Here is a 287,407-nt window from a genome sequence, read left to right as displayed (position 1 = left end):
ACATAAATAAACAAACAAACAAACAAACCACAGCTTTCACAGAACCAGTGAAATGCAATATCTGACTGTCAAGCAGAGTGTTTGCTGAGCTGGATATCGTATAGCACTTGCAGGTTCAGCCCTCAACTTTTTCATGTCTCCCTCCCTCACTGCACTCCAAGGCAAGTTATTTAACCTCTCTGCACACTGTTCCCTTCTTTGTAGAAGAGGATTTGTAAATGTGTCCAAGTCATGGCATGATTAGAAGACATGCCTGAGGTGTGTGTGAAGGACCTAGAACACAGTATCCCGTGGAAAGGGTCTGGCAAGTGCTAGCTGTTCATGTCGGATCCAGCAGGAGACTTTGGCCTCCAGGTTACCTGGCTGCCTGACTGCCAGGCTGGATACTATAAAGATTGAGAAGCAAAGATAACGGCAGGTTCGGGAAACCATGGTAAGAACTCTTCTTAGCTGAGTTCTCCCTTGACAACCAGACCTCACTATGAAACGTGTCACCCCAGCCCCACCAACACAGAGGGAGAGAGAGAGAAGGAGAAGAAAGTGATGCTGCCAGCAGGTGCCTCACCATGGAGCCAGGGGGTGGGGGATTCCATACCCAGAGGATACGCCACCCCCACATCTCACAGGGCAAGACAGGGTATAAGTTCCTCCTGCAGGCTTGTGGGGGGTGGGTGGCCCACAAAAGCTTGGAACATAAGCTCATTCACTCCATGTGGAAGCAGAGCTGGGAAGGAAATTGCTTGTGTCCTTCCTTGCTGCAAATGTTTATTCCATGGCTGTGATGGAGAACCCTGGACTCCAGCACAAAGTCCCATCTTGTCACTTGTACGTTTTGTATCTTTGTCATTCCCTGTCCCTCCCCACCCCCACGCTGACTCCTGCCTTGCAGAGTGGATGTGAGACCCAGTGGTGGCTGTCTACCTACCAGGGGCTCCACGAATGCCTGTCTTCTGCCCTGCGCTGTCTTGGTTGTGCCAGCTTGGCCCTCCTACTGCCCTGTCCTCCTGTTTCCCATTCCACTCGTGGGAAGACATGTAAGAGATCCTCCTGACCATGCGAAGGAGGGTAGCACCAGAAGGAATGGTGGATCAGCCACACCAGCAGCTATTCATGACCAGCCTGCAAGCATAAGCAAGAGAACCTCTGAGCTTATTGGAGTGACTGTTCCTTCAAGTCTGTGTTACTGAAACTATATCTCAGTCACAGCTGACTGGGATGCAGAAACCAGCCATTGCAGCTCAATTGAAAAGCCATAAGGAACATAAGGCAGAAGATCTTGTGTGTGACAGAGTGGTGTGCACACGGCAGTTGCCCTGACCACTTGGGAGGTGTGTACCTGATGGCAGTGAATGAAAGAATGGCCTGATGGCTAGCGACCAGCAGATGAGGACAATGAAGACAGAAGACAACAGATTGGGCAACAAGCCAGTCTGCCAGAGGAAAGGTGACAAGCTCAGGGTGGGACACGTGGCATTGAACTTCAAGCATGACCTGCAGGTGGAGATGTCCATGGGGCAGGAGTAGACTTAGGGGCCATCTCTAGGAGCTGAAACACAGTTATAGTGTGACAGTGTACAAAATATTTGGAGGGGAAATGGATGGTCAATAAATGATTGAATAAATACGAGCATGATTACACTAAGGAAAGGAATAATGTGCCAGCTCTGAAGGGTCAGGAAACACTTCCATGAGTTCATGAAGTTTGAATTAAGGCCTTGATTGTGTAGAGGATCTGCAAGTGTTACCTATGATGCAACAGCAATGAAGACAAGCAGAGAAACTACCATGAGCAAAGGCCCTTTGGCCAGGAAGATTTCAATATGAGTGATAGCAGGTACAACGGAAATGTGTCATCTTCTTTGGCTGTCTGACATCCAAATTCCGTTATCAGAGGAACCCCCCACTGTTTGCAACAGGGCTACTTTCCCATTAGAAAAGCCACAGTTGTGAACCTTTCCAGCCTCCCTTGCAGCTAGGACACAGATCACAGCATACATGCTGCACCCTGCTCAGCCTTGCAGGATCCTGCCTTATTACACAAAGTCAAATACGTTGCTGTCAAGATCTCTGCTTTTCCGAGAAGTCAGTGGACAAAGCACCCTTTGGCCAGCTGGGAACCTGCTCTTGTCCTTGAGCCCATGTCCCTGCCATGGTTCCTCAAAACCCTGCACTTGCTCTTTCCTGACACAGCTAGCTGCCTGTTCTCCGAGATGGCTCCACTCAGTTCTACAGAAGCCCATTACACTTCACAGAACTCCACTCTCAACTTTTCAAGTTGGACTCTAACCCCGAATGTCTTTTATTCCACACAGCCTGGGTTTGTTACATAGAAACTCATCCAGCTATACAGAATCCTGCTTTTTTTCTTCAAAATCATGCCTGGTTGTGCTGAACTCTCAGTGAGTTAAGAGAAACTTGAATTCACAGAATCCTACTTCGTTACAGAGAAACCTGCTGGGCTGCAGCAGGCCTGGCCCATTAAAAGAAAGTCAGCATCCTTTCACTGGCATTGTTTACTCAGCTCCCTGCTCTGGGGCTCCAGACCCTGCTGGGGGACTGACAACCTTGTTATTCCGCAGAACCTGCTCTGGCTGCATGGAGCATCCTGGAGCTGGGGGCCTTGATTCTCCCACAGATTCCCAGCACGGGTACAAGGAAGCCTGGTAGGTTACACCAAACCCATCTTTGCTTGATACGATGCCAGCCTAGTACATGGATTCCCACCTCCTTTGAACCTACCCACTATGTTTTCTCGAAGAACTTGTTCCTACAGGAGTTCTGTGAGCCAAGCAATGGGAAAACACAGCTGATAAGTAAGTCCTCATCATACCACCCTCACTGGAGCCCCCAAATTTGGGGAACAGGTCCCCAAAGGCCCTGGCCCGCTTTACTCTGCATTGCCACCTGCCAGAGAGGACTGAGGGGTGAGCTCTGAAGGAGTAGGGAGCAGGCCAAGCCTAGCCCAGGCTTTAGGGAGGAGGACAGGCACGCACCAACTTCTCGGGGCTGGCCCTAGTCTCCTGGGTGCAAATCTACTTGGACAGAAATAATCAAGCAAATTAATTTAACTTTAAACAGCCCACTGAGAATGTTTCCCACCAAATTTCCTCTGGGCAGAGCTAAGCAGAATTAACGATGGTTCAATATCTGGGAGAAATGTTATTCATGAAGGTCTGATCGTTGCAGGGAGGGGCAGATTGTCAGGACCAAGGGGAAATTGTCAGGGCCTGCCCAGCCTAGCCGTGCTCTGTCCTGAGCCCAGGAAGATCCTAGGAAGACCCAGGAAGCCTCTCAGGCCAGGTTCCAGCAAGCACTGGGCTCCTTCCTGCAGGAGCAGGCTCCCTGGTACTCCAGGGCTGGCTGGTCCTCTCTATTCCAGCCCCTCTCGCACTGAAGGTTACGAAGGGAACCCGCATCCAAAACCGCACAAGGTCCCATCCATAAACCAAGTCTGTCTCCTCCACCCTGCCCCCTGCTTCTGCTCCTTAAAACTCCCTCATTCATATGGGGAGGGAGAGGAAGAAGGGACTAAACTGATTTCTCTTCCTATCAGAACACTAAGCCCAACAGGCTAGGACCTACACTTAAGACATCATTTCATCTTTGTGACCTCTTTTAAGCCCAGATTTCCATATGGAACCACAGTGGGACTTAGGGAGAAGAGACTTGTCCCCAGGCCTGACTGGCCTTGCCCTTCCTAGCTCGACTCTCATCCCCTAACGTGTTGATGCACTGGAGGGGGAATCCAGGTGTGTCAAACCAGGTGTGCTCTATTCAGTCCCCACTGTGGAGCGCACAGCCTTCCGGGAACAGGTCACCAGGATGGCCCACCAACCATGGCCCGCCAAACTCCATTTCTGTGGGGACTTCTCCAAAACCTAAAATGAATTGCAAATGAAGAACTTCCCCCATCTTGCCCGATTGCATATTCATTTTCTTCCTCAGTTAGCCTTGGGCATTTCTGTGTCCTAGATCTTCTCACCACCCTGTTCATGCCCAGGTCTTTCCTGTCTACTCGGTGGCCTCACCTGCCCCTCTGCCATCCAAACCTGGGGGTCATGTGTCACTTCCCCCCTCCACCACACACCTGTGCACGCACTCCCATCCTGCCCGCATCCGCACCTGTGCTCTTGCCTGGCAGGTGCTGATTCACCCTTCGTCCGATCACAGTTCCTGATTCCCCTAGGAGAAGGATTGGTGAGTTGACAGGATACTACTCCCAGGCACCAACCAATGGGCCACCCTAAGACCAGACCCAGTCCATCCGACCCACACCTCTGACTGCAACGATTGGTTTGGAGATGGACATGTGACCTCATCTAAGCAGACATAAGCCAGATCCTGGGTCTGGGGAGACCTGCAGGGCTGTGGGCTGTGTGTCTCCACTGAAGCAGTAAGTGGGACTTGATGATGACCAATTCCCCATCAAAAATGCAGACTCTTTGGAAATGGAGGCTGAGAGATGGAGAGGGAGTGGGCATAGGTGTCTGCTGGCTTTTGTAAGTAACAACTGACCACCCCCATCAGCAGAGGTCCTCAATGCACTTCTATTCCCTTTTATTGAAGAAGCAGGGAAAGTCCTCCTGGCAGTTGGGAGGGCTGCCCAGAAGGCACTGTGCTGCAAATTTGCCTGGCTCAGGATTCTCATATTTCTTAAGGAGGGACTTTAAGGACTCTGATTGGTTAAGGAATATGCTAATTAGGTATCCCATGAGAGCCATTCAGGGGACTGACACTGGAGTAGCCTGTTTTGCTCAGAAGTTTGCAGGGTTTTTAATCAGATCCCTTGGGCAGACACAACAACATCTTAAGACTACATTACATGTTTCTCCTGTCTCCCCCACCCTCAGGGTTCCTGGAGGGTCCCCCAACCCAACACCCCGTACCTATTAGTATTCTTTGAGCACTGGATCCAGCTGAGCCTGAGCCTGATTCCTCAATAGAATCCAATTGATCTCCCGCTCCCAGTTTTGCTGGACTTAGAGGGAGGACCATGGTAAAAGCAAAGGGAGGAGCCCCAGGGCACATAGGCACCTGCTGTGTGAACAGCATCGCACTAGAGACCTTAACTCCTACTCAGCTGGAACCCTGAACTTGCTCTGTGAGGCAGCCAAGGACATCTCCAGTTTACACAAGACATAAAATCAAAGGGTCATGCAACTTGTCCAGAATCTCACAGGGAGGAAACAGCCAAGGGACAGGCCTAAGAACCCGGGTGCTGTGCCTGAGATTTAAATGCACACTTCCTGCACTTGGTCACTGTGACCCTGCACCCTAGGTGTGGGTGGCACAGCCCCCGTGCCCATGCTCCTCTTGGCAAACTCCCCCAACAGCAGCTAATGCTCTCCAGCCTTCCTGGGTGCCAGCTGCTGTGCTGAGCTACACATACACACACACGTTAGCTAGATTCTCCCTATAGATGCCCTAGACATGGGTACCAGGACCGTCTCATTTTACAGATAGGAAATGGAGCTTCAGAAAGCTTGGAGAACTCCCAGCCAGTAAGTGGGGTCCATAATCCCACCATTCTCTCTGGCAACAGAGCCTGGCTTTGTGACTCCTGTTTAAGCCAAAGAGTCCTTGAATCCCTACAGGGGTTGGGGGATCGGGGTAGGTAGAGACGTCAAGCTTCAACCACACCACACCTTGTCAGGAGAGCAGTGCCCCCCAAGCTGCTCCAGGCTTCACTGGCTCTTGGTCTCCCCCTGGGTGCCATGCGCCAGCCCTCTATCTGGCTGTACACATGATAAATGGCTCCAATTATCCCCCCAGGGCCTGGCTTAATGCAGTGTTTTATTAATGACAACTATCAGAAGCAAGCAAAGAACCCACTACGTGTGCCGACTGCCTACCTATGAACCAAAGCTTACTGCTCTGGGTGCAGAAATGAAAGGGCAGGAGGCAAGAGGCTCCACCCCATTCCCCAGTTCTAGCAGCCAGAAAATTGCTCAGACCTCAAGCAAATGAAGGATGTTGACATGTTTTTTTGTTTGTTTGTTGTTTGTTTCTTTACCTGCCTCACTCCCTACACTGCTAACACTTTACTGCTTCCTTGACTGACAAATTAGGGGTTTGGACAAACAAGAGGATAGAAGGGGTGAATACGGCAGCTTCCCACCCTGCAATTAAGAGGGGTAAGAGAAGAGGGAGCCTGCCCTACAAACATTCCCTCAGCTCTGGCTGAGATTTGGAGAGCAAATGCGAGTGACTGCTTAACCTCTGGCAAGTTCCACTTAGAGCCTGCCCTGGGGGTCTTCCTGCTGGTCCCAGCCTACACACCCTACAAGATCCTATCCAGGCAGGCTTCATCCACCCAGCTGGATAAGTGGGAAACAGATTCCCAGACCAGCCATGTATTATCCCGTGCCAGGTCAAGCATTCTAGGCCCCTGATTCGTATGTGCTCCTCCTACATGAGGCCACTCTCGGCAGTGCAGAGAGCTCCTGGTGGGGCAGAGGCCTGGGTGTCAGCTCCCTACAGCTCTGAGTGGAAGCTGTAGGCCAAGCACTCAGTAGTAGGGTGCACTCAGGAAGAGTACATGTACCCATATGTACACGTCAGAGATGTGCGTGATTCTGTGAGGTCTGCCTCATCCTAAATAAGGTGGCAGAAAAAGGGCCACAAGGTGCTACTTCTCCAGTGACAGATATTTGAATGAGTGCCTTCTACAGGTATATGATAAGGAAATAATAAGGACTTCCTTTTTTTTTTTTATTATGCTCGTTCCAAAAGTATAGCTGGAAATAAGGCAGCCCAGAGGCTTGGTAGTTTGAGAATAACCAGATCTTCCAGGAAGTGATGATGCCCAGGATGGCTACTGAAAGAATAGGAGTAAACCAGGCAAGAGTGGGTGGGGCTCAGGAGCCCCAAATCAAAAGGAAGGTGGGAAGGAGCCCATGGGTTGGCAATGGGACCTGGAATCCCCAACATCCTGCCCCTCCCTTGGACCCCAGCATGGCTATCAGCAGAGAAGCAAGGTCTGTGCTTTGTTTGGAAAGAGCACCCAATGTTGTGTGGAAGGAGTTGGGAGTGGCTGTCACATGATCCAGCGCAAGGAGGAGCAGGCCCAGATGGTGGATAGGGTCAGGACTGCTGCAGTGGACCAACAGGAACGGAATGGGAAAGAATACTTCAGAGGTGAGCCTGGTTCTGACGTGGACGTTGGCAGCTGCAACAGCTAAAGATTCCTGTAGAAGTTGAGACAGAGTCCTGTGGGGTCACAGTGGTGTCAGACAAAGCAGGGTTTCCCAGGCCCCTATAGCTGGGACAGTGACCATCAAAAGGGAGATGGTATTCCTCTTGTACAAAATCCCAGAGCTCAGGGCAGGCCTCTAGGATGGGACTTCCTGGGGGAGGCGTGGCTGGGCCTGGAATTTCCCCATTCCCTCAGCATGTCGAGAGCCTCCTGCATGCTGGCCTGCCTGGTCTTGCTAGTGTAAATTAATCTCTCTCTCTCTCTCTCTCTCTCTCTCTGTCTCCCCTACACACCGTTTTCTGAGTCCTACAGCCGGCTAAGTTCATGTACCTACCACTACAGACAGGTGCATCAACCCAAAATATTGACTGTGCTGTTCCTTTATGGTGGAACTCCACCTGTCTCCTCTCCCAGCAACTGCTAACTCCATCCTTAATCCATTAACCCTTAACTTCAGGACTTTGAGTTTAAACATCTGCCTGAGTTTGGGGAGCAAGTTCTGCTCAGTCCATAGCAGCACCCTTTGTTCTACCACGAAAAATGTGAAAAAGACTGCACTGATGCAGTTAAATTCTCAGGACCCGCAGTTCTTTAGGAATAGATGATTCCTAAATGGCTGGTATCATTGTTTGCAAAATTGCCTTGGACTTGATGAAGTTCATATTGAGAAATAAACTGTACATTTTTAAATTTTGTATTTTAATTTAGTTTTCATAAATATTTTGAAGTCCTCTTATACAATAAAATATCAGATAGTACCTACTTTGCCTTCAACTATATAACATAATTTAAAGAAACCTAATTTAAACCTACAAAAATTTAAAGAACATAGTTTAAAGAAAGAGACAGGCTGGTACCATGGCTCTACAGGCTAATTCTCCACCTGCAGGCACTGACATCTCATACAGTTCTAGTCCTAAAAGCTCCACTTCACATCCAGCTCCCTGCTTGTGGCCTGGGAAAGCTGTAGAGTGTTAGATTCGTCCACCACAAGGGAAAGAATAACTCAGCCAAATATATGAAAAGAGTTTAGATGGCTCTTATTTCAGGGAACCACGGTCACGGGCTTCCCTTCCCCATGCAGCAGAAAGCACAGATGTGAAGGAGCGGGCTGCAGAGGAAGAAGAGCATGGAAGAGACGGGGAAGGGGCTTTTTAAACTCTCCTTGACACAGAAGCAGAGACAGGGTCGCCTCAGCCCTTATTGGTGGGGGCATATGGGTCTGTGCCCCTCATTGGTGCAGCGGTGGTCTCACAGCCTGAGAGGCCCACCAGAATTCCGTCATCCGTTCCGGGTTTGGTTGGAGACAAACTGCACCCTTCTCCAGCCACCGTGGTAGCCATCATTGAGGATGGCCCAAAGCCTTGGGACCTTGTACCTGCATGGAAAACCCAGAAGACCCTCCTGGATTCTGGCTTCAAATCAGCTGTTGTGGCCATTCGGGGAGTCAATCAATGGATGGAAGATTCTATGTCTCTCCTTTCTGTAAATCTTCCTTTCAAAGTTAAATGAACAAATCTTTTTTTTAAAAAAAAAAAAGGAAAGGAAAGAAAGGAGAAGAGAAGGAAAGAAAAAGAGAAGAGAGGAGAGGAGAGGAGAGGGTTGGGTTGGTATCCTGAGGCTTTGTGGGAAGGTGAACTTAGAGGCGGTAGGCTAGTTTGCTTGGCAGAGATCTTAGGGCATGGGTGTGATTGGATTTTGTCAGCAAGTCTTACAGTGAGAATCAGGAGCCAAAAGAAGCCCAGCAGAAAGATATGGAAAGCTCACAGCCTGGTCCAGGAAAAAAAGAAAAGTCTTGCTGGGGTCAGGAAAGCAAAGTAGAACAACCACTCACTAAAGAGATTAGCTCAGTTCAAAGGAAGCCGCATGGCAGTGGGTAGGAGAGAACAGAAAGATCCTAAGGCACTGTCCCACAGAGAGGTTTAGAAGTGCTAACATGCTCTCTGATCTCCCAGGGGACCATCCTTGCAAGAAACAGTCCAAGGAAATCCTGCTTGACCAGGACCAGCTTCAGGCCTGGCGCCTGCTGGCACAGACCCTAGTGATGTCTGTCCACGAATGCTGCTTTTGCAAAAATAACAGGTTGTGGCAGTCTTGGTTAAGACTTCGAAGGAAAGTCTGGGAGGCTCTGCAGAGCTGGAGCCACTGGATGGAACATGAGTGACAAAGGGACGATAGTGACACTATAGAGGAAACCCCAGAAAAACAGGGGTGCAAATAACATGAGGCATCCATTGGGATATATGCAAGCAATTAGCCAGGCCGGTCTGGGAGAGCTGCAGACATCAGCATGCAGCCTTCGAAAACAGCCACGTGGTAGAGACCAACAGAGGCGCTGGAACAAATACGGGTGCAGATGGACATTGGTCATGGGCGTAAAGTCTGCCCAGGGTCTTCACTGAGCCCAAAACAGAGAAATGGAGCAGTGGTGTTTCAGATACTCTGCCATGCCTAAAGGAGCTGGGAAGATTCCACCCAGCCTGGGAAAACCCCAGCGCTGGCTGTGAGTAGCAAAGCCAGAGAGGCAGGCTTGCCCCCACCAGGAGTGCACTCATGAGGTGACACATGAGCCTTCAGGGCTGACAGTAGGCCCTGCTGGACTTGGATCTAGCTTTGGCCTGGTTAACCTTCTCACTTTGCCTGTCTTTCCTGCTTGGGATGGACAGGTGTACTTTGTCCCATCCAGTCATTGTATCTGGTAAGTGGGCACAGCAGTTCCTGGCTATGGCCTTCGGACTTTTAAATTGATGCTGAGCTGAGTTCAGTCCTTGGGATTCTGCAGAGGGATGGAATGTTTTTAAGTGTGAGAAGGGCATGAGTTTTGGGCAGCCAGAGGCAGAATGTCATGGTCTGAAGTGGACTTGGTTCCCCAAACTCATGCAAATGCTTAAACCTCTGAAGTTAAGTGTCTACTATGTTAGCAATTAACAGATTGCTGTTAATTGCTGATGGATTCAGTATGAGACTTAATCCAATTATGGCATCTTATCCAGAAGACAGACCTAGAAAGGGGTAGTGTTTAAGCCGCTGGGGGCTTGCTCTGAGAAGGTGGTCTCTTTACAGAGCCCAGAGCATCCTGGCTCTCCCTGAGACAGTTCCTCCACCATACTCCAGCCTCACTAGGCGTCCACACCGATGGGGTCACCTGATCATAGACTGTGAAGCTCCTAAGCCATGAGCAGGAGCCAACCCACTTCCTTCCTAAGTAGTTCCTCTTGGGAAGTTGACCAACGCTCACCCTCACAGCATCCCAGGGGCAACAGTATTGCTCTCATGATTGCCTATGGCTCAGAATGGCTGACCGTCTTCACCCAGATCACACAGCAGTGCCAAAGGAGGTGCCAAGGCAGCCTGGATCAAAACCAACAGCAAGACTGCTCCCCAAGGGTGTGCCAGCTCCTCCTGAAAGCAATTAGGCCCGGCACAGTAGCCTAGTGGCTTAAAGTCTTCACTTTGCATACATCAGGATCCCATACAGGCACTGGTTCATGTTCCGGCTGCTCCACTTTCATCCAGCTCCCTGCTTGTGGCCTGGGAAAGCAGTCAAGGACGGCCCAAAGCCTTGGGAACCTATACCCACATGGGAGACCTGGAAGAGGTTCCTGGCTCCTGGCTTCAGATCGACTGAACTCCAGCCATTGCAGCCACTTGGGGAGTGAACCAATGGATGGTTTCTCTCTGTCTCTTTCTCTCTGTCTCTCCTGCTCTTGTAAATCTGCCTTTGCAATAGAAATAGATAAATCTTTAAAAAAAAAAAAAAAAGAACTGAAAGCAATTCCAGAAGTCGAGGACATGGCCCCATCCCAGTAAGAATGTGAAGTGACAAGTTCCTAAACTCTGGGTCCCCAGCTGATTTGAAGGCTGTCTCCCTCCTCACTACCCAGAGTCCAGGGTCAAGGGATGAGAGCGCCCTTAACTCTTAGGGTGCTTTTGTACAAGTGAGGGTGAAAATTAACCTTCTTCATGGGAGAAATGAGGCCCTGTGCCAGGATACAGGCTCTGCCCTTTCACCTCCCATTGGCACTCTTAACTGACAGGCCTGGTACTGTGTGCAGCATGCCCAACAGTTCAGGGCAGTCTGCTCTGGGGGGGTCACACCTTCACCAGTCATTAGTGCTGCTGCTTACAACAAAACCTAAAAGGTCTTTGCTGACTGAATGAGGTACCTCCAGCCATGAAAGGGATGCTCAGAAGCTGCCTGGTGCCTCAACCTTGCTGGCTGGCTCAGGTCCTCCTCTTGCTTCTTTGGCTGCACCTTCCCCTCCCCCCACCCCATTCTCCTGATGGAGACAGAGCATCTCTTACCAGTCATCCTTCTGTGCAGCTGAAATCGACAGGTCCTCAGGCAAAGGGACCAGCCCATCCTCTGACAGCAAACGAGTTCCAGATAAATGAGTATTGGTTTTGCTCTGTTTGTTTTCCATTTGTAGCTACCCTTTGATTTTTTTTCCCCCTGCAAAATTGGTTAAGCAATGATAGTGTGGGTCTGGCTCTGCAGCCACATTGATTGGGCTGCTCTCGGGGTCTGGGTGTTCTGTCTTGTTGGGTCTTCCACCCCACCCTCTGCTCGGCTGCCTCCCCTCATTCTGTGGGAAAGGCAGGGAGGAAAGCAACAGAGGCAAGGCATGTCCGTTGGTGCCAGGCCTTGTGTGGGTGATTTATGCCACCTGTCTCATTCTAGCTTCAAAAAAAAAAATACAGGCCAATGTGGTAGGCAGTATAGGTCATGCTGGGCTCATGAGGAGAATAAGGCTCAGAGACCTGCTCAAGGCTGTACAGCCACAAACCAGCTTTGCTGGGCGGCCAGCCCACAGCTTCATAGCTGGCCGTTGGCTAGCTGTCTTCTCGGACACTAGTGGAGAAACACCCATGGGCACCTAGGCCAGCTGCATGAATTTTAGGGGGCGGGGAGGAGAGGAGGGAAGCAGGACAAACTTGGAGCTCATCTGAGGATGGGCAGAGGGCAAAGGAGCATGATGAGTACGGGCAGGAAAGAGGAGGTGATGGCAGTGGAGAACCAGAAGGGGCAAGACCAACAGAAAGTACTTAGCAGGGGGACCAGGGTGGGTTGGCTCTGGGGCACCAACAACTGTCAGTCAAGGTCTGATTGTTCCAGTGGCCAGACATTGCAGAAGCCACCTCCAGGGAGACCTCAAGCACTCACTGCAGGCAGGGCCCCTGTGGCCTGGAGGAACTCTTTGTCACACAGAAGACTTGGCCCTCAGCACATCTACAACTCCTGGGCTGGAGGGCAAGCCCTCTGCATGTCACCAGAGCTTGAGCCTGACTCAGCCATAGCCAGTGGCCAGCAGGAGGGGGTGTGCTTTGTGGGAAGCAGCCACAGGTGACATGGAAAGGTCACTGGCAGTTCAGCTCCCCTCCCCTCCCCACCGACTCCCCAACTCCCACCTTCTTAGCTGTGAACATGGATGAGTCATTCACACCTCCCAACCTTGAAAATAGCAAAAAGATAGTGCATGTATTTGACACAGTGACTAAGTGACCATGTGGGACACCCACATTTCATATCCTAGTGCCTCATTTGAATCCTGGCTCCTCGGCTTCCTAGCCAGCTTCCTACTAATGCATACCATGGGAAGTAGCAGGTGTCTGCTCAAGGGACTAGGGTCCCTCCAGCCACACAGGAGTCCCAGATTGTGTTCCAGGTCCTTGAAGTTATCCTGGCCCAACCATAGCTGTTGTGGACATTTAGGGAGTGATCCAGCAGATGGGAGATCTGTGTGTGTGTGTGTGTGTGTGTGTGCCCCTTTCAAATAAAATGGAATTCTGACTTTGTAGATGAAACATGCTTATGCTTTATTGTACAAGAAGTCTTATGTTTTTAAAGCAAATAAAGGTGTTTAAAAAATAAAATGGAAATAAATAACATTTTAAATAACTGTATGGTAATATTGAAGTATTTTCCATCTTCTGGCTCAGATGAAAACTCTTTGCAAGTATTAACTCATTTAATCCTCATTCAGCCCCAAGCAAGAATTATCCTTGTTTTACATTTATCACAGCAAAGATCATGAAGGTAAGGGCAAGGGAGCCTTGGTTTGTAAAGTGCATGGTGGAGGGGGGTTGTTACTGGGGATCTGGCCCTTGGCAGACCTACCAGAGAGGAGCAGCTCACCCAGCATTGGCCACCCCCTCAAGGAGAGCCTGACAACCTCAGCGCCCCTTAGTCTGGTCGGCTTTAGTCCCACCACCATCTGTCCACCCGTCCATGCATCCCCTCCATCGTTCCAGGGCAGGTCAAGGGCCTGGCATTTGTTCTAAGAGCTAGAGCGCTCCTGCCTCAGTGGAGCTCACGTGGGCCCTGGCAGCTCAGCCCACCGTGTAGCAGATACAGGATCCATAGCAGGACCTCCTTCAGGGCAAATGCAGCTGGGCCGGGAAATAGCAGTCAAGGCTTTCACAGAGTGGCAGGGAAACTCAGTTGAGAAGCCAATGTCTCAGCAGAGACTTGGTGAAGGGAGGCAGACCTGGCGGCAGCGACAGAGGCTCCGAGGTGGACACAATCCCAGCAGACCAAGGACAGCAGTGGAGAACAGCTCATGAGGGGGAGACTAGGGTGGGCGGGGGGACATTATGCCAGGGTACATGCGTGGTTTAGAACAAGCAGCGGCCATTAGCTGACGGTGAGGGCAAGACAAGTGCACACCTGTCAGCTGGTCTTTCTGAGACCCTCATCGAGTCATCTCCCCCACCTTAACCCCTTCCTAAAACCCTTCAGGGACTCACTGTGCTCAGAATGGAGACCAGGCTTCCTGTCTCCCACCCCGCCCACCCCAACTCTCCCCAAGCCTCAGCCACACCTGTAGGTATGAGCCTCTCTTCCATTATCTTCTGAACTTGCCCCCTCTGCCAGGACACCTGCTACCCACACTGCATCTGCGTAATCACCCTGGGAACTCTTTCTAGGCTGCCCTGCCCTCAGCAGGGGAGGGACCCACACTTGGTTCTCACAGTTCCTGTCAGCCACCATCAGACCATGGGTCACACGGAATAGAGGTTATCTGCTCCCTTGTGAGTCTCAGTCAGGCCCTGCAAGTTCCTACAGGCTACAATGCAAGCCACCTGTCAATGCAGCCCGGAACCAGCAATATAGCAGGTACAATGGAATGACTGGTGGAGGTGTCCTTCAGACCTCTCTTCCATCCCGACTCCACATAGCTTCCCGGTTCCCAGGTCTCAGTAACATGTTGGGAACCCTAGCAAGAGCCCCTTTTCCTTCCCCAGGGAGAGTCACAGCAGGCTGAGCCAGGCAAGCTCCAAGGAGAACAGCAAGGAGCCAGGGTGGCTAACTCCCCGTTACATTTATAGCCATGTTCTTATTAAGCAGCAGGTGAGGAGACATGAATCCTGGGCCCCCCTCCCACCGCAGCCATTAGAGAGAGCCCATCCGCAGGCCTGGCCTTAAATCTCAGAGGCTCATAGAAGCCACAAGTGTTCAGGGCCAGTCCTGTGTCACCAGGGACACAGATCAGCATGCTGCAGCTCAGACTGAGCCCACCCTGCACCCCAACCAGCGGGGCCCAGCCCTAGGGCAGATGGGGACTCCTGAGAGGTCCTGGAACAGTTTTAATTCAGATCTGCACCAAATGCTGTGTGACTTTGAGAAGGCCAGAAGTCATTTCTGGGCCTCTTGGTGACACACCCATGCACAGCACCCAAGTGTTTCTGGGATGCTCTTTTTTTTTTCCTCCTCCCTCACTCATCCCATATCACAGAATAGAAAAGCAGAACCTGTTGGAAGCTCTGGTCACCAGACCCAACCCCCAGTGACCATTGCACATGATTCAATGGACTTGCGAATTAGACGTGGCCTTGGACATGGGGCCAGAGGGGTCGCATTTCCAACCCCTCACCCAAGCTAGGATCCAGGAGCCGCCGCTTATGTCCTTTCTGCTACAGAGCATGGGTCCTTGATAGCCGAGAGTGAGGATGACTGTCCGCCTTGCGCAGGGTGGATAACCACGCCATAGGCTGCCCACCAAGACAGGGCCACCCTCACACACAATGCCTCTTTAGCTTTAGCTTTCCATTTTTTTTTTCTGTGTGTATAATTGATTTCAGTGATATTTATTGGGGGAGTTTTAAACCTTTTTTATTGTAAAATATAACACAAATACCAAAAATTGAATAACTCATAAATGCAGCGCTTAATGAGTTATAAAATGTGAACACCCAGGAAACCATCTCCTAGCCCCACCTCCAGATGGTGCCAAAGTGGCCCACACCATCACCAGGGCCCCTTCCCAGGCAGCTCAACACAGAATGAGATGCAGGAATTCCTTTTGTGAAGTAGAGGATCAGATCCTACCAACCCAAACAACCTGGAATCCCAAACCAGTAGGGAGAAAAGATGTGACAGGGCCCACTGGGGATCCCAGAGCACTTCCTTCCTCCTCCCCTGCCTCTTACCACCCCTGCCCCTGCCCCAGGGGAGCTGAACTCTGGAGTCCCCTACCTGGGATCCTCTGCTTATCCCTACCGCCAACAGGGGGGCTGCTCAATTTTGAGTATTTACTCCCATGGAAGCCAAGCTCTCTTTCTGGTGCCACACTTTCATCTACCCACCCCACCAATCCTGAGCCAGCTGCACCAGGGCCTTGGGCAGCAGATAGAGAAGAGAGGAGGAGACAGCAGACAAGGAAGTCGGATTTTCCGAGGCAGACTGTGTGCCAGGCACAGCACAGGCACTTGTCACTCAGGGTCCATTTTCGCCAGCTTTCTCCTGTGTCCAAAACTTGTACTAACACCTGCATTTTCTCCAGGAGGATGAGGGACTCACAGCCAAACAACTTGCCAAGAATCCCCAGCTGGGGGCCCAACACGGTAGCTAGAGGTTCAAGTCCTTGCCTTGCACATGCAGGGATCCCATGTGGGCACCAGTTCATGTCCCGGCAGCCCTGCTGCCCATCCAGCTCCCTGCTTGTGGCCTGGGAAGGTAGTTGAGGATGGTCCAGAGCCTTGGGATCCTGCACCCATGTGGGAGACCCAGAGGAGGCTCTGGGCTCCTGACTTCAGATTGGCTCATCTTCAGCCGTTATAGCCACTTGGAGAGTGATTTAACGAATGGAAAATATTCCTCTCTGTCTCTCCTCCTCTCTGTATATCTGACATTCCAATGAAAATAAAATAAATCTTAACAAGAAAAAAGAGTCCCCAGCTAGGAAGTGCAGAGTAGGCTGCCTGCCCGCCTCCAGAGCTCTTTCTCTCACTCCGTGCCCAGCTCAGCATCACAAAATGCAGTCAGTCTCTTCCTGAGAACTTGCTCCCTCCCACCCTGGCTGCAAGTGCAGCAGCTGACAGACGGGTGAATTATTCCAGGAAGCAGGTGGCAAGGGAAGGTAAAATTTGGTGGAAGGAAGCAGGAGATTTGGGGTGGGAGGCAGGAGGCAGTGAGATTTCTGAGAACTAGCAGCAGTTTCCAGCTAGGGGAAATAGGGAGATGGAGAGACTGAAATTCAAGACAGAACAGAGCAGTCTTGATGGGGAGGAGCTGGAGTTTGAAGACTTGGGGCATCTTGTTCACCTCTTCATTCCCTGTGAAAAGCCTGCTGTGGTGTGTGAACTTCATTAACATCAGATGGATGGATGGATGGATGGACAGACGGATGGACGGGTAGATGGATGAACAGATGCATGGATAGGTGGGCAGATGGATGGATCAAAGAAGGAGGAGAGAATGGAGTAAACACATTTATGACTAAGCACACATCGGTTCTCATCACATTCCAGTGGGAGTGGAGAGAAAAACAGACTGTAGTAGGTGTCCTACACATAAGCCACCACCCCAGTAATGCTTAACTGAGGCCCGGCAGACAGTGTTCCCAGCCCAGCCCTCCCCCACCTGCTCCCTCCTGCCTTCCCACCCTCTATCCTTATTTCCTCTTCTGTTTCCATCCCCCGCTGCCCTTCAGCCCCTCAGAAGAGAAGACACTCCTCTGCATGCCTCACACCAGCAACTCCAGCCTGGCAGAGCTGGGTCCAGAGAATCCTGCAGCCCCAGCTAAAGATGCACAGGCCTGGCACCAACATGGGCCAGACTGCTTGGCTTTTCAGCGCCTGGGCTCACTGCTGGGCCCAAACCCAAGGAGGGGAGCCCAGCAAGCCTGTGTTTTCTACCTCTGGCATGTGCTGAGACAAACCCAGCTCGTAGCCGCACGGGGCTCCCGCTGCCCTGCCTTCGTTAAGGCCATGGCTTCACAGCAGCAAGTCTTGGTTGCTTGCCTTGTCTTTCCTGCTGAGTGATTTCAGTTGAATAATTTTGCATGATCTCAGCACAGCATGAAGACAGAACCAAGCTGAGGCCAAGGGGCTTATTCCAAGGAGGAGGGGGTGGGAATAGAGCCAAAGGAGCTCCCTCTGCACAGACTCAATAGGGTTTCTGGGGTTTCCTGCCCCAGCGGCTACAGGTCACCGTGAATTCCAGCATCCCTTCCTTCTGTGCAATGCTCCCAGTGGGTTCCCAAAGAGAAAGGGTCCCTTGGGTGGCTTCTGTCCTCGCGTGAGCATAGGTGGGTCTGGTGTCCATGGCTGCCCTGAGATGGCACCGCCCCGCGTTCTCTCGCTGAGCCTCCACCACTCCTCCCACACATATCCAGCAAGCAGGTGTTGCCTTCCCAGGCAGGTAATAGGCACAGACCTGCCTGGTAGTGCCCAACCGCAAGGTCAAGTCCAGACCCATAGATCTCCAACTACAGTGCACATGGTTCCGCCCAGAGGGCTCACACCTGCACTAAGGTCCTAGGGGAGGGGCTGAGGCTGAAGGAGAAAACCAAGGGGATTCCCTGTAGGGGGAGGAGCTGGGGGAGCAGGAAGGTTAGAACACCTGGAAAAAACTCACCAGCACAGGTGGGAGCTGCCAGGCCCCCAAGGAGGGCTCCACATCCTCCTCTGATGCTTATAGGTAGATTTCACAGTAACCCCAGAGAAGCCAAACAGCTTGGCCAAGGTCACAAAGCAGTCCAGCTGGGACCAGAGTCAAATGCTCCCAACCTTCAGGATCCCACATGAGCCTGTGCCTCCCCTTGTCCCTAGGACAGCCCAACTCCAACAGTGTCAGGTCAGGTCGGGGCCAGAGCAGGGGAGGGAGCTCCCAGGCCAGCCCCAGGCAGAGAGGGTGATCTCTCCCTCTGGGCCACCCCCACTCGTTACTATTCCTAGCATCATCTCCCCACACTCCCGCACCCTGTGGAAACCCAGTGATGCCGAGAGCTGGAATTTGGACGTTTTCCCAGCATTTGGACTGTTAATTAAAACTAATAAATCTGTCACTTGGAGTTGGGTTGAAAAGGAGAACGAGAGAGGTAGGAGAAAGAGAGGGGACTCAGGCGTGGGATTCCCTTCCCTCCCCATCCACCCCTGTGAGGGTCCTTGCCTTTCAATCCTGCCTCTTGAATTATTTTCTCCACTGTCACTTACTCATTCCACACTTCATTCTCCCAGCCATCAGCAGTTCCCAAACTCTGTCTAAGCAAGCTCAGGATGGCTATAAAGAGGAGTAGAGGATTTGCCTTCTTATTTCTATGAAATTTAATCCTTAAAAGGCAGAGTGACAGAAAGAGAAAGGGAGACACAGAGAGGGGTCTTCTATCTGGTGGTTCACTCTCCAAATGCCTTCCATAGCCAGGTCGAGGCCAGAAAGAATCAGGAGCCCACAACTGCATCTGCGTCTCCCATTTGGGTGACAAGATCCCAAATATTCAGGCCATCTTCCATTGCTTTCCAAGGTGCATCAGTAGGGGGTTGGGTCAGAAACGGGGCAACGAGGACTGGAACAGGCAGTCATTATGGGATGTTCATGTTCCAAGGGGTGGCTTAACCCTTGTGCAGTCACCGTGACACTGGCCCCATAGTGGAGGCATTTCCAAGACAAGGACTCACTGAGTACTCCCTGCCAGCCATGAGACCGAGCAACAAAGTATGAGCCCTGGCTAGGGCCAAGCTGGGCATTGTCATTTTCCTCTCAGGGATCTGTCCTGCCCCTGCCCCAGGTACCTCCTCCATCCCCTCAAACACATGCATTGCAGTCCTTGCTTGGCAAGGTTCCCATGGAGGGGATGTGAGAAGATGTGCCAAATGTTGCCCACTACTCCATGAGCTCCCTCCAAGATCCCCTGTTCTGATATCCATTCCTTCTTTCCTATCCCATCTTTCTCCTCCGCCCCAGTCCCAGAGATCCCCGCCACACAGGACACTGGAACAGTGAGCCAGGCAGCCACACCCACCCAGGGCTGCAGAACTCCCTTGCTGCCCTCTGGAGCGCTGAGTCAGGAGCCAGGCCAGGGCAGCGTTGCATTCAGTCCTACTGACTCAGCAGTCAACAAGAAGATCCCAAAGTGCCCCCACACGTTGGCGGGGAGGCACAGGTCTGCCCATACTCAGTCCCTCTCACCAACAAGTTGAGGGGCTTTGATATCAAGACTGAAACTTGGGGCTTTGGGACTTGTGTTGTGATGGGTAAAACACAGCCTGCAACACTGGCATCCCATATGGGTGCCAGGTTGAACCCTAGCTGCTCCACTTCTGATCCAGCTCTCTGCTACTGTGCTTGTGAAAACAGCAGAAGATAGTCCAAGGGCTTGGGTCCCTGCAACCATGTGGAAGACTTGAAAGAAGCTCCTGGCTCCTGGCTTCAGCCTGGCCCAGCCTCAGCAGTTGACAGCCATTTGGAGAGTGAACCAGCAGATGGAAGTTCCACTCTACTTATCTCTCTCATTCTGCCACTCAAATAAATAAAAAAATTTTCAAGAGTTAGGGCTTTGCTAGACAAGCAAAGTGAGGCACTGGAAGGTTTTAGAACAGGGCAGTGACACAATGATCTGGCAGCCACACCCAGGGCAATTGAGTGTAGCACAGAGGCCAGGTAGGATAAGACTATTGGGAAAGGCAGGAAAAGCTGAGGGCAGCTTGGGAGAGGGGTGGGAAGGGGGCTGTCGAGCTGATGCCAGGACACAGAGAAGGCAGACTCATCATGGGAGGAGTGTGGTATAATGGAAAGAGCTCAGTCTCAGGCACCTGCTGGTCTTGAACCTGGGCTGCCAGCTCCAGGAACTGATGCAAGATCCCCGAGACCCGTGAACAGACCAGCATTATGGCGACTGCAAGTATACTTCCTGATTCACTGACACTATTCCAGGGACTGGAACACAGCTTGGTGCCTGGTAAGTACCAAGAAGGTTGGGGGAAGATGAACATGGGAATGCATGAGCGAGAAACGAGCCAGAGAATGATGCTGGGAAAGCCAGCGCAAGCAGGCGGGCAAGAGGCCAAGGCCAGCTCCCAGAATGACCCCGGAGGAGAGTTTGGCTCCTGGCATCTTTCTCTCCCTCATCCATGCTCAGTCCCAAGCCCGACACAGCCCTCCTGCTTCGAAGATGTAGTACTGAAGAGCAAATGCCACCAGTACCCAGTTAGCACTGCAGCAGTTTCCAGCTCTGCTGTGCTTAGTTCTCCCACTTGCCCTGCTGGTTCTGAGCAGGGGTGAGGGCCACTTCCAGGCCTGCAACCTCAGCCAAGCCAGGGACCACTGGAGCCCAGTACTTGCTCAGTGTGGGCCTGCCCCAGGGCCCGGGGCTTTCTTAGCTCCTGTGGGACCAGGCAAACTGGGTCTGCTGCTTTTGGAAGTCTCTCCCCTGCAGGTAAATCCTGTACCTACCCGCCAATAGCTCTACTGTAAAACACCATTACTGGCCATGGATATCAGCTCTCATCGGACTGGGAGGCCTCTCCCCATCCAATAGAACAAGACTTGGAGACAATGCCCTTCGGAGCTCGCCAACCAGGCTTCAGAACATGGTCCAACCTTAAGCAGCTGGAGGAGCCCCCTCATCCTTCATTCATGCACAGAGTCCCTCACTTGTGGAGGGGGAACCCTGGCCACTTTGTGTCCTAAAAAGTCCCTCTGAGAATACCCTCAGGGGAACAGGGCAGGCTAACTGTTTCTCTCCCCCCTCAGAACAATGATGAAGATGATAGCCCACGGGGGTGAGGTCTTCTGGCCCAGTCCCCCATGCACCTGAATCACCTCATTTAGCTCCTTGGTAAAGACGCCTGCAAGTGGTTGGCCCAGGGTTGAGGAGCCAGGTTGTGGCAAAGCAGGGACGCAAATCCCGGCACTGTGGCTCCAGGGCCAGCGCCCTCGACCTTCCCTGGTTCCAAACATAGCTTCAGTGATGGATGTGTGGACACTGCCCTGAATGTTCGGAGTTGATGTATGGGGATAACAACTAGATCTAAGCACTTGACAGTCTCAGGACAAGCAAATTGAGAGCATGGCTGTGGGGCACCCCATAAGCTACCAGGAGCTGAACAATGTATCTGGCCATGGTCCCTGGGGCTTGGGTGATCAACAGCATCAAAAGGGTTGATGTGATGGGTGAAAGGCTATGCCAGGCAAATAGCACCAGGGAAGCAGAGTGGAGAGAGGAGCTCCTTACACTCGGAAAGTGAAGTGCCCGTGGATGCAGAAGGAAGCCACCTGAGCTCAGAATGACTATGACCCCTGGTAGTAGGGGTGGCCGTGGGTGAATCACTGCCCTTCCTTGGCCCCAGGCTCCTAAAATGAAGCATTCAAGGTGGCAGGGATGGCAGGGAGCAGACAGGCAAGCTTTGGCAGGTCAATTTTGGTGTCTGTACTGTCTATATTGCCTCAAGCAGAGTGCAACACAGAAAGCTTGCTGCGGGGTGCAGTGGGGTACAACATCCAGTTCTCCGCAAACCTTGTCACTGAAGGGCCATAAATTTGTGACCATGAGACTACCGTTGGCCTCCATCCTCCTCACCCCCTGAGAGGTTTAAAGGATGGAACTCGGGAGAGAAGCAAACGGGGTGGCCAGCCTGCTCAGCCTCAGGCTCCCCATCTGTAAAGGAGGGTGCAGTTGACTCCTCCCACAGCTGTCAGAGTGGCCTTCAGAGGAGGCCAGTTCATCTGAATCTATGGAGACACAAGTTGGGAGCCAGAGGGAGCACAGCAAACTTATACCCTCCTGGGAGAGGGCCTCTCAGACAGACAGGCAGGAGGTAGGTATGATCTGACTGCTGAGATCAGGGTCAAGTAGTGGCCTTGAAGTCTTCACGAAAATTCTGGAACTGGAGGGCAGAAAGGCTACCTTCTCCAGGGAGACTCCTATGGTGGCTCTGCACCCTGACCTCTTGACCCCTGCCCACCCCTTCCTCTCCCTGTGGGCCCTCTCCCAACTGGGTGCTGCCCTGGTACAAACCTGAGCATCCCACAGACTGCCCACATACTATCCCCAGGCTGCCCCATGACCTCATCTGAGGTCCCCAGAAGACATCCTCACTTCCCTGCACTGCCGCCGTGACGCTGCCACTCCTGCAAATGCCTGCAAACCTCCCGGTTCAGGGCAGCATTGCCCTCAGCAAGAAAAAATACTCATCATTAAGGAGAATCTGGCAAACGACCACAGATGCTGCTCCCTTGTCCTGCCTGAGACTCTGATCAACCTCCAAGAAAGACCCTGTGGCCATGGGGTCCCTGGAAGGACCCCACAACCTCCATTGTGCGCAGTTGCCCATGTGTTAAAACAATGGCAGTGTTGTCAAAATTGGGTTGCAAAACTTCTGGCGGTATATTACATCCTAACATGAAACAATTTAATGCTTTAACACAAAAATTACAATGTAATATAATTGCTCTATTAACAAGATAATTGTGGGTTTCTTTTTAATTAATTCATAATCTACTGCAGATGGTATGGTCTGGTCACAGCATTATGTCTAACATTACAGCATGAGCCATTTCTTAGGACCCAACAACATGGCTCTGAGAGAGGAGAAACAGGTGCATCTGGAAAGAAGGTCAGGAGTGGCCCCTGAGAATGTCACTCCCCAGCTCAGCCAGGCTCTTGTGTGACAAGCTCCACTCCTGTCATGCCATACCCCCAAGATCCCTGACAATGCAGAGCAGGGAGGAAATTTCCAAAGAAACCATCCACCCTCCTTCATTGGCCAGACGGACAATGAAGTGTCTGCTTTCAAACCCACCTCTTTCACATACCCCTTAAGTGGCCTCAGAGAAGCCAGTCCTCCAGCCCACCCCCATCCCCCATGAGCCTCAGTCGGCTAGGTGAGGAAACAAGGAATTCAATCACACATACCCAGGGATGTGGCTCCTGTCCTGCTGAGCCAGGGTTGGTGTTATGGGGTCAGCAGCAGAGCAGACGCTAACTCAGGTGGGTAAGCTGTGCAGCGACTCCTCTCTCCTGCTCCTCAACTGAGCAGGACAGGACAGAAGACAGAACAGCCCCTAACTCTTGCCTCCTCAATGTGCCGTCACCTAACAGCCTCGAAATAGGGAGAGAGCCTGAGGTCATGGAAGAACTTACCAGCTGAGGGTTGTGGGGCCTATGTACACACATGCCTGCCACAGTCCCAGGTAACAAAGCCCTGGGCCCCTGGAAGCCACAGTCTGTGCAAGAGGGAAACTGAATCAGGTGTACTGACTCCAGCCCTGGAGGCTGAGATGTAGAGGGTGGGCTGGGGCTGGAGCAGAAGGTACCGCCAGTAAGCCGAACTCTGCTGTCCAGCAGGACAACACACCTGATGCTTCCAAACCATCTCCCTCTATTGCTCCTCAGCCATCCAAAAGTTGTTGTAGAGGATCCCAGAGTTTATAGCACTCCACTGGGAGCAGGGGAGAAAACAATGAACAAGACCCCAGGCCAGGACAGGGGTTCTTAGGAAAGGGCAGGTAGAGCACCCAGAGGCAAGGTGAAACTCCATACCCAGCCTCCTGTCTACCAAGATGGACGCCTCGTATCAATATCACCAAGGGCCCACCTTACCTGAACCAACCAGGGCAGGCATATATCTGGCACAGTGGTTAAGACCCCGGTCAAGTCCCAGCTCTGTTCCAGATTCCAGTTAATGCACATGCTGGGAAGTGGGAGGTAGTAGCGGAGGGTTCAAGTTAGGGTTAGATGATTCAAGTTAGGGACCCCTGCCAGCCAGGTTGGAGACTCACATGGAGTTCCTAACTCCTGGCTTCAGCCTGGCGCAGCCCAGACTGTTACAGGTATTTGTGGGAGTGAATCAGCAGATGAAAGGTCTCGCTTGCACTCTCTCTCTTTCCCATTCAAATAAAAATTAATAAAATTCACTACCCAGTGTTTTAAAACAGATCATTAAAATAATAATAACATGAAATGCTTCCCCTGCATTCCCCCTTGCCACTGCGACTGGCCACTCGGCCCCCAAGCCACTGTCCCTCCTGCTTCCTTGGCACACTCTTGCTCTATCTGGCCCTGCATCTTGGTGGGGGGAGGGTTGGGTGGTGGGTGGAGCAGCAGTTCTGCCCTCTCCAGGGGATCTCATCTGCTCACTGGACTCCATGTGCCCTCGGTTCACTGAGCAGCTTCAGATGCGGATCTGCAGCCACTGCCGTTCCCATGCTGGCTTGTCCTCCTCTATTCCACATTTGACCCAAGCCCAAGAGGCATCTGAACCCCTCTGCCTCTAAGCCTTCCCAGCCTCACACAGCAGTCCCACTGCCCAACACCTGCAGGCCCTGGACCCCCAAAGCTATTCTCTCCCCTGTGCCCTGGAGAGAGTCCTGTGGTGCTGAACACACCCTGGACAGGTTTCTCAGGGAGACATGAGGGTAGGAAGGAAGGCTGTGGGACCGGGGCAGGGAGGTGGGAGGGGAAGCAGCATCACGAGGCAGTTCCCAGAGGAAGCAGTGAGCCCACAGGAGCCCTGGGGTACACAAGCCCATGAAGGTAGTCCCAGGCAATGGGACAGGCCTTACAGCCCTGCACCAACCCATCAGGAGCACACATCCCTCCCTGTCAGGACAGGCTGGGCCCCTCTACTCCCTCTGGCCTCGCCAGTTCTTAGACAGCAACAGGGGAGTCAGGAGTGTGAGCCACGACAGTGTCCGCCATACAAGAGCAGTGTGACCTTTCTCACGTCCTACTACATACCAGCATCCAGGCACGCCAGGCACACCTGCCCTTGGGCCCCCGAAACATTCCAGACACTATAACTCTGCCCTTGTTGCTTCTGCTGCTCAGTTTCCCCATTTGTAAAACACACTGGCCTTTGGGGGTGGTAGAGAGAGAGCAGCTAGATGCTTTCGTGTGCTTTTCGTGTGGTGGCATCACACGAGCCCATGGTGGGATGCTGAAGACTGGCGCAGGAGAAAAATCTCAGCCCCTAGATGTGGCACACTCGCCTCTGTCACCATTCATGTGTCGTCTCTTTCACCCCCTCCTCATCATCTGGGCCTGGGGCACTAGCCACCCCATCCTCTACTTCATCCTCTTCATGGCACTTCCCAATGTCCAGGATGACCTATTCTCTGCTTAGTTACAATGGTACTTCTTAGCCAGGGACCAAGGGACATTGGCAACAAGGGAGACATTTTGTCACCATGGGGCAGGAGACATGCTGCTGTTCTACCAGGGGTAAAAAGCCAGGAATGATGCTGAAATACACAAGACAGCCCCTACAACAGGATATGATCTGGCCTCAGCATCACCAGACCACCAGCAGGTGTTCATACTTTCGATACCTTGTAGATGCTCAGTCACTGTCTGCTGACTAGCGTTGCCTGGAAAAGCGCTGCATTCCCATCAGGTGGCATGATCCAATGGCTGAGGGAGGGTGCCAAAAGCCTGCGACTTGCTCACCAAACTGTGAACTTGGTGAGTGCTTGAACCTCCCTGAGTTTGTTTGTGAAACAGCATAAATATTCATACCTGCAGCCAACACTTCGCAAGTTCTCACTGCATTCTGGCTCTAGCCTTCCAGAGAACTGGAAGATGACAGGAGCTCCATGATTCATCTTTGGGGCCTGCTCACCTCCCCTTGGAAGCCTCCCCTGATGGCCCCCAGCAGTTCCCCCCATCACCACGCAGGGCCTCTCCCCCTCCAGGAGCCTGCAGTTCCTTGTTCACCCCATGCGCTAATGCTGCTGGCCTGAAATGCATGTGCACTGCTCAGCCCCTTGGCGTCCCTCTCCCTTTTATAACAGTCTGTAATGGCTCCTTTAAATCCCAAAATGAGATTCACTGAGAGTATAACCCACCTAGACACATCGCTGGCAAATAAATCAACATAATGCCCTAACTGCAATAGGGAAGAAAAGTAAAAATGAAGATAATTTGTAAGATGATATGCCTTTCTGTACGTAAATGCTCAGGTCCCATTGCTCTGGGAGACAGAAGGAAGAAACCAGAGGCTTTTACACCCACGTGTTAGACCGCCACAAGGGCCACGGCCTCCAGTGTAGCCCGACACTAGGGGGCCATGTCTGGGACTCAAGTGCCACAAACAGCGTTGCAATCAGAAATGTGATTTTTTCCAAAAATGATGCATAACTCTTAGTAATGTTTCCAACAGAACAAAATACAATCTTCCTTCAATTTGCATGGCCATTGTACTTCTGGAAAATTCAGTGCGTATTAAATCCGTGACACAAATACTTTATGCTTGACTCTAAAACCAAGTTCAGTTCCAGGCTAAAAAAAAAATCATAATAAGCAGGTTTTTCACATACTTGGATGTCGACTGGGATATCCAAGAGTCCCACAAGATGTGCAGTGGTCCCTCCCCATCCCCTGGAATGAGGACTGTGTCTGGCAGGTGTGGCCCCACTCCTACAGGACAGGAACATCCCCTACAGTGATTGCAGGTGTCACATGGGCTCCCCTGGGGCAGGAATTTGGAACACTGGTTACGACCCCTACATCCCTTCCTGGAGCTTCTGGATTCTAGTCCCAGCTCAGCTCTCAATTCCAGCTTCCCATTAACACACAAGCTGGGAGGCAGTAGGTGATATGTCAAGGATTCAGGCCCTGCCATCCACATGGAGACCTGCATGGAGCTCCTGGCTCCTGGCTTCAGCCTGGTCCAGCCCTGGCTGCTGCAGGCATTTGGGGATTGAATCAGCAAAGAGAAGATCTTTCTTTCTCTCCCCTCCTCATTGCCTTTAACTTTTCTTAATGCTTAAAGGGATCCTCACTTGTCTGAAAAACTGTCCCCATGAGAGAGCCCTGCACCCCCATACCCTCTCCGTTCTAGTTTTCCACTTTCCCTGGCAGGAGCTCTCACAGAACAGAAAAACCCATCCTGTTCTCTGCACCCTGAGAACCTACAAGGGTCTAGATCTACAGTGAGCGTGCAGTAAGTCCTGACTGGCTGAAGCATACACACTCCCTCAGCTCACCCAAGGTCACCTGCAGATGTCACACTAACACCCTCCCGCACTCAGGGAAGGAGGGTGGACTGGCCACCAAGTGAAGAACAGATCAAGAAAGCCAGGGAGCAGAGAGCCCACTACCCAGTGACATGCATAGAAGCCTCCAGAAGACTGAGCTCCACCGCTCACAGAGATCACCCCCCTTATCCTCTCCCTTCTTCCCCCAACCCTCACCCTCCAAGTGCTCCCTGGACCTATGTCCCAAACACACTTGCTGAACTGCTGTGTGTCTCAGGCGCAGCACCAGGGCTTCCTGCTACTGATCAGCTTAGATGAGCATTCACTCCGGGCTTCCCCTATCCCTGCAGCTGGACTACAGTCTCAGGGTCGAGCCCCAGGACCACCCAGGGGGAAGGCCTAGGGGTGATGAGCTCAGGCCCAGGTGGCAGACAGCACTTCCCTGCTGCCCCCTGCAGGTCAAGGGGAGTCACAGGCCAGCCCAGGTTTCCCCTCAAGGGCAAGTAGGAGAAACCTCTGCAAGAGGCATACAAGTAGGGACGGGAAGAGGTTTTGACCATGCAGCCCCCTTGCACTTGGGTTCTGGTTTGGAGAGGGGCCACTCCAAATATCAATCAGCAGAATCCAGCACTGAACCAGAAGGTGTGGCAGCCACACAGACCTGGAAGATAGGAAACGTATGACTCAGGCCCTGGGGCTGGCTAGGGCTGGTAGTCCCCAGACATGTGGGCTGGGCGGTTGTCGAGACCTTCTTAGCCTTTCTAGTTCTGCTGCCGAACTTGTATTTTTCCACAAGCTGCATAATTCACCAAAGATACAATTACTTAAGGCAGAACATAAACTAAGTGTGCCACGGGCTCGTGGGGTCTGTAACTCAGACATTCTCTCAGGGTTATTAAAACATCCTCCTCCAATCAGAAAGCCTTGAAGGACCCCTGCACCTGCGTGCCCCTGGCTCTTGCCAAGCTGGGCAGCAGGATGAGTTGAGCGTGGGGGAGGGAGGGACAGACAGCCAGGAGCAGCAATCCTTGGAGAATTCCAAGAAACTTGGCTCAGAGGAGGTGGACCCTGCATGGCAGATGAAAACAGGGCAGACCAGAAAGAACATCTCATAATGCCAGGGGTCATTGAAGAGCCATCACAGGACTGACTCCTTTGTCCTGGTATGGTCAGGAGAGGCAACAGCAGCCTGACTGGGACCCAGCAGGATCTGGAGAAGAGGGACCACTTGGCTGCGGTCCATGTCCGAGGGACAGCGACATCAAGGAGATGGAGTATCTATGCATAAGGAAGAGGAAGAAGCCACTTGAAGGTGCCATGCTGAGCACCGTGCCAGGCAATTCATACCCATTCTTGTGCACTCTGTGCCCATTATACAGATATGAAAACTGAGCCTTGGGGAAGGGTATTCCCAAGAGCATAGCGCTGCAGCCTGGCCATTCAGGAGCCCAGGTCTTTGGGCTTAACAGGCAAAGTAAGGCCTACAGACGGCAAGAAGAGGATGCTCTGCTAGGGAAGAAGCACCTTGCAAAGGCATGAGAATGCTGGTCACAGAACAGAGCCATGCCTTACTGTGTTCATCGCTCAAAGCCAGAGCCAGGCCAGGGAGTCAGCATTACCAGGAGACAGACTTCATCTGATGTCAGGAAAAGCTTCCTAACAGGGCAGGACTGTACCTCTCAGGAAGGAACGAACTGTCAGACAGCTAGTGAGTTCCTCATCCTGGGAGGTGTGCAAGCACAGGCTGCATGCCCCAGCAGAACGTCTGTAGAAAGCTTAGTCCTGGGGACTTTGCAAGTTCTTGAGCCTCCAGGGTACCCCTAGGAGGGGCTGAGGTGTCATGAGAGGTGCCACATCGACAGGGGAGACCCAGTGACTGACAGAAAGCCAAAGGCCCCTGTTCTCTCCTCCTTGGCTGTTTCCCTGGCTGCTCGACAGGCAGAGGCCCTGGCTGGTGGAAGGGAGAGCTCCGGAGTACTCCACCGGCAGTGTGCTGAAAGACAGCAAGTTGACCCACTGACCCTTAATCAAAGGCTGTGAGCAGGAAGCTGGATGGATGTTGCCTTTCCTCCAGCTCCAATTGCTCTGCAGGCAGGAGCAGGAGCTGAAGATGGCTGAGATGTCCACGGCTTTGGCCAGAGCTGTAAGTAGAGGCAGTGGGGAGCAGGGGTGGCCTCTCCCTCTGGGTCCCTAACCACCAGTCCCTTGTACTCCAGCCTGAGCTCACAGTGCTTCAGCCATTCATCCACCTTGAGTCCCTCAGCTGGGCTGGGAGAGGCCAGTGCTAGGGGAGGGAGCGGCAGATAGGAGGCCATGAGATACCCAAGTCTCTGTGGTCCTGGCAAGTGGGTTGCAGAGCTGGGAATCATCATGCTGCCCATGCAACCCTGCCAGGCTCCAGGCTGTATGTGGAGCCAAGGGGACCCCCTGAAGATTCCCCTCTGTACCACAGCCCACCCAATCATGTCATCTTGAAGCCCCTCCGGAACCAGTCAACCCTCAGGAGCAGAACAAAAGCAGCGCCACATCCTATCCCCAAGACCTTTCCCCATTTTAGAACTGAAGCAGGATGGATGGCTGCATGGGGGAGGAGTCCCTGCACAGGGTGCTCTGGCAGCCCGCCCCCTTCCTTCCTGTACCCACCTGCTTTTTCCTCAGCCCATTCTGAAACATGTGGGACCAGAGAAGGGTTCTGAGCCCCAAAACCTACACACTGAAAGGTGTGGGAGGTTCCCACCCAAGAAGCAGACATTGCTGTCCCTGGAATCTGATGGGGGAGGCACACCCCTGCCCTGGAGGAGCTCCCAGTCTGATGGCAGAGATGGAGGTCTGCAGTCCAGCACCTGGGGCTGAGGGAGGGTTAGGACGCATCGACACAGGCTCGCCCACACACCACTCAATGCTAAGGAGTCTGGCAAAAACAGGAGGAGCCACAGGGAGGCCCCTAAGGAGAAGGGGGCCTTCTGAGGGACTTCCCTGCCTCGGAAGGTGCCTGCAGTCTGGACACCACACCACACCACACAATACTGGGAGCTGAAGAAGAGCCTCTTATTAATTTAATCTCTAAGCAAATTTGCAAAACTGTCAGTGGATTTGCAGGAAGCCAAGGGAAGTGGCTTCCTGGGAGCTGGTGGAGGCTGCCAGGGATGGGGACTTGCCTAGCTGTGGGGGTCTTGGAGAGGAGAAAGGAGGCTTCCCCTTCAGGCCCCTACCACACACACCCTGTGCCTCCTGGCAGGGTTCCTGACTCCCCACTGTTTTTCATAGTCTATTCTCTTTAGCCCAGAGCGAAGCAGCCAAGGTGCCCACCAGCCCAGATAAGATCCCAAGGCAGTGCCCAAGCATGCCATCCATGGATCCCACATTCACTCACCACATCAACATGGACCATGGTCACACTCTTATCATCATCATTTAGCAGGTGCATGGCAGGGTTAAGTGCCCTCCTTGCATGAGGCCCTACAGCATGCAGGGGTCAGAGACAGGACCCAAGATACTCTGCAACCTCCCAGTCACTCCACAGCCCACAGGAGTTCAGGGCCAACCACCTCCCATACTATCCCCGGCGGAGGCTCCAGGCATGATTCCAGCCATGTCCCAGCCTCCAGGCACCACCTGTGTCTGAACCCTGCCCTGCCCTCTCCCACGTGTCTCATCCATCCCCCTGGGAACTGGTGGTTGCAGTCTTTTGTGGTCTGAATCTTACCCACGGTCCACTCCTGATCCTGCATAAGGCACAGCCTCCCCGTGGGTCCCAGATGAGTCCCCTGCTTGCTCATTAAGGCCTGGGCCACTTGCCTTCTGCTCTGCTGAGAACACAGTACCAAGCCCGAGCCACCTGCACCTGCTGATTGCGCCTCTGGTCCCACGGAGGCTCATGCCAGTTAACCTGTGTGCAAGAGGTCACACGTTGAGTGCCCGTGAAGAATTAGAAGAGCCCTGACCAGCCGGCGACCCTGTGCTGGGCCACAGTCCCTGGTCCAGCTCCAGGCCTCCAGCCAACACATCCCTCATTAGCATCTTAATGTGAGCAGCATATGCAATGAGGCATCAGAGAAAATCCCCAGCATTTAAATTCATTAACCATCGAGGGAAGTCTTCAGTGCCTGTGAGGTGGAATTTTCGCTAAACTGCTTTTAACTTAACAGCTGTGCACTAAAGGGCCGGCTGAGGAGACCAGTGTCAGGGTTTGGGGGAGGGCGGAGGGCTGAAGGGGTGCTGCTGTCTCCAGACTCGAGCTCAGGGACATTGGAGGCTTCTGGCTGAAGGGCTGTACTTCCTAGATTCTGTTCAACACCCTAATGATGAGTGAAAAATTCAATCACCCAGCTGACTTGTCCACTTAGAAGCAAACGGCCGCTTGGACTGATATTGATGTGACTGTGTGTTCTGGGTTAAGTTTCATGACCCTGCTTCTCCCTGCATGAGTCATGAATGATGGAAGAGGCATCTTTCCTCTTTCAGGAGCAGCCTCCCTCTGCCTAGCCAGGCTCCTGCACTTTCTCATACCCTCCTTTGTGCCCTGTCTGGGCTGCTCTGTCCACCCCATCCAGCCCACAGCCCACAGTGCTGCAACCACACTTGAGGACTGTCATCTCCTCTGTGTGCCCAAGAATCCAGGAAGGCAGCCCTGGGCCTCCCCAGAGGGCAGTGGGACGCCAGCATAACCTCAAGGAAGATTCCACGGAGTTCTCCCATGGATGGACTGAGCACTTCTCTTTGCCTGCTGCGTCTATCACAGTGCCTGGCTCACTGTAATTTTTCTCAACAAATATTTGCTGAATAAACGTTAAATGACAAAAGAGCAGTAGCAGCAGGCATGGGAGGTAGGTGAAAGGAGGTGAAAATTCTAGAATTCCAAGCTTTATTCAACAAATACTAATTATGTAATCAAAAAGTGGTTAATATTTGTTTTGGGTTTATGGGTTACAAAGCACATGCTAACTCATTTATTATTCACAAGGACAGTGGACACATGCCTTCAGAGGCGCACGGCAGCACATGTGGGTCCTGCAGACCCGCCTTACTGCTCAGGCTCACGATCGGCCTGACACACACAGGTACACGGGTACACACATGTACACACAGGTGCGGTTGAGGGAGATGGGTGCAGCAGGCTTGGTAGCCCTCCAGGTGGCTGGGCTTAGAGAATGAACACAGTTACACAGGAGGATCAGACCAACATCAGGTCCACAGGGCAGCCCCCCTCCAACAGGATGGCAGGATATTTAGGGTCTCTGGGCTTCAGAGAGCGAGGGCAGCCGCTGCCTGGAATTCCCACCAGATGTTCCTGGCTCAGTGACCATGAGCCCCAAAATTCCTGCCTGGGGCAGATCCTTGCAGCCTACAAAGCAGTAGCAGGCAGGACACAACATTCTCAGGAGTCCAGCAAGGCAGGATCTGGGGAAAGACGGCTGATATGGAAAGGCTGCCAGGCCGCCGCTGGAAGGCCTGCCTGGGCTGTGACCCCACAGGAAGGGGTCCTTCTGACCCGACGCAGGCTACATGCAGTCCATCACACACCCGAGAAGCAACATGAGATTAGTCATCATCCACAGACCAGCGAGGAAATCCTTCTGACCCCACACGCTGTCCATCCCTAAACACACATGTACACACGCATACCCACAGACCTACACACACATTCCTGCACCTCCCAGTACACCCAGCTCCCTGCTCTCTGAGGTCTGACAGGCACTTGAGTACTCAGAGTTTGAAAACAGATAAACAACGGGGCTGTAAGCCTCCCCCTCCCCATGCCGCCCAGAGCCATCTCCTCAGGGCCACACTGCTGCTGCCACAGCCATCAGCCAATTAGCTGAGGGGTAATGAGGGCCCAGCGCTCCCAGAGGCAGGCATTGCCGTTCTGGGACATTAACTTGCTATTAGGAGCCAGTTTCCACCGCAAAAATAAACACAGCCTGGAGCAGGACTGACAGGGGCGGGGTTGGTCTGGGTGGGAGAGGAAGCAACAGGCTACAAAAACCCTGGATTAGCTCTCTGGCACCAATTCACTCCAGGCGCTGTGGGGAGCCAGGAAGGGAAGATGTGACCGAGAAAATCCTGTGCCAGAGAAAAGAGAATCCAGGAAGAACACCTCGATTATCCAGATGGGGAAACTGAGGCCCCCACCGGCCACCCCACTCTCCAGAAACCCACATGGGGTAGGGGGAGCCTCTCCAGTTTGAACAGAAGTCCTGCTGATCCTTACTGAGTTGGCTAAAGGGCTTACTGTGGGAGGCAGGCCAGGTGTGCAGGAAGTGGCCTGGGGAAGGGTGGGCCAGGCAGAGCGTAGGGAGGCCATGAGGCAGCTGTCTCCTACTATGGAAGGAATGCTTCCCTCTTGCTTGAAAGGTTGAAGGCTACAAGGAGGGAGTGACACAGGGAGAGGTGGACACATGCTTTCAGAGGCACATGGCAGCACGTGTGGACTATGCAGCCCCACCCTTACTGCTCAGAATCATGATCGGCCTGACACGCGCAGGCGCACACGTACACATATGTACACATACACACATGTACACATGTGCAGCAGTGAGGAGGTGGAGCACCAACATGCCCCTCCCTTACATCCCCTAGAGCTGTGACCCAGCCCCTGCCCCTGCCCAAGCCAGGCCAAGGCCCTGCCTGGTATTTCTCAAGCCAGAATGAGCAATATTCTATCAGTGCCCTGTGATATGAAATTCACTTACATAATAGACAGCCTGCCACCCTCTGAAAGGCTATGCCAACCCACAGGAGAGGAAAGGTGTCACCCGGAATGTGCAATTCAGGCTGAATCCCTGGGCAGGAGGCGGGGCAGGCTCACACCTGTATCCTGTAGGCAGCACCCACCAAGGCTGTGGTTCTTGGAGGGGCAGAGGCACTGTGTCCAGCTGTGACCTCCTGTGTGGTTTTCCAACCACGAATCAAATCCACCTGAAGCAAAGCAGGGACCAAACAAAACCAAGTATTTGTGGGGAGCAGCCGACCCCACGTGTATGTTAGGCGGCCGCAAGATGGCGGCTGGCCGAGGGCCAGGAGGCGGGATTTGTCCCGCCAGTAAGCAGGCAGGAAGTCACAAGGATAGGCTAATCCTCCCCCGCTGCGATTGCTGGCCTATCAGATAGCGCCCCGTGGACCCACGGGGAGAAGTGATTGGTGGAGAACTATATATAAACAGCCCGTTTTCGGCAATAAACCCTTTTGTTTGCCTGTGGCCCTTTTGGTTCACCGGCCCCTTTTCGTTCGTTCGTTTGTGTGTGTGTTTGTTTGGTGTGTGTGCCGGTTGCGGTCCTCGTCATTTTAGTGTTGCTGCAGGGCGGCGACAAGTATTGTCTCTACTCACGGGCAATCCCATTCCCAGAGAACGCAGCATCTATTAAATCCTGCCCCAAACAGTGAGACGCCAGCAGTAGAGCTAGGCTCTAGCCTCAAACCAATCTCCACAGGTGCTCACCTCCCTGAAAGACATTGGATGCACAGTGCTAACAGCCCTGTTCACCAAGAGCCTGGGGCACCGAGATAATCCAAAATGCCCCCTAGAGGGTGGTACTGCCAGAGAGCAGCCCTGTAGGCTGTGGTGAAGGACACAGGGACAGGAGTGGAAGCTGGAGACACACCAGAGAGCCCACTCCCCAGGCCAGGGGAGGTTATCACCCCACAGTGAATGCCAGCACCACAGCCTGTGCACTGAATAGGCCCAAAGGGCACTTGACACACACCATCTAGGACACAGGGCCCATGGGCCTCTGTACCAAGGGGGAGCGGAGGCTCCAGGTGGTGAAGTAACTGCAGTCCAAATCCTGGGCCTAAAGTCCTTACTCTAAGAACTTGCATGCCCTCACACAAGGCTCCAGAGAGAAGAGGGTAATGCAACAACAATTCTGTTTTTGAAGATGAAGGGCACAGAGTCTGCCTGAGAAGATGCATCTGGTGGGGAAACTGTGAGCCAAGTTTCTCAGGGCCATCGACCACGAGTAGCCGTGATGGGTGTTGAGGCTAGACAGAGGGGTCTAGGTCAGATGAAGGATGGCCTTGAAGTTCACTGACGGAGTTCAACCTGCCAGGAACCGGGGAATCCCTGAAAGATCTTGAGCAGCAAAGTGAGGTGTACAGATCCATCCTCCCATATTCTCCTGCATTAGGCTCCACAGTGCCCAAGCCTGGCTCCCCTCGGAGCCTGCTCCACAGGCAGGCCTCTTCCTGGAGCTGGAGCTGGCTGTCGAGGAATCCCCCCACCTTCCTCCAGCACTTTTCAAGCCATAATTAATTGCATAGTAACGAGGCTCTAATTACCTTCTCCTGCCAGCACCCCAGAGATGATGGGCTGTACCTGAAAGAAGGTGTGTTCAGAAAAACAAGTTAATTAACACCCTGAACAAAGAGACTGCTAATTGCATCGTTACCAGGAATGGGAGTCAGCTGCCTTGGGCTCATTCAGAAAGACCACTAGGATCTGGGGCTCAGGTGAAGAGGCCGGGCCTTCCCCACTTATCCCCAGAAAGAACCACAACAATCGTCAAATTGACTGCTTTTTTCTGAGAATATTAAGGACCTAAGGACCTTCTTGCTTCCATGTTACAGATGGACAGAAACACACAATGGTTCAGCTGCCTGGCCCCATAGATTCCATCCCACACTGTTCATGTTTACCATAAACCTGATCAGGAGAGAGGAAAGACCAGGGCAGTCTCACCCCAAAATGCTGGCTGTGCAGCAAACGAGGAAGTGTGTGCAATGACATGGGGAAGGACCTATCCCTGGGTTCCAGGGGAGAGGAGGGAAGACCCAGTGGGGTAAGGTGGGGGTGCTGACAGGGCAAGCCTTCTGCAAAAACATGTAGGTGGTGGGAAATGGCCCCGGGGCAGACTCAGCCAGCAGGCCCCAGGAGCTGGCAGGAAGAAGCGGTGAGGCACAGGGGCAGAGGCTCAGGATTCTCCAGGAACTAGAGGTGGTCCTGAGGGGTCCCAGTTCCAAAGGCCCATATGGGCAGTGCATAGACCAAGGGCTGGTGTCTGAGCCAGACCCAGCAGAGGCTTCAGCACAGTCCCCTACCGCTGGGGCTGGAGCCTGTGACCTCCAGCTGCCCCGCAGCTGCGGCAGGCAGGAGGCAGGGCACAGGGAAGTCAGTAGGACGGGTAGCTGGACGGGACGCAGACTGGGCAGGGCTGGGCTGAGCCTCCTCCGGCACCTGAGAGGAGTTAGCTGTGACTACAGTCCTGAGCAATGGCTGATGCAGCTTTGCTCCAGAATCTGGAGGTCATGAGGGCCTCTCCATACTTGAGTGAGTAGACGGTCACTGCCTGCAATTCCATGGGCGTCATCTCAAGTGACACTTGCAGCAACCTTATAAGCTGGAATTCCTCTGTTAGCTAGAGAGACAGACTGACACGCCAAGTTCTCAACAGCTAGTTCACTCCCAAAATGCACACAATGGCCAGAGCTTGACTAAGCTGAAGCCAGACATGCAGAACTCAATCCAGGTCTCCCACATGGATGGCAGGGATTCAGCTACCTGCCTCAGCCGCTGCCTCCCAGGGCTTGCAGGAGTAGGAAACGAATTGGGAGCAGAATTAGGCTTCCATCAAGATGCTTCAATGTGGGATGTGGGCATCTACTGGTTTCTTAATCACTGTGCCAGATACCTGTCCCATAAAGTGAGATTTTTATTCTCATTTTACAGATGAGGAAACTGATATTCTCTACAAAGTTAAGACATCTTCTGAAACCTCACAGCACCAACAGGTGGCAAGACTGGATTCGAGCCCTGTTCTGCTGGCCTCCTAAACCTCCCCCATCTATTCAGGGATAAGATTTAAAACACAGCCTCCAACAGTCAAGTAGGAGAGAGACCAGCTATCAACAAGAACAGCGGGCTCTCCCAGCACCAGCCCCAACCCCACAAATGCACTCAGCACAGGGTACTGGGAGTAGGACAGACCATCTGGCATCTTCCTTGCTGATGAGGGAAGCAACTCAATTCCCAGGGACTCCATGACACCAGGGGCTAACACTCAGCAATTGAAGTGGGAGAGACCTTATTAAAGCATCTCGCTCCACTCCCTCCTTTAGCAGACAAGAACCCCCAGGCCCAGAGAGGGTCATACAGCAGCTTGGTGAAGATCCTCGTCCCAAAAAGCCTCAATGCCCTCCCCACCGTTGGGCCCCTCCTTGTGCATGAGGCCAGAGTGCTGCACCTCGATTCTGTCCTGGTAAAAAGCAATCTGGCCACATGGAGCAGGAACTACCAAACTGCCCATAGCCTCTGACCTGGTAATTCTCCTTTTGGGAATTAAGCTGTGGGAAATAATCCAAAGGGAGAAGGGGGAGGAGGAAGAGGGGAAGTAATTTGACTAAGATGTCTGTGGCAGCACTATTTGCAAGATTGAAAATTTGGCCACGGCCCAAATACCCAACAATAGCAGGAAGCTAAGAGTGGTCACATGAATGTGCTGCAGTTATTAAAAGTGACAGTTCTGTAGACTAAGTGGACACAATAGGAGCACCCATGTAAAGGACTGTTAAGTGGGAAAAGCTGAAAATGTCTTTGCATGTTGTTACAACCAGCAACAAAGACTGGAGTGGAGGAGAAGAAAGGAGTTTATCATTCAGTTGGGGAATTTTTTTCCGTGGAAAGCGATTTAGTGTCAAATATCTTTAAAGATCGCCAAGTCATCGCACAGCAAGGCAGGAGAACTAGTGATGGGAGAGCAACATGGCACACCAAGTCCTCCAGGCAGAACCCTGACTGCACTTGTCCCTCCTCCCCCGCCCTGGGCTCCGCAGCTCCCCCAGAGACCTGCACAGGGAGCAACAGTGTTCAACAGACTCCCCTGGTCACCTGCTATGGCAGGAAGTTCCTGGCCAGGTTTTGGTGTCTCCTGAGATGTCTGCAAAAAAAACGCAAGGCTCGCTGGAGGCATCTTGACCAAAAGTAGAGAGAAACGCAGGGAAATGAAGAGAAAGGGAGGAGGAGGCACCAGCTTCCTGCAAGCACCCTTGGGGAAAATTAGATGCAGGATTTGTTCCAGGCCCAGGAGGATTTGGTGTGAGCAGACATGGACCTGCAGAGAGGCCAGCAGAGGGAGAGCCCATGCAGGGGATGGGGAAGACCTACCTGCTGGCAGGCATGTGGCTATGCTGTGAAGAACGTGGCTGAAGGACCAGGGGAAGGGATCAGAGAATTTCTCAGGGAGAGAGCAAGCATCTCCTTCCACTGCCTTCAACTCCCTCTCTCCAGCTGACTCAGGCTGACCCACGGCTGGGAGCCAGGTGCAGTCATGTCACCCAAGGTCTTGTGGTCACACCACCACTGTATCAAGCCAATGAGGAGAATGTCCTCAAGCCCAAGACAGAGCCATCATTCCCTGAGCAACACAGCAGGCTACTCTATCGTGACTGATGGTAGCAGCCTTGTTGTCCCCATTCTACAGCTAGAGAGACAGACTCAAGAAGGTGAAGTGACCTACATGAGGTCACACCAGGAAACAGTAAAACCAGAATTTAAACTCACCATTTGCTGATTCCAAGGGCTTTGACTTCCAACAGAGAGATTCCAGGAAAAGAAACAGGACCACCAGAGATTAGCAAGGTCCTTGGAAAGCCACACTCTGTCCCACTACTTTAGCTCTTGTATTCACTGTATCAGAATAAGCACCCAGAGACTTGGATTTTCACAAGGTGCACAGGCAGGAGGCTTTCATGGGGATGGCTGGCTATCTAAAGTGGCCTCTAATTATAACCTGGGTCATTGTCAATCTTAGAAACAGGATGCATTCCACTGAGGGTGTGTGTGGTTGTGGGATGCTGTGCCTAGCTGTCTAGAGAACAGGGTGTGTGGATCTGGGACACAAAGTGATCTCAGACAGCTGAGGCACATAGCACCACATTTACTGCCCACTGTTCTGAGGGCGGCTTATGCCAAGCGACCACGGCACAACTCGTTAGATCAGGCCTGGGCTCCTCATGGGTGGCCTAGCTGGGACAATTCTGCACTGAAAAGGATGGGCTATGTTAGTCAGAGTCTCTCTTTGCGAAACTTGAATTGGGGTTCAGCATTGCAATGTCGGAAGTTGAGCCACCAATCATGACACCAGCATCCTATATGGGAGCATTGGTTTGAGTCCCAGCTGTTCCAGTTCCCATCCAGCTGCCTGAAAAGGAGCCTGGGAAAGCAGTAAAGATGGCCAAGTGTTTGGGCTCCTACCACTCACTTGGGAGACCAAAGATGGAGTTCCAGGCCACCAGGGAGGCCATTTGTGGAGTCAACCAACAGATGGAAGTCCTCTTCCTCCCTCCCTTCCCTTCCTCCTTCGTTTCTTTCTTCCCTTTCAAATAAGTAAAATAAATCATTTTTCAAAAAAAGAACCTGAATTGGAAAATAAAAAGAAGTCAGGAAGTCCAAGCCAGGGGTTACAAGAACCAGCAGCGACCTGAAGTTCCAAGTGGAAATGAGGATGCTAGCATTGTGAAAAGGAAGAGGAGGAAGCCTTTGATAACAGAAGCAGATAGACCAGAGAAAAGGCCCCACAAGGGGCACCGTTGAGCTGTGTCGGTGATGTCTTAATGGAGGATCCCCTCAGCAATGCTCCCTAATGCTGGGGGGGACAGGGAAACGATCTGAGAATTATCTTGGATCCTGATTTTTTTTCCCTCCTGAAGCCAATGACTGTGGTTCTGCTATAAGCATCTGCTATGTTCCATGGTTTCCTGTCTGCCTGACATTGCAGACTTACAGTAAGTAGTTGCATATAAAACAGGTATATCTTTTAATATCAAGTGAATATCTGTTCCCCACAGGCTCAGGATTCCTGGGCAAAGCCAGAGTTGAGTTAGGCGCCCTTGTATGTCTTTTCATAGCACCTGAGTTTCCCCTTCATGACCCTGTGCAAGATCTGACTATCCGGCTGTCACTTGTTCTAGACTCAGCTCCACGAGGTGCTGACCCAGTCACCATGTCATCCCCAGAATTTTGTCAGTTTAGCACAAATTCAAATAAAGAAAGGGAGGAAAGAAGAGTGTAGGGAGGTAGGAAGGGAGAAAGGGAATGAAGGAAAAGGAAAAAAAGGGAAGGAAAGGAGGAGGGAGGGAAAAAGAGAGGAAGAAGAGAAGGTGGGAAAGAAAAAGGGAGAAGTGGGAATGGGCAGGTTCCTGTGACCCTGGCCCAAGAGCAAAACTAACCACCACCCTCTCCAAATGTCACAGTGCCAGAGCCTGAGTCACCTGTGCTGTGTTTCCCCTGGGGGCACGGCTGGTGCCCCAGGGGAAATAGTTCTTCACCTACTGGGCACAGAATTGAACATCCTCCTGCCTTCTTAATGAGTAAAAATGGAGAAATCCCCCAACACCCCTTCATTCCTGTTTCTGGGTGTCATTCTGGGAATTCTGTCTCTTATTCATCTGATGGAATTTGTAACACTCAGAAAATCTTGAACTGGTGCTTTGTTTCTTCCAGATTCATTAAAATAATAACAGAAGACCCAGCATCTGTGGTCATTATCTCTGTGCCACACACTATTCGGAGCTCTGCTTCTTAACTGCTTTGACCCTCACAGAAACTATCATTATTAGGTGGATGCTACTGTACTCCTATTTCACAGGTGAGAAAAAAATGAGGCTCCAAGAGGGCAAACAACACACTCCAGAGCACAGCCCCTAAGCGCAGAGCGGGGATTCAGCTTTCCCAGGGGTCTGGCCCCCAAAGCCTATGCTCTTTTTGCAAACTCCTTTTTGCACCAAGCTGGCTGCTGCCCACTCTGCAGTCCATGTCTTAGCCACTCATGCCAGGCAGTCTCATGAGCACACACACATCAGTCTGCCTGCTGGCCCCAGGACATACAGCTTTGCTGGTGGCAGCCCCTGAGCATCTTCCCCAGGCTCCTCCTCAGTGAGACTGCTGCTGTCCTCAGGGGTTGCTATACAAAGGGTGCTTTCTCCACAGCTGAACAGCCCCCAGGCACCATCAGCTCCTCTTTGCTTCAGCCTCCTCAGGCCATGCAGGAATGTCCCAGTTCAGCTGGTGATCAGCCATGGATGCTTTGTGAAAGAAAGGCTGTGGCTGCTTTGAATACCTGGAGTCTTTTCCCAGCACCTGCTGCTAACCCAGCCTTCTCTGCAACACGTGCACGCTCCCGGGACCACTCTTGACGGCTCACATCTTGCTCCCACTAGGCAGGCCCTGTGCAGTCTCCCAACTTGTATTTCTAGGAATAGCTTTGGCCACACCCAGTCCCTTAACTACATCACCCAGATTCTAGATCCACCATAGGGGTCTTCTTGTGTTCCTAATGTGAGAGGCAGGTAGGATCCCAGGAGCTCCCATGCCCTCCCTTGGCCCTGCTCAAGGGCTACCTGTCCCCAACAGAAGGCTAATGACCCTTCTATCCCACACTCCGATCTCAGCCCACTCCCAGCCATTAATATCAGCCGCACCATCGAGTGGTTCATCACTCAGCAATTTGCAATCATTAATTAGTGGAAATTGCAGATTGGGACTGTGCAGGAGGATGGCATGATTAAGCTCGTTTGGAAATCAAGTTAATGGAGTGATGGGGAGGGATGGCTGTTGGGTCCAGAACAAGAGCCCCTCCTGCACCTGCTGAGCCAGCCAGCCTCTGGCTCGCAACTGGGGAGAATCAGGAAGGTGACACCTGGTGATGAGAAGTCTCCAAGAAGATGGAAGGTGGGAGAGTCCTGAAAGACTAGGCTGGACACCATGGCTGCTTGCTAAATTGAGCCCTGTTCCAACTTGGTGCTCCTTCTAGTCCCTGTGGTCTTCCCAGCTCCCCTCTGCCCTCTTAATCCCAAGAATTCTTGCCCAGTCAACCACTTTTAAATTACTCCAAAATCCTTAGACCCAAGTGGGCATTGATTTTTTTCAGAGGTTGTTTCTAGGGAGCAGGTTAAACGCCCTCCCCAACACAGCACACTCTAGAGAAGGACATTGAGTGGACATCAGTTTCCTAGGCTGTGAGACCCATATTTCTTTCCCAGGGGACACAGTGATCCCCCCACTGCCCCTGCAACATGGTGGCCAGGGACTCTCTGCATCTAAGAGCTGCCACTTCATCTCCAGGAAGTATCCCAATGAGGAAGATAAAATACAAAAAGCCTGGGAAATCCTGAATGGGCTGCAAGTCCCTGCCACCAGCCTACTCTAGGCCAGCCTTGAAGGCCCTTCCAGAATAAGGGTAGGATAAGGACCCAAACAAGCTGCTGCCTTCGCCTGAGCTCACCGCATCCCTATTGTAGACACAAGAAGCAACTCAGCATCTTGCCCTTCTTCAGGCCTTCACCCAGGCTGAATTCCCTGTCTGGAATGCAACTTCATACCCTAGACATCTGTCCCTTCCACAGCACTAAGCAGCTACTGATAACACTGCTGATAAAATGCTGGACAAGATGTGATGACGAAGTACCTGCCTAACAGAATAGCGGACCTAGGCCTCACCAAAAAGTAATACGAATGTGGCATGGTTAGGGCTATCGTCAAGAGACAGAGGTACCTGCAACAGAGAGCTGAGTTCTGAGGCATGAATAGAACTTTAGCAGGTACAATAAGAAGCCAATGGAATGACATGCGCAATGGTGCAGTCATAAAAACAAACAAACAAACAAACAAACAAACACATGTTTGGAGCCTTATAGCAGTGAGTGATTACACGGGAGAGGCCGTGAAGTCTGGATTCTCAGGGTACCGGGACCTTGCACCAACAATGAGGCACAAACACTCACTCTGATTGCTGAACAAAGGCTGATGATCGGAGGAGGGCTTAAGAACCCTAAGCAGGCGATATGAGCCCCCTGTGGTCATCCAAGGGACAAGGACTGGCACCCAGGGAGGAATGATGAGCATGACAAGTGGGGCATATATGTGCGTGGCGCCAGTCCCTCACCCTTAGAGTTTAACTTGTCATCTCCCTCACTGGCAAGATGGGCAAAATTCTGGAGAGGAACAGAGACTCAGCAGAAGCCCAGTCCATTGAACAAGGCAGATGATTTGGAGGACTCAGATGCAAAGACCTGTTCAGACATTTCACAAATGCTCATTGAGCACTGGCTTCATACCAAGCCTGGAGAGCTGGGGATGGATCAGACCAAGGCTCACCGCATGTCAGTCATTGCCTGGGAAACCCTCTACACCACCAGCTCTCATACTTTTGTCTTCCAGAATTTTGTCCAATCAGATCTGAATTTAGTAGATCTAAGTTTGGACCTGAGATCTCGAACTTGTCACAAACTTGGAGAAGATGGACAGATTTTTTTTTACCCACTGCCTAAGGGGGTTTAGAGTTCATCTATAGGCAAGGAAACTGAGGACTGAAGAAGGTACAGAAGCAAAGAATGGAGTCCTGAGCCAGAGACAGGTAGTACACAGCTGCCCTTCAGGGGGCCTCAAATCCTACCAGAGGGATACAGCTTTGTTCTGGGGCCCAGCTAAGTGATGGGGATAAGGCTGTACGCCGGGAGAGGGGACGTCTTTGGGAGAAGATATAGCCTTAGCATCACAGGAGCCCAGTATGTTGGTGAAGGCCTTCCCTTTGGGATCTGCCAGAGATCCACGGAGAGGAGAGGAGGGCCAGGGTCAGGGCCCCAGGGAGACTGAAAAGAGATGTAGGAGACCTACCCATTCATGGGGAACCTCTCTCTCAAGCCACCCCCAAAGCCAGCCCTGAGGCACTGAGCTCACAGCCCCAACCCGAAGCTGAAGGATGGCTCCCAAGCTTGGGTGGGCCAGGCTATTTAACACTGTAAACACCACACTTAACCGCGGCCATTAGGCCCGTAACAGCGGCCCATCCATCCTCACCCTGGCCCCGCGACACCAGCACTGATGGTGCAATTAGGCAGCAAAGAGCAAGTCGTAAATTGCTGCTGCAGCCATCTCTCCCGCCAGCACGGTGAGGAACCCCACCTGTGCCTCCTGCATCCCAGCTCCACTAGAGCGCAATGGAAGGCCTCCTGCCTGCACAGACACGGCCTGCCGAGGCTGAACCCTAAGCACCACAACGTCTTCTGCCCACCAGGACCATGAGAAGCTGCAGAGTTTTGAGCAGTTCCACCTCACCAGGGTTTGAGGACAGGAGTTTCTGGGATGCCTGTTTTGTGCTTCCTTAAAGCACAAACCTCTGCCATCACTACGCTGTGTCCTTGCAGAGCTGGGTGGGCACACCCCTGAGGCCACCAGCTCTCCCAGGCTGGGACCACATCTTCTTAATGCATCTTTGTGTCCACTGAGCCCAGCACATAGTAAACCAACCAGGCTAGAGAACTTGTATTCTGGCCCTTTACCTGCCCACTCCCTAACTGTCGGCAACGCCCGCGTCACCGTGTACCCTGAGCCGAGTGGAGGGACTAGGGTTAAAAAAAGACAACACACAAGACAGTGGGTCACTCTTGTAAACGGAATGCTGAATGCTGTTTATTTGGGGTCAGCTTGCATCTTTTATAGTCTGCCTAGTCCCTCCCAGTATTATCCCAATGCTCAAGCAACTCCTAAGCTCCCCTGGGGGCATCTTAACAAAGGGGAAGCAGGGAAGAGGAACTTGCATTCAAGCCAGGGGCTAAATGTATCAGGCCAAGATTGCCCATTCTGTTACCCCTTAGAAACAAGCTAAGCTGTGGAATTAACCCTTGGGAGACCGGGGCCTACACCTAACTCCTAATTGAGGCATCTCCCACCTACCAAACAAAGGATGGACGCCACACAAGGCTGCCAACTGGAGACCCACTGACCCCTGATATGTTTTGTATGGCTCAAAAGAAGGGGTAGAGTTTATCATTACTCAGTTACTTGAAGATCTGTATGCAGTAGGAGTTTTCTCCTACAAATCTAACATTCCAATGCCTCTTTAAGAATTGGAAACTTGAGGTTGACATTATGTACAGTGGGTTAAACTGTTATCTAAGACAGCAGTGTTCTATATTGGAGTGCCAGTTCAAGTCTCAGCTACTCTATTTCTCATCCAGCTCCTTGCTAATGCACCTGCGAAAGCAACAGAGTATAACTCAAGTATCTGACACACATGTGGGAGACCCAGAGTTCCAGACTCCTGACCTGGGTCCAAACCAGACCCAGCCACTATAGTGAGGGTGTGAGCCAGTGGCAGACTGGCAAACTGGTCCCACATCCCTTTACGGTGAGTCACCTGGTGCTCAAAACCATAGGGCATGTCCTCTGCATGCAGGGGACAGATCCCAGACCTCACTCCTCCCTAAAGCATTCCTTATTTTCTTACCCAATCTGTGTCTCTCACTTCTATAATCTGCCTGTGGACCTTTAGGTTTCTGTATCATAACCCACCTTCTTAGGGCAGGGAAGAGGTGACTTTATAAAACATTCAGAATCATGGGACACTGAAGAGTCACAATGCAGAGGTCAGAGTAAGACAGAACCCACTGCACACTTACTCTGAAGCCACAATCCTCCCGAGTCTTCCCCCCTCACTTATACAAGGTCCACTTCACTCTGGCTTTGCACATTTCCTGGGTCAGCACCAAAGACAGCTCCACTGATGGCCCAGGAGCCTCTGCTCCTGGCATCCCCACATCACCATTCCCAGCCTCGTGAGCTTTGTGTCCATTTTGCAAACACACCAAGCTCTTCCCTTTCCTGGATCACTTCTGGGTCTGTCCCCAGGAAGTTTCTCCTCTGCTGATCTTGGCTAAAACCTATTCCGCATCACTTCCTCAGTGAGGGGTGGGAGTGGGAATGACACAGACAGCATGCCATCCTTAATGAAAGGCCCTTTCCACATCACGATGTGCCTAAGGCGTGACATCAGACCCATTTCCATGTTTTTCAATGAATAAATCACTGATATCCACTCTTTCCCTGGAATAACTCAAGAGTTCATTGGTTAAACTCCAGTTTAGCTAGAGTTCAAAATAAGTCAACTCCCCCTTCCATTATCATACAAAAATAAACAAAACAAAGTTGAGTGAAGATTCTGCAGCACAAACCATTCTGAGAATGGGTGACAGGACCCAACTGGAAGTCATCTTCCCTGCTTCTCAGTCTAGTTTGGTCTGCTGTGACCTCTCCCCCAACCTGAGGTTCTGTTATTTTATTTCTCTGTTAATGGTCATGTCCGTACCCATTCCATTACCCCATCAGCCCTGCTTGGGAGTCTCTATTGCTGGCATTTAGCCCCCTGGGGATTCTGTATGCTCTGCGTCTACCCCGCTGCTGCTTTCCCCAGGAGTCTGTCCGGGCCTCCTCGTAGCTGAGTGTGGCCAAGCAGGATTGCCGCTTTGGTCTTTGTCTCTGCAAAGCAAACCCTTCCCCTGCTGGGAAACTCATCATCACCAAGCATCAAGCTCAAGCTGAGTTCCACTTAGCTGTTTGCAAATGGCAGTGGGCAAGAGGGGGCGGGGGAGGATCAGTAAATGGCTTAAAGCCCAGGGAGGGGACAGAGGCTGTGTGTGAGGAAGGCTGGCTGACTGTGGGTGATGAATGCACCCGGGGTACTGGTCTGCCTCGCCCACAATCCCCTCCTTCGGGTGACCATCTCCTCCTCCTGAGCATCAGCACTGCTCAGCACAGTCTTCGGCACAATGCCCAGGTTTTATCCACACAACTCTCAGTCCTCCAACATGTGGATTGATCATCTTGCAAGCTGAAAGCTCCCAAGAATTCATCTGGCCTCAGTGGGCCTCACTTTGCTCATCCTGAGATTGGGAGGGCTGGCAAAGTGGCTGTGAATGTGCACAGCTGTTGACACACTCAGCAAGGGTTGCATCACAGGATGGCAACACAGGTGCATTTCTCCCTGAAGCCAGTGTCACTGGCTCCCTGCTTACTAACAGTGAGATTCACTCACAGTGGATGGGCCAGGACATCCTGAGAGGCCAGCTGGGAGGTCAAAAGGAGATGGGATGGGTCATGCCTGTGCTAGCACTCCATGTCCTCATCTAATTCCTGCACCTGTGATCGCCCCACGCCTCCACTCCTGGTTTGTCCCTTACACCAGGATCCTCTGAATTGCAGGCAGAGTAATTTATTCCACGGTCTGAGCACCTTCTGCTCCCCGCTGCTGCTGTCTCTGTCTTAGTACCCCCTCTCCTGCTTGCCATGAACATGAAGACAAAATGCCCATAGACAACTTGAAAAGAATGGAGAAAAAAGGACAGAACAGAAGAAAGGGGACAGAATCCTGCCGGTGTCTCAGCCTCCCTAATTGAATGACTCTGCTACCTGACTCTCCTGTCGGCTGCCGTGTTCCTTCATTCCCTCTGACGGCCCTGAAATCATCTCCCCATCTCATCAAGTCCCTCTCCCTTCCTCCCTGCTTGTTCTCTAAGCTGCAGATTACTTTTTCATACAATTCAATTTCTAGCCATTCTCATTACTTACTCACTTAATGCGGCTGTTTGAGGGGGAGGGGGCACAGCACTTACCCAGCCTGGTTACCGAGGCCCCTTGCTGGGGTGTATTAGAGTCTGATATGACCAGATAATGGACTTCTGTCCCCACGCAGGGAGCCGGCACCAGCATGCTCAGGATCCTGCTGAGGCAGGATTCCTCTCTCAGGTGGGGGATGGGGCTGGGCTAAGTATTTAACAAATATTTTCTGAGATCCTTTCACTGAAATGACACAGCAGCAGGTGTGCTGCTAGCAGAGGTCCCCAGGTCTGGAGGGGGGGAGGAGGAATGGGTGTCAGAGAAGAATTCAGGAGGAAGTGGCATGGATGAACAACTGGACAGGTATCAAACAGTCTCATTCTAGCTGTCCTCAAATATGAGGCGGGGATGGGGGACAGACATTCGGCACAGCAGTTAAGACACCACTTGGGACACCCACAACCCAAATCCACATGCCTGGTTCCAGTTCTGGCTGCTCTGGTTCTAAGCCTACTTTCTGGTAACACACACCCCAGGAGGCAGCAGGTGATGGTTCCACTACTTGGGTCCCTGCCACCCATATGAGAATCCCAGATGGCATGTCACCTGGTCCAGCCCTGGCTGTCGGGGGTATTTAGGGGGTAAAGTAGCAGACAGGAGATTTCTCTTTGTCTATCTGTTTGACTTTAAATATATATATATTTTATGAATTATAAATTATATAAATTATATAAAAATTTATAAATTATTTGCCCGGAAGATGATCCCGGGAATCAAGCAAGAAAGAAGGAAGAATGAGACAGGGAAGAGGAAAAGCCAGTAAAAGGCGATTACTGAGCCAGTTGTTCATTATAGAAAACTCAGGAGCGGGGCCAGTGCCACCCACAGCACCAGCATCCTATATGAGCACTGGCTCAAGTCCTGGCTGCTCCATGTCAGATCCAGCTACCTGTTGATGTGCTTGGGAAAGCAGCAAAACATGGCCCACATGCAAGATTAGGATGGAGTTCCAGGCTCCCGGGTTTGGTCTTACCCAGCCCCAGGGAGTTCTCTTTCTCTGTCTCTCCCTCTAACTCTGACTCCAAATAAATAAATAAAACTTTAACAAGAAAAGTTCCTTCTTATAAACAAAGCTCAGGAACGTCTAACCACCCACGTAGAGTGAACCCCCTGGAGTAAGAGGCCCTTGGCATCAGCTCTGGCGTCTGTCCCCACTGCTGGACGGTTACCCACCCTCCCACTCCCAACTGAGACGTTCACGACCCTGCATTTCCAGCCTGCGCGTAAGCAGACTGGCAGCCTTCTCTGAATTCAAAGGAAGTCCTGAGTCAGGAAAGCAGAGGAGTTACCACTTGCGTTCTCGGGCTGAGTTACTGGCAGTGTGCCTGGGAATATCTACGGCACTGCACCACAATCAGATCCACTACAGGAACAGGACATGGGACCCAAGAAGCGCCTGCTGTAGCCCACTCCCGTAGAACTCAGTTTGGCTTAGGTCTCAAAAGAAATTCACACTGCCAATAAAACTTACAAGAAATGATAGACATCAGTCTCTATTTTCAAATTATTTCTGGGGTGGGCATTTGGCACAGTGGTTAAGACATCGCCTGCAACTCATTTTGGCATGCCAGCATTGGAGTCCTGGTTCTGTTTCTAATTCTAGCTTCCTGCTAATGTGCGGCAGGTACTGGCTCAAGTACTTGGTTCCCTGCTGCCCACATGGGAGACCTAGAGGGTTCCCAGCTCCTGGCTTTGGCTTGATCCAGCCCTGTCTGCTGAGAACATTTGACAAACACAGTAGCAGATGCAAAATCTGTGTCTTTGCAAAGTGCTGTTAGAGTTGGGGTCCCCCTAGAAGCAGAAAGTGAAACAAGGTGTCAGGTGTAGATGCCTCACTTGGGAGACAAAAGTAAGAAACAAGAGTGAAGAATCAGAAATGAGACACAGAAGGAGTAAAATCCATAAAGGGCCAAATATTGAGCTGGATGTTCTGTGGGCAAGCGATCCTGCGAGCTGTCTCAAGAATGCATCTCTAGAGGGAGCGGAAGCATTTGTTTCCTGATTCCTGCCTCCACTAGTGCTCCCAATCGCAGAAACTAGCCTTCCTTCCAGATCATTCCTGTGCACGGGCTCAGTGACTTTTCATGGCTTTGGAAAAAACCCTGTCAGAGTAATAGGAAGATGACATAGCCCATGTTTGAGTTGGGGCAAAAAGGTACTGACACGACAGCCATGCTAAAATGAGACAGACTGTAAAGGGTGAGTCGTGAGACAAAGAAAGCATCTGCTGACCATGTTCCTCGCAGCAGGAGGTGCGGGCACAAAAGGCGGATGAGAGAAAGGATGGTTGGAGCACAAGGGCAGTCTACCCATAAACAATCTTGCAGACCATGTTAGGACTTTGAACTTTGCCTTGAGATAATTTGAAAGCCGTTAAAGAGTTTTATGCAGGGGCATGAGATCACGAATGTATCAAAGAGTTTTGCTGCAGAGGCCACTGACTGTCACCCAATAGCACCCCTCCACTTCTTCCTCCATACTGTTGGTCTTTCATTGGGCGCAGACTCCAGCCCAAGTCTCTCTTGCACCCCTTGTGGCAGGCACTGTGATTCATCAGAAGCAGTGATGCACTTTGCAGGAAATGTCCTTGTAGACGTTTACTCCTTTCTGGAGATCCAATTTGTTGCTTAGTGTTGTGGGAGGAGAGAGGATGAGAGACGAAAGTGTCTGGGGATGTGCCAGTTCCATGCAAGAGCAAAGGTATAGCACTGGGACCTCAACTGGGTGCATCAATCAGGAGGGCACACACCCTGTTCCTTTGCTCCTTGTCAGAGACTAACAACCCTAGAACTAAACCGCCCAGTCCATCTGCTCCCACGGACCCTGACCCTAAAAATGATCCAACTATTCCATACTCTTGGGACACCCAGCATCCCTTGTTGGGGTTGTAGGCAGAGCTCAGCTATTTCATTGAATACCAACTCTGACTTGGGGGAGGGTCAACTCAGGCTGCATGCTAGACCCCATGGGCAAAAATAAAAATCCAAGTGCTTCCACCCTCAGTCCACAGCTGAGAAGGTAGGATAGTAAACAAGTGTCACCAGTGTCACAGGCATCCCGCCAGCCACGGTCTATGTTGTCCCTTCACTCCCTTTGCTGTTGCTTAGCCAGCTGTTTCCCATCTGCCCCAACTCCCTGCCAACTTCCTTCCTGTTGGCTGGTACCCAGAAACCTACTGTCCAACAAGCAGGCCAGGGTTGGGGTCACCTACTATAAGGCAAAACCCAGGCCCTTCCTCATTTATCCCAGAGATGCTCCTCTCACTGCTGTGGGTCACCCTGCAGCCACTCAGATGACCAGCTCAACCCTGGGCCTCACTGTTTCCCTCAGTGGACCTAGGTGCATGGGCAGGCTAGCAAATAAGCAGACCTGTAACAGAGGAGGGCCCCCGATCATTCACTCTAACTTCCCCCAGGACACCAGCCAGCTCTCTCTGGAGGTAATGGCACCCCTTTTTGGCTTCGTGTTCCTGGTCCTCACACGATCTCCCCCTGCATCTAGGATATGTTCACCTGAACAGAGAAGGATGAAGGCTCAATCACCAGGGCACAGAGTACCAGCACCAGGCTTCTTGTGGAACACATACTTCTCCTGGCCTAAGCTCTCAGAGGGGAAGACCTCATGCTGGGCCCACAGACCCGAGGAGCTTTCAGCTGTTGGGGTGGGGGTACCATCACAACCCCTGTGGTTAGGGCCTTTATATGCCCTGATTCCACCAAACTCCAGCAATCCCTTCCAGCACAGGTCTAAAGTCCCATCATATCAGGGTTCCTTAAGGGGCATGGCTCTGATTCCAAGTTAACCATATGTGCCCTGAACCCCACCCCCCAACCCCAGGACAGTCTATTAAGGAACTGGTGCCTTGCGGTAGAGGTTGCTCAGCAGTATAGCTGGAGGCAGTGGGCGCCCTCCCCTATGTCAGGCGCCCGCAGGTAGGATTGTCCTGTGACTCAGGCAAAGGGAGGAGAGCTCCAGGAAAGCACACAAAGGCAGGAAGCCACTCACAGGTATCATAACAGGTATGGGCGCCGTTAGCAGAATGGTTCTCCCAGTGCCACAGGGTATTTTACACAATTAAAAGGCAGAATGCCGGAGAGAAGAGGGGAGACAGATGAAGAGAAATCTTCTATTTACTGATTCATTCCCCAGATGACCACTACTGCCAGCGCTGGCCAAAGCTAGCAATCTAAATAGAACTCCACGAGTGTCTTCTACATGGGTAGAATGGCCTAAGCATTTGGCCATCTTGTGCTACTTTGCTAGGCACATCAACAGGAAGCTGGATTGAAAGCAGAGCAGCCAGGACTTGAACCCATGCTCTGACAAGGAATGTCAGCATTCCAGGCAGCATTTTTTAAAGACTTTTTTATTTTTTTGAAAGTCAAATACACAGAGAGATGGAGAGACAGAGTGGAAGATCTTCCATCCACTGGTTCACTCCCTAAGTGGCAGCTTCTTCTGGGTCTCCACGTGGGTGCGTGGGTCCCAAGGTTTGGCGTCATCCTCCACTGCTTTTCAGGCCACAAGCAGGGAGATGGGAAGCAGGACCATCAGGACACAAACCGCTGCCCATATGGGATCCTGGTGCATGCAAAGCGAAGAGGACTTCAGCCACTAGACTAGGCCCTCCAGGCAGCATCTTAATTGCTTTGCCACAGCTAGCCGCCAGCCAGGGATTTTTTTAAAGTGCCTTCAAGACAAGGTCTTGAAGATTCTTCCATGTTATGAGCTATTATTGCAACAAGAACATGGCCTCCTCTACCAGTCCAGGATCTCCCCAGGCTGGACCCTAGCACTCCAAGCAAGAATCATAGCTTCCCTGCAGAATCTGTCCCTGCCTCCTTCTGGCTTTCAGGTCATTGAGGGCACTGTGTTCAAATGCAGGGACCAGACCCCATGTGTGGGAAATAGTTGGTTACTGTGGAAGGCATTCCCTACATTCCCTAGCCAGACAGGGATGAAATCTAATGGAGGCTCAGTGAAGGGACTGACTGGCAGAGTGGCCCAAGCTGGAAGGGAGGGTAGTCAGCTGCTCCCTGGACTTCCACAAAGGCAGGAGGCCTCAGAGCCTTGGACCAGGATGAAGACGAGCTGGGATCTCAGTAGCAGATTCTCACCAGAGATGCCCTGGCTCCTCTCTCGAGGCTTTGTGATGTGAGTATCTGGACCATCTTCCAGCAACACACCTGGCACGTGCAAACACACACACATGCACCTGTCTGCCTTGGTCCTGAGAGCCTGCATTCTCCTTGAATATTTCCCAGAGCTACACTCCCCAACAGGCCCTTAGATTTCCAGGAAATCTGGGGACTAGGGTAACAGGAGTGGCAGGGGAAGTGGGAGAGGAAAAGGCCTGGGGGTATGGCTCCTTGCTAAAACAGTTGAAATCCTGCTGCAGCTTCCTCCTCACCACTTTCCACCTCACCTCCGCTCAGGCCTGCCAATTGCCACGTACACCACATTAGGTCCAAATTGAATTAGAATAATTAACTTTTGGTCACACTTTTAATTTGGTGCAGGAAATAAGAGAGCTAATGGAGATTAAACAAGGCTCTCACTCCAGAGGCCAGTCTGGAGCCTGCAGAAAGAGGCTCTGGCTCTGGGTGCGAAGGAAACAAAGGGTTAGGAACCAGTGGAACATTGACGTGTCTGTGTGTGTTATGCACACATTTATGCTAAGCATTGTGTGTGCTCTGAATCTGTAGAAACATGCTTATGTCACACAAACGTGTTCTTCTGTGTGTCTGTGGACACACGTGCCTGAAGGTCTGCACCTGCATGTGCATACATTGGTCTCACTGCCAGGCAAGCACAGCTGTCTGGCTCTTATGGACTCCTGGCCATGCTGACTTGAAAGGCATCTTCATGCATATCTTAGAACCCAGCTCTCTCCTGCCTACTGTTAGCATCGTATCTCCAGCACCTGGCCACACTCCCCCAAGTACAGGGCATTCTGATGGGCTGAAAGTGCTTCTTCCCTTCAACATGCATGCTCTGGTCCCAGACCTGCCTGCAGGGTCACCCAGTGACTCTGCTACATATGAAGTTTAACTTCACCATGGCTGGAACAGATGATCCCCACAAGCCTTCTGGCATTACAGTTGTCCCAGCCCAACTCTTCTGTGTTGTTGACCTCTATATGGTCAATGTCATGGGTCAGGGTAATTGTTGTGGGAAACCCTACAGAAGACTTGAGGAGAGGGGACTAGATCCAAGATACACATTCCTGGGCATATGGAGGCCACTCATTTTCCATAATTATCATAAATAGCAAGGGGGCTCTGCAAGGGGGCCAACAACACAGGCTCTCAGTTAGGGGATGCAGCACACTTGGAAATACCTTAACCACTGGACCAGAGTCTCTCCTCTAACATTTTAAATCTATTTTGAGAGGCAGAAAGGAAGATGAAGAGAGATTGAGAGAGAATGCCATCCGTTGGTTCACTCCTCAAATGCCTGCAATGGCCAGAGCTTGGCTTGGCCTGGCCAAAGACAAGAGTCTGAATTCCATCCAGGTATTCAACACCATTGGCAGGGGCCCAAGCACTTGAGCCATCACCACAGCCTCCCCAGATGTGGATCAGCAGGAATGCTGGAGTTAAGAGCCACATCTGGGAGACAAACAGAGGCACTCCAATATGGAATACAGGTGTCCATCCTCTAAGTCTCTCCTCAAATTCCCACAAAAGCCAGAACTGGGCCAGATGGAAACCAGGAGCCTGGAACTCCACTGGGGTTGCCCACACAGGTTGGTGGTAGCAAGGGTCTGAGCACTTGGACCATCACCTGCTACCTCCCAAGGTGCAATAGCAGAAGCTTGATCAGAAACAGAGCGACCAAGACTCAAATATACACACAACATGCATGAGGCCCATCCAAGAAGCAGGTGTCTTAACCACTGGGACAAATGCCCACCCCTCTGAATGGCTTTAAACCAAGGGGAGACAGGGCAGAGCTTCTGCTTTCATGGCCTCCTGTGGCTGCAGCTGGCAGCAGGAACCCATTAGGGGTGACAACAGTGATCCTCAACCGGACCCTTCCTGTTCAGACCCTAGTGGGAAGGGGCTGAAGAGGCCTGCAGGAAGCAGCAGGCTGCAGGCTTAGGAGGCATCTCAGGCCCCCTGGAAGGGCCAGTGGGAGGGTTCTTAGATGCAGCAATGAGGCCCAGGGACCCAGGGGAGGCACCAGGCATGGGGCATCCCCAGGATGGCTGACTGGACACAGAAGCTCCCAGTTTATATAGAAGCTCAGTCAAGCTCCTTAATTACTGTGAGCCTCAGGGCCCTTGTCTACAAAAGAGAAAAAAAAATCCCTCATTGGCTGGTGTGATGATTTAAATTAAACTATTGGTATGAACCACTCTCAGCGCCTAATATGTACTTAACAAAATTGCTTCTCTTGCCCTCCTGCCTGTGTCCAACTCAGAAGCTTGTTTGGTAAGTGTGTTTCTTTCTTTCCTCCAGAGCACACAGCATGGAGGTGAGGGCCACTTGTCTCCATGACCCCCTCACACAGGCACCCAGCTGTTTCACCTGAGACCACCCCTGGCAACCTTGTCAAAGCCAAACTCTTGGTGTCCTGCCTTGGCTCCAACCAGCCATCAGAACCACACTATTGAAACATGAGGCCGCAGCCCTGCTTGGCTCCAAACCCTCCAGCAAGTAAAAGCCAGCACTGTGACCGTGGCCTACAGGCCCCACCTGCCCCACTCTCAGCCCCTGGTCTGTCACCTTCCCGGCCTCCTTACTCCCTTGTCTGGGCCTCACAGCCAAGCCCTTGGCCCTCACCCTCACCCTCTGCTGTTCACCTAGACGTCGCCTGCCAAACAAAACCTGCCCCACTATCACCTTCAGACTGCACAGCAAACAGCCCAATCTCATCCAAGCATTTTCCTTCACAGCATGTATCACTGATACTACCATTTAAGAACACTCAGAAGAGTTAAAGGAACGTGTGTTTGGTGAAAAAGAACTAAGCATGAGTCTCATGAACTTTTTTGCACCAAAGCAAACTTTTCCCAAAAGCTTTTAAAAACTCTCCATATATATAGTATGCTTTTATCTTCCCCTCCCCACAACTCTACAATGTCAATTTCTTAGGGCAGAAATCTTTATCGATTATGCTCCTTGTGTACTCCTCGATATCTAGAATGCTGCCCGGCACATACTGAACATTTGAAAAACAAGTGAGAGAAGGCTGCAGGGAGGGGAAGAGGATGCTCCTTCTCGAAGTCCCCAGCCACCACATAAGGCAGTGACTTCTCCTTCCAGGGCAGGGCAGGGCAAGTGTCAGGTCGTGGCAGGGCTTTGAGATGAATGAGGGTTCATCCTGGGCGCTGAAAGCTCAAAGTCAATCACAGGGAGCATGAGAACGCACAAAAGCTTCGAAGCACGTGCCCAGGCAGGGGCAGATCCTTGCCAAAGGCAGGTAGAAGTCCTGCAGCCCTGTCCCTCTGACTCCCCACTGTTAAAAAGCAGCAGGAAGCAGCCCCTGTGCAGCCTCAGGGCCTCGACTAAACTCCAATGTGTGTCCACGCAGTTTTGTTCCACACGCCCAAGATGTCCTCTGCCCAAGCTGTGTCCCTGTCCATCACCCTGTCTGTGTGTTCATTCAGCTTCTCTCTCTAATTCAGCCTCCATTTGCATGTGTTGTGCGCATGCGCCCGTGCGCTCCCCCTCCCCTCCCCTTGTCTCTCGGTCGTTTGTGTCTCTGTCTCTGCCTCCCTCTGTCCCCAACTCACTTTCTGTCTCTCTAAATCTGGGTGTGTATCTCAGCTCTTCTCTGCCTCCCGCCCCCACCCCTGTGTCCCCCATCTAATTGCTTCTTGTCTCTGCAGATCGCCTTGAGGATTTATGCATCACGCGGACCGCACTGGCAGTGGCCAATTTGAGACGCTGCTGGCAGACATAAGAACTTGATGCAACACCAGGCTTTGGGGAAATGCACTGTGATCTTTCCTGGGGTTCCTGGGCTTCTCGGCAGCCTGGGCCTCTCCTTCTCCTGAAAAGGGGAAAGGCTGAGCTCAGGCAGGCCCCTATGTACCAGCTGTGTTCAGAAACCTTGGTATGACCTTGAGAGAGGTGGGAGGTTCCGAGAGATGAAAAGCTCTAGATAGGTTCCATTCTGACTAATAGAGGTGAGACCAAGCCAGGCCTGTGGTCAGGTTACCTGTGTCTTCTCCCCCATTTTGGGGAGGCTTTGCATAGAGTGAGCCTACATCACTCCCCAGGAAGTTGGAGAGCCAGCAGAGGGGTGCTGAAGAAACACGGGCAGGAGAGCAGGTACTGAGAGTAACTCAGTGCCCAGGGAGTAGAAAGAGGTGGGCAGAAGTGTTGGGTACAGCCATGCCTCCCTGTGCTGGGCCTGGGCTCTCTCGGCACTTGCTGCCTTCCCCTGTGTGCAAGACCCATGCCAGGCCCACACAGCTGAGCAGAGCAGGGCTGGAGTGGGGTAGTAGTATAGGAGGCTTCAGGACCTGGGCAGGCCGGATGCAGGCAGCTCCTGGAGGAAGCAGGGGACAAGTCAGCATTTCCTGAACACCTGCCCTGTGCTTTGCTCTGTGCAAAGCCAGTGCTGAGCCTTGTCAGGATCCTAGCTGAGCTGGAGCCTGTGTCTCCTTCATCCACAAGCATGGAGTATGGGTTGAGAGCAGTGAGTTTGTGTAGTTTACAAAAGAGAATCTGGAAAGCCTTTCAGAGAGGAGTCCAATATCTCTTTGGGTGCTTGAAGGGTTAACATCAGAAAGATGTCACCTAATCCAGAAGGCATTCCTGACCATCAAAGAGCAGCTACAGACACACACCTACACATTCACCCTGGATAGCTGCTTAGATGAAAGGGGTGGGGAGAGGCTGTCCACTGGAAGCCCTTAGGGAGGTGCTAACTTGTGGCCTGGCCACCTGTCAGAGGCTCCTACAATTCCTGAGGTCAGTAGGAGCAGATAATTACATCAGAACCACACATGCGCACAGAGGCTTGCGCACCAAGCTTCTCCCCCAGGAGGCTCCTCTGGCCACCTACACTTGCCCTGCATGGTAAGGACAGTAAAGGGAGGGGCCCTGGGTGGACTGCTGGGTAGCAGGGTCCCATAGACAGGCAGGAAGCCGGAGCAGACATCACTATCTCCCCATCGCTCCAGGCAGCCACCTCTGAGCCCTCTGCCTTTCAGGAAGCCAAGCCAGGAAATTAACTGGGAGCTGAGATGGCGCCAGACACCTGGCCAAAAATTCAAACCTGAGGCAAGTGGAGGCTGGCTTGTAGGCCAGCAGGGAGCAGGATGGGAGGAGCTGGGTGGCACAGACAACCGAGCTAGGCTGCCTGGGATGACATGCTGAGGGCCATGGCCAGCTAGTTCTGGTGTGTGCACCTCCACCCAACAGCAGGCGGCCCCTGGGGACAGTACCTTAGGGAACCGTTCTGAAGCTGCTCCATCTGAAATCCTCCAGGGGATATGACCAAGGGGATAAAATGATGCCAGGGCTTCTCCTTAGAACCACAAGCTGAACAAAGCCTGCACAAACCTGGACTCAGACCCACATTTTGTCACAAGTACTATGGCCCCGGGACTCCACTGTCTCATCATGAAATGGACATAAGACCCCCCTGGCTTAGTCTAGGCAACAGGACAGCATTCCATCCAAGAATTCCCAATGTCTCAGGGGCTTAGCACTGTCCAGACTTAGTTCTTGCTTGCAGCCCAGCAGGGAGAAGCAAGGAGCTGTGCTCCATTCACAGTCACTCAAGGGCCTAGGCGCTTCTGTTCTGCCTCTATGCAGGACCTTGGACCCACCACTCACGGCCAGTTTCTCCACCTCAGCACTGTTGATACCTAAGGGATAGGGGTGTCCTATGCATTACAGGATGTGCCCACTAAACCTCAGGGCCACTATCCCAAGTCACACCAATGAAAACAGCTGCAGCCAATGCCAAGTGCCTACCCCAGGCTGGGGACTGCTGCTCCAGAAGCCCTGACACCAAGCAGACGGGAGGAAGGCAGGAAAGGAGGGTGCCTGACAGCTGCAGTCTGCATTGCACCTGCCTGCTTTCCAGGACACATAGCTTTCCTGCAGGGGATGCTGGGAGTTGTAGTCCACTCTGCAGCCAGGAGGAGGAGGACATGGGTGCAGGGAGTACAGTCATGCCTCTGACATGTCGCCTTGCAGGCTTCTAATATATGATCTGATGAGCCGAGGATTTTACATAAATAAATGCACACTGTATGGGAGGCTCTCATCCAGCGCTAACGACCAACATCCCTGGGGAGTCTGGCAGGCACACACTTTGAATGCATCATCATTTCGGATGCCCATCTGCTGAGGAGGAAATTGAGATGCAAGGAAAGAAGGAAGTGGCCCACATAAGGTCACCGGGTTGCTGGCTCTGTGATAATGGTCCTAGCAACCTCACTGGGACCTCTATGTGCCTGAAACCCTCACTGGTAGGGGCATGCGCAGCCTGGCCACCCTGCAAACCACAGGTTCGTCATGCTATGACGACGAAATAACTTAGGCCAGTTGCTTGTGCAAATGCTTGGACTTTCACAGCCCAAGGCAGGTGGGCTTCCTTAGTGGAACCGTTTAGTGAGGCTGGAGGGTGGCAATGCTGAGGTATGGGCAGAGGAGGGAACACATGGTTCTGAGACAGAGTAAGTGGCTATATCCAGCTTGGCTTTTGCACCCAACTGTGTAGCGAGAACTATCACTACAACCCAAGGACCTCCCACCTCCTAAATACCATAGCAAGATCCTTGGTACCATAAACCTTTGACCTCGGGAATCCAATGCATAGGTACCTTTGGGAGCCACATCCTGTTCAAACAGTAGCACTCAGAAAACACTTGCTCCATTCCAAGGAGGACACCAGGACCACAAGTAGACACGAGTACCCAGGCCAAAAGGAGCAGAAACCTGATCCAGGGGCTGGAGGTGCAGGGCTCTTTCTGGGACAGAGCCACTTCTGTCCTCCTGCCATGGCTTAACTACTGGCAGAAACACCACCTCAACACCCCCCCACACACCAATAATATCCCTCACACACAGGCTAAGAGATAGCATTAGTTACCTGAGGACCATAGAACTTACCCATGCATGCCAAAATGGTGGTCATCTTACAGCACTGAGCTTGGGGTGCTCGTTGCCCAGCGACTATGGTCCCAGCTATTCCCCATGTTACAGGGGAGATCACTGAGGCAACTTGCATGGGGTGCTGAAGCTAGGAAGAACCCTGTGTTGAGGAAAGCTGGTGAAATAAACCTCAAAGGGAAGCTGCTGCAGAGGGCTGGGAGGGGTTGTGACCCTAGCGCTGAGCCCAAGCCTGCCTGCGTCTCCATCACACCCCCACAGAGCTCTCAGCGCTGTCCAGCTGACCCCCAGGCCCTTGCCCCACCCAAACATCTGACTCATTATCTAGTAAAATTGATAATTTTCTGCACGGTCAGCTCCCTGTGCCCCAGCAGCCAGCTGACAGCTTCATTAAAAACAGACGTGGTGGAGCCTCTTGGTCCTGCAGAGGCACAGGCATGTGTCTTCACTGCCCCCACCAGCACTGGCTCACAGGACCGCCCAGCTGAGAGCTGGTTATGAGCCACCAGTCATACCCCACGGGCACTCCAGACCAGGCCTGGGCATCAAGAGGCAGTCTGCAGCCTCCAAATTGTCAGATCCAACCTTGGCAGCTTCCCAGCAGAGCAGAGACCAGAGATTGGCATGTGCAGAGCTGGGGTGCAGCGAGGGGAGAGAGGCGCCATGCCAGGGACATCATCTGGCATCACCCCTTCTCGCCTGACTTTCAACTCCAGGACAATGGGAACAACTGCTCAGCGGCAGAATTTCCAGGACTGCTCAGGCCCTATGGGGCTGCTTCTTGGAAAATGGGACTTCTTCCTCAACGCTAGTGTCCCTTGCAGGCCACTGGCCCCCACTCAGCTGTTCCTTCTTTGTGGGCTCGTGGTGCACCCCAAACAAGAGGTCAATCCTGGGCTGGAGGCGGTGGGCCATGATGCCATGTCCAGCCAGCAAGGCTGATGACATAGCAGTGAAGTGGCAGGACTGACCCAGGAACAAAGGCTTGTTGGTGTTTTCCACATCCTCCCACTCTCCCACATGCCTCACCTGCCTGAATCTGTGGCTTCACCTCAGCAGCTCTGCTGCTATTCCCATTTGGCAGATGAGGAAACGGAAGCACAGAAGGCCCAACTAACCTGGGCAAGCAAGCTCTCCCAGCAGGTGGAGGAGGCAGGAGCTGAGTTCAGAGCCACTGGATTTAAAGTCCTGGAACACAGTGTCACACCCAAGGCAATATGCAGAAGTAGCCAAGAACTCTCAGCTCCCTTCCTATAGTGGGGGCCAAAGAGTAGAAAAAACACGGGGACCAGAGGGTGGGTTCCCAGGCCCCCTCAAGAGCAGTGGCTTTGCTGAGTTCCTGTGCTGCCCAGATCCGGCTGGGAAAGAATGATGAAGGTGAGCAGGCCATCTGCTCTGTGGCTTGTCCCTTTGTCCTTGGGCCCATATGAGAAAAGGATCCATGAGTTATTTATGGCAAAGCTTCCACTGGGATGTTCTCACTCTCACTGTATATCCTTTAAAGGGGGAATAAAAACATCTAAAGGGGAAAAACGGCATTTTATTCACATCGTAAAACCCATTGGCAGGTGCCTCCCTGGAAGGGGAAACACAGGAGGAAAGTCTGTAGTGACATTGTCCCGGGCAGTGCCTTCACTGCCAGCTCTGACAGGAGGGCGCAGAGTGTAACTGGAGATGGGGCTACTCGCAGGGCGTCCTACACACAGCTTCAGGCTCTCCAATCCCTACTGTGTCCCTGGAGCCCATCACCAGTCAGCACAGAGTGGGAGCTTTAGCGGGCAAAGCTGGTTAGGTTTAAAGTGGACCTACAGCCTGGACTGGATGCCCCCCCTGGGAGGCCAGGGTAGCATCCACTCCCAGTGGATCTCTGTCTCCCTCTCTCCTCCTGACCCCTACAACTTGACACACCTCTTCCTGCCCCTGAAGAGGTCTGCATCCAGACCCCAGCCTTCATTGGCCCACCCAGTCTGTTGTCTCAAGCCCCCTCTCGTGGCCTTGGCTGCTAAGGGACCACCACCTCCTCCTTTGTCTGGACCAGGGCTCCTCCCCTCCCAGTGTCTGTGTCCCCATCTCACCTATCTCAGGTTGGAGGCCCTGCCAGGAAACACTCAACACTTCTGAGCTGAATGAACAAATGAATGAATGAGCTCTCATCATCCTGGACGCTTCTAGGGCCTTGCTCCATAGGCAGCCCTGGGAGCTTTCTCAGCCCTGGTCATGTGCCGGCCGCCTCAACATGGGGTTGCACACGGAAAACAGAACAGGGAAAAAGCAAGAGAGAATGACCTGAACATTTGTGACCAATCCCCCATTCAAGCACTGGAACCCTCACCCCACCTCCAAGTGAGGATATAGGGTCATGGTGTAGGCTCTGGCCTCACAAGTGTGACTGCTGCCCCAGGACCAAGGGAGCTGGATAACCCCTTCAGTCCTTGATCACCCAGCAGGAACCAGTGGCTAAACCCATTAGCACCTTCATCTTGGACTTTTCAGCTGAGAGAGAGAGAGAGAGAGAAGAGAGAGAGAGAGAGAGAGAGAGAGAGAGAGAGAGAGAGAGAGAGAAAGAGAAAGTGTCTTTTAGATAACCCAGCCTGCACGTTCTGGGACAACAGCCCAGACAGAGACAATGGATGTCTCCCTTGGGGTCTGATCCAAATCCTTAGCCTTTCTCACAGCCTCCAAGTGAAATACACACTGCTCTGCACACAGACACTGAAGGATGCATGCACACACTCAGGCGTGTGTGTGGTCACAGAGATGCATGTATACATACGCAGGTGCATGCAAATGCAAGCATGTCAGCACATGCATGTGCCTGACGGGCCTGTAGAGCATATGGGAGTTGAGAAGAGAGGCAAGCATCCCAAAGGCCTCCCTCAACGCCAGCCTTCCCTCATCAGGCTTTGCCTTTGATTTCCCACTTTTAATTTTCATATCATCAATTACTTACATCAAAGCAATCTGACGGCAGGTGCCCTGGATCCAGACTGCGGCTAGCAGCCCTGATTCCAAGTTCTCCTTCCCACTGGGCCCTTCGTTTCCAGTGGCATTTCACTTCTTGTTAAATTTTACAACGGGAGTTCAGGGACAGCAGAGGCGACAGTGGTGAAGCACCCCTCACCTCGGCTTCCAGCTCTCAATCACTTCTGTCTAAACGTAGAGTAGCTCCAGAAGTCTGCCTGGGATCTCTGGAGATACAGGGTGCTTTGTGCATAGGTTCCTAGCTTAAAAAAATAAATAAATAAATCCAAGGAACACACTTTTTAAACCCTTGGAGTTAAAAAAAAAAAAAAAAAAGGAACAATCCTCCCAGAGGATTTGGAGACAAGGTGGAGGAAATCTCCTAGAACGTGAAGCAAAAAGAAAGAAAAACAGGAGGGCTAAAGTTCTCACCTTGAACTTGCTAGGATCCCATATGGGCACTGGTTCTAATCCTGGCGGCCCCACTTCTCATCCAACTCCCTGCTTGCGGCCTGGAAAAGCAGTTAAGGACGACCCAAAGCCTTGGGACCCTGCACCTGTGTGGGAGACCTGGAAGAAGCTCCTGGCTTTGGATTGGCTTCGGATGGAGCCATGGGACTCAAACTCCGTTGCGGCCACTTGGGAAGTAAATCAGATGATGGAAGATCGAGAGAGAGAGAAAGATAGAGAGAGAGAGAGAGGAGAAAACAATTAGAAACTCAGAAAGTCAGCCCAGGAGATCCAACATCTGAGGAGTGGGCAGGATTTGAGATCCAGATGTCAGAAACTGTCTCAGGACTGGGGGCAGGATCCCCTAGAAGAATGGGAAACTTCAGAACAGAGAGGGTGCAGGGAGGAAAAGAGTGCCACCAGAGAGAGAAACGTGGCCATCGGGGAAGTATCTGGAAGTTGAGTGGCACTCGTCTCAGAAACTGTGTTCCACACTTTGCCACCAAAAGGTCAAGGAAAAGGAGGGGTGCTGGGACCCAGGAAATACAACATCCACAGAGGAGTTTCTGGGGTGGCAAAGAAGACTCCCTGCCCAGGACCACAGGTATGCAGGGGAGAGGGCGGAGGGCTCCCTGAGGGACATTTCCCAGAACAAGCAAGTCGCAAGCCACCACACGCAGCCTCTGGACGCGGGCAGGTGCGTCATTACACCAACTGTCCGGCTGGGGATTCCCGGCTCACAAAACAGTTCTGAGGTGGCTTCCCACCAGAGATGCCGCATTTTCTCCCTCCCACACCACCCCCTACCTAGAGGCAGTTTGCAGCTTTTCCCAAATCCCAGCTGGTTGCCATGGAAATGATAGTAGGCATAAACAGAACAAACACCTCGGGCACCCGTTGCTTACAAAACTGGGCAGGCAAAGGCAGGCGGAGCTAGGGAAGGTATTGCTTACCTAGCTGAGATGGAGGGAGATGTTATATTAGGGTTCAGAGAAGATGCTGATATATTCGTTCAGGAGTGTTCATTTCAAAGTGAGCTCACCTGGTGGATGGGGTGAAGACTGTACAAGAAGTTCAGATGTGGAACTTCACTCTCGGTGAAAAAGAGGCTGAGATTTCCAGTGTTAGCGTATCCTCCCTCCCCTCTTTTCATGAAGAAAAGATTTCAACCAAAAAGCCTGGATTCTAAGAACAGGTGGAAATGAGAAATTATGGAGGACAAGTCCTTCATGGTACAGAGAGAGCTCCCCAGGGTCCCACGACAGGTGAGCACAATAGTCAGGACTAGAATTCCTCTGGAACTCAACTCTGCTTGATAAATGCTTCCAGAATCTTCTTCAGGACCAGCTAGCTCTCATTCCAGTTTTCTACAAAAAAGAAAACCAAGCTCTGTGACAGACTCTATGGGCACTTAGATCAAAAGATCCAGGCTAGTGATTAGAAAGCAGGTAAACAGGCACATGTGAAATAACGGGGTAGAGGGCCCAAGCAGGTCTTGGCAGACGCAGTTGAAAGGGAATGCCACAAAGGCCTGCAGGGGTCAGGGAAGGTTTCACTCACTTGGCCTGGAAAGGGGATTCCAGGGATGATGGGAATTGGGGGAGCAGTAAAATGTTCCTCCAAAAGAGGGACACAGCCAGTGCCAAGGCAGGACCAAGAGTTCTGATTGGCTGGGATAGAAGGGTGAGAGGGGAAGGAAAGATTGGCAAGGGGTGGGGCCTGAGCCTGGGTGTACCTGAAGAGGGGAGTGAAGGAGAAGCTAGAGGGTCTGACCAAGTAAGGGTTTGTTAGACTTCCACCCACAGGTCTCCACTCCCTTCTGTCTTAACACCCCCACCTCTCCCTCGCCCCACTCCCAACGACCGGGTCCCAGCCCACAAGGTAATTATAAAGAAGTTAAACCAAATTACGCACGCAGGGTTTATTTTGTGTTTTTCTGCCGCTGCTGCTGCTGCCAATTACAGTGCAATTAGACTGCCTTCATTAGCAAATGAGATTAGAATTAACATTGTTAATTACCCGTTCTGTTAGATGGGGAAGTGGGTGTGGGGAGGTCTGGGGTAGGGGTGGGGGGAATGCACAGAAGGGGTGGATCCTTCCCCACCTCCACTCTGCAGGGCTCCAGTGTCTTGGGAACAGAAGGAGGTGGGTGAGGCAGGAGGGCACTAGTGCATCCCAAGCAGTGTCTTCCCACTTTGACAACCCTCACCACCATTTGCTGGGGACTCACTCTGGCTCTGTCTACAACTTTAACTGCCTCAGTCACTGGCCTCCACCCTTGCAGCTGCAGGAGAAGGAGGCTCAGAGAAGCTGAATGATTTTGCTAAGGTTACACAGCTACAGCAACAGGCAGAAGCCAACCTTTCTGTCCTCGGGGGCGCCAAGACTTTGGGTTGTCATGGCAACCAGGCACATTATACTTTGCAGGTAAGGAAGCAGAGGGAGTTTAGTCAGGGGCTGGTACACCAGGGCCTGCAGGCTGAGCCCCAGCTGCCACTTGATTCTGGAATTATGATTTAACTGGAACACAGACACATAAGTTATGGATGGGCTATAACTAAGTAATGCTTGCTTATACTTGTGTTCTGTGTTGCACCTTGCTCTGAAACTACAACAAAGGCATTGAGTTGTAACAATGACCCATAATCCATATAATTAGTCACCTGAAAAGTAAGTAGGATTATTACATTTGGCTTAGATAAATCAGCATCCATCCCTGGGACCGGGAGTCCAAACTCCCCTGAACAAACACCTGTCAGGATCCATGATTAAAGCAAGAATGAATAAGTGAGAGGGACATGGGGAAGGCAAAGAAACCCTGGGATCTCTCAACATTCACTAGCTGGCCTTTTGCAGGCCAAGTTTGCCAATCCTTCCTTAAATATTAGCATAAGAGACTGGCGTGGTGATTCAACAGGCTGATCCTCCACCCTTCAGTGTTAAGATCCCATATGGGCGCTGGTTCATGTCCTGGCTGCCCCACTTCTGATCCAACTCCCTGCTTATGACCTGGGAAAGTAGCAGAGGATGGCTCAAGTCTTTGCCCTGTGCTCATGTGGAAGACCAGGAAGAAGCTCCTGGCTCCTGGCTCTTGACTTCAGATCGACTCAGCTCTGCCAATTGCAGCCACTTGAGGAATGAATCAGCAGATGGAAGGCCTTCTCTCTCCAACATTTGCTTTTCAAATAAAACTAAATCAGTCTTTAAAAATATATTAATCCAAAGGCATGCATGCATGGAGTTGGAGCCCAGTGCTGCTGGCCCCCAATCAGACCCTGCAGACAGCAGCTCTAGCCTGGAGGAAAACAGAGCAGCTCTGGCGAGGCCAGGCTTCTGAGCACCAGAAAGTCCACCGTCCCTAGAGAGAACCGTCCAGGTGGTCAGTGACCGGATGACATCATCCTGGCCACAGAGGTGCTGTCAGATTGTGTGCTTTCATTAGTGAACTTGAGAAAGCCCAATGATGAGAGCTTTTAAAAATAAGATGTCAAAGTGGAGGGTGCCTGGTACAGCAGCTCAGTCACCACGTGGGACACCCATGTCCTGTACTGGCTCCTCCCCTTGCTCTCCAGCTTCCTGCTGCTGTATACCCTGGGAGGCAGTGGTGATGGCTGAGGTAGTTGGGTCTCTGCCACCCTCAAGGGTGGCATCCACCCAGATGGAGTTCCTAGATTTTGTGGGCATTTGGGAAGTGAACTGACAAATTTTAGGTTCAATGAAAATAAATAAGAAATGTTTTAGCTTCATAAAATAAGGGGTTGACTATTTCTTGTAGCAGTCCCAGGTTAGGTAATTCCTAATTTAGCTAATTCAGCATGGTGGTCCTGGGACCCAGGATTTTTCCCAACTCTTTAACTCTATTCCCTTCTTGATCATGGTGTGGCTGTCAATGCTCTGGGTGTCACATCCTCACCCACAGAATCCAAAGGTGGTAGACAGGGACAGGAGCAGGGCTTCCTCTAGAAAGTCACTTCCTCACCAACATTCCCCTCAGCTGCCACTGGCCAGACTTGCACGTTATGCTCAATGTGATCAATCACCAGCCAAGATGTGGCACTGGGCTTAGAAGATTTGAGATTCACTCCTAGAGCAAAGAGGCCCCCAGCCATCCCTGAAAAACATGGTTTCCAGCACCCAACAGCAGGAGACAGGTGTGTGGCTGGAAGGTAACAGAAACTTCTAGATCGCTGGCCCAGTAAGTGTGGAGAGTCCCATGGGGAATCCTAACCCTCAAGGTCCAGGAAGGTCCTAACGCCACGCTTGGTGCCCTGTGGCTTCTCTGACTGCAGAGGCTGGAGGAGCTGAGGGGGAAGGCATCTTTCCAGCAGCTAACCTGCAGCACAGGTGCAGGCCCCTCCACAAGCTCCCAGGCTGCTATCTTCCCTCCCCAGAAGAGCCTAGGCTTCCCAAGCCTTGTCCTTGGCTGTTGTTCCCTGGCTGTGGTGTTCTGTGAATTAACAGGTCCTGAGCTATGTGCACTAAGGAGTGGCAGGCTGAGAAGCCCCATGTGGTGGGCTGCACTGACCAGTCAGTCCATCGCTTCTCAGATGACTGGCCCCACCCACAACTCAGCACACTTGCACCAAATGCCAACACCAAAGTGGCAGCATAACCAGCCTTGGCTGGGCTCCTCAGAGCATTTCATGCGATGTGGGCTTCTCCCTTTCCTTGATTCTTGCCCATACCAGCAATTCACGCCCTCTGCCAGATTCTCACCAGACTCTCTCTCCCTCTGACACAAACATGCACATGCATATCAACCTGCACACACACACACACACACACACACACACACACACCCTGCTTCTTCTAGACACTGGGCATCTGGTTCATTTACTTTGCCAGGACTTCTTTCCCGACATCTGAACAGGATTTACAAGTCAGGCAGGTTACCCAGGTATTTAAGGATGGTTCTGGAAGTAGTGGAGGTGCCATGTGTGTGCTACCTGCCGTGCAGGGGCTCAGGGGCACATTGCACAAGCCCCAGTCCTGTTGTGAGGAAGAGAGATGGAGGGGGCTGATGGGGAAGGTCGGCAAGGGAAGGCTGAGTCTCTCTTGTCACTGTCCCATGGTCATCTGCTGGTGGCCAGCACAGCTTTACATTACAGAACTTGAGTGTTTTAGAGGCGCTCGGTCTCAGGGAGAGCTCCTCCATGCAAGAGGTGAGACACGCCCCCTCCCATCGTAGGCGACCTTTACTCCACAGTGCGAACCCTGCACTAACTGTACAGGCACATGTGCGTGTACCCATGTGCATGCCCGCACACACTGTCTGCGCACTACTTGCTGTCCCTCGGACTGGAAGCACCAATATCTCCGCCTCCAGCCACTCCCTCTGGCTGCTGGATTGGGCTCTGAAGGTCTGGGTTTCCTCCCAAATGTACCATCCCATCCCTGTCAAAAAGTCTTGAGAGGGAGAGGGGTTTCTGAAGGATTAAGCTCCCCCAGCTGCTAGTGAGGGGTATGGGGCTCTGGCTTGTTGAATTCCAGGCCATGTGAGACTTGCATTTCTGGAAAGATGCTCCAAATGCACCCTGAACCAAGGTTCCTGGCAGGTGGTGACCTCCAACGGAAGCTCTGACCCCTAGGGAAAATGCTGGCCTGTGCTCTGCACAGAAACACAGCAGAACCTAACAAACAGAATTGAGGCTGTAGTGACCTTTCCAGTCCAGATGAGAGAGTCCAGCTCCCCTGAAGAACAGGTACACTTCCTGAGACTTCAGGGTCAAGGGTAGACAGTTACACAGGAATAGAACTGCTGGAAGGTGACACTAGATTCCTCTTTTCCCCCAAAGGTGGCTGCTCTCAAGTTAAGCTTTCCGAAGGCCTGTGGCTTCTCAGTCTACCTCTGATCTACGATTTCTCATGGCCCTGAGGACCCCAACTGCTCAGGTCAACTCTTGCCAGACCTAGGCAGCGTAGGGCTGAGCATTCTCTCCCCTAGCAAAAAGCAGAGGAGCCTGGGGTGGGGGCAGTGCCCCCCTCTGCAGGTACAAACTCTGCCCTGTGCACTCACATGGGCCCCAAGACTCAGGCTACCCCATCGATAGCTTTAGAAGTCTCCCTGTCGCCAGCTGGAGCCTATCCCCAGTGCCAGGTGGTGATTGCGGTTCCCAAGCTGGCAGGCCTGGTGCAGGACAGGCAGCCCCCTGCTGAGGCTCTGTCAGACCCAGCAGGTAGGTGGAGGAAACAGGAAGAGCAGGAGACAGGAAGTGCACCAGCACTGATGCCCTCTGGGGAGGCCCAGGGCGAAGGGGTCAGGAGTCTGGCAGCCCAAGGACTTGCCCATCTGAAGTGAGTTGGAAAAACAATGGAAGGATGAGAGGGCTGCAATGGTGGTGCACCGGGTTAAGAGTGACATCAAGATGGGTGGTTTTCAGGGAGAAACCACCTCCTGGCACATATGGATGCAATAGGGAGCCCAATGCTGGGTCAGGGGCTCTGGACTTGTCTGATAGTAAACAGGGAGCCACAGAAGGCTTCTGAGCCAGAGAGTGACCCTAGCAAAAACGCAAGGATGGCCCACAGAAGGGAATGTCGGAAACAGCCAACGATTTGTTCCCTGTGATCTTGCTGAAGAGGCCCAAACAAATGGGCTTAAAAGACTAAAGGCATTCCAAGGCATGAGCAAAGGTCAGGGAGCTGGGGCCAGGTGATGTGGTGTCTCCGGACTGCTGACAAACGGATCTCCCACAGGTTTGCCAGAGTGAAATGTCAGCTCCAGGCCAGATCCCATCCACCTGACATTCCTGTTAATAACAAAGCCTAATTAGCATGGCTTTTAAGCATCCATTACATTAATTTAATGCGAAAATCTAATGGAGCTTTATTGGAATTTTTTCCCTGGCAAAATTAACCCTGCGGGTTTCTTACACATGTTTTCATTAGGAGCTGTGAGCAGTGGAGATAGTCGGAGAATGAGAATCAGTCCTTGTGGTTGCCACGGTGGCGTGCAGCGCCTTGGCCCCCAGCCCTGGAGTCTGGAGGTCTTTGTCTAGTCCAACTTGTGCCCCTACCCCAAGTCATTCTCATAAAGGACCATGAAGGCTACAGATCTGGGGCCCTATAGTCTCCAGATGCCAGGCTAGGATCCCTGGACAGGAAGGCGTCCACCCTCAGGCGGCTGGATCTGACGACATTCTGAACCTCAGTTCTCTGGACTGTCGTCCAGCAGGAGTAGCCACTCCTGACCCACAGCAAGTGTGCAGAAATCTATGGGTTTCCTGATCACAAAGACAACCGGAATTATAAGGATGTCCTCTGCCCATCCATTCAACCCTCTTCTTCCTGTCTGGAATTGGGTATAAGTCATGGAACCAGGCCTAGCTTAGTAGCCTAGTGGCTAAATCCTTGCCTTGCATGCACTGTGATCCTATATGGATGCTGATTCATGTCCTGGCTGCTATACTTCCCTACCAGCTCCCTGCTTATGGTCTGGGAAAGCAGTACAGGATGGCCCAAAGCCTCGGGACCCTGCACCCACTTGGAAGACCTGAAGGAAGTGTCTGCTTCCAGCCGTTGCAGCCACTTGGGGAGTGAACCAGTGGATGGAGAATCTTTCTGTCCCTCCCTTTCTCTGTGAATCTGAACTTCCAATAGAAATAAATAAATCTTTAAACAAAAATACAGCACAGCAGCACCCATCTTATTGACTCAGGCCAAGGACAAAACAGAAACACAGGAAAGACCTCCTGCCAACCATGCATCCTCGAGTTGCCTGGGTGGTGAACAGGCCTCAGTCCACGCCTGCCCTTCTGGTCACATGCAACAAAGTCTTTTTTTTTTTTTTTTTTAAGGTTTTTTCACTTTTCTTATTGGAAAGGCAGATATACAGAGAGGAGGAGAGACAGAGAGGAAGATCTTCCGTCCAATGGTTCACTCCAACACTGGGCCTAGATGGAAGCCAGTTCTCCCAAAACCGAAGCCAGCCTCTCATCCATCTTTCTGTCTCTCCCCCATTCCCCCTCACACACTTTGCAGGTAGAAAGAGTGAGCCCCAGAGATCCAGAGCTAAGCAACTTGCAAGTTGGTGGGCCCATGCATTGGCAGTACCTTGGGTCTCCAGTATTCACTGCAGCTGGAAGCCAAAGTCATCAGGAGGCAGAGCCACAAGACAAGCTGCTGCTGTCAGGCCAACTTACACAAAGCCCTTTTTAAGGACCAAGCAGCCAGAGCTCTTGCTCCCCATTCAGTGCCAGTGCAGGTCTTGAGCCTGGTCCCCTGCAGAAAGCCTGCTCCTTACCAGCTCCTCCAAGGTTTGGGCCAGGCCAACAACAGCAAGGGCCAGGCTCTGCCAGGATGGCAGAGCACAACTCAGGCCTGGCTCCCACAACTGTCCCTGCCACACCCTGGCTGTGTGAGCTCTCCCTCTGGCCATCAGGCTCCTAGAGACAGAAATCCCAGCACCCCAGGAGCACACACGAGGTCAGCTGATGACACTGACCCAGACCCTGCCTTGGAGATCCGTCTGTTGTCTGATGGGAAGGGAGGTTTCATCTTTGAATAATTCAGCAGTAGCCCCTCTCGGGTACCTGGCACTGGCAGACTTATGTTTCCCCCTCTTTTTATTTAATTGAGATTAAGGCATAACTCAAGCCCAGATCAAAAGGAGTTTGAAAAAAGAAAAAAAAAAGAAAAAAAAAAAAGGAGTTTGGCTCTCTGAGCTCACAATGGAGAACAATTAAGCGGGAAGAAATGGCCAAAAATAAATACTTGGGGATGATGGAGTCAAACTGACAGGTGATAGGCCCTTTCTAGTCACCCCCTTGAGGCAGCATAGGCAGGGAAAGCGTTGCCAAAAAGAGGAATGAAGGTGGACGTTGGGTGCAGTGGCCAAGACACCAGGTCTCAGTGGGGAGAATTTGGAGTCAAGTCTCAGCCCTACTCCCAAATCCAGCTCCTGCTAATTAGTGCACACCCTGGGAGGCAGTGGTAATGATTCCAGGACTTGGGTCCCTGCCACCCCCATGTAGGGGACCTGGAGGAGTTCCTGGCTCAGGCCCAGCTGTTGCCAGCCTTTGGGGAGACAATCAGTAAACAGAAGATCTCTCTCTCTCTTTCTTTCACATAAGTAAAATTAAATAAGTGGAGGAAATGGTTTTGAGGTTTGCCATGAGAAAAGGGCACTTGATGAGGACATGCTACAGATTGCACAGCCTCCATGATTTCCAAGACTAAGGAGGAGACCCAGGCCAGACTGGAGAACACCAAGGCCTCCAACAGGCCCATGACCCAGACTTACTCTGGCTTGACCCTTTCTGGATTCCCAAGGGAGAACAGGCACCCAGCGCATACCCCTCCCTGCACACAAGCTTCTCAGCTTTCAGCTAAGCCCGAGGCTCCTCGCAGGCCTCCACTCCTGCAGCCACAGGCTCACCCCCTTCCCATCAGGCCTCCAGTCCCATCCCCTGACAGACACCACAGCTTCACATGCGCTAGCCCCTTGGTCCCCTGACAGACATCCACAGACATCCTTCTCCCCAGGCACACTCCCTCTATTTCCCTGTAGGACTTGGGAGAGGACCACTCTTACCCACCCTAGGGTCTTTATCACAGACATCCCCAATAAACTGTTGTGTTACCTTAATGAATAAACAAATGTGGCTTTGGGCAATTCCCTCCGTACTCCCTGGGACTCAGTTACTCACTTCCAACCTGGGAATCATCCTCCTCACCCTCTTCCCCATCACACTCCTTTTCTGCCTCCTGCCCTGTCTGGCAACTTGGGGAGACTTGGGTGGGCCATGCAAAGTGTGAAGAGTGGCGCACATGGGAAGAGGGCGGCCCCTCACTCCCTCCACGTGTCTCCCCTGCCCCATGTCAGGAACTTCCCTACCTCACCATAAGCAGTCACCCACAGGAAAGTGAACCCTCCCCCCCAGCTCCGATCCTCCCACCTCCTTGGAGTGATTCTCTCCTCCAGCCTTCCCTCCACCAATTTCCTCCATAGCCTGCTGGGGCCCCTCCAGCTGAGGCCTTCTCCCATCCCCTCCCTTTCTCCCTTCCCTCTCTCTTTCAACAAGCAAACTTGAGAAATGGTAAACGTTTTCTCCCCATTATTCAAATAGCATGGAAATTACCTACTTGGCATTCCTCTTTGACATGGAGCCTTTAATTAGCCCCCAGCTCTAGTTCCTGAGTGTTCTCTGGGTTCTGAGGCTCCCCCCTTTCTTCCCTGCCCTCTCTCCATTAGCATCCTAATCAGGGACACCCAGGCTTCCAGGGAGAAGAGTGGAAAAGGGGCCCAAGATTCCAGGAGAGCTCATCCTTGGCTGGAGGGAGGAGATTGGGCTCCAGTCTCCAGTGATCTTGGGTCACCCACACTGGGGGGAGGGCTGTACTCAAGTGAAGGTTGACCCCCCTCACCTGCAAGGCTGGACCATCAACCCCACTTTTTAGGGCTGGGACAAGGCAGGATTAAATACAGGTAGAAGCACAGCCAGCCTTAATCTGCTTTCCCAGGACAAAGCACAATAACTCGGCAAGAGCTGACGGCAGCCACATCTTCCAGACACTAACAGTTATCTGGGATTCACTTATTCACAAGCAGGTAACACACGAAGGGACATAAACTTGCATGATGGCTTAATGGCTAAATCCTCACCTTGCAAGCACCAGGATGCCAAGTAGGTAACTTCCATGTGGGTACCAATTCATGTCCCCACTGCTCCACTTCCCATCCAGCTCCCTCCCTGGGATAGGAGTCAAGGACGGGCCAAAGCCTTGGGACCCTGCACCCACATGGGAGACCCAGAAGAAACTCCTAGTTCCTGGCTTCGCATCAGCTCAGCTGAGGCCTTTGCAGCCATTTGGGAAGTGAACCAGTGGATGAAAGATCTTTCTCTCTACCTGTCCCGTTCTCTGTAAATCTGATCTGCTTTTCCAATAAAACCAAAATAAATCTTTGCAAACCCAGCAGGGTGGGTTGGGTTTGAGGACACCATGGCCACATGCCCAGCACTGCTCGCCCCTAGAGAGGATAGCATCCTGTCCTGCATTTCCCAGGGCAGAGCCTGACTTCATACCCTCTGAGTAACAGTAGTGAGAAGGAGGCATGTGAGGTCAGCGATCCTGGGGACGGATGGGACTGGGGAGACCTTCAGAGTAGGGAACCCTGGCTGAGGACTCAGGCCACTTATGTTGCCCTTAGCAAAGAGTCCAAGGCCACAATTCCCTCCTCTATGACACAGGAGAGACCAGACACCCTCCACAGTCCTTCCAGCCTGACCCTTCAGCAATAGGAGAAGGAGATCTGTGCCCTTTGGCACCGATACCCTCTGCCTTTAGGACCCAGTCTAGCTGCTGAGAAATTCCCAACTGGAGGTTCTGGGAGCCATGTCATGTCACCGCTAATCTAACCCTCTTATTTGGATCGCTGACACCCACATGGGAGCCCCTTATAGAATTCTTGGTTCCTGGCTTTGGCCTCACCCAACTCTGCCTATTGCATCCATGTCGGGAGTGAACCAGGGAATAGAAAATGTCACTTTCTCTCTCTCTTTCTTTTTCTGTGTGTGTGTGTGTGTCTGTGTCTGTGTTACTATGCCTTTCAAACACATCAATGAATCTTACAAAATATTAAGAAAAAAAAAAAAAAACTACCTGCCCAGGCTCATTGCATGTGGAAATGACAAGAACCTTAAGCCCAGTCCCGTTTTTGGTGTCCACTGCTGGCAAGCAAATACACCTGACCAAAGACAGCAGCAGAGAAGCCCAGAGACAGGAATGAGTCATAGCAGCTAACTGGAGTCATGTCCATCAGTACAGGAAGTACAATTAGCAGAGTCGATTCAATTCCAGGGTCCTTGTGACTATCAAAGCTTCACATGTCTCCTTTCCCAATTTCTCTGCTGGTTACAACTGCCAACGTCCATCGCAGCTGCCCTGTGAAGCTGTGTTGGCTGCATTTAAAGCAGCAATTAAGGCACATAATGGCGTGTGCTAATTGGCCATCATGCCCAGGATGAATGGAGTTAGGTGGTGAAGCTGGCCAGGGCCTGGCCCTGACCCCTGCGCTGAATGGCCTGTGTCTCTCCGCACCCTCTTCTCCCAAACTGCCCCATAGGACAGGCCACGGACAAAAGCCAAGTGTGGAGGTGCTGGAAGGGGAGCCTCTGGGGGCCCCGGCTGGGGCCAGGCTAGCTGTAATATGCTGTGTGACTATGTGTTGACCATTGAGCCTCTCTGGGCTGTGAACAGGAAGAGGAAGGTCTGGCTGCTTTTCAGACCCTTCTACCTCCCACCTGCAGGGCTTGAGCTCTAAGGCAGCTTCCCCTTCACATCCCAGCCTGCCTGCAGGTGACGAAGGGCAGAGGGAATTTACAGAAGCAGCCACGCTCCCCAAAGACAGTGCTGGGGGCCCCATACCTTTAACCTCCCTACATCAGTCAAGGTCCTGTAACTGGCTCTGGCCAATGGGCTATAGGCAGAAGTGACAAAAGTCATACCCAGGGTGAGGTACAAATGAACCATCAACAGGTGACTGCCATCCTTTGTCTGCCTGCATCACCACGATGGCTTAGTGGGAGTAACCCAGGTGGCTAAATCTCCACGTGGAAGACACACCTTAGCAAATTTCCCAGAGGTGAGATGTGACTACCATGCTGAAGACTTTCAGGCTGCTACATCATGGCATAACCTGGCCTATTTGTATAATACAAGTATTTTCCCAAAACAACCCATATAATGTGATATACTGTGATTTTCTAAAGATGTGTTCATTTGAAAAGTGGAGAGGGAGGAGGGAGAGAGAGCGAGCGATATCTTCCACTCGTCGGCTCACTCTCTGAATGCTGCATCAACCAGGGGTGGGTAGGGCCAAAGCCAAAAACTGGGAACCCATGTGGGTGGTAGAAACCCAAATACTTGGACTATCATCCACTGTCTCCAGTTGCATTAGCAAGAAGCTGAATTGGAGGTGCATTAGCCAGTACTCAAACTGGTGCTCCTGTAAGAGACATAGGCATCCCAAATAGCAGCTTAACATACTGCACTCCAATGCCTACCCAGTACATGCTGGGTTTTCAGGTGAATGATCTAGGGAACAGTGGCTCCCCAGTGCTAAGAGGTCAAGAAATCAAGCACTGGGCTTCTACCAATGAGCTGGTTCAGCCAGTAGATGAGTATCCCCAGGCACCCCGCCGTGCTCCCCCCAGCTCTTCACCCAGGTGGGGAGCTGGCAATCAGCCAGAACAAACCAGAAGTGAGAGCAAGACCCTGGACCTCCTCAGGCAGCCAGAAGCATGCTCACCAAGCAGGTTTCAGGATGGGGAAGAAAATGCTAGAGGCTCAGCTTGACTCTGCGGTGCCCACCATTTCACCCCGAGGACATGCTCTGGTGGCTCTCCTCCCTGACACCAACAGGCTGTCACCTGCGGGCTCTCTCAGTGGATGCTTCTGCCACGACTCAGCATCATCCCCTAACCCTACATCAGAGGAAACAGAGCCACAGGACAGACCCCAGAAGAACCCACCCTCACCCCCGTCCCGGCCCTGCCCTAGTGAAGTCCCCTCCCAGCTGGGAAGCCACCTGCTCCATGGGCTTCAGGGGATGCCCAAACCCCATAACACAGTTGTGTGTGTAAGCTCTCCCTGTGCAGCAAATAAAGAAAGAGCATGACTTTGCACTTGAAGGACAAATGCCAAGTTCCTTCCCTGGGGTCCCCTTGCAGCCTTCGTATATCACCTCCACGTGAGCAGGCTGTCACGCCTGCCACCCCAGCTCTGCTAGGCTGTGACAAACACGGAAGACGATGCCGGTTCCTCCACCCTCAGACCCCACAGTGTGGGTGGGGGTGAGCAGCCACTGCCGGATTTATGTTAGAAGCGGCTTTCCTTTGTTAGGGGAGAACAACAGCAGATGTTCCTAAAGGTGAACTTGTAAATCACTGATAGCTTTGATGGGCTGGGCCCTCCCTCCAGCTGCCAGGCAATTGGGCTTCTGCACCGGCTCCTGGCCAAACTCCTCCCTGCCTCCTCTCAGGACCTCGCCTTGCACTGAATCACAGCCCCAGCTTCACCTCCAGGAAGTCTCCCCAGATCTACTCATTTCCAAGCCCTTCAGCTCAAGCTCCAGCTCTTTAGACCATTCAATAATCCCCTCTCTTGGGCCTGTAAACTCCTACAGGGAGCGCTGATCACCTGCCCCTCTCTGCCTGAGGCTGGGACACACCCTCCCAACAAAGCAGACACTCCTGGGAGGCAAAGAAAACCTGCCGCCTCAGCTCTCACCCTGCTTACAGAAGCCGGGCCAGGGGAGGCGAGGAGAAGGGCAACGGGCACTTGGTCCGGTGGATAAGACAGACCCAAGTTTTTGCACTGACATGCAATGCCTAGTCCTGACTCTTGACTCAAGGTTCCTGTTCATGTAAACCTTAAGAGTCAATGATGATGGCTTGAATAATGGATTTCTTGCCACCCACACAGGAGATCTGGATTGTGGTCCTGTTGCCCAGCTTCAGTTTTGGCCATTGTGGACAACTGCAAAGTGAAACGGCAGATGGGCATTCTGTCTCTACCTTTTCCTCCCTCACAAATAAATAAAATAAATAAAATTTGCTAGAAAATATTTTAAGGGGCCTGGTGCAATAGCATAGCGGTTAAAGTCTCGCCTTGAACGCGCCAGGATCCCATATGGGCGCCGGTTCTAATCCCAGTGGCCCTGCTTCCCATCTAGCTCCCTGTTTGTGGCCTGGGAGAGCAGTCGAGGACGAACCAAAGCTTTGGGACCCTGCACCCACGTGGGAGACCTGGAAGAAGTTCCTGGCTCCTGGCTCCAGATTGGCTGAGCTCTAGCCACTATAGCCCCTTGGGGAGTGAATCATCAGATGGAAAATCTTTCTGTCTCTCCTCCTCTCTGTGTATCTGCCTTTCCAATAAAAATGTTTAAATCTTTAAAAAAAAAAAAGTAGGATGACAACTTGATTACCTTCTAACGCAGAAGAGCCAGAGAGACCCCTGTGGAGTGTGAGCGTCCACAAAAAGTGTTCGTTCACACTTGTGGTTTTCTGGAAAAAGGATCAGCTTCCAAGAGGATGTGCTGAGAGCCAGCAAGACCTCTAAAAGCACTGTAAACATTGGGCCCTGCCCCACCTGCACGCACCATAGGTGTTACTCAAACTAAAACTAGCACAGTGGCTGGGCTACTGTTTGGCTTACCCAAGTCCCTTATTGGAGCTCCTGGGTTTGAGTCCCAGCTCCACTTCTGATTCCTGCTTCCTGCTAATGTTCACCCTAGGAAGCAGCAGAGAATAGCTTATCATGTGGAAGACGTGGGTGGAGTTCTAGGCTCCTGACTTCAGCCTGGGCTATAGCCCTGACTGCTGCCAGGGAGGGAGTCAGTGGAGGGGAGCTATCACTCTGCCTGTCAAAGAAAAATAAATTCTTAATGAAAAAAAAATGAAATGACACTGAACTCTGGAACACCAAGCTTTCCTAACAGGAAACTCATCAGAACTAAGCTTCTAGGAGCTTCTAGGAGCAATTCCTGCATGGAGGTCCGCTATGGGTCAAGGGGAGGCAAGTGAGGGGTAGGATTTTGAAAGCATGGCTTGGGACACCTGCATCCCAGATCAGAGCACCGGTCCAAGTCCCAATTACTCAACTTCAGATTCACCTTTCTGTTAATGTGCCTAGAAGGCAAGAGAGGATGGGCTAAGTGCTCAGATCTCCATCACCCACATGGGACAGTCAGATTGAGTTCTGCAATCCTAGTGTCTGCCTGGCTCAATCCTGGCTGTTGCAGGCATCAGAGAGTAAACCTATAAATGGAAGATACATTTTGCACCATCCCCCTTTCTCTGTGTCACTCTGATTTCTAAATAAGCAAACCCTGGAAGGAAGAAAACAATGTGAGAGAGTAGGCAGAGTCCTATTCCAGGGACCTACTTCCCACCTAGAGAAGTGTTCAAAGTAGAGGCACACAGATAAGGTGCACAAATTGATGAAGCTTATTTAAAAGAAAAGGCACACACACACACACACACACACACACACACACACACACACATAGTTGAAAAACAGAGTGGGCCAGAGTGAGGGGGTGGGGCCAGGAAAGCAGAGAGCAGGGAGCAGCTCAACACCTCCTTGGTCTTGGTCTCCTTTGGAAGAGAGAGCAAGAACCCACCAGAAACTCCTTTTAGGAGGTGATGTGTCACCTAGGAGAGAGGGGTAGGACACCTCGATGAAATTCTACATGGAGCTTAATATACATATTTACACGACAACTTTTCCCTAAGAAGAAAGAAGACATGCTGGGATAGAATGACATGGAGCAGGGCCTTGTGGTTTGTGATCTCCAGCTCAGCAAGCTACCTTATCCTGTAACAGAAAGAAGGAAAGAAGAGAGACAGAAACAAAGAAAGAGAGGGAGACGGGCTGGGAAGGAACAGAGAGCATCCTCCCAGCCTTGGCTGCAATCAGCAGGTGGAGTGGGACGACATGTTGGAAACCATTGCTTGCCAGCCTGAACAGGAGCTGGAGAGGCGAGGTCCTCCCCTTGCCTCTGAGCTGGAATGAGGCACAGAGAAGGAACCTGCAATACCAGCCAGTGCTGCTGGGCATGGGAAACACGGGCACCTTCCTCCCGGGCACCCACACCGGCCCCCTTCTCAGACTCTCTCACCAACCCTCCCAGGGCGACACAGAAGATGATGGGTAATGACCAGACTGCAGAGTGGACCTGGGTCCAGTTCTCAGCTCCCCAGTCCAATCCTCTTTGACTCCTACCTCCATCTCCTCCTACAAAAGGAAAGGGATGGGCCATCTGGGCACTGACCTGGCCTTCCAGGCTAGGGCCTACCCCCAGGGAGGGTCTGGAAAGACCCTTACAGCTTACTGTTGACCAGAGGGTGTTACTCTAGTCTTTCCAGGCACAGCTGGGCCTCTGCTTCAGAGAGGGGACTGATACTGGCTCTGATGAGAGCCTGAGCCACAGGGCTGGCCAGTCCTTGGAGAAGAAATGTGCAGAGACGGGGAGCAAAGGGGAGTGGGGCGCAGGGGAAGACATGGCTGGTAAAATCCTCACAGGATGGTGCAGGCAGGACCCTGAGAACCCAATGGGCCCTGGTTTTCTGGGCCCTTAGAGCTCTGTCAAGAAGAAAGGAAGCCACAAATCAGGAGGATAGGGAGGAAACAGGCTTACTGAAGCTTTTCCAGTTGCCAGGCACCCAATTAACCCATCTAATCCCCATGGCCCTATAAACACTGCTATCATCCCCACTTTACAGACAGGGAAACTGAAGTTCTGCGGTGTCAAATGAACCGTCCGAGGTTTCACAAACTAGGAGGGCAGAGCCAAGATTCACTTTTAAGTCACATGGCCTTTCTAGGGCCCTAGTCCTCTCTCGGCCAGGCCCTTTCATGCCCTGCACCCAGGAAGCTCTCAAGAGCCCAGAATGCCTTTGTTCCCCTCAGTTCTTAGTCAGATACTGGGATACCAGCAGGTGGACATCTCAGGGCTCCCCCCGGAAGTTTGCAAACCTCTGGACTCGGGGCACCAGCCCTCCCTGCCACTCCAGCTCCATGCTGGACTCCTCACCCTCTTGGCTGCCCAATTCGGGATCATCTTGCACAATGAAGCCATCAGTGACCCAGTGACCACCCTCAGCTGCCACGAGACAGGTGCAGAGGTAGAGGTTGGGGCGTGCTGGACTTTGTATTTGCTAAGGACCAGGTGCTCAGGACAGATTAGAAGTTTAGGGTCCAGGGAGATAAGCATGCTAGGGTAGGGACACAACCTTCTCAGAAGGCGCCCTTCAGTCTGAATATTCTTACATAGCTCTGTACACAGCGTTCTCTCATCTGTGGGAAGGAAGGGTCTGACTGTGCAGAACCAGGGAGGCAAGGAGGCAGAAAATTCAGCAGAAAGGGCAGCGGCTCCAAAGACAGGGCCCTGGGCTTGCGGGCAGGAGCCTCCAGAGGCTCATTATGGGTCCCTCATAAGCCATGGCTCCTCCCCAGGCCTCAGTTTCCAGACTCATTTATGCAACCAACCATGGCTGCTAACAGATGCCTGACCCTGTGCTGGGTCCTAGCAGTGGGCAGCACAGGTGGGGACCAAGACAACTATGGTAGGCACAAACTCAGGTTAAATTGCAGCCTGTGGCACCCGCATCCCATCGTTTGGCATCCTGGCTACTCCACTTCTGATCCGGCTCCCTGCTAATGCACCTGGGAAAGCAGCGGAAGATGGCCCAAGTGCTTGGGTCCCTGCACCCACATGAGACCTACACAGAGTTCCAGGCTCCTGGTTTGGGCCGGGCCCAGACCTAGCTACTATGGCCACTTGGGAGGTGAACCAGCAGATGAAAGATCTAACTCTGTCTTTCAGATAAATAAGATAAATATACTTAAAGATATATTTTTAACAGAAGAAGAATTGGTAGCCAAGTGAGACAGAGGAGGTTGAACAACCAGACACAAATCTGCAAGCAAAGTCTGGCTGAGCTTCTAGAAATGGAGCAAGAGAAAAGTCAGGAGGCGGCAGGACAATTGCCAATGCAGCAGAAAGGAGGGTAGGCAGGTCACACATGGAGGAAGGGAGGGCACTCCTACACCGAGGATGGGAGTGTCCTGGCTGTTCCACTCCCATCCAGCTCCCTGCTTATGGCCTGGGAAGGCAATGAAGGATGACTCAAAGTCTTGGGACCCTGCACTTGTACAGGAGACCCAGAAGAAGCTCCTGACTTCTGGCTTCAATTTGGTTCAGCTCTGGACACTGCAGCTGCTTGAGGAATAAACCAACATATGGAAGATCTTTCTCTCTGTCTCTCCTGCTATCTATCTCCTTTCCAATAAAAATAAACAAATAGTTTTTGAAAAAGAAAGAACAAAAAAGAAAGGAGGCTTCAACATCAAAGGCAGCTCTGAGCACTCCCACCCTGTCCCTGCTTCTAGCCTCACGTGCAGGAGAGCAGTCTTTGGATCCCTGACTAGGGAGAAGGCACTTGTCAGGGGTGAGTACTTCAAGGATTCTGGGTCTGGGAGGAAGTGCCTTAACCTTTGCACCCACCTGCTGGGGTAGAAGTTGGGTCTTTGGTTGACTTTGTTGAGTGTGCATGCAGGTGGAGGGTTGAGGAGGGGCATAGGTGCAGCTGCAGTGGAAGCAGAAGCCATACAGCCCCACCTCACAAGGCCACAGGGAACACTGCATGTTGAAAGGATGCGTTCCAGTCATTCCTCGGTGATTGTGCTGTGGGGAGAGCAGGCACCTTCCTGAGCAGTCAGCAACATGCAGCATTCATGCACACAACCCCACTGCTGGGGCTCAGGCCAGGGGAGACAGGAAGAGAGAGGATACAACGCCTTGCAGAGGTCACACGAGGCTAACAACCACTCTAACTGCAGCCACCATGGCTCAACCGTTTACCCTCACATGCAGCCTGCTGACCGCTGCCTGTGTTAAGTGGAGAGTCTGGGGAAACAGTTGGACATGTGCTTAGAAAGGATTGTCTGGGAATTGGGGATGCCCAACAGTAGGGCCTCTCTTATGTGTGCAGGTAGAAAGCAGCTATGACGGAGACCTGGTCCCTTCTGCTCACCTCCCAGAGCCATGGCCAGTCCTCAGTCTGGGGTCTAGCGATGAGGAGCCAGGGAAAGAACCGCAACAGTGGGGCACAGCTCCTCTAAGCAGCCTGTGCCCCACAGCCCTGCCACCTCCGGCTTCTGGCAGCTGCTTCCGTCTTTTACTCAGCCCCTCAGACCTGTCCCTGACCCTGGATACTGCACTTCCCCAGAGCAGCTTCTCAACACTCTGCCCACGCTTTGATCAATCGCTGCTTTACTTAAAACCCTCCTGGAATTACCCTAATGTACACGCGCCATCTGGTTCCTGCTGAGATTCTGACTGATACACCAGGACTCCTCATCAGACAGCCAAATCCAGTGCTGTGCCTGCTGTATGCAAAATATGGCAGTTCTGGGGCCTGGGAACGCTTCACTCCGTTACAGTCCTGAACTTCCCCTCACCCATGGAATCAGTCATGGCTCATGGCCTGCAATCTCCAAACCCATGGGTCCCCTTGCCAGTTTGTTCTACAGATGGGGAAACTGAGTCCTAGGACCTCACCAAAGATCACAATCAACTGCAGGAGGCCAGGAACTCAGGGTCACTCGCCAGGTGACTTTCCTGAGCAGAGCATCTGGGGGTCCTGCCAGCCTCCCTGCCCCTGGGCACATTGAAGCAGCTACCCCATCCCTCCCCAGCCGCAGTGGGAGAGGCCCTTGGGGAAAATGATGAGGTTTTTATAGCATTCCGTGGTAAGCACTTAATAACTCCCCAGGCTGTAGATCTGTGCTTTGCCTGGGCTGGGGATAATTCACAGTAAAATATGACTTTTCATTTATCACACTGACGCGTAATAAATACTTCTCAGTGAAGCCTGGGCACACAGAAGGGTGGGGTAGGCAGCCAGCAGATGAGGCTGCACAGTGGGGTTCAGTCCTCGGCAGGTGCACCCACAGGCAGAACAAAGCTGACACTTGAGGGAACAGGATCCTGAGCCAGAACACTCACACCGTGGTGGGAATGCCCATCATCAGCCCACACCTTACCTCATATCCCCCACATTTCAAGGAAATTAAGTCCCTCCCTCTTGGAGACAAACTTCTCCAAGGGACAGCAGGGCCTGGCCCTCCTCCCCCCCATACCCACCCTCTCTCACTGGCCTTGAAAGACCAACAGTTGGGCTCTGTTGCATTCTCCACAAGGAGCAGAATAGCTTACATTCAGGAGCATTGCCTGAGCCAGCCACAGTGTGATCACCAACACCAGCCCCCAGGGGAGGGGCTGACACTCAGAGGGACCTGTCCCAGATCTTAGGTGATAATGTGATGGCATCAGATCGCAGTCCAAAGCTGTCCAGCCCCAAGCTCTTTTTTTTAAGACGTAATTATTTTTATTGTAAAGTCAGATATACAGAGAGGAAGAGAGACAGAGAGGAAGATCTTCTGTCCAATGATTCACTCCCCAAGTGAGCACAATGGCTGGAGCTCAGCCAATCCGAAGCCAGGAGCCAGGAGCTTCCTCCAGGTCTCCCATACGGGTGCAGAGTTCCAAGGCCTTGGGCTATCCTCGACTGCTTTTCCAGGCTACAAGCAGGGAGCTGGATGGGAAGTGGAGCTGCTGGGATTAGAACCCGTGCCCATACGGGATTCTGGAGCATTCAAGGGGAGGACCTTAGCCACCAGGCCACCGCACTGGGCCCCAAGCTCGAGATCTTAATATCCACGTGTCTTAGGTGAGGCTCCCCAGCAGGAGATTCTGAGACAGGAGTGAATGCAAGGGGTCCATTTAGGAACTCCCCCAACTCCACAGAAACACTGGAAGAAGAGGTACTACAAGAGAAGGAGGGGAACTTGGGGCAGACACACCAGACCTCAAGGTAACTCCAGGCAAATGAAAAGGAGCTGGGGTGTCATGCATCACCTCCCATCAGCAGCTAGTGAGGGCCTAAGCAGGTGCCCAGAGCCAGAGAAAGCCTGGTAGAGAGTTTTGGGTTTCCAGCTGGTAGCCACGGGTCTGATGCGTGGACATAGCAGAGCACCAACAGCATCTACCTTTCTCCTTGAGCCCCAAGTGACTCCAGTGATCACCGCCTGAACAAGCAATCATCTCCTAACTGGCCTCCCTGCCATCCAGACAAGGTGTGCCGTATAGGGCAGGCATTCTGGGCAGCAGTAAGTCAGTGCTGAGGACACGTACATTGGAATGCCTGGCTCGAGCTGCAGCTCCGGCCCCACCTCCTCCTCTTCTGATCCAGATTCCTGCTGATGTGCACCCAGGGAGGCAATAGATAATGTATTTGGGTTCCTGCCATCCAGGTAGGGGACCTGGATGGAGCTCCAAGTGCTTGGATTTGGCTTGTCCCAGCTCTGACTCTTATGGGCATTTCAGGAGCAAGTTAACAGATGGAAGATTGTGCTGTCTCTCTGCATTTCATGATGAAAAAAAATTATAATTTTAAAAACTAAGAAAAACATATTCCACCATAGTCCATAGAACGTAGTCCAGAGAACAGACGGAGAAAGTACCACTTTGATGACCAGAAAGGACATCTGCCACAGTCTGGGGGGCATATTCCTGCCCTGTCCACACCGAGGCAAAGACCACCAGGCCTGGACGATCTCCACAGCCCCTGGGCTGCACAGCTCAGCGAGTCTGGCTATGATGCAAATAAACCTCTCAGGTCAGCTTGGATTATGAGAGGGAAATAGCCCATTTTGTGCCCCAGGTTTCCAGCACAGGGTTGTTGGGGTCCAGCTTTCCCCACCCCACCCCACAACTGAGCCTTGCCCTGAGAGTCCCTCAGTGTCTAGTGACACTCTCTAGAACAGCACAGAGGACATGGCTGGTCGATCATGTCAAATAGGAGAGCTGAGTGGAGGGGGACGATGGCCGCAGAGCAGACACAGTATTCTGGGGGCCAGCAGGCTGCTGCAAGGGTCCCACCAGCACCTTCCAATGAGAGCTCCAGGGTGAGCCTCGCGTCCTGGATGAAGGACATTGCTTGTGGCGGGTGGTGGGGAGAGTGTCATCCCCACAGCCCCACTCACCTTCAGCTTGGGCCTCACAGTCACTTGGTCCGGATCCTTTCTGCTCACACCCTCTGTTGAAGATCTGCATGTTCCCAAGTCACTTGGCGACAAAGGGTACACTCTCAGAGATAGCGTCCTTAGATAATTTCATCCCCGTGTGCTCACAGGGTAGACAAACACAAATCAAAACTTATAAAGTGGCATAATCTTGTGAGATCATTGTCATGTGCACAACCCATCATTGATCAAAACTTCATTATGTGGCACATGACTGAGAATTCAGAGAAACCAAATAATGGCCTTACCCACTTTCCTGTAGCCCTTGACTCTTTGTGCCCTAATCAACTATTTAAAGATCATCAAGAAAAAAAATTTTTTTAAAGAATTCAGAGAAACCCATGTATTATAATAATCCTTGAGGCAGCCTATATGACATTGGGATCCTCCCTCTAGGAAGTCTTCCCTGGTAGCCCGTCCAGCACTGCCAATGCAGAACAGTGGGCCATGCCCTGCTCAGTCACCTTGCTCTGTGCCAGTCACTTCCTTTAGCATGATTGAGTTTGAGACATGCCTGTGGGCACACACGTACACACAGGTTCACTACACGGCGATCAGACACTTGTCTATGGGCTGATGGATGAGTGAAGTCCTGACATCAATGTGAGAAATACTCTGGACCCTCAACCACACGAGGTTACTTAACAAGAGTAACTGTGCTAGGCTAAGCCAAGAGCAAGCTCCTGCAGTATAGACGCTGACCCATTTCTCTCTCCTGGACACTTCACAGCCACTTCCTCATTCTCCTTCCAAGGGCCCTGCACAGAGATGGGGCAGACCTCCCAAGGCGCAATGGCAGGAGAAAGCTGGGTGGGTGGCGATTTCGTTCCTAGAGACGGGTGTCCAAGAACCTGCTTCGCTACGAGCGAGACACGAGCTGTCTCTGCCATCCTCTTGCTGCTCCTTTATGTAACTGATTCCCACCCTGTTTGGGCTCTAGGTCAGAAAACATGCTGGACAAGGCCCCTCACTGCATGATTCAGAAATTTCCAGGTCCCGGTAGCCAGTCACAGCTAGCTATGCCTAAGGGACAGGGTACATATGAGTCCATTTCTCAGGAGGAAAAGCTGAGGCTTTAAGCAGGACAAGAGCTTCCCAAGAGTCACACAGCAGATTTCTGGGAGAAGTGGCCCTGGGCCGTGGGGCTCCCTCCTCCGGCCCCTGACTCAAGGCCTGCTGACCCTGCAAGTCAGAGGAAGCACGAGCAGCCATGCTTAGGTGTGAGTGGACATTCACCCTCATCTCTGCCTCCCACTCCAGATGGGAAGCCAAGAGCAGTAAACATTTTTTGGCTTCCTTGCCTGGAACAGTAATTTCTTGCTTGCAGAGGATATATGGATTTCTGAATAATTAAGTAGGACACTCAGCTTCCAGTGACCAAGACTCCTAAAGACACAGTTAAGCTGAGGCAGAAAATTTCCATCTGCAACCAAGCCAGAGAGAGGCCAAGAGATTAGCTCCTCCCACCTGAGGACCCAGTGAGAGCTCCAGCTGGAAGCAGAAGTTGGGCCCCAAAGGCCTTCAGAGATGACCAGGGTCCAGTACCTCATTGCCAGGCAAGCGGGCCAAGGGCCCGTGAGGAGTCTCACACAGGGTCACCCACAGCCTGCAGCACTGGGAAAACAGGATGAGTTTGAATCTACTTCTTTCTGGCTAAGTCACCCTAGGCAGGTGGCTCTACTTCTCTGAGACTTCAATTATTCCCTATGATCAAGTGCAAATAATTAAAAATTGCATGTGTTGATAACTCTATTCTACAGATGGGGAAGCAAACATATGATGAAAAGTCGAAGTTATTGTTGATTCTGGACAGATACACAACCTTGTGCTTGAGAACAAGGCACTGCCCCAGCATCCTCTCTCTCTCTTTCTCCTCCTCCTCCTTTGCTACCTCCAAGAAAGGGCTGAAGGACACAAGCAGCAGCCAGGAAATAAGGTCAAACAAGAAAGCAAGCGCCAACTCAAGAGAAGCATCCGAACCCACAGAGAGGCAGCTGGCCACACAGTGTAGCGGAAGCAGCCCCAGGTGAGAGATCAACAGACAGGAAGGCCCCGTGAAGGAATAAACATCATCGCCAGCTCTAATTGACAGCTTCCGCCGCGCCAGCACCCACTGAGCCCTGCCACATTTGGTACCTGCAACAGCCTGCCAGAGGAGGTGCCTCGTCCTGGTTTTATATGAGAACACTGAGGCTCAGAGAAGTTAAGTGACTTGACCATGCCTTCACAGCCAACTACAAACCCAGAGCTAAGTGCTCTGATCCTGGCCTCCTTACAGCATGCAGGAGACCAATGAGAACCCCAGGGGCTCTGTGCAGCTCAGACAGCTGGCAGACTTGTGCTGGCAACCAAGAGAAGACCACAGTACAGAAAGCCCCTGCCAACCTAGACACTGAATGGGGCAGAGAAGAAAGCAGCTAAATAAGTGTGCATCCCCTGCTGGGGATGGTACAGGCAGTGGCAGCCACACCCATGGCCAGGGCACTGTCAAAAAGCAGGAGGCTGGGCCCATGTTCACCACCCCGCACAGAAGGCCCCTGCTGGAGCCCAGCACCACCTCCACCCCAGGGAGCTTCTTCCTCTTCCTACACATGCTCAACAGACCCTCCCAACCAGAAAAAAAAAATGGAAGTAAGTTAGTAATACCAAGGGTCTAGGCCTGGAACCCACCAGGGCAGCTGCCCCCAGCCTCTGCTCCCATCCCCTAAGGTGACACGGGCAGTATCTGAGGCTGCACAAGGGCCTCCTGAGGTTAAAGAATTCTCTCACAGATGGCAGTGACCCTAGCAGCATCCTCATCCAATGACACATTGCATGTGCCCAGAGAAGCCAAGGCACGAGGGAAAGCTTTCAGGGCCCATGGAGCACATTCACAGCAAAGCTAAAGAACAGAGAATGGCACCTCCTGGCTCTGACACCCCTCTCCCCAGCTGTGGCTGGGAGCCATGGGACAGGTGAAGGGGCAGAAGCCAGAAGGAGCCAAGCCAGAATAACCTTAGAAGATGACAAACAGGTGGCAGGGATGTGTGTGTGGACCCTCTGAAATTTATAATCAGATTTGTGTGTGTATGTGGATACACAGTGTGTAAGGGGAAGAAAGTCTGCCTACCACCCCAAGGTAGGAGTGCAAATGCAGTCAGCCTTCCCATTTCACAGACGAGGAGACTGAGGTTCGGGCCGTGGCAGGGACTCCCAAAGCCCATGTGGCTGTCCTATAGAAGTTTATGTGAGCTTCCAAACCTCAGGACCTTCAGGGCAGCCCACCTCCTGCTGAGCTGTACAGACTGGCAGCTCACCCTTGTGAAGGAACGTTTTCCTAATGAAGCCGTGGTGTCTCAGAATGACGTTTAATTATTTTGCGGGAGAATCACTTGAATGGACCATGTGAAACGAAAAGAATTTTTAATAAAATCCTGCAAGCTCTGGGGGCTTCAGGTCCCCGCTGCTGTTCCTCCTGATCCCATGAAGCTGCAGCATTTGTCACTGTTTCATTAGGAGCCACCGTGGCCCGTGTTATGGATGAGCCTGCTATTTATTGAAAATTGTGTTTTTGAGGGGGAACAGGGGAGGGAGATGAAGTTTATCACAGAGAAGCTCTGGCAAGAAAATTCATGACATTTCAAAGGTCTCAAATCCCCACTCCTGGAAAGCCAGATGCGTTAAGCCCCAGATATCAAAGCAGGAGTCGAAGTCTGGTCCCAGGTGGGGACTGCCTGGGCCTCCTGGAGGCAAGACTGTCCCCAGGGAAGGACTGGAGCGTTCGCAGTCGCCTTAACAACAGAATCAGTCTGTCTGCCTTGCAAAAAGAACTTTTCACTCAAAGCAGCACACACACACAACAAAACACAGCATTCTGCTCAACCACTCCTGATCCCATTCTGTGCCGATTAAGCAGTTGCATCTGACTTTTTAGAACATGTCTTCTTATATTTGCCTTCGTTTTTCTAAATAATATGCTTCTACAGAAATTTCTTGCTCCATCCATTTTAAACAGCATCTACTGACTTACTGCTCTAATAGACAAGGATTTATCTCACTCAACCACTTCCACCCCACCTGCCATATCTCTTACTTTAAGTTCTTTTTGGGGTACTTTTATGCATTTTGCAAAAAGAAGCCAGGAGTCCCCCCTTCCTCGCTTTGCCTGGCCTCTACCACTTCTACCTCCAAATCTCTGTGGTCTCTACTTCTGTTGTGTTGTAAAAGCAGACAATATTTCCATTTATACTGTAACCATCACAGGTCTTTCGACAGATTCTCAGAGTTGAAAATCACTGAAAAAAAATATTTCCCTCGTTGTGCCTAGGCAAAGACCCCTCACTGCAGAGCTCAGTAGTGTATTGTGACAGTAGCATTCCTTCGGGTATAATATGTGAATGATTGTACCCACACATGTGTAAGTGTTGAGAGCTTTTTAAACAAAGAATCTGGCTCTGGAGTCAGTGATTTTGTTGTTGTTGTTGTTGTTGTTAGAGATTTATTTGAAAGGCAGAGTGACAGAGAAGGAAAGAGATAGAGAGACAAAGAGATCTTCCTTCTGCTGGTTCACTTCCCAATTGGCTGCAACAACCAGACCTTGGCCAGGCTGAAGCCAGAAGCTTGAAATTCCATCCAGGTTTCCTGCATGCGTGGTAGGAGTACAAGCACCTGGGCCATTTTCCACCGCCTTCCCAAGCACATTAGCAGGGAGCTGGATCAGAGGTGGAACAGTGGACACTCAAACACATCCCAATATGGATGCCACTGTTAGAGGTGGTGGCTTAATATGCTGTGCCAAAATGCTTGCTCCAAGTTGCCTTTCTTTGTTTGCCTTAATTATCTATCAGCTTCCCGGTTCTTTTTTTTTCTTTAAAAATTTATTTTATTTTTATTGGAAAGGCGGATATATAGAGAGGAGAGACAGAGAGGAAGATCTTCCGTCCAATGAGTCACTCCCCAAGCGGCCGCAATGGCTGGAGCTGAGCCAATCCAAAGCCAGGAGCCTCTTCCAGGTCTCCCACGCGGGTGCAGGGTCCCAAAGCCCTGGGCCGTCCTCAGCTGCTTTCCCAGGCCACAAGCAGGGAGCTGGATGGGAAGCAGGGCCGCCGGGATTAGAACCGGCGCCCATATGGGATCCCGGTGCGTGCAAGGCGAGTACCTTAACCACTATGCCATTGTTCCGAGTCCAAACATCCCAGTACTTTTTAGCAGCTTTTATAAAGCACATGTGTCCAGCCCCCTTTTCATGAAGAGCCACCTCCACAGCCACACACACACACACACACACACACACACACACACACACACACACACACATTCCCTGTGCCCTCATCCTGCCCCATCCCCCTGGGCAGCCTGCTGCTCGGCCTGCGCACAGCTCTCCCCTGAAACTCACCCCATTCCTCGGAGTTCTACCCACAGCTTTTCTTCTCCCGGTTTTCTTTTTCCTGGCTTACTTGCTCACTTATTGCAACACATCCTCAAGTTGCTTCCTTAAAAAGGATTTATGGGAGATACATGCTACGGGCCCTTGCAACTTGAATCATGGGTTGGCTGAATATAGACATTCCTGACTGAAAATCATTTCTTTCAGGATTTTGAAGGTAGCTGATGGGGCTGTTGTGAGATGATTTTCCTCTTGGAAATCTTCAGAATATTCTTTTCTCCTGTTGCTTTGCTGACTCACAATGATGTACAAATTGATGGGGACCGTTTCTTCCTTACATTGGAACTTAGACATTCTAAACTACACTCATATACGTCAAGACATACACATTTACAACACCCCAATGAGTCCCTTCACACCTTCCAGTTAATAACTTTCCGCTGTTCTGACCTCTGTCACCAGAGTTTGGGCCTCTTTTACAGCAAGCACTTTTGATGTGTGGTTGCTTTTGCTTGGCATTATTTCTCTGACACCCACCCATATCGGTCCATGTAGAGGTGGTTGTTTCTTTTTTATTGCTTTATAGTATTTTTGCTGCATGTATATGCCATAATTTATTTAAACAACTACTGACAGACATTTGGAAATGTCCACAGTTTTGAGCACTTATGGACAATACTTCTAGGATGTTCTTTTGGTTGAAATAAGTACAAACTTCCTTCTAGCGTGTATGTGGAGGCAGAATCCCCGGATCACAGATAGGAGGAGAGTTAGACTTTATCCATGTTGTCCAGTGTGATCATGCAGATTTCAGTTATCACCACGATGTGTGGGAGTTCACTGGCTCTCGGCTCTTACCAGTTCTTTCAAACCCCTTATTTTTGTGATTCTAGAGTAGTGATATTTTACTGTGACTTAATTAACACTTCCCTGATGCCTCATAATATTGAACACCTTTTAATATGCATATTGACCACATTTGTGCCTCTTTGATTGACTTGTTTTGCAAAGGGCTATTCAACTCTTTTGCTCCTTCTCAGAAGTCAACGTGGCTCCCTGTGAACACTTTGCAGGATTTCTTTATGTTGTCTAGAAACAGCCCTCTTGCTGGATGGATGTAGTGCAAGTGTTCCCCCAAGCTGCTGGCTAGGCTTATCACTCAGTCATGTTATCTCATACTGAGGAGGGTTTTTCATCCAGATACTGTCATATGTAGTAAAACTTTATGATAAGGAGGTTTGAATCCTGTTTAAGACATCTTTGCTGATCCAGGAAACATCCCTGCCCTTCCCAGAAGCTATACTGTTCACTTTTTCTATGACTCATTCTGAAAATGATATGTGACATGGCACCAGGATTGAGGGTCCCGTGGATAGCCAATGGACCCGTGTTGATAGGGTCTTCCCCTGTGTAGACCCCGACTGGTAGACTTCCGGGAAGTGTTTTACATTGGACATCTGCACCTGCTGTTGGGAATTCCCATCACTCCAGGGTTACACCTCCTAGACATTCCTCTTTTGTCATCATTTTCCTCATTCTTTTCTGCTTTTGTTTTACCCTTGGAGCGATTTCTTCAACTTTTCTTTATAATCCTTGTGTTGGACTTTTTTATATAGTTTTCTTTTTTAAAGATTTATTTTATTTGAAAGGCGGAGTTACAGAGAAAAAGAGGACGAGATCTTCCATCTGCTGGTTCACTCTCCCAAATGGCTGCAACAACTGGGACTGAGCCAGGCCAAAGGCAGGAGCCAGGAGCTTCTTGCAGCTCTCCCATGTGGGTGCAGGGATCCAAGCACGTGGGCCATTCTCTGCTGCTTTCCCAGGCACATTAGCAGGGAAATGGATCAGAGGTGGAGCAACCAGATCCCAAGCCAATGTTCACATGAGATTCTAGCACTGCAGCAAGCAACTTAAGGTGTTACGCCACAGCATCAAAGGCAAAGCAACAGAGAGAGAGAGAGGGGTGAGAGAGAGATAAAGAGATCAATTTCCATCCTCTGGTCCCCCCCTCCAAACACAATAGTCGGGGCTAGATCAGGCAAAGCCAGGAGCCAGGAATTCTGAATTGCCCACATGGGTGTCAAGAACCCAAGAACTAGAGAGAAGCCAGATTGGAAGTGGAGCAGCCAGTACTCCAAAAGCAGATGCCAGCGTCACAAGTGCCTTAACCTGCTGCACCACAACTCTGGCCCCTGAATTTTCTTTCAACAGTATTTTTTAAAAAAGCACTTCTTTATTTATTTGAAAGAGTTACACACAGAGAGAGGGAGGGACAGAGAGAGAAAGAGAGATCTTCCATCTACTGGTTTATTCCCCTTTTATTACCAGGAGGGGGCCCAGATGGAAACCAGGAGCTTCCTCCCACTTGGGGGCCCAAGTATTTGGGCCATTTGTGCTGGCTCCCAAGCCAGATTGGAAATGGAGCAGCTAGGACACAAACCCTCACCCATATAGGATGCTGATGTCACAGGTAGGGAAGCTTAGCATGCTACGCCATAAATCTGGTCCCTCAACAGTATTTTTTATTTTTGCCTATTTTGCTTTCTAATTATTCTTGGCACACAGCTCTGCCTTCCTTCTGCATGGTGATGGCTAACTCCCCTTTCATGTCACTCAGTGCATCATGCTCTTTCTCTATGGAGCCTTCTGCACTGTAGGGAGACTAGGAGCAGCCAGTCCAGGCTGGAGTTCCAGAGAGACACCCCTGTCTATAGAGGGTCCCCTACCTTCCCTCCATTGTGCCTGCTGTCCTGGCTTTTTTTCTTCTCCTGCTCTTTCTCATTGCCTAATACTGGTGTTCCTGGGCAAAAAGATTCAAGTGTGGGAAATTATGGGCCCAGAGGAAAGGGCATAGCAGGTGGGCAGGGGAAGGGATGGGTTGCAAGGCATAGTTGCAGCAAAGGCTCCAGCTCAGCCCACAGACAGCTCTGGAGCTGGGTGGCTCTCCCAACACACCCACACCTACCGTTTGGAGTCCAAGAGCGGGATGGAGGAGAGAAAGAGTGGCAGAAAGGGAAGGTAAATTACAGGAAGGACAAGCCAAGGGCTGTGTCAGGGACCAGAAGTGGGAGATAGAATTAAAACCATGAAAACTAGCACCTGTACACCCAAGCCCCACACCCCAACCGCCAGCTCAGCCCCGTGTCTTCCCTGTGCCTCCCAGGAGCAAAGTAATGTAAAATATCCTTCCAAGGAGCTAATCTGCACTACAAAGAGAAGTTGGAGGGAGAGACCAGAGCTACAGGGAAAGATTCAAATTGAAAATGCTCAGGGGTCTCCATTAATAAAGACAACAATTCAGCTCCTTACTGAGCAGTCCCAGAACAAAGAGAATAAATCGCTGAGTCCCTCACCTGAGTGGGGAAGAGCAACAGGAAGAGCTGAAACAGGGGCCGGCTGTCCAGAAAGACACACAGGGTCTGCAATTTTAAGTCTCTGCATTGACGCCCAAGCCAACCTCTCTTCCAGAACAAGTCTTCCATATGCAAGTGTCAAGATTGTCCCCACAGGGTGACCCAATCTGGTTTGGTGGGAGTTTCTCTGTGCACCCCAGAAGTAGCCATCTCCCGCAAAAAAAAAAAAAAAAAGGTGAGCCTGAACACTGCCTCGCCAATTGTGTGCGGGGAGCTCAACTCTGTTCCTTGTCTCTCTTAAAATGCCCAGCAGCCCAGTGCTAATGTGATTAATAAGTTAATGAGCCTGTCCTGAGAGCCCGTTTTGTGCTAGATGCTGTGCTTTCTCTCACTGTCCCTTACAAGGAAACTGAGAGACAGAAACTGTTAAGAACCCCATTTGTCTTTGGTAACAGCTTTGTTGAGATATAATTCCCCTACTAGACAAATCGTCTATCCAAGCACACAGGTGTTTAATTTTTAGTATATTCACAAAGTCGTGAATATACTAGACGTTTTCATCAGCCCAAAAAGAGAGCATATTCCCTTGAGTTATTAACCTTTCCCCACCCCATCCTAGATAAGCACTAATCTACTTTCTGTCTCTGAAGATTTGCCTATTCTGGGCAGTTGCTTAAGTGGAATCGTACAACATGTGCTCTTTTATGACTGGCTTTCTTTCACTGAGCATTACGTTTTTGGGATTCAGTCATGTTGTAAGCAGCTAGCAGTACTTCCTGTGGTCATATGTGCACAGCTCCTGAACCCTGGGAGATCTACCATGACTCGTGACCACAGGGGTCAGGAAAGGCTGTGACATCAGACCTGGATGCTGCCCTTGAGTCATGCTCCTCAAGGCTTCCAAAGGACCACACAGCACTAAAGAGAAACGCTCCTGTCTGGAAAGTTCCATTCAATATGTTCTGGAGTGATGGCAGGATAAACGGACTCTCCCAACCTGTGGCCCATCTACCTAGCAGAGCCAAAAGCTCACGCAGTGATTTTAAAACAGTTTTAAGTCCTTCATGCTCTGGGTTAGTATTTTCCATATACCACTTCTTTTTTTCTCAAGACATATGACTTCAGCAAATCTATATTAGGTACCCATTCAATGTTACAGCCTTTAGATAAGAAACTATGGAAGATAAAGTCATTTTCTCTTTCAATCATCCTGGAAAGGGAGAGAGAACATGTCTCTACCCCAAGCTTGAGGATGTTAGAGGCACCAGAAGATTTCATGATGCTGAACAAGGTGAGGGAGCCCAGTCTGGGCCCTTTACTCAGGATCTGTCTATATCATGAAGAACATCCAGTCTGTCCAGGAGGTCAACACGAGGTTATCTCTGCCTCTAGATTCCCATCTAAGAATGGGACTCAGCCTAGAGAAATACAGCCCAGTGCAGGACATGAAGACGAATGAATGTGCGTGGCTCTCCGGGTGATCTCCGTACTGCGGTCCTGGGAGACCATGTGGTAACTGCCCAGACTGTTGCTGACTTAGCAGTCCAGCTTCCTGCCCAGGAAGAACAGGACCAAGCCTATCTCCTGATTATTATTATCTCGCGACTAATTTTCAGGCAAATCTATTATTTGTTAAAAGTCTAAGCAGCCTTGAGCACATTCTTCTTTGAATTTTATCTCTCTTTTTAATTAAAAAAAGTTCCACTCACATAAGGAGACACAAATTAGGTCACCATCAAAGGCTTCTTCCCAAACAGTCATTTTATAGATATTAACCCAAGTACTGCCGCTGACTTGCGCTGACTCTCATAGTCATCTCAGCTCTCTAAGCTCTGTTTTGTTCTCTCTCTCTATGGTAAGTGGCTTAGGTCCCACTGTCCCGAAAGCCCCTCTGGCGTGAGTCACAAGAATGCTGCTCTATCTGCCCAGAATGTTGCACAATGACCTCAAATACGAAGCAAGGGCACACTCCACCTGCTCCTGAGGATGACAGGCCCATTTGTTGAGTACCTGTTGTGTGTCAGAAACCTCATCTTCAATCTTCCATCACCACTGTAAGGGAGCTGCCCGAGGAACTTTCTTAAAACCGAAGTCAAATTCCATCATTTATCTGCCCATAATCCTTCAAGGCTGCCTTTGCACTTGATTAGCAAAACCAAAATGCTAACAATGATCTGCCCGGTCCTGCTCAGTCTGCCACCTGTATCTACCTGCCTTCCCCACTGGGCCCAGTGCCATCCTCCCCAGCCTCTCCTGGTCTCCTTGTTCTTCTGTAGCTACACCAATTGCACTCTCACCTCTGGGCTTCCCTCTCGCTGTTCTCTCGCAAACATGCTCTCCCTCAGGCGAACAGTTCCCAGCCAGGGGACCACATTGTCCCAGGGGAACATTGGCTTTCTCCGCGGGGGAGAGGGGAGGATGCTCTAGGTATCTAGTGTGTAGAGAACAGAGTACTGGTACATATCTCACAGTTCTCAGGGCAGCAGCGCCCAAGAGGAAGAATCGTCCAACCTTGAATGTCCAAGGGAGCCAGGAGACCACGGTACATAGGTCTCCCGGCTCCCTCGCTCCTGCTCTTGGTTTCTGCTCTGTGCTCTTCCTAGGAAACGCAAAACTGCCGCCTCGGCAGCCCTGTCTCCTTATGGCTTCATTTTTCTCCCCAGAGTGTAGCACCCTCTTTCTTCTGTCATCCTTCTTCTCGGCTAAGGCAGGAGCTCCCAGGGGATGGAGTTTTGTTTTATCTGCTGCCATGTTCTCTGGCACCTGGAATGCGTGGACAGATCTGAGGGAAGACCCAAACCCATCAATCAGTTGTCTCCACCTACTATTGGAAGCAGAGGTGTGGAAATTGGCTTGCTCAGGGCGCCTGCAGTGGCTGCTGTGGTGGGCTGTCTAGGTGCCCTTTGAGACTGAAATGCAGTTCTCCGAAAGGCCCAGAGTGTTGACCACAAAGATCCTCTTCATGCATTGCCCTCAGTCAAGAGCCACCTCACCCATACTGATACCCCTATCCCAGGAAAACCCACTCCAAAGACAGGTCAGGGAGAGATCCAAGGTCCTGCCCAACTTGAGACAGTTCCCAAGGATCTGTCCAGGCCAAAGCTTCCTATGGGACCAGCTGAGGCCTCTGTTGCTGTGGCCCCCACATTCCCCTTCTCCCTGGATCCCATCCAGAAGCCTGGAGATGCCTTCCTCCTGAGTGCACACTGAATGAACCCTGGCTTGCAAGTTTAGCTCAGAGATCTCTTTCTAGAGAAAACTGGAAAAGTCCCGTAAGGGTCTTGTTTGCCTGGAAAGGGGCTGAGGTTACTCTCTTATGAAGAACTCGATCCCCCACCCACCCCCAGCCTCTCCAGGGGCTTGCTCGGACCTGCTGACCACCTTTATCACTCCTGCAGTTTCTTTCTGTTCTCCTGCACCTCACCCTGTTCCTGGGAGTGTCAGAGTCCCCCAGCACACCCTGCGCCATGTGACTCCATTGTGCAGTCCTCCTCCCAGCCCGGCTGGCAGCCACCAGCTCAGAGACTCACCAGGGGCCAGAGGAGGGCAAGGGAAGAAGAAATGAGGAAGAGGAGTTGAAGTGAAGGAAGAGCAGTTAATGAGGGAAATGGGAGAAAGAAAAAAAGTCCCAAGCACAAACTCGCAATAGGGACAGCCTGTGCATCTGTTTAAACAGCTTAGTCCTCCAAAGCAGCACCTAGGGACTTTGCAACACTCTGATCTTCCCCATCTTAGAGCTGGAAACGCTAAGGCACAAGAAGAAAGGAGAAAGCTTTCCTGCATACGCAATGGCCGAAGACTGAGCTCTGGGCATCCCACTCGCCTGGCAATGTTGAGCCCTTGGATATGAAATGCTGGAGTCAGACTCCACCCTGGTAGGTCAGAGGGGCACAGAGCCAGCCCACGCATCCTTAAAACCACTTACCGGCCTCAGATAGGGGCCTCTGTGGCTCCAGAGACAGACAACCAAGCATGGCTACTTTCCCCTCGGCAAAATCTCTCTCTATGAAAACATGCTGGAGGCAGGTGTCTGGCCTGATGCTCAGGATACCTGCATTGCATGTCAGAGCACCTGCGTTCCCGTTCCAGCTCCATTCTCCAGCCCAGCTTCCTCCTAATTTGCACCCTGGAAGGCTGCAGGGGATGGCTCACATAGTTGAGTCACTGCTGCCCATGGAGGAGACCTAGACTGAGTTCTGGATTCCTGGTTGGCAGGCATTTAAGAGTGAGTTTGTGTGCCTTCTCTCACAGTTGCTCTCTCTAAATACATAAAAAAATTGAAAGGAATAATTTTTTAAAAGGCACGCAGAAGAAAATCATTTGTTCCTATTGTTTCCCACCCACAGAACCTCACCAAGCAGGCTCAGCTCAGTGGTAGCCACAGCTGCCAAGCTGACCACAGTGAGCTCTGCCTATCCACTCCCCACCTCCACCCGGAGCCTGGGAGCCTGCCATGTTCACACATTCCCTTCAAGCTGAATGTTGGCACACTGGCACCACAAGCCAGATGTTTGAATTTTGTTAAGCGCAGCTTAAATAAAGCTTTTAAAACAATAATTCTCAGGCATCAAAGAGAAATTTTCTTCTGGCTTCTTCTCTCTGACACACAAGAGATTTTTGAAAAAATGAAATAGGGGAGGGGAGAAAAAACAACCCCTCTAGGAAGCAAGAACATTTTTAAAAAGCACACAGATTTTACCATTCTGCGCTGGCCTTTCTGATATCTCCAACGAAAAAGAAAAAGCAACTTTGAGGAACAGCCAATTTTCCCTAGCTCTTGTCATACACCTGTAACTCCAGAAGGTATCTGTGAGAACTTGAACAGGTGGTGTCCATCTGAAAATCCCTGAAAGGCAAAGGTCACACAGCCATACACATGAATGACATCGGTGAGGTGGGTTAATCTGCTGCCACCTCTCTCTGACACTACTGCTCCCAATCCAGACTGTGCCAAGAGTGTGCTGGGAGAGGGACAGAGCTCATGCTTCCACTGGTACACACGTGGGAAGGGAACTGAGCCTGGATGCCCTTGCCGTCTAGAGCTCTCCTAAGGATGCTGGTGTCAAAGGGAACACAAATGGGCAGCAACTCCTCCCAGAAGGTTGTCATGTGGACACAACAATGTGACACTTTCCAGAGCTGGTTACAACATATCATTGTCTTGGTATGAATACCTACAATTAGGAGTTGAAGATCAGAGTCCTGGAGACAGCAGGATCTGATACAGCTTTGCAAACAGACTCTGCCCAGTCAGACTCATGCGAGGAACCAGCTGCTAAAAAGTGGTGCAAGGCTCTCAATAATGGTCCTGTAGCTGCGTCAGACCTGTCCTCCCACAAATAACAACTACAAACTCTGGATAAAAAATTTTAAAGCTGCATGAAACCATTGGTAAAACAAACAAAAAGAATAGGCAGGACTCAGAGGGGAGTTGACACTTGGAAGGATGGCTGTGAGTGTGTTTCATGTTTTTATAGCTTTTCTCCTAAGGGCAGATGTCACACAAAGCAGCTAAATTTGTAAGAAAACTACAGTCTTAAGCTTGAAAGTTCACAGAAAATATGATTGAGTGTCTCAGCTGGAAAATGTAGTAGAAATCCCACTAAGGAGAAAGCCACAGAGGGTGGGTTGCAACTTCTATAGGCATCCTCTGCCCAAATTTTTTATTCTTCAGTATATATTCACAGACTCCAAATAGTGCAGCTAATATTAAAAGAAGTGAACCAAGACTTTGCTGCCTGCCAAATGGAGGATGAAGCTTAAATCCAGCCAAATTCAAAACATAAAAATCAATACTCTTCGGAGGAATATAATAGAATCCAGAGTCTCTCCAATGTATCAATCATGATGTTCAAGATACAACCCAAAACTACTAGCCATACAAATAATTAGGCATCTGAAACCACCTTGAAGGGAATGGATACCAGTGGTTTGATAACGCTACAGTCTAAATCAACACAAACTTGGGCCTGTAATAAGAAGTTACTATGTAGAGGAAGCTCTAACTCTGGATCAGGTAAGCCTGGACTCATGTCCCAGATTCACTCACAGCTCTGTTAACTCAAACAGCTCTCTCACTCCCTGAGTCTCAACTTTCAAAACTACTAAAAAGTAGTAATGCTGTCATCATTATATGGTTATTATGGAACCCAATTAAACATAAAAACACTTTAGGGGCTTACACAATATCTCAATTGACTAATCCTCCTCCTGCAAACACCAGCGTTCCTTATAGGTGCTGGTTTGTGTCCCAGCTGTTCCACTTCCATCCAGCTTCCTGCTTATGGAATGGAAAATAAGCAGCAGATAGCCCAAAACTTTGGGACCCTGCATCCACATGGGAGACCCAAAAGAGCTCCTGACTTCTGGCTCCTGGCTCTGGATTGGCTCAGTTCCAAATGTTGCAGCCATTTGAGGAGTGAACAGCAGGTGGAAGATCTTTCTGTCTCTCCTCTCTATAAATCTGCCTTTCCAATAAAAACAGATAAATCTTTTTTTAAGAAAACTTTAAAAAATTCATGGAAAATGAAATTAAAAGATACTTCTACTTGGATACAAAACAGTTTGAAATACATGCAAGAGGTCTTCAAAAAGTTTCTGAAAAAATACATGCAATGAAAAACTAATAATGGATTTTTTCAATTCCATTTTTCCATGAACTTCATTAAGTATTTCTGTAAATATGAAAGTGCTTAGAACAGCATTTGTTATATAACAAAGGCTCGATAAGCATTTGTAGATGCTAAGTAATGGTTTGCAAGTCAACAGGTACATCCCCATCACCAGTCAACAGTCTTTAAGCCTGACATTCCATCACCTTCAGTTTTGCTCAAATGGGCTAAGAAAATAACTCAAATACATTCCAAGAGACAGCCCTGCCTCTCTGTATCCATCCATTAGAATGCACACATCCAGGCAAAATTTCGGTAGGGCCCCATAGGACACACAAAGTAAAATAGTTTCCTCACCCATTGCAAGGTTCCTAGCTGACACTCCTGTAACAAATGACAGATTCACAAGAGAAAAGTATTATCAATGTATTTAATAAAAGCTTACGTGACAGCAGCCAAGTCTCAGGAGAAATCATGCGTTTTTATGGACCATCGTGCACAAGCATGGTTGAAGGACAGCGTATGATCCAGTGCTAATAAATGGGGATGACTTTATAATAAGGCCTGTTTGCTAGCATCTTGTTGGCCTCGGGGTATAGGACATGGTGTCTGCAAAATGAGGGCCCTGAGATCTAGTTTCAGGTGTGGTAAGGCCGCTAACTCCCTGGCGACCGCGTGTCAGGGAACAAAGGCAGGGGAGGTCTGAGAATCTCCTTGCTGCTGTGGTTTTCTCAATTCCTTCATTTAAACTAATCATTACAACATGTTGTCATTTGTTGGACTATTACATCCTGAGCTCTAGTGTCTTCCACCTAGAAGGCATTTTTGTCCAATGGCCATGTAAATGAAGTTCTGCTTCTCTATTTTCTGGTCCCAGAAACCTCACCCACAACAGGGAAGGTGTGGACCAGCAACTGAAATGCCACCATGGTTATAGAATCTGATGTTGTTCAGATGAAAAGAGAGGAAGATTAATTCAGTCTAATATCTTCAGACCCAGAACATCTGAAGTCCAGGAATGAGTGGTTATTGGGGCAGATTCTCATCGAAGACTGGAAAAAGAATCCATCACCTTGAAACACCCTAGAGGATGCCAAGCACCTATCCACTTACAATTCCATCTCATTCATACTCCAGCCTGATGAGCTCATGGAGGGCCAACTAAGGAAATGCTACTCCTATTCTCCAGAGACCCTCAGAGGCAACGTGACTTGTCCCATGCTTCCTGAGAGGCAACACCTACTTGGAGCTGATCCCAGGTCTCTCAATCCCTGATCTCAGACAAAGCCATTTTTCCCCAGACTGCACCTGAGGCTGTTCTTGTAGTATACTCCCAGGAGGGGAACATACCAAACTTGAGACTATCTCAGCAGGATCCTTATTGTGGACAAACCCCATCAGATTCCCATCCATTCCTGCTGGGCCTTTTAATTTTCAGGTTCTTGACCGTGGAGATGGCCCCAGGGGTAGATTTTTTTTTAATTATTATTGGAAAGGCAGATCAGATTTAAAGAGAGAAGGAGACACAGAGAGAAAGATCTTCCATCTGCTGATTTATTCCAGTTCAGCCAGAGCTGAGCCAATCTGAAACCAGAAGCCAGGAGCTTTTTCCAGCACTCTCACATGGGTGCAGGGTCCCAAAGCTTTGGGCCATCCTCTGCTGCTTTCCCAGGTCACGAGCAAGGAGCTGGATGGGAAGTGGAGCAGCCAGGACATGAATGGCACCCATATGGGATCCTGGTGCTTGCAAGATGCACCAGGGTTAGATTTATATGGAGTAAATTAACATTCCAGCCCCTCCTGGAACTGGAAAAGCCTCAAACTTCTTGGAGGAGGGGCGCCAGTGGCACAGCAGGCTAATCATCAGCCCTTCACTGCCTGAGTCCCATGTGGGCACCAGTTCCAGTCCCAGTTGCTCCAGCTCTCTGCTTATGCCCTGGGAAGGCAGTGGAGCTTGGAGGATGGCCAAGGCCTTGGGTCCCTATAGCTACATGTGATATCTGAAAGAAGCTCTTGGCTACCAGCTTCACATGGGTCCAACTATGGACATTGCGGCCATTTGGGTAATGAACCAACAAATGGAAGATCTCTCTGTCTCTTCCTCTCTCTTACTCTATAACTCTTTCAAGTTAAAATCAATACATCTTCTAAAAATCAATATCCATTAATTTAAAAAAAAAGCTTGTGGATAACAGTAGCTCTGTGTCTCTGTGTGTCACAGAAGACCCTGTTTGCCTTTCGTAATGGGCCTTTTAACTCTGGCCCAGTGGCCTCCAAAGCTGGGAAATACACCCCACTTCCTCTGTTCTCATACACCTACCAGGGAGGAGAGCCCAGGCAGGGCAGGGCAGGGCAGGGGGTGGCACAGAGCAGGATTGCGGACATAAGATGTTCTTGATCCCTCATGGACACCACCTGCCATGTCTGACCAGGGCACAGACACCTTCCACAAAGCCATGGTCTGCACACTAAGGCCCAAGACCCTCCAGGTGGGCTCCCACCTCTGCTTCCCCCACCAGCCCCTCAGACCAGTCCTCTGCCCCCACCCCGCCCAAACTCTGTGCTACTACTCTAAGCTACTCATAAACTGCCAAGTTTGACTCATTTTTCTTCATAAATCCAGAGCTTCCAGCCTCCCATTTGATTTGTGTTCCTGAATTATCCATGAAATTTTCAATGGCTCAGTGAACAGGCAAGCAGAGGTCCCCCCCTTCTTTCCCTTCCCCCCAAACCCCCAGTTCCTGTAAGAAGCCTCAAGAGGCTAGGACCAGTGATGGGAGAGACACGGAATGCACCCTGAAGCAAGAACAGCCATCAGGGCCATACGGGAAACCTCTGGAAAGCGCTGAGAGGAGCAACCTGGCCAGATCAGGAGTGGCACAGCCCCGCAGGAGGTGGAGGAGAGGAGGCAGGGAACTGGGCTCTGTCTCCAGGATTGTTCATCCATACAGCATTAAGGCAGGAAGAAGGATTCAGATCCCGCTGACTCTTCTCAGGATTTTATGGCTAAAAGTTACATTCCAAAAACTCACGGTTATAATCGCTTTCACTGCATAACTTGGGACAGCAGCACCTTCCCACCGCTGACGGCTCAGGTGCAGGAAGGCAAGGGGATGCACCGGCCCAACCCTCCAAGGCCAGCTTCCGGTTTGCTCACAGGGCTGGCGAGCGCAGCGAGGGATTTTCACCCCTTCCCATCTGCCCCAGGCCACACACACCCTTGGGGGCCCCTCCTTCATCACACCTGCTCATCCCCTACCTCTGTGAAGGTGAACCATGATCCCCAGTTGCATCTGAGCCAGCCATCACAGGGTGGTCCCCCAGCAGATTTACTGAAACCACTTTGGCTTAAACACAGCACCAATGGCTGCTCCCACAGTGGCTCATGAAGCCGCGCTGGGGTGTTTTGTTTTTTTAATCAAAAACATTCATGGACACAGAGCAGATCAGAAACCTACTGCTTCTACAGTGCCACCCCCCAACCTCCACCACCTGTACCTAGTGGCCCAGAACAGTGAGCCTGTTTGGCCCCAAGATACTAGCACAGGAGGGGGACATAATAAAGTACAATACCCCTCCCCAACACACAGACACACATGCCAAGTGCACCATAGATGCGGGATGCGGGAGGGTGTCTCATCACCGTGCAAAATACTTCTCCACAATAGCCACCATACCTTCTCTCTACTCTGGCCACATGGCTTAGGTGGGAATGTTTGTTCCAATAATGAGCCCTCATTCTCTGAATAATTCATGGGGAAAGGCTGAGTCAGGCAGCGAGGTTTGGGATGAGGTGGAGAAGCCAGAGGAAATGCTGAGGCTGACAGAGATGGGCTTGGGCCAGCCCAGCAGCAGGCAGCAATGGCTGACAGCCAAGAAGGTTCAGGAGTGGGAAGAAGGCATCTCCCATGCCTCCCAACCTGGCTACACCCCCATCCCCTGTTCCCAGAGAAAACTGAGCCTGGGAAGACGTGTGAGAGCTAAGGACACATCTGTCCGCTGTTTCAAGATTCTGCATGCGAGCCAGCGCTCCTCTCTCCCTCCAGGGTCTGCTCTGAGCGGCCAGCCTCAGTCCCACCCCCTGTGGGAAGACCCTTCCTTCCCACTGCCACCCAAGTTGGCACCTGTACAACAGTCTCCACCATCAAACTGGCAGGCTCCATGGCCTCGCTCCTTCCAGCCAGCTCACAGCACCTCACCAGACCTCGGTTTTTTCCATTTTTTAAAACGATTTATTTTTAATATTGTTTACATAGTTGAGGGATGCACACCCATGTGGATCTCCAGTTAAGGTGGGGAGGAACAGAGGAAGGTGGCAGGGACAAATGTTTCAATTTTCTTTTTTTCTCCTGTGTCCACAGCAGGGAAAGAGAGGGAGCCACTTCTTGATGTCAAACTACATTGGCACCCGGGGATAGAGGGCAGTCATTTGATGATGCCTTAAGAGACTCCAATGTCGGAAAGAGTGTTCCAAGGGTGATTTGAGTGGTTTTGATAGTTCTGAGATGTCTTCAACTTTGTTGTATAGGATTGAGAAAATTTTTCAGAGGTTTATTGGATGACCAAGTCCACGTTAGTGTATCCACAGGCCTGGGAACATTTTGTAAACCTTGGCCAGGAGAATTGTCCGACCTGTTCTGCTTTCCATTCTCTGACAAGGCACTTGACATCTCTGTTGATCTGGGCATGCTGTCCACTACATAGGCATCAGCAATTGAGGAGACCCAGTCACAATACATAAACTCTAGGGTCAGATCACACATCCTGTGATTTTTGCCTGTGACTGAGGTGTGAGTCCAGTGATCTCTTTGGGGAGTCACCTGGGGTGACCTCAGACTTTTGTGTGCCCCAGCAAGTGCAGAGTCAGTTTCAGTCCTTCACCTGCACCAGCCAATGCACATACCAGTGGATACAGCTACCTGCTCGGTTCTACCCCCAGCCCCATCTCACTCACACTGATGGGTGGGTGCTGCTGCCTAGCCCAGCCCAGCCAAAAATGCACCACCTGTCTCGGCATTCTGCTTTCTATAAACCTACACTCTCTCCATCCTGTTCCCCCTTCGTTTTACGCCCCCCAAGGAACAGCCAGTATGCTTGTCCACTGTCTCCCCTCCTGTTTGGAGGTCGGGGGCACCCCAGCTCACTGCAGGGATCCATTGAACTGGCCACTGAACTCACTCCTAAGGCACCAACCTCATCATCTGATGCCCTTGGGCTCTTGTGTCCATCTCGCCCAGTTGTTGTTTGTGAGCAGGAAGCCATGCAGCTGTGCCCCAAGTCAGGATCAGACTGTGTGAGTTGTAATCAAATGAAACTTACAACAAAGCTAATCAACTACACATGGATGCTGTGTGTGATGCTGATTCTGCCACTTGGAGATAAGTTCTTAAATGCGAGCGGCCGCTCAGGCGGGAAGTGTCTGTGCTTTGCTCCTTTGTCAGCGCCTCTGAATCTGTAAATGGTGGCAGGGATTGAATCCGTGTCTACCATGTCACAGATGGCTGTGCTGACATTCAGTCTCAACAAGTTCCCCAGACCCTGGGCCCACCACCTGGGATTCCCTGATGTCCCTGTCCATCCAACCACTCCTAGCTTGAGATTCCCTGAGCTGCACTGGGTTCTTCCATTCCTCCCTTGCAAGAATGTCTGGAGAGTCAGTTTCTCCACATGTGCAGGAGAAAGAATATGGACATCTTTTTCTTGTCTTCTTCTTCCTTTTGTCTTTAAAAGTTATTTATTTACTTTAAAAAAATTACAAAGAGGGAAAAGGAGAGACAGCAAGAGAAGTCTTCCATCGCATGGTCCACTCTCCAAATGGCTGCTATAGCCAGAGCTAGGATGATCCTAAGCTGGAAGCCAGGAGCTTCTTCCATGTCTTCCAAAGTGAGTGCAGGGTTCCAAGGCTTTGAGCCATCCTCCACTGCATTCCCAGGCCACAAGCAGGGAGCTGAAGGGAAAGTGGAGCAGTTAGGCCATGAACCATATGGGATCCTGGCATTGCCAGCAGAAAATTAGCCTGACAGGCCACTGCATGAGCACTTTTTTTAAAAATTTGAGAATGTGTTTGCATTCACTGGTTCACTGCCCAGACATGGAACTCAATTACTTGATCTGTCACCACTGCCTCCCAGGGTCCACATTAACAGGAAGCTGGAGTCAGAGCCTAGAATTGAACCCAGGTGTTCCAACGTGGGATACACGTATCCCAGCTGGCCTCTTGACCCCTGGGCCAAAAGCCTATCCCAGAATGCAGACTTCCAAGAGGACCTGACATCCAAATTCTAGCTCTGTCACTTCCTGGCTACATGATCTGGAGCAAATCACTTATCTTTGCAAAACTTGAATTTCCTCATCTGCCCATGTGATTGGTGTAAGGATAAATGAAAGAGCATACATGAAGGCTCTCCAAAACATTCGTGAAAAATGTATATTAGGAAAACACCACAAGTCTTTCAAAAAATTTTCTGCCAAAATAAATTTACTTTCTAGCTGTATTTTCTATGAACTCTTCCACGTTTGCTTACGTTTTTGAGTATCTGCTATAGCATCAGCCTGCTTGAATTCAGATCTCTACTCCACTGTTTGCAGTCTGTGTGATCTTGGGCAACTTGTTTGATGCCTCTGAGCATTCATCTTCTTGTCTTTAAAATCAGAAAGAAAGAGCATCTGTTGTACAGGGCTGCCATAGTGGTACTGGTGATGTCACATACAGCGCTGGGGGGCATGCGTGGGGTGGGGTGGGGGAGGGCTCTCACAGCAGCGTTGGTGATGCTGCTTGGGGTACCCAAATTCCATACTGGAAAACCTGGATTGAGTTCCATTTCTGCTCCCAATTCCAGCTTCCTATTAATACACCCACTGAGAAACAGCAGGTGGTGGCTCAAGTGCTGGGGATCCTGCCACTCACGTGGGAGACCCAGATTGAATTCCGGGCTCCTGACTTCAGCCTGCTCCAACCCTGGCTGCTATGCACATTTGTAAAGCGAACCAGTGGACAGAAGATCTCTCTTCGGCTTTCCATGAGACCCCCCAATCTTTCACATAACATGAGAAAAATATATATTAATTTTTTAAAAATGCCTGAAATGCAGCAAGCATAAAATGAACTGCTGTAGGGCTGCCAACACTACTGCCTGTGATGGAATGTGCTTTTCAAACCAGCAGGTGCCCTGCTGCTACCTGCAATGGGCTGTCCTCTGGGGACCCAAAGCCATGGCTGCGCAGCTAGACACTGGTAACACTGGTACTGCTTCACCCAGGACTCATCTGGGGTTTGCCCAGAGCTGGGGTTCAAATCCAGACAGGGCAAGGTCAGGGAGGACAGGAGCGGCAGGAGGCGACGTCTGGGCAGGCGAGGCTGCAGAAATGAGGGCTGTGACTCGGAGGAGCTGGATGCACCCAAGAAAACGGCGGAACTTTGCCCTTGGCAAATCTGAGAAGAGGAGCCCGCGGCCCTGACTTTGAAATGTGTTCCACTCAGCTGAGAATGAATAATTCACCATCTTTGATCTTGCACTGCTGTGCAGAAGGAGAGGGAAAAGCCCACGAGGACACTGGGCACCAGACAAGCAGACAATGGGCAAGCAAGGGAGGACGTAACTTGCCCTTCGCTGGCCCACCTGCACTCTCAGATCTCCACCAGGGAGACAGGGCTGTTCCATTATGCCAGATCTGGGGAAGGGGTGCCTGCCTCCCTGGGGCCCCATGTGCACCCCAGGTGGCAAGAGGCACAGGCAGATGCTCATGCTTGCTCAGCTGGTGCTTCAAGAAGAGCAGCAGGAAAGAAGGACCTGTGAAGAAGTGAGTGACAGGGATAGCCTTTTCATCAGGGCCACTCACCGCCATCGAAGGCATCTCACCTGTTGACCCATTGCTCCCCCTTCCTTAAGTGAACACGAGGTCAGCCCTGTCCTCACGAGCAGAGGAAGTGTGAACAGTGCCAGCCGCACCCAGTGATCTGATTCCCAAGCCCCTACCTCATACCTTAAAGTCACCATACATTGCAAACTTCCTACCTGTTTCTGAGCGCCCCAGAGGGGAATCCCTCCTGACCAGGGCTTGGTTTCCATTCACTAGATAGCTGGACAAGCACCTTTGTGGTCTCCAGAACTCCACAAATCAGTCATGACAAAAAAGCCTTCACTAAGTGAGCTTTTTTTTTAAAAAAAAAAAAAAAAAAAAAAGAGTTATTTGAAAGGCAAAGGTGACAGAGAAAAAAAATCTTCTATCCATTGGTTCACTCCCCACATGCTTCCAATGGGCAGATCTGGGCCAGACTGAAACCAGAAGACAAGAACTTACACCATCTAGATCACCCACAAGTGTGGCAGGAACCCCATATTGGGCCATCATCTACTATTTCACAGGTGTATTAGCATGAAGCTAGATCAGAAGTGGAGACAGAATTTGCTCCCAGAAACTCTGTTATGGGATCTTATAGGCATTTGTATCAGTTAAACCATCCTTACCATAGCACCTCTCTCCCCTAACGAATATTTTAAAACATACCATTTATTCAAGTGTTTTTTGAGGGGCAAGCAGGCATGAGAGAGACATAGTGTCCATTTGCTTGTTCACTCCCTAAACGCCCATGACAGTCAAGGTTGGGCTAAGGCTGAAGTCAGGAGCTGGGGGACTCAATCCAGGACTCCCACGTGGATGGCAGGGACCCAGTGACCTGAGCCATTACCACTGCCTCCAAGGATTTTGCCGGTAGGGAGCTGGAGTTAGGAGCAAGAGCTAGGAATCAAACCTGGGCCTTCCTGTTGGGATGCAGGTGTCAACTGCAGGCTCAATGCCCACCCTTCCCTTTTGTTTTGACTTATTTTGTTTTCTTTTAAGTGGATCTCCTCCTCCAGACAGAAGAGCCATCTTCCAGTCTCCCTCCTCCTGTTGCCAGTCCTGTCAAACTCGGCCTCCTCCTGCCACCTCTTCCTTGGAGCCCGCCCAGCTCTGCATCCTCCTAGCTGGGAAGTGTGCCTTGCCAAAGCTGGGGCTGCCTTAGAGTGTTCTTAGAAGCCAGCAAGCAGCCAGGCCTCCCCTCCAGGCCTCATCATTCAGAGGAATCCCCTGCCAGCTCTGTCTCAGGGCTCAGAGCAGGTATCACCTCCCCAGAGCAGCCATCCAGTCACCTCCTGGGGTTCATCATTCCTCACCCCATCCCCTTGTCCCTTCACCCAGCCGTGATCAGCCCCAGGAGTTAACACAGTATCTGACTTGGGCCAGCACACAGCAGGTGCTTGCTCAGCTGAAGGGAGAGGTGGTTTGCCCTCTTCCTGTGGTGCGAGGAGGACTCTCAGACCTCTGCAGGCTTCATGCAGTCTCAGGGCCAAGGGCACCTGGAGCTGGGCACTGCATCCTGCACATTTACCAGGAAGCCAGTGTTTCATCTGGCACTTAGAAGGGCGCTAGGTGCTATGCTTGGCACTTTACACTCATTATGCTATTGACTCCACAACAGCCACAGGGATACAGTCACATTAGCCCCATTGTCAGATGGGGAAATGGAAGACCAAAGGGTTAATGGAGCTGACCAAGGTGAAACAGCTAGTATGGTGTGGATCTGGAGCACGGTCTAGCTGTCCTGGGGGGCATTACAATACCCCTCCCTGCACATCCTGCCCCGGCCCCAGCCAGCACCACTCCACCACAGAGCACCCCAGGTGTTTGGTTTGAGCTAAACAGAAACACAAGAGTCAGCTGAAACTAACAGTGCCCCCCTGTACCCCAAGGACCAAGTTTAGGATGTCCAGGGACACAAGCAAAGGTAAAACACCCTGGTTAATTAGAGGCAATCCTGCAGCTGAGGAGTCTCACCTGTCAGATGAGAAGCAACACCCCCCTCCCCATAGTGCCCAGCCACCTACAAATGCTATTAAAGGAGGCCCCCAACCCCTTGCTCCAGCGACCCTGCCCCCCAGGCTGCTTCCTGAAGATCCTGCAAGCTTGAATCTGCCTACTGGATAACACCAAACCTCCCTTCCTGGACCGCCCCTCCCCCTCTTCCTCCCCACTGGACAAGCTGAAGAAAAAGGAGCCATCCTCACTGGTCCAGGCCTGGGCCTGTTCAGGACTCAGGGCCTCATGTGCTTCAGGTGCTGGACTGGAGGCCAGCATGCACCCAGGACCGTTCAGAGGCTGCAAAGAACCTGAGGGTTGTCTTTAAAAGAAGAAGAAGAAGAAAAAAAGATTTATGTATTTATTTGAAAGTCATGGGTACAGAAAGAGAGATCTTCCATTCTCTGATCATCCCCCATGTGGTCACATTGGCCAGAGCAGGACTGGTCTGAAGCCAGGAGGCAGGAGCTTCTTCCAGGTGTTCCATGAGGGTGCAGGGTCCCAAGGACTTGGGCCATCTTCCATTGCTTCTCCAGGCCATAAGCAGAGAGCTGGATCGGGAGTGAGCAACCGGGACAAGGACCAATACCCATATGGGATGCTGGTGCTGCAGGCGGAAGCTTAGCTTACTACACCACAGAGCCAGCCCTGGCCTGAAGTTTGCTTTTAAAAGGCGGGGTATTCCTGAGCAAATCCCTCAACCTTCTGAGCCTCTGTGTGCTAGCCTGCACAGTGGGTCTGACTCCTGTGTCAGAGGCTGCTGGGGCCTTTGTCAGGAGCCCAAGGCTGTGCAAACACTGGAGTCCACATGCTTACAAAGCACTTGGGTCTCAACACTTTGTGCGTGTTAACTCATTTATTAGCCTGTCTCCCCTTTCCCATGGGAACTCTCGGGACCCCACTGCTGTACAGAGAAAAGTGAGTACGGGGGAATTGGGCAACCTGCTCCAGCAGGCAGGGCTGGGTGTGCTGAGCTGGGGTTGTGATGTCCAGTAGTCTGGTCCTGGTAGCGCTGAGCAGTGGGTCTTGTGTCACTCTGCAGGGACAGGAAGAAGCTGAGGCCCGTGTCTCTGGACCGGGGCAACATCTCTGTGCAGGCACTCTCACAGGGAAGCCCAAGATCTCCTGACTGGCAGGGGTTTTCCCCTCCCCCACCCATGTTCATGCGCCCACTGCCTTGCTGGGCCCTGAAGTGACCTGAGGGTGGCAGGGGTCACAATGGCCTTGCACTTCCTGACCAGATGCCAGGCTTTCTGCATCCCCTCCCCACTGCCACACCCACAGGACCTGCCCAGGGCCCTATTGGAGCTAGGGGCCTGGTACGGTCACAACCTGGCCTTAAACATCTCCTAAATGAGGCATGGCCCAACCTCCTGGGTCAGCCTGAAGTGGGCTCAGCACCTCCCAGTGCCCATGCACACCCACAGCACCCTAGTGGCTCAGAGGATGGGGCAGCCTTTGTCCCTCCGCTCCCCGACCAACCCTCAGAGCAAGCGGCTGCACAGGCCTCCAAGAGGGTACGTGGGGCAAGGCTGCCCCCAACAGGCGGCCAAGGCCCACGTTGCTGAGCTCTGAAAATGAAAGCTATCCCTTGGCCAGGCTGGGGCCTGAGGGCTGCCAAGTGCAGTAATCTTCGTAGGATTCTGTTCGCGGACGATGAGGCTGAGAAAAATCCACTGACAAGATATCCGAAGCTGATGCTAAAGAAGGCAGGGGTCCAAGCCCAGCAGCTGAATGTGGAATTCAGGGGACAGAGAGCTCTTCTAGTGCAGGCCAGCCAGCACATGCCCCCCTCCCACAGCGCCCAGCAGTCTGGAAGTGCCTCCTGCCCTCTGACTAGAATCCTTCTTGCTGCAGCCAAAGCCCTGGTCTACGTGCTAAAGTCCTGGTGTGTCCAGGGCTGCAGCTAGGTGAGGAGGCAGCATTCGAGGTGTGGGCCAGCAGCCAGTGGGACAAGGGAGGCTCCAGGCCAAGAGAGTAGGGCTTCCCCTTCAAATGTGTGCTGCATGCAACCCAAGTCCTGATTCCATAAAAACCTCATACTTGCTGATCTCTGCCTCATTTGTTGGAATCTGTCTGTAACAGAGCTCTGGTCCCCACCCGCCAGCCCTGTCCTTGCCCAGGCAGTTTCTTCCTAGCCAGAGCCTGGGTTTGCATTACAGCTCTGCTTCTCCCTCCCCAGGGTTCCTGCACTCCTGTGCAGGTGGGAGAACACTGCCAGCCTCCGTGGGTACCCCAAGAGACCCCACTGGTATCGCTTCTTCAACTTAAACACAGAGCCAGGCACCACCTTAGGCTCCATCCGTGTTTGACAGCCTGTCCTTCCAGGACTGGCTCTGACTGGGTTCCAGTCCCATCTGGCAGCTCACCCAGTGATTCTTGGATCATGTTCACACTTCCAGGCTGGTACTGGGCACCATGGTTAGGATGCTCCATGGGACACCCACATTCCAGGTGGGATTGCCTGCTTTCCAGTCCTGGCTTCAGCCTGGCCCAGGCCCAGCTATCGCTGGCATTTAGGAGTAAATCAATAGATGGAAGATCTCTCCCCACCCTTTCTACTAAATAAAATACTTGATAAAATTTTCTAAAAATAACTCTTTGGACTGGCATTGTGGTAGAGCAGGCTAAGCCACCAGCTGTGACACTGGGAGTGAAGCAGTGGATGGAAGATTCTCTCTCTCTCTTTCTCACTTAACCTTTCAGAGAAATAAATCTTTCAATAAGTAAGTAAATGAATACAAACAGCTCCTGTTGAAGGTCGTTGCTGAGTCAGAATTGTGGGTAAACAGAAACCCCCAACAAGTAGTTGGCCAGAGCAGGGAGCCCCAAAATTTCTAGGATAATCCTGGCATTAGCTCATAGACTGCCTTCTGTCTGTGCTCAAGCTGAGAATCCCCAACCCCAGCACACCTGTCAGGCTTCAGGGTCCTAATTCCACCATCTGAGCCCCTCACCCCTCCTTGGGAGAAGCAGCAGGACAAACCCAGTGCAGTGACAGCGAGGACCCCTGGCTCCCACAGTCAGGGGCAGGCAAGTAAGCCAGCAACCCCTGCCCTGGAGGCCCCAGCATCCCCTCCTCTGATTCCATCTGCCTGGACCCTGCCCCACACATGAAGAGAGGAGCTGCCAACTTCATCCTGGCTCTGAGGGGTCATCCTGAGGCTCTGTTCTGGGGAGACCAGAGCCTGACCATGGCTAATGAGGTGCTTCAGATCCCACAGATCTACTGTACTTGCTGGCCAGGGGAGAGCCATAGCAGATAGCTGGACAGAACTCACAGGTCTGCACAGGCACTCCCAGGAAGGTGGGCAGGGCGGCTGGCCTAGGGTCAGACACCAGGCCTGAGCCTGCTGAGGCCCAGGCTAGGGTGCTTCCCGTACACCCACCTTTCTTGAAAACTGGATATGATTTCAGCAAACCAGGGAGCCCCTGCCTCCATAGAGAGGTGCTGAGTTCAAATCCTGGCTGTCGTGCTTCCTGCCTGGGACAGCTTCTACCAGCTCATATGAGCTCTCGGAGCTTGTATATTTGACCTTAAAAGTAGGGACATCGTTTCCTACCTCCTGCGGTGCAGCAGCAAGGATTCAGGGAGAGGCAGGCAGTGCGTGGCCATGCCCCTGTGGGCTGTCTTCTTACATTACGCCAGACACACACACATGCCTGCATGCACATGAACATGCACAGCCATGCTCGCCTCCCTATGACACACACACACACACACAGACACACACACACACTACAAATAGTAATGAAAGGAAAGAAAACCACAAGCCAGCAACCTGGGACTCCATCCTATCCGCCCCCACAACGGCAATGGCTGAGGGCAGATAGGAAATAGGAAAGCTAAATGGAGCCCAAGAGGGGCCAGAATGCAACCAGAAGCTAACAAGACAGGGACTGGGTTTTCCATGCAGTCCTGCTTCACCTCTCCGTACGGGCCCCTGCTGGTCACCTAGCAACAAGCATCTCTCCTGAAACCTTCCTAAATCGCCAGGAGCCCTCCCTTCCACAGTGTCTTCATCAATCCCATCCCCACTCCAAGCACTGGCTGCCCTGGCTACTTCCTCCCCCAGGGCCAGAAGGACCAGAGGACGCAGTTAGGAGCCATGATGACAGGGTACTCTGGTGTCACAAGTCTGGGATTCCCTATAAAGAAGAGGGGCCGAGACTTGAGCAGGGTGAGACCAAGGTGTGTGTGGCCAGGGTGGAACGGAGGCTGCCCTGAGCCATCCTGGTTGGATCCAGAGGTGTCTGGGTCTTTTCAGAAGACATGGCTCTAAACGCCAGAGTGAGGAGCCAGTTTTGCAATACAGCCATCGCCTGCAACGCAGGCATCCCATGTGAGTGCAGGTTCTAGTCTTTGCTGTTCCACTTACAGTCCAGCTCCCTTCTAGTGCACCCAGGAAAGCAGCAGTAGAAAGGGGCCCAAGTGTGTGAGTCCCAGATGGATCTCCAGGCTCCTGCCTTTTGCCCAACCCTGGCCAATGGGAAGTAAACTAGCAAATGGAAAGATTCTCATTCATATTCTCTCTCTCTCTCACTGTAGTTGTCACTAACTCCAGGGCAGTGAGGGAGGAGATCAGGAGACTAAGTCTACACAAAAACCACAGGTCACTGACTGCTCCAGGAAGCCTCCACACTGAATCAGATGCACCCTCACCATCACCTTCCCAGCACACTGTCTCTCCCACTCCTGCCTGGGAGGGTCTGCCTTGGATTGACCTCACCCACAGAACTTTGGAACAGAACAAATCCACAGCTAAGGGTTCCTGCACTGACTTCCTGCGTGATCTTGGGCCAGTCACTTACCTTTTCTGCGACTTGGATCCCCAGTCTATAAAGCATGGATAGAACAGCTGTGCTGCTCAAATGAAGCGATGGGTCTGAGGTCATGGGACGCTATAAAGGCTGCTCTGGGGTGCTGCTTTCTCCTCTTCCCCACCAGTCAGCAGAGCTTAGTTGCAGCCACTAGGAGCCTTACCAGCCTGATGTGGCACCTGAGCTCAGGACCACCATCAAGGGTGGTATCAGAACCCGTGACTCTGAGCCTGCCGCCCCCCATACAGCAACCCCCACCCACCCCCACCCTGACCTTGACAGGGAGGAGCAGCCCTGCCCTGGGCCTGCGAGGACCAGGAGTCTTTGAAATAACAGCTCTCCTGCCCACTTCCAGCTCCATTTCCCCTTGACCAAGGCCGGGTTCCATCCCCTCTGCTCCCCCTCCCTTCCCCTTAAACAGACGGGAGCATCAAAGCGCAAAAAACATTCAAATTGCCAAACGCAATTTCTCTCCAGAGACGACAAATTTGCTGCAATTTGTATTTCCGAACAGGAGCCACAGCTCCTGAGCAGCAGCGGGCGGCCTTCCCGCCCCCGCGGAGCAGCTCTGCCGGGGCCACACCCCTCCCTGCCTTCACCTCCGCCTCCCCCACCCTCTCTCTCTCAGGACAGGGGAGCTGGGGGGTAGAGAAGACAAGACCGGGCACCTGCAGGAGATCCTCCTGCCGTGCTCAGAGCAGTAGACAGGTCCTTGAGTTGACTTCCAAAGGCCAGCTGTGCCTGTGACGATGGACACTGACGATGACAGCCCACTGCCTAGATGCCCTGAGACCCCATAATTTTTCTCATCTTTTGGCCTGAGGGGCACACCTGCGAGAGTACTGCAGGGCTAGCCCAGCGTGGCACAGTCGGTCAGAAAGGCTTGAACAGGAATCTCACTCTTCCCAGCCACCGACAGGCCCAGGGCTCAGTGTCCCTCCGCACCTGCCAGTGACCTTGTCTGCAAGAGGGAAACATTGGACACTGAATTTTAAGCTTTTCTCTCGCATGTTTTTTTTTTTTTTTTTTTTTTTTTTGATCTATGCCCCTTACACGGGGTGAGATGGTTATGTGTATGATTGAGCCATGGGGTGCTCAGCTAGGGGGCACACATCACCCTGGGGTGACCCCAGGCCAAGGATCATTTAAACCACCCACTGAGTGGAGTGGGCTGTCTTCACGGGTGGTAGTGGACCTTATCCCACCCCAGAAGGCCCAAATGCAACACCAAGGCTGAGGAAGGCAGGGCTCCTCCTCCCTGCAGCTGGGACAAAGCTTTTCCCTACTTCTGGACTCCGAAGAAACACCTGCTCCTCCTGGACTCCAGCCAGCGACCTTCCCCAGTAGGGGGTTCACCACCCGTTCTCCTGGGTCTCTAGCCCTCAGATTTGGATGGGAACTGCCACATCATCAGATCCCTGGGTCTCCAGGCTTGGGACTTGTTCTGCAGCTCTATTATCACATGAGCCAGTCTGTCTCATCAATTTGCATGTATAAGAAATGTGTGACTGTATATACATATCCTATTGGTCTGTTCCTTGCAAGAGGCCCTGACTACACTCGGGGCAGCATTACACTCCCACACCCCTTCTTGTCATCTGTGTGATGAAAAACATATAGGTGGAGGCCGACAGCAGGTAAAGCCACCACCTGCAGTGCAGGCATCCCATATGGACACTGGTTCAAATCCTAGCTATTCTACTTCCTAAACAACTCCTTGCTAATTTACCTGGGAAAGCAGTACAGGGTGGCCTAGGGTTTGGATTCCTACACCCACAAAAGCTACAGAGAAAGAGAGACCGAGACATCTTCCATCCTCTGGTTCATTCCCCAAATGCTCACCACAGCTAGAACTGAGCCCATCCAAAGCTAGGAGCAAGAAGCCTCCTCAGGGTCTCCCACAGGGGTTTTGGGTCCCAAGGCTTTGGACTATGCTCTACTGCTTTCCCAGGCAGCTGGATGGGAAGTGGAGCAACCACGATATGAATTGGTGCCCATTTGGCATCCTGGCACATGCAAGGCAAGAAGTTTAGCCACTAGGCTACCATGCTGGGCCCTCACACCATTCTTTAAAATTTATTTTTATTTTGTTCATTTGAAAGGGAGAGAGAAAGAGAGAAAGCACTTACAATGCATGGGCTTACCTTCCAAGTATTCAAAATATTGGGGCTGGGCCAGGACAATGCCAGGAGCCAGGAACTCAGTCTGGGTCTCCCATGTGGGTGGCAGGGACCAAAGAACTTGAGCCAACACCACTGCCTCCCAGGGTACAGTAACTGTACAGTAACTATAGCAGGAAACTTTAACTGTGAGTGCAAACAGGACTCAAAAACCCAGGGTCTGCATTACAGGGTGTGGGCCAATGCTTCACCCCCTTCCTATCATTGTTAGGATTAATCTCTTTGCCATCAGTGGGACCCAAGCCAGAGTGTGAGTTTGGCAATCTCCTGGTCACCTGGCATCCTCCCTCCACTATCCCTCTGGACATTGTCCAGCATGTGTGGATGTTGGAGATCTGTGGCTTCCCTAGCTGCACATCCTAATAGCACTCACCCCAGCTCATCCTGGATGGAGAAGAAGAAGAAGGAGATGGAACCCTTTGTTCCTCCTTTCTCAGAAAACTGATGCCATGATTGTGCAATCCCTGCTTAATTAAGACTCTGACTTAGTGCCAGAGATCATAGTCACTGAAGCATGCTGCAGCTCGGGTTCTTAACACCTTCACCTATGACAGTTCATTGTCGCCCATAGTCACCCTGTTGGGTGGGTTTCATTCTCCTTCCCCTTCCACAGAGGAGAAGATACTCAGTAACAGGGCTTTGTCCACCAGGGAAACCACAGCGCCCACACTGTGACCTGTGCCTCATCTGGCCAAGGTGTGTGTCAGTGTGTGGGTTTCTCCGTGGAAGCCAGGGAAGCCTTCCAGCTCCCGTGCACCTGCTTCTCCGGGGCGGCCACCAACAGAACTACTCCCAAAGGCAGGACCTGCCTGAGGACAAGGACAAAACTGGGTGTCTGAGCCGAGTGGACCATGGGTTGTGAGACCCAGCCAGCCCATGTGAGCCAGCAGTCTTATCTTTTTCCCTGTGTTTGGAACAAAAAGAAGCACAGGTGACCTGCCAAGCAATAGCGCAACCCGGGTGGGGGTGGGCATTGAGATGAGGCTTATGCCAGAAGCAGCAGAGGTTCCTCCAACCGCTACAGCAACCAGAGGTTCCCAAACTAAATCCAAATCCCATTCAAGGCCACGGAGCCTCATGGGCTCCCACCCAGGGGCAGAGCATGGGGGCTGCCAGCTGGTCAGCTGATTACCCCTCTAGGAAAGACAGACAGGGCCCGGAGGAGGGGCGGGCAGTCAGTGCCTGCCCGGAATCCTGGAATCCTCCCAGCCGCTTTAGCACAAGATAAATTGTTGCCTCTGATTCAATTTCTGCCTCCCTCACCCCAGCCCCCTCTCGGTTTCCTAAAGCAATAAGAAAACACATTTCTTATTGTTGCCTTTAACCCTTGAAGCAGGGAACAGGAGCCACTCACTGGCTCAGAGCAGGACTAGGGTGCAACCTGCTCTGCTCTGCGCTTCTGGCACCTGCTGGGGCAGGCCCCGTTGTAAGTCTGGAGGGGAGAGAAAGCAGGCAGAGAGCACCTGGCTTGTCCTGCGTCGGGGAAGCTATTGACAAGATTCCCGCGTGACACCCACTCTGACAGCATGTGCAGGCTTCCAAGGCAGCCTGGACCTGGAAAGGCTTTGCAGTAGGCAGGGCTTCTGGTCCACCCCTGGGGAGTTACCCAGCCAGGTGACCAAAAGAAGGCAAGCGTCCTTCTCATGCTGGGCCTCTGCTCCTACAATGGCCCTGACCGTGGCGAGGGCGCAGGGTTGACAGCCTACCAAGTGCTGATGCATGCCTCCTCATGGTCACTCCACACTGTCCTTGGGAAGCAGGCAGGACTGTTCTGCATGCCCATTCTCCAGAGAGGGAAGCAAGGCCCCAAAGGCTAGAACAACTTGCCCAGGTCTCCACAGCCAACCTGGTACTGACAGAGCAGGAATTCATCTCCAGCTCTGCTGACTCTAAGACCTGAGCTCGTTCTACATGCTTTATGATGCCACATTGTCCCTCCACCACCATCAACAGAAGAAACACCGCAGGTGAGAGTTATAGTGAGGGTAGAATGGGCTCCAGTTGGGGTTAGGGAGGGCTAGTGGACAAATGGGCATTGCTCCCTGGAGCCAGTCAGCACTTGTCTCCAGAGGCCCAGTCCCAGGAGAGCCCCTTCTTTCTGGCTGACATGCTCATTCCTCCAGACAGCCCTGGTGGACAGCGCGCGAGGTTAGGTTTTTCTTCTTTCTTTCTTTCTTTTAAGAAAAGGTTGTGTGGTCTTTTGGCTTGGGTTTGCTCCTGCCTTGCGATGATGGAATGATAGTTGCATGTAAAGTGTGTGTGATAGCAAGAGATCTGCTCTTTGGGAAATAGACTACAGGCATAAGAGCACACCTTTGCAGCACTTTCCGTGTGCCAAGTGCTGTGCTGTTCACCTCAGGGATTCTGACAGCCTCACCAGGGAGCACCCCGATACACAGATGGGGGAAATGAGTGTGTCCTGACACAGAACTGATGTTCATCCCTCTGTGCCATAAACATGAGGAAAGGAGCTTCCAGAGGCCTTGGGGGGTCCCAGGAACCTGCAGAGCACCTCCCCCAGCTCCCCCTGAAGACTGTCAGTTGTTGATAGGCATTTGTCAGAGCCAGTGTCATAAGCTTAGACCAAACTGTACCTGAGAAACTTGAATTCTAAGGGATGTCCTTGAGGAGTCTGGGAAGCATGACTGAGACACAGAAAACATTGAACCAGGGCTGGTCTAACCACTCCAAGTCCAAGGGCTTGGGCACCTGAAGACAGAAGGGTATGGCAATCTCTCAACAAAATCCAGCCACAAGCTAGAGAGGTCTGGGACGTGTGATGCGGGGACTTGAACCTGATGGAGCATCTGAAACCCAGTTTCATGTGTTACATCCACACCAGCCTTGAGACTCAGGCAGCGCCGTGGCTGACAATTCAAATTGTTAGGCCACCCCAGCCACCTGAAAAGGCGAATCTCCACCCCACCCCTACTTTCTGAACAAGAGAAAATTATCTGCTTAATGGCCACAGTGCTTTCATCCTCCCTGTAGAAATGTTACGACAAGCCTGCAGAATAAATGGTTATAGATGTTAAAGGAGCCAGGCAGGTTTGGTAGCAGAACTATTTATAAGGTTTGAGAACCCAACCTGCTCAGCACACAGGTCAGACTTAAATCCCACCCTGCGCTGTAACTCATCATAGTGAGAGATGCTTGCGATTTGAAGTTCAGGAAGGTCATACAAGATTCACACACCTGCAAGGTGCTCTTCAATGGGGGAGAATTGCTTTGTTCCTGGGGAATGGGTGTCACTCAGATAATGAAGTATAATACTTAAAAGTGAAATGTATTGGGCCCAGAACAATGGCTCAATGGCTAAATACTTGTCTTGCACACAACTGAATCCCATGTGGTCACTCGGTTCTTATCCCAGGAGCCCCGCTTCCCATCCAGCTCCCTGCTTGTGGCCTGGGAAAGCAGTTGAGGATGGCCCAAAGCTTTGGGACTCTGCACCTACATGGCAGACCTCAAAGAAGCTCCTCAGATCAGCTCAACTCCAGCCATTGTGGCCTCTTGGCAGTAAAACAGTGCATGGAAGATGTTTCTCTATGTCTCCCCTTCTCTTTGCACATCTTCCAGTAAAAACAAATATATCTTTTTTAAAAAAAATTAATCAAAAAAAACATTTAAAATACAAGAAAGCATTTGGTTACATTGATATGTGGAACAAACATCATTCAAAAGCACTTTAATACAACTGCCAAAATTTGGTAGACTTCTAAGTGGAGGAATGAGAATTATAAGCAAAATTTTAAAATGTAATGAAGAATCAGATTTTTGTGCAGATTTTTGTTACTTTAACAAATTAAATTCATTTCAAATTGCGAAGTATTGGGAATTGAGCGGTTAGCCCAACAGTTAAAACAACTGTGACTCCCATCAGAGCTCAGTTCCCAGCTCCTCCCACAAGCTGTCTGTTAATGGAAGCAACAGTGAGAGCTCACGTCATTGGGTTCCTGTGTCTGCCGCATGGGAGAGCTAGGGCCAGTCCTGGTCTTTGCCAGCATCTGGGCAGTGAATTAGCACTTGAAAACTGAATCTTCCTGTCCATTTGTTTCTGTGTGCCTGTCTCCCTCACAAATAAATAAGCTCTTTTAAAAGATTTACCTATTTTTATCTGAAAGGCAGATTTAGAAATAGAAGAAGACAGAGAAAGAGATCTTTCGTCTGATGCTTTACTCCCCAAATGACTATGATAGCTAGAGCTACGCAAGTCCAAAGCCAAGAGCTTCTTCCAAGTCAGCCACATGGGTACAGGAGCTCAAGCACTTGAGCCATCTCCACTGCTTTCCCAGGCACTTTAGCAGGGAGCTGGATCAGAAGTGGAGCAGCCAAGACACAAACTGGCATCCATATGGGATACAGGCATTACAGGCAGAGGCTTAGCCTATTATGCCACAGAATTGGCTCCAATAAACTTTTTGAATGTTTTATATATATTTTTTGAACTGGCTTTGACAACTGAAAACACTCTGCATCTACACAGAGCACTTCTTACACACTGTGAGCTAACACTTGAATGTCATCTCATCCTCAGAGTAACACTAGGGCACTGGCTCCATTGCCATCCATCCTTCAGATACTACATGCTGGAGCTGGAATTCTAAATGGACACATCCAAAATTTCAGGGCTGATTTTCCCTGACCCACAAGTTTCCCCATAGAGAGCTGGGAACAACACTGTTGAAACATTCTGTCGGCTGGCCTTCTCCCAGAGGGTTCTTTGACACTTGGGGCCCAGTTGCTTCTGTCCTCCATCTCTGGAGTTAGCTGTGCAACCTTGCTACTGCTGAGTGATCTGAGCACTTGGCACACTGGGTGTCCCCCAGGAGCTTGTTAGCAATGTAGTCTTGGCCCTCCCCAGCCCTTCCAAATCATAATGTGCCCAGGGGATGTGGCTGCCCCTCCACCCAGAGTTCCAGAAGCCTTGCTTTGCAGTGTTAGTGAGACTGTGTCAGTCTCACCCTTCCCAGCAAAACAAGTTTCTGTGGCAGGCAGAGTGCTAAGAGAGGTGGCAAAGTCACCTGAACCAGCTAATGCCAAGCTCCGCCACAACTTGAGCTTCTTCCAAAAATGGCTGCAGAAAGGTAAATTTTGTTGAACTGCCCAAGGCCACGCTAATCTTTAATTATCCTGTTATTGTCTGTCTTCCCCCTACGTAGTCGTTACACCTGCAGTTGCCAGGATGGCCTGGAATTAAACAGCTTGCAGATTTCCTGCAGTATTCAAGGTTTTGCAAATTGATTTGGGGAGATTAGGTGGCAAGAGGACGTGAAGCCCATTTGAAGCAGCTCGGAGCACCCTATCATTGCAGCAGGCAGGAGATGCAGGTTCCAGGCCTGGCTCTCCCAAACAGGCTTGGTGGGACCTCGGGCCAGCTGCGTCTCGGGACAGGTGGTCCTGAGGCACCAGATGCTCTGCGTTTGGAGGCTGGCAGGCTGGCTGACCGGCCAAGGCACTGACCTCCCACCATGCTCCTTCCTCTCATTTCCACCACCGAGGATGAACCTAGAGGAGTCTCTGCAGTAGGTGCTGGGGCCAGAGACATGAACTAGCTGCTCTGCTGGCAACGCAGTCACATTTGGGGAAACCAAAGGCAAGCAGGACCCCACAGACGGGCCACCCTGCCCTCCCAGATTCAGAATACACTGGGCCAGCCTTCACCATGCCCTCTGTTCCAAGAAGACGCAGGGGAGGGAGAAGCAGAAGAAGCTGTGCAGAGAGGGATGGGAAAAAAGTTGGCCTTGGTGCCAAGGGCCTGGGAGCATGCCCCGGCTCTGGCTCAAGTCTCTGTGTGACCTTGAGTGAGTCACTCCGTGTCTGTGTGTCAGGTTTCTTCTTGGGAAAATGTGGAAATGGAGTCCTTCCTGTTCTGCCTACTTAAGAGCAGCTGAGAATCAACCTGTGAGCCCTGGAGGCTTGTCGTGTATGGATGGCAGAGGAGAAGCAACATCTTCCCCGTAGACTGTCCCCAGGGTAGGGGGACGTAGGAACCAAGATGGAGCCAGGAGTCTGCCCTGCTTCCTACAGAGGGTGCTCACCTTCAGGGGAATCACCTTCCCTGCAGGTGCCTGGCCCTCAACTGGTTGCTGAAAACCAAGGCTCTTGTGTGACCCCTGTATCCTAGGTAGGGAGAGTGAAGGAGCTGGGGAAGTGACCATGCCTTCACACCTAGGAGAACCAAGTTAGCACTCAGGCTTCCCAGCAGCACTACGACCCCAGATTGTCCTCCTGCAGGCTCTCTGGCCACCAGCCACAGGCACCTCTGTCTTCACCCCAGCAGGACAGCTATGCTCAGCTTCCACGGGACTATGGGCTCCCCAGGCTTGCCCTCACTGCCTTCCGTGCCTACCACCAGCAGTGAAAGGGGTTTCTGGGTCTTGATTTTCTTCTAAAAGCAAGTTTTTTGTGCAAGTTGAGAAGTATGAGACTGCTGTGGCCTCGGGCAGGCAGCCCCTTTTGGAGGCTTCCTCAAACAGATGGTTTGTGGCATTTTTAATTAATGAGAGATGGGCCAGATGGGGCCCCTTCATAGCCTGCAGCTGAGTGGAGGCCCCAGGGTGGAGGAACGGGGTAGGAGAGGAGGGAGTAGCCCTGGGCAGGCTACAGACCAGCTGCTGATCCCTGGACCTGGCACCTGCCCCTGCCCTGCAGCCCTGTGCCCTCCACAGCGCCCCTGGCATGCAACACTTGGGTCAGCTGTGGACAGGCCCAAGAATGAGGATGCAGTGCAGTGGGCTGCTCTGCCCTGTTGCGGCAAGCAGGAGAGGAGGAAACTGAAGGACAAGGCACTTTAGAATAACCCTCGTTTCTCTCTCCCCACACCTTGACCTTGAGTATGCCGTATGTCTCTGAGTCTTAGTATCCTCCTGGGGAATATAAGGACTAGAGTCTTGTAAACCTGCAGGCCTGGACAGATCAGAAAGTGCGTGCAATTCAGCTGCAGGGACTTGCATACTGCTAGGGCCCTCCTGGTCTGAGGCCAGGCACCCCACCACCTCTCAGAGTCATACCCAAGCTGGCTTTACTCTGTTATATGGCTTGTGGCACCGAAGATTAAATCTCTGATAATGATGCTGGCATCCATAATCAGAGCACAGGTTCAAATCCTGGGAACCCTACTTCCAGTCCAGCTCCCTACTAATGCCCCTGGGAAGGTAGTAGAAGATGGCCTGTGCCCTTGGGTCCCTGAGCCCACATGGGAGACCTGTATGCAGTTCTAGGCTCCTGACTTCAGCCTGGCCCAGTCCTAGCCGTTTGAAGAAGAACCAACAGATGAAACCTATATCTCTTTCCCTCTCTGTCACTGTGGTATAACTAGGCAGGCAATCAAAGTTTAGGTGAGCTGGAATTCCTGTACTCCTGCAAGGTAGTGTTTGTCTCTTTAACTGTCAAATTCCCAGGATGCACTTGTCACATCCGGGACCAGAGGGCTCACAAATACTTCCTGTGGCTGTCTGTAGGATCCGCGTCCCCTCATAAGCGGAGGCTGGCGACGCGGGCAAGCTCTCCTGCACCCTGGACCCAGAGGTGAGGCTCCCGTTCCCTGCCTCTCTCATGGCTGACCCCTGGCCCACTCATGCCCAGTTTTGTCTGTGTGGGGTGGCAGCCATACTCGTGTGTTTATTCCCTCACAGTCAAATAATCCTGCTCCTGTTTGAACACATTACTAATCTCCACTTCAAATATTTTTTAAGATTGGTTTTTTTTAAAGATTTATTTTTATTTTTTTTATCACAAAGTCAGATATACAGAGGAGGAGAGACAGAGAGGAAGAACCTCCGTCCAATAATTCACTCACGGCTGGTCACTCTGCCAATCCAGAGCGGGAACCAGGAACCTCTTCCAGGTCTCCCACACGGGTACGGGGTCCCAAGGCTCTGGGCCATCCTCGACTGCTTTCCCAGGCCACAAGCAGGGAGCTGGATGGGAAGTGGGGCTGCCGGGATTAGAACCAGTGCCCTTATGGGATCCCGGGGCATTCAAGGCGAGGACTTTAGCCACCAGGCCACGGCGCTGGGCCCTAAAGATTGATTTATTATTTTGAAAGGCAGAGTGCTAGAGGGAGAAACATCTTCCATCCGCTGGTCACTCCACAAATGGCCGCAGCCACAAGTGCTGGACAGGGCTGAAGCCAGGAGGTGGAGCTCCATTCACATCACCCACATGGGTGCCAGGACCCAGATACCGGGGCCACCATCTACTGCCTTCGCAGGTGCCTTAGCAGGGAGCTGAATCAAAGTGGGGCAGCCAGGACTGGATCAGGTGCCCACAGGGAATGCTGGTTTCACAGGGGTTGCCTAACGTGCTGTGCCACGACACAGGCGTCTCTACTTAGAATTCTCATCTCTCTGACAGGCTCATGGCCACGTCAACTCTGCTTTCCAAATAATTTTTTTTTTAATTTCTAGAGCAGACAACTTTTGGGGAAAGGGGAGGCAGAGAAGAATGCAGCGGCCAACAAGGATAGGTTCCCAGTGGTCACAGCCAGCCTTGCCACCTCTAGGGGTCTTTGCTTATCTTGAGTCAGAATGAACCACAAGTAAGAGCCTGTGGAATGCTCCTGTGAGCCAGTGCCTGTTCTAGGCAGGGCGGATTCCTCTGGGAGTAGAAAGCACCTTCCGTTCAGCTTTGGTGGAGGGGAATGAACAGTAGGCAAACTCTGCAGTTTATTTCATATCTGGTAGCAAAGAATGGCTCCAAGACAAACAAAGCTGCAGGTACGCAGAGCTGTGTTTATAAAAAGGCGTGTGATTACTGGGAGATACCTCAGTGGCAGCATGATGGACTTGCGAAAATTCTCGAAAGACATCCATTCTAAGACTGGATGGGGAGAAAAGAGGGGAGGGGAGGGAACTCGGGAGAAGGGGAAGGGAGACCCCAGCACCAACTAAACTGTATCAAAAAACAAGTAATAAAAAAGAGAGAGGAAGCCACACTGGGACCCTGGCTAGAAGCAGAGCCAGGACAGCAGCCCCAAGACAGAAACAAGCTGGGCAGTGGGGAGGCCAGTGCAGCTGGAGACAGGGAGTAGGGGTAGGGGTAGGAGACTGGAGAGGCAGATGTGGCGGCTGGAGAGACAGGGGCCCTTTCTGGCAGGGGCCTTTCTGCTTCCCACCCACCCACCCACCCCTAATAACAGGGCCCACAGCCCCAGATCTGGGTGTCCCAGAACAGGATGCAGAGAGAGGGCTCATGGGGCAGCTAATGGGGTGGCTTTGGGGGCAGAGGGGGTTGTGCCACCTGGCAGAGGAGAGACAGGAGGAAGTCTCAGCATGGGGGGAGGACATGCGATGCAGGCAGGCTAAGTAGGCAGATGTGAGGAATGCGACAGGTAATAATGATAGTAGTTTCCAAAGCTCTGTGTTACTGTTCTGATGCCCACTTTGGAGATAAGGAAACCGTCATGGTGCAGGGAAGAAACTGACCCAAAGGGTCAGCCAGCCAAGTGACAGAGCTGGCATCTGAAGCAGGCAGCTGGCTTCTGCACCCACGCTTGTGGTTGTGGGCAGGTGCCGAGACAAAGATGGCCCCTGGAGGGAGACTCTTGGAAACAGGTGCTGATTTTGGAAACTTAAGAGGTTATGTAATCTTACTCTGCTGGTTCCCAAGCTGGAAGCCAAGAGCTGGGCCTAACAATTTGGGTCATCCTCCAATCCTTTCCCAGGCTATTAGCAGGGAACTGGATAGGAATTAAAGCAGGTGGGACTTAAACTGGTGCTCATACGGGATGCTGGTGCCATGGGAGGAAGCTTAGTTTGCAATACCATGGTGTGGGCCCCTCTGGAAAGTTTAATCTGGAGTGACAAGAAAGAGTTCCCAGTTCATGTCACATAGTGCCTTGGCAAAAGTACTTTCCAAAAGTTTCTTTCCAGGGCTTGTGACCCTTCAGCAACACTAGACCCTACGAAACAATGTGAGCTTTTTCAGTTCCATTTCTAGGACAGAGACTGAAAGAATTGCAAAAGGGGGAAACAGGAAAGCAAACACGTGTTTGGCACACTCCTCTGGCATGCTCCTCCACCTCCCTGGCAGGCATGATCCTGGCCCCATGGCCGAGACAGCGCTCGTGCTTCTCCAGCGCCAGAGTCAGGGGCACACAGGGTTGTTGTCACAGTGGATTTTACTCCATTCACTTTGCACATGACATGTCCAACCCTCTTCTAATGTGTCCAGCTGAGAATAACAAGAGAGACAGTGGCTAAGCACAGAGTACTACCACAATGTGAAGCAATTTACACCATATATGATCCTTTAAGATGGGTGCAGTATCATCCCTCTTCAACAGATGAAAAACTGAGATCACACAGCTGATGGGGGGCAAGGATGGAGTGTGATTCCATACACTGCAGCTGTAGAGCCAGTGTTCCTCACAGCAGCACACAGCCCTGCTCCACAAAGATCCATTCCCAGCACTGTCCTCCCCATAGGACAGCCCATCTCATCCTCAGGTGCCGGGTAGAAAGGAGAGCTTTTCAGACTGAAGTCTGTGAAGGCAGAGGACCAAACAATGGCTCAGGCAGTCAATTACAGTGAATGATGCCAGCCACGTATCAGCAGCACCCCACTTGCAAGCTTTGCACAGCCTCCTAGCCCTTGTCCACAGCTCCCAGGCTGTAGGGAAGGTACATCTCCTTTCTTCTTCAAAGATTTGTTTGGAGAAGCAGAGGGAAAGAGAGAGAGAGAGATTTGTTTGGAGAAGCAGAGAGAGAGAGAGAGAGACCACTCCATCTTCCATCAGTTGGTTCACTCCCAAAATGCTGGGGCTGTCTGGGCTAAAGCCGGAAGCCTGGCACTGCATCCAGTTCTCCCACCTGTGTGGCAGAGATGCACGCATTTGAGCCATCCCCTATTGCCTTCCCAAGTGCATCAGCAAGGAGCTGGATTAGAAGCAGAGTAGCTGGGACTGGAACTGGCTCTCCAGTGTGTGGTGCCAGGGTCACCAGCCGCAGCTCAAGCCTGTGTCCAGTTCCAGGAAAGGTCCTTTTAAACTATTTCTAAAGCCTTTCATCATGCATCTCGAGCTTTTGTGAAACACCTGCCAGGCAAGCATATGGTCCAAGCCTTTCCCCCAGGTCTACATCTAGATTTATGTCCAAGATGTGGGCAGGAGCCAGATGCAAGCCCAGAGGCTACTTGTCCAACAAGACGCTTGACTCCATCCCGGCCCGGGCAGCAAGCAGACACCATGCTGTGTCAGCCAATTCCTGGATAAGGACTTGGGAAGTATTGAGGAAATATCAGAGGGAATGAGGCTGCCATCATTGCTCAACGTGACGGTCATCAGCTTAGTTCTGGACTGTCAAGGACTCTGCTGCACATGGGAAGATGGCAGCTCAGGCCCTCGGGCAAACCATTTTTCCCATCTCTGGGCTCCCAAAAATCCCAGCACCCTGGTACTTCCACTCGCTCTCTATCCTCAGAATGTCCCCCCAGCAAGGGTCCAAGCATAACCATGTAGTACACAACAAAATGACTAGTTGTGTGTTCTCAGGCTCTCGTGATTCCTGCTGCTGCCCAGCATCACAAGAGGATCTTACTGCACATCTCTAGCTTGGAGAAAAATCAAAACTCAGAGTGTGTGACTCCTACAGACGCCTATTACTTTTCTGCCAATAATAATAATGATAACATTAATAATAAATCGGACTTTCCTGAGTTGGGGACATCTAATCTGTGTAGTCCACATATCTGGCCAGGAAATGTATGACTGGAGATCAAATCCAGTCCATGAGGCACTTGACTTCCTCATTAGAGATCTTAAAGGCGTCAATGTAGAGCAGCATAAGGAAAGTGAGAATATTTACAGAGTCACTAGGGATGTCTTTAATGATGGTACCTGTTCCCCGGATATCTTTGACAATTATATAGACAGCTGTAAAGCAAGAATGAATAGATTGATACAAAACCCTAACACCTCGAAATACTAGACTGAATTATGTTCAAGAGTCTAATCCCTGGGATGGCAGTGGTGTCGTGGGAGGCTGGGAGGGCAGTAATGGATGACTACAAGACAGGAACAAAACATAAAGCAACATGATAGCACCAATAAAATGCTCACAAAGAAATAGTTGTGGACATGAAATGGACTGTTAAAAAAACATAGGTAAGAAACAAACGAGAATGGCAAAAAAGGGGATGAGTCTTGACTCATGATACCATGATACTTTAACTGAAACCAGATTTATGAAACAATCTTAGGATAAAATCCTTTTAAGGGAATTGTCATGAATTTTTGACATGCTTACAAGTTGAAGACACTCCAAAGGTAGAATAATTAGCTAAAGAGTTTGCATTAAACATAGCTAAGTCTATAGGAGCAGGCATTTGGCCTAATGTGTAAGACATCCCTTGGGGAGCCCAGCACAACAGCCTAGTGACTAAAGCCTCACCTTGCCTGGCATGCAGGGATCCCACATGGGTTCGTGTCCTGGCTGCTCTACTTCCCATCCAGCTTCCTGCTTGTGGCCTGGAAAGCAGTCAAGGACGGCCCAAAGCCTACTGCACTCATGTGGGAGACCCCGGAACAAGCTCCTGGCTCCTGGCTTCTGATTGGCTCAGCTCTTGGGGAGTGAACCAGCAGACAAAAGAGCTTTCACTCTGTCTCTCCTCCTCTCTGTATATGACTTTCCAATAAAAATAAATAAATCTTAAAATAAATAAGTAAATAAGTAAATACAAATAAGTAAATACAAATAAGTAAATACAAATAAGTAAATACAAATAAAATAATGAGGGGTAATCAGAAGGTATCAAAATTGCATGGTAGAGATAGATTCAATCTATTAGTCATCATAAAAAAATTAACTAAACTTGGGACTTGCACTTTGGCTCAGGCAGCTAATCCTCCACCTCCAAGTGGCAGCATCACATAGGAATGCCAGTTCACGCCGCCGGCTGCTCCATTTCCTGTCTAGTTCTCTACCTACAGCCTGGGAAAACAGTGGTCCAAAGCCTTGGGACACTGTACCTACATGGAAGACTCAGAAATTGTTCCTGGTCAGTTCCAGCCAATGCAGCTCCTGAGGAGTGAACCAACACACAAATTTTTCTCTCTCTCTCCTCCTCTCTGTAAATGTGCCTTTCCAATAAAAAATAAATGAATCTTAAAAAGCAGAAAGAAAATGCACACCCCAAAATCAACGTCATAGTTGGATAGGGTTTATGAGAGGAAGGCAAGAAAAATTCAGTATTTTTTTCAATGTGCAATGCATGATTCATTCAATGTATTAAAAATGAAAACCTCCTGAAGAGCAACAGGAGGGGGGTTTTCAAGAGAGAAAGACTCCTAAAAGTTTAGTATTTAAATACCTATTAAAGTAGGTCACTACAATGATAAAAAAAAAAAAAGTCTCAAAATATACAGAAATTGAAAATTTTAACTATTATAAGATTTGAAAAAGCGAAATCTTCATAAGGATGTGGAGAAAGGAGAACCTTTAAATGCTGTTGGTGAGAATGTAAATTAGTACAGCCATCATGGAAAACAGTATGGGAATTCCTTAGAATATATTATCTCCAACGTAATTTTTTTAAAAAACTTCTCTAGAAACATAAATAGAAAGAAGTAGGTTTAACATTATGTGACTAGGGGCCAGCGTGGTTAGCCTAGTGGCTAAAGTCCTTGCCTTACATGCCAGGATTCCCTATGGATCCTGGTCCGTATTCCAGCTGTTCCACTTCCCATCCAGCTCCCTGCTTGTGACCTGGGAAAGCAGCGGAGGATGGCCCAGAGCCTTAGGACTCTGCACCCATGTGGGAGACCTGGAGGAGGTTCCTGGCTCCTGGCTTCAGATTGGCTCAGGTCTGGCCATTGTGGCCACTTGTGGAGTGGTCCAGTGAATGGAGGATCTTTCTCCCTGCATTTCCTTCTCTCTACAAAACTCCCTTTCCAATAGAAATAAATAAATAATTTTTTTAAAAAACAAATATGATAGAGATGACCACTATCATTGCACTAAATGTCTTAACACTAAACTTCAGATGCTAAGGGTCTTAACCAGCTCAGTAAAATAGGAAAGAGTATAAAATCAGTTCTAAACCCCAGAAATTCATTGCTTGGTTGTAATCCTAGAGACACTCCGAAATATGTTCCCAAGAAGACATATATACATCAAAATTCTTCACTATGGTGTTTAAAATGATACAAAATTAGAAGCCACCAAAAGGTCCACCAACAGATAAATACATTATAGTAGAGACGCACTAGAATACTCAAAAATTACCAAGATGGATACATGGCTAAATCTCAAAACCATCAAGGGAAGTGGAAAACAAAAGCAGCTAGAGCGTCCACATAACGTACCATTTGTACACTTTATTTGAAAAAAAAATGTTATTTGAAAGTCACAGAGAGAGAGAAGGAGAGACTAAGAGATCTCTATGGCCTGATTCTACAGATAGCTGCAGCAGTCAAGGCTGGGCCAGGCTAACACCGGGAGCCTGGAACTCCATTCTGGCCTGCCATGGACGGGGCAGCGACCTTCCAGGGCCTTTCCCAGAGCTGGATAAGAAGTGGAGCAACCAGAACATGAACCAGCACCCATGCAGAATGTCAGTGTCACTTTTCCCCTTTATGCTGTAACACCAGACCCCATTTCTAAAGTTCAAAAAGAATATTTTACATTGTAACAGATACATGCAAATATTGAAAAGGGTGCCCAGAGGGTAAAGATTACCTCTAGGGACAAATGAAAAAAAAGCATTTAGGGAAAGCATTCAATGGGGAGTAGAGGTATGGTACTTTAACAGCACCTGTATTTATTTCTTTGAGGAAAATGTAAAGCAAAAATTACAAAATGTTTATTTTGATAAAGCTATGTAGAGAGTATAAAGGTGTTTATTATATTATTTGCTATCCTTTGTATATATTTAATATATGTCATAATTTAAACATTTCTTATAGAAAAGGTCAAGCTGCGTGGTGTATCTGTTTTAAAAGGCCTATACCTTAAAATAAGGCATAAGGAAGTCCTTATCTATAATGACAAAAAATTAAAAACAAGATTAGTAAAATAAAATGTTGTATAGTTATAGAATGAACTGGCATTCAATCATAAATAAGTGACTGTTCAAAGTATGGTTATTGATTTGGAAAGATACAGATGAAACATAAAGTGGGAAAAAAAAACAAGCTTTCAACAAATGCATCAAATGGTTAAAACAAACTTCTCCTGTATGCAGAAACAGGCCAAAGTTCCACTAATGCACCTGTCATATTTTAATCTCTTATCAACTTGGATCCACAAAAACACGTTAGCTGTAAGGAGGCTAATCATAGCAATGAATGCAATACATTAATTCTGGAGTTTTGAACAGGAAAGATAGTGCTATAAATACTTATGCAGAGCAGTTGCATTTGAAGCCAAAAACAATTATTTCCCAGACTTGGTGCCAACAATGCCCACTTCGCCCGATGAGTCCTGCTCTGTACTTTACCATCGAGTCAGAGAGCTGCCAGAGCTAGAACAGTAATTTTGGTTGTTGATCTAACTAAAAAGAGCCAGGCAGACCATAAGCAGCTACTTACAAAATAAACTAAGCCAGGTTTGGAAATCAACACAACTCAAAGTCGTACTCACAAAGCCAGGCCATATTTACAAGAAAAAAAAATGCGACTACAAGCTGTTACTGAAAGAATTTTGAAGGAGAATAAAGTATTTGTACCCTCTGACAAATTGAAAATTGGATGTGTGCTCTAAGACCTGTATTCCATATTTTGTTAATTTAAAGTTGCCCCCAAAGATCTAAGAATCACAACAGGTTCTATTTTATGAAACTGTAATATCATACAATAAGAGATGGGGAAATAAGACTGTTAGAGAAAATATTTCCGTATCATTCCTTTATTGTGAAAAGATCTTGGTGTTCTTTATAATGCAGTGAAATATTTTTAGTACTGCTAAGACAGAAAGTTATAAACTTCACTATTATGTTAAAATTAGGCCTGGCCCAAACCATACAGTAGCAATTTGGATATAAGGTGTATTAAATCACATCTTCCAGAAGAGCTGATTCTGAATTCAATTACCCTTTGAGAGAAGACATCCCAGCTCGCATAATTTCATCAACCAGGAGAATGTTGGTAGCAATCATTGTGCTAAGAAGGAAGATGAGAGACTGAGTCAAGCCCGCTGAGCCATCCTCATCTTCCCCTCCCCTGCCCCCAAATAATCTTCAGAAATGAAGGCAATTACTTTTTAAAATATATATATATTGTTTTAATTAAAGATTTGCACAGAGAAAAGCAAACATCACTTTTTGTATTATAATTTCACTTCCTTTGCTGATAAGGTAGAAGACTGGCTTAAATTCCAGCAAAACTGAATTTGTTTTTAAGCATGTCATTTGCTTTGTCTGCACTATACACGTGGTGCTATTTCAGAAAACATTCCTCTTCCCCTGTCCTCTCAAATAAACAATAAAACTAATCTTCCTATGATTCACACCTATTAGAATTAAATATAAAGGGGATAATAAAATGACAGAAGTTAGTTTCTTTAGCTGGATAGAAAAATTTTAAAGTTATCAATTATATCCCTTAAATCTTACTCTTCATAGTACTAAAAACTTACCAAGAATGTAGAAGTTGTTTTTTCACACAATAATTATCCCAGACTCTTGCATCTGCTGCTACCATTGGTTCACCTGCGAAATATAAACCACTTCAATACTGCAACCTTGACAGACTGTATTAACATTGATTATATATTCTAATAATAATTTTAACATAATCCCAAAGCTGCTTTTGCCCAAGGTCCTCAATGACCTCCACACTGTAAAATCCAATGATCAGTTGGCAGGTCTCACCTATGAGAAGCCCTTAACACCACATCACACCCTCTGACCACTGTTCCCTCACTTGTCTGCCACGACACCACACTCCCGGGCTTTCATTTGTGCTAGTGGCCCCTCTTCTCCCTTGAACTCTTAATGTTTTTCAGTCCTAGATTCTCTATATATACTTATTCTCCTGACGTAATCTCATCCAGACATCTGAATTTAAATTATATAATGTGTGTGTGTACATACATACGTACCCAGACGACTCTCAAGGTTGGATCTCCAACCCAGACCTCTTTCTTGAACTCTAGACACAACTTGCTTAATTACTTGGATGACTTCAGACATTTCAAACTTGACTTCACTGACAACTGTAAGTTCCTCTTTTGCACAAACTGGCCTACCAACAGTCCTTTTCATGTTTCAACCTTTTGTTTGTTCAGCTGACTCCTCTCCAAGAGGTGTAGAATAGCCACAGTGAACCTGTTGGACCGTGCCACCCCTCTGTCCCAACGGCTTCCTGTTCCTCTACAGCACACATGCCTCCATGTGACCCTCAGTCACTGTTCTTGCTCCTCACCTCCTAAGCAGCATCACACAGTGGCCGGTCCGCTGGCTGCTCCCTGTACCCATGACACCAGCCCCGTACCCAGTGCCTACCTCCTCCCTCTTCCTTTGCCAGCACTGGTCCTCTCAGTGAGGCTGACTCTGACCAACCCCCTCCCCACCCTCCTATCCATGATCACCTTCATACTATTTTAATTTTTTCATAAAATCTGTTATTTTCTCAAATCTCAGAATAACTTGTTAAGGTTATAACTTATTGCCTATCTTCCCCCACTATAACATAAGCTCCCAAGGGCAGATATTTCTGTCTCTTTTGTTCTGTGTGAATCCCAAGAAGCAAATTGTAACCACTCTGTAACTGTTTCCTAAAGGAATGGATATATTTTTTAAGATTTATTTATTTTTATTGCAAAGTCAGATACACAGAGAAGAGGAGAGACAGAGAAGAAGATCTTCTGTCCCATGATTCACTCCCCAGGTGACCGCAATGGCCGGTGCTGTGCCAATCCAAAGCCAGGAGCCAGGAACCTCCTCCAGGTCTCCCACGCGGGTGCAGGGTCCCAAAGCTTTGCCTCAACTGCTGTCCCAGGCCACAAGCAGGGAGCTGGATGGGAAGTGGAGCTGCCAGGATTAGAAGCAGCGCTCATATGGGATCCTGGTGCATTCAAGGCAAGCACTTCAGCTGCTAGGCCACCGTGCCAGGCCCAGGAATGGATATTTTTAATAAGGTTAAAAGTAGAGCCCGGCAGCGTGGCCTAGCAACTAAAGTCCTTGCCTGCACCCGCGTGGGAGACCTGGAAGAGGTTCCAGGTTCCCGGCTCCGGATCGGTGCAGTACCGGCCATTGTGGTCACTTGGGGAGTGAATCATCGGATGGAAGATCTTCCTCTCTGTCTCTCCTCCTCTCTGTATATCTGACTTTGTAATAAAAATAAAATAAACCTTAAAAAAATAAAAAGTAAAGGCACCCAGGGCCTGATGCAACAGTGTAGTGGCTAAAGTCCTCATCTTGAATGCACCTGGATCCCATATGGGTGCTGGTTTTGATCCTGGCGGCCCTGTGGAGTAAACCATCTGATGGAAGCTCTCCCTTCTGTCTCTCCTCCTCTGTGTATATAGGCCTTTCCAATAAAAATAGATAAATCTTTACCAAAAAAAAAAAAAGTAAAGGCACCCAAAATTTAAATAATAAACAATGATAAGGCTACCCAAACCTTCAGCCCCTCACTGTAAGAAATGGATCACTAAAGAGTAGCCTGTTTATTAATCACATCATTTGTCTTCACTTACCAGTATTCAAATCTATGCCAACAAGTTGTTTTGATCCTATGTGCTCAGCCTGAACTTTTACCAGTGTTTCCTGCATGTCATAACCAGAATTCTGAGCAAGAACCTTCATGAATAAAAATAACAATATATGTGTATGGAATATCCTCACATACATATTTTAATGTCAACATAAAAATAAGGCACTATTTTGTCTTGTGAAAATGCAACTTTAGTGTAGTTGTCATCTTTTGAAGAATTCCATTGTTGATCTATATCAAATTATCATCTATCTGGTATTCCTGTAGATGCTTAAACCTACTTAAACAAATACTATGAATATCACACCAAATTCTGAGGACATCAGAGTTCCCCTCCTGTCTACATCAATCCCCCTCCTACCTTTTTTTTCTGTGTATGTTATGTGATTTTTGCTAGCCTGCTTTTTCCTGGGCCCCTACTGAAGGACACTGTCACGTTGGCAGCCTTCTGTGTCCTTCATCTTCAGGGAGTAATGACCTTTGGCAACAGGGATGGAGAAACATGCACCCAGCCAGGCTCATTTGCAAATGTCCCCCAAACCACCCTCTGAGGAGAAAGAGGTACCACCAGTGCACACTGGGGCTCCCAATTCATGGGGAAAGAGGAACTAGATATCTGATTCACAAAAGGTCCACAAACTGAGTCCTTTTAATTGAATTATCTTTTTCTAAAAGATTTATTTTTCTTTTTACTTGAAAGATAGTGTCAGAGAGAGAGAGAGAAATCTTCCATCTGCTGGTTCACTCCCCAAATGGCTGCAATAACTGCAGTTGAGCCTGTGCAGAGCCAGGGACTTCTTCTGGGTGACCCACGTGGGCACAGGGGTCCAAGGACTCGGGTACTCTTCCTCTGCCATTAGCAGTGAGCTGGGTCAGAAATAGAGCCACCAGAACTCAAACTGGCACCCAGACAGGATGCTGATGCCTCAGGTGGAGGCTTAGCTTGCAATGCAATGGTGCCAGCCCCAACTGTGATTATCAGAGACTTGCCTGGCTTTGTTAGTAATGTTTTAATGCATGGGTAATAACATATTAGAAATTGGGGGGGGCGGGAAGGCAGCATGATAGCCTAGTGGCTAAATTCCTCACCTTGCATGCACCGGAATCCCATATGGGAACCGGTTTGTATCCTGGCTGCTCCACTTCCCATCCAGCTACTTGCTTGTGGCCTGGGAAAGTAGTCGAGGATGGCTCAGAGCCTTGGGACCTTACACGTGTGTGAGAGACTCAGAAGAAGCCTCCAGCTCCTGGTTTCAGATCAGCTCAGCTCCGCCTGTTGTGACCACTTGGGGAGTGAGCCAGCAGATGGAAGATCTTTCTCTCCTCTCTCTATCTCTGACTTTCCAATAAAAATAAACAAATCTTTTAAAAATATATTAAAAATGTTTTTTATGTTTCTAAGAGATTCTCAGCCAAGTTCAGGGGAAGAGAAAAGAACAGTAGTTTTCTATCCTTCTATCACCAAATGGAAAAAATCTGATTTCTCTCCTTTTCTATGAATTATAATGACAACTGCAAATTGGCAGTATTTGAAATGCTAAACAGCCCAAAGTCCTCCCTTTTCACAATTTAAAGTGGCTACATTTTGGATACTATCAACAAGATGAAAATCTATCCTAAAATCTAATTAAATTTTAAGTCCTAAACATTTCAAACCCAGAAAAGGCCCCAAGGGGGTGCTTTGGCTGTTTCATAAAATTCCTGATAGGATTCTGGGCTGTTATATCAAGAATTTCCCTGGTACAGTTGTAAAATATCTTTAAAAAAGTAAAGAAAATTATGTAAGGAAATGTGAATACATGCCCATCTTTCTACTCTGCTGCCACATACAAACCTTATGTAGTTAAATACCTTTACGCCTAACCAGTACTTCAGCATCCGGAGAGTTCTACCTTGGGAATAATGAGTAAGGCGTCCGCAAAAGCTTGGACTCCAAGACGAGCTCTTCCTTTTATTTTGTGTTTATATTTAACAAGCGCTTCGGCCAGTGCTACTTCAACTGCACCTGCCCCTGGAACTACACAGCCTGTTGAAGAAAAAAAAAATGACTAGTAAGACATGCATACAAGGAAAGGAGTTGTGGTGGTGGGTGGGTGGAGACAATTAGCTCTTCAAGTGTGTTCTGCCATCAAGCCTCATTCTAGCATGCATTGAAATATATGCAGAAATCAGATCGGTGGCCCAGCTCAGTAACTATCCAGTTGTCCCATGAAGCACAGGAAGCCTCCTGAAGTTAAACCATGAAGCAGGTGCAGGTAACTAATTGTAATTGGCTTATTACGTTGGCAAATAGGACTGGACATTTCTTTCATTGTACTTTATTGTATTCTTACATGACTACATTTACAAAGTAGCTATTTAGAATTTGTAGTGGCACGTGACTGCTTGTAATACTGATCTGAAAAACTTTTAGACTGTAAGAATTTAGCCACTGCTTTTGGTATGGGATATTTGAGACTCAGCAGCATTGTTTTCTGTACTGGAGCAGATTGTGGGTGGTCATATCATTATAAGGTCAGAGTTTTAGTTAAATGCATTATTTTTCACAACAGGGCACAAACTTTTATATCTGCTAGTATGTTTTATAAAGCATATGACACTTCTGTGAGTCATTGCCAACACGCTCTGGAATCATCTCGTTTTAAAACAAAATCATTTAAAAGTAATCGCTCTTTTTAGCATACCATGTTTTAGTTATTTCCCGTTCTCCGACCTCACTTCACAGCAAAATTGTTGAAACAGTTGTTTACCCACAATGTGATTATATGATTATGTCCTATTTGCAGTTTTTAAGTCTCTTGTTGGAGCCAGTGTTTCACACAAGCACTCAGGTACTGCTTTGGGAGCCCGCATTCCATGTTAGACTGCCTGGGTTCAAGTCCTGGCTCTGCTCCCCATTCCAGCTTCCTAAGAATGCACCCCCAGCAGGCAAATGCCAGCCTATTCATCGCTGGCAGGGATGTAAGCCAGCACACCAGTGGTCAGTAGGAAGATTCCTCAGACAGCTAAAGACATATCTACCATCAGACCCAGTCATCTCACTCCTGGGAACATACTCAAATGAAATGAAACCTGCATACCAGAGAGGCACTGCAACCCCAGGTTATTAGTGGCACAATTCAGAATAGCTAAGATGTGGAAACAACCCACATACCCATCAACAGATAGGGTCCAGTGCAGTAGCCTAGTGGCTAAAATCCTCCTTGCATGTGCCAAGATCCCATATGGGCACTGGTTCTAATCCCAGCAGCCCCATTTCCCATCCAGCTCCCTGCTTGTGACCTGGGAAAGCAGTTGAGCACGGTCCAAAGCCTTGGGACCCTGCACCCACATGTGGGAGACCCAAAAGAAGCTCCTGGCCCCTGGCTTCAGATTGACTCAGTGTTGGCCACTTGGATGGAAGATCTTCCTCTCTGTCTCTTCTCTCTGTATAACTAATTTTCCAATAAAAATAAATATAAATCTTTAAAATAAATAAATGGATAAATACATCTTTAAAAATTAAAGAAAATGTGATACGTTTACTCCATGGAGTACTGCTCAGCCTTTTGCTACATTTGTAATGTCATGATTCATTTTATATATCTCTCTGCTTCCCCAGATACAAAGAGAATGTGAAAATAATGATCTCACCCACTTTCCTGTAGCCCTTGACCCTTACCACCCTAATTAACTATGTAAAAATCATCAAAATAAATTAATTTTAAGAAGAAAGAAAGTCAAGCCTTGTAACAGTAAAATGAATGATTATGCCACTGTAATAACTTGGAGACAAATTATAAGAGGAGATGCTAGGGAAGGAGGAGAGGAAGGGAAGAAGAGGAGGGATAATCCCCCATGCATACAAATACATGCATACATATATATATAACATACATAATGGAGAAAAACTGAATGCTTTCCTCCTAAGATCAAGAGTGAAGAATGGATTCCACTCTCATCACTTCTATACAACATTGTATTGGAGGTTCTCACTCATGAAAGGAGAAAACAGAAGGAAAAATATTCATATTTGAATAAAAGTAAAACTACATCAGCATACAACATGATCACTTATATAGAAAAGTCAATGAAATTTACTTGGCAGAGCTAGAAATCAATAAAATTTACTTTGTGGAGCTAGTAGAACTAGTAAGTATAGCAAGGCTGCAGAATATAAGATCAAGACACAAAAAATCAGCTATGTTTCTAAAACATTAGAAAATGAAGGGGCCAGCATAATGGTTCATTCACAACCTTCACACGCCAGGATCCCATGTGGCCATCAGTTCACGTTCCAGCTGCTCCACTTCCCATCCAGCTCCCAGCTTGTAGCCTGGGAAAGCAGTGGAGGATGGTCTAAAGCCTTGGGACCCTGCACCCGGGTGGGAGAACCCGAGAGGCTCCTGGCTTTGGATCAGCTCAGCTCTAGCCATTGAGGCTACTGGGGGAGTGCACCAGCAAATGAAAGACATTTCTCTTTATCTCTCCTTTTCTCTGTAAATCTGCCTTTCCAACAAAAATAAATAATCTTTAAAAAAAATAGGGCCTGGCACCCTCGGCAGCTCTACTTCCCATCCAGCTCCCTGCTTGTGGCCTGGGAAAGCAGTCGAGGACAGCCCAAAGCTTTGGGACCCTGAACGTGTGTGGGAGACCCGGAAGAGGTTCCTGGCTCCTGGCCTCAGATCGGCGCAGCACTGGCCATTGCGGTCACTTGGGGAGTGAATCATCGGATGCAAGATGTTCCTCTCTGTCTCTCCTCCTCTCTGTGTATCTGACTTTGCAATAAAAAATAAATAAACCTTCTTAAAAAACCAATAAGAATATCTGTTCTGGATAGCAAAAAGGCAGTGGCTACACAAGCAAAAAAAAGTGAAAACTCATTTATAGTGACGGAAAAATAGGGCAGCATGAAGAATGTCAAGAAGAAAGGATTGCCAAGGCACTGAGCAAACATTTGGGGGTAATGTGTATGTCTGTTATCATGACTGAATTTCTAGTCAGGGATATTGAAATGAGCTCATTATGTATCAGTTTTGATGACACCAAAGTGGCTGCAGCGACTTTTTAAGTAATCTGTTCATTCTTCTATAGATTCTAAATTCTTTTTTAGAAACAAATCGTTACCTTCTTTCATTTTATTTGGAAGGCAGAGAGAGAGAGAGAGATTTTTCACCCAGTAATTCACTCCCCCAATGGCTGTAATAGCCACAGCTGGACTAGGTCAAAGCCCAGAGCCTCATCCACGTGGGTGGCAGGGCCCCAACTCCTTGGGCCATCCCCTGCTGCCCGCAGGTACACCTCAGCAGGAAGCTGGATCATGAGCAGAGGAGTCAGCGCCTGAACCAGGCTCCCCATGTGGAATGCCGGAACGCGAAGGAGCATCTTCTCTGCTGCACCACATGCCCACTCCCAGCCCTTGAAACCATTAGTAATAACTTATTTATTCTATTTCCAGAGAGAAAAAGCCAGATTGACAGTGAGCCTTCCGCCCATTGGTTCACCTCCCAAATGTCCATAATATTTGGGGCTTGATCGGGCTGAAGCCAGGAGCCTGGAACTCATCAACCTGCGTCTCCTCCATGGGTAGCAAGAAGCCAGTTACTTGGGCCATCGTCTGCTGCCTTCCAGGATTTGCAAAAGCAGGAAGCTGCAATCAAAAACCTAAGCTGTGCATCAAACCCAGGTGCTCTGACACAGGATGTGAGTATGTTACCACCAGGCTAAAAGCCTACCCCCAGCTTTTTATTACAGACATTCTAGAGATCTGAAATGGTGTCCTTTGTTGTTATTATTCTAAGAAATTAGAGAGAGGGAGAGAAAGAAAGACCCTCCATCCTCTGGATTACTCCCCAAATGACCCCAGTGGCGGGAGCTGGTTCAGACTGCAGCCAGGATTCCAAAGTTCCATCCAAATTTCTCACATAGGTGCAGTGCAGGTATCTAAGGATTTGCCTGATCTTTCATTACTTTCCCGGGCACATTAGCAGAAAACTGACATCAGTAAGAGATGCTGGTGTTGGACCCAGTGCAATAGCCTAGTGGCTAAATCCTCACCTTGCATCGCAAGGATGTCATGTGGGTGCTGATTCGTATCCCAGCTGTTCCACCTCCCTTCCAGCTCCTGCTTGTGGCCTGGGATAGCAGTGGAGCATGGCCCAGAGCCTTGGGGCCCTGCACCCACATAGGAGACGCAGCGGAAGCTCCTGGCTCCTGGCTTTGGATCAGCTCAGCTCTGGCTATTTCCAGAGTTTTCATTTGGGAAGTGAACCTGCAGAAAGGAAATCTTTTTCTCTGTATCTGCTTCTCTCTGTGCACTTCCCTTTCCAATAAAATAAATAAATCCTGAAGAAAAAAAAGAAAGAGCGAGCGAGAGAGATGCTGGTGTTGCCAGTGGTGGCTCAGTGTGCTGTGCCACAATGCTGACCCCGAAATAGTATTTTATTGTAGTTTTGATTTACATTTCCCTAATGACAAATGATGTTGAGCATCTTTTCATGTGCCTATTATTCTTTAAAAAAATAGGTATAGTTTTTATTGGCTTATCCTAAATGTTTATAGAAGGAAGTTGGCTATAAACTCCCAACAAAGTTCTTATTCTTTCCTAATCTTTCTACAAATCATTCTACATCTGAGGTAATAGAATTTTAAGCAATAAAGCCTTTAAACGCTTAAAAACAAACTTCTAAAAATAAAAAAAAAACACATCAGCATTAAGTTAGCTGTGTTTTCATTTCATGAATAGAAATTAACTTAAAAGCATACCATACTACTAAGAACATTTCAAAGGAAAAATTTTATAGTCCAAACTACAAATTGTCCAAAATAAAGAGAAAATGTTAATTACTTATTTTTTAAAAAACCATTTAAAAACATTTTGACAGACTTACTGCTTCAAAGGGATTTTGTGGTAAGCGTCTTGATGCAGCACGTTAAACCACCACTTGAGACATCCACACTCCATGTTGGAGTGCCTGGGATCAAGTCTGGCTCCTCCTTTTATGAATCAATTCCTGTTAATACACTTAGGATGCAGCACAGGACAGACCAGAATTCCTGCTATGCCCCGGGAAGACCCAGATGCAGTTCCTGCCTCCTGCCCTTGGCCTAGTCCAGCCCCAACTATTGTATTTGAGGAGTAAGTCAATGAATCGAAGACCTTTTTATCTCTGTCTCTTCTGTCACTCTGCCTATTTAAACAAGTATATAAGCAAATATTTTTAAATGTTTGTAAATATTTGAGATTCAAAGCCATCACAACAAAAGGGCTTACCATCCTCAATGGCGTTTTTGATGGAATGAAGTCCATCTCTTATGGCATCCTTGGTTTGTGTTAACGTATGCTTATTAGGTCCTTTGACCAACAGGGTAACAGAGCGAGGGTTAATACAGTTCTCAATAAAAGTAAATTTTTCTTCACCCTAAATATAATACAAGAAATATGCTTATATTCAGTTTTGTTAAAAAATCAAGAACATATTGGAATACGATTTTCATGTGAAGAGCACTTGTTATCAAATATGACTAAAGGTATGTCTAAAACTAGAAAATATGTACCTGAAATCTTAACTAACATTTAGGCAAATAAATTATAAATTTTTTCCTGTGGGATTAGTCATATCTCAAAATGCAACACGTGAATTAAAAGCTTAAAAGATATCTGTGGGGTTTTTTCCTCAAAAAGCAGCCTAGGGTACATTCACAGAAATACTCACTAATGTATGCTCGTATACAAGACCAGCATAGCCCAGGCACTCTACACTGAGATCTTCCAGAGAATTCACAGCCATTCCACCACAAGCAAGAGAGAGTCTGAAATTACATGTCACCATAAATTTTGATTATAGAAAACATAAAGGCTAATGAAGAAAAGATATTTAACACAAAGGACTGCATTGTGATTCTTTTATACTCATATTGCTTGGGCAAAGCTTTTTAATTTTTTTAGTTGACAAACTATATATTTATCATGTTTAATATGATATTTTAAAATATTTTAAGATAAAATCCTTTCACGGTTGTGAAAAACTAGATCAAGCTAATTAACATGCATTACCTCAGCGTTATAGTGGTCAGAACATGTAAAATCTATTCTGCATTTTTCAAGAATATATTCATTATGGTCATCATATTGCACATGTTTTGAACTTATTCCTCCTACCTGGAATTTCATATCAATTAACCAACATCTCCCTAATGCTTCAACCCCTATCACCATTACTCACCTTTCTCCTACCTACTTCTGAGCTCAATATTAAGTAAGATCATGTGCTATCGTCTTGTTTTAAAAATCTCTTTTAGGAGCCAGGGTTGTAGTACAGCATGCTAAGCCACTGTTTATAACTTGGCATCACATATTAGAGTGCCAGTTCAGCAGTTCTCTGCTGCTCCTCTTCTAATCCAGCTCCTTGCTAATGTACCTGGGAAAGCAGCAAGGGGTGGCCTGAAAACGTGCGACTCTGCCACCCATGTTGGAGACCTCGATGAAACACCTGCCTTCTGGTTGCAGCTTAGTTTAGCCCCAGCCATCATAGCCATTTCGGAAATGAACCAGTGGGTGGAAGATATCTCTCTCTCTTTCTCTCTCTTTCAAACTGCTTTTCAAATACATAATTAAATTTTTTTTTACTTTAGTGATTTTTACATAGTTGATTAGGGCTCAAAGGGTCAAGGACTACAGGAAAGTGGGTTAGACCATTGTTTCCACCTTCTCTTTTTTCCTTCCTGAATCTGGGGGAAGGAGAGAGATAAAGGGAGAAGTCACAACCACCTTCCCAACCATCCCAGAGTTCCCAGTGTGGGGCATGCTCCAAGGGCACTGCTCAAGTGGTTTCAATAGTTCAGCAGTTCTGTATTGCTCCCAATATTGCCACTCCAATCATGATGAAATCTCTTCAGAATCCACCAGCTGACATAGTCCACCTCAGAATCTCCGTTTGCCCAGGTATTCACTGCCAACACATGGCTGGGGTAGTTAATTGATTTGTCCTATCCTCTGTCCTCTGTTCCTATGCAGGCTCCAATGTACTGCCATATCTTCCATGTGCATCTGGATATGCTGTCCACTGCTCCGTCTGAGCCACTGAGGAGGCTCAGCTTTGATACATGCACTCCATGATCAGAAAATGGAACCTGCAATTCTCCTCATGGTTGGGGTTCTGAGTCCAGCAGTATAATTGGGGGGCTCCCCAAAGAAACTTTGTCTGAAGTAATCCCAGACCAGATTCGTGGGTGTGCTTGCCAGTACAGATCTGGCATAGTCTGTCGCCCAAATCATCTTATGTGTATGATAGTGGTTGCAATTGTTGGGTCAGTTCTGCCTCCAACCTTGTCTTCTACACAAATCAATGGGTGTTGGAGCCCATCCCAATCCTGCCCACCACACACTTGGCCACATAAACCAGTGGGAGCTGCAGCCTAGTTGGGGTGACTCCCCATAACCCCCGCCAGGCCCATCCCTGTCTGGTTCCCATGTTTGCCAGTATGTACAGCAGACTGGTCCAGTCTGTCCCACATCCCATTCAGCTCACATATATGTCAATGGGCACTGAAGCCTAGTTCAATCCAACCAGCTCCACTATTCAGCCCACACACCTGCTGAAGGGTGCCATTCTCTGTCTAGCCATGCCTGCCCCAGTCCTGGTTCTCATGCTCATCAGATGGAGTGGAAACCCAGGAAGAAGGTGCCCAGTGGTTCCCTCCTGGGCCCATTCCCACTCCCAGATCATGCACTTTTCAAGTGATTCTGCAGTTTAGCTTCACAGAATTAGCACCCCATGCCAGCACCTGCCTGCTGATGCTGTGGCAGAGCTCAACCAACCCACAGCCACTCTGGCTTATGCATGCACTAGTAGGAACAATCAACACAGCCTGGCTTTTTCCTGGTCCAGCTCACATGAGTCCAACAGGTGTTGTAGCTCTGCCTGGTCTGTCTGGTCTTCCCCCATCCCAACTCACGCTCTCCAGTCCCCCAAAAGTCTGCACCTACCTGAGCTAGATCAAGGTGTGGCCAGGAGCCAGGAATGCAACCCAGTTCGGCCACTTGGATGGCAGGAAGCCAAGTACTCGAGCCATCATTGCTGCCTCCAAGTCATTATTGATGGGAAGATAGAATTAGGACCCAGAACTAAGAATCTCACCAAGCACTCTGACGTGGGACATGGACATCTTGAACACGATGCCAAATGCCTATTCCTACAATTCTCATTTTCAGCAGTTCAATATTTACTGCAATTAAGAACTAAACTTGGGATATGTATACTACTAGTTTATTCTGTGGTGCTTATATATAAGCTAAAAGGACTAGACTATATGAGATAATTTTAATTTAATCTGATAAAAATATGAAAATACCTACTTATGTGAGAGTTTACCTTTCCATATTTCTTCTTTTTGCTCTGCGAAGAGCTACAATTCCATGTTTTGCCAGAGTTTCTAAGGAAAACGGATCAATTCCCTATAATCAAATTAACATGAAAGTTATAGGCATTTGAAAAACATATTGTTTTGTTTTGTTTCAGTTTTTAAGTTGACTTATTTACTGGAAAGGCGGAGTGACACACAGAGAAAGAGAGAGGGAGAGAGATTTTGCAATGGCTGGTTACTCTACATATGCCATTGAGAGCCAAAGCAAAGCCAGGAACCTAGAACTCCATCTAGTCCTCTCCCATGGGTGGCAGAGACCCAAGTACTTTTACCATTATCTACTGCCTCTCGGGATGCATATCACAGAAAGCTGGAGGAAGCAGCCGAGGCACTTCATCACAGGCACTTTGAGATAGAATGCAGACATCCCAAATAGCACTTTAACCCACTTTTCCATATTATCTGCCCCTATAAACATGTTTCAGATTAGTACTCCTCACTTTTAAATTGCCACACAGCTTTAAAAATTCTTAAGTACCCATGAGTTTTTTGTTTATGTAAATTGTATCTATATTTCTTATCATGTTAAAATATTCATTAACCTATTATAAATAATGAACCCATTTTATGTTCAGATAACTACATCTACAAAAGAAAATTTACTATACTTTCAAAACAAAAATGCATATAGTGAGAGTGGCATCATTATTTTATGTTTGCAAACTTCTTTAATATCCATCATAATAGAAAACAAGTAGAATTCCCTATCAGTATTTGCATTCATTGTGGTGTGATATATTATCTTACTTCATGTATATTAAGAAAATATATCCCCAACACAGATATCTACTGAAAAGGAAGGAAACTTTAATAATCTAGTTTAGATAACTGTAGATAATCTTCTTCCATATTACATTTTTACAAAATGAAACTAGTCATTTTTAAACGATTAGTTTCAACGCGGAACTGCATAAATGAACTTCTTGTTATTTTCTCATTTTAAAATCTGGTCCATTTTGTATTTCATTTTTAAATTTATTTTTTATAAAGATTTATTTTTATTTGAAAGGCAGATTTTACAGAGAGACAGAAAGAGAGGTCTGGTTCACCGGTTCATTCATCAAATGGCCACAACAGCTAGAGCTAAGCTGATCCAAAGCTGGGAACCAGGAGCTTCTTCTGAGTCCCCCACATGGGTACAGGGACCCAAGGACTTGGTCCATCCTCTGGTGCCTTCCCAGGCCAAATGAGGAGCGCTGGAGCAGCCAGAACATGAACTGGCCACCCATATGGGTTGCTGGCACTAACTACTAGCCACCATGTCGGCCCCTTTAATGTTTATTTCTTCTGTTTGAAAGGCAGAGTGAGAGAGAGACAGACAGACAAAGGATATTTTTCATCTGCTAGTTTACTTACCAAATTCCCACAGCTAGGACTAGGCTAGGCTGAAGCTAGGAGCCTGGGAGTTCATCTGTGTCCCCCACATACGTATCAAGGGCCCAAGCATTTGAGTTATTATCTGTTGCTTCCCAAGACATTAACAGGAAACTGGACTGCATATGGGACCTGGGACTCAAACTGATACTCCAGTATGGGATGCCAGTGTTGCAAAAGGCAGTTTAATCCACAGTCTCCTGTTTTGCATTTTACATTTGCACAATTTTGTTAAAATAGCTAGTTAGGCCTAGAACGATGGCTCAGTGGCTAAATCCTCACCTTGCAAGTGCTGGAATCCCATATGAGTGTCACTTCATGCCTCAGCTGCTCTACTTCCCATCCAGCTCCCTGCTTGTGGCCTGGGAAAACAGTCGAGGACAGCACAAAACCTTGGGACCTTGCACATGTGTGGGAGACCTGGAAAAAGCTCCTGGCTCCTGGCTTTGGATCAGCTCAACTCCGGTCATTACAGCCATTCAGGAAGTGAACCAGAAGATGGAAGATCTTTCTGTATTTCCTTCTCTCTATAAATTTACTTTTTCAATAAAAATAATAGATCTTTGTTTAAAAAAAATAGCTAGTTTAGCCACTTCTTTGATATTTAGAAAATACTGGCTCACCAAGTTAAGCAACACTTCCAAATGTTAATGTATTTCATAGTTATACAATATTTAGAAAACCCAGATTTGCTAATATTATCACTATCAGAAAAGTATTAAGTATTGGGAAGCAGTCAAGCCCACAGTAGCAGATGTGAAATTTCTGAAATTGTAATTTTTGTTTGAAAGCCAAAATATTGCCTTACAGACAATATTTGTTGTAGTGACAGAATTACTTCACTAATTTTTGAGGAAATATTACCAGATATCAAAATCTAAATCTAAATCACTACATTCTGTCTGTCAGTCATTCTTTCAAGTGAAAAAAGTCTTTCCATGAAAAAAAAAGTGGAGAATTTAGCTCACAACTCAATTACGTGAGACACTGTCTTATTTTGGCATTTGGTAGAAATGCATTGTGGGGCCCGGCGGCGTGGCCTAGCAGCTAAAGTCCTCGCCTTGAATGCCCGGGGATCCCATATGGGCGCCGGTTCTAATCCCAGCAGCTCCACTTCCCATCCAGCTCCTTGCTTGTGGCCTGGGAAAGCAGTCGACGACCCAAGGATTTGAGACACTGCACCCGCGTGGGAAACCTGGAAGAGGTTCCTGGTTCCTGGCTTTGGATCGGCGCGGATCGGCACGCATTGGCCCGTTGCGGCTCACTTGGGGAGTGAAACATCGGATGGAAGAACTTCCTCTCTGTCTCTCCTCCTCTCTGTATAACTGACTTTGTGATAAAAATAAATCTTTAAAAAAAGAAAGAAATACATTGTGTGTGCTTCATTTTTATGACACAAAAATTTTTTTGAAAGATTTTTATTCATTTTATTACAGCCAGATATACACAGAGGAGGAGAGACAGAGAGGAAGTTCTTCCGTCCGATGTTTCACTCCCCAAGTGAGCCGCAACGGGCGGATGCGCGCCTATCCGAAGCCGGGAACCAGGAACCTCTTCCGGGTCTCCCACGCGGGTGCAGTGTCCCAATGCATTGGGCCGTCCTCGACTGCTTTCCCAGGCCACAAGCAGGGAGCTGGATGGGAAGTGGAGCTGCCGGGATTAGAACCGGTGCCCATATGGGATCCCAGGACTTTCAAGGAGAGGACTTTAGCCGCTAGGCCACGCCGCCGGGCCCATGACACAAAATTTTTAAGGGCAATATATTTAAGGTCCAAATTTTAATAAAATTCATTCGTTTTACTGCTTCATCAAGACATGCTGAAACCTGTATCTCTGCAATTTCTTTCTTTACTTTTTCTTTCTTTCTTTTTTTTAACTATACGTGTGAGATGGTATGGCAATAAAGAAGGTGAGAGGCAGACCGAGGCAGACACTTGGCTTAAGATTCATCCTGGGGCACTTGCAACCTATATTGAAATGCCTGTCTGGGCTCCCAGCTCCTCTTCCAGCTAAAGTCCAACCTTGGGAGGTAGCAGATGATGGTTCAAGTACACAGGTCCCTGCCACCTGCACAGAACACTAAGATTGAGTTCTAGCTTTAGCCTGGTGCAACAATGGCTATTACTGCCACTTGAGAAGTGAACCAGTAGATGGAAGATCTTTCCTTGTCTGCCTCTGTGTTTTTCAAATAAAAACAAATAAATACAAATAATTTTGAAAGAATATGATGACTAGTGGTATAGTTTGGTGCTACTGCTTTGAACACACTGAGGTGCCAACTGTTTTACCTCATTGCCTTTGTACCATTACTGTAAATGGCAACACACACAAAAGGCATGATGATGGTGATGATGAAGAAAACAGTTTTGGTCTCAGGCTCCCCAAAAGGATCTTAGAAACTCTTAGGAGCCAATGACTACCTTTTCAGAAATGCTAAAAAAAAAAAAAAGTTTACAAACAAAGCTACAGTTTCTTTCTCACCTTTTGATTAATAACAACAAATCCTTTGTGGGACATATCACAAACTTTGTTTTTCAAGTCTATGATCTTTTGTACTCTGTCCTCAATAAATTTTCTTTCAGCTTTTACTAATTTTTCTTTTTCTTCTGCAGTCTTATAAAAGAAGCCAGAGTTCACCTCTCTGAAAGGTTAATTTAAAAAAAATCAGTAAATTAGGGGGAGAGGGAAGAGAAAACCAAGAAGGACTCTACACTAATCAATATTTGTGAACAAAGAAAAAGATTACAAAATAATTTTAGAAAACAATTTCAAAAATTCTGAGAAGAAATCGACACATACGTTTTTTCATATTCTAGTGATACATTGCAAGTAAAAATAAATGCATCTTCTACTAGTTTCTTCATATCTGGATGACGGGCACCATGATCCAAAACCAATCCTTTGATTAACCTATTAACACATGATGTGTCTTAATCAGAATAGACACACTAAAATTTGGTATACAATTAGAATCATACTCTTTAAATTATAACAAAATTGCCAGGGCACACAATGTTTCCTTGCACCAACTTGAAATCTAACTTATAATTAGTAGACTTAGGAAGAAGAATCTACTTCAACTGGAAAGTCACAATGAAAAGTCAAACCAAAATTATTCTCTGAGTTATACGCCTCAAAAATATGATACAGCTATCCAGGAAAAGAAAAGCAGGATCATGTCAGTTTCTTAGGAACATGTGTTCAAATTTTAATTATGTGGAAAAAAATGCTAACCTAAATGCCCAACAAAAGAGAATTCTTTAGCAAATAATGACCCAACCATTTTATAGTCATGAAAACTATGTAATAACACAGAAAAAAAAAAATTACAGGATAATAGTTACATGGTAGAGGTTATAGAGTGGGTTCGGTTTCCCAAATATCCCTGCAAAAGTATATTTTTATTACTTTATAAAGTTCATTTATAACATTAGAGGATGACATTTCCAATGAATCTTTTTAAACTAATATTTGTTAGATATTAAATAATTATTTTAAGTAGTACAATAAAATAAGAAAATTTTTTAGTTTTTTTTTTAAAGATTTATTTATTTTTATTGGAAAGGCGGATATACATAGAGGAGGAGACACAGAGAGGAAGATCTTCCATACAATGATTCACTCCCCAAGTGAGTGCAATGACCGGTGCTGCGCCGATCCGAAGCCAGGAACCTGGAACCTCCTCCAGGTCTCCCATGCAGGTGCAGGGTCCCGACTGCTTTCCCAGGCCACAAGCAGGGAGCTGGATGGGAAGTGGAGCTGCCGGGATTAGAACTGGCGCCCATATGGGATCCCGGCGTGCTCAAGGCGAGGACTTTAGCAGTTAGGCCACGCCGCCGGGCCCGAAAATTTTTCAGTTTTTAGAAAAGATTTATTTGTTTTTATTGAAAAGGCATATTTCACAGAGAAGGAGAGGGACAGAGGGAGAAGGAAATGGTATAATGGCTGGAGCTGAGCTGGTCCAAAGGCAGGAATCAGGAACACTTTCTTGTCTCCCATACAGGTGCAGGGTCCCAAGGCTTTGATACATCTTCTGCTGCCTTCCCAGGCTACAGGCAGGAGCCAGATGGGAATTGGAGCAGCCACAAACTGAAACCCATATGGGATGTCATTTCTTGTAGACAAAGGATTAGCCAATTGAACCATCGCACCAGCCCCAGGAATTTTTCAATTTTCAAGATCATCAGGGGGCTGGGAAAGTGGTATAGCATGATAATCCTCTACCTGTGGCACCGGCATCCCAAATGGACACTGGCTCATATCTCAGTTGCTCTACTTCCGATCCAGTTCCCTGCCAACGACCTGAGAGTACAGCAGAGGACAGACCAAAGCCTTGGGCCCATGTGGCACACCCCAAGAAGCTCCTGGCTCTCAGCTTCAGACTGGTCCAGCTCTGGTCATGGCAGCCATTTGGAAATGAAGCATCAGATGGAATATCTCCCTCTCTGTCCTTCCCTCTCTCTGTCTTTGTATTTTTGCCTTTCAAGTAAAAATAAATAAAATCCTTTAAAAAAAAAAAAGACAACCAGATTACTTCCCCTGTGAAGATATTCAAGAACAAGAAAACTGTACTGCCATATTCTTTTCAAGCCCTCCTCATTCTCACTAAGTGACCTTGCTAGAGCCTCCTACTGCTGTGAATGACCCGTTCATGTTCTTCTCCAGGATTACCACCCTCTGTTGCATACTGGATCCTATTTCCTCTCTCTATTCCTGACTTGTCCCTTCTTATCCCAAATCACTTCTTCTTCCCTACAGGAGCATTCTTTTCAATATACTAATACCTAACTTTAGAGCAAAGAATTCACAGCAGGCCTGGTGGTGCAGTGGGTTAAGCTACTGCTCCGAATGCCCTCATTCCATATCAGAGAGTTGGTTCATTCTGGCTCCTCTTCTCCCAGTCCAGTTTGCTGCATTATTAGCACTATTAGCATCCCGGGAGGCAACAGTGATGACCTGAGTGATCTCCCACATTGGGCTCCTGCGATCACGGGAGATCAAGAAGGAGTTCTAGATTCCTGGCTTCAGCTTGACCTAGTGCTCAATGCTGTGGACACCCAGGGAGTGAGCTAGTAGATACAAGATCACTCTCTCTCCCTCATTCTCTCCTTCCCACCTATCACTCAGCCTTTCAAAAGAAATAGAAATAAAATGAGGAGTTCTCCTGCCTTAGCCCCATCCCCATAATCTCTTGTAGTCCCTGCTCCCATGTTTCTGTTCCCTCCTACCCTAGCATTCTCACTACTTCTCTTCCTGTTCTGCCCATCTGCAGTTTTTCATTTCCACCTCTTTATGGAATCAGTGCCCATTAAAATCACCAGAAGACTAATTGCTTTCCAAATATAATGATCAATTCTCTGTTCACAACAATGGACTTGAACTTGCAGCGGCTATGACCACAGTGACAGTTCTCTTTTTTGGCATACTTTCTTCTCTTGGCTGCTGGGACACTACTCTCCCGGCTTTCCTACTTTGCTGACCTGCCTTTTCAGTCTCCTTTGCTGAACCTTCTCTGACCTAAACACTGGAGCTCCCCAAGCTCAATCTTTCACACTCATTTCCCACCTGATCTCAGTAGTTTTTACCATGTTCAGTTACCTAGTCATGATGACTCACAATATTTAACAGTCCAGATCCCTATTCTGTGCTCCACAAAGATCTCTCCTACTCCTCGACATCTCCATGAGGATGTCTAATAGACATCTCAAACATGATACTCTACAAGTTCAGTTCCTGGTTTACTTCCTTGTTCTTCCCATTCTGCATTCCAACAAATGACACCTGCACTTCTCTAGTTGATCATGCAAAATCCCCAAAACACCATTGACTCCTCTATTTGTCATGTTTCTCACTGAATGATTGTTTCCCTTCCTTCTAAATAGACCCTGATCTAAACCATTTTCATTTCTCACCTGGACTATAACAAAAACTTCCTAATCAGTCTCCTGTTGCTTCCTTTTCCCACTCTTCCACCTCCCAACATGTTCTATGGGGTGTTTGGCATGCATCACATATAGTTTTCTAAAAAATAAAACAACCTGTTACTATTGGATAAGTTAATGTGAACCAAAACTACTACCCAAATTAACTGAACATGCTGGATTAAAAACAAAACAAACAAAAAAAAAATGTTGGAGAGCTAAAAGATATCAAAGACTCATTAGACAGCACTTGAAAATACTGTAAGAACTCCAAAAAGGGAAACTGAGGTACTTTTCTCTTAAAGTTATTTGAAAAAACCAGGCAAATCTGAACTTGGATTTCAATGAATTCATGATGAGAAAGGGGAAAAAATTAAAACCCCAGGACTCATCCAAAGTGGAAACTCTGATGAGCTGCTCTTCACATTAAGCTCAAACCACAAAGGATTACATATTCAGGGTCATCCAGAAGGATGAACTACAAATTACCATCCTTCACATGGTCTTGCAGTCATAATTCTTACTGAAAAACTATTTTAAAGAAAACCTCAGGCTCTAAGTTTAATTTAAAGTGGTCCCTGGGCTCCTTAAACCTTAATGCAGATAGGTGCCTTCATCCCAAGATCTCAAATACTTCGACAAACACTTTTCCCAAGCACAATGAATCATGCAGCTGAATACGAACTAGAAAAATACAATAAACACCAGAAACAGACAAGCTGGGGCCAGTGTGGTGGCTCATAGGCTAGTCCTCTAACTGCAGTGCCGGGATCCCATTTGCACGCCAGTTCTAATCCTGGCTGCTCCACTTCTGATCCAGTTCCATTCTTACGACCTGAGAAAGCAGTTGAGGATGGCCCAAGTCTTTGAGCCCCTGAATCCAGGTTGGAGGCCTGGAGGAGGCTCCTGCTTTTTGACTGGCTCAGCTCAAGCCATTATGGCCCCTTGGGAGGTGAGTCAGTAAATGGAAGATCTCTCTCTGTCTCTCCTTCTCTCTGTAATTCTGTCTTTCAAATAAAAATAAATAAATAAATAAATTTTAAAATAATAAAAAAGAAATGTAAGATTATTGAAAAAAGAAATGCAAGATTATTGAAAGATAAATTATTTTTGCTTACCTAGAGCAGTAACATGCTCAGTTAATTGATATATGTCAAATAGATTAATGTTAAATAAAAGAAACTAATGGAATTAATCCAGTGTATCTTAACAAAATCACATATCCTCAAATAAATAACTTTTTTTAAAAAAAGGAAGCACATATTATAATGTCTACATATTGTCAAAGTGTATGTCATTTACTTTGTATCTGTCTCTGATTTATGCTTCATCTCCATGATTTCTATCATGGAGAGATCAATTGGGTGACCTGGTCTTCTAACAGCCAAAACAGAATCCACCACAGCCTGAAAGAGAAGTAAACGAGAAGGGTATGTTATTTGGACTGCGAGAAGAAGCTATTGGCTCAAGTAATCTATCATCACCAGACAAAATATGTTAAGGGATTCAGGCTTCAAAACATAGGGTGAGGCCAAGAGGTACCAATCTGCTATGGGCACTAACAATAACTGATGCCTTTAGAATTCAAAGGCACTCAGAGCACATTAGATCTAAACCCACTATTTTACAGGAAAGGGCTCTGAGAGATCTTAAGAAGCCACAGTCTAGAAGAGGGTGCTTGGCACTGTGGTTAAGTCAGTGGTTGGGATGCTTGCATACCAGGGTGCCTGGCTGCAGTCCCATTCCTCTGCTTCTGATCCAGCTTCCTAGTGGCACATGCCCTGGGAAGTCACAGTTGATGGCTCACACGCTTGAGTCCCTGCCATATACACAGGAAGCCAGCTGGAGTTCCTGCCTTAGGCCTGGCCTGGCCCCAGCTGTTACAGGCATTTGAAGAGCAAATCAGTACATGGAGGATCTCTGTCTTTTAAATCAGAAGAAAGTAATTTTTAATTCATTAATAAATCTAAGATCTAATGGCCGATGGTAAATACCAGGATTCACATTAATTTTTTATAATATTTATTAATTTTTATTTATTTGAGAGGCAGAGGAGAAAAGAGGGAAATAGTCAAATAGAGTTCCCATGCACTGGTTCACCCCATAATGCTCACAATGGCTGGGGCTGGGCCAGAATGAAGTCAGGAGTGAAGAATTCAACCCGGCTCTCCCATGTAGATGACAGGGACCAACCATCTGAGCCACTGCCTGCTGCTTCCCATGGTGTGTACCAGCAGGAATGTGGAATTAGGAGTAGAGCTAGACTTAAATCCCAGACACTCCGATGTGGAATGCAGGACTCCTAACCAGAATCTTAACCAGGCCAAATACTACTACACTACATTCAAGTCTTCTTAAGTGCTAAGCTATTACTCCTTCCGCCATAGCAATACTACTCAAACTTTTCTACCAGAGGACATTTAATGAAAAAGGAAGAAATATCACCTAGGAAAAGAGCTCAAATTTGCTGGCTATAACAACATGACAAAAAAATTTTTTTAGGTCTCATGTTTTACATGAGACATTTCCATGTCATACTACCATATGTATTTTTAGAGTATTTTAATATATTTGTTTAAAGACTTATTTACTTACTTGAATGTAAAGTTACGGAGTGAACCTGCTGATTCACTCACTCAGATGCTTCAACGGCCAGGGTTGGACCAAGCCAAAGCCGAGAGCTTGGAATTCCATCCCGGTCTTACACCTGGTGGCAACAGCCCAGGCACTTGGGGCATCATCCATTGCCTTCCCAGGTGTACTAGCAGGGAGCAAGAGGGAAGTAGAGCAGTCAGGACGGGAAGTGGTGCTCACACGGGATGCAGGCAACGCACTGCTCACAATGCAGATCCCTGTGCATGTTTTTTTCAATGGAAAGATAATGCTTTCCCAAAAAATTAGCATTCCAGAAATATTTGTCTCATTTATTCTGTTACATCTCCCCAAGAATATATAATTTAAGAAGTAGAGCACAGGATGCCCACATCCTATATTGGAGTCCCTAGGTTCAAATCCCAGCTCTGCTTCTGACCCAGCAGCCTGCTCATGCACGTCCTGGGAGGCAGCAGGCGACGGCTGCAGTGGAAGACTCCTCACTTCAGCCTGGCCGCTGTGAGTGAAGCGGCGCATGAATCTGACTCTTTCCATCTCTGCCTTTCAAATAAATAAATTTTTTAAAGATTTCCTTATTTTTTTCTTATTACAAAGTCAGATATACAGAGAGGAGGAGAGACAGAGAGGAAGATCTTCCATCCGATGATTCACTCCCCAAGTGAGTGCAACGGCCAGTACTATGCCGATCCGAAGCCAGGAACCAGGAACTTCTTCCGGGTCTCCCACGTGGTGCAGTGTCCCAATGCATTGGGCCGTCCTCGACTGCTTTCCCAGGCCACAAGCAGGGAGCTGGATGGGAAGTGGAGCTGCCGGGATTAGAACTGGCGCCCTTATGGGAACCTGGTGCGTTGAAGGCGAGGACTTTAGCCACTAGGCCATGCTGCCGCGTCCAAGATTTACTTATTTTTATTGGAAAGACAAATACACAGAGAGGAGGAGAGACAGAGAGGAAGATCTTCCGTCCAATGGTTTACTCCCCAAGTGACCACAATGGCCAGGGAAGCCAGGAGCCAGGAGCCAGGAGCCAGGAGCTCTTCTGGGTCTTCCATACGAGTGCAGGAGCCCAAGACTTTGGGCTGTCCTCAGCTGCTTTCCCAGGCCACAAGCAGGAAGCCTGATGGGAAGCGGGACCGCTGGGATTAGAACTGGCGCCCATATGCGATCCCAGCATATGCAAGGCGAGGACTTTAACCACTACACTATCGCGCTGGGCCCCAAATAAATAAATTTATCAGAAGAAACATTTAGTAAAAAAAAAAAAAAAAAAAAAAAGCAGAGCACAACATCTCTTAGTGCTTAGCTCAGAAAAATAAAATGAAAAAACTAACTATATAAGTTTAAAAAAAAAACACTGTATCTTAGACAAGTTTACCTGAGGTAGCATACACTCAATTTCAGAGCCTAATAGAGAATAAGACAAAGTCCGTTGGATAGTAGAATATCAGTATTTCTCTAGTTCTGAAACAGAATGGCTGACGTAGCCAAAGAGATGTAAAATGGTCCATCTCCCATTTTGAAGCTCCCAGGTTCCATATATGTCTCTAGCTCCTGATTTGAGCCTTCTGCTAATACAGACCCTGGGAGGCACGGCTATAGCTCAAGTGGCTGGGTTCCTGGCATACATGTGGGAGAACTGGATTGAGGTTCTGGCTTCTGCCCAACCCAGTCGCAGGCATGCACGGAGTGAGCCAAGAGATGGGAACTCTTTCTCTCTTTCAAATAGATAAATTAAAATTTTAAAATATAATGAAACATGAAGCTCTAGTTTAAAAGAAACAGTATAATAATACCCACAGGCTTCCACAGGAAATGATCCACAGGCAGCCACACTTCCCTCAAATTCCAAGTTACATAAAAGAAGGTTTAAAAACACTTTTGAAGAATTACAAATACTAGTATGGCCTAACAAATCATGCTTATAGGTAAGCCCATAACATTTGTCTTCTATGTTTCCTCTCACGTTCAACACAGGCATATGTAATACTTGGTTATCTTAAAAAATAACATCACCATGTCTTAGGTTATATTCATTGTAAATGCAAGAGTTTAATCACATACCTTTGTTAACACATCAGCCAATTCAGCATGAACTTTAGTTCGTAAAGATGTTCTAGCCACATCTAAAAGAATTTCTCTTTTCATCTCCTTTCCTACTTTTATTTTCTCCAAAACTTCAAGGGCTTTTATCTTTGCAGTTTCAAAGCCTTCAGCTATTATTCTAGGGTGTAGACCCTATTGTATCAATGTAAAATTATAAAGTCACCCAGAGTGAAATAACAGATAAGTATTCTAAAAACATTATCTATATTAATGTCACTAAATATGAGCTACATATAAAATTTATAAAAGTCTTTTTTTCAGGGCTTCAACTCTGAAACAATCTCAAATTACAGGAAAGTGTCAAGACTAGCACAAAGATATTACTTCCAAAACTTTTTGTGACCTTCTGAATGGGCACAAAAAAAGATTTCTTAGAGGGCCTGGTGCAATAACCTAGTAGCTAAACCCTCAGCTTGCATCCACCAAGATCCCATATGGGCATCAGGTTCATGTCCTGGCTGCTCCACTTCCTACTTCGCTCCTTACTTGTGGCCTGGGAAAGCAGTTGAGGAGAGCCCAATACCTTGGGACCTGAACACATTTGGGAGATCCAAAGAAAGCTCCTGGTTCCTGGCTTCAGATTAGATCAAGTCAGGTCTGGCCACTGTAGCCATTTGGGGAGTTAACCAGTGCATCAATGATCTTTCTCTCTGTCTCTCCTCTTTGTAAATCTCCTTTTCCAATAAAGATCAGAAAAAAAATGTTTAAAAAGATTTCTTAGAATAAAAAAAAATGATTCAGCACTGATTTAGAGATGAGAGACACCACCTCACCAAGTGATTAAAGTTTATCTCCCAAGTCCTGGGACAGATGGATACCACCTGCCTCCTGATATGATGTGTTCAGAAAAACACAACAGCTCTGCTATGACATTCTTGCAAAACTAAACAACTGAATTGAATTGTGAGGAAACAGACAAATACAAACTGAGGGATTTGTGCTGAATAACTGACATGTACTCCTTAGTGTGGTAATATCATGAGGCACAAAAAGGCAACTAAGGAACGATTCTAACTAAAGGGATGTGACAAGTGAATGCGTGGTCCTACATTTTCTTCTATAAAGAACACCATCGGGACATATGATAAATAAAATCTGAAGATCATGTAGTAGTACTGTATGAATCTGTCAGTGTTGATATTCTGCTTTATGTACTTACAATATTGTGGTTATATAAGAGAATTCTAACAAAAAATATACATTGGGGCCTGGTGCGGTGGCCTAGCAGCTAAAGTCCTCGCTTCAAATGCACCGGGATCCCATATGGGCACTGGTTCTAATCCTGGCGGCCCTGCTTCCCATCCAGCTCACTGCTTGCTTGTGGCCTGGGAAAGCAGTTGAGGATGGCCCAAAGTCTTGGGACCCTGCACCCATGTGGGAGACCCAGAAGATGCTCCTGGCTCCTGGCTCCTGGCTTCAGATAGGCTCAGTTCCAGCCATTGCAGCCACAGGATTAGAACCTGATGCCCATACAGGATCCCGGGCGTGCAAGGTGAGGACCTTAACCACTATGCTATCACGCCAGGCCCCTCTCCTGCTCTTGTAAATCTGTCTTTGCAATAAAATTAAATCTTTAAAAAAAAAAGAAAAGGAAAAAATACACACTGAGCTGGTACTGTGGTGCAGCACATTAAGCTACTGATTGCCATCCGGTAACCAATTAGGAGTGCTGATTTAAGTCACATCTCTTGACTACTCTACTTCTAATCAGGGTTCCTGCTAATACATCTGGGAAGGCAGAGATAGATGCCCAAATATCTGAACGCCTGACCACATGTGGAAGAAGAGGATAGTGTTCCTGGCTTCTGGTTTCAGGGCAACCCAGCCTTGGCTGTTGTGGCCATTTTGGGGTACAATGATGGAGCTACGAAGAATAACAACGGATGGAAAACCTCTCTGGGGCTGACACCGTGTTGGAGCTGGTTAAACAGCCACTTGCGACACCAGCATCCTGTATGAGCACCTGTTCATGTCTCAACTGTTCTGCTTCTGGTCCACCTCCCTGCCGAAGGCCTGGGAAAGCAGCAAAGACAATTCAAGAGCTTGGACCCCTGCTACTCACATGGGAGACCCAGAAGAAGCTCCTAGCTTCCACTGGCCCCACCCCATGGTTGAAGCCACTGGGGAGTGAACCAGTAGATGGATGGAATCAATCTCTGTCTCTCTCCCTTCCTCTCTCTGCCTCTCAAATAGGTAAATATTTTTTTTAATTCTGTATGTCTATCCCTATTTGTGTTGTTCTGACTTCCAAATAGAAATATATTTTTTTTAATTTTAAATAATATTCTTTTATCTGAAAGGCCGAGTTAACAGAGAAAAGCAGGACAGAGGTCTTCCATCCACTGCTTCACTCCCCAAATGGCTACACTGGCCACAGCTGAGCTTGTCTGAAGCCAGGAGCCAGGAATTTCTGTGGGTGCAGGGACATGACCACCACTTGGGCCGCCCTCCACTGCTTTCCCAGGCCGTTAGCAGAGAGCTCCATGAGCAGTGGAGCAAACAGGAAGTGAATGCTGTTCTGCAGGTGGCAGCTTAAGCCTCTCACCCTTTTATCTGGCTCACTCCAGCCAAAAGACTTAACCCTGGCCTTACCTCATCCTGAGTGCTTCCTTACTGCTGGCTACATTAGCAATTTTGCCCCCTTCCAAATTTTGCCTGGCTTTATTACTATGCAGTCAGTTTCATAATTAGGAACATATTTGTCAGCATCCCACCCTGCCTGAACTCCTTTCTTCCTAATCCAACTCTCAACGTGTTAGTCTGTCCCTTTTCTACCCACTGTGCCCAGGAAGAGACCTTACCCATAGCTCAAGAAGTGGGCCCAGATTGGTCTGTCGATTCCCCTAAAACTGTTACTGGTTGGAAATAAGACTAAAGTTGATCCAATCATACTAAATGAAGGATTCCTATTCCATGCCTTTCTCTTGCCCTGTCCTGCTGATTATTAGTAAGGAAGGCAAGCAGCCCCAGTTTCCTCCAAAGGTTTTGCATTCAAGATGGCCATTAGTCTTAAGGGGAAAACAGAAATAAGAATGAAAGAGCTAGAAGACAAAGACACTTGATGACTGAGCTTTTTCATCAACCAACTCTGCAGTCAGCCTTATCTCTCCATGTTCTATTACAGGAGATAATAATTTCCTGATTGTTTAAGTGACTTTTCATCAAGTTTTTACAAAGGCATCCTAACTGAGATAAATTGCAGGTACTTAATTAATAGACAATTCCCAATACTAGACGAAATACAAAGAAGTAATAATTTTAGCAGTTCTACCACATTATACTTCACTGAAATGATCCTGGAATGTGAAGAAAAAAATTCAGATACTTAATTAAAAAAAAGAGATAAGTAATGCCAAGAGAAGAAAAAGGCACAAAGGCAAAAATGTGCAGAATGACTTTGGAGGCTACAGAAGTGGAGGGGACTGACTGCAGTGGACAGTGTATAGAGGAAAAAAAACTAGCAAAGTAGATACATTCACAATGTGGAAAACCTTCATGAATTTTTCACTTGATCTTAGCCAAAAGGCCAAGAAGCAATCATTAATTTTTCTCCAGTTATTTTTTTAAGGTACATAAATTGGTTTCAATTTAACCAGTGGTGTTTTCTTCCATAGGCCATTACCCATGAGTAATAATCCATTTTTGTAAAAGGCACATAATTCCAAACAGGAATCATTTTGGCAAAAAAGCCTCATTCTCATTTCTGTTTATAATTGTCCAAGAATATTTGGATGGCAATTAATGTTTACCCTCTAAAATTAAACCACTGGTACTTTCCATTCAAAATAAAACATACATTCGTGAAATTCTAATACCTCAGAAATGTAAAGATCAGCTTGTTTTAGTAACTCTCCAATAATTAGAACATTGGAAGTAGTACCATCTCCGGTGATGTCATCCTGGGCTGTTGCTACTTTGGCTATTAGGGAAGCTGCTGGGTGTTGAATTTGCTGAGAAAAAAAAAAATTAAAGTAACCAATGCATTAAAAGAAGAGAGAGGGGGGAATAATTAGCCCACCAAACACAAGATAACCTAGGGGTCATTAATGAAACCAAACCACAAAAGCAGCTTCATTTTACAAGTTTGTAAGTTTTACATTATCAATACTTAATAAATGTCAAGCCTAGGATTTAAAAACTGAGAACTAATGAGCTTTGAACACTATATACAAGTCTGTGATTCATAATGCAGTGACATTTCCAAAAGAAAATTAAAACCTTCGGTCTCAAAGATTAAAACATTTAAGATAACTGCAAAGGATGTTTAATTTTCCTATTACAAAGAACAGAATGCTATGCCTTTTAAAAGGTGTTATAAATCTGTAAGTATTCCTAAGTTAATGCTTGAACTACACAGACTTGAATATAGAAAATTTCTCGTTGAAGTTTAATACAACAAGCACATCTCAAGACAGCGGCTCTTACCTGACAACCTTGGCCTTAAGTTATACAAGTTGCACTATATTCTTAATTAAATCTTACTAAAGTCAGCAGCAGCAAGAGCTCACCATCTCACGGAGCAGCACGTTACCGTCTTTGGTGAGCTTGATATCACCTGCACCAGAAACGAGCCTGTTCAGAGAACACTGACATTATTTACTTGGCAAATGCCAAGTTAGATACACCCAGTACTTGGCACTCCAGTAACTTTTTATTTTTAAGATTTATTATTCTTATTGGAAAGGCGGAATTACAGAGAGGAGGAGAGACAGAGAGGAAGATCTTCCATTCAATGATTCATTCCCCAGGTAGCCACAATAGTCAGAGTTGAGCTGATCTGAAACCAGGAACCTGGAGCCTCTTCCAGGTCTCCCACGCAGGTGCAGGGTCCCAAGGCTTTGGGCCATCCTCGACTGCTTTCCCAGGCCACAGGCAGGGAGCTGGATGGGAAGCTGTGTCACTGGAACACAAACTGGCACCCATATGAGATCCCATTGCGTGCAAGAAAAGGACTTTAGTAGCTGCTAGGCTACCACGCCAGGCCCACTCCAGTACCTTTAATACAGATACAAATGCTTGCAAAACTTCCCTTGTTCCACAGGGAGATACCACAGTAATTACCACCACTCACGGCTCACAGAATTCTTTTATTCCAAGTGGTTATATGTGGTTAAATGTGTACAAGACACAAATCTGAAACTTATATTGCATATTTTTAATTTTGGTGACTACTATTATTCCCTTCATCCCTTGCATTCATTAGATGACCAAGTCCTGTCGATTCTGGAACCTCAGCATCTTTTGACTCCTCCCTTTCCTCTCCTTTTCCACTACCATCGTCAACCCTACTGCGGGCTACTTAGCACCCTGATTCGAATTTGAATCTACCCTCCATACTACATTCATCACTCAAAAATTCAGTGTGACTCAGTCATTTCCTGACCCAAAATTCTGCAATGATTTTTATGTTCTCCATCACATTCAGCCCCACAAGACACATAAGGAATGTATGTCATCTTTCCTAACCTGGCCTATGTCTATGTTCCACGCCTCATCTACCACCTTCCCACAAACTTGTGGGAAGGTCTTGTTTCTGTTGTGTTTGCATCACTGGGATTTCTTATTCATGAAATTACTCCAACCAGGAGTCTTTATTCCTTCCTCCAATTCCTGCTTTTAAGACCCTGATGAGGGGTAGAGATCTGGCCCATTGGTTAAGAGGCCACTAGGAATGCTGGCATCTCCTAGTGGAGCACCCAGGTTGGAGTTCTGCAGTTCCAGCTCTGATCTTGCTTCCAGCATGCCTGCTAAGGCGTGTCCTGGAGGCGGCAGGAGATGGCTCACCGACTTGGATTCCTGTCACCCTCACACAACAGATCCAGACTGAATCCCTGGTTTCTGGCTTTGGCCTGGCCCAGTCCCAACTGTTGTAAGCTCAATTTACAGATGGGAGATTTCTCTCTCTGCCTTTAAACAATTAAACAACTTCAAAGACTTATCAAACATCATCTGTTCAGACGCTTCTGTCATCAGTAATTGGCCCCTTTGCTTGCTATAATCATATGCATCTATATATAATTAACACATCTGTCTCTACCAGATCTCTGTAAGAACTGTATCTTGATTATTGTGTTTCTGGCATTCACTGTTTCATCGTTAATATCACCTCGCTTATTCCGGTAAGGATGTTATTGCTCCTCTACACCCTTCGGCCCTTATCAGTCTTTCCCTCACTCTGGTCTCAATACAATTGGCACTAAATAAATACATGTCGAATGAACAAACATATACAAAGAACCTGCCCAAGTACCCACGAGTAGATTATGGACTCAAACCCGTGTCTGCCTCGCTCCGTACTTTCTTCTACAACGTACCACCACATAAAACCACAACAGTTGACGCATTTGTAAACAAAGGTCACGCTCGTCTTATCAAAATCCCACGAGACACTAATGGGCCTGATTTCTGAATTTTCATCAGCTTCAACAACGAAGTGGGGGGGTGACAGCATCGCTCAGGGACCTTTCCTGACTTCTCCTCCTCCTCCACCGAGCTCCAGAATGCTGGGCGGGAATGGGCCTCGGGGACACAGCCTGCTGATGCACCCTCATCGCTCAAGAGGGGCTTTTGCGAAACTTGTGTCTCATAGGGCGCCCTAACCGCCGCTCCAACCGCCGCCTCACATTTTCATGGTGCCCTTAGGACCCAAGTTGGTCCGCAGCACATCCTGCAGCCCTCGCGCAGCGCATATGTTCACAGCCAGCGCCGCCCGGGCCCGAGCCACCTCCGCCTTGGTGTTTACGGACTTTATCGAAGCCATCACAAGCCGACCGAGAGCAGAAAAAAAAATACAAATTCCTCTCGCGTTTGAACTGGGAGCCTTGGAGCCACGCCCATCGCTCCGAAATTTCGGCCAATCACTATCCTGGGAGGAAGTGACGCTTTCAGACCTCGCCGAGACGGAAGCCACAAAGTCGCCTTGGCGTCTGGTCGCCAACATGGCGTCCTCCGCCCCCGGCCGGGCTCCGGCGGGCAAGCGAGTGGTCAACCAGGACGAGCTGCGGCGGCTGATGAAGGAAAAACAGCGTCAAAGCACTAACCGGAAACGGATAGAGTCTCCTTTCGCCAAGTATAACCGTTTGGGGCAGCTGAGCTGTGCCCTGTGCAACACTCCGGTCAAGAGCGAGCTCCTGTGGCAGACTCACGTCTTGGGCAAGCAGCACCGAGAGAGGGTGGCCAAGCTGAAAGGCGCCAAGGAGGCCACGCAGAGCCCGTCGGCCAAGAGGAAGGCGCCGGACGCGGACAGCCCCGACGCCAAGAGGGCGAGGGCGGCCTTGGGGCCCCAGGTACAGCCCTCCACCTCGGCTCTGCCTGACTGTGAGACCGCGGGAGGGGCTCCCAGCAGGCTTTCGGGGCTCGGCTTACTCCCCGATTACGAGGACGAGGAGGAGGAGGAGGAGGACGTAGTACCAGAAGGAAAGGGGAGGGACCCTAGCAAGCAGACCCCCGACGCGCACGGTCAAGAACCTTCCTCTCGAGAGGATAATGTGCGGCCAAAAGATGCCTTTCATGCGAATCCTCCTAAGACCCCTTTAGTTCCTCACTCGGGGTCCATCGAGAAAGCAGAAATACAGGAGAAAGTGGTGGAAAGGCGAGAGAACACCGCCGAAGCGTTACCGGAAGGTTTCTTTGATGACCCAGAGGTCGATGCCAAAGTACGAAAAGTGGACGCCCCGAAGGACCAGATGGACAAAGAGTGGGACGAATTTCAAAAAGCCATGCGGCAGGTCAACACGATTTCCGAGGCCATCGTGGCCGAAGAGGATGAGGAGGGACGGTTGGACCGTCAGATCGGGGAGATCGATGAGCAGATCGAGTGTTACCGTCGGGTGGAAAAGCTGCGGAATCGCCAGGATGAAATCAAAAACAAGCTTAAAGAAGTTCTGACCATCAGAGAACTGCAGAAAAAGGAAGAGGAGAACACTGACAGCGATGATGAGGGGGAGTTACAAGACCTGTTGTCTCAGGATTGGAGGGTGAAGGGGGCTTTGTTGTAAGGCTAAGCTGCACCTGTTTCTTACCTGCAGCCTGGAGATTCAGACACCCAACCGGGTTACTGAGATAAACTTAGCCAGTGAGCGGCAGCATTTTGGGAAAGGTGTGAAATAATTTAGAAGACAAGTTGTTTTTTGTTACATTTTTAAAGTTTATATACCAAAATGCCAATTTTTTCACACATTTCCTATTTAAATGTATACTTTCGAGTTGTATATCTGTAAGTTGTACATAGTTAAATATACATTTACTTAAGTAATTTGTTTTGAAATTTATGAATTAGTAGAGATCCGAACAAGAGACAAGCATTTACTTGGATACTCAGTGCGTTTAGGATATGTTTTTTCTCTGACCCCTAAATCAGACTCAGACAGTTGGTGCTCTCTGTTTTGTTTTTACAATACGGTTCATAAACATGTCATTTTTTTTAAAGGTTTATTTATTTTTATCACAAAGTCAGATATACAGAGAGGAGGAGAGACAGAGAGGAAAAACTTCCATCCGATGATTCACTCCCCAAGTGAGCGCAACAGCCAGTTCTGCGCTGATCCAAAGCCAGGAACCTGGAACCTCTTCCAGGTCTCCCACACGGGTGCAGGGTCCCAAAGCTTTGGGCCATCCTCGACTGCTTTCCCAGGCCACAAGCAGGGAGCTGGATGGGAAGTGGAGCTGCCGGGATTAGAACCGGCGCCAATATGGCATCCCGGGGCTTTCAAGGCGAGGACTTTAGCCGCTAGGCCATGCCACAGGGCCAACAAGTCATTCTAAGTTGGTCATTTCTCTAGCTGAGTTTTCTAGACATTCTTTAGATTACAGAAGTGAAGAATGTTTTTACTGTGAAGGGTCATTTGGATATTTATATCATTCACAGACCATATAGAATTGCTAGTTTAAAAAGATGAGTCTGCTAGGGCCTTGCGCAGTAGCCTAGTGGCTGAGATCCTTACCTTGCACGTGCCAGGATCCTATATGGGTCCCAGTTCTAATCCCGGTGGACCGTCTTCCCATCCAGCTCCCTGCTTGTGGCCTGGGAAAGCAGATGAGGACGGCCCAGGGCCTTGGGATCCTGCACCTGCGTGGGAGACTCAGAGCAGGCTCCTGGCTTCAGATCTGCCTAGCTCCAGTCATTGCGGCAGCTTGGGGACTGAACCAGCAAATGGAAGATCTTTAAAAACAAAAAAAGTCTGAAAAAAAAAAATAATAAAATTTTCAAGTCCTACCTGTGGTTGCCGTGACAGGGCCAAACCAAATGATTTTCTCAGCCTTACATAGCTTGTGAGTCAGACATCCTCCACCCCTGCTTTAGCAGAATATCCAGAAAAATATATGCCAGACAGGTCTAACCACCTTAAAGTTTCTCTTGACTAGACCAATATACTGTTTTAAGAGGGATTGTCTTAAACTCAGAACCCACACATCGTTTGGAGGGCTTTGGATTTTTATTCCATGATAAATGAATGGTCATGGTTACAGATTCTGTCAGTTGTAAGAAGGGATGTTCAAGTTGTTTTCGCAGTAGAAACGGTTGCCATGTGATGCTCATGGATAGTTTATCACTCCTCCCTTTGGAAATGGTGATATTCAAATAGGAAAATGGCATATTCTAATAGAGGTGGTATCCCATATGGGTGCTTGTTGAAATCCTGGCTGCTCCATTTTGGATGCAGCTCACTACTAATGCACCTGGGAACACAGCAAAAGCTGGCTTGAGTGCTTGGGCCCCTGCCATCCACGTGGGAAACCTGAAGCAGCCCCTGGCTCCTGGCTTTGGCCTGGGCCAGCCCCAACCTTTGTGGTCATTAGGGGAGTAAACCAATGAACAAAAGCTCTGTTTCCCTAACTCCCTTTCAAGTAAATAAAATGCCAAAAATTAGTAGGTGGAGTGGGTGAGAGGATACCCTCATAGCAATTATAACAATTTTACACTGTGATGTTGGCTGAATTACGGGGCTAAAAAAAAAAAAAAAAGGATATGAAGGCCATAGGACCAGTTGTTAAAATGTGGAAACAGGGCCCGGCGGCATGGCCTAGCGGCTAAAGTCCTCGCCTTGAAAGCCCCGGGATCCCATATGGGCGCCGGTTCTAATCCCGGCAGCTCCACTTCCCATCCAGCTCCCTGCTTGTGGCCTGGGAAAGCAGTCGAGGACAGCCCAAAGCTTTGGGACCCTGCACCCATGTGGGAGACCCTGAAGAGCTTCCTGGTTCCTGGCTTTGGATCGGCGCAGCACTGGCCCGTTGCGGCTCACTTGGGGAGTGAATCATCGGGTGGAAGCTCTTGCTCTCTGTCTGTCCTCCTCTGTGTATATCTGGCTGTAATAAAATGAATAAATCTTTAAAAAAAAATGTGGAAACAACGGTGGCATTCACCAATGCCAAAACAAACATGACTCAGCTTAAAGTACATTTAAAGGAACTCTTATAGAATAGAGGGTCAGGAAGGAGCCACCTAACCCTGCAGTTACAGACCTGACCTCTACCTCCGTGGGCATGGTCATGGTCAGGGCTGCCTCTCTAATGCTCTGTGATAGAGAACAGCAAATGGGATCTTGCAACCCTCCTGAAACCTGAATGAAGCTTCAGATTAGTAATTGCACACACACGACACTCCTTAATTCTGTTTTTATTTTTTTACACTCTTCAAGGGTAAATTGTTAACCTAGCTACCAAGTTCAAATTTCATATAGCACAGATTCACATTGCTCAAATCTTTCTTCCCAATCCTAACTCCGTTAACAGAATTAGCTTTTTACTTCAATTGGCCTGTGTGCTTACTACCTCCTGGGCATGTTTTATTTTTCTCTTTAAATCTTGCTGACCTTTTTGGTAGTCAGTACTCACATATGGCTATCGAGCACTTGAAACGTGGCCAGTCTAAACTGAGGTGTGTGATATATTGATTTCAAAGTGTAGCACACAAAATAATATAAAATGTCTTGGTAATTGGGACTCACACCGTGACACAGAGGGAAAAGCCGCTGCCTATGACGCTGGCTTCCCATATGGGCACTGGTTTCAGTCCTGGCTGTTCCATTCCCAATCCAGCTCCCTGCTAACTGGGAAAAGCAGCAAAGGATGACCCAAGTCTTTGGGCTCCTGCCACCCACATGGAAGGCCCAGAGTAGACTCCTGGCTTTGCCGTGGCCCAGCCCCAGCTGTTGCAGCCATCTGAGCAGTGAATCAGCAGGTGCAAGATCTGCTTCTCCCTTCTTCTCTGTAACTTTCAAATAAATTAGTCTTTTTCAAAAAGTCTCAATAATCCCTGATATTGAAATGCTATTTTTTAAAGATTTATCTATTCTTATTGGAAAGACCGATGTACAGAGAGAAGGAGAAAACAGAGGAAGAGCTTCCATTCGGTAGTTCACTCCACAAGCTGCCGCAACGGCTGGAATTAAGCCCATCCAAAGCCAGGAGCCATGAGCTTCTTCCAGGTCTCCCATGCGGGTGCAGAATCCCAAGGCTTTGGGCCGTCCTTGACTGCTTTCCCAGGCCACAAGCAGGGAGCTGGATGGGAACCAGGGCTGCTGGGACTAGAAGCAGCACCCATATGGGATCCCGGAGCATTCAAGGCGAGGACTTTAGCAACTGGACTACCACGCTGGGCCTGAAATGCTACTATTTTGTATATATTCAAGTTAATTTTATTTGAAACTTCACTCCCTATGAGAAAATTCTCTTTTAAGATTTATTTTTATTGGAAAGGCACATCAAATTTACTGAGAAGAGAAAGATCATGTACCTTTTCTCCTACTGTCAACACCACAGGAGAGGTGAACTGACACCGTTTTAGATGCCTAAGGATTGGTCCAAGGTCACTCAGGAAGTTAGTTGCTAAAACAAGACTAGTTGTGACTTAATTCCTATCCCAGTATTCTTTCTATATTTAATAGTGGAATGCAGGAAATGGGAGGGTATCACCCAAAATGGCAGGAATTAAGATTAGGGAAGTTTGTGGTCAAGGTTAAGGGAATAAGAGCTCTGCAGAAATCTTGACTGGACTGGGCAGCCCTGCCTGTATTTTGCAATTTGTTATCCGACTCTGACATCGATTTACTTCTTAGTGGTCTCTGATGCAAGGAGCACATCGTTTCCCAGATCATGCAGCTGCGATACACAGTGTCTGTGCTGCTCCACTTTTTGGTAAGATAACCTTGGGCAAGCTACTGACCCTTGGTTTTCTGAGCTACAAAACTGGGCAAGTTAACAGTTCCTTATATGCCAAGATTAAATAAGATAAATGCATGTAAATGCTTTGGTACGGCATATAGCAAATACAGTAAACACTAGGCATTAGCTATTTTTAAAAAAGGATTTATTTTTACTTGGAAGACAGAGTTATGGAGGGAAGGAGAGATAGAATTGTTTCATTCACCATTCACTCCACACATGGTCACAATGGCTGGAGCTACGCCGATCCGAAGCCAGGAACCAGGAGCTTCTCCCAGGTCTACCAGGTGGGTGCAGGGTTGCAAGGCCTTGGGCCAACCTTGGCTGCTTTCCCAGACCACGGGCAGGGAGCTGGACCAGAAGTGGAGCAGCCAGAATTCGACACAGACACTGCAGTCAAAGGCTTAACTGGCTATGCCAAAGCACCTTGTGTCCTCTATTTTTCTTTATTTTCCTTTTCTTGGAAGGCAGAGTTAAAGAGATAGGGGCCCAGAGTTCTAGCGTGAGGGGTAAGCTGCTGCCTATGACTCCAGAATCCCATAAGGGTGCCTTTTCGAGTCCAAGCTGTTCTTCTACTCCAGCTCCCTGCAAATGCACCTAGAAACATAGTGCAAGACTGCCCAAGCACTTGGGTTCCTGCACCCACATGGGAGACCTGGAAGAAGCCTCATGGATATTGGCTTCGGACCAGCCCAGCTTTGGCTGTTGCAGCCATTTGGAGAGTAAACCAGTGAAAGAAAGATCTCTGTCTCTCCCTTTTTAACTCTGCCTTTCAAATAAATAATACAAATAAATTGTCTAAGGAACAAGCTGTCAGAAACGCTGTACGAGGAAAGTTCATCTTCCTGGGCTTGCTTCAGCAGCACATAAACCACAACTGGAGCAAACGTTCACCATCCTTTAAAAAAATCAATAAATCTTAAAAACAAAGCAGTAATAAAAACATTTTTAAATAAGTGAATGCAGTTGTAGTGGTGTGCTCAGATGAACTCAACTCCTAGAATCCGAGCTTCCCCTGACCTTCCAGTCCTGAGGCCTTGCTCACTCCGCTGCCCCTTAGAGAAAGCACAGGGAGGGGTCAGCTGACCATGTGGCCCAGGGGAGCTATGTGGCTGAGGATACCTGCATTCCATAGCCTGGTCCCAGCAATGCTTCTCATTGAGCTTCCTACGAATGTGCGCCCCAGGAAGGCCAGAGGGGACAGCTCCAGGGCCCCTGCCATCTAGGTGGGAGATCTGTATTCAGTCACTGGCTCTGGGCTTCACCCTGGCCCATTCTTGTAGCCATTTGGGGGCTGCACCAAGTAGATGCACGGTCTTTATCAATTTGTGTTTCAAATAAAAAAATAAATTTAAAAAGTTTAAATCACAACAGAGGCTTTACCCCAAAATATTAGCATCAGGGTTGTTTGATGGAGATCAAACAATACATCCTAAACAAAAACTCCTTTTTACTCCAATACCTCCTCCTCCCATATTTTCTATTTCTAATGGTAGCATTAATGGCTTACTCTGCACAATGTGATCCAAGAACCTCCTGGACACTACCCTGCCTCCGTCTCGACTCTCCTGGCAGGAATGGGGCAATCTTTCTTTTGACAAGGGCCATTTGGATATTTACAACATTCAGGGACCATCACAAAAACATCACCTTGAAAATCGACCTGCTGGGCCCCAGCAGGATGGTTCAAAGGCTACCTGTTCACCTTGCATGTACCAAGATCCCCTAAGGGCATCAGTTCAGGTTCCAGCTGTTCCACTTCCCATCCAGCTCCCTACTTGTGACCTGGAAAAGCAGTTGAGGATGGTCCAAGGCCTTGGGACCCTGCACCCCAGTGGGAGACCTGGAGGAAGCTCCTGGCTTTGGATCAGCTCAGCTCTGGCCTTTGCAGCCACTTGGGGAGTGAACCAATCTTAGCTGCCTTTCCCATAAAAAATAAAATCTTAAAAAAGAGAAAAAAAGGAAATTCAGCTGCTATCCGTTTATTGAGTCTGGATAAACCCACCACTGCTACAAAAGAACCGCAAGTCTTCCTCACGGAGCTCACAGTTCAGAAGGGTCTGCACCTGCCAGGGCCGTCCCAGTTGTAAGTCGGCGGGCCTGCGTTCCAGAACCCGCCTTACTGCTCTTTGGCTTCCTTCACCCACTACCTCTTTTCAACTCAAAAGATGGGCAGGCACCCTGCGGCACCTCAACAGGAAACACGGACCAACGGGTCATCTTTGCCTTCCCCAACCAAGCTCGCCATAAACCAGTTTCTGAACCAATGTTTTAAAAATACTAGATGATACACCTAGCAGCAGGAAGACAAGCCTGGCGCTCCGGGGACCGAAGCCACCTGGGCCCCATCAGGCCCCGGAACCCAACGCCGCGCACGTGGCCGCGCGGGGGGCGGAAATCGCTGGAGCGCGCGGGCCGCGGCCTGTGTGCGCCTGCGCACCGCCTCCGACCTGAAGACCCGGATTTAAAGAGACAGACCCTCCAACCGTCGCGGGGAGCTCGCGACCTGCAGGCACCCGGGCCGAGGCCTGCGGAGGGCGCCGGAGCCGGGGAGGCAGGTGAGGGGCGGCGCGGCGCCGGGTGGGCAGGGGCCGGGGCCCGAGCTCGGCGCGGCCCGGGGGCCAGCCCCGCGGCTCCTCCCCCGCCCGCCCGCCGAGCCTGGGGGCACACCCTCCGTGACGTGGCGGGGAGACTCGCGGCTCCCGGGACACCCACCGCCCTTGACGGGGCCGCTCCGGGGGAGGACCCGTCCCCCTCCGAGGCCTGCCGGAGCGGCCATGGCGCGCTGCAGGGCCGAGCTGGGCAGGCCGTGTCGCCCCCCGGCCTGCGGCCCGCGAGAGCCGCGCTCACTCGCGACCCCTGCCCACTTCCCCCGGGCGCCGCGGTGGCCGTTGGAGCGGGAGGCCCGCGGTGTCCTCGTGGCCGTGGGGGGTTCGGGGGCCGCGGAGGAAGGCGTGTAAGGGGAGAGGGGCGACCCAGCCGGCGCTGAGCTCCTGAGCGTCTTCACCCCCATCCTGTCCCCGACTTTGGGGTGTCTGGGGAGTCAGGAAGCTCTCATCGTTGTATACATTGGCAACGGTTTCAGAACCCGCCGCCTCCGGCAGCCCGTCCTGGGCTTCTCCCCAGCCTGGAGGTAGCAGTGAGGGGTGAGCGAGTCTCCCCGGAGCTGAACTAGGATGGAAAGCAGCAGTGCTTTTACAGCCACCGTCGGGAATGGTTGCAGAGGGGGTTGCTGTTTGCCTTGGGATCTGTCTGTCAGTTCCCCCCCGATTGCTGGATTCGGAGCAAGTTCACCGACCAAGGAGTCCGCACTGTGTTAGAGGCGGCTCTGTCCTGACGGCTTCTGCCCTGCCGTGTAGTACTGTGATTGGCTGCGTTTTACAGCTGAGAAACGGAGGAGGCAAAGCATAAATAACGCACCAACTCAACGCGGCTATAAAGTGGCTGAGCTAGGATTTGAACCCTGGACAGGCAGCTTCCAGGCTCTGCTTCCTTGCCTTTCAGGGCAGAGCTAATTAAAGCTTCTGAGGGTGGCGTGTATGTGCTACTTAACAGGAAGAATGTTTTAAATATAGTGTGTTTTCCTCAGTAATTAAAAAAACTTCAGGCTCTGGTAATATTTAAAGGGCATCATCCGTTATGATTGTCACATTTTGCTGATGGCTTGGAAAAGAAAACTTGCAGGTTGTTTGAATTCTCTTCGTTGTGACTCACTAAATATGCGTGTGTACGTTAGATAATTGAACACCTCTTGGGAAACTGGATTTTCCTGAATTAGAGCTCTTTATTCTGTAGGCAGTACATCTGTAGTACTTGGGAAAGTGTTTGATCAGTCAGCACAGCTTGTATGAGAGCCTGGCCGTGGACAGATTGGCAGGATGGTCCCCCATTTCTCTCTGTCTTTTTTGGTCTTTTGCTAGCAGCTGCATGACTTTGGCTCTTAAGATCCTCTTCCCACAAAGGCTCCGTGCCCTTGTCCGCAAAGAGCTGTGCCTGTTCCGAGACCAACGCCACTGGCCCCACATCAGACAGTTCAGCTGCTGGTTGGAAGCAGGTCTTCATGGGCGCCGCCTCCTCCAGGGAAGCAGGCCTGTTCTGTCCTTTGGAGGAGGTCCTCTGAGACCGCGTGCCACCTGCCTGGTTTTCCTGTCTGGGTCGCATGTGGGACTGTGCAGTGGCCCCCGGGAGATGGCTGAGCAACGGTTCTGCGTGGACTACGCCAAGCGTGGCACAGCTGGCTGCAAAAAATGCAAGGAAAAGATCGTGAAGGGCGTTTGCCGAATTGGCAAAGTGGTCCCCAATCCCTTCTCAGAATCCGGAGGGGAGATGAAAGAGTGGTATCACATTAAATGCATGTTTGAGAAGCTGGAGCGCGCCCGGGCCACGACCAAAAAAATTGAGGACCTCACAGAGCTGGAAGGCTGGGAAGAGCTGGAAGACAATGAGAAGGAGCAGATAGCCCAGCACATCGCAGGTAGGATGAGAACGGGGCTGAGGAGAGGAATGAGAATGTAAGAGTGAAGGCCAGTTTTGCTTTGTTTTGTTTTGTTTTGTTTTGTTTTGATTACAAAGTCAGAAATACAGAGAGGAGGAGAGACAGAGAGGAAGAGCTTCCATCCGATGATTCACTCCCCTAGTGACTGCAACGGCTGGTGCTGTACAAATCTGGAGCCAGGAGCCAGGAACTTCCTCCAGGTCTCCCACACGGGTGCAGGGTCCCAAGGCCTCAGGCCGTCCTCAACTGCTTTCCCAGGCCACAAGCGGGGAGCTGGATGGGAAGTGGAGCTGCCGAGATTAGAACCGGCAAACATGGGATCCCGGCACGTTCAAGGAGAGGACTCTAGCCACTAGGCCACCTCACCAGGCCCTTAAATCTTGTTTTAAAAAAATTAAACACACAGGTCATAAATGAATAGCGTGATGGCTTTTCCCTGGTTAAAGATACTTGTGCCACCAGCCTTCAGGTTGAGGAATAAAACATGACAGCTCCCAGCCTAACACAGGATCCACCTGCACTCTTGCCCCTCTGAACAAATGTGCGTTCTCTGACTTCTGTTCAAGACTGTGTAGCATCAGGCTGTGCTTTATTAATTACAATGGATGAATCCACAGCTTATGCTTCAGTTGAGCAGTTAGGCCCAGCTATGGACAATGCTGCTGCGAGCACACTGCTTGATTTTGGTGAACCTAGCCGTGTCTTCCTGTTGAGTCCAAATCCAGGAGTAGAATTGCTTGGGTGGGTTTTGGTTGAGTGAAGTTTTTTCCAAGGTCTGTTCACCAGTCTACACTCTGCCCAGCACATGGGCATGCTGATTGCCCCCTCCAAATTCTGACCAGATATTGTTAGCATTTATTTTTGTTTAAAAAGCAGAGGTAGGGCCCGGCAGTGTGGCCTAGCGGCTAAAGTCCTCGCCTTGAACGTGCCGGGATCCCATATGGGCGCTGGTTCTAATCCCAGCAGCTCCACTTCCCGTCCAGCTCCCTGCTTGTGGCCTGGGAAAGCAGTCGAGGACGGGCCAAAGCCTTGGGACCCTGCACCCATGTAGGAGACCCGGAAGAGGTTCCTGGTTCCTGGCTTTGGATCGGCGCAGCACCAGCCGTTGCGCTCACTTGGGGAGTGAATCATCGGACGGAAGTTCTTCCTCTCTGTTTCTCCTCCTCTCTGTATATCTGACTTTGTAATAAAAATAAATAAATCTTAAAAAAAAAAAAGCAGAGGTAAAGAGATACCATTTAGAACACATACATCTGGTGTGAGAGTGCGTGCGGTCAGCTTCTGTCTCGACTCCCGTCGAGCTTCCTGCTAACGAGCAGCCTGGGGAGCAGCAGATGATGGCCCAAGTACTTGGGTGACCCGGAGGGAGTTGCTGGTTCTCGGCTTTGAGCTGACCTACCATTTATAGGCATTTGGGGAACTAATCAGAGGATGGGCAATCTCTCTCTTATCTTTCTGTGTTACTATTTCAGAGATTTTTAGAATCTCATTCTGGATACAAGTCGTTTTTCAAATAATGTGTTACAAGTATTTTTTTTAAATCTATATTTCATTTTGTTGCAAAGGCACATCTACAGAGAGGAGGAGACACAGAAAAACTTTTTTTTTTTTTAACAAAACAAAACAAAACAAAAAACCTTTATTTTGGCTCACACCTAAAAGAAAAACTTTTCATCCACTGATTCTCTCCCCAGGTGGCCACAATGGCCGGAGCGAGCCGATCTGAAGCTAGGAGGCAGGAGCTTCCTCCGGGTTTCCCATATAGGTGCAGAGTCCCGAGGCTTTGGGCTGTCTTCCACTGCCCACCCAAACCACAAGTAGGGAGCTGGATGGGAAGTGGAGCAATTGGGACATGAACCAGCACTCACATGGGATCCTGGCATATTGCACATTCAAGGCATTGATTTAGCCGCTAGACTATCACACTGGGCCCTGTGTTATAAATATTTTCTTGGCATCTGTCAAAAGGCTTCAAAAGTTCATTAAAGTATGGGGTTAAAAAATAAAATTTAAAATATTTCAGAAAATTTTATTTGAAAGGTGGGGTGGCAGATTCTTTGTTTACCAGTTCACTTCCTGAATGACCACAGCGGCTGGGGCTGAGTTAGGCTCAACCCAGGATCCCGGCGCTTCAGCTGGTCTCCACATGCATTATGGGAACTCAGATATGCATTAGCTCAGAGCTGGATCAGAAGCAGTGTAGCCAGGACTTAAGCTGCCATCCAGTATGGGGTGTGGGCATTCTAATCCACAGCTTAACTCACTGTGTCACAACACCTGCCCTACCAGTGAAAGTTTTATTGCTCGCATTTTAAGCTCATCTGGTTGAAAGTTGAAAACACAATCATTGATAGCAGCTGCTGAGTCCACCGCTGAAGAACTCAGGGGTCCTGACATTATTGGCTAAAGGAAAATGACTGCCCTTTAAAGATTTTTTTTTAATAAGTAAGGAGAAAGAAGGGGCCACAGCGGACCTATAAGGTCATTGCCTAAGGATTCCCATTAGAACTCACTCAGATTTGATCTTGTTTCATCATGTTTGAAAACTTTGGTGAAGCCTCGGGTGTTTTTGTCTCCAAGCATTGGTCGTGTGGCTGTATTAGTGGTTTGAGCCTGCAGCAACCACATCCCCTAGAGGCACAGGTTTGAGTCCCAGCTGCTGTACTTTCCAGGGCCCATCCAGCTCCTGCTGATGTGCTTGGGGGAGAAAGCAACAGGATGGTCCCTGTGCAACCAGGGTGGAGTACAGGCTTCTGACTCCACCTGGCCAGACCCTGGCTGTGCAGACATCTGGGGTCTCTCTGTGCCTCCCTTTCTAACTGCCTTTCAAGTAAATTCAAAAATCTTTAAACATAAAGTTGTAATTTCTGATTTTCCCCCAAATCCTGCTGATTCTGAAGATTACTGTGCGTGAGGTAAGAAGAGAGAACATTGACAATTCACTCCTATAAACAAAAAGGAAGAGATTTATTTGAACGAGTTAGAGGCAAAGACAGTGAGTGGTGTTCTCATGGCTGCCTGACTCTTCAAGTGCCAGCAACAAAGCCGGGAGCTTCTTGCAGGTCTCCCATGTGGGTGCAAGGGCCCAGGTTTGTGGACCATTTTTCCAGTGCTTTTCCCAGGCCATTAGCAAGGAGCCACATGGGAAGTGAACTGGCACCCATTTGGGATACACATCACAGATAGCAGCTTTACCTGCTACACCACAGTGCAGACCCCAACAGTCTGCTCTTAATGTAGGTAAGTGGTAACAGGTTGGGTGGGCGTTTTTGTCTCCAGACACCTTCCCTCCCCTCCGTGCAGTGCCCTGCTGTATTCACAGTCTGGCCAGGTGTGCTACAGCAGCACTTAGCTAGCACTTAGCTAGCAAGGCTGGATGAGTTGGTACATTGGGGGTTGGCTGAGAAATCTCTCACTAAGGTATTTTGCCTTTTGGGTTTCTGCAGATCTGTCTTCCAAGGCAGCAGGCACACCAAAGAAGAAAGCTGTTGTCCAGGCTACGTTGACATCCACTGGCCAGGTGTCATCACCAGTGAAAGGCACCTCTTTTGCTACCAACGCCAATCCCCGGAAATTTTCTGGCTTTTCAGGTAAGTTAGACTAGCGATACTTTAGTTGTTATGGTGTAATGGCCTGTTATTTGGGGATCTTGCTGACTGACAGTTCTGTGCTATCTGGTCTTCAGTAATTATCTGTGTCAGAATAGATAGGAATGGCTGATTCTCAGCATCCCACTTGTATGGCATTCTTTGGTATACTTTACTCTCATAACAAAAAAAAAAAAATGTTTGCTGTATCAGACTCTATGCCCTAGAAGTAGGCCCAACTCAGTGGTTAAAACATCATGGGGGGCCCAGCGGCTAAGTCCTCGCCTTGAAAGCTCCGGGATCCCATATGGGCGCCAGTTCTAATCCCAGCAGCTCCACTTCCCATCCAGCTCCCTGCTTGTGGCCTGGGAAAGCAGTCGAGGACGGCCCAATGCATTGGGACCTGGAAGAGGTTCCTGGTTCCCGGCTTCGGATCGGCGCACACCGGCCCGTTGCGGCTCACTTGGGGAGTGAATCATCGGATGGAAGCTCTTCCTCTCTGTCTGTCCTCCTCTGTGTATATCTGGCTGTAATAAAATGAATAAATCTTTAAAAAAAAAATCATGGGAGTAAAAAAAATAAAAAACAAAACAAAAAACCCCAAACAACATTGGAGTGCCTAAGCTTGAAACCAGTTCCAGCTGGATTTCAGCTTCTTGCTGATAGCACTCTGGCAGCCTGAAGGTGACAGCCAAGGACTTGGTCCCTGCCATCCACACGGGAGACCTGGATTAGATTTCAGGCTCCTTATTTCTGCCTGACCCAGCCGTGGCTGTTGTGGACATTTGTGGAGTAAGCCAACAAACGAAAGATCTCTCTCTGCCTCTGCCTTTCTGATAAATAAGAACAAAACTTAGATTTGTTTGTTTTAAGAACTTGTGCCCTTGAAGTCATTCCCTGGGCCAGGCTGAAATTTTGTTTTAGAGCTTTTATGTATCTGTATGTCTACTTAGTTAATATATGGCAGAATAAGAGAGAGACAGAGAAAGATGGTACAACAGCCGGGCCTGGGCCAGGCTGAAGCCAGGACTCAGTCTCTGTAGGTGGATGGCAGGGACTCATTACTTGAACCGTCTCCTGCTGGCCTGCCAAGGTACACATTAGAAGGAAGCCAGAATTATAAGCCAGACCAGGACCCAAACCTAGGCACCCCAGTATTGAGGTGTGGGGTGAGATTGTGAAGATATCCCAAGAGAGGTCATCTGGTTGAGCCAAGTGTACTCCCCTATTCTTTTTTAAAATATTTATTTATTTTTATTGGAAAATCAGATTTATGGAGAGAAGGAGAGACAACAGAAATATCTTCCATCTGCTGGCTCACTCCCCAAGTGGCTGCAGTGGCTGGAGCTGAGCTGATCCAAAGCCAGGAGACCAGAGCCTCTTCCGGATTTCCCTTGTGGGTGCAGGGTCCCAAGGCTTTGGCCCATCCTCAACTGCTTTCCCAGGCTACAGGCAGGGAGCTGGATGGGAAGCGGGGCTACCGGAATTAGAATCAGTGCCCGTTTGGGATCCCGGCACGTGGAAGACGAGGACTTAAGCTGCTAGGCTTCTGTACCTGGCCCTATTCTTATTTTCTTGACAGAATAGATAACAGAAATAGTTAGTTTTTTTTTTCACTATGCATGCAAACATGTATACACATATATATATTGTATGTATTATAAATATATAAAAAAGAATGCTGATGCAAGACCCAGGTTTCTAGACCAGCTTCCTGCTGATGTGTCTGTGAAGGCAGCACATGATGGCCCAAGAGTTTTGAGCCCCTGCCACCCATGTGAGAGACTTGTGTGAAGTTCCTGGCCCAGCCCTGGCCATCGAAGCTGTTTGAGGAGTGAACCTGTAGGTGGAAGTCTTTCAGATAAATAACTGAATCTTTTAAAAAAATTTTAAAAAAAAGATAAGGATAATTTTGCTGATCTTATGTCACGGGAAGCAGTGGACTAGGAAATTCATTTGTTCTTCAGTTAACCCTTGGTCTTGTCTGAGCCCCATTTTATGCATGGGAAGTTGAAGTTCATGTTTATTGTGGAGTCAGTATTTTGACTGAAATCTGTTTGACATAAGTACTGTTCTTTTGCCTTATACTTTGCTGCTTTTATTGTTTAAGACATTCTTAGGTTTGACTCCATTGACAAAAATTGTAAGCTAAACTGCTTGGAAGGGATTGAAAGAGGCTTTCGGGATGTTGTGGTACAGCGAGTTAAGCTTCTGCCTACAACAATGGCATTCCATATAAGCACCACTTTGAGTTCTGGCTGTTCAGCTTCTAATCCAGCCCCCTGCTAATGCACCTGGGAAAGCAGCAGTGTTTGCCCTGCCATCCACGTGTGAGACCTGGATGAAGGTCTACGACTGGGCTGGGCTATTGCCAGTTTGGGGGATTAAACCAGTGGATGGAAGCTCTCTCTCAGTCATGCTTCGTCTGTTTCCCTCTCTGTAATGTGTTTCACACAGATAAATAAATCTTTGAAAAGGGGGAGGGGATGGGAAGGGCAGTGTTTATGTGAGTGAAAGAGGGTTATTGAAGCTCTGGACACATCTGTGCTGACTCGAAGGCCATGTGTGTGAATCAGAAGTGACAATACTTGTCTGGTATACCCCAATGTTCTTGTGAGGACCACAGGAGATAACATTGTAGAACTCTAGATTTTTATTAAAAAATTCTGAGGTTACTTGGTTCTTGGTCTGATGATCCAAGAGAGATGCTGAGGCCGTGGTGAGAATGACAGCAGGTTCTGGAAGGGACCTGCTTGGGGATGTCTGGGGAATTTCTGAGGAGCTGAGAGAGACAGGGGATTTTGGTTCTTGCAGCCGTTACAAGCTGGCAGAATGAAATTTACTTTGTTTGTGGTCACCGCAAGGTGAGCATTGATCACCAAAGAGTTGTACATAATTATTTGTAGGGGATTGTTGGCTGTGTTGCAGGGTGGGCAGGTTGAAGTTACCCCAGTGGAACCTGACTTTGGTTGTGGTGTACTTGTCCCGCCCTGCCATTGCGCAAGTGTGTGATCCTGGAGGTCCTCTCTGTTTGGGTTCCCCATCAGTGAGCGAGCATCGCAGCAGGTATCACTAAGGCCTCTTGAGTTCCGGCGATAGTGATTTCACATCCTTTGTTTTTTTTTTTTTCTCCTCTGCTCTCATCCCTGCCTTCCTGGGGTGGGCTTTACCTTGTTCTGAGTCCTTACTGATCATGTTCAGCCTCAGACAGCATTTGTGCTGTGAAGCGCTCCCCTACAGAGCCCTACATCAGTCTAGTGTTCTGCTTCCGGGTGAAGGGTCCGTTGTGCTTCACCATGGCTAATTCTGAGGGACAGGCATTTGCCCTAGTTGTTAGGACACCAGGATCTGAGTGCCTGGATTTGATAACCAGCTCTGGCTACTGCCCATGGAGACTCTGGGAGGCAGCTGAAGTGCTTGGGATCATACCACCCCCAGGGAAGACCTTGCTGAGTTCTGGTTCCTTCCTCTGGGGCCCAGAGGACGGACCAGTGGATGGAGCACATCTTGCACACACTCACGCTTTTTCTTTTCTGTCTCTCAGATAAATACAAATTAAAAAATAAAAAATAAAACAGGGCCCGGTACAGTAGCTTAGCGACTAAAGTCCTTGCGTTACACGTGCCGGGATCCCATATGGGCGCCGGTTCTAATCCTGGCAGTTCCACTTCCCATCCAGCTCCCTGCTTGTGGCCTGGGAAAGCAGTCTAGGACTGGCCAAAGCCCTTGGACCCTGCACCCACATGGGAGACCTAGAAGAAGCTCCTGGCTCCTAGCTTCAGCTTCGCTCAGCTCCAGTCATTGCGGCTACCTGGGGAATGAATCATCAGATGGAAGATCTTCCTCTCTGTCTCTCCACCTCTCTGTATATCTGCATTTCCAATAAAAATAAAATAAATCATAAAACAGAGAACAGGGCCAGCCAGCATTATGACACAGAGGGTTAGATTCTGCCTGTGTACCAGCATCCCAGGTGAGCTTTTTCAAATCTCAGTTGCTCCACTTCTAATCCAGTTTCCTGGCAATGCACTGGGGAAGGAAGCAAAAGATGGCCCAGAGCTTGGGCCCTGTACCCACATGGGAGACCTAGCTTCTAGAAGCACCTAGCTTCTGGCGTTGGCCTGGCCCAGTCCTGGCTTACATAGCCACTGAGGGAGTGAGCCAGTGGATGGAAGGAAGATCGCTGTGTCTCTGTCTCTCTGTAACTCCTTTTTTAAAATGAAAAATTGAGGGATTTGAGTATGTTATGTGTATTGGAACTAGCACTTGGTACCTCCTGCTTTTGTAGAAGTATGTGTATGTGTAATTTTTAAATATAAGTATATAATTGTCTTTTCCACTCCATTTGCTAAGTGATACTTCATATGTGTGGTTATACTAATAATGGGCCCTGTAGTCTTTTGATGAATAATAAATATGTACAAAAAATGGAAAAAAGTAAAAAATGAAAAAGCTCTGCCTTGCAAATAAAAAATTTTGAAAAAAGATTTATTTATTTGCATGGCAGATACGATTTGCAGAGGAGAGACAGAAAGATCTTCCATCTGTTGGTTCAACCCCCAGATGACTGCAGTAGCCAGAGCTGAGCTGATCTGAAGCAGGAGCCTGGAGCTTCTTCCTAGTTTCTCACTCAGGTGCAGATTTGCAGAGAGAAGGAAAGATCTTCCAACTGTTGGTTCATTCTCCAAGTGGCCACAGTGGCCAGAGCTGGGCCAGTCTAGACCCAGGAGATTCTTCCTGGTCTCCCATTTGGGCACAGGGGCCCAAGGACTTGGAGTTTCCTCAGCTACTTTCCCAGGCACATTAACAGGATGCTGGATCCAAAATAGAGCAGGTGGGACTTTGTTGCCCATAGGGGATGGCAGCTTCACTGCCCCACTGTGCTGGCTCCCTTGACCTCCATTTCTTTACCTGTAAGGTGAGTGTGATGGTGTCTGCCCCAGGCTTTTAAAGGTAAGTGAAGCTGCTTAGAAAGCACTAGCAAAACGCCTGCTCTTTCTCAGAATGACCAGAGGAATGATGCCTGCTGTTTCTCTGTCCAACAGCTAAACCCAACAGTTCTGGGCCTCAAAGCTCCTCCAGCCCTACCCTTAAGGCAAGTCTGTCCTCAAGCAAATGTGACCCCAAGCACAAGGATTGTCTGCTGAGGGAGTTTCGGAAGTTGTGTGCCACAGTCGCTGAAAACCCCAGCTACAATACCAAGACCCAGATCATCCAGGACTTTCTGCGGAAAGGCTCTACAGGAGGTGGGCCCTGAGTATCCTGAATTGGTTGTGCCTCTGCAGAGCCCCAGGCGATTGTTGGCTCCGAGGGCATGTGCACTGTTGCCTGGGCTCCAGGTGCAACTGAATGCCCCACTATTGCAGTCTTGAAATCCTTCATTTCTGCCTGGTACCAGACTCCCACAGATTATGCAGTCAGCTGTGCTCAGCGCCCTTGGGCAGCATCCTTCTCCCTCTGCCCTTATTCTGCCTCCAGGAGGCTGAAAGAACCTATCTCATCTGACCCATGGGGAAGTCCAGTCCTGCACATTTGATCAAGTTTATAGGAGCATAAGGGGCTAGGCATACAGCCTTCCAGCTCTTGCTGCTCTCATTTGTGTAACATTGTCGCTGAGTCTGTAGTGTGCTTAACACTGGAGGTGTGAAGTGTAGGTCATGGCTCTGTCCAGTGGGAGCTCAGCCCTGGCCTAAAGGGAAGGCTGGCCTATGAGCTACTGAACGCTTCCTCTCATTGCCGTAGTGATAGACACGGGGAAGCATGGGAGCAAGGGCAACAGTACCTAGATTTCCTTTGGTCTCCTGTTTCCTGAGGTTTATGCATTTATTCATTGAAGCTGCATTTCTCAAGGATTCTTTTTTTGGTCTCCAGGTGGTTTCCATGGTGACACGTACCTGACAGTGAAGCTCCTGCTGCCAGGTGTCATTAAGAGTGTTTACAACTTAAACGATAAGCAGATTGTGAAGCTCTTCAGCCGTGTTTTTAACTGTAACCCGGATGATATGGCACGGGACCTAGAGCAGGTCAGAGGAAAGGAGAGTAGGCTCTGTTCTAGGGGGGGCTCTGCTAACCAGGCACCTGCAGCCCCTTTGCTCTGGGTGGGGCATTTCCTGTTTTAGGAAGCGGAAACCCATTTGAACAAGCTTCCATTCTGAGAGGATTGAATATGAGGCCACAGCTGTTCAGTTCAGGAGTTTCCAAAGAGTGAAACTCTACCCCCTCTGAACATTCCCTCCCCCACCTGGGAGTCTCACTCTGGACTTAGTTTATTGCTTTTCTTCCCTTAGAACTTGGGTCCTGCCATTCAGCTTTGGTTAGTTGGTGATGCCAGCTGGCACCATAGAAAGTTTCCAACCAAGTGCCACATTATGTGATAACCATATCTGTCTCAGCTCAAATTCTTAAGCAGGATTCAAACTGGTGCCGCTCTGGATTTGTTCCTGCATCTTCTCAGCCAAAGCAAATAGATGGGCAGGTCCTGTGCAGATTACTGTGCAGCTTCTGGGAACTGTGGTTGGGGTATAGTCTCAGAAGCAACATAAAATGAGGGGACTTCAAAAGGTTAGTGGGAAAGTAAAATTACCAGACAGTTCAGCTTTCCATGAACTTTCTGGAGCTCCCATGTATGTGGAGTTGTGGACAGGCACTATGATTGCAACCTCGTTGTTCCTCTTTCGCCCTGAGGTCTTGGGGGATATGCCTGGCCACCCTGGGGTTGTAGCAGTGGCATTTTGGTTTTTGGAGACAGGGTGACGTGTCAGAGACGATCAGAGTCTTCTTTGAGCAGAGCAAGTCTTTCCCCCCAGCTTCCAAGAGCCTCCTTACCATCCAGGAAGTGGATGAATTCCTCTTGCGACTCTCCAAGCTCACCAAAGAGGATGAGCAGCAACAGGCCCTCCAGGACATCGCCTCCAGGTGGGAGGTTGCCCCAGCGAGCCACACCTAATGGGGATGGGCTCAGGAGGCTGCAGTCATGGCGAGGAGTGGTTTGGGCACCCAGAGCACTCCAAAGATGAGTTGACTGTGCTTCATCCCCGTAGGTGTACAGCCAATGACCTGAAGTGCATCATCAGGTTGATCAAACATGACCTGAAAATGAACGCAGGTGCCAAGCATGTGTAAGTACCAGCTCCTCCAACAGCTTGAGCCTTTGTTCTCAGCTGAGGTTGGAACTTTGGAGTCTTAAACTGGGTTTGAATCCTCATTCCATTTTGTTCCTGCTGACTAATGACCCTGACTCTGCCTTCATTTTCTTAGATGTAAAGCAGAGCAAGCAGTTCCTTCCTCACAGCATTGTAAGAATAGAGTATGGAATATACTGAATGTAGTTTGCCCATCCCAGGCCCCTCCTCTGTTGAGCTGGCATTCACATGGGCCCTCAAACAACTGAACTTTTCTCTTCCTGTGGAAGTGTTTGGACAAGAAAGCACAACCCCTTCCCTCTAGGTCAGGACCTCTTGCAACCAGAGCCATCTGGTCAAAGGCATGGTTTTGTTTCCTTGCCCCTGTCTCCACTTACAGGTTAGATGCTCTTGACCCCAATGCCTACGAAGCCTTCAAAGCCTCACGCAACCTGCAGGACGTGGTGGAGCGGGTCCTGCACAACGAGCAGGAGGTGGGGAAGGAGCCAGGCCGCAAACGAGCTCTGAGCGTGCAGGCCTCGCTGATGACGCCTGTGCAGCCCATGCTGGTGAGGAGCACTGCCCTGGCCCTGCTGCCCACACCCCTCGCTCCGAGACCTGCCTGGGAATGCTGGGCTTGTCGGGCTTGTCTGCAGAAGTTGGGGGAAGAAGAGTGCAGGTGCAAGGGAACATTTCTTGCTGGGACATGAAGGCGAAGGGGAAGACAGGTGATCTTATGGGAAGAACTGACTCCAGTCCCAGCTAGGCCGCCACCAAGTTATGGACTGTTAGATGAGCTGTGTAGCTTCCTTGGTCTTCAGTTTTCTTGTGTGAAGGGCATGTGTGATTTCCTGAAGCATCACCCAGGGTGGTTTTTCATCTTACCTGAAGACAGGTAGATAGTAAGCAACCCCGAGGTTCTGTAACTTGCTGGGAGGTAGCTGAGGGTTGGCAGCAGAGCCAGGCTCCCTGTCCCAGGGTGACCTGGGGAGACAAGAAGCTTAAGGAATGGGAGACCGGTTGCCACCAAGATCCCCCTGGGCCTTTGCTGGTCTCATGAGAAATGGAGTTCCTTTCTGGCACTGATTCTTGTGAATCTCAGCACCCACCCAGTCCACGACCCTGTCTGCTAGGAGAGACTTGAGTTCCTTCTGCACACAGTGCTTTTTATGAAACTGTCTTAACATTACACTGAGACTGTCCAGTGTAAGGCTCTGTGTTTGGGGCAGGGAAGTGTTCTGTCTGCATTGAGAATATGGGATAGCCGGCACCCAAATTAGATTAGTGAGATCCCCCTACCAAGGACCATTGCAAGAATTCTTTCTGGAGCCAGTTCTGTGGCCTGATATTTGAAGCACTAGCCTGGGCCCTACAGCTCAGTGGTTAACCACACGGGCCTGGAAGTTGGCCTTCATTCAGATATCACTCCTGCTGCTTAGTAGCAGTAGTAAGAACTTTTAGTTCTTAACCTCTTTGACCTTGAGTTCCTCTTCCATAAAATGAAAACAGTGTTTGTCATTTAAGATAGCACATCACATGGGAAGTGAGATATGTATGTGACTTGGGAAGTATACCCCAGGGGCAGTCAGTACCCGAATGCCTCAGCCCAGGGCTTCCTGACCACTGCTCCTCACCATTTCCTTTCACCTTCCCTCTGCTTCCCTCTCGTGCTGGGGTAACTGATGGCTCTAATAACAAGCCAGAGGCTATCAAGATCCTAAATTATTGAGAAAATTATTTAGGCCAGTTGCTATGGCATTTTGTTCTATAATGAATGACATTGAGATTTCTTAAAATGCAAGCTCCATGTCGACTCTGGGGAGGATTTTATATTCCGAATACAACATGGCTCAGCCCCTTGGGTTCCCATCAGCTCAGCCACCTGCCTGAGTGGATGCTGGGGCACTTGGGCCCACGATCTGAAGAGCCAAACCCAGTGCTCTTCGGCTGTCCTTGCTGAGCAGCCTCTTGTGGAAAGTTTCGAGCCCTTGCTCTCCCTGCCCAAGGCTGAGGCCTGCAAGTCCATTGAGTACGCGATGAAGAAATGCCCCAATGGCATGTTCTCCGAGATCAAGTATGACGGCGAGCGGGTGCAGGTGCATAAGAATGGTGACCACTTCAGCTACTTCAGCCGCAGTCTGAAGCCCGTCCTGCCTCACAAGGTATCGGTCCTGTCCTCTGCCAGAACTCCTTTCCTCCTGCCTTTGAGATTCTCAGGGCGAATTTGAAACATTCCAGCTCTGGCCCATGGTAGGGTTTGTTCATTGAGTGGATTCATCTTTGGAGCTGAGCTGTTCAGGGTGGAGCACCAGATCCCAGGCTTGAGTTTGTCTGGAGAGCTCACTTGCCCTTGGTGGCATTGGAACAGTGAGCCCAGCTGGTGAGGGGTTGTGCCTGTCTTGCCTTTCCAAGTCCTATGTACTGTCCTTGGGCTAGATTGAGGATAGCGTACCAGGAGCTGTGGGCTGTCACTGAATTGTTAAACAAGTGCTTGTCAGATGTTTATGCTCTGTATAACTAGTGGGCATGTAGCACTGGAGAAAATGAGCAGGAGTTGAACCCTCGTGAAGTGTGTTCTAATAGAAGCACATACTGTGGAGATCCGGGAGCCTGCAGTGGTGCCCTGCCCGTGCTGGTAGCGGAGGAATGGGAGTCTCCTTGCTTGACCCTTCCCAGCTCAGCTTCTGAGTGGATCGAATTCCTGACTCTGCTGTCCCCTTCTCTCCCAGCTGCAGGTCAGTCTTTCAGACTCCTTGGGGTGGGCAGGAGCAACCATGTCATCCAGGCACTTCCTTCAGCCCTTCTTTTGAGTGCTGGGGACAAAGCGGGCAGGCAGCTGTTCAGATCTACACCTAGGGTGCTAGGCAGTGGCCTCCAAGGAGACTTCATTGTCCAAGGGACACTGCAGCTGTTCAGGAGCCTCTCTGGGGAGCTTGGTGTTCCACAGGTGCCTCCCACACCCCTTTGTAAGGAAGTTGATGGAGCCCAACTTTGTTGAATTTATCCTTTCCTCCTGTCCCTTACCCAGATGCACATTGTCTCCTGTGTATTGGCTTGTTACAAGGCTGGGCTGGGCAGCCCTTTCTAGCAGTGACAGCCTGTCTGCTCTGCCCAGGTCTGAAATCAGGACTAAACCCTACTGCTGTTAACTTGGCAGGCACTGCCTGGGTTTCCCTGGGTGGGACCGCTCCTACTGAAGCTGTCTCTCTCTTTTTGAAAGTTTTTATTTATTGGTGCAACACTCTACAGTCCTCCGCTCTACCAGCTGAGCTATCGAAGGGAACAGATTTTATTTATTGCAAAGGCAGATTTACAGAGAGAAGGAGAGATAGAAGATCTTTCATCTGCTGGTTTACTCCCCAAGTGGCTGCAGTGGCTGGAGCTGAGCTGATCAGAAACAGAAGTCAGGAGCTTCCTCGTGGTCTCCCACGTGGGTGTAGGGTCCTAAAGCTGTCTCTTACTGATTCTTGAGATGCTGTGTATTTGGAGTTCCCACTCACAGATCCTATTCTGTTCGTGGGGTGTTCATTTCTTCTGTCCTTCCAGTTTGTGCTCCCTGTCCCATTTCTCGGCCTGAGATCTGCCCTTCTTCTGCAATGAGCACTCATCTCTACCTGCCTCTCCTCCTTCAACCCTCACTGTGCATACTCCCAGTTCTTTAGGGATTTTCTGCAAAACCCTGCCTGCTTTCCAACCCATACATTGACTCCACATGGGCTCGCCTTTTCTTAAGTCTGGACAGGACTCAGTGACTTGTCCCCTTGTCTAGGTGCCTGGCAAGGTCCAGCCAGATGTTGCACATCAGCTGAGCTTCACTGTGTTGTTCTGTATTCCTTCTGGGCCCTGGACTTTCCTCTCCAACTTGGCTCTGGGTTTCTACTACTGCCTGTTCATCCCTCACCAGGAATGCTGTTCCATTTCCAGGTGGCCCACTTTAAGGACTACATTCCAAAGGCCTTTCCTGGGGGCCACAGCATGATACTAGACTCGGAGGTGCTCTTGATTGACAACAATACAGGAAAACCACTGCCCTTTGGGACTCTGGGAGTGCACAAGGTATTGGCTCAGGACCCTATGTGTAGACTGTATGTGTGTGCATGTGGGCATGCTGTCACTCTGAAAAGGGAATATGTCACTTTGGGTGGACTTTAGTGTTGGTTTCTGAACTATTTCTGAATTTAGCCTTGCAGTTAGATTCTTTTTCATGGAAAGGACCTAACTCACAGCTGGGCTGGTTCCCACTGAGCACCATAGAAACCCCAGGGTAGAGCACAAGTCAGGCTTTTTCTGTGGTCCCTCACAGGACCACACAAGGGAACTGGTGCACTGTTTTCTTGCCCCAGCTTCTGTCAATCACATGCCTACCTCATTTCTGTTTACAGAAAGCTGCTTTCCAAGATGCCAATGTCTGCCTGTTTGTGTTTGACTGTATCTACTTCAATGATGTCAGTTTGATGGATCGGTGAGTTGGCGAGCATCTTTGAATTGTGAACTGTTGGACACTATCTTCAGCTCCAAGTGGGGTGTGAAAGCTTCAGAGCCCGGCAGCAGGGAGCTGCAAGGTAGCAGTTAACATGGTCAGCTCCTGACTCCATGTAAGGAAGAGCCACTGTGGCCGTGCCATCTCATCTGGAAGCTGAAGTCACACAGCAAACCCAACCGCCCAAAGTTGTTTTTCTTTTTTTAAGAGATTATTTTATTTATTTGAAACGCAGAGTGATAGACAATGAGTGGGAGAAAGGAGTATCTTCCACCTGCTGGTCCCCTCTCCAGATAATGCAACAACCAGGCTAAAGCCAGGAGCCTGAACTCCATCTAGGTATCCCAGGCAGGACAGAGGCCCAAGCTGTTGTGTCATTTTCCACTGCCCTACCAGGCATGCTAAGAGAGGTTCCATCAACACATCAGCCAAGACTCAAAGCAGCCACTCTGATATGAAACGCCTGCTTTGCATGCTGCAGTTTAACCCACTGCATCATAGTGCCAGCCCCAAGGAAGAATTTCCTTATGGCCAGATTGGTCTGTTGCAGAGAAATCAAGTGAGAACACAGCAGAGTGTATATCTTCAGGAATACTCATGGGGTGTAAGGCAAATGATTTCAGAAGTTTTGATGCCTGACAACAGGAAATTCTCAGGGGCAGTTATTGATGGGAACACTTTGGAGAGAATGGGCAGTTCTGACTTTGCTTCTTCCACATATGTGGGCCTGGATGTTACCCCTGGCCCCCCCCACCCCCAGAGCTCCTGCAGCCCCCACGTCCCTGATTGCGGAATGAAGCCAAGAGAACTGGTGGTATGGGCCCTGGGTTTCAGTCCTGCAGGCCTGTCTCAAGGCCCAGCCAGCTTTAGGGGGAACAAGGAACTAGGGAGAGAAATTCAGAATTGAAGGATGAAAAATTGTACAATCTGAGCTAGAGTCCAGTTCTTCCCAGGCTTGATAAAGCAGCCATGGGAACTACAGTCAGTTCAGAGTTGTCTACTTGCAATCAGGTGAAGCCTCTGCAGCTTTTTAAAAAATATTTATTTTAAAGAGTATGAGTTACAAAGGGGAGGGGAAGGAGTGTAGAGAGATCTTCTATCCAATGATTCACTCCCTAAGTGATTGCATTGGCCTTGACTGAACCAGGCTGGAGCTAGCATCTTTATCTAGGTCTTTTAACATGGCTGAGGGGTCCAGGGACTTCGGCCGTTCTCCACTGCTTTTCCAGGCATGTTAGCAAGGAGCTGGATCAGAAGTAGAGCAGCCAGGACTTGAACTAGCATGCCAGCATCACAGGTGGCTGTTTAATATGCTGCTTAATGTTTCTCTGCACCATCCCAGCCATTCACTGTAGACCTCTCACAGAGCTTTCCTATATGGCAGGCCTCCTGTGAAGCAGTTTTGTCGTCATGCCCCTTTCCTCTGAACTCCTGACAGTAGAGTTCTCACCTCAGCTCTCCTGTCCCCCCTTAGACCTCTGTGTGAGCGTCGGAATTTTCTTCATGACAACATGGTTGAAATTCCCAACAGGATCATGTTCTCAGAAATGAAGCAAGTCACAGTAAGTAAAGGGCTTTCCCTAGGCAGAGTCCTCGTGGTCTGAAAGCAAGGCAGAGGAGGGCTAGGGTCAAGTGGGAGAGGGAGCACCTTCTCTCAGGGGGCTGCTGGCCTAGCATTCCCCCCAGGAGGGCGGGGCATGAGTGTCTTTCTGGTGAGGCCATGCCCTGGAGCCGCAGCTGCTGGTTTCCAGGGTGTACTGCACTGAGAGGCAAAAGCAACCACTACGCCTCACTCCCATGCTACCCTCACCTCTCTCCGTTTGTTCCCCAGAAAGCTTCGGACCTGGCCGACATGATCAACCGAGTGATCCGGGAGGGCTTGGAAGGGCTGGTGCTGAAGGATGTGAAGGTGAGGTGGTGGCAGCCTTTATCGGAAGCCCTTGTCCTGAGCCCTTCCATCCCTGGCTAGGAGCTGGAGCAGCAGCCAAGGGCTGGTTGGGGTGCTGAGCAGGGCTCTCTGGTTCTGGAAGATGGGCTTGGAGGCATCTCCAGGTGACAGCTGGGGGACACAAATGATGCAGGATAATCCACCCTTGGGGACTCTGCTCTAGCTTGCAGTCACTCTTGCTTCTCCTCAGGGTACATACGAGCCTGGGAAGCGGCACTGGCTGAAAGTGAAGAAGGACTATCTGAATGAGGGTGCCATGGCTGATACGGCTGACCTCGTCGTCCTGGGGGCCTTCTATGGGCAGGGGAGCAAAGGTCAGCTGGGGTGGTACTTGTTTTTAAAAAGCCTCTATTTGACCTTCAGACTGGCTTGATCTGCCAGTGCAGCCAGTCAGGACCTGAAAGTGCTAGGATCTGAGGCCCCACCTGATCAGAGTCTCCTTCAGTGGGGATGGCTGAGACTTAGGCAGAGAGAGACGGGTAAGAACACCCTGTGTTAGTATGGCATAAGGAAGCTCACCCCAACAGTGGCTTCAGGGCCTGACAGCTTTCTCCCAAGGAAAAGCCATGAGAGGAAGCTGGGTCTGAGGTGGTGGCACTTCAGGCAGTATGCATGCACCAGGTATTGTTCCACTGCCCAGAGCCCCACAAACTGGGTTTGATTATCCCACGTTATGAAGATGGCACAGGAGCTCTCACACTTGCAGAGGTTCATAGAGGTTACAGGGATACAGCTTGAGAGAGGCAGAGCCAAGAGGTGAATTTGGGAACCTAATGCCCTGGGACTCCAGTCCTGGGCCCGTTCCTCACTGCCAGGCTCGCAGAGCTGGCTGACATGGCTCCTTCCCATCCACACTCAGCCGTTCTCCCTCCCAGGTGGCATGATGTCAATCTTCCTCATGGGCTGCTATGATCCTGGCAGCCAGAAGTGGTGCACAGTCACTAAGTGTGCAGGAGGCCATGATGATGCGACTCTTGCTCGCCTGCAGAAAGAACTGGACATGGTAAAGATAAGCAAGGTAAGGATGGAACCTGGCTGATCCTGCTGTCACTGCAGAGGCAGGGCTGCACCTGTCTTCTCTTCCCCGCCAAAGGAAAACTGCTTGGCTGCAGGAGCAGGGTGGGCCTAACACCCGTGAGTGCCTCCCTCATGGGAACTGGCCTGTGAGCCTCCTGGGCCGCACACCTCTGGACAGGGACAGTCACAGGGGCTGAGGGTGAGCCTTGCTAACGATGTCCGTCTTCCCACAATCCCATTACCAAGAGAAGCACTGAAACCTCATTCGAGCTTGACAGCAGCCCAGAATAGCATCTCTTCTCTTCCAGGATCCCAGCAAAATACCAAGCTGGCTGAAGATCAACAAGATCTACTATCCTGACTTCATTGTCCCAGACCCAAAGGTATTGTCCTGCTCCCAGAATTAACTTGCAGTTCCTCAGGGGCTCCAGGGCACCACCTTGGCGGCACTCAGTTCACCTAGACTTTCTGGGGCCTACATAGTTCAGCCAGTGGCAGGCAAGGGGAGGACCAGTCACTCGCAAGGATTCTTCCTCAACAGAGGGAGGAATACCTAGCCACCACTCCTCAGTCTGTTCTCAAAGCAAATGGCCAACTCCCTTCCTAACTTGAGGGAAGCAGATCCAGAGGAGGCAGGACTCCTCAAAGCCCAGTGTCCCAGCTGTTAGGCTTGGTTGGTTTCAACTGTTCTGTTACCTCTGGCTGGTTGGGAAAGGATCTCTTCGTAACTAGCGCTTGCCCGTCTGCCTTAATCCTGACAGAAAGCTGCGGTGTGGGAGATCACAGGGGCTGAATTCTCCAAGTCTGAAGCTCACACAGCTGACGGGATCTCCATCCGATTCCCTCGCTGCACACGAATCCGGGATGATAAGGACTGGAAATCTGCCACGAACCTCCCCCAACTCAAGGTGCCTGCACTTGGACCCCATGAGTGCCCCCACCTCACTGTCCCAGCCTTAGGGCCTTGGGCATCAGGGATGTTCACCTGTCCTCTTCTTCTTTCCCTTTTGCAGTGTAATAGACTGGGGAGACAGAGAGGGACACCCAGCCAGCCCAGGTCAGAAATAGCAAATGAGGCCTTCTGCTGGCTCCAAGTAGAGAGCCTGGCATTGTTCACAGGGTTCCTGCTACGTCCATGGGAACGGGCACAGACAACAGCGGTTGGCATCCTGAGCACACAGGTTACAGGCCATATTTAAGAACCAGGGAACCTGTGCCTAACACAGGCTGCTGCTCACAGTACCTAAGGCTGGTGTCTGGTTCTCCCCCCTCCCCCTAGGAGCTGTATCAGTTGTCCAAGGAGAAAGCTGACTTCACCGTGGTGGCTGGAGATGAAGGGCATTCCACTACAGGGGGCAGTAATGGCGAGAATGGTGACACCTCAGGGCCTGCTGTGTCCCGCAAACCCTCTACCAGTGCCAAGAAGACTGGAGGGAAGCAGAGTGATGCCAACAGCAAAGGTGGTAAGGAGGGAGGGGGTGCTGTGGGGGGCAGAGGCCCAGGCGAGATCAGGTGGTGATCTGGGTCCACTGAAGCTGACCTTGATGGCATTCCTGGTGTATCCAGCCATGTTCTGCTGGACTCTACTCAGTAAACTTAAGACACCACGCTGGAGAAACCAATCTGGGCAGGGAATGAGCCACTGTAAACTCAAGGGCTTAGCTGGTTATTCTTTCCCCTTCTGTACTCTGCAGAGGAAGGTTCTCGCCCTTCCTTTGGCTGTCTGGAGACCAGCAGTCCATACCCTAGAACTTCTTATCCTAAACTCTGTTTATAGGTAACATGACGGCCACAAAGCATTCTCCTGTGAAAACAGCAGAGAAGCCAGCCAGGAAGTCTTCCCCAGTGAAAGTAGGACAGAAGCGGAAAGCTCCTGAGGAGACCCCATGCCAAGCGAAGGTGAGGCTAGGTATAGAAACCAGTGGGGCCCAGGGATTTGTGCTCCCAGCCCTGTGCCCATCAACTTTGCAGAAACCTGGGCTGACACCCTTGCCCTCCTGCACCTGCTACCTGGGGATGTGGTGCTGCGGCTCCACCCTGTGCCCTCTTGTTGCCTTGCAGAGGCAGAGGCGGCCGGCCAAACAGCAGAGAGGAAGGAGAGCTGTGCGAGCAGGCAGCAGATAGAGCCCACAGAGGCCCACCCAGCTGCTGGTCCCGTGTTACCACTGACATTAAAGGGGAGGAAGCCCAGTCTGGTCATGGAAGCGTAGTGGTGTGTGAGTTTGTGATCAGGGCGGGAGCAGGTCCAGCCAGCCAGGAGCCCAGAAAGAGAGACTGGGTAACTTGGGTGACTCCTCCAAACGAAGGAACCTTTTCCCATACACAGTTGTCAGTCTTTGGTTTGGCATTATCTGTTGAGCACCTACTGAAGCCAGAAACTAGTGCCAGCTCAGCCCTGGGGGAGCTGGTGACCCAGAGGACAGAAAAGTTAGCACATGATCAGAGGTCCCCACCTTCCTGCTTCCATCCCAAGGAAGCATGTTGTCTGATAAGTCAGGCCTGAACACTGGTGGAAACCGTTCCTGTCCCTCCCCTGCTAAAGCCCTGCCTTGGGGTCCATGCACAGTAATGAATGGGGTTCCTGGACCCCCTCTTCCCCCTGGTCATTAGTGACACACAGTGGCTGCTTGATCTTTGTGGGACATCAGCACATCTGGGCACTGAGCTCCTGAAAGCCACTGGCTGACCCTTGGAGACAAGACTCGGCTCCATGTGTTTCCCAGGCAGGGAGGATGGGCCTGTCAGTCCTGTGGAATGTGGGAATGACAGGATGATGGGAAGTGATGCCGGTGTCTTTTTTCCTGAAAACTGCCCTAAGCTCAGGACTCCCTCCATGTCCTCGTGTTCTCACCTCTTTCCACTGCCCTGAACAGGTCTGGTGAAGCCCATGCGCACCCTCCCCTCACCCCTTTGCCTTTGCAGGTGCTGCTGCTGGACATCTTCACTGGGGTGCGGCTCTACTTGCCCCCCTCCACGCCAGACTTCAGCCGTCTCAGACGCTACTTTGTGGCATTCAACGGAGACTTGGTACAAGAATTTGACATGGCTTCAGCCACACACGTGTTGGACAGCAGGAACAAGAATGCTGAGGCCCAGCTTGTCTCCCCAGAGTGGATTTGGGCGTGTATCCGGAAACGGAGACTGGTACCTCCCTGCTAGGGCTGTGCTCAGACACCAGGCAGGGAGACAGAGGAACAGAGAAGGGGATAGGCTTTCTTCTGCAAGCAGTGTGTCTTCCAGAACCCACCAACAGGCTATTCGTGGTCATTTCTGAACCAAGAATTAGCTGCTGTGGGTACCTCAGGCGCAGTCAGCTTCTCTGGCTGGCTTTAGTAGATCTTTCAGATCTGGGTGCTGGCTTTGTCATCTTTTTGTTTTCTTTAAAAAGATGCTTAGTTATTTTTTAGAAATAAAATACTCTGCATAATTACTGTCCTTTCCCCATCCCCTGTACCATCCCTAGCCATTAAGGAGTGATCGCAAGGTGTGGTAGCTCTGCCCACCAGTCTCCTTGCCTGCCCTGTTTTACTTCCAGGCTCATTTTAAAGTTCTGTTTCAAAGACTGCCCTCAGAAATGCTGCTACTGATTTGGCAAAACTTGTATTCAGTCTGGCCCCTCTTTTCTTGCCAGGAACAAACTCATTTTAAAGAAAACAAAATGAAATTTGATGACTTTATTCTTTGTGTTCCATTATAAGGTCCCAGTGTGAGAAGGGACAGAACTAGGAGCAGATAGAAAAATAAGGCCTGTATGTACAAAGGCGAGGTTACTAAGGCTACCACAGAGAGGGGTACACAGGAAGACTTCTGAAACCAAGGCTGCTCTTTAAAACTAAAATCCTCATTCCTCAAGAACAGATCTGTATCATCTGCCTACAGAGGGGCTCCTGTGCCACCTGTGGCTGATTGATCTGAAGACCTAAAGGAAGACAATTTAGCATAAACAAGTGTGCTTTTTGCTACAACATGATGCAGCCTTGAAAATACCCTGTGACCACTGCACTGGCTGGGTTGGCCACAGGTGACTGCTGAGCGCATGAAATATGGCTGGCGCAACTGCCGATCTGCAGGCATACAGCACAGGGTTACTCTAGGTGGCTCAGATACAGCCTATGTAGCCCTTGGTGCACTGTGTGAAATGCTGGGGACTGAGGAGTAAGTACAATCTGTTTTTAAATAGGCACCGTTCAGTCTAGCTTTCGTATTGGGTGTAAGACATTCTTTTTATTCTATCCTCTGTGGAAACAAAAAAAAACTGTTCCTTTGAGCACTGACCTACATAGATTCCCAGCCAAGGCCACAGAATAGGGCTCTCTGCTCACCACCTGCCTGGGTGTCGACGGGGAAGCTTAATGGCACAGAGACTCTGCCAGTCCCAGGCCATCACCTCAGTCCTGAGCTCAGCCCTCTGCTTGGTCCCTTCCTGCCTGGGAGAGCCAGTTCACTGGCAACAGTGTTGCTGGTATGTTGTCTGCCTGTCTGATGCGTGCCTGCCTTTGCTGCCGAGACTGGACTGCAGTGTTGTAGTCTCATGTATTTCCACCTAACCCTCAGCAACAACATCTTAACCACCCCAGCTGCCTTCCTTTGAGCCTTTCCATCAATGCTGCTAGGTGCTTAACAGGTCAGCCACCCAGAGCACTGAGGGCGAGATCCCTTCCTCTTCCTCAGGGGGAGGGTGCATCCCATCTCATTCCCCCACAGGCCTCAGGCATAAGCTTACACAGCGAGACCTGAGTCACACTCCTAACAGCTGTATCCAAAAGCTACCATGTCGCTCCCAAGCAGCCTGAAGACTGAACATATCAGTTGTACTCAGACTCTTTTCTACCCAGACTTTTAGACTCACCTCTTCTCGATGTGACTGGTGCCAGCTGCCATTTGGTCTTCCTACCAGCTCCCACTTGTCTAGGCTGTCGCATGGCCTCTCCCACATACTGTTTACTGAGATCTTGGGCAAGTAAGTCAGCCAGAGTAAGTAACTACCTCTTGACCAAGTCTACATAGCTAAGCATCTCCAAAGGCAGTACATCCTCTCCAGAACATGCCCACGTATGCACGGCCTGGAATTGCCTGATTTATCATTTTGTCAGTCTCAGCCAGCAGACTTCCTGGCATCACCCCCCACACCAGATTGGACAGGCATGTATGTTGACACTTTATTACAAAATTATAAAGCCGAGCTCTGTAACAAAAAAAAAATAAAAAATACACATTTGGGTTTGCCTTAATACCCAAGTCAATCTGAGAATCTTAATTTAAGCCACTTGAAGTAACACATTCACATCCAAGAGATTTCAACAAATTTGTACAATATATATGGAGCGCACTAATTTCTGTACAGCTTACTCTTAATAATTTGGGATTCAACTAGTCTAATGTATTATGACCCAGTCAAGTCTCAACTTAAATCTCAGAGCAGTCACAGCAAAAGCCATGGAATTATTGAAGAATTAGGTGTTTCCATAATAAGATCAAGGTCTATGAGGGGCAGGATCGAAGATTCAAGAATTTAAAAAATCAGTTTTCTATCTGGGTTGGGTATTAACTGGCATGGGATCTTGAAAACTCCCAACTTTTATTTGGTATAATAAAGACAATACAAAAAGAAAAAACCCAACAGAGTTGACACTTTTTTTTTTTTCTAAATGAGATCCTTCACCAGAATAGGCTAAAAGATCTAAAGGCATATTCTACACAATGAGTAAATGACCTAGGGCTGACTGAAGTTATACCCAGCCATCAGTACTCATCTAACTCCATGTGTGAAAAGGAGGTGGGAGGTAAGGGGCTATAAGGCCTCAGCAGGGGAAGCAAGTTACAAGGGAGAGAACCAGCTTTTGCCTTCAAGTTATTGCTAGATACTGAGTTGCACATAAAAAGACCTGTTTCACAGTGGAATCAAGGAGTGGCTGAGTGAATGACCCTTTGCTAAACTACCTGGTAGGCTTTGTAAACTACAATATTCACTGTCCAGCATAAAAAGGAAGGCGATACCTTCATGGGGAAATGTGCAAGGCTGTGGCCTAGTCAAATAATCCAGGACTCTGTATTATGTTGAAATTAAGTGGCCCAGTGTTCAGCAAACAACCACTTTATGACATTACTTCATTCCCACAAAGGGTTAGTGGTTGATTACGGAAGGAAAGAATGAGTGTGTACCAGTGTAGTGGGTGCCCTTAGCAGTGCCCCAACTGCCTTCTGTGAGTTCACTGACCCTGACAAGTCTCATACTCAACTGCGTACACACAGACTGTATGCCGTGTATGGTAGAGGGCTGCTGAGGCCCTCAGCTGTGCAAGGTGCACTCCCATCCACTGCTAATGGCACACATGGCTCTTGTCAGAATGTGCATTATTGGGTTTTGCTGAACTTCTCTAGCAAACTGAAGTCCTTCGTCAGCTTCAGGGATATGAAGAATTTAAGGGCCCATCTATTCATATGATCCTTGTAGATTTGCCCCCCAGATCAACAGGCTGAAGATGGTGAAAGCAGGGACTTCACACCAACCAGAGGGATTGAGACTTCCAGTTGTCTGCTTACAGGCACAGTTCAGCTTCATTCGGTACCTTCCGGTGTGACCAAGACGCACTTTCACGTCTGCTCTTCAGGAATTTTGCTGAGAACTGTGGCTAAAGAAGAACAAGGCTCTGCCTAAAGCTCTAAGCTTCAACAAAACCAACTTTTAAAACTTCATGGGAAAGAGAGGAACTGCATTCAAGTACTTCAAGATTCCTGCCTGTTGGAAGAGGAGGATCAGAGGTTAAGCAGAAAGCCATTGCCCCTCTTTCCTCAGAACCTGAAGTGATGGATGCTACAAAGTGAGGCCACAAGAAGAGTGGCACCATCCCTTACACACTGGGATTGATCAGAAGGTTGCAAGTCAGATGCTTTGATTCCCAGGGTCAGGTAAGGAAATGGCTTCTGATCAAATCCAGCACTTCAGCACACAACAACCCTTGAAAAACTGTAATTTCCTAGAACATTTGTGCTTCATTTCTCATCCGAGGTAAGTTTAGGTGTCCAAATTATGTCCTGAGGACAGTTATTGGTCTGGTAAACTTAACAGGTTTTGGTCCAAAGAAACAAATGGAGTTTAGGCAATGTAGCAAGAGACTACAGCAAAGAGGTTAAAGCACAGAAAGCCAGAGAGGCTAGATATCTAAACCCAAATAGGCTGGGAAGCAAGGGAACCATTCCTAGCAGGACTTCTGACTGGTGAAATAATGGCAAGCGTTTCCAGAAGAGAATACAGGAGTACAGGTGCAACCAGGATCTCGGAGAAGGGAAGAATACATGGTTCAAGTCTGTTCATCAGTTACCATCACCACTGCCAGACGGTCAGTCAGGGACTCACCATGTCCTTTGTACCAGTTCCAGCTGGTCTTGGGCTCTACCAGCCATGAGGTACACCCTTTGTTATAAGACAAGCATGCCCAGGGTAACACTGCACCTTTGTCTGCCCTGGTCTTGGGAACACTGCAGATTTTCTTCTGTTAGCCTGCTTCTCTGTGAGCTGGCCAACCCTGAACCCAGATGTCCTAGGTTGTGTCCCTATAAGGCACTGAAGAAGCTGACGCAAACTTTCAGGACCGGAAGACGTGCACAGCTCGGATCACATACTGCCGGCAGATGGGGCATTCATTCATGCGCTTGCCACACTTGGTACAGGTTACCATGTGGCCACACTCCAGCAGAACACAGTCAATGGGTGAGTCCATGCAGATCTTACACAGGTTCTCCTCCAGAGCCGATGGTACTGCTCCCCCTGTAAAAATGCACAGCAGAAAGGCAGAAAAGTGAAGAGATTATCCTAGTGAGGTGGGTTGAGGTGAGGGCAGATGTGGGAAAGAACAGCGCACTGTAGCCCAACTCCCAAATCCACATGCATCCCTGCAGGAAAATTTCCCCAAGAAAACTACCTCTGTAACTAACTCGAGCTGCCTCTTCCCCAAGTGCCACATGATCTTGTGGATCAGACACATCCCAGAACATAAAAACTAAGGCAGAGTCCTCAAATTTGAAAGAAACAATCTTTATAGACAGTTGAGGCTATTTTACAAACTCATTACCCATGAGGCAGAACATGCTCAGGAGATAAAATTGGTTCAAGAAAGCTTAGACAGAATTGGAACCATAATGGAGAGTGCCGTAAGCCTCATCCATGTGTTAACTCATGGCCAAGTTAACAGCCATGGCTGAAGGGGCCTCATGCACTATCCCGCCAACTCCTAGGCTTGCTCTGAAGAGAGCTGGGGGAGGAATCTGACAGATGCAAAGGCTCTCTCTGTGCTGTTCCCACAGAACTTTCATAGCCCCAGGACTGCCCACTTGCCTGCTTATGTCCCTTAATAGGCTATGTGCTCCTTAATTCAAGATATCCCACCAGTTTCCACAATCATGTGCATGCTTTTTGCTGTGCTTCCACGTCAGTTATTCACCTCTGAATCCCCAAAACACCAGTCACACGGCAGTTCTCGGAATGTCTGATAAGTGAACATCTCCCTAGGAATGCCCACTGTAAGCTTGTCATGTACACTTTGGAGCACTGTTTTGCATGTACTAACTCATGCAATACTCCCAAAAATTATGAAGCAGGTACTCTTGCTACTCATTTTAATAATGAGGTAATGGGCCAGCAAACAAAGTGGCTTGGCCACAGGTATAAACCAGGATCTCTACAGCTCATGGGCAGTACTGCTATCTAAGCGCCCTGAGGGTAGAGACTACTGAGTTGGTATTAGCTGTCCAGCTCCGAGTTACCAAGAAATGCTAACTGCCTTGTGCTGGAAATGGGATACAGTGGGCATAACCTATGTCTTAGTTAAGCCACAAAAGACAAAAATCTTCATATTCAAAAACCCAGCCATATGCAAAATGTCTTCAATTGTAGCCTGCACTAGGTAGCCATAGACAGACCTCCTAGAGAGAATTTTTCCTTACTCTTAATTCTATAATTATATAATTCTTTCTTCTTTCCTGGACTTCAAAAAATCAAGAAACACAAGGAGGCTGGCTAGCTGTGGAAGGGAATGAAAGCCAAAGTAACCATCTGCATACTCTGAGGAGCTGTTGGCCCTAATAGGGAAGGCTTGGAGGGCATACAAATACCTAAGAAGAGTGTGAACCATCTGCAGCAAGTCAGGTATTTATTACTCCTCTCAGAAGGGCAACACACACACACACCAACTCTGCCATCAGCATTGCATAGGGAATCAGAAAAGCAAGACCCTGGCCTGACCATGGTCCCCATGAGTGAACTTTGAATTCCAAATGGTGTGGGGAACTGAGAAAAACCCAACTCTCTCAAATCTGATAAGAAAACTTCATCTTGAGCAAAAGGCCATTTTACTAACAGACATGAGACGTCTTGGCAGAGAAGCTGGAAGGTGCTCTGCAGATCCCGACATGGCTCCGCAAATGTTCTGAGCACCGTGCTCACCCCCACACAGCCTGGAGGTGTCCTACGTGCCCTTCAGGATGCTTCCCCAGCTGGCCAGGAGGCCTGTCCTGAGTGCTAGAATCCCCAAAGGCCCAGGCATGGTCTTAGACATGGAGTAAGGTGCACTGTAGGCGAGGTGGGAAATGCAGCACCACATGTGACCTTCCTGACCTGCCTCTGGGACAGCTCTAACCACCACCCAGCCCCACAGCAACAGGCCACCACCTTTTGGCTGCTCTCAGGTGATTTCCCAGAAGATACAGACACCGCCCTTCTGGCTTCCCGGTCAGACCAGAACTAAGTGAAAACATCAGAGTTTTGAAAAAAATGAACCAAGTGTGACAGAAGCCACCACTCACTTTGTTAAGTATTTTGCAAAGGTTAGCCAACCAGACACGCCCAGAGTCAGCCTCTGGGTGTGCTGCTGCTTGTTTTACAGGAGAGCAGGAACTTCCATGGAGGCCAAGGACCCCTGCTTCTCGGGGACCTTCCCACTCACCCTTCTCTGGAAAGACACGGGTCACGCATCTCAGACTGCTAGCAGGGGTCAGGGCTGCAGGAGAGAAGAGGCTAAGCCACTCCCACACACAAACAACCACTTACCATTTTGGTCTTCAGCACCACATACTGAAAAGGAAAGACAAAGGCGTCTGAGCACAAGATGGTGAAATGGCCCAAGGAATGTCTCCCACCACCCTGCCATGTCTGAATGCCAACGACCTCTCTGCTGGGAACTGGGGTTGCCAGGAGCCTAGACACCCTGCCTCTTCCTCATTCTACAGGCTGATGATGTGCTTAAAGCTTATGTGTGTACTGAATCCACAAAAACAAAACCACCATATAGAAGGATATCCCATGTGCACAATAACATTTTCAACTACTATTGAAGCCAGGACTAAAAGAATAAGAACTATGGCTTTTTCAGTCAGCCATGGAATCTGGGTAAAAAAAAAAAAAAAATTTTTTTCAGACTTTTTTTTTTTTTTTTGCAAAGTCAGTCAGATATACAGAGAGGAGGAGAGACAGAGAAGATCTTCCATCAGCTGACTCACTCCCCAAGTGACCGCAACGACTGGTGCTGCCTCGATCCAGAGGCAGGAGTCAGGAACCTCCTTAAGGTCTCCCACATGGGTTCCGGGTCCCAAGGCCTCAACTGCCCTCCCAGGCCACAAGCAGGGAGCTGGATGGGAAGCAGGACAACCGGGATTAGAATCGGCGCCCATATGGGATCCCAGCACACTCAAGGCAAGGACTTTATCCGCCAGGCCATGGCACTGGGCCCTGGGTAAAATTTCCATGTGAAGTCCTATGTTCTATTCCCCCAGAGCCTCACAAATTTAGGGAGACTCTTGAGACAAGCCCAAAGGGAAGGCTAGGTGGGGATCTGCCTGGTCTCAATCAGGTAAGCAGATGTATATCCCCCAGCTCTGACAAAACTGAGCTCCTGAAGGAGAGAAGCATGAAGTCTGGCTTTAACCACTGTTATGCAAGGAATCAAAATGCTGCTCTGCAGGAACCACAGTAGGGAATGGGAGGGAAGGTGAGCCTTCTGTGGTGAAATGATTTCAGGAAATGCCGAAGTCAAAACAGCTAACAGGATCAGGCATTTGGCGCAGCAAGTAGGATGTCTGCTTCCCATATTGAAGCGCCTAGGTTTGATTCATGGCTCTGCTTCATGGGAGACCTGGACTGAGTTCTGGACTGCTGGATTCAGTCTAGCCCAGCTCTGGCTGCTGCAGGCATTTAGGGAGTGACTCAGCAGATGGAAGCTTTCTCTCTCTCTCTCTATATATATATATATGTATGTATGTATGTATACACATACATATGTGTGTTTGTATATAAGTGTATATCTTTGTCTGCCTTTCAGGTAAGACAGAAATATCTAGCATATCAATAATGGGAACAAAGTATAATGTCTGGCAATTCACTAACCACAAGCCTAGATATTTATCTGACCAGCTCCAGAAAATGTCATCATGTTGGGAGATGGACAAAAGGAAAAGCCCAAGTGCAGGCAGGACAGATGTGAGGACTTCAAACAGTGCACGGTGGTGCGGCATGCTAAGACACAGCTCATGATGCTCATATCCCAGAGCACAGTGCGAATCAAGCCCCAGCGCCCAGCTGCTCTGCTAACCCTCCTGGGGAGGCAATGTAGGCTGGTCCAAGCACTTGAGCCCCTACCACCCATGTGGGAAACTAGGATGAAGCAGCCCCAGCTGTTGCAGTCATTTGGGAAGTAAACCAGCAGATAAAAGATCTCTGCTCTCCCTCTCTATTGTTCTGCCTTTCAGACAAAGAAATCTGTTTAAAATAAAAAAAAACAAACCTATGGAAAAATGGAATAAGTTTATTTTGGAGCAAAAAAAAAAATCGAAATCAATGTAGGGTTTTCATGCTATACATTTTCCATGCCCTCATGTATTCTCCATATATGCAAAGATTTGCTTTCTCTTGTCCCAGCTGTTTATGCAGTAAGCACTGTGGAAGGAGCAGGCAAGTACGGAAGGGATGGCAGACACAGGGAAGGCCACAGATGTACATCAAAACATCCTCAGCTCATGTCTGAGCTCCACAGAGCTAGCTCCTAGGCTGCTGAGGATTCAACAGTCTTAGCATTCAACCACAAACAACAGCCATGCAGATGGCATGAACGTGTAAGCTAGCTAACTATGTGGCTGGAGGTATGGAAACAGCTCGATGCCATCATGCTTTTGAGTAAACACTCCGGAGCTCTGAGCACCCGCCACCCAGACAGCCCCTCACCCAGGTGCTGCAGTCCTTTCTGGTCTTTGTACAGCCGTGTCACTCTCTCCATCAGCTCCCACTTCTCACAACAGCCTTTGTAGTTGACGAAGTTGCGAGCCAGGATCTCTTTCAGCTGCCGCACGGTCAGGCCTTCAATGTCCTCTAGGTGGGTCAAGTCAGACAGAGAGGCCCTCCGGCCTGGGACAAAGCTGTCCTCTGAGTCAAGAGACTGCAAGGGCAAGGCAAGATTGGTCTCATCTCCCCAGAGCAATGTTAACACCACACTTAGAGACAGGACAAGGCTGACAGGGTGCTTGGCATTGCAAAATGAACTCCAGTCACTTCCTGGCCCAGAAGTCTACACTCAGGCACAGGCAACCATCAACCAACCAACCAAAAGAAGGGATAAAGCATAAACAGCACTTGTTTGATTCAGAAAGACTAGACTTTGAAAACCGACTCCTCCATTGAGTATTTCTAAATAATATCTGGCAAGTGGCTTACCTCTGAGACTGTTTGCTCCGCTATAAGGGAGAGACAGCAGTTCTACCACACAATTCCCAGGAAAATTCTGTATTAAGAAAGTGGTTGGCCATTCTCTCTCTCTTGGAAGAGGGCCATCTGCCTGGCAAAAACTTCTCTACACACAGCCTCGATGGCCCTAATGGGTGTGCTCTTTGGACTGGCTCCCTGCCTGACAGAGATCTGTACTCCTGATTATTTGACCTCCTTCCCCTAACAATAGCCACAGTGTGCTAGAAGTAGGAGCAAAGATTTTCATAGCAGCACCAGGAGCCTGCCCTCTGGAAGCTCTCAGAAAATCAGAAGACTGGAAACATAATAGGTCATCAGGCTCTGCAGTCCACACCGTGACCTCACACTCCATATGAACAGAGAGCCTCCAGGTTAGATTAGAACATGGCCACTAAACTCTACCCTGACCACAGAATAGCTACTGTCCCACACAGAATCTTCCCTCTTCACTTCTGAGTCTGACAGGTGGCTCCTAAAAACACCAGAGAAAGACCAGAAGCGAAGGCACAGATCCAAGCAGAGACCTACCTGGGTCTCATCCTCAACAGATGCTGTGGCTGTGCCCTCCAGGCAGACGGGCTCCTCTTGGTCCTGAGACACATGGCCATTGGCCTGTGGGAAAAGAAAGGTACCATCACATCCAGAGACATTCCAGAGACCTGCATAGCACAGGCCTCCTGCCAGCTCGCACAATGTCCAAAATGCATCCTATCTCCCCAAGAAACCTGGAGTTCCCAACAACAGTATACACAAACACCTGCTCTCTAATATTTTGTTAGGCAGATAAACCATACAAACTGGCTTCAACAGATTTAAAAGTGCCCTCTAGAAACAGTGTATTAATTCTATCCAAGGCCAGGGTGACATTAACCTTCACTCACTGAGCTTAAAGCCTGAATGATTCCTGTTTCCAGCCCACTGCTAGACTTCTTCACTGCTAAGTTTTTCTCTTGACACTGATCCAATGTGCTCTCCTTTAAAATTAATTCCAAACTGTTTACAAAGTAGCTTCCACTCCTGCAAGCTACCCTGACCCTCACCACCTGAGTCCCTCTCTCTCTCCCCATCACTGCTCTCACATTCTAGACATGTGCTCTAGCCTGGGGGCACACAGTGACTGATAGCTGCCTCAAAACCTGGCCCAACATTATTTCAGTTACATCTGAGGATCTACTGTATGAGCCTAAAGACAGTTGCCTATGTTTGGGGAATTTCATTCCAAATGAAACCTGTAGTTTCTTTTTTTTTTTTTTTTGGAAAAGGTTTTATTATTATTGAAAAGCCAGATATACAGAGAGGAGGAGAGACAGAGAGGAAGATCTTCCATCAGATGATTCACTCCCCAAGTGAGCCGCAACAGCCGGTGCTGCACCGATCCGAAGCCAGGAACCAGGAACCTCTTCCGGGTCTCCCACACGGGTGCAGGGTCCCAAAGCTTTCGCCCGTCCTCAACTGCTTTCCCAGGCCACAAGCAGGGAGCTGGACAGGAAGTGGAGCAGCCGGGATTAGAACCGGCGCCCATATGGGATCCCAGGGCATTCAAGGCGAGAACTTTAGCCGCTAGGCCACGCCGCCGGGCCCAAAACCTCTAGTTTCTTACAGGGCTTTTCCCCGAGTACCCTGTAATGAGGAAGTTTTATCACTGAGTAGAAAAATGTGCACCTCCTAACTCTATCAGCCATCAAACTAACCCACAAACCCTTTAAACTAGATCCTCGACCCTCTCTGCTCCCTCCAAAGGCCCTGGGGTGAGCCTGGATCTAAGAGGTGTCACCTCACGGGCTTTTCAAAAAGACACTGGCAGTGCCAATAAAGGCACAGTGTGAGACACCAAAGTCACCTACTTGTCCCAATTACCCATCCCAGCTTAGGATGTTTAATAGGGAACTATTCAAGAGGAGGCAAACAGCCACAAAGAAAAGCAGAAACAGCCACAACAAAATGCCAAATAATGACAAGCCCGTCTATTTGCAGCAATGTATGGGAATGTGCCCTAAACAACATCTTGGTCCACACCTGTGCTTCTCTCTAGCTCTGCGCAGATGCAGTGCCCTGTGGCATCACATGTGGCATCACTTGGGAGTTTCCAGTTTTCAGAGTTGAACCTCTCCCTCTACCTCCCCTCCTTCTTTGTTTCCTAGGAAGAGGAACTGTGCTGCTGCCAAGCATGCTCCTGGCTTCTGGTTTGCCACTGGTTAAACCAAGATCTACAATGGTGTCTGTCCAGGACTGTGTTTATTGTACTCATTTCTTTCTTTTGAAATTACTGCTAGGGCAATAAATGCAGGAGAAAGACTATGGTAGAGCATACATCACAAGGGGATTCGCACTGTGGTGCAGCTCACTTGAGAAATTTTCAGACTGCCTCACACAAGTCACCTGACTTGACCAAACCCTTTTTCCTGCTTGCAAAACACAGATCTCACCAGAACAGGGGCTGTAGGCATACACAAGCCCTCTGAAAACCTTGAAGAAAAAGTTTTCACCAGGATCAGGTAGGTGGTATGACTTACACATACCATCCATAAATCTGTTACTGACAAGCAGGTTACAGTATTTCACTGAAGAGCTGACACCATGACTTAGTAGGCTAATCCTCTACCTTCAAGCGCTGGCATCCCCCATGGGTAGAATGTGTGCCAGCTACTCCACTTCCAATCTAGCTCCCTGCTTATATGGCCTAGAAAAGCAGTGGAGGATGACCCAAGTCCTTGAACCACTGCACCCACACGGGAGACCGAGAAGAAGTTCCTGGCTCTGGGCTTCAGACTGGCTTAGCTTTGGCGGTTGCGACCATTTGGGGAATGAACCAGTAGATGGGAAACCTCTCTCCTTGTCCTTCTCTCTGTAAATCTGCTTTTCCAATAAAAATAAATACATCTGAGAAACAAAACAAACCAAACCAAACACAAAACAGTATTTCATTGAAAAGCCTACCCTGAAGCCTCTATAGGGAAAAACAAATCCTCAAGTCTTTCTCCTGGTTCCACATAAACAAAGAGGATTATTCTTAAACTGGTGAAGGAAAGAAATGTGCAGCAGGAGGCAAAAGCAGCCCAGGAGACTAAGCCACAGCTTAGGAAAGGGTTAATGTCCAGCTACAAAGAAAAACAAGCTCAAGTCAACAGGGGTGTTAAATGATTCTCCTGTGGCTAAATTATGTGATCACGTTGGCCTTTATGCCTCAGTGCCTGTCTGGAGCTGAACCAGGGGACCCAGCTCTGGCAAAGGAGGGGACCGTAAGAGGCAACAACCACCCACAGCATGGTAGGGACTGATACCCCTAGCATGACAGCAGCCCTAAGTGGCTCAGAGCTCTTTAGACATGCAACTGTGGTGTTTCTAGCTTCCAGTGTCCTGTGCAATCAAAAGTGGTTTGGGTAGACCCAGCACAGCATGGCATGCCAATCCTCTGCTCTGTGGTGCTGGAATCCCTACGAGTGTCAGCTTGTGTCCAGGCTGCTCCACTTCCTATTCAGCTCCCTGCTTATGGCCTGAGAGAGTCGCACAGGATGACCTGAGGCTTTGGGACCCTGCACCCGCATGGGAGGCTGGGAAGAGGCTCCAGGCTCTCAGCTTTGGATCGGCTCAGCTCTGGCCATTCCAGACATTTGGGAAGTGAACCAGTGAGTGGAAGATCTCTCTCTTATCTCTCCTCCTCTCTCTGTAAAATCTGCCTCCCAAATAAAATAGGTAAATCTTAAAAAAAAAAAAAGGGGGGGGGTGGTTCAAAGTCTGCTCTAGCTGACCAGAGTCAGTGACAAAAGTATATGGGGAAATCAGGTCTTCCAGGTCAGCATATCCTCACTTCTGCAAAGTCCCATCTGACATCAGGGTCACCAAGGCACCCATATAAAACTTATGACACCACAAGTCATGCCTGCTGGGCTCATGCCATCTCGGAAGTTGGCCTACTTGTCCTTGTCCCCACTTGCAGGGGCTGTTTGAGAATAAAAGCTGTGCCTCTTCCAGGTGTGTCCTCCTCAGGCCGGACCAGGTTCACATGTCAGTCAATGAGCTGCTCCCAGCCCCGATGGCAGAACGATAAAGCAGCTACAGGCTGGGGCATGCCGGGCACGCCCGCTCCCAGATGGGACCAGCAAGGGAGGCAGTGAATATGCCATCAGTGGCTCCCCACGCTCTCTCCCTCCATGGAGGCTTGATTTTCCCACATGCCACGTGTTGTTTAAGAAACCAACTTTTCAACCTAGCTAAGGAAGACCACAACAAAGGTAAGCCAGAGGGTAAATTTGAACAGAACTAACTTTGGAAAGTTAATGATGAGTTTTCTCAAAATATTTCTGGAACAACACTTTTTTGTTTTTTCCCAAAAATGCCTAACTGGGGTACTGTATGTTTTACAAACAAACAAAAACATATATATACACACACACACACACATATATAATAATACTGAGCATATCATCTCTGGAGGAAGCCAGAGCATGAGCCTGGCATCTGGAAAACATCACCTCAAACGTCAGGAGGCAGAACGGCTTCCACCTCACATCCCACTCCCACCGGCAGGCAGGAGACGAAAATGGGCCCTCATGCTGGTGCACGGGGCAGAGACCGCAAAGAGCCCCTACCTGCTGGCGTTCCTGCGCCTGGGCTGGGGGAACAGAGGTGGCCTGTGCAGGGGAGGGCGGGAGGCTGGCCGAGGTAGGAGGTATTGTGCTGGCGTGCGGCTGGCTCAGGAAGGCCTGCTGCTCGGGCGAGTCCGGGGACAAGGCACGAGTCCTGCCCTCCTGTGGGACTGCAGGCTGCTGGCCAAGCACCAAGAACACCAGCTCTTCCTTCTCCCGGCACATCTCCGTGGAAATGTCATGGAGGCTGAGATAGTCCCTCAGGTCCTTCACCTTCATCTTCATGAGCTCCTCACGCTGAAAGGCTGTGGCTCGGAACCGTTGGCAGAGCAGGCAGAGGCGGGGCCCATTCCCCACCTGGTTCGAACAGGTCAGGCAGAAATTCTTCTTACAGTCCAAGCAGGTCTGCTGCTTAGGGCAAGAGGCAGAGGAAAGCATGTCAGACGTGCAGGACAAGACAGAAAGTGAGATGGGAGCCATCAGAGCTGGCAAACCCAGCAGATCTCCAGTCACTCTAGGTACTAAGCTGCCTCCCAGGCAGGTATGTGAGGGTGCAAACTGCCCTGCCACTTTCAGATAAAGAGCAGACTTCCTGGAGTGGCTGTGCATAGGATCCTACTGGACTCACCTCACTTAGGGCTCACTTCATTCATTTTGTTAACAGAGGACCTAAGGCTATCTTAGCTCACTAGAACCGAAAAGCTCTACCTTCTTAGCAACTTCCCTTGCCCCATTTTTTGGTAGGGCATAACTCAGCATCTCTGGCAGAGTCTCCTCATCTATAAAATGGGGTAAGAACTGGATCTGCTGCCCAGGGCTGTTGGGAAGACCAGGAGGCTGGTAGTCAGGCTTCCTGCTCAGAGGGCTGGGAACTGAGTGGTACACGCGACCTTGTCCAAGACAAATAGTTAGATGAGCCTGGAGGCACTCAGGACGTCAGGGTGCTCTTGCTTGAAAGGACAAAGTGTCTCAGTCAGGCCACAAGAACTGCCCAGCAACCTGGTACTGCCGGGCAGGCACTCCTCCCACAGGCAAAGACATAAGGTGAAGCTTGCTCAACGCATAGGGTGCGAATCCTCAGCCTCTCAGCCTACAGGTTGGGCAAGAGACATCTGGCTGAGCTCTGTTTCTGGAAGTGCAGCTCCCACTCTTATGAGCAAGGTAATCCCCAAGCACACCAGATTCATCCTTGGGGCACCCTCACTAATCCTCTAAGTTAGAAACTTTTCATCCTGTGGTGACTTAAGGATTAACCTAAATATTTCTGCTCTATCCTTTCTAAATATAGAAGGCTGCTGAAGCTAGAAGTGAATGCCCGAGAGACTCAGACTCTGCGTCAGGATCACACACTTGGCTGTGTGGGGCTGAACCGAGTTGGCACAGTTCAGAGAGCTATATTTTAATTTAAGAGTCATCATACAGTAAAGGGACAAGGGCACACCATGCACCACCAGTGTGGGTTGTAAAGGCCTGGAAAGCACTGCCAAGGGACAGCTCCAGAGCGCCATCCTTCCCTCCCCACAGGGTTCACACCATACGATGGAGACTGACTCATAAGGATGAACAGCTGTGCTAGCTTCATGGTTCTGGGACCAGGAGCCACACAAGTGGAAAATGGACGTTTTGGGGTATCCAGCGGCTCATTCCTATCTAAAGATTTAAATGTGTGTCGGATGACTGACAGTGACAAGAAGCGGCCTCCCTGACTAGCAGCTGTGGTCCAGACAAAGGATGCCAATCAAGTACCTGTCACAATCAGAAAACCTGCGTTGCTCAGCCAGCCAGATCCACACAACTCCCAGTTCCTTTTCCAAATGTGTGCATCTTGCTGGATGCAAGGTCAGAATGCAAGGATGGCTGCCCAGAGCCTGTAGCCCCTGCTCACCCGGACCCTGGAACAATCTGGCATTGGAAGCATTCCCCAAATTTCCAGTCTGCAGTGGCAGGAGACAGCAGCAAAAGACGACACAGGGCAGAAGGAACCAATGGGCAGATTAGGTATAAAGTACAGCCAACGGCTCAACCCAACTGCATAGCCAGGCAGGTAGACCGATGAATTCATGGGGGCAAGGTGCCGGTAGAAACCCCCAGAGTAGACTCAGGTACCCCACAGGGAGATCTGGGGGAGGCCCCCAAGGCAGGCATGCCTGCTGGCACACCATGTAGGGTGTCTGAGTTGCTTCCCTTCACTACTCTGCCCCTGTGACTCCCACCCCGACCTTGCCCATATTCCTGGCACTAGTCAGGCCCACCTTCTCATTCCACCAATGGAAGGAACACTAGAACTCTGACATGAGATAAAGGGTTACAAACCCTTAGCATACAGTGAATATTCACCAAAAAATAATACAGTGGCCCTTTATTCCCATACCCTTTTGCCTGAACTTTGCCGATAATAACCACTCCTCTTTTTCTGCACTAATACTTGAGAGTCCATTCCATATTTCCAAGCACAATGTGCACTCTGCCACCCCCAGCTGGGCCAACTCCAGAGGTTGGATGCCAAACTCGCTGCTAAACCACAGGGGAAAAACACAGATGACTTGGGGCAAAAGTATAGCTTACCATTTCTCTCCAAGCCCAGAGACTAAAGGAAAGTAGGGAACTATTTTACTTATGTTCTCTCTACAAAGTCCTTAATGTTATTAGTGGTTTACACTTAATGAACATTCAGAAAATACTGACCATAATGAAAAACAGACAGACAGTAGGATCATGCAATTGTTTCAATTCAATTACTTCCAGAAAGAACACTTTCAAAGCCTCTGGCTGTTAAATGTTAAATGCCAAACCCTTAAGATAAGAAGGATGATCCACTTGAGCATGAAATTACAAATGAAAAATCCTCCTATGAGAAAACATCCTTAGCATTCACAAAATTTATTGCAGAATACTCAAAAGTAATTCATAGTTTTGTAACAAGGAAATATTGCACCAATAACTGTCATTCACTATTCAAACTGTAACCTCCCCCCACCCTGCCAAGCTCTTCTTCCTATGCTTTTTCTCACTGGATGGTGTGTATTGCCTCAGTTTCCCTGTCCCACTACAAGCTCCCTATTAGACATTTCTGTTCCCTGGCCAATGCCTGAAATACAGCAGACAGAGCAGAGATCCATTTATTTTCCAATGGGGAGGAGGGTGGGAGGGCAGTAAAAACTCCTCATTTTGATCACTGCCACGCTCCTGGGTACCTGAGGCCTAGAATCTGTCGTCTGCAACTGATGTGCTATCCTCCAAGAGGAAGTTAGGAACCTGAGTTTTAACTCCAGCTCTGCTATTCAGTATCTGGGAGATCCTGAAGCTCTATTGAAATTAAAAAGAATCAGATTTTGGGCCACACATGGTGGCCTACAGGCTCAAGTCCTCATCCTGAATGTGCCAGGATCCAAAATGGGCACCGGTGCTAATCCCAGCAGCCCTGTTTCCCATTGAGCTCCCTGCCTGTGGCCTGGGAAAGCAGTCAAGGACGGCCCAACACCTTGGGACCCTGCACCCATGTGGGAGACCTAGAGGAAATTCCTGGCTCCTGGCTAGGATTGGCTCAGCTCTGGCCATTGCAGTCACTTGGGGAATGAATCACTGGACAGGCAATCTTCCTCTCTGTATATCTGACTTTGCAATAAAAGTACACAAATCTTAAAAAAAAAAAAAAAAAAAAAAAAAACAGCTTTTATCGTTTCCTACTCTATTTGTCAGAAACTCGACACCACCAGCTTCTCTAAATTTTTATAATTTTTTTTCCTGTTAAGGAACATTTGAATATATATAACATAATCTGTGGGCCATACAAAATTATCAGTTAAAAAAATTCGCATACTATAGATTTACTGAATTTTGAGTCCTGACTGTGAATGCCATGTCACAGTCACATCAAATTATTTCAAGGGCTTTATACACAAAGCCCACAGGCCAAATGGTCCCCATCTCCACTCAATCTCCCATAGAGAAAAATGTGATTTGAAGAACTCCTTTTATTAAAGATTTATTTATTTGAAAGGGCAACATAGAGGATGAGTGAGAAAAAGATCTTCCATCTTCTGGTTCACTCTCCAAACGGCCACAACAGCCTGGGCTTGACCAAACCAGTTAGGGAGATAGAAATTTCACACAGGTCTCCCACAAAGGGGACAGGATCCCAAGCATTGGGGCCATCATCCACTGATTTCTACACGTATTCAGAGGGAGGTGGATAGGAAGCAGAGCAGAGCAGCCAGGACTCAGGCTGACCTGACCCCATGCTCTAATATAAGATGCCAGTGTTGACAACTTAACCTGTTGCATCCTACATAACACACTGTGCCACTCTGCTGACTCTCCCCACATTCCGGAGGCAGAGGAAACGGATAGAGAGCTCCCACCTGCTGGTTCACTTCCCAAGTGCTTGCAACAGCTAGAGTAGGCTCAAAGCTGGAGCACAGAACTCAATCTGGGACTCCCATCTGATAGAAACCAAGTACTTGAGCCACTACCTCACCTCCCAGGGTCCACAGTAGCAGGAAGCTGGAATGAAAAGCAAGAGCTGGGAGCCAAATCCAGGTACTCTGATATAGGATATGGAAGTTCTAGCCAGCATATTTTTCTTTTTGGATTTATTTTTATTTGGAAGGCACATTTACAGAGAGACAAGGAGAGACAGAGATTTTCCATTCACTGGTTCACTCCCTCAATGGCTTCTGCAACCAATGCTGAGTTGATCTGAAGCTAGAAACTAGGAGCCAGAATCTTCTTCCAGATCTTCTGAGTGGATGCAGGGGCCCACGACATTAAGCCATTCTCCACTACTTTCCTAGGCCATTAGCAAGGCAGCTGGATCAGAAGTGGAGCAGCCAAGACTCAAACCAGCACCCATATGGAATGCTGGCACCACAAGAGGCTTAGCCTACTATTACACCATACTAGTTCCCTACCCAGCATCTTAGCCAGGAGGCTAAATGTCTGCTCTTGAGGAATTCTGAAACCTACTGATGAAATTAAAATGAAAGGAAATTAAAAATCTAAACAAGGCTAGTGTTGTAGCATCCCATATCAGAGCACCAATCAAGTCTGGCTGCTCAGCTTCTTCTCCAGCTCTGTGATGCTCCTAAAACAGCGAAAGATAGCCCAAATATCCTGGTACCCACATGGGAGACCAGGATAAATCTTCTGGCTCCTGGTTTTGTGGCTGTTTGGGGAGTAAACCAATGAATGAAAGATTTAGCTGGAGCTGGAGCCATGACAAAGCAGGGAAAGTCACTGGCTGAAGCATCAGCATCCCTTTTGGGGACCTAATCAAGTCCTGCCAACGCCACTTCTGATCCAGTTCCCTGCTAATGAGCTCAGAATAGCAGAAGATGGCCCAGATACTTGGGACCCCTGCCATCCATTAGAAAAACCTCTAAGAGGCTCCTGGAGCCAGACTGGCCCAGCTCTGGCCATTGCACTCATCTAAAGTAGTCAACCTGCATCAGCAGATGAAAGATGGCTTGTTCGCTTGTGCTCTCTCCTGCCCCCTCTCTCTGTAACTCTGCCTTGCAAATGAATAAATAAATTTTAATTTCCCCTCGCCTTTCAAATTAATAAAAAAAAATTCTTTTTAACACTTAAATTTCGGCAGGCCCGGCGCAGTGGCCTAGCGGCTAAAGTCCTCGCCTTGAACACACCGGGATCCCATATGGGCGCCAGTTCTAATCCCGGAAGCTCCACTTCCCATCCAGCTCCCTGCTTGTGACCTGGGAAAGCAGTCGAGGACGGCCCAAAGCCTTGGGACCCTGCACCTGCGTGGGAGACCTGGAGGAGCTTCCTGGTTCCCGGCTTTGGATCGGCGCAGCACTGGCCGTTGCGGCTCACTTGGGGAGTGAATTATCGGACAGAAGCTCTTCCTCTCTGTCTCTCCTCCTCTCTGTATATCCGACTTTGTAATGAAAATAAACAAATCTTTAAAAAAAAAAAAAAAAAAACCACTTAAATTTCTGAAAATAATTCCTTCCATACAGCAGATGGTTTAAAAAGCATTATTTCCTCTTCAATGTCCCACCCTATCATCTGCTCTGGGCTACAAATCTCTTACTCTGCAAAAAATGCAGACTGCAAGGGCTCCCTTACACAGGCCAAGTCTACCTTCTGCCCCAAGTGTGCTTCCCCATGTAGAACTTGCTGCCGCTGGGCACCATCTTACTTCCTGCTCACTAACGGGGGAAGCATAGTGTCCACGCATTTCAAAGGAATTCACTAAACAAGCTCTAGTCTTTAGGGTCCTGATGCACCTGAGGCACCCTAAGCTCTGCTTTCCATAAAGAGAACAAGGTAACCTACAGTCAGACCTTTCATAATGGCAGCTAACGGAGGCAGTCACATCAAGAGCTTGCAATCTTCCAAGTCTGGTGCTGGGCACCCTTCCTGGCTTCTCTGGCTTCACTCTCCCTCTGAGTGGCAGCTACCATCTCATCTCTATTGTTACTTACAGGTAAACCAAACCTCAAAGTAACTGAAGCCATCCAGCTAGTGAGTGACAAAGCCATCATCTGAATTCAAGTCTACTGACATGAAAATTACACTGCTATACTTTCCTTTCTCTTGGTAGCTTTTCTCGAACATTTTTATGAAAGGCTAGGCCTGTATCACTAGGATGCCACAGGCAGCAAAACAAGTGGCAGGCATTCACAGGGAGGTCAGTGGGCCTGCCCGAGGTCGTGGGGCTACAAGGGCAGAGCAAGCTGAGTCGGCACCCACCTTCCTGGCCATGTTGGTGAAGTGGGTCCCACAGGACTTGCAGCTTGGTTCTGAGCCCGTCGGTGAAGGGAAGGAGCTGTACCCAGGGTTGGAATAGGCTTGTGTCCTGGCCCCCTGGGATGCTGGCACCTCCTCAGGCTGTCCATCCAGGCAGAACCAGTTGCAGCAGGTTGCCCACATGATAAAACCTGGTGCAAGAGAGGAAAGAGGAAAAGGTCAGAGTGCAGACACACTGCATACTTACAGAACTGAGGAAGAGAAATGAGTAATGGGGGCCAGACTTCTGGCCACGTCGTCTATTACCGCAGTTGCTGTTACACACAGGTGGTGATGACAGACACCTGATCTGCCAGGACAAGAGCAGCTGCCAAGTGGGCATATTACCTTTGAAAGGTTGCTGATCTGTGACTGGCTCTAATCTGAGATCTAACTTCAAATAAAATCTGTTCTTACCTTAGCAATTACAACTGGTTTAACAACTTTACTCAAGAATATGGCCTCATTCCTACAGCTCAGAGACATTGAGCTTTATCAGACTTTATCAATCACACACTCTCTCCTACACGCATACTGACTGCAAGGAAGATTAATTCTTTTATACAGCTCATATAGCTATATGTGGAGAAGGCAGCCAATACATGCAAAGTGGTTTCAAGAAGTCCATGGAAAATTAAATTAAGAAATAACTTTATACTGATAAAAAAAATTGACATCCTTGTACAAGAGGCACCTTAAAAAAATTTCACAAAAAAATCCATATTGGACACAGCAGGGTAGCCTAGTGGCTGTAGCCTATGCCTTGCATACACTGGGATCCCATATGCCCGCCAGTTCATACCTCAGCTGCTCCAATTCCTTTCTAGCTCCCTGCTTGTTGCCTGGGAAAGCAGTCCAGGACAGACCCAAAGCCTTATGACCCTGCACCACCTGGGAGACTTAGAAGAAGTTCCTGGCTCCTGGCTTCAGATTGGCTCATCTTAGGCCATTGTGGCCACATGGGGAGTGAACCAGTGGATCAAACATCTTTCTCTGTCTCTCCTTCTCTCTGTAAATCTGATTTTCCAATAAAAAGTAAACAATAAATCTTAAAAAAAAAAAAAAAAAGGCATTGGGCTTGACACCGTAGCCTGGCGGCTAAAGTCCTCGCCTTGCACGCGCCGAGATCCCATACAGGCACCGGTTCTATTCCCGGCATCCCTGCTTCCCATCCAGCTCTCTTCTTGTGGCCTGGGAAAGCAGTCGAGGATGGCCCAAAGTCTTGGGACCCTGCACCCATGTGGGAGACTTGGAAGAGTCTCCGGGCGCCTGGCTTTGGATCAGCTCAACTCTGGCCACTGCAGTCATTTGGGGAGTGAATCATCGGAGGGAAGATCTTCCTCTCTCTCTTCCTCTCTATATAGATGCCTTTCCAATAAAAATAAATAAATCTTAAATTTTTTTGAAATTTAAAAATCCATGTTATAAAAATGCACAAATAAAAATTTTTTTGCACTAAAATAAACTGTTTTTTAAATTTAACATTTATGCATTTGAAAGCAGAGTAGGGCCTGACGTGGTATCCTAGTGGCTTAAGTCCTCACCTTGAACACACCGGGATCCCATATGGGTGCCGGTTCTAATCCTGGAAGCACCGCTTTCCATCCAGCTTCCTGATTGTGGCCTGGGAAAGCAGTTGAAGACGGCCCAAAGCCTTGGGACCCTGCACCCGCGTGGGAGACCTGGAGGAGTTTCTCACTCCTGGCTTCAGATCAGGAGACTCGGGGGAGGTCCAGCCGTTGCTGTCACTTGGGGAGTGAATCATAGAACAGAAAATCTTCCTCTCTGTCTCTCCTCCTCTCTCTATCTGACTTTGCAATAAAAATAATCTTTAAAAAATAAAGAAAAAAGAAAGAAATGCAGAGTAACAGGGACAGTATAGGGGAGAGAGATCCAACATGCATGTGTGGTTCACTCTCCAAATGGCCACCACAGCCAAGTTTGGCCAGCACTGCATCTTTGTCTCCCGCATGGGTGGCACTTGGGCCATCTTCTGCTGCTCTTCCCATGTGCATTAGCAGGTAGTGAGATGGGAATCAGAGTAACCAGGACTCAAACCAGATGCTTGACATGGAATGTTGGCATCACTTTGCTACAGCGGTTCCTAAAATAAACCATTTTCATAAACTTTCTGAAACATGCACATGAAGAGTTGATATTCTGGTTCTTCTGGTTCCAAACCTAACACTTTTTCATTCTGCCCCCTCTCCCTAGACAACAGAACTAGTCTTCCGTCAGTATCTTTGGCCCCTGATAAACTTGGATCACAGCATCTGTAATAGTTTCTTGTACAGATATGTTTACCCTTTCTTTTTTATCACTAAAGCCACAAATTCCTCCAGGACAGGTACTGACATTTATTCATGTGTGTTCTGAACCTTGCACACACAGCAGATGTACAACAAATGTTTGCTTCCTTGCTGCATAAGTGTTTCTATGGGTTTATTAGGAAGTTTGGGATTGTTATCCTCATTTTACACATCAAACATACAGGTACTGGGGGCAAGGGAGATGATGACTTATGATCACAGAGCAAAGATCAGAATAACCTAAAGACTGCAAGAGGGGCCAGTAAAATGCTCTACATTGCTGTAGGAGATGAGGTGAGTTTTTCCCAGTAGGCGAAGGCAGCCAGTTTGGACTTTCTGAGCCTGAACTCTTTGTTTGAGATAACAAGTGCAACATTTAGTGTTATCACTTGATAATCACTTCACACAAAAGAATGGTACTTTCTGCTCTGTCTTCTAACTCCCTGTTTTAACAAAAGCATTTTCACAGTTCAAATACATGGGAAGTTAGAAGGAACAAAGAAGTTATCTGGTCAAACCTGAATCATTTTATAGAGGCCTGGCAGGGGAGATAACATCCTGGGTCATACAGGTTACAAGTGTAGGTCTTTAGACTTTTCTAGGGCCTTACTACCTTTCTAAAGCTGTCTCCAATGCACAAATGGAATCATTCATTCTCTTCCAGGGGGAACCTCTGATATTAATACCTATCTTCCCCACCTGCCTGTGTACCCGATGAAGAAGAACGTGACAGTCTTACAGTGCCCAATTAGCCAGGTGGCTCAACAAGGCTTACTGAATAATGAACCACATGCAACACTTAAAACCTAACTAACCATATATTTGCAAATTCCAACATGGCAAAAATATTTTCCTCTGACTCAATAATAGTACTTGTCTGAAGAGAATCTAAATTCTCCAAAGACCTGATCTCCTGTACTTGCTATTAACATTTCACATGGAATAATGAATTCTAAAGAGTTCTTGTGTGTGTGTGTGTGTGTGTGTGTGTGTGTGTGTGTGTGTAAGAGAAACAGAAAAATAAATGAGCTCTTTGTTGGTAAAAGAATGGGGAAAAGAAAGGAGTGCTAGCTTCTGAAAAAAGAACTTTGTAGTTCTTTACATGCTGACCAACGCATCTGAGACAGGGTGTAGCAATAAAAAGAACACAGGCTCTGGAACCAGAAGGCCTGAGCTACAAGTCCTGCTCTACTGCTTACGCTTCATAAATTTACACCTAACAAGCCAGACCCTTCCGGTACTTCTTTCTCCTATGGACATTATGCAGGTCATAAAGCAAAAGGTAGGCGTTAGTTGCTGCTATCAACACCATTAACAATGCCCATAACTACAAAGGCAGGCAAAGGCAGAGAGCAGACCAACTCCAGTTAAAACCTGCAATCCTTCCTGACACTGACGCCAGGCCTAAAGCATCCACCTGCAAGGAACTCATGCTCTAGCTGGGGATCTAGGAATGGCAAACCAAGACTTTGGATTTCTGTGTGTTTAGTGCTGTCACGTTGGCTTACACAATACACGGGGGGAGGTGAACTACCAACAGGGAAATGACCTGCTCCACAGGGGCATAAGCATGACAAGAGGCTTCAAATCAGGTGCTACTAACCCTATTTTGAAACAGGAATGAGTGGACATTCACTACAAAGAGAAGAAATTGGAAAAAAAAAAGTGCACCATTAGAAACTAACAAATGTTTGACTGGAAGAATGGAAGAGAAGTAGAGCTGGGGACAGATGAGCATTCAAGCGAACAAGTCATGAGAAACCATGAATTCCATCATAAAATCTGAACTTTATCCTGTATATGAAGGGAAAAAAGCAGGAGTTTTTGTTTTGGCAAAATTTGTTTTACGCAAATTTTATGATCTTGTTTGCATGTGGGAGAGGACACTTAGGGCAATGAGCAGGGTGGAGAGCAGACTTCAGAAGGCAGGTTAGCAACAGACAGTGGATACACTCCTAAGTGAAAGGGACAGACAATTCTGTCAATGAACTGAGGACAGAGAGCCTAGGACAAACCCTGGACACCGGCTTGACACAACAAGGTGCTGAAATCATTCACTGGATACACTCTCAGGAGGGGGCATGTGTCTGCAGAGGAGGGCAGGGAGCCAGGTTCAGACAGCAGGCTGAGGGGCCAGCAACATGCACAGTGAGTTACAATGCCAACAGCAGTGCCAGCATCCCATATAGGCACCTGTGAAAGTAGCAGAGCATGGCCTAGTCTTTGGGGCCCTGACAACTCAGCAGGAGATTTTTAAGAAGTACCTATGGAGCTCAGCGCCATAGCATAATGGTTAAGGTCCTCACCTTGAACATGGTGGCATCCCGTATGGGCACCGGTTCTAACCTTGGCAGCCCCGCTTCCCATCTAGCTCCCTGTTTGTGGCCTGGGAGAGCAGTTGAGGACGGCCCAAAGCCTTGGGACCCTGAACCCATGTGGGAGACCCAAAAGAGGCTCCTGGCTCCCGGCTTCAGATCAGCTCAGTTCCAGCCACTACAGCAGCTTTTGGGGAGTGAATCATCGGAGGGAAGATCTTCCTCTCTGTCTCTTCCTCTCTGTATATCTGCCTTTACAATAAAAAAAAAATAAAAAATATATAAAAAAAGAAAAAGTATCTGCATTAGCCTGACCCAGCCCAGATGTTGCAGTCATTTGGATAGTGAACCAGCAAATTCAAAATATCTGTAATTCTGCTTTTTTTTTTTAAGATTTACTTATTTTAACTGGAAAGACAGATATACAGAGAGGAGAAGAGATAGAGAGGAAGATTTTCCGTCTGCTGATTCATTACCCAAGTGGCTACAAGAGCCAGAGCTGAGCTGATCAGGAGCCAGGAGCCTCCTCCAGGTCTCCCACATGGGTGCAGGGTCCCAAGGCTTTGGGCTGTCCTGACTGCTTTCCCAGGCCACAAGCAGGGAGCTGGATGGGAAGTGGAGTGCCAGGATACGAACCGGCATCCATATGGGATCCTGGCACGTGCAAGGCAGGGACTTCAGGTACTAATCCGCCGTGCTGGGCCCTTAATTCTGCTTTTCAAAAACAAAAACGTTTAAAAAAAAAAAAAAGATGCCAGGTCAAGCTGTGCAGTCAGCATGACAGGCTAATAAATGTGTACAGCCATATTCAGCCAATCAGTCTGTGGTACCCTCATCTACAGAGCATCCAAGGGAGAACACGAGCACTTACAGAGCCTTTTCTCTGTCACTGTCTCCCAAACAAGACAGCACTAACAACTGTTTATAAAGCATTTACATCATTTCAAGCATTATAAGTAATATAGTGATGTTTATTTAAAGTATATGGTAGGATGCACTAGGTTAGATGTGGGTAGTAAATCCTTTCATATAAGGAATTTGGGACCTGTGAAGTCTAGTATGTGGCAGAGAAAATTCCTACAGCCAGTCTCTCAGATACCAAAGAACAGCTAACCATCCATGTCTGGAAGGCAGACGGGGGTCCTGGAGTCCCTGGGCTGGATGAGATGGTCTAAGCCCCTGCAAGCACCACAGCCCGAGGAAAAGAAGGGCAAAGCGCCTGAGAACAGGTGTCCTCGGAAGGACAAGCACGTTTTGAGTTTCAAAAAGAAGAGATCAACGTCATCTGATGACTCAGGGCCTGGACTGCCTCAAGAGGCGGGAAACACCGAAAGGGCCGGCTTCTAGGAAAATGTGAGCGTACTCTTTGCCTGAGTAGTTTGGGAAAAAATAAGCCAACTAATAAACTCAGGCGGAAACTGAATGAGAAGTGAGAATGCACAAAACCAAGGTCAAGCTATTCATATATGAAACTTCTTCCCAACATAAATGTAGACATAGTCACAGACTGCAGAGGAAAACCCCAAAGACTGTGCGGTAAAGGACTCTTGCAACAAATGATGAGAATAAAGGCCAGGAGTGACCATGAGGCTGGGCAGTGAGGTACTCCTAGGCAGGAGAAAGGTCACCTCTTCTATCAGGATGGAGGGGAGAGGAGGTAGAGGTCATCCAACCAAGTTTATAGCATTAGCAGTAGAAAGCAAAAGAAATTAAATGCAAAAGGGCTAAATAAAATCTCAAGAAGTAAGCTGACTTTCCTTCCACAGAAAGTACCTATATACTGTAAACTTTTCCTGAGACGTAAGGATGTTGCCATAAAATCAGCAGACCCCACTTGCTAAGGCACAATCAGTAGGAGTAAGACTGCAAAGCTGTACACTGTTATCTTAATCATGGAAATCCCAACTAGATCTTTGGCCTAAAGGCAATGCAGTCAAATAGAGCTGTTCTTTTTTTTTTTTTTTTTAAGATTTGCTTGAAAGTACGAGAGAAAGAATTAGATCTTCCATAAACTGATTCCTTCTTGAAATGCCCGTAACAGTCAGGGCTAGGCCAGATGAAAGCCCAGAAATAATCAGGGTATCCCTAATGGGGTGACAGACACTCAAGTACTTGAGCCATCACTGGCCGATGCACATTAGCAGAGAACTCCAATGTGGGCATCAGACCAGCAGCTTAGCTCACTGTGTGGTAACACCTGCCTTTCATCTAAGCCATCTTGATATGAAACCTGAAAAAGCTCCTCCTTGGTTCAGAGTACACAGAATCCATCTTTTTCCACACTATTTTCATTGTCACTAACCTTAAGTGCCTCATCTGGACAGCTCACAAAGAAGAGCCATCACTCAAGTATTTGGCTACTATATAAAGGAAGAGTTGGTTCGTGAAAAGACCTGAAACATGCCATTATGCTTCAGTGAAAAAAGAATTCCTCTCCTCGGGCCGACATGGTGGCCTAGTGGCTAAAGTCCTCACCTTGAACGCTCTGAGATTCCATATGGGCACCGTTTCTAATCCTAGTGGCCCCACTTCCCATCCAGCTCCCTGCTTGTGGCCTGGAAGGGCAGTTGAGGCCTTGGGACCCTGCACCTGTGTGGGAGACGTGGAGGAAGTTCCTGGCTCCTGGCTTTGGATTGGCTCAGCTCCGGCCACTGCCGTCACTCGGAGAGTGAATCATCGGATGGAAGATCTTCCTCTCTGTCTGTCTCTCCTCCTCTCTGTATATTTGACTTTGCAATAAAAAAATAAAATAAATCTAAAAAAAAAAAAAAAAAAAAAAAAAAAAAGAATTCCTCTCCTGGGCACCAGTGCCATAGCTTAGTAGTCTAAGCTTCCACTTACAATACCAGCATCCCATATGGGCTTCTGCTCATGTCCCATCTGCTCCACTTTCCAATCCAGTGTACTGCATGTGGCCTGGGAAAGCAGTAGAAGATGGCTCAAGTCCTTAGGCCCCTGTACCCATGGAGGAGACCCAAAAGAGGCTCCAAGCTCCTGGCTTCAGATAACAACTTGACTCCAGCCATTTGTGGCCATTTATAGAATGAACCAGTAGATGGAAGATCTTTCTGTCTCTTTCTCCATCTTATAACTCTGCCTTTAAAATTAAAATATGTCTTAAAATAAATATATAAATAAACAAAAATAATTCTTAACCCGGGAGAAATGAAAGCGAGAGAGGGTGTTATTATGGAAGCTGGAAGAGGTGGCAGGGCTCCCTTGCTAATCTACCTCAAGACTACTCAGTTCAACAGGACAGGTTTACCAAAGTGAGTGGACTAAACTTATACTCCTTCTGATAGATATACCAAAAAGAAACATTTCCTAATATGATCAGTTCTCTAAAATGGAAAGTTCTCTGTTGCCAAACTTCCTTCACTCTATACAACTATATTTAGCATTTACATTTCATGAGGTAGGAGGCAAAAGGTTGCAATATTAACAATGCCATACAAGCCAAATACTTCTCCCTTTCAAATGCTTTATCACACTTTTTCACACTTCAGCCCTAACAAATGCACAGAGCATCTGATGAGATCACCAAAGGCCTCAAAGCAGGAACGCTTGTGTAGTGAACACTTCTCCCTAAGATGGGAACCTGGAAGAACTCCACCCTCTGAACTACAAACCTCATTCCAGTCTTGGAAAAAAAAAAAAAAAATCACACCTTCACAATAAGGGTTTACAAATTCCTTCTGAAACTCCTCTCCCTCTCTTTTGAAAATAGAATTTGCAAATTTAATATTTGAAAACAATCTCTGTTCTCCTACTGAGCTTGTTTGAGACCCATCAGGTTCTCCTTATCCTCTTTGCCTAAAGGACAGTTTAGGATGAAAGACGTTAAGACTTTAAGATGACAATGATCCAGAAAACTGCCTGTGGATGAGCCGTGCAGAATGAGGAATGAGGCAAAAAAGCCCAGTTGGGCCACAAGATTTAGCCCACTTGACAGGTATGCAGCTAGTTCTTGAGAAACTGCAAAATACAGGGCTACTAACAGTGTCTGATAAATAATCTACTTTAGAACTGGGTATGATCATGCAGTTTCTCAATCAAGCCCTACATTCCTAAGTCATTTTAAAATTCTCCATTTGTTCACCCGCCTGAGGCAAGTAATTTAAAAAGTTGATCAATGGCCTTTCCCAGGAGGGGAACAGAAGAGCCATGCAGACATGCAATGTAATTCCAAAACCACCTTGCTAACCATCAAAAACTAACGCAGGAAAGTCCCCAAGGTTCTCACCAAATCTGTTTTCATTTTAATTAATTGCTTTATGCACCAACTCTGCAATTCTGTTTAACTGCAACCACAGGCTTTACATGGATGCAACCTACAAAAAAAACCTTTAAAGATGCTTCGTTTAAATGCCCCAAACCTCAAAAAAAAAAGTACTTGTCTGACCATAGCTTCGGCTGGATGGCAAGTTTTACAGAGTGATCTCTGGCTCATAGAGGGTGGTATGACTGCTGTCTCCAATGCATTCTGGACAGCTAAAAAAGCATCTGTACTCTAAGTGCACAAAGACAAAGTTACTCTATATTGTGTGGATCATTAATCCAGAAATGGGCTTAGCTTCATTTTATTTATTATCCGCAGAAAGCAATTAAAGTACAGTTGCAATGGCTTTCAAAGGAAAGGCTGTGAAAAGGCTATCAACATGGGTTAGCTAAACCTGTCTGAAATTATTGATAATTACCTATTTTGATAAGAAGAAAGCAACCATTGTCTCCAGGAAGGCTGCTTCTCATCCACTGAGTGATGAGCTACGAGCTTAAAGAAAGAGCGGCAGCTGACGGTGTCTCTCAGTTCCCAAAAGGCAGGGTACTTCTTCTCACTTTCAGGGAGAACACCAAGATTGAGAGAAGTAGGTGGCTAAAGCTCTCAACTAAAAGCAGAAAAGCCAGGATTATAATGGATCACTTAAGACTTTGAAGCTCTACAAACTTCCAGAGAACTACTTCTGCTTTTAAGTAAAAACAGTTCCTGCAACCTCCCCCCAACGCTGGACTTGCATTCCTTATCTCTATTAGAACTTTCCTATCAGCACAGTTATGTTCCAAGGTCTCTCTTGCGTGTCCTAAGGGAAATGCAAATTACAATCACCCACTGTCATCATCAAACACACACTAGAATGGCTTGAGTGGCTAACATGGAGATTCTGGTTAGGTGCTTGGTAAGAATATAGAGCAACTGACATGGTCACATCACTGGGGAAAGCCACATTAGTACCAGGTGTATCTATGGACACAGAGAAAAACACATTTATTTCCATGGCTTTGCGATTCCACTTTTGAGTATAATCCTAATGAGAACTACATTTACCGAAAGAAGTCTATAAGAACATTTAAGGAAGCAGTACTGCAACAGTCACAAGCTGGAAACAATCCGTCTACCAACAATAGAATGAAGTAGATGATGTTATGTTCACACAGCAATGAGTAACATTACTTACACATGAAACAGAAAAGATAAATCTTACAATGTCAAGTGGAAGAAGCAGATGCAAATGCATATATATGCATATATATATATCTATATATATAATTTTTATTGGAAAGTCAGATATACAGAGAGAAGGACAGATCTACCCGCAACAAGCAGCCACAATGGCAAGAGCTGAGCTGCTCCAAAGCCAGGAGACCAGAGCCTCTCAGGTCTCCCATGCGGTTGCAGGGTCCCAAGGCTTTGGGCTGTTCTCAGTTGCCTTCCCAGAGGCCACAAGCAGGGAGCTGGATGGGATTAGAACTGGCACCCATATGGAATCCCGGTATGTGTAAGGTGAGGACTTTAGCCACTAGGCTACCACACTGGGCCCACAAATGAATATATAATAAATGATTCCATTTATATAAAATTCAAAAAACAGGCAAACCACTCTATGGTGCTATACATCAGAATGGCAAGTTATCCTTGGGTTAGAGCAACAGAAGAAAGGGAATACATGCAGGCTTTTGCTACCACTCTGCTCTTACTCTGAATGTTGATTATATAGAGAGGTTTATTTTGTGGAAATTCATCAAATTGTGCTGTTACAATATATGTGCTTCTATAATTATGTTCACATAATGTCAAGTACCTAAAAGTTGTAACTCAATACATTACAAAAAGTAAATCTTTTTTTATCTCCATAGCCCCCTCTCAGAAAAACTCTTTTGTTCCCGTATCAAAGCTTATTTGACTAGAATTCCTTAAACTCTAATTCACCCTTCATCCTTTTCCAATCTAGTTTGACCCAAGCAGTCCACCTTATCCCCTTTCAAAGATCACCAAGGATTTCTAAACGGCCAGATCTAATGGACTAATGGGCACTTTTCTATCTTCATATTTCTCAAAGCTCTGCAGTACTGGAGACAAGTGAACAACCCTCTTCTCTTCCAAATGCTCTCCTTTCCTCCCCACCTCTTGGCTTCCAGAGCTTCATCAGTGGTTTTGTTTCCACTTCAAAGCCTCTGCTGGTGCATGCTTCCCCCAGCTCCTACAATTTTAAATATTGGGCTGCCTTCTCCAGCCACAGGTCAGCTGGCTCTAAACACCTTTCTTAAGCAAAACAATCACAAATTCCAGTCTCCAACTTTTTAAATATATGCAACACAGGATGAGCATTGTGATGTAATGTGTGAAGCAGCTGCCTACAATGCCAGCATCCCAAAAGGGTTCTGGTTCATGGCCTGATTGTTTTACTTTTGATCCAGCTCCATACCAATGGCCTGGGGAAAGCAGCAGAAGATGGCTCAAGTGTTTGGGTCCCTGCCACCTATGAGGGAGACCAGGATGGAATTACAGGCTCCCAGCTTCTGCTTGACCTAGACCTGGCTGTTGCAGCCACCTGGGGAATGAACCAGTAAAACAGAGTATCTCTCTTCTCTTCCTCTCTGACATTCACATAAACTAGCAGTTTATGTTTGTTTTTTTAATTTGAAAGGCAAGACTGACAGAGAGGACACAGAGAGCTCAATCTACCATCCATTAATTCACTCCCCAAATGGGCCAAAACATCCACGTTTGGACCTGGCCAAAGTCAGGAATCAGGAATTCCATTCTGGTCTCCCACTTATGTGTCAGCAGTCAAGTTCTTGGGATATTACCTACAACCTTTCAGACACATTAGCAAAAAGCTGGATGAGAAGCAGAGTAGCTAGGACTTAAACTGATACTCTGATATGGGATGCTGCTGTCTCAAGCAGCAGCTAAATCTACTGTGCCACAACTGCAGCCCCTCTCCACATCTCTTGCACCCAAAAGGAGGCTAAACCATCATCTTTCACTTACTATCATTTTTTTGCATAGGTCCTTTGGATTTGCTGTCTATTCCTTCTGCCTGGATTCCTTTCACAAAGCTTCATGCACATCGCTCCTTTATATCATCCAACATTCAGCTGCAGTGTCACTTTCTGATCATATAAACACTTGGTACTGGCTGATTTGCTGACTTGTAAACTGCCTGCCCTGACTACACATTCGAAAGCCTGGAAGATCAGGCACTTGTGCTTTCAGAATGGATTACTGGAAAAGGAGTCCTCAATGTATTTTTATTTCTTATTATTTATTTCTTTAAAAAAAAGTTTATTAATTTCATTGGAAAAGATCAGATGTACAAGAGAAAGAGAAACAGAAAAATCTTCCATCCACTGGTTCACTCCCCATTTGGCCACAACAGCCCGAACTGAGTTGGTCTGAAGCCAGGAGCAGAAACCAGGAGCCACAGGTTACCAACTCAGGTGTAGGGTCCCAAGGCTTTGGACCATTCTTTACTGCCTTCCCAAGCCACAAACAGGGAGCTGGATGGGAACTGGAGCAGCTGGAACAGGAACCAGTGCACATATAAGATTTCAGCACATGCAAAGCGAGGATTTAGCTACTGAGCTATCACACTGCCCCCATCCTTCTTTTTTTTTTTTTTCCTTAAGACTACTTATTTTAACTGAAAAGGAAATTCCATAGAAAGAAGGAGAGGCAGAAAGCTTCCATCTGTGGGTTCACTGCCCAAAAGCCTGCAATAGCTGGAGCTAAGCCAATCCAAAGCCAGGAATTAGGAGTTTTTTCTGGGTCTCCTACATGGGTGCAGGGTCTCAAGGCTTTTGGCAATAATCCACTGCTTTCCCAGGGCATAAGTAGGGAGTTAGCTGGAGAGCGGAGTATCAGGGACACAAACTGGAGCCCATATGGGATCCCAACGTTTGCAAAGGACAGATTTAGCCAACTCAGCCACTGCGCCAGCCCCAAGAGCCTTCAATACTTACTGCTCTAATTCCTTCTCCACAAGGCATTTATGATTCCCTTCCTCTCCTGCCTGAATATACACACTAAAAGCTCCTAATGGACTGCATTATAGAATAAAATATCCTCACTGGGAAAGGTGCTTTGCCCTACTAGTTGAAATTCCTACTAAGGTGCCCACATTCCATACCAAGTACATGGGTTTAAGTGCCAGCTCCATTCCCAATCCCAGCTTCCTCCTAACACATGCCCTGGGAGGCAGCAGGTGTTGGCTCAGCCCTTGGGTCCTCTGTCACCTATTTGGGAGATCTAGACTGAGCTCTCAGTTCCTGGTTTCAGTCTGACCTAACCCTGGTCAAGGCTGTGGCAAGTAAGCTAGCAGACAGAACTGGTTGCTGTCTCTCAGATGAATTTTACATTATTTGAAAATTTCAAAAAAATCATTCTTTACACAGTTGACTTCTGAAATGAAAGATTTATGAAGATAAATTTATTAAAATTCATTTATTAAATACTATTTATTTAAAAGCATATTTATTTTCAATGAAGCAATCAAAATAAAATAAATTAATGAAAATAAATTTAGTTCATGTTGCACTCCTTTTCTGAGCTTCAAGCCACGGTGACCTGCAGCACCCCAAGCACCCCAGTCTCCTGCCTGCCTCAGAGTCCCGCTCATGTTCCCTCTACAGAGGCACACCTACTGTGCCTGCCCATCCCCTAGGTCTCAACTCAAACATCACCTCTCTAGAGGAGTCCGTCCCAGCCACATAATTTACTGCCTGCTGGTTCCTTCATGAAAACTATCCTCAGCTGTAATTAAAATTGTTTGCTGATTTACAGGCCATCTCCAAGGGCAGAAAACTCACGGGTCTTTTTTTATTCATGGGATCCAGCATAATGCCCCCTCACAGAAGGTATCCAGATCTATGGAATGAACAGAGTTCAGAGAACATTCAACATTTTATCAGTATAACTGACAACGCAAATATCAGTTCTCTCTGCTAGACCCAAGCATTTTGTCAATATTTACAGACACAAATGAATGAGGGGAAAAATGTCTTTGGGAAAGCATATAGGACATCCCAAAGCCTTGGGACCCTGCACCTGCATGGGAGACCTGGAAGAAGCTCCCTGCTCCTGGCTTCCAATCAGCTCATTAGCCATTGGGCCATTTGGGGAATGAATCGGTTGAAGAAGATATTTATGTCTCTCCTCCTCTCTGATTTTCCAATAAAAATAAACCTTCAAAAATAAAAGAGCCCTGCGTAGTAGCCTAAGTGATTAAAGTCTTTGCCTTGAACTCACCAGGATACCATTTGGGCTCCAGTTCATATCTCAGCGGCCCCACCTCCGATCCAGCTCCCTGCTTCTGGCCTGGGAAAGCAATGGAGGACAACCCTATTCCTTGAGACCCTGCACCCTATGGGAGATCCAGAAGAGGCTCCTGGCTCCTGGCTTTGGATTGGCTCAGCTCCTGCCGATGCAGCAGCTTGGGGAGTGAATCACCAGATGGAAGATCTTTCTCTATCTCTCTCCTTCTCTGAGTATATCTGACTTTCTAAGAAAAAAATAAATAAATCTTAAAAAAAAAAAAAAAGCACAAGGACAAAGTATTTAAAAAAATAAAAGAAAAAGAGCAACTAACATCAGGTTACTTAGGTTTTATAAACATATTTTAATTTATCTTCATTATTTATTTGAAATGCAGAGATATTTTTCCTCTACTAGCTCACTCCAAAAATGTCCACAGCAGCCAGGGCTGGGCATTGCCTGGAGATTCACCCTAGTTTCCCATGCGGGTAGCAGACAGTCAAGTACTGAGCCATCACCTACTGCCTCCCAGCAGGAAGTTGGACAGGAAATGTAGGAACAAGGATTTGAAACAGACATTCCAAAATACAATGTGGGCTTTCCATGTGGAGCACTGTACAAAACTCTTCCCCAACCCCAGGTTATCAGATCTTTTTGAGTCATTTTGCTCACTTGTGTAAAAGAGATAATAGCTCCCATGTTGGAGGATAATTGCAGGGATGAGAAATGACACACATAAAATACCGTACCTGTAGCAAGCATTTGACAAACAGCATATTAAAAATCATTAAACTGGGCCCGGCGCAGTAGCTTAGCAACTAGAGTCCTAGCCTTGCACACACCAGGATCTCATATGGGCACCAGTTCTAACCCCAGTGGCCCCTCTTCCCATCCAGCTTATTGCTTGTGGCCTGGGAAAGCAGACAAGGACAGCCCAAAGCCTTGGGATCCTGCAACCGTGTGGGAGACGTGGATGAAGTTCCTGGCTCCTGACTTTGGATCGGCACAGCTTCAACTGTTGTGGCCACTTGGGGAGTGAACCATCGGATGGAAGATCTTCTCTGTTTCTCTCCTCTCTGTATATCCGACTTAACAATAAAAAATAAAATTAAAATCATATATAAAAAAGGAATCATCTGCCTCTTGAGAGCTCACCTGAAACTTGATATCATTTCACTAGATTGTCTGCTTTCTATCAGAAACAAGTTGGTCTGGCAAAAGGTTTCACTTCCTTAAAACATTTTTAATTTAAAACAGAATCTCAGAGCAGCAACTGCAACTATCCAGCAAACCTAAGATATCCACTCTGATATTGGAGGATTCAAAATGCTGGTGACAACACATAATGAGCATGAAGTGGGGCCACTGCTGGCATTTGTAAGCAAAGAGCCTGCAGAGCAAACTGTATTACCAACTGGTCTCACTGGTGGGGGATGTAGCTACTGGTTAGGTGCAGGACAAAGCAGCACATTCTCTATAACACTGAGATTTTTCTCCAAGACATTTCAGAAGAGAATTCAGAACACCTAAGTCACAGAGGAGACAAATACATGATGGAAAATTAGAACCCAGAACTGAAGTGGAATATCCAGCCCTGCTCACACACTGGACACAGCAAGGATGATTCTCCAGACTGTATCCCTGTGGCAGAAAACAGCTCCTGAGGTTTTAATTCCTAACGGGCACTTTGCATCCACGGCAATGCTTTGGATACAGCCTATTTACTACGCCTATTTACTAGACAGAAATTTAATTTTTGAATTACAAATTTTAAAGACAGAACAGTTTCTTGTTTGATTCAAAAAAAAAAAAAAAGCTGTTCCTAGATATGTTTTACTTGATTTGGGATTTAGATTTGATCATAAATCCTGGCTGCTAGACTGAGTAATGAAATAAGTTAAGTAACTTGCCTCTCTGAATTTCAGAATCACAGAAAGAAACTCACCTGCAATTTGTACGTGGGACACCAAGGGGCTGCTGAGTTCAAATACGGTTCATAATTTTACCAGACTTATCAATCTTACATAAAACCCAGAGGATTTGGAAACCAGCATTAGGGCATAACAGGTTAGGCCACCTGGAAGGCCGGTATCCCATAGGCTACTGGTTTGAGACCCAGCTGCTCCATGTCTGATCCAGCTCCCTATTAATACACCTGGGAAAGCAATGGAAGATGACCGATGTCCTCAGGCTCCTGCGTCAATGTGGGAGACTCAGATGCAGCTCCTGGCTCCAGGCTATTGCAGCCATTTGGGGAGTGAATCAGCAGATGGAAGATCTTTCTCTTTCTGCAAGCCTGCCTTTCAAATACATAAATTAGGTCTTAAAAACAAAAAAAAAGCAGAGGGCAATGCTAGACATTTAAGAAATGATGGCATTCTAGTAAGGTCTGGAACTAAAACATCTCTCTCTCCAAACCACATCCCAGAGCCACTACTCAGACGAGGCCAACACTAGGAAGGAAAGCAGACTCTCCTCCATTCCCCAAGGTCTATTTTTTTTTAATTTGTTATTTTATTTATTAGAAAGTCAAATTTACAGAGAGGAGAGACAGAGACAAAGATCGTCCATTCACTAGTTTACTCCTCAAGTGGCTACGACGACCAGAACTGAGTCCATCTGAAGCCAGGAGTCAGGAGCTTCCTCCATGTCTTCTATGTGGGTGCAAAGTCCCAAGGCTTTTGGCTGTCTTCGACTGCTTCCCCAGGCCACAAGAAGAAAGCTGGATGGCAAGTGGAGCATCCAGGATTAGGATCAGTGGCTATAAGGGATCCCAGCACATGCAAGGCAAGGACTTTAGCCACTAGAGGCTACCACACCAGGCTCCCAAGTTCTATTTCAGAAAAAGGATGGAAGCTTTATAAACAGGATAATCTCTTGTGTTGTAATTAGGAAAGAGACAAGGGAAAAGACACTGGAGGCAGGCTGGACTGCAACACCCATTGGTTCCAGTGCAACTTGGGACTGAAAACAGAACCAACCCAGCAATTGAAACCACCAGCTGATCGGAGTGATGGACTGTGCCGGGCCCTGTGCTTGCTAGAACATAAAAGAATCTGGTCTGGGAATACCTCAAAGTTTCTTTAGAGATCTCCCCAATCGAACTGCTGGACTCAGAACTCTAACCAAGAAAAAACAGAAGACAGAACAGGTCAATCATTCATCTCAGCTACATGTTGGCAGTGAAATATGGGGCAAATGGAGACTTTATGATGGACCATATCAATCAGTGGACGACCTCATTGAGCGAAACTGGCAGCGATTCATAACTGGAGAACTATTAAAACCACTTGAGCAAATATCTCAGAGCATGCCCCACATCTGGGACTTAGAGTGGGCGAGAAACCGGGTGGGGCTTCTCCCTCAATATCCCCCTTTACCTCAGATACATGATGGAAACAATACGGACATAACAGTATTACCCACTTCCCTATACCCCCTGAACCTTTTTTTTAAGCCGTAATTAACTATGTAAAGATTGTCAACAACAATACAATAAAATAAATTAAAAAAAAAAAAAAAAAAAGACACTGGAGGCAGTTTTTCAGACTCTGGGTTCCTGAAGTTCATTCTCAGATGATTCCAGAAACTCTCTTTAATTTTTAAGGTCAAAACAAAAACAAATAATATGTGCCAAGTAAAATATGTCTACACCATTGGTCTCATTTAATGCAACACTCCTATAGAATCAGAATTAAAACACTCACTTTATGAATTAAAAGGGCTGGCTCAGGGCTGGCACAGTGGTTCAACAAGCTATTCCTTCACCTGCCAAGTGTCTGCATCCCATATGGGCACTGGTTCATGTCCCAGCTGCTCCTCTTCCCATCCAGCTCCCTGCTTGTGGCCTGGGAAAGCAGCAAAGAATGGCCCAAGTCCTTGGGATCCCGTACCCACATGGGAGACCCACAAGAAACTCCTGGTTCTGGCTTCAGATCAGCTCAGCTCCAGCCATTTTGGCCATTTGGGGAGTGAGCCAGCAGATGAAAGATTTTTCTCTCCTTCTCCCTGTAAATCTAACTTTCCAATAAAAATAAGTAAATCTTTAAAAAGAGAGAGAAAGAAAAAGAAAGAAAGAAAAGAAAAGGAAAGGCTGACCAGAGGGTTTGATAGCTGGACCATGGGATACCCAGCTAGAGGCTGACAGATCTAAGATCAACATCTTAGATTAACTTTGAGGTCTATAAGGGCTGCTTGTACCATCCACATTGCCTATCCTTAATACTAGCAATTCAAGAGCTTTGTTGTAAGAGAAGACGATGGAAATCACCTAGAGCAGCCCACAGAGAGGAAATAGTAATGGTTGCCACTCTGTTTTAGAACACCAACTTGGCAAAGTACCATTTCAACACTTGAATACATTGTAAAAAAAAAAAAAATAGAGAAGCCACTCTGGGAATCTAAAACTCATTAATACATCCAGTAAGTCATCTGTATTTTATTTCCTATTTTGTACAACTGCCGGGTGCTAGCAATACAGACTCCCTGACTTTAAGACTCTAAAAAAATACCTTGGTATCTCCAATGCATCTCTGCTTCTCTTCCTGCCCACTTTGTTCCAGTTGAGGAGAAGTTACTGACTTAATTGTCTCAATTGCAACTAACACTCCCTTCCTCTTAAGTGTTTTCCCTGGGTAACCATTAAATAATAGGGAAAGTCAATCCTTACTTAGCATTCAGGGTCTTAGCTCCTTACTGTTAGCTTGAGCTACCCTGTTATTCTTCCAGTCTCTTAAATGCCAAGCCCCTCTGACTTTCAGAATCTACCTCAAGCTACTCTCTGCCTGGACCACAGGCCCATAAAACGTCCCCTCCTTTACACATCTTAGTTTTCGCAGGGAAATCTTCCTGCCTTGGTCTGTGCTTTCACAGCAGCTTAGACATCTTCCTGCAATTCTAGTTCAGCACATTAGGACGGTATTTGGCATTTGGCAATGTTCTCTGTTAATTCCCCGGGGGGGTGCCAAGAAAAAAGAGATATGGTCCTTGAATCGCATGTTGGATACATTCTGGGGAAAGAGCATCCCAAAAGCACAATATCTACTCCAATGGCTAGCAATTTGTATTATTCTTTTCAATCCTTATCTGAGAGATCTCCCATGTGCTAGTTCACTCCCCCAAATGCCTGTAGCAGCCAAAGTTGGGCTAGACAGAGGCCAGGCACAAGGATCCCAATCCAGGAGATAGGAACCCACATACTGAAGCTATCACCTGCTTTCCTTCCAAGTCTGCACCAGCAGGAAGTGGGATTCTAAATGCAGCTGGGACTTCCATCCAGGTGCTCTGAGAAGAAATGCAGAAATGAAAAGCACTATCCCAAATTATCACCAAGAAAATTGTCTTAAAAGTGAATAAATAGTTTTGGTGGCCCAGCATGATAGCCTAGTGGCTAAAGCCCTCACCTTGAATGTGCTGGGATCCCAGAGAACGGAAAAGCTTTGTCTCTCCTTTTCTGTAAATCTGACTTTCCAATAAAGATAAATAAATCTTGGGCCTGGCGTGGTGGTCTAGCGGCTAAAGTCCTCGCCTTGAATGTGCCAGGATCTCATATGGGCGCCGGTTCTAATCCCGGCAGCTCCACTTCCCATTCAGCTCCCTGCTTGTGGCATGGGAAAAGCAGCTGAGGATGATCCAAAGCCTTGGGACCCTGCACCCGTTGTGGGAGACTTGGAGGAAGTTCCTGGCTCCTGGCTTCAGATCGGCACAGCACTAGCTGTTATGGTCACTTGGGGAGTGAATCAGACAGAAAATCTTCCTCTCTGTACATCTGCCTTTCCAATAAATAAAAAAATAAATTAAATCTTTAAAAATAAATAAATAAACAAATCTTAATTTTTTTAAAAAAAAAGGTACACTGTCTCCCAGAATCTATGGGAACTGGTTCCAAGACATCCCTCACCCCACCCCGACTCCACTAACAAAATCTGAATGCTCAGTCCCTTATATCAAATGATGCCTGCTGATTAGGGCATAATAGTAAGAAAACAAGCCTCTACACATTCAGTAAAGATCAATTCCCTCCCGTCTTCCCGCAAGCACTTTCAACCTACTATTGGGCAGGTTGAATCAGATGCAGAATCCATGGATAGGGAGAGCCAGCTGTATTTTTCGCACAATAAATGTGTGGAAAATTAAAGAGGAAACAAGAATACATTTATTTTACACATTTATTGTCACTCTTAGCTATTTGTTGAATTTTTGGCTAATGATAACAGTAACAGAACTTTTTTCTGAGAGGACAAATTTTTGAAAACCCCCTGATTATGGTTCCTGGTTGATCAGCAACATAAGGGTGTTAAATTCACATCATCAGGGCCCGGCAGCGTGGCCTAGCGGCTAAAGTCCTCGTCTTGAAAGCCCCGGGATCCCATATGGGTGCCGGTTCTAATCCCGGAAGCTCCACTTCCCATCCAGCTCCCTGCTTGTGGCCTGGGAAAGCAGTTGAGGACGGCCCAATGCATTGGGACACTGCACCCGCGTGGGAGACCCGGAAGAGGTTCCTGGTTCCCGGCTTCGGATCGGCGCGCATCGGCCCGTTGCGGCTCACTTGGGGAGTGAATCATCGGACGGAAGATCTTCCTCTCTGTCTCTCCTCTGTGTATATCTGGCTGTAATAAAATGAATAAATCTTTATAAAAAAAAAAAATAAAAAAATAAAAAATAAAAAAAAAAAATTCACATCATCAGAGCGGCATTGTTAACGAAAAACCTAAGAGTAACGTCAGGTGCAATGAAGACACTCAAGGAGCCAACTAAGTAAGGTTACTGGAAAAACAAGAGGAAAAATGGTAACAGACTGACCTTTTAAGAAGCAATGGAAAAATGTTAAATTGGCTATCAGCAATAAAAATCCAGAGAGGAAGAGCCCAAGCAGAGGACTAACCTTCTTCCCCCTTCTCCTCCCTGCACCAGAAAGCACCGTGCCTGCTGGACAACTGCAAAAACAGATAAACACACAAATACAAGGGAAAAAAAAAGATACACTGGAAATCAAGACAACAGCCTCTACCAGATACACCCAGATCAGGGCAGGGCTTTCCCACTGTTCCTCACCACAGGGAAAAATACAATGAAAGAATACAAGAAACACAAATCGAGGATCTTGGAGCGTAACATGTTAAAATGACAACAGGAATACAGAGAAAGGAGAGTGATTTTGCTTCCCTCTAGCAATGAGTGACTTCCTGAAGTGCTAAATGTTGTAAGCAACTGAAAAACATACATAATAATGACAGGTTATAAATGTTCTTGGAAACTCCCTGGTTTCAACTAGCCTATGACAAATGCGTGCAGAGGGATCTCAGCATCTGCTATGAAGTTCAGGGAAAAGTAATTTTAACAGTGGAGCTGTGCCAAAATATCACCCCGGGGGGGTCTGACCAATTAAATGGCTGTTGCTTAGTGTAGCATTGAGGGGAGATGACAGATTGCACACTGCAGCAGAGAAATCTCCATTTCATTTCAAACCCAGGCATTCTGCCCCAAAGGGCAAGTCAATTAGGAAAGAAGGCAGTTTGGAGTATAGTCTTCTCACAAGGCTGAAAACAGTTAGTGGACCTGCAGTTTAATTACTGCAGGATCCTTCTTTCATCAAAACTGATGACAAAGCTCATCAAGAATAAAGAGACTCTGATTCCCCTACCCTGGTACTTCCGGGCAAGTAATAGGATTTACCAGATAAGCCTTTCTAGACCTTCTGCCTGAAGAAGCTGCTTTCCCAAGGTATTATTACTATTGCCAACTCTGCTCGAAAGCAAGTTTTCGGTGATCCAATACCCTGGAAAAAGGCCAGGAGCTCTGTCCAGGACCAAAATTATGCAATTTGCCCTACAAAGTGGATTGCCTAAATCACTGGAGACTACCCTGTTATGGTCTAGATTCTGGTGTAATCCCTTTAAATGTTAATTTCCTCAAAACAACAGAACCTTCAGTATTGGAATAAACAAGCAGGATTAAAAATAGTGCCTCCCTAGATGGGGTTCTGAGCTCCCAGCTCCCAGCCAGCCCAGCAGTGGCTAACACAGCTATTCAACTGAACCAATAGATGGAAAATCTCTCTCTTTTTCTCCTACTCTCTGTGACACTGAATTTCAAGTAAATAAATCAATCCTGAAAAAAAATAATACATGCCAAGCAACTACCCCACAGCCTAGCACACAATGGGCATTCAATAGAAGTTGGCTAAAACAGGAATCAAGAAGGCGACCTAGGGTGTAGACACGTTCTGGATGACAGAGAATCATTAGACAGGGTAAAGCACAGGGAGATTACAGGAAAAGATAGGGGTCAGGCACTCAACCTGGAGACGCCCTGGACACAGGGAAGAGGCAACCAGAGCAGTGATGTTAAAGGGAACAGAAAACCCACCAGATGCTGGTGAACAGCAACAACCAGGGATCCAGCAGCGGCCACAGATCAGCTCTTGCGGCAGCCAGGTGGCAGCTTACATTCACACCGGGAGCTCAGGAGGCAAAGGCAGGCTGGAACTGACCAATCCTGCCAAATAGTTTGGCCCAGCAATGAATGGAAAGGGAACAGCCGACTCTGCAGGGCAGACTGGTGGTGGGTCAGAGATCACAGCACAGGAATCAAACGTCGGAGTGGGTGTATTCCCAGCTAGTCACACATGGAGGACAACATCAGCTTCACGCACTGCAGGATCTGTGTGGTCCCGGATCAGAGGGCAAACAGCCCCGGTTCTCCGGCAGTGCCCCATGGAGCGACAACTTGTGTGTGTAGACAAGATTGGTGCCACCGACAAGCTAGCTATCTGGGACAGTTGGTGTCATTCTAATCCAGGACACTGACTGAACATAAAAATTGACTTGTAGACGTAGGTAATACATCTTAGAAATCTACACTAAAGAGAAGAATCCACCAAACAGGATTACAATGTCAAAAGTTAAAAGAAGATACAGAGGCACAATGAATCTTACTGAAGACACCCTGGCAAAGGAGCTTTAAAAGCCTTTACCATACTCAGATTTAACTGAGGAAGACATTGAGAAAACGAGGGACAGAGAATTCACAAAACTCATTATAAAGCTTCTGACCAACAAGGAGAAGCACGTAATACAAGAGTTCAAAGAATTTAAAGAATTTGTTACACAGGAAATGAATCAAATGAAAGCTGATATTTCAGAAGTTAAGAATACAGTGGAGCAAATTAAAAGCACAGTGGAGAGTCTCAACAATGGAATGAATAAAGCAGAAAAAAAGAATATCAGAATTGGAAGATATTGCTTGTCACCAGAGGGAAACAAACAAAAAGCTCGAAGCAGAGCTAGGCCAAGCTAAAAAAAGCATCCAAGAATTAAAAAATACGATTAAAAGGCCCAACATAAGAATTATGGGAGTTCCAGAGGGTGCAGAAAGAGAACTGGGATTAAAGGTTGATTCAAAGAAATAATAAATGAAAACCTCCCTAACATGGAGAAAGAATTGGAAAACACTATACAGGAGGGTCACAGAACTCCCAACAGAGTTAATTAAAATGAAGTGCACAGCGACACGTGATAATCAAGCTCTCCAGTTGATCCTAAAAAAAAAATCCTTAACTGTGCACGTAAGAAAAATCAAGTGATCTATAGAGAAACCCCAATCAAACTCACAGCTGACATTTCAGAGGAAACACTACAGGCCAGGAGAGAAGGGAGTAACATATTCCAGATTATAAAGGAGAAAAATTTTCAGCCCAGAATAACGTATTCTGCAAAACTCTCCTTTGTCTTTGAAAATGAAATAAGGGCCTAGCGGGTTGGCCTAGCAGCTAAAGTCCTCATCTTGAATGTGCCGGGATCCCTATGGGAGGCCGGTTCTAATCCCAGTGGCTCTACTTCCAATCCAGCTCCCTGCTTGTGGTCTGGGAAAGCAGTCGAGGACGGCCCAAGGCCTTGGAACACTGCATCCACATGGGAGACCTGGAGGAAGTTCGTGGCTCCTATCTTTGGATCGGCACAGCACTGGCCGTTGCAGTCACTTGGGGGAGTGCAGATCTTCCTCTCTGTCTTTCCTCCTCTCTCTGACATTGCAATAAAAATAAATCTTAAAAAATAAAATAAAATGGAAATAAAATTCTTCCACAATAAAGAAAACTCCAAGAATTTACCTCCTCTAAACCTGCCCTACAAATACTCAAAGATGTTCTAGTGAAAGAGGAAAGAAATAGCAGCTACTGGGCTAAAGTCCTCACCGTGAACGCACCAGGATCCCATATGGGCGCCAGTTCTAATCCCAGGTGCTCCACTTCCCATCCAGCTCCCTGCTTGTGGCCTGGGAAAGCAGTTGAGGATGGCCCTAAGCCTTGGGGCCCTGCACCCAACTTGGGAGACCTGCAAGAAGCCCCAGACTCCTGGCTTCGGATCAGCTCGGCTCCAGCCATTGCAACTGCTTGGGGAGTGATTCAGCTGACAGAAGATCTTCCTCTCTGTCTCTCCTACTCTGCGTATGTCTGCCTTTCCAATAAAAATTAATAAATCTTCTTTAAATGCAATTCTACCATTTGCAACTAGATGTTCCCAAGTAGACCATTATGCTCAGTGAAATAAGTAAATCCCAAAAAGACAAATACCATATGTTCTAATATAAAGAAACCATCATGCAGATTGGAATGTATAGTGATGGAGTAATGGAGACGACCATATCCAGATGTAAAGACACAATGCAACATGCCTCCCTACTTCCAAATAAAAGATGGACTCCCCCCACCCACCTAAAAAAAACTGGAAACAGCTAGGATTTAAACCTTCAATACCTGATGCAGACATCCTTGGTGGTAGTTTAACCTTCGTGCAAAGCACAAACCCCAACAACACTGTCTTTGCATTTGCCTGAGGTAAATGATAAAGTATAAAGGACCTCTAGAAAAAAGAAGTTGGCTAAAACAAAGTTTTTGTTGTAGTTGTTGTTCTCAGAAGATACAAATTTATCTGCTCTACCCCCTAGATTTTTATTTTCTTCACAACAGCCAATCAGGGTCAGTCTCATTTTGAAGCCACACCTCCAGAACTGACTCCAGGCTCCTCCCATCAGCCCTTTCTTATTTGTATAACTCCCTGAAAGAAACCCTGAGCAAGTCAGGCGTGCTTTATTCTCCTTGCAGCCCTATGCTATATGATTTCTTCCCAATCTACTGCTAATGTGTTAGTCACCCTCTCCTTGCAGGACAACCAATTTGGGATTTTCTGCAATCAAAAGAACCTTCTTTCCAAATTCAAATGCAGGAACATGCATACCATTGGCCCCAGCCTGTTATACCATAACTGATTACACTGAGCTGGAATAAGGTGAGATTTTGTGATAAAGCTAGGATGAATTCAGACTCAACAATTCCTTCCCCCACGGACCTTTAGATTGGTTTGACATTTGATCTCAATGTGAAAATTACACTAATTTTCTCAAATGTGCCAGTATGTGGTATGTCCAGTATCAATCCCAAGAAACAGAAATTAATGGAGAGTTTTGGTCGTCTTACTGCATTAACAAAACAAAACAAAAATAATAACTTTGCATTCTGTCCAAATTCCTCTTCACAAAGAACATTTGTGCTTAATTTGGTCTCTGAGTTTTACTTCCTGCCTCTAGCCCACAATTTAGTGCAGAATGCCTCATGCTCCCCACTACTTTACAAACTTAAGAAAAAAAGACACCTGGGCCCGGTGCCATAGCCTAGCGGCTCTCTGTATAGCTGGCTTTCCAATGAAAAACATAAAATAAATCTTAAAAAAAAAAAAAAAGGAAAAAAGACACCTGTATTAGTGTCAAGTCAGCATGCTGGTCTCAATACTTATTCACATGCAGTTACTAGACCCCCTCAACCCCAGGTTGAGGTATATTATTTTACCCACTTGGTGGATTAGAGCAGAAGGATAAATAGTCTTCTTAACACCTGTAGTATACAAACACATAAACAATTCCAAGACCTTTCCCCGATGATCTGTATGTATTATGGCGGAAGACGAGTTACTTATTATGACATAACTCAGGCCATTGTAATAATCCACAAAGTTCCTCAAATGACTCCCTGCAGACGGCTTCCCATAGCCAATTAATTTCCTAAAGAACATAATAAGGTCAATTTCACAGCAGGAGCAATGGTTAATGGGGGGGTGTGAGGGTGAGGATCAGAAAAGGTAAGTGAGATTGTTAACCAGTTGAGTGACCCCAGCAAACTACTTATCCAATCTGTTTCCAGAGTCATGCACTAACTCAGGGGCATTTTCAAGAACTCACAGCTAAAAGAAAAAAATTCAGAAGGGTCCTGGAGTAACCTGTAAACCACCACACTCAAAAGATGTGCTAGAAATTTTGAAAACTAACAAAAGGAACCTATTATTTAAAAAGCTTCATGGATTATAAGGTACTATTGCTTTAAAAAAAAAAAAAGTAAGCACAGACTGAATCCCATCTCTACGAAAAGGAACACATCAGCAGTTGATTCGGTTGGTTTCATTTTACAAACCATATGGATGCAATATAGTGCAAGCTAGGAAAAATAACCATGCCCCAAAAAGAATGATCTGATCCCCAGAGGGTCTGAGTATTAGGGCAAGGACAGAAAAGGACTTGTTATGTTAGCTTCTTATCAAACTTCAAATGGGGATTTCTTCAACAAACTCACACAGTAGAAATCCAGACCTTTATAACCACACTAAGTTTCGAAATACAGGCACACAAGGTAGAGTGAAGACAAGCACATCCTGTTTGCACTTAACTTCCTGTTGGGTGCTGCTCCATCTCTCTATACAGCAGCCCCCAAGGCCAAGAGCAGTAGTCAGACCTTTGGCCAACAGGCCACCCTCCGCACCACCCAAACACTGTTCAGGGGACAGTTTCTGGAACAGTAACATGCATGACTATGAATTCAATCAAAGACTCAGCTCACATGCACCAAACAGCAAGCCTGAGCTTCTCAGCCACTCGCCCAACATCTGACTATATACTGTGGTATGCAATGAAAACCTAACAGAGTGCCGAGATGAGGAAATACAGCTTGAAACAAAACTTGGAATGGACCGGAAAATGAGCAAGAAAAACTAAAAATATTTTTCAATTGCGGCACTTTCTCAAATGCAGCAGTATCTGTATCAGGTCCAAGAGGAGATTCTTGGAATCTCTTGGAATGGGATTTCTTGAAATTCTTGGGATGGGCCCTTTGTGGTGATCACGGTCTCAATTCCAACCTGCTACCAACCTAACCCAGGTCTGCTCTGCAGCACTGCAAAAGCCCTCAGGCAGTTTCAGAGACGGAAAGCCTGCCCTCCTGACATAACTCCCAGAGTTTTCAAAGAGCAGATGGCTCCCCAAGCTACACTGCGGAGCAAATGCTGGACAACAAATAGTCACGTTTTATGGACAAATCATTTAGCCTCTCTGGGTCTGTTTCCTTGTCTGGAAAACAGCAGGTTGGACTAATTTCTAATGTTTCTTCCAGCTGCAGGAAAAGTTCAAGGACACAATATTAACCGTTAGCAGAAGTTTGAGTGGTTTCCTGCTTTATTTCTTTGGTCAGAGTAGATGCCTGTGATACAGCACATTTCAGAAGGAATAAATGCCTGTTTCCCAAGTATCAAGGATCTTTTTTCCTTTTCCCTTGAAATGTGGATCAGAATATTTCCCATTTGAAAGAAACACTTGAAAGATAAACCTTAAGAACTGTTATTCAGCTACATTTTTTCATTAAGATAATAGTGCAGGGCCCGGCGCAATAGCGTAGTGGTTAAAGTCCTCGCCTTGCACACTCCAGGATCCCATATGTTTGCCGGTTCTAATCCCGGTGGCCCTAATTCCAATCCAGCTCCCTGCTTGTGGTCTGGGAAAGCAGTCGAGGACGGCCCAAAGCCTTGGGACCCTGCACCTGCATGGGAGACCTGGAAGAAGCTCCTGGCTCCTATCTTTGGATTGGCTCAGCTCCAGCCGTCACAGTCACTTGGGGAGTGAACCATCAGATGGAGGATCTTCCTGTCTCTCCTCCTCTCTGTGTATCTGACTTTCCAATAAAAATAAATAATCTCAAAAAAAAAAAAAAGATCATAGTGCAACTGGAGCTGGCATTGTAGTGAAGTACGCTAAGCCTTCGACTGAAGTGCCAGCATCCCATATGGGCACCAGTTGAGTCCTAACCTGCTCTAGTTTCAATTTAGCTCCCTAACAGTGTGCCTGGGAAAGCTATAAAATACAATCCAAGTCCTTGGGCCCCTTCAGCCTTGTGGGAGAGATGGAAAAAGGTCCAGGTTCCTGGCTTTGGACTGGCCCAGCTCCAGCTGTTGTGGTCATTTAGGGAATGAACCAGTGAATGGAAGATACCTCTGCCTTTCAAACACAAATAAATAAACCTTTAAAAAAAAATGACCACATGATTACCTCACTAATCACATGATTCATGACGAGGACGAAGTCACAAGAGGATGGAGAAATCTGACCAGCAGCATGTGGCACACCCACATAGTGATGGCTAAAGGGGGAAAGAATGAAGCAAATGCTGGATAATAAAAGGGAGAGGTGAGGTTTGGTGAGTCGGTACATAGCAAAACACACCAAATTAACAGAAAAGGAAAGAAAAGCAGGAGAGGGAATGGGGAAGGAAGATCAAGAAAGCAGGGAAAAACCAGCAACCAACGGACAGCAACTTAAGCCTGAAACTCTGTTGATCCATTCATTCATTCATCTGACAGATATCAAAAGCCTACTATGTACAGGGAACTAAGCCAGGGGAAAACAAACAGCAACCACACAGATCTACTCAGTGAGGTTACAGTCAGGACAAAGGCCTGTACACAGACACAACTGAACTCTAGCGCACAAAGAGCACATAAAAGAGAACCCTCTGCTATGAGAATCAAAGGAGGAAGGGATTACTCCCAGTGAGGGACCAAACACAGGCAGCCTCACTGGAAGAAATGACATTCCAAGCAGAAAGAAAGCAGAAACAAGAGCACCTGAGCAGGAAACCTACAGCAAGGAAGTAGATTTGATTTAGGACACAGGAGAACATGAAGGGAGAGATGGTATTAATGATAATAGCTACCAATACACAGAGCCCTGGCTAAACTGGAGACTGGAGCCAGACTGAGCTTTCAGAAATCAGCTGTCAAATCTAAATTTAAGTCCAGCACATGAGGAAGAGGACAAGGGAAACTGACAAGCTAGAAAACAGAGGAAATTGGAAAAGCTGACCCACAAAAGATAGTAACATCAAGACAAAATTACATGTGCAAATTCATCAAGATTGTCTTTCAAACCAAAAGAAGGCAACAAGAAACAAGCAAAAAAAACCCAGGAAGATGGTATTAACACAATTAAACAGGACCATATCACAAAGAAACTTGGAAAAATCTAGAAAAAAAGGAGTATTTTGACTCCAGAACAACGCGAAGCAAAGAAATGCTGAGCTAGACATCAGAGCCTTCTCCGGTTCAGGAACACGGTTCTCTGATGAAGCTTAACTGAAACAGCACACGGTAGCATCCAGGAGTACAGGCTCTCAGACTCCAATCTCAGTCCAGCTACTTAACAGTTCCAACAGAGCCTTAGTTTCCCCATTTACAATATGAGGACAAGTGGGGCCAGCGAAGTGACACAGCAAACTAATCCCTCATATGGGTGCCAGTTCGTGTCCCAGTTGCTCTGCTTCCCATCCAGCTCCCTGTTTAGGGCTGGGAAAGCAGATAATGGCTCAAAGCCTTGAGACTTTGTACCCACATGGGAGACCCAGAAGAAGCTCCTGACTCCTGGCTTCAGATCTGCTCAGCTCCAGCTATTGCAACCAGTTGGGGAGTGAACCAGCAGACAGAAGAACTTCTCTATCCTTCTCAGTCTGTAAAACCTCCCTTTCAAATAATAAATATTTAAAATAATATAAAAAGATTGAGAAAGCAATGCCTACACAGGAGGCACACTTTGGGAATCCAATACTATATTATATGCAAAGTACTTAACAAAATGTTCAGTAGATAATAATCAATAATCAGCTTTGTTGTAATATACTCTCTACCACAAACTATTGTATCTTATTGTTCCATGATCATCAAGCAAGCTTGATATTACTAAATTTGATTTCCCAGATCCCTGGATATTGAAAAGCAATATCCTAGCAAAATCCTGTCTATAGAAAGGAATCCTTCGCTTTGAAAGCAATGAATCAGCATTCCATTCCAAGTTCAATCACTCAAGGCTGAATACAATTCTGTCTCTGAAAGACTATTTCCAGATACTCAACAAAATACATTTTGTGATGCAGACAAAGCCTGATGAAAACTGTGGATGCTCTCCTGAGCAGACAGACTGGCACCCTCTCACAAGTCCCATTGCTGAGCACCCCCACTCAATCCATGAGCACCTCTAACACTGTCCCTTCACCCTTGCCTTACCCTTCTTCAATCAATGTACCATGGTGAGGCACATCTCCCTCTATAATTTTCTAACAGGCCAAATATCCCATCTTATTCATTTTTGCATCTCTTTTCTCCATTATGGCCAAATATCCTGCCTCACATTGAGCCATAATGAGTATTCAGTGCAAGTATAAATATCAAACACAAGTTTCCTTAACAGTACAATCCATGGCAGTCCACCATTCCCCTACCTCAGGCCCTTTTGATTTACTCTCTTAATGTTACAGACAGCTCTCTTTAGAACTTTATACCTTCCTTCATCTCTCCTCCACACTTCCTTTTTCCACCTTCCCACTCCTGAGCATCCAAATACTACAGAAACCTCAGAAGACTTCACTTAACTAGGTCCCCAACAAATTTGTATAACTGGGGTAAAGCTGTCACCCACTGTGAAAATCTTTCATTCATCTCCAGCTTAGGTGATGTCACATAGCAATTTCCCAAGAAGCAGTACTATGCAGAGTTTAAGAGCTGGTGCATAGAGTTAGAATTCATGGTTTTTCTCTTGTGTGACTCAGACAAGGTGATCAATTTTCTATAGTTTCATTTCTCTTCATAAAATGTAGTGCCTAAATGAAGCCCCTTCATGCAAAAATTTTTTTCAAAGATTTCACTATTTGAAAGCCAGAGGTAGAGAGACAGGGAAAGACAGAGGGAGAGAATCTTCCATCCGCTGGGTCACTCCCCCATATAGCTACAACAACTGGAGCCATGTCAGTTCAAAGCCAGGAGCTTCAATCCAGGTCTCCCACGTGGGTACAGAGAACAAGACTTGGAGAACTTCTCTGTACCCATGTGGAAGACCCCAAAGAGGCTTCTGGCTCCTGGCTTTAGCCTGGATCAGCTCCTGGCTTTTGGCCTGGGTCAGCCCTAGCCATTGTGGCTATTTGGGGAGTAAACCACCGGGTTGAAAAGCTCTTTTTCTCTATATATACATGTATATATGTGTGTATGTATGTATATAAAACTCTCTCAAATGAATAAATCTTAACAAACAAAACAAACCACAAAGCAGGGCCTGGCACAAAAGCTCAATTGGCTAATCCAAGGTGCCAGAATCCCAATATGGGCGCCAATCCAGCTGCTCTGCTTCCCATTCAGCTCCCTGCTTGTGTCCTGGGAAAGGAGTAGAAGATGGCCCAAAGCCTTGAGACTCTGCACTCACATGGAAGACCCAGAGAAAGCTCCTGGCTCCCAACTTTGGAATGGTGCAGCTAAAGCCATTGCAGCCACTTGGGAAGTGAACCAGTGGATAGAGTATCTTTTCCTCATATCTCCTTCTTTCCACAAATCAGCCTTTCCAACAAAAATTTTAAAAAACAAAATTAAATTAAACTAAAAGGCAGCTTTTTTTCCTCCAAAATCATCAACGGTTTCCTAAGTATTCAATCACCATTAACCCCAGAAGCCCTATATTCTTCCTTCAGTCTCAAGATGTCTTCTTCCCCACTGGCTCCCACCAAAACAGCAGGGCATGAGTCTTCTAGACTAACATGACCAATTTCCCCTCCTCCCTGAATACTCCTATCATTCCTTAAAATTACCTAGGACTCTCTTCTCCTAACTTTTTGTTTCCTTCCCTAGTGGCTTTTGCCGGGTATACTTTTCTTTTTTTTTTTTCTTTAGAAACTGGTGTTATTTTCCGTCAACTTCACTCCACATCTACTTCAAAGAATGCAGATCACTTAAGACCACTTGGTGGTTCCTATCCATTCAGTGGCCTGAGCCATGGTGGCTGCAGACCAGTCTTCAGTGGCAGGCTGGGCGCTCCAGTCTTCAGTGGGGAACTGCTGGATGGGCACAGAAGGCACCTGCACACCCTCAGACCAGTCTGCAACCTCAGGCTGGGAAGCCGTGAACTCAGGAGCGGGGGCGGTCCACTCACCCTGGAACTCCTGCTTGGTCACAGCCTTTTCATTCGCAGCCTGCTCTTCTTTTTCAATCCTCAGGATCGCGGTAGAAGTAGAGATCAGGCATGACTTCCCACAGGTGTTCACGGGAGATGGTGCCGCGCATGCGCAGAACCTCCCGGGCCAGCAACCACCACATCAAACCCAGAGTGGGCTCCCTTGTTGTTGCACAGGATGGCAATGTCCACGTAGCGCAGAGGAGAGTCCGTGTTGCACAGAGCGATGGTGGGCAGGTCCACATACGGCGCCTCCATGAGGGGCTGGTGGTCAGCCCTGGGATCTGTCACCACCAGGAGCTGCGGCTGCTGGAAGGTGGCCTGGATCTGGTGAAGGTGCCAGGAGTGAAGCGGCCAGCGATGGAAGTAGCTCCAGTGGCAGCAGCCAACTTCAGCACAGCCCTCTGGCCAGTGTTCTGGGAGGAGATCACGCTGACGTCCGCAGGGTTTTCGATGGTCACAACAGCCCGAGCCGCCAGCAGGAGCTTCTCCCAGGTCCTCTTGCAGTGGATGATGTAGATGCCATCGCTTTTCCTTTTGTAGATGTACTGCTCCATCTGGAGTCGAGGCTGGTGCCTCCCAGGTGGGTTCCTGCAGCCAGGAACTTGAGGACATCCTCCTCCTTCATCTGCAGGACGTCAAGGGCTCCGGACATTGTGACAGCTTCCCTGTAAAGTTAACCGGGAATCAAACACAATGCTGTATCGAGCCCTCGCTGGGGAGCGGAAAGCTTCAGATGTACACAGAGAAGGAGAAACAGAGGAAATATTCCATTCGCTGATTCACTCCTCAAGCGGCTGCCAACGGATAGAGCTGAGTTGAGTTGAGCTGAGCTGAGCTGAAGCCAAGAGCCAGGAGCTTCTTCCAGGTCACCCACGCAGGTGCAGGGTGCCAAAGCTTTGGGCCATCCTCGACTGCTTTCTGTTGTGGACTAAGGAGTTGATTAGCACTCCTTGGGCTGGGCAGGAACAGGAACTGGGTTTGTGGTTAAAAACACCTAGACTAGCTGTACTTATCTGTATCCAATTTCCTGGCTAAATTAGGACTTGGGGGGAAGAGTATAAAAGGAGGTGAAGGAACAATAAGGGAGACTTCTACCATCATTGGTCTCTTGTCGGTGCTTCATCCCCAGACCACATTACTGTCCACATTACTGGCTCTGCTGGTCGGAGCAGCTTTCCCAGGCCACAAGCAGGGAGCTTGTTGGGATTAGAACTGTTGCCTCTATGGGATCCCGGCACGTGCAACGTGAGAACTTTAGCTACTATGCTACCACACCAGGCCCTAGGTGTACTTTTCAAATATATTCCACACTACCCCACCCTCATTAGGCCCACAGTGCCACGCTCTATCGTATCTGCCATGATCTTTTCCAACAGGTGGGGCAAACACTTCCTTCCTCTAGTGCTGTACAGCAGAACAGCCAGGCTAAACTTTTATTCAAATAATTAAATCTCTGCTTGTTACTTCTGTTTCAAAACGGACTAGACTTCCTAGATGGCCCATACAGGCCTCAAGTGGGTAGGCTCTGACTAGCTCTGGACTTAAACTCATGCCATTCTTGCTCTTGTACACCTCACTCTGGTCCTCAGATGCCTCCTTTCAATTTTCAAAGATAACAACTGGTAGCTGCGCCACTGTCTGCATACTTGGAGTTTCTTTATTGTCTGAAACATTCTCCCCCGCTGGCTCCATATCAGGCCCATTTCAGTTCACCTTGCGTACAAGGCAGTGGTCTAACTCACAGTGGGAGTGGCACTTGGAACATGTGGAAGCGATGAATTGAGCTTCAGTCTGGCAGCTCACAAGTCTCAGCGTCTGGCCTCACTCTCACTCTTTAGTACCTCATTTATGAATGGCTACTTAACAGTCACACCCAAAACCAAACCAAACAGCTTCTTCCAAAACAATTACTCTACTCTGAAACTATACAAGCAATATGATCCACACTTTCCTCTTAGGAACAATGCAGTTCCATTCATTTGCTCCACCAGTCCACAGTTCTAAATACCCTTTGAAACTGAATTTAAATGTTACTTCATTCATTCATGCATTCAATCAACCACATATTCACTTACAAATACTGAGTGCTTTTTATGAGGCTTTTATGATATTGGAAAGCAAAGTAGACATTTTTCTATCATGTATCAAATAATCACACAAATATTTAATTATAAACTATAATGCTATAAAGGAAAGTGATAAAAACTGAGAAAAAATAGTGAGGTATCAAGAAGTCTGCTCTGATGATGTGGTGACTGAATAGGACACGGATGACACAGACTGGGGGGGAAGTACACGCCAGGCTAAGGGTTCACTCAGTCTTGGAAGCAGGAGCCAAGCAGACCTGGAGCATCTACCATTCTGCCTTGTAAATTATACCTACCTGAACCAGTTCTCCACCTCCATACTCCTTTTACTGATAGCTAACTAGGAGAAGGAACATGGACTATCCACTTCTGTGCTAACACCCCCCAGGAAATGGTGAGTCACATGTCTGGTACCTAGCAGTCTATGCTTATTAAAAAAACTCCCAGGAGATTAAATGCAGCCACATTTGTATATTATATGCCCAAACTAATCATTCCATAAACATGTATTAATTATTGTCTCCAAAACTGGCCGCCATAACCCCAGCCATACTGCGTGCCACATGTGATGGATCCTCTACCCTTCAAAAGATGAATTCCACAACCCCTCCTTTCAAATCTGGGCTACTTGGTGATTTATGCTGACCAAAGAACAGGGCAACATGGTGAGATTTCTCAGGCCCAGGGCTTCAGTGTCCTGTACTTTCCATGACAGCCTGGCCATCATGTAAATGCAGCTCAATTTAAAGTAAGAAATAAGAGATAAAGAGACTTAAAGAACCGAGGCCCGGCTACACCAAGACCATTAACTTGTGGGTAAAAAACCATATTGGGTCCTCCAACTCAATCAGTAACACAGAAATGCAACATGTCTTTACTAACCACAGAAATATGAGCAATATGAAGGAGGTCACTTTGTGCTGCTAAAAGTTTTAGAGTAATTTGCTACACAGTAATACATAATGAAAGAGTCAGAAATTCAACAATCTCTTTGGCCATGTAAATGTTTCCCAACTTCAGTGATTAAAAAAGTGTTCATCATATTCATCAAAGTTACTCCTCCTTCAATTTATGCTCATTTATTCTGGAATCTTTGAAGCTTCTGCAGAACAATTAATCAAACCCCCCTGGCAACTATTCTTACACTTGAAGATAGTAATCAGGCTATCCTTTAGCATTTTCTTCTGTAGGCAAAACTCTTTGCTTTAAAAAAAAATGATAGGACTTATTTTTCAATCTTTTAAGTATGTCTGATTATTCTTTCAAGTGTAAGGGGACAAAAAAAAATGAATGTCATGAGCATCTAACAGATTACTTCCAAGTCTTGTTTATCTATCATCAAATTTTGCAGTCTGAATTATGTCATTCTAGCACTCTAAAAGTTGTGAAGTGCTTTCCAAATTTAATTACTTACTTGAATTACTACGAGACCTTTTCCATTCTGAACACTCAGCTCCATTTTGTGCCATCTCCCTTTACTCATCAACCTGGTCTGACACTACACTATGGCGGGAGGTTTTCAAATTCCAGACATTTGAACTACAATAGAGAAGTCTGGGAATGGTTAGAAGGGGGGACACCATCAATGTCAATCAGTCTGAACATCAATCGTCAGGGCCTTTCCGCAGGCCAGGGAGGCCTCCAAAAATGACAAAGAGGCCTCCGAACAGGAAAGGTCTTTAGTACTTGCCTTGAGCAAATGCACCACAGAACCCAGATGGAGTACCCGTAATCTTTGTAAAGAAACAAGCCAGATGCTTCTTCATCCAGTAGAACATGTTTTCTGAGACTCACCTGAATGTGTCCCAACAGCAGAACTGGTTTTTCATCCACTGGTAAGATAAAGACTTTTTCACATACTGTTATGGGGTGCAGCCAGTGATAGCCAGCACCCATTGATAGTCGGCAAATGAAATTTGGCTGTGTCCCCTAACCTCTGTCCTGAAGCTGGGTCCTAGCAGCAATGGAATGGTAATTGCATCCTCAACCACTTCCCCCACATCCTAGATGAGCCAGGATATTGGAAGTCCAATTAGTCTAGGTGTTTTTAGCTACAAGCCCAGTTCCTGTTCCTGTCCATCCTATCGAGCACTAATCAACTCTTTAGCCCACAACACTTAGGTATTCGCTCCTGCCTACCTATGACTCACCTATCAACTGAGAGGGGACGGTATTGCATTGTCATGTAACCAAGCCCCTTTAAAAGGCCCATGAAGCAGAGGTTCTCACTCTCTGGCCAGGTGCTTCCATGATGCTAGCACCTCGACTCTTGGTAACCCAGGACAGGTAATCCCCTGAGCATAGTCCCTGTTTTCTGCTTAGATGAGACAATGGTTATAATAATGTTGTTTCTAGTTGGTAAACTATTAGGAGTTCCAGGTGGGGTGAAGCCAAGCAGTAGTAGAATGTGGGCAGAAAAGCAGAGAAAGGTGAATGTCTGCAGCTTTGTGTGTCCAGGTTCTTTGTGAGTGTGTCCAGGTTATTCATTGCATGTCTCTTAGGATAACTTATATTGTTGGGGAAGCTGGGACATAGGTTTCAGCTTAATGGATGGACTTAAGGATAATGGCCACTTGTTCCTTTTAAGATTATGATTCACTGGATTATGATTGGTTGGATTGCTGTATGGATTTGTGATTTGCTACTGTGCTCTATTACCACCAAGCCTGGTTAATAAAGACTCCTTAGTAAGCCTTAGATATGTCTGGTATGATCTTACTCGCACCCTGCAACAATACGAACTAAGTTCTTTGGGAGATGAGTACTTTGCCACTCAGAGAAGGGGAGGCTGTTAGGGAAAGGTCCAGAGACCTGAAAGGACACATGTAGGTAATAGGAAAATGAGAGCAGTTCAGTGAGGTTGGAGAGGAGATGAGAAATAGTAACAGGTAGAACAGAGTTAAATTTGAATGGCTTTACAAATCAAAGTAAGAAACAGGCAACCAATCCCTGAAAACCCAAGGAAAGATCAGATTTGGCTTTTGCAAAGATAACTAGAGCAATAAATGGAGAAGACAGGAAGAGAGCAAGACTTCTGGGAAGTGGCAAAAGTTCATTTGATAACGGTCTAAAACCAGAAGCCGGGAACACAAGTTCCTAGAGCAAAGTGGGTAACATGTGAAGATTTGGTAGATATAGCTAGCAGACTACAAAAATACCACAAAACAAGCCAATGGAACAGCAGGTAAAATGATTCAGTCACGTGTATGTTGGATTTGTCTTTCAAATATCCTGGTAGTTACGTCCAATTGGAAATCAGGATCTGGTATTTGGGGTGACTGCTGAGTTAGTAATATATGAGAGTAACTGAACCTATGGACATATTTATGACTCTTGAGTGGAATCAAGGTGGCAGTGGGAGGTAGCAAAGCTTTGGAGCATCTCACCAATGGTGGGATACTTAAAAGAGGAAAAGAACAAAAAGCCTTGTAGAATCTCAGGAGATTAAAATAACCAGGGCTGCTGGGAGACAAATGGTTCAAAAACTGCTAAATGCTAGGCAGAAGATGGAGACTGAACCAGACACTGGATTTGGTAATTAGGAGTTTACCAGTGATTTTAAGAAAAGCTCGAGTATGATGACGGGGTAAAACATAAAATGGCAGAGCTGATAAAATATTAAAGCTGAGAAAGTCTTAAAAAAAGGGGGGGGTGGGGGGGGGGCCTGGCGCCTTGGTGGCCTAGTGGCTAAAGTCCTCGCCTTGAACGCCCCGGGATCCCATATGGGCACCGGTTCTAATCCCGGAAGCTCCACTTCCCATCCAGCTCCCTGCCTGTGGCCTGGGAAAGCAGTCGGGGACGGCCTAAAGCCTTGGGACCATGCACCCGCATGGGAAACCTGGAGGAGGTTCCTGTCTCCTGGCTTTGGATCGGCGCAGCACCAGCCGTTGCGGCTCACTTGGGGAGTGAATCATCGGACAGAAGATATTTCTCTCTGTCTCTCCTCCTCTCTACATATATATGTCTGACTTTGCAATAAAAAATAAATAAATCATAGAAAAAAGAGAGTGCTATGTAGGCTCAGCTGCATCCTACCGACCCTAAGAATCTACTATGTGCCAAGTACCACATATACAGTTACAACAAAACACACTCCAGAGACAGGAGTTTGACAGCCATTAAGCTGCTCCTTGGGACATTTATATCCCATATAGCAGTTCCTGGGTTCAAGTCTCAGTTTAGCTTCCTTCCAGCTTCCTGCTAATGCACACCCTAGGAAACAGTAGACAGCAGCTCAAGCACTTGGGTTCATGCCACCTCCCTAGGAGAACTGGACTGAGTTCTAGGCTCTGGCTTAGCCCCAACTCCAACTGCCACGGTGCTAAGGGAATGAACCAGAAGACAGCTCTGTATCTGTTACTCTCAAACAACACATAAAATAAAAGTGGAGACTAGACCCCAATTCCCAATATCCCCTAGATTAGACAAAATACAGGGTTCTCCTGAGTACTCATCTAGTCTTGGTAAATGAGCAGCTTTGCAAAAGGAGTGAATTCTGGCTCAAAATCAGTTGGCCAAGTTGGGGGAAATGTTTCAGAGAACACCCACATGAGCAAAAGCCTGACGTGAAACGGGATAACTATGTGAAGTGTAACTGCCCCGGGGAACTCCCTAGAGAAGTGAGAGTCTGATTGTCACTGAAGAGCCGCAGAGTTTAATAACAGAGGAGGAGGAGGAAGACAGCAGGAGCCTGAATCAGATTAGGGATGAAAGGTTCTCCATAAAACCTCCTACAAACTCCCTCATAAGGCTCTATGCTCTGCAAATCAGAATCCACAACATTCACCTCTTCCTCTATGCTGGCTTAGTTTGAGGAAACTTTCTCATCAGACATAAAGAATGAACATTAAGGAGCAAAAGACAACATAAAGCTGTAAACTTACCATGTTTATGTAGTCAATGGTCTAACTACATCTAGTCACCTCCAGAACCCAAATGAAATGAAACTTCCCCCTTAAGTACTGATTCAGAGAATTGAAGGACTGACATTAAAATCCCAAATTCATAAGGTGTAGACTCATTTCTGAAAGCTAAGGATTTTTCCCAGTTTCTACCCCAACTTAGTCTAGCTACTGATTCTAAGAAAATAGGGCGTTACCTGATTTTTGCCTGTCTCAAAACATTGCCACAGCAGAAAGGAAACTGCCCCCAGTTCCTGAGGCTGAGCTCGTTGGAGCCATGTTCAGATGAGATCATTTCAGCAACCAACAGCAGCGGCTTTCAGGCAGAGTGAATGGTGCCGCCTGGGGACGTATCTTTGGTAAGCAAGATTGCAACAGAGCCGACAGTTTACCCAGGGCAGTGCTGACTCATGCTAGGCAAAACAACTCGGTCTGAGCCAACCGCAATCAACTGCAACCCAGAATAGAAGAGGCGCCCCACTGATTGTTTTAAATCAGGTGATTACTGGGAGCAGGTAAACCTCATTCCTCTACTCCTGGAAACTGGCCAGGCACAGAGCACTTACTCCCCCCCCCAAAGCTCCAGTGCCCAGTTTCTGAAATTTCATCTGAGGAACAGCCTGGTGCTTGGGACAGCAAGATTACTGTAGGTAGCAGTTTCACAACTCCGGCAGATTTCCCCAGGAAGCTGGTAGAGAAGCTACTCTGCATTTGCAGGTCAGAATGCTCAGCAACTTGTCCTGTCGTCACTAGCGCATCAGATCCTTAGGGTAAATTTCTGTTGGCTCTAACCAGCCTCAACAGTTGTCTTTTCCCATTAGGCATTCTCTGATGTTTCTACCACCTTGGACAATTCAATTTCTCCCACTAAGGCAGTTTGGGTAGTTTGGGTATTGGTTTTTTGGTTTTTGTTTTGTTTTGTTTTGCTTTGCTGTTGTCGTTATCAACTGCCATACTCCTTATGCCAAAGCCACGTCGTCCACCATCACCCGTACCTGAAGCACGAGGAACACAGAAGCCTGTGAAAATTATCTTAGAGCTTGCTCCTTGAACAAAATTCCCTTAATTTATGTCAATTCTTATTAGCCTGCTTATTGAAAGATCAATTCCAAAATGACTAGCTTATCAACAGCTATTCATTATTATGGAATTTGCCCAGACAAGCTAAAATTGGCTTTGGTGATATATATATATATATATATAGAGAGAGAGAGAGAGAGAGAGAGAGCGCGCGTGCGTGCAAGCTGTTGCTTTCATGTGCTTTAATTTCATGAAAGAGAAATTGAACCTCCTATGGGATCCTACAATTCCTTGTTTGTGCAGATTCCCCATGGCCATCAGCTGTTTCATGGGCATTCAAGGCCACCACATCTAACCGCCATCCTCCATCCAAGGAATGAAACATGAAGGGAGCTGCCAACACAATTTGTCACTCAATATTTGTTTAATTAAAATGTTCAGTTAAGGGTCCGGCATGGTGGCCTAGCAACCAAAGTCCTCGCCTTGAACACACCAGGATCCCATATGGACGCCGGTTCTAATCCCGGCTGCTCCACTTCCCATCCACTCCCTGCTTGTGGCCTGGGAAAGCAGTAGAGGATGGCCCAGAGCATTGGGACCCTGCACCCATGTGGGAGACCCGGAGGAGGTTCCTGGCTCCTGGCTTTGGATCGGCGCAGCACCGGCCGTTGCAGTAACTTGCGGAGTGAATCATCGGATAGGAGATCTTCCTCTCGCTCTCCTCCTCTCTGTATATCCAACTTTGTAATAAAAATAAATAAATCTTTTTTTAAAAGTACAGTTAACAGAGAATTTAGGCTTAACAAAATGTATGCTACTCTTTTTTAAGGGACAACTTCAAAAAAAGTTATTTTTCCAAGTCATTTGGTTCTCAAATTACATTATTCTGGTGGGATAGCCACACTGAGTTTTTAAAATGTCCCAGTTTTATTCCTCTCTACACTATTTTCCTCTTCAGAAAACAGCTGTGATTAAGGAAGTTCTCTGCAGTTTGTGTTAACTGGTCTTTTCCAAATGATAAAAGCACCTTACTGGCAGCTGACAACCAACCATTATCTCGTGGCCCACATTTGTAAAAATATTTCTGTCGCTGATGATAAGTCACAACTACCTTATGAAGCTACGTTCAAGGTACAAAAATGAAAGCTTTCTGTTTCTCTCTCTAACGTACACATGTTAGAAAAGCTTCTGGCCCATTCTACACTATTAAACTTACATAAGGAAAAGAAAATCCACATGGTATGCACCCAGGAAGCAGTTGTGAATTCTATGAAGAATAACATGGGAGACCAAAGCACCAGGAGGCCATCGCGGGACCAGGAGACACCCTGGACCAAGGGAGGGCACCTGACACAGCTCCTAGCCCTCTTTGTTTCAACCAGCTACTCTAAAATTCAGACATATTCCATCCATATTCCTTCTTTTACACTAGGCAGGTTGAGAATTACACATTTAGCACTTATAAAAGATGCTAAATTTGAACTAATGCTATACCACTTGAGATTTTGTAAGAAATGAGAAAATGAGAGAATTAAGAAAAATACAAGTTGTTCTGTGGTTAAGTTCTTTCAATGTACGACTCAAATAATTTACCACCAAAAGATATTTATAGGCTTATGTTTTTAGGGGTGGTCAAACAGACATTTAAGTGTATACCCACTGTTTTACCTAAACAGAAAAACATAATGATATTTATAGCCCACAATTTTTTCCTGCAACAGATCTTAACATCATAAACAAAAAAAAAAGTGTCCCCTGAGCAAAAAAAAGTAAAACTAATTCTCAGGATTCTGTATGTACTCTTCTAAACCACACACAAACAGGGAGGAACTGCAGCCGGAGCAAGGTTCAAGAAACACTCCCAGGACCCAGCGCAGTAGCCTAGCGGCTAAAGTCCTCGCCTTGTACATGTCAGGATCCCATATGGGCACCAGTTTCAATCCTGGAAATCCAGCTTCCCATCCATCTCCCTGCTTGTGGCCTGAAAAAAACAGCTGAGGACAGCCCAAGTCCTAGAGACACTGCACCCACGTGGAAACCCAGAGGAGGCTCCGGGCTCCTGGCTTCAGCTCAGCGCAACTCAGGACATTGTGGCCACTTGGGGAGTGAATCATTGGACAGAAGATCTTCCGCTCTGTCTCTCCTCCTCTGTATATTACAATTTTCAATAAAAATTCAAAATAATCCGTAAAAAAACACTCCCAGCTTTATCACTATTTCATTTTTTTTTTTTTTTTTTACGATTTATTTTATTGGAAAGGCAGATGTACAGAAAGGAGGAGAGAGAGGAAGATCTTCCGTCCAATGACTCACTCCCCAAGCGGCCGCAACGACCGGTGCTGCACCAATCTGAAGCCAGGAGACAGGAACTTCCTCCAGGTCTCCCACATGGGTGCAGGGTCCTAATGCTCTGGGCCATTCTCCACTGCTTTCACAGGCCACAAGCAGGGAGCTGGATGGGAAGTGGAGCAGCCGGGATTAGAACCAACGCCCATATGGGATCCGGGGGCGTGCAAGGTGAGGGACCTTAACCACTACGCTATTGTACTGGGCCCCACTATTTCATTTTTTTAACAAGGATATATGCAAATAATTTTAACAGCTTTAACTGTTAAAATTGTTTTAAAAAGTATAAACTTGTTTAATAATCTTTTCCCTTTTATCTACTTTCCCACCCCATTATCCTAAGTAATACTAAGTAATTCTTTTTTTACCAAATTAATCCTATTTATGTCCACATCTTTTTTCTGAGTCAACTGGCAAACTTAAATTTCCAGCAACCAGTGGCTGTCTCATCTTATCATTAAAAAATTGCTACATCCTAACCAGCCATTTTCCAAAATCTCAAAACTTTATTATTTTTTTAAATATTTATGTATTTGAAACCAAATGACAGAAAAAGAATCAGAAAGATCTTCCATCCATCTGTTGATTCTCTTTCCAAATGACCACAATGGCCAGGACGGGGCCAAAGTCAGTAGCCAGAATTAAGCCAAGACCCTCTTGTTGGGGGGGGTGGCAGGGATCCAAGTACTTGAACCATCATGTGCTGCCTCTTAGAGCATGCAGTAGTAGCAGTCAGAGGAGAACGGAGTGGGCCCAGTGCTTTGGCTCACTGCTAACCTTACAAGCACCAGGATCCCATCTGGGGATGGATTCATATTCCAGCTGCTCCACTTCGCAGCTGCTCCACTTCCTTGCTTGTGCTTGGGAAAGCAGCAGAGGACAACCCAAAGCCTTGGGATCCTGCACCCATATGGGAGACCCAAAAGAAGCTCCCAGCTTTGGATCAGCTCAGCCGCAGCAATTGTGGCCATTTGGAAATTGAACTAGGGAAGGAATATCTTTCTCTCTGTATCTGCTTCTCTGTAAATCTGTCTTTGTAATAAAAGTAAATAAATATTAACAACAAAGAATGGAGTCAAAACTGAAAGTCAAGCCCTCTCACACGGGGTACAGGTGTCCCAAGCAGACTCTTTCCAGTTATGTTAAATACCTGCCCTACAATCTCTCTTTTTTTTTTTTTTTTTCAAAAACTAGAGTACCTACCATTTAAGAAACAGAATATGGACGCCAAACATCTATCATCTAATGACACAGAAATTAACCAAGAAAATCGAAGTCAACTTTAGGATACACAACAATCAACTCCAGGGGTACTTGAGAATCAGCAGGGTGCTGACTGAAAATGATCATTTCTCATCCCAGTCCCTCACTTGGAATTGCCCAAGTGGAGGGATTCCCCAGAATCCCAAACTGTCATATATATCACTCTCCCTTGAGCAATTCTAATGCAGACTTGGCCCTGTCTTATTTTACTTTTTTTTTTTTTGAAAGATTTATTCATTTTATTACAGCCAGATATACACAGAAGAGGAGAGACAGAGAGGAAGATCATCCATCCGATGTTTCACTCCCCAAGTGAGCCGTAACGGCCCAGTGCGTGCCGATCCAAAGCCGGGAACCTGGAACCTCTTCCGGGTCTCCCACGCAGGTGCAGGGTCCCAATGCATTGGGCCGTCCTCAACTGCTTTCCCAGGCCACAAGCAGGGAGCTGGATGGGAAGTGGAGCTTCCGGGATTAGAACCGGCGCCCATATGGGATCCTGGGGCTTTCAAGGCGAGGACTTTAGCTGCTAGGCCACGCCACCGGGCCTGTCTTATTTTACTTTTATTAACCTTTTTAAGAATGCAGTGACTCGTACCTTTTTCTTTTAAGATGTTTTAAAATTTTTATTGGAAAGTTAGATATACAAAGAGACAGAGAGGAAGATCTTCCATCCATTGATTCATTCTCCTAGCGGCTACAATGGCCAGGGCTGCGCAAAGCCAAAATCAGCAGCCAGGAGCTTCTTTCGGGTCTCCCACATGGGTGCAGGGTCCCAAAGCTTTGGGCCATCCTCAACTGCTTTCGCAGGCCACAAGCAGGGAGCTGGATGGGAAGTGGGACTGCCAGGATTAAAGACTCCTGTCCCACTTGTGTGCCCTGAGCACTGTTCAGAATAAAAACTTTTTTTTCCCCAAAGACCACCAAACTACCCCAGGAGTCACCCCAAGCAAGTGCCACACGTCACATGCTTCATCACACATCACTTGCCTCACCTCAAGAACCACAACAAACCAAACTGTATTTTGCTGCCGGAATCATTATTTTCTTCAAGCCTCCACAGACAATTATCCTAACTTCTATTAAGGATTATAGCTGTCACCCACAGTCTTGTTATACTGAGACATTTTCACACCTGGGATGCAATACAAAGGCCTTAATGAAATTTTTATGACTATGAAAATTGAAGTTCACTTGACTCAACAGAACAGTCCAATAAAAGAAAGAACAAAACCTCCCCTCCAAAAGGACAGGTTGAAAGTAGAGGCTTTTGACTTCCTGATAAGGTACTTTCACTCAGAAATTCAAACCATGATATGCTGTATCACTCATATGTCTTGAGAGCGCCCAGATGTCAACTTATCGCCACAGCATCAGCCGGCACAAACTTACTGGAACATTTGGAAGCACAGACGTGCTGTATAACATGGCCTCTCCTGGGAAACAAGGGCTGTCGCCATGGCAGAGATCACTACATCTTAGGGCCAGAAGGACCAGGCAGTCTTTTAATCTTTAACAAGCCACTTTCATGTTCAGATACAGGAACTGGCACTGCTGAGGCTCAACCAGCTGCACGGCAGTTTGCTACAAAACAGCTGCTGGGCTGCACAAGGGCATGCCAACCTAGGCCGTCACTGTAACAGCAGCTGCCAGAATCTGTTCTATAATATCCCCGTGTGGGCACTATGTTAGACACTACTGTATAATCCTTCCTAGCTCTGGACGGCTATCCAGTATCAAACGTCTAGCCACTGCCTACCTCAAGCAGCAAAGACTAGGCTGTGGTGCGGCAGGACCTGAAAGGGCAGTGAGCACGCAGAAGGGAGACGCCGACACCGTCAAGCCCAGGCTGAGGACCTGATGACAAGATTGAGGAGAAGGAAGTCTGCAATGTGATCAAACTGCTACCTTGAGCAGCTCATCTCAGAAACCTGTCAACAGAAGACTTGGAACCATTTGAAGAGTGTAATTTTCTATACAAGACTGTTCCTTATTTTTTTCTCCCTGGGGCTGCTAACAATACAGAAGACAGGCAGGGAAAGGGCCCCAGCCATGAAACTCCATCAAGAAAACCACTGTAATAGCTTCATCACAAAGTGACTGTGGGCTCAAGTCCCCTTACTTCGCCTCACTTAACAAAGATACTACCATTCAATTCCAGGTTCTTGAATTCATGACTTCTATTATCTCAGGATTTCTGCTCCCTAAGCACACAAAACTCACACAAGTCCCTCACGCACCAGTCCTACCTCCAACAAATCGAGCTTATTTAACTTTCACCCTGGTTTCCACTAAAAATGCCACAGGATTAAGTTATCTTTGTTCATATCTGCTAGTCCATCGGACCTTAGTCACCACATTTCATTGTGAAGGGTGATTTCTAGCTATGGAAATACAAGGATGCCACAGCACAGCTAAGATGTCCCATCAAAGTAACCAAAAGTAATGGGAGAGGAGTCAGAATGAAGACTGCACTGTGCATTTCAGCAGCATTTACAAAAACACTCCCTCTGACTAGTGGCCCATAAGCAGACAAATATCCAAAGAACAGTGTGCATTCACTGAAGATTAATGTGCTGGGACCACCACATTGGCTCAACTGGCTAATCCTCCACCTCCAAGCGCAGTATCCCATATCGGTGCCAGTTCACGTCCTGGCTGCCCAACTTCTCATCCAGCTCCCTGCCTGTGGCCTAAGAAAGCAGTAGAGGATGGTCCAAGGCCTTGGGACCCAAGACCTGGGAAGAACCAGAAGCTCCCATATCCTGGCTTCAGATCATCTCAGCTCCAGCCATTGTGCCCAATTAGGGAGTGAACCAGCAGATGGAAGATCTTTTTCTTTCTCTCCTTTACTCTATAAATCTGCCATTCCAATAAAAAGTCATAAAACAAAACAAAAAAGATCATGTCACAATGCTCACTTACCAAGGGAAAGGTCCCAGCATGAATTCAAACTGCATTAATTGTACTGAAATGGGTAGACACAGCCTAGCACCCAGCACTCTACTAATGTACTTGAAAATAAAACTAGAGGGCCCGGCGGCATGGCCTAGCAAATGAAGTCCTCGCCTTGAAAGCCCCGGGATCCCATATGGGCGCCGGTTCTAATCCCGGCAGCTCCATTTCCCATCCAGCTCCCTGCTTGTGGCCTGGGAAAGCAGTTGAGGACGGCCCAAAGCTTTGGGACCCTGCACCCACGTGGGAGACCCGGAAGAGGTTCCTGGCCCTGGCATCGGATTGGCGCGTACCGGCCAGTTGCGGCTCACTTGGGGAGTGAAACATCAGATGGATGATCTTCCTCTCTGTCTCTCCTCCTCTCTGTATATCCGGCTTTCCACTAACAATAAAATCTTTAAAAAAAAAAAAAAAAAAAAAACTAGAAATTTATTTCAACTGAAATTTATGTAATACAAATAAATCTTATTTCCTTAGGTCTTTCAAAAGTATCCATTCATTATATAACACACAAGAGTTAGACAAAGGGCCTGATGAGGTGGCCTAGAAGCTGAAGTCCTCGCCTTGAACACATCGGGATCCCATATGGACGCCGGTTCTAATCTCAGCAGCTCCGCTTCCCATTCAGCTCCCTGCTTGTGGCCTGGGAAAGCAACAAATGACAGTCCAAGTTCTTGGAACCCTGAACCCACATGGGAGACCCAGAAGAAGCTCCTGGCTTTGGGCTGGCTCAGCCCTGACTGTTGCAATTACTTGGGGAGTGAAGCAGCAGATGGAAGATCTTTCTCTCCTTATCTCCTTTTCTCTGTAGATCTGCCTTCCCAATGAAAATCAACAAATCTTTAAAAAAAATACACACATACATACATGGGTACTTCAAAAGTTCATGGAAACATGTATTTTTAAATTTGTATTATTATTTTACCGGAAAGGCAGATATACAGAGAGGAGATACAGAGAGAAAGATCTTCTGTCTCCTGGTTCACCTGCCAAGTGGCTGCAATGGCCAGATCTAAGCCGATCTGAAGCCAGGAGCCTCTTCTGGGTCTCCCATGCAGGTGCAGGGTTCCAAGGCTTGGGGCCATCCTCTACTGCTTTCCCAGCCCATAGGCAGGGAGCTGGATGGGAAGTGGAGCAGCCGAGACACAAACTGGTGCCCATAGGGCATCCCGACACATGCAAAGCAAGGACTTTGGCCACTAGGCTACCGCACAGGGTCCAGAAATGTGTACTTCGAAAAAATAATGCATAGATTCCAAAACTCTTAATTTCCTTTTCCATGAACTCTTTGAAGTACTCTCAGTACAAAAACACAAAACATGCATGTATTAGGATGTCTACAATCATTTTAACACTAAGTACTGGGCCTAGCGCAATAGCCTCGTGGCTAAAGTCCTCCCTTTGCACGTGCCAGGATCCCATATGGGCGCCAGTTCATGTCCTGGCGACCCCACTTCCCCTCCAGCTCCCTGTTTGTAGCCTGGAAAACCAGTTGAGGATAACCCAAGGCCTTGGGACCTTAAAAAAAAAAAAAATTGCTTCTTGGCCTTTTGCCTAAGATCAAGTGTGAAAAAGAAGTTCCCACCTGCAAAAGTCACACCCAGTCATGATTACATTTCCATTATATTTCTGAAATAGGGGCAGAGAAGAGACAGCTGCCTGCTAGGAATTAGGGATGGGCTGGGGGAAGAAACGAGTTTAACAACAAAGGGGTAGTACAGGGGAGATCTTCGTGGGAACAGAACAGCTTTGTGTCTTGACTGCAGTGGTATTTACACAAATCTCTGATCAGATGTCAGAGAAGTGTACACACACACTCACACACACAACAGTGTCAGTCTCCTAGCTTTCATACTGTACTGTAGTTAAAACAATGTTACTACAGGGGGAAATGAGGTGAAAGGCACATGGGACTGAGCACTATTTCTGCTGCATTAAGCAACATTATTTCAAAATAGGAAGTTAACAAAAAGTGCAATTATTCAGTCAACTGTTCAGCCACCATGGGGAATTTAAAAAGGTGAATAAATATAAAAAGCAGCACAGCAGGGACCAATGCAGTGGGTCAACTGGCTAATCCTCCACCCAGAGCACAGCATTCCATTCGGGCTCCAGTTCATGTCCTGGCTGCTCCACTCCCCATTGCAGCTCCCGGCTTGCGGCCTGGGAAAGCAATGGGGGATGGCCTAAAGCCTTGGGACCCTGCCTCCACATGAGAGACCAGGAAGAGGCTTTTGGCTCCTGGCTCCTGACTGGTTTAACTCTGGCCACTGCGGCCATTTGGGGAGTTAACCAGAGGACGTAAGACCTCTCTTTTTCTCTCTCTCCCCTTGTCTCTGTAAATCTGCGTTTCAAATAAAATAAAACCTTAAAAACATATATATAGCATAGCATTTTTCATACTACTTTGCAACCTCTGCTTCCAAGCATGGATCATTGCAGGCCCAACTAGCTGGCATGCGCTCAAGCATTATCTATGCCCTGTCCCTATCCCTGGCACTTCTACTTGAGCTCAGGGTGTCAGAAGGCAGAAGCCACAACCATGCAAAATTCTCACTGTAACTTCTCCTGGGTGGGCACTTACAAGTACAGTGCTTGGTAGAACAAACACCTGAAAACCACAGCAAGCAGACACACAAACTGTGGCTGATGTGGTCAGAGGTGAGGCACACCTCACCATGCCAGGCTCCTTACCTCAATAGTTTTTAGAAAAGTCTCAGTGGCAGTTTCCAAAATCTGACGTGGCTGGTGAAAATATTAAAATGATGTGCCTCCTCTTTGGCTGAGCCCGTCCTCAGCATGTCACACAGCCCAGAAGCACAACAGCTGCCAAGCAGAGAACTGTGGTTCACTCTGTGCACTCAGCAGGGCCTCTCAAGAGTTCATCATTGTTTACTCGACTAATACCAACTATACTGTACAGTAATGTGTGTATCTTATGTAGAAGTCCATTTGTTGGAAAAGACAAACAGGAAGATGCTAAAAAAAAAAATAGAAACTGAAATATTGCCAACAGAAGCTATCAGAAACAACCCACGCAAAACTCTGCAACTTCAGCTCAGCAGGCAGTCAAAAGTGCAGTGCTGAACAAAAACACCTGCAGTAGCAGTCTCAAAATCACAAATCCTTCTCCAACCTGCTGCTTTAGCCGTTTGGCCAAACGTGCTTTCAAGAGTGACTGACATACATCAAATATACTTATAACTTGTGATAAACTATAAACTAATCCTTCAATGCTAACAGTAATAAAAAAAAACAAATACTGCTAATATTTTTTAAACTGCTTTCCACACACAGGGGGGGTCTCTGGGTAAAAGGATCGTTTTAAGCCTGCATTCTAAAACGGACCTTACTTGGAAAGACTAAGTCTTCAGACTGGATTACTAGATGAGCCGATGGCGGGAGGCATCTGAGCAGTTGAGCGCACACCCTTTCCAGCCCAACACCTTGGGTTCCATGGCTGTGTGGCATGAGGTCCTCTCTGGAACCTGCGCAGCATATCCACCTATATGCAACATGGATGACAGTACCTACACATCTCCCAGGGAGGATTAACTGAGTTAACAGAATGGAAAGCCTCTAGCACACAGAAAGCACACAATACACAGGTCACCCAGGGCACATAATATTATAGGTCCACCACGGCACAGAGCAGTATTACACAGCGAAAGAAGGTCAGGTTTTTGATCAGTCTGCACATCAAATTTTCTTAGACACATAAACAAAAGCAAGTCTTCCTCTAACTCTTACCCAAGGAAGCAGACAGCTTCATTCAGAGCAAAGTGTCATCTTACACAATGGATGAGTGAAACAAACCCTGCAGAGCACGCCCCTGCGGTAAACATGACCAACATGAAAGGACATCCACCACCAAATGAAACATTCAAAGTGACAATGCAGGACCTTCTTGCAACAGCCTTTCATGTGCTCCACTCCCCTCCTAATCCAGGTTGCCATTTCCAAAGCCCTCTGCAGACGGATTTCATGCTACGTACTAGTCACTAACTAGGAAAGGAAGACCAGAGGGTCCACAGCAGCCCTATAAACAGCACCTCCTTAGTTAAAAGGAAGCAGTTTGTCCCAAAGATGCTTAAAGAGAAAAGGCCTAGGAGTCCACACAGTGACACAGCAGTTAAACCCCTGCTTGGGACACCAGCACCTTATACATCTTACTGGTGTGTCTGGGATCAAGCATTAGCTTCTCCACTTCCGATCTGGCTCCCTGCCATATGGACAGACAGGGGAACAGACTTCCTGACTCCCTGCTTCCTGGCTTCAGCTGGTCCAGCCTTGGATGTTGTGACCACTCGGGGAGTGAGAACAGATCAAGATGTCTCTCTTCACATTACCTGTGTGCATGCACGTGTATGTGTGACTGTCCCTTGCTCTGTCATTCAGCCTTTCAAATTAAAAAAAAAAAAAAAAGTGGAGTGGGGAGATGCAGAGCAAAGAGAGTCTCTGCTTAAATAACCTAGACAATTGCAATAACTTTCTTCCATTTCTAGCTATCTGAACCATTCAGGGAACAACCATAGACTAAAATCAGACATACAAATTGTTTCCAGAAGTGTTCATGCTGCTCTAAAGGCCCTGATACAGCCTGTGATGTAGCCAGTTGCCTGAGGAGCCATAGGAGCAGCACTTCCTCACCAGGGCTGCTTCAGAACAATTGAAACCTTCCGGGTGCAAAGTCCAGACACAGGAAGTTGTGTTCCCTGCAAACATCCAAACAATTTCATTATTGTTTAACTACCAAAAGAACAGCTCCAATAATCTATCAAGTTTGACATTTCATCCAACTAAGCAACTAAGCAAGGACAAAAAGCATGCATGAAGGGCCCTTCAAATTAACACTACTTCCTATATGGTAGCCACCAAAATATTGCTTCTTGCTAGACGACTTCTAAAAGGCTTCGAAAGCAGCAGACACAAACAGGTGCATTAAATAAACTGCACAGCACAAAGTTGTATTTTATGTTTCTCGTCTTTTAACATCTTTATTGTTTGTGAGTTAAGCTATCAAGACAAGAAGTTGGAAATGACTTTCCAGTGTATTGTCAAAAGAGGTGAATATACTGGGACCAGCGCCATGGCTGAGCAGCTAAAGTCTTCGCCCTGAATGCACAGAGATCCCATAAGGACAACGGTTCTAATCCCGGCAGCCCTGCTTCCCATCCAGCTCCCTGTTTGTGGCCTGGGAAAGCAGTGGAGGACAGCCCAAAGCCTTGGGACCCTGCACCCGTGTGGGAGACCCGGAAGAGCTCCTGGCTCCTGGCTCCTGGCTTTGAATCGGCATGGCACTGGCCGTTGCAGTCTCTTGGGGAGTAAACCAGCAGATGCAAGATACTTCCCTCTGTCTCTCCTCTTCTATATATATCTGACTTAATCAATAAAAAATATAATAAATCTTTTTTTTAAAAAAGTGACTATACCTACTGGCCCAACTACCAAATCCAAGATAATTCACTTTTTTTATGATTTATGTTAAAGGCAGATTTATAGAAAAAGAGGGAGACACTGAGAGACAGATCTTCCACTCAATGGTTAGGGTTGGGCCAAGTCAAAGCCAGGAGCCTGGAACTCCAATCAAGTCGCCCATGTAGGTGGCAGGGACCTAAGCACCCAGGACATCCTCTGCTGCTTCTCCAAGCACATTAGCAAAGAACGAGATGGGAAGTGGAGCAGCCAGGACTTGAACTAGTGCACTCAAGATGGGATGCCTATGCAGCAGACAGCAGCTTAATTTGCTGCAGCAAAATGCTCACCTATCAATTTACTCTTCAATAAACTAAGGGTAAATAACCCATATTTAATCCCCAAGCACTACTAAAATTGGGAGTTCTAGGACCTAGAATGGTAGACTAGTGGCTAAAGTCCTAGCCCTGCACATACCGGGATCCCATATCGGCTCATCATTAATGCATCTAGAAACATGAATGGAAGAATGCTCAAATCCATGGGTTCCGGTCAGCCAGGTGGGAGACCCAGATGGTTTCCGTTTCCTAGCACCGGCTTGGCCCAGGCCCAGCTGTTGGGGCTATCTGAGTGCGAGCCTTAAGATGGATGGATGGAAGCTTCACATTGATTTATTTTCTTTCTCTCCATAACTCTTTCAAATAAATACATACATCTTCAAAAATAAATAGGGGCCCGGCGGCATGGCCTAGTGGCTAAAGTCCTAGCCTTGAATGCCCCAGGATCCCATATGGGCACCAGTTCTAATCCCGGCAGCGCCACTTCCCATCCAGCTCCCTGCTTGTGGCCTGGGAAAGCAGTCCAGGACGGCCCAAGGCTTTGGGACCCTGCACCCGCGTGAGAGACCTGGAAGAGGTTCTAGGTTCCCGGCTTCTGGTCCTGGATAGGCATAGCACCAGCCGTTGCGCTCACTTGGGGAGTGAATCATCAGACAGAAGATCTTCCTCTGTCTCTCCTCTCTGTATATCTGACTTTGTAATAAAAATAAATAAATCTTTAAAAAAATAATAAAGTAGAAGTCAATCTTTAAAAAAATAATAAATAAATCTTTCCAAAAAAAAGTCAGATTTACAGAAAGAATGAGACAGAAAGATTTTCCATTAACTGGTTCACTCCCCAAGTGGCTGAAATGGCAAGAGCTGGGCTGTTCTGAAGCCAGGAGCCAGGAGCTCCTTCTGGGTCTCCCCCACAGGTGTAGGGTGCTAAGGCTTTGGGCTGTCCTCACTGCTTTCCCAGCCCATAGGCAGGCAGCTGGATGGGAAGTGGAGCAGCCGGGACAAAAACCGGTGGAATGGGATCCCGGTATGTGCAAGGAGAGGACTTCCAGCCTTGGGGAGTTCACCAGCAGATGGAAGATCCTTCTCCCTCTCTCCTTCTCTCTGTAAATCTGCCTTTTCAATAAAAATAAATTTTTGAAATGATTTATTTTACTGGGAGAGAGAGAGAAAAAAAGAGTATCTCCCATCTGCTAGTTCACTCCCCCTGTGTCCGTAACCGGACACAGCCCCAATCAGAAGCTTCCCCAGGGTCTCCCATGCGGGCGGTGCAGAAGCACATGGACTCGAACCACATCCTACTGCTTTTACAGGATTGGAAGTGGAACAGCCAGGACTTGAACTGGTGCCCATATGGGATGCCAACACTGCAGACGGCAGCTTAACACATAATTCTACAACAGTGGTCTCTGAGAATTTAAAAAAAAAAAAAAAACAATTTTTAATATCTAATATAAAAATTATTTTAAGTAAAATAAAAAAATATTTTACAGGGGCTAATGCTGTAGCATGGCAGATAAAGCCACGCCACCTGCAGTGCAAGCAACTCATACACGTGTCAGTTGGAGTCCTGGTCACTCGCTTCCAATGAGCTCCCTGATACTGAGCAAAGGATAAGACTTGGACCCTTGTACCCACGTGAAAGACCCAAAAGAAGCTCCGGGCTTACTCCTGGTTTAAGATCAGCTCAGCTCTGGCCACTGTGCCCATTCAGGAGGTAAACCAGAAGATGGAAGAATTTTGTCTCTAACTATGCCTTTGAAATAAATAAACAGTTTTAAAAATGTTTTTTGTTTTTTTTAAAAAAGATTTATTTTTATTACAAAGTCAGATACATATGTAGAGAGGAGGAGAGACAGAGAGGAAGATCTTCCGTCCGATGATTCACTCCCCAAGTGAGCCGCAACAGGCCAATGCGCGCCGATCTGAAGCCGGGAACCAGGAACCTCCTCCAGGTCTCCCACGCACGTGCAGTGTCCCAAAGCTTTGGGCCATCCTCAACTGCTTTCCCAGGCCACGAACAGGGAGCTGGATGGGAAGCGGGGCCAACAGGATTAGAACTGGCACCCAAAAGGGATCCAAGGGCGTGCAAGGCAAGGACTTTAGCCGCTAGGCCACGCCGCCGGGCCCTAAAAATGTTTTAAAAACATGAACATTTTACCAGCAGTAAATGCTTTGACATGATGCTCATGACACTAGAATTCTGACTGTCTCAAACAAAACTAGATGCTTATTTTTGTGTGGTTATTTCTTTAAAAAAAAAATGGGACAAGAAGAAAGATTTGAGACTGCAATTTTTAAATATTTCCACAAATAACAGTGTTAAATGCCTGCACATCAAATAAGACAAAATTAGATATAATTGTCAACATATTTTCATTTCTAATATTAATTTTGGTTGCATAAGACACTTCTTGGGGCCCAGTGCAATAGCTCAGTGGCTAAATCCTCTCCTTGCAAGAGCTAAGATCCCATATGGGCACCAGTTCCTGTCCAGGCTGCTCCACTTGCCATCCAACTCCCTGCTTCTGCCGTGGAAGAGCAGTGGAACAAGCCCCAAAGCCTTGGGGCTCTGCACCCATGTGGGAGATCCAAAAGAAGCTCCAGGCCTCAGATCGGGTCAGCTCCAGCCATTGTGGTCACTTTGGGGGATGAACCCAGGTATGGAAAATCTTTCTGTCTATCCTATCAATTTGATCTGCCTTTCAAAAAAAAAAAATTTAAAAAAAAAATGGGGGGCCCAGTGCAGTAGCCTAGCAAATGAAGTCCTCGCCTTGAACATGCTGGGATCTCATAGGAGCACGTTCTAATCACAGTGGTCCACTTCCCATCCAGCTCTCTGCCTGTGGCCTGGGAAAGCAGATGAGGATGGCCCAAAGGCTTGGGTTCCTGCACCCATGTGGGAGACCCAGAGAAGGCTCCTGGCTCCTGGCTCCTGGCTTTGCATCAGCTCAGTTCTGGCCACTGCGGCCACTTGGGGAGTGAAACAATGGATAGAGGATCTTCCTCTCTGTCTCTCCTCTTCTCTGTATATCTGACTTTGCAATAAAAATAAACAAAAATTTTTATAAGGTTTTTGTCATATAAATTCAACTTAGGCATCTGACAAAAAAACCACCTGGAGGTGAAGCTGCAGGACCACTATCATTTTTCTGTCCCCCACTAACTGGTGAATTTACAGCCACACCTCCTCAAGCAGCTGGTATACAACTGTGTCCACAGTCCAGGGGGCCAAAAAACACTCAATGACTCAATGGGCGCAGGATCATGTGCAGAGTCATCTGGAATGCTCCTCCCAGGCCCACGCCAAGGGCAAAGCAGGAAGGCGAGTGCCCTTGGTCAAGCTCTCCAGGGACACTGACACCCTCTCCCCACCCACTTGGTAAACAGTGCCTAAGGTATCCCTTCAGCCTGGACAGAGAATGATTTTGCAAATTCTTTCCTTGACTACCACTGAACAGCCAAAAATGATACCTCAATCTGACTTTTTTTTTAAAGATTTATTTATTTGTTTGTTTGTTTGTTTGTTTGTTTATTTATTTATTTCAAAGTCAGATATACAGAACGGAGGAGAAACAGAGGAGAAACAAAGATCATCCGGCCAATGATTCACTCCCCAAGTGAGCGCAACGGCCGGTGCTGCGCCGATCTGAAGCCAGGAGCCAGAAACCTCTTCCGGGTCTCCACGCAGGTGCAGGGTCCCAAAGCCTTGGGCCGTCCTCAACTGCTTTCTCAGGCCACAGGCAGGGAGCTGGATGGGAAGTGGAGCTGCCGGGATTAGAACTGGTGCCCATATGGGATCCCGGCACGTTCAAGGTGAGGACTTTAGCGGCTAGGCCACGCCGCCGGGCCTGATACCTCAATGTTATACCCGAAAGGTAGCAATAAAAGTAGAAAAGCAGAGCTTGAGGGACTATAGACTGGGTAAATCCTTGTCCCTCAAAAGTACTCCTCCCTGGGTCCAGCTCAGTGGCCTAGCAGCTAAAGTCCTCGCCTTAATCCCATGTGGGCACTAGTTCCAATTCCAGTGGCTCCACTTCCCATCCAGCTCCCTGCTTGTGGCCTGGGAAAAGCAGTTGAGGATGGCCCAAATCTTGGAACCCTGTACCCTCTTGGAGACCTGGAAGAGGATCTGGGCTCCTGGCTTCGGATTAGGGCAGCAACAACCATTGCAGTCACTTGGGGAGTGAATCATCGGACAGATGATCTTTCTCTCTGTATATCTGACTTTGCAATAAAAATAAATCAATCTTTAAAAAAAAAAGTGCTCCTCCCTGATACCTAGTTTTAGCCCCAAACTGCTCCTCTCCAACTGTAGAACCCAAATTGTCTCAACAGCCGTTCATCTCCTTCCTTCTTCTGAGAGCCATCCCTGATACATGGATCTCTAACTGAACCTGAGCCTACCCTGCAAAGCCTTCAAAAACATTTTACCTCTTTCACCAAAGTAGAACACTCCTCTGGCTCCCATTTTGAGATAAAGACTTTTCATATCCTGGTTAATCTTCCACACCCCGTAAAACTATAATCTGGCAAGGTTAAGAGAGGGTACAATTCAACCAAATTGAAACTGGCTATAGACCAAAGTTAAGACCCAGAAAAGGACTGGAAGTCAACACAGATGAAGCTTGCTTATTTCTCAAGCAAGTATTTTAAGAATCATGAAAGTAAAAAAGCAGATCTGCTGAAAATTAGGAGAAGGAAAATACTTTTTCCTATATATTTTAAGATAAAACACATTTCATTCACGTGCCACTAAGTCTGGACCTGTGTGATCAGCCCCTTGACTGGAAAGATTTCCCAAAGCGAATGAAAAGAGAAAAGCAAAAGGGTGGGGGTGGGAAAAGGCTCCACTTGAGAAAGGCATTTTTCCCCTTTCAAATCTTTAAACACAATCCAGCAGTTGCAAATAAACAATGGGGCTGATTACTAATGAATGGCACTGAACTTGGAGGCCAGCAGAGAGCCTCCAGTTGGTCTAACTTTCTGTAAATTTCAGGATGACACAGCAACATTTCTTTAAAGAGGATCCTGACAATTACAAGGTTTGTTTCAGCAACACTCACTGGCTCTAAGTAGTTCAAATCCAGATGAGCTTCCCCACTTTTAAACAAGCCTGCTGGAAAATAAATGGCTGACCCAGGGAGCCTGAGCACTCCATAACCCAGAGATAATGAAGTCTCAGCTTTATATGTAATTTTAGAAAAAGCAGCTGAACACTATGCTGGTAGATGCAGGCTTAACCTGTAGCACTGGAGACAGGCAGCTTTAAAAAAAAAATCAAGCACTATCAGCTCAACAAAATCAAAATTCAAATCTACTCAAATCTAGCACAAATCTAGGCTACCTGGCGTGGTAGCCTAGTAGCTAAAGTCCTCTCTTTGCATGCACCAGGATTCCATGTGGGCACTGGTTCCTGTCCTGGCTATTCCACTTCCCATCCAGCTCCCTGCTTGTGGCCTGGGAAAGCAGTCACTGACGGCCCAAAGCCTTAGGACCCTGCCCCCACGTAGGAGACCTGAAGAAGCTCCTGGCTCCTAGCTCCAGATTGGTTCAGCTCAGCTCTGGCTGTTGTGGCCACTATGGGAATGGATCAGCAAAGATCTTTCTGGAGTAAATCTTTTTTTAAAAAAACAAATCTAGTACATGGGGACAGCAGCTGGAAAAAGTTGTTAGCATAATGAGGTTTAGCTCTATTTTTTTTTTTCGGCTGTATATCTTTAGAGATGACAATGGGGAAATTACCAGAACAAGGTCACTTTTCATTTAAAAATTTTAAAAAGGGTTAGGAAGATTTAACAGAGATGAAAATGCACAACTCCAAGACGTCAGCAATCTGGTGAGAATCCTGCAGGAAACTAAGGGAGTATTACAGTAATTAAATGTTGCGTCTCCTGGAGAGTTACTTGCAGTTCCTAGAAGACCAAAGCCGATTCTGTGAAACCTGTCATAGAAAGATTGTGAGGAGGATTTGCCAGGCATCACAGCCTTAGTTTCACATCAGACCTGCAAACACTATGATCTAAAAAAGAACAGGACGATTTGGGAATTAAATAGTACTGCTTATCACATTGCAAAAGTCCATATGCTCATGTAACTATAATAGACTTAGGAGGTTCTGAAAATTACATATATTTCCTCAAAAGAAATGTAGCAAAAAGTATAATCACAGGATAAAAGGCCAAACACCATCTCTTCTGAATGCCTAAACAGCCAATGATGTGTCTTAATATATTAATTCTATAGAGACAGACAGACTTTTAAGGGAAAGTTGAATAAGACATCTTAAAAAATGTACCCTAGGGCCTAAATCCATTCAACTGGCAATAAAATCACCCCTCAAAAAAGTTTTATTCAATATCTAGTATTCTAATTTTCCAGCTGCCAACAGAAATAAAAAAGAGCGGAAGTTAAACTAATTATGTCAGCAACACAATGAACAAAACTTTAATTGTATTACACACTAGTTAGACATTTACTGAACAACACAAAGCCTGCAAGGGTAGAACTTCTTTAGAATATCAATTATTCCCAATCAATATGACAGAGATTAGTCTGTTTAGGCAATAAGCAGACTCCTGGTTCAGATATCAAAATTCAACTGACATAATTCAATATTAAAATACGTAAGAAATTAGTTACTAAAAGGGCTTTAAACCACTCCTTGATTTGCATACGCCCTATCGTTAATAGACCCTTTAAGCCAGTATTGCACTAATCAGCTTCATTAACATCCCGCCCACAAAACGGCCTATTCATTCAACTGGGAGACAGGTGTTAGCAACCAGCAACCTCTTGTAGCCTACAGTTCTAGGGGCCCGGCTTGAGATTACAAGGACATGATTGGCAAATCCAAAGGAAGGGAACTTGCAAGAGGGCAAAGAAGAAGGAAAGGAAAACAAAGGGAGATGCCAAAAGTAAGAAGAAAATAGATGTCAGATGTTTCTAACCAGGCCACCCTCAATGCCACCTAGCCTCATCAAGCTACAGGCTCAGGTCTAAGTACACACAGAATTTATATGTTATGAATTTTTCCCTGCAGACAGTAACTCTGGGGAGGTGCCAACACTCCAGTCATTCTGAAAAAATAATTGTAAAGTATTACTAATTTTCTATGACTCATCCTTCTTGCCCATAGGCTCATCCTGAACTTTAGTCCTCAGTCTTCCCCTCACTTTCCGAAACAGCTGACTAAGTAGATGTTCCCAGAAAGAGATATTATAAGGCTGGATTTAGAAAGATATCCTAAGCCTACAGAATACATGTACTACGAGAAAGTGGAAGAAAGGATATTTATTGATTTGAGTACAATGTATAAAGAACGTTTTTCTCTTTTAATACTCACATTTAGATTTCCCCTATTTTAATCCACATAAGAATCCTACCAGACACTGTTTTCATCTTGCAGCAGAAGAAAATGTAGCTACCAGAAGTACTTGCCTAAGGTAGCGTTAAGAGACACACAAAGTGGACACCTCAGTTCAAAACCGACTTTGTCTATTCTCAAATGATCAGGCTTTTCCTAAATTAATCTTCTAACGTACCAAGTGCCCACTTCTGTTTTAACTCAGCTGGTTCTGCATTCCAGTTTTTCTTCCTTCTAGGAATTCAGTAAAGGGTTGATGATTAATGTAATGGAGCATTTATTAAGCACCTGTTATTTTCTATAAGGGCCTCAGATGTGTAGAAATGAAACTGACAAGCTGGATTTACTTTCAAATCCTACAGACAGAGAATTCCTAGGCATCACTAGCCAACACAGATCATAACCACATCCCACTACCTTTCCAAAGCTCCAGTTGGTTCCACATTATCATTGATTTGTCCACTCAGGAGGTAACGGAAGCCACTTTCACCAAAAACCTCCCTCATGACCCCGAATTGATAATACAGCAGAGAGGGACCTCAATGTAAAAGTAATTTACATGCAAGTTATAAAAGCTCTTTGTTATCTGTCATGACTAGGAAATGGACTATTTTAGCAAATCAAACATCCTGGGTGGTATAATGATGCTGTTAGAGGGCTTACCAACTTATAAAGAATTTCAAGGCATACATAAAATTTGTTTTTTGAGGTTTTAAAAAGAAGAAGAGAAACAAACCTCAACTTTCAAAGTTCCTTAAGACCTGACGTCCAGCAGATAAACATGTATGCATACAGGGACGCAGAAAAACCACAGTTCACAAAGTTGATTGTCTATCCAAAGCACTTGGTGACTGTTTTGGAAGCAAAAGCCAGAGGGGCTTTTACTTACCCACCTCACTTACCCACAGGGTTACAACCTCCAGGAGGTGGAGCTGGGCAATCTGCATTTTCAAAGCCTGTCCAGGTGACTCATCACAAACCACTCAGGACTGAATTTTTCTGGGAGTGACTGGCTGTTAGGAACTCCAAGCAATACAATAGGCTTAACAACAATACACTGGAACCTTCCTTTACTGATTCAGGAGACTAAAGGAATTCCCCACGTCACTGGGTCATCATTCACTAGCACTCACTGTCCTGGCGAAATCAGAAAGGAAGATTTAACACAGACTGCCCATTGGTGGAAAGCTGGAAACGCCACTGGCTCTGTTTTACTTTCAAAGAGCCAGTTCTCTCCCCCGAGGAAACACAGATTTTATGAAAAGGAAAATGTTTAAAAACATGCAAGACTCTTAACCAATTGCTTAGCTCCACTTCAGAATGTCAACAGGCCCAAATGCATCAATAATGTAGAGCATTCAGCCAAATAAGCAAAGCGCAAGAGGAACCTGGTGAAAGGGTAACAGGATCAAACTAAAACTGGTGCAACGAGATTAGATATGAACAGTGTCCTGATGGCCACAACCCCCAAGTCCTGCAAACAGACTCCTCCCTGAGACTTCACCATCAACTTAAACTTAGGTATCCCCACTAAACTCTAAATTATAGCTTATCTCTTGCATAGGAATTATGATAGTCTAAAGTCTAGATGTTAAATCCTCTCAAAACAAACACTATGCCCAAAACACTTCAAGTTTGGTTAACCTATTACTATAACAATGTCAGTATTAAATATTCTACTACAAGAATAAAAGTCAGCAAAAATTTACATCATTATGGAATTAATTGACATAGTAATGAGTAACCAATATGTTAAAAGTAAATGCGGGTTCCCAGCCACCTTCTGTGACCACCTCACCTATACTTCAATTTTAGTTTATACACAACATATAACATTCAAAACATAACATGTTATACATAACATCATATCATCTTAAATTAAGGCAAACATGTGGTATTTAACCTTTTGGGATTGGCTCATTTCCCTTAGCATTATGGTTTCCAGTTTGGCCCATTTGGCCACAAAGAACTGCATTTTGTTTTTTTTAATAGCTGAGTAGTATTCCATGGAGTAGATGAACCATAGCTTTCTTATCCAATCCTCTGTTGATGGGCATTTTGGTTGTTTCCATGTTTTTGCAATTACTGATTGTGCTGCTATGAACATAGGAGTACATGTTGGTTTCTCATAGAACAAGTGTTCTGGATATATTCCTAGGAGTGCTATTGCTGGATCATACGGTATGTTGAATTTGAGTTGTTTGAATATTCTCCATACTGATTTCCATAGAGGCTGTACCAGCCTGCAGCCCCACCAGCAGTGGAGTAGGGTTCCCTTTTCCCCGCAACCTCGCCAACAAGTGTCTTTGGTGCTTTTATTCACGTGGGCCAGTCTTACTGGCGTTAGGTGGTACCTCATTGATGTTTTAATTTGGATTTCCCTTATTGCCAGGGAACTTGAGCATTTTTTCATATGTTTATTTGCCATTTGGGTTTGTTCCTTTGTGAAGTGTCTGCCCATTTCCCGTGCCCATTTCTTGAGTGGCTAAGATGCTGGACTCTATGTTTGGTATACGCTTGCAATGGGGAAATCTCAACTGAACTTGAGCTGTGGTTATGCAATAAGGTGGAGGAATCCACCATGGTGGGAGGGTTTGGGGAGGGGTGGGGAGAACCCAAGTATCTATGTAACTGTGTCACATAATACAATGTAATTACTGAAGTTAAATAATAAATAATTGAAAAAAAAAAAAAAAAAAAAAAGAAAAGAAATACATACAAAATAGAGAAAAAAAAAAAAAAAAAAAAAAAAAAAAGAAAGCAAGTGTTATAAAAAAAAAAAAGAATAAAAGTCAAGGTGGAATTAAATCTTCCTAATGTTCTTCAAGGATATGCAGGTGCTTTCATGGCACAGCAGCAACATATACATCATCAGAAAAGCTGCACAGGCCCGGCAGGAAGGTACAGTAGGCTAGGCCTCTGACTATGGTGTCAGTATCCTGTATGGGCACCAGTTTAAGTTCTGGCCACTCCACTTGTGATCCAGCTCCCTGCTAATGGCCTGGGAAAGCAGCAGAGGACGGTCCTAGTCCCTGAGTCCAGGCACCCTCAGGAGAGATGCAGAAGAAGCCCCAGACTCCTGGCTTCAGCCTGGCCCAGTCGTGGCTGATGCAGCCATTTGGGGAGTGAACCAGTAGATGGAAGTGCGTTCACGTGCTGGCTCGCTCACTCGCTCGCTCTCCCTTCTCTCCATAATTCTGCCTTTCAAATAAACATAAATAGATCTTTAAGAATCTTGTCAGTACAGGAGAAGGCTTTTATCCCAATCCTGAAGACTCCCAGATCCTCACCAAGGAGCACCAAGGACTACATCCCTACTACCAAGGAGACCACGGGGAAATGGAGTGCCTTCGGAGACCAAGAACTCTGAGGTCAACCACCCCCATTTGGATCTACACATGGGATGGAAGAAGCCTAAATCCTGCCTAGCAGGTTCCAAGGTCATCGGAACAACAACCAGGATCCCTGAGCGGTCCGCAGAAACAGAAGAACAGTAAACTTCCTTCGGGATTAGGGAGAGGAGCTTTCTCTGGTCCTTGCCTGCTTCCAACTTTGGGTCCCCACCCCCTCTCGTAATAACCATCAGGAGCGCTCCAGAAACCCCTCAAAACAAACAAACAAAGCTAGAATAGGTAGACAGAGAACAACAAGGAAAGCTTAGAACCAGACAGGAAACGGTCAGTGGGGATACACTTATACCTCGCTGGGTGGGACACAAAGATTAGTTACTCCTCACTGGGGTACGGAAGATTTCTCTGCACACCCCTCCTAAACATGCTCACCTAAACTGTTGACATATATCCTGTTAGAATTATAGAGTTAGACCACCAGAAAAACAGCCAGGTTCAGCGAAATCATGCTTCAATGCTATAAACTGCTAAAGACTAAAATTAAAATAGGCATGAGACAGCTGAATAGCAATCTAAGCCATTTTAAGGTGTATAGAATATGGTTGAATGTAAACCAAAATTGAAAATTCTATGAAGAAGTCACAGGTTGTGGTTGAGAACCTGCATTTTCCTATTAACATATTGGTTAGTCAATACCATGTCAATTAATGCCATAATGTTGTAAATGGTTGGAAACATTATGTTGGGACTTTTAATTGATTGGAATGATACTCTGCCGGCTCTACCTTCAGACCAGAGATGGTCTCACCAAGAAACCATTGAACTTACCAGGACAATAAGATGCTGGACTTTTTGCTTGGTAAATACCTCCAATGAAAGAATGTCAACTGAATTTGAACTATGGAAATGCAACAAGGTGGAGCAATCCACCGTGAGGGGAGGGTTTTGGAGGTACGGGGGGTATCCCAGTGCATAAAAAAATGTATCACATAATGCAATGTAATTAGTTTTAAAAAAAAGGAAATGCAGTAAAAATATGTTAAAAAAAAAAAAAAAGAAAAAAAAAAAGAATCTTGTCAGTAAATAAAACTGTCTTCTTACAAGATGTTCAGTGGAAAACGCTTTTTTCACTATTTCAATGGCCCTTGAGGAGCCACTCCTATCAGAGAGAACTAAGCCAAGCTATGTAAACTACCTAGGTAAAAGTTTCAAAACTAATTGTGCAGTTTTCTGAGGGCAGCTTTCTCTTGTATGTCTTATTTTAGCAGTTAATGGAAAGATTTTATCCTCGAACCCCTTGATCAATACGGATGCTTTGAGCGGGTGGCTCGTCCTAGATACACAGTGCGCCTAAACCTCCCCAAATGACACACACAGGCAAGTGATCAGTTAACCCTGTCATTTCTCTGCACTTACCACACATTATAACCAAACTTTTTCAGACTTCAATTACACCTTAAAAGAAACTGTCATTTATGAATTGCACTTTCAAGTCCAGAATTAGGAAGCACGCTAGTTTCAGAAAAAACATACGCCAACACCCATCTCCCTAAATGCAAAATATCAGACAATCAGGGAAACAGAATCAAAAACAGAGTCATCCAAAAACAAGTTCCAGCTCCCAGTCCTGGAACTCTACAAGCTCACAGCCCAGCAAGGCGGTGTTGGCTCCCATTCCTAGAAAAGCGATGCGGGGGGCGGGGGGCGGCCTCACCCACTTGTCAGTAAATGCAACTGTCACTGGGAGACCCACAAGAATTCAAACAGTTGTACCAACAGTGGGGACAGGAAGTCTCTGTCCCACAAACCACCGCTCACGGGGACACAGAGGAACTTACTGGTTTCTTAGAAGGCCACTGGCAAGCGGGGATGTTTGATCATCCGTCAGCCCAGCCTTGAACGCAAAGCGACAGTTGTAGGTAAAACCGTTTCCAAACTGACCACAATCCTTCCCCGTGGCAGGCCAGGAGGGGCGTGGGGCACTCACTCTTCCTTCATGACACCAGCACTTTTTTCCCCTCCTAGAACAAATGACTGATCAACAAGAAGCAGAAAAGTGCACGGTTGTGGGTCACTCCAGGCAAGCCTGAAATCAAGCTGGGGGCAGACAGATGCCAGCGAGCCTGTCGCCTGCCCTGGGCTAGCCAGACTGCCCCGTGCCCGGTCAAATGTCTCCTGGGCAGCCAGCTGCAGAGAGGCCCCAGTGCCCTCTCTGCGCCTTAGTCACCGCCGCCCAGAGCGACCTCACACCGTCCTCACAGAGGACGACTCCCAGGAGAGGGACGCCGCAATCCCAAACTTGATGCAACCTCCCAACTCCAAACCTCCCTCCTGCAAGCAGCCACTCGGGCTCTTCCACCAGCCAAAGAAGGCCAGCAGGCTGCCGCGGACCTGCCTCAGTGTCCAGGGGCCGTAGGAAGCAGCACCCTTCCCTCGCGCCTGCCGACAGGACCCGCAGGGCTGAGGCGCTGGGGAAGAGGCGGAGAACCACGGCCCTGGTTACCGCCCACACAGGTGAAACGCCTCCTCTCCAAAGAACTCCTCCCGAGACAGGTGTGTGGAGGCTGCCCGGAATGCCGGCGCTTCCGGTGAGGAAGGGGCTTCAGCCCACCCGCGGCGGGCATGGGGAGAGCCGGACGCCCCGCCGACGAGGGACCCACACCGCAGCCCGCAGGGCGGCTGAGGCCGAGGCGCTGCCCCCGATGCTCCCGCCGCACCCCACCTCCTCACCTGCCGCGGCCGCCGGCCCAGCCCGCACCTGGGAGGGATCCCGGGCGGCTGACGCCTCAGGCGGGGGACCCACGGGCTTCGCCGCGCCGGCCAGTCCAGCGCTGAGGGGCGCCCGGGGACGGTGGCGACATCCTCACGGGCGGCCCCAGGAAGTCGCCCCCACCACCACCCAGCCCCCCGGCGGCCCGGCCCGGCCGCCCCGCCCCTCGCGCGGCCCCGCCCCCTCGGGGAGAGCGCGCGTCCGCTCCCGCGGCGCCGAGCCACCATAGAGAGGAGCGGGCGCGCGGCGGGCTAGAGCGCGGCCTGCGCGCGCTCCCCCTGGCGGCGGGGACGAGGCTCTGGGAGGCGGCGCTCCCCTGGTCGCAGCGCGGGCCTCGCCGGCTCTCCTAGGTCAGGCCAGGCGGCTGGAGGCGGCCTCAGCGTCCAGGTGCCGGGTCTCTGCGGAGCTAGCAGCTAGCGTTCAGCTTGGTCACCTCGATCGAGTCTCACCATCGCTGGACTTGAAAGTTGCCTTGATGCTCAAATCCCTTAAGTCCCGGCTGCTCTACTTGCAATCCGGCTCTCAGAGGATGATGGCTTAGGTGCTTGGGCCCCTGCAAATACGTGGGAGACCCAGGAGAAGCTCCTGGCTTTGGCTTTTGTGACCATCTGGGGAGTGAAGGAACGAACCAATAGATCGAAGTTCTGTCACTCGTAGAAGTAAATTAAACTTACACACACAAACACATGGGCCCAGCGCGGTGGCCTAGTGGCTTAAGTCCTCGCCTTCAGAGCGCTGGGATCGCTATGGGTGCTAGTTCTAAACCCAGTGGCCCCGTTTCCCATCCAGCTCCCTGCTTGTGGCCTGGGAAAGCAGTCAAGGACGGCCCAAAGCCTTGGGACCCTGCACCCGCGTAGGAGACGTGGAGGAGGTTCCTGGCTCTTGGCTTTGGATCAGTGCAGCTCTGGCCTTTGCGGTCACTTGGGGAGTGAGTCATCGGACAGAAGATCATCCTCTCTGTATATCTGACTTTCGAATAAAAATAAATAAATCTTTAAAAACACATTCACACAAAGGTTTGCCTCTTTTTCATCTCCGTGTCTCTTAGCAATGCTATGAGCAAGCCATGGTTCGCCTGTTCACTGCTGAGGACTTTAGCATTTACTAGGTTACCTTACCAAGGTCACAGGCATTGGAAGCCAGGCCTAGGCAGCAGAACTCAGCCTCTGGCAGACATTTGGAGCAAAGCTTTACATCTTAGCTCTTGGATCAGTAAGGGCCTAGGTTCAAGTCCTAGAGGATCCCTAATTGCAAGCCTCCTGGAAGGAGCTGGGATTGCTTAAGTCTGATCCCTGCCAGCACCTGAGAGACCCGGGCTCCAGGCTCCCAGCCCCTGCTAGTGCTGGCATCGGGGCAGGACCAGCAGATGGAAGATCTCAGCCTTTCTCTTTCACATAAAATTAATATTAAGTAAATGCTTTCAAAATCTGCCTTTTTTAAAGATTCATTTTTATTGGAAAAGCAATATACAGAGAGGAAGATCTACCTTCCGTTGATTCACTTCCCAAGTAGCTGCAACGACTAAAGCTGAGCCATTCCGAAGCCAGGAGCCAGGAACTTCCTCCAGGTCTCCCACGCGGGTGCCAGGTCCCAAGGCTTTGGGCTGTCTTCAACTGCTTTCCCAGGCCACAAGCAGGGAGCTGGATGGGAAGCAGGGCCAACGGGATTAGAACTGGCACCCAAAAGGGATCCAAGGGCGTGCAAGGCAAGGACTTCATTTGCTAGGCAACCACATCTGCCTTTATCCCACTCACTTTATGACACCTCCCTCCTTTAGCAGATCCTAGTTTAAACCCCCAGTATTCTTGTCTCATTCTCGCTCCGTCTCTCTGTATTTCCATCTTTCAAAAAGTGTTTTTTTCTTTTTTTTTTTTTTTTTTAAGATTTATTTGAAAGAGCCACAAACAAAAAGACAATGCTCTTCCATCTGCTGCTCACTCTGCAATGGCCAGAGCAAGGCCAGGCTGAAGCCAGGAGCCAGGATTTCCTTCCATGTCTTTCAGTTGGATGCCAGTGTCCAAGTACTTGGCTTATTTTCTGTTGTGTTCCCAGGCCATTGGCAAGGAGCTAGATGGTACATCGAGCAGCCAGGTGCCCATACGAGATGCTGGCTGTGCAGGCAGCAGCTCAACTGGTGTGGCACAGCACCAGACCCTCAAATAAAGCTTTAAAAATAAATAATGTGGGAAACACTTCAATAACAGCATGATAGACTTATGACTATTCATGAAGGACGCCCACGGTAAAACTAGAGGGGAAATCAACTGGGGGTAGGGATCTTGGGGAGGGAGTAAATAAAAGAAGGGGGTTGTGCAATAGTTCAATTGGCTAATCCTCCCCTTGCAAGTGCTGGGAAATCATATAGGCACTGGTTGATATCCAGCTATTCCATTTCCCATCCAGGTCCCTGCTTGTGGTTTGGGAAAGCAGTGGAAGATGGTCCAAAGCCTGCACCCACGTCGGAAACTTGGAAGAAACTGCAGGCTCCTGGCTTCAGATCGACTCAGCTCCAGCCATTGCAGCCACTAGGGGAGTGAACCAGCGAATGGAAGATCTTTCTATCTCTCCTTTTCTCTGTACATCTGACTTTCCAATAAAAATAATTTTTTTTTGAAAGTTGGCACTTTGTATTGCTATTTCCAACCTCCACCACCACCCAGCAAACTGAGTACTATTATTCTCATGTTCTCCATGTAACCTAGACCTTAAGTTACTTCACCCAAAGCCACAGTTGGAAAAGAGCTGGAATGTGAAACCATTTCTTTCCACTGCTTGGGCAGCCAGGAAAGACCAGCCTCTAGTCGTGAACCTGACTGAAACGTCTATACTCTTTCCTACTTGGCTATTTTGGTAACTGCCTGATGTGTCTCCCAGCCTGCTTCGCTTCTTGCCCAGGCCAGTGTCTTCTTTCCCACAGGCTGTGATGAAGGCACAGCGTGCTCCACCCTCTCGTAGGAACGCTAGCCACAGGGAGTTACCCAGCCCAGCCGGTAAGGGCGGTAAGGACAGGTTGGGGGATGGGCTGTAAAACCCAGACCTGCCTTTCTGTGAGCTTGACAGGAAGCATACTTACTTTCCCCCTGGACCCAATCATTGGAGTCTGGATTCATGGCATCACATGAAAATAACTGTTCCTAGGCCCTCTGGTTGATATTACAATTCATCATAGGAGTGCTGTCAAAGAATGTT

The 287,407-nt window shown here is 48.1% G+C and overlaps 4 protein-coding genes and 1 pseudogene across 14 annotated transcripts; 2 read left to right on the top strand and 3 right to left on the bottom strand.

The window, feature by feature from the left end:
• Positions 1-133,936: 133,936 nt before the first annotated feature.
• CCT6B (chaperonin containing TCP1 subunit 6B) lies at positions 133,937-165,933 on the bottom strand. The gene is made up of 14 exons (XM_058676191.1): positions 165,711-165,933; positions 163,596-163,659; positions 162,903-163,037; positions 159,046-159,219; positions 155,677-155,780; positions 151,253-151,363; positions 150,935-151,094; positions 147,028-147,110; positions 144,370-144,466; positions 143,928-144,075; positions 138,568-138,701; positions 136,659-136,761; positions 134,595-134,667; positions 133,937-134,119 (listed from the first exon to the last, which is right to left on the bottom strand). Exons 1-14 carry the CDS (start codon positions 165,845-165,847, stop codon positions 134,047-134,049), a joined length of 1,596 nt encoding a protein of 531 aa, XP_058532174.1. The 5' UTR covers positions 165,848-165,933; the 3' UTR covers positions 133,937-134,046.
• Positions 165,934-165,981: 48 nt separating this feature from the next.
• On the top strand, positions 165,982-167,085 carry ZNF830 (zinc finger protein 830). The gene has a single exon (XM_004593866.3). It carries the CDS (start codon positions 166,026-166,028, stop codon positions 167,082-167,084), a length of 1,059 nt encoding a protein of 352 aa, XP_004593923.2. The 5' UTR covers positions 165,982-166,025; the 3' UTR covers position 167,085.
• Positions 167,086-173,652: 6,567 nt separating this feature from the next.
• LIG3 (DNA ligase 3) lies at positions 173,653-197,324 on the top strand. 7 transcript variants are annotated; one of them, XM_058676729.1, is made up of 20 exons: positions 173,653-173,807; positions 175,170-175,723; positions 179,191-179,334; positions 184,377-184,577; positions 185,203-185,354; positions 186,080-186,246; positions 186,372-186,449; positions 186,853-187,021; positions 188,459-188,614; positions 190,377-190,508; positions 190,835-190,914; positions 192,407-192,494; positions 192,764-192,841; positions 193,071-193,194; positions 193,756-193,898; positions 194,206-194,280; positions 194,659-194,805; positions 195,177-195,360; positions 195,675-195,796; positions 196,820-197,324. In XM_058676729.1, the coding sequence occupies exons 2-20, from the start codon at positions 175,177-175,179 to the stop codon at positions 197,054-197,056; spliced, it is 3,024 nt and encodes a 1,007-aa protein (XP_058532712.1). In that variant the 5' UTR covers positions 173,653-173,807; positions 175,170-175,176; the 3' UTR covers positions 197,057-197,324. The 7 variants fall into 7 exon arrangements, with proteins under 7 accessions (XP_058532712.1, XP_058532711.1, XP_058532708.1 ...); XM_058676728.1 differs by having other exon boundaries at positions 173,676-173,807; positions 175,173-175,723; XM_058676725.1 differs by lacking the exon at positions 173,653-173,807 and adding an exon at positions 173,958-174,205 and having other exon boundaries at positions 195,177-195,357.
• Positions 197,325-201,203: 3,879 nt separating this feature from the next.
• RFFL (ring finger and FYVE like domain containing E3 ubiquitin protein ligase) lies at positions 201,204-284,382 on the bottom strand. 5 transcript variants are annotated; one of them, XM_058676051.1, is made up of 7 exons: positions 284,179-284,381; positions 217,922-218,109; positions 211,214-211,618; positions 207,153-207,236; positions 206,109-206,319; positions 203,943-203,966; positions 201,204-201,665 (listed from the first exon to the last, which is right to left on the bottom strand). In XM_058676051.1, exons 2-7 carry the CDS (start codon positions 218,099-218,101, stop codon positions 201,484-201,486), a joined length of 1,086 nt encoding a protein of 361 aa, XP_058532034.1. In that variant the 5' UTR covers positions 218,102-218,109; positions 284,179-284,381; the 3' UTR covers positions 201,204-201,483. The 5 variants fall into 5 exon arrangements, with proteins under 5 accessions (XP_058532034.1, XP_058532031.1, XP_058532032.1 ...); XM_058676048.1 differs by having other exon boundaries at positions 201,210-201,665; positions 211,214-211,621; positions 284,179-284,382; XM_058676049.1 differs by lacking the exon at positions 284,179-284,381 and adding an exon at positions 283,287-283,560 and having other exon boundaries at positions 201,210-201,665; positions 211,214-211,621.
• Positions 250,119-251,091, bottom strand: LOC101517341 (small ribosomal subunit protein uS2-like; annotated as a pseudogene).
• Positions 284,383-287,407: the final 3,025 nt, after the last annotated feature.

The sequence above is a fragment of the Ochotona princeps genome, chromosome 17 (assembly GCF_030435755.1).
Source record: "Ochotona princeps isolate mOchPri1 chromosome 17, mOchPri1.hap1, whole genome shotgun sequence".
Classification (NCBI taxonomy): domain Eukaryota; kingdom Metazoa; phylum Chordata; class Mammalia; order Lagomorpha; family Ochotonidae; genus Ochotona; species Ochotona princeps.
Note: the sequence above shows the minus strand (reverse complement) of the source record. Positions and strands in the feature narration are given on the sequence as shown.

Excerpts from the sequence above, each read along its gene's own strand:
- CCT6B (XM_058676191.1), bottom strand. The coding sequence starts at position 165,847 with ATGGCTTCGATAAAGTCCGTAAACACCAAGGCGGAGGTGGCTCGGGCC. Across the intron at positions 163,038-163,595 it reads ACGTGCTGCTCCGTGAGATG|CAAATTCAACACCCAGCAGC; the intron begins GTGAGCTCTTGC and ends TTTTTTTCTCAG. Across the intron at positions 159,220-162,902 it reads CTGATCTTTACATTTCTGAG|GGTCTACACCCTAGAATAAT; the intron begins GTATTAGAATTT and ends TTGATACAATAG.
- ZNF830 (XM_004593866.3), top strand. The coding sequence starts at position 166,026 with ATGGCGTCCTCCGCCCCCGGCCGGGCTCCGGCGGGCAAGCGAGTGGTC.
- LIG3 (XM_058676724.1), top strand. The coding sequence starts at position 174,027 with ATGGCGCGCTGCAGGGCCGAGCTGGGCAGGCCGTGTCGCCCCCCGGCC. Across the intron at positions 174,206-175,169 it reads GGGGCCGCGGAGGAAGGCGT|CAGCTGCATGACTTTGGCTC; the intron begins GTAAGGGGAGAG and ends GTCTTTTGCTAG. Across the intron at positions 185,355-186,079 it reads TGGCACGGGACCTAGAGCAG|GGTGACGTGTCAGAGACGAT; the intron begins GTCAGAGGAAAG and ends TTTTGGAGACAG.
- RFFL (XM_058676048.1), bottom strand. The coding sequence starts at position 218,101 with ATGTGGGCAACCTGCTGCAACTGGTTCTGCCTGGATGGACAGCCTGAG. Across the intron at positions 211,622-217,921 it reads TCACCAACATGGCCAGGAAG|CAGCAGACCTGCTTGGACTG; the intron begins GTGGGTGCCGAC and ends TCTTGCCCTAAG. Across the intron at positions 201,666-203,942 it reads TGGTGCTGAAGACCAAAATG|GGGGAGCAGTACCATCGGCT; the intron begins GTAAGTGGTTGT and ends GCATTTTTACAG.